Consider the following 272,814-nt stretch of genomic DNA (forward strand, 5'->3'; position numbering starts at 1 on the left):
GCATGATCTTTCAGGCCTTTTAGCATCCTCTATTCAAATAACTCTAACTCTCATAAAGAGAAATTGTAACTTCAAGCCTGCTGGGAGCAGATGGTGGAGAGGAATTACCCAGGGTGGGAAGACTCTTGCACATATATGAATCAATAGATGTCATGCATTACCAAGAAATATAACCTCTAGATACCTTCAAATATGGACCTTTCTGACCTTGAACAACCACAGAACAGCATTCTCATGACACTCTAGGCTGCACATCTAGAAAGGAATATAACTTCATCAGTGTCCACTAAAGCAGAGTCTTTTAAACTGTTACTTTGAAAGGCTGGCATTGCTGGCTCTCTGCTGATCTGCAGCAGAGCTCCTTGGTGTACAGGAAGTCCTGATGACACAGAGCCCTGATGACCATCACTCCTACACCCAGGCAGTGGCAGATCTAGCTTAGCAGGGCAAAGTTTTGTTTTGGGACCTGAGTATTTTAGAGGGGACACTTTCCAGGGATACATGGGGCTGAGGGACATGACAGCACCATAGTGCTGTGAGTAATGCATCTATTTGGTGTGTTTGCTTCACATGGCCAGTCTTAAGTCAGTCACCAGATTTGGGCTGAGTGAACAGCATTTCTACAGCAGGAACCAACACCTGTTTCTCCTTCCTATAGTTTTGTCCTTTTCTGCAGCATGGTGCACAGTCCATTTCCCAAGGACTGCATGTTCCAAATCTTGTCCACTGTATCCACCTATATAAAGTGGCCAAATAACAGTTATCAGCATTACTAATCTGAGATCACCCACTCAGTTTCACCTACAAATGCCCATGAGTCACAGTGAACCACCCCCCACCCCCAGCAGGCTGTGTCATTAATTTATCCTGTATTTGTCATCTTGCATGGTCCAGTTTTGAAGTTTTAGATCTTTGATGAGAAAGTTTAAATTGGGTTTTGAGAGCTGGTTTGTGATTAGAGATGTCTAGAGCTGGGGGGAAGGTAAAAGGAGAAATGTATTTCTTTCCTTACTCACCTTTCATATACTGTGACAGGGACTGTAGAAACCTGGTCCTGATGACCCAGCTACCATGTTCCAATTCACTTTTCCCCCTCCCCTGTAGGACTGTAGCTCTTCAGCAAAAGGTAAATAACCCTTTTTCCTCTGACCCAGAAATACTTATATGAGTCATAATGTTCTAAATGTGCTTGTTGGTGTAAAACTACGTGCTGATGTGAAATCCTTCTTTGGCTTTTCAAGGTTGCTTAAGAACAAAGTGGATTATAATTCTTCACAAATGTTTTACTTTATTGTCCTTAGAACTGGGGATGAAGGGACCTATATGTGGTTTTATTAACACAGAGCAAATATCTGACTGTTTATTTCCAGTCTTGTAGCTGCACCCTGATGAGGAAAAGAAGGGGAGATGAGGAAAGGCAACTGCAGAGATTTAAGCAATTCTGACAAGGACAGGAAAGAAATCAATGCTTCTAGAGAATCTCTGTCTCCTAAATTTCTCTGTAGTGCCTACTGGACCATCTGTAGTTCCCACTGAGCAGGATCTTCAGAACTATTGGAGAGGCCACTGAGACTTGAAGTCTTTTATAATTTGTCTTCCTGAGCCAGAGATACCTCCCAAGTACCTAGGTGTTATTCAGAATAAGGTTATTCTGACTCAGATAAGCAAAGGGAACTCACCTTCTAATGAACTCAGGTGGACACAACACCTTAGCTAAAACTTATCTTAAAACTTCAACTTAAAACAAAACTTCCTTGAAACAAACTCCTTTGTGAGTGGAATTAAAGTAGGAGAGAAGGGGGCAGACCAAACTGAACAATTGCTGGGAATGTGAAAATTATATAGGGCCAATAATGTGTTTATCATAAAGAAGAGCTGGCTAAAAGCTGTAGGAGGACAGTGACAGCTTGCCAGGTTTTCTTGTGGGTTTTTTTTTTTTTCTATCACTATTTTAAAGTTTCAGAAAAATTATCTGTTCTACAGAAATAATGCTTTGATTCACTTTAAAATATATGTTAGCCAGCATAGTTTCTTGCAGCTCTGGAGGTGTTGTTCTTTCTGTTTCTGGAGAAACTGTGACCCTCCAAGTCTCAGGTGAAACCCCTCTGTAAGTACAAATGCTCTGCCCCACGTGGACTTTACAGAGTTGTGAGATGCTTAGCTAGTTTTGGCAGCCTGGATCTGAACCTTGAGTGACTGCAGGAGGGGAGGAGGGGAGTAGAGACACCAAATGGCTCTGTCATAATTATTCAGGAGGTAATTAAGGTGGTGCCATGGAGTGTATTGCTTTGTGTTCCACATTTGTAAGCAAAGCCATGGAAGACAAGAGTTCCTCATCCTGCTGCAGATCTAAACTGTAGTTGTGAGTACAGGTAAGCAAAGTGTGAGGCAATACTCAGTGCACCAAGATATCAGGACTAAAGAAACAATTGGATCATGACACACCTCAAAAATTGCAGGCAACCATATTAACATACATGAAGGTATTAAAAGTCTGTATGTGCCTCTTTCTCCTGTATCAAAATCCATCTTACAGGCCATAAAATACTGTCAGAAACTTAAGAGCAATAGCAAAGGGTGTGAAACAAACTAGAACATGTTTCTGGATTACAGCAAGAAAGAGACAATTCTGCTGCTGTCCAAGGACCCTGTGATAGCCAGAAATCTCCACTGGAAAAAACTCACTAATGGCTCCTGGGAAGCAGATTATGGTTCAGAGTACAGCGAGGGAGGGGAATCAGCAGCAACCCTCCCAAAGAAGTTCCCTCCACATTCAAATATGGTTGTCAGCTTGAAATTTGGGTCAGTGCATGGATACTCTGACCATGAACCAGATTTATCAATTGGGAAGAGAATGGTACAGGGTGTTAATGATTTGTTACAGGCATGAAACAGAGATGAAGGGATCCTGCTTCCTAATTCTTGTGCTGATTTTACAGAGGGGTAAATTGAAGAAGAGAAACAACCATGGAGAGCCTTGAATTGTGCTTGCACCTGAAGATGCAGGATCTGGATTTTGCTAGGAAAAATGATCATTAGAAAAGATGTTTTTGAGCCAAGATCAAACAGAAGGGCTGTAAGCAGGAAGAACAGTGTGATTTTGTTTTCCTTAAAACTGTTTTTGTGCATACTGTAACTGCTGTACATTGGTGCCATCTACTGCCTGGCCTGGGGCTGTCCCTGCCTGGATCTCTGAGGGCATCACCAGAGACAGGTGTAGCAAAAGTGCAACAAAGGTAGAAAAAGCTTTACTCTGTTGATGCCCTGACATAACAAGAAAAATCCTACCTACCTGTCCTGATGAAAGCTGCAGTGATTTAAAGAGAACAGAGATGTTAACCAGAGATACAGCTCACTTGCCTTGGAGGTAGGACAGAAACCATGGGTTTCTTTGGCCTGAAGGAAACATAAAGGAATCAGCTGGATTCCTTAACTATGTCCGTGTATTATGGCAAAATAAGTCTCATCTGATCCCATACAGATGCCAACAGCAGTGAGACACTCTGAGAGACAAAGGAGGAGATCCTGCAGCTTTCACAATGCTGATGGTATATGGCTGCTTCCCTGGGGTCAAGACAGAGGTTCATGTGGCATCTGTGAGCATAGCCCCCAGCTCACACCCTGCAGCCACTGTGATTGTCACCAGGAGCAGGAGTACACTTCTCAAACTCCTCTTTGCATGCCAGGGCTTCTCTGTAGCCCTTATCTCTCTTTTAATGCCATTACCATAACCCACCCATAAAGCTTCCATGGTGATCCATGAAGCTGCTGTTCACAGTGGCTGTAAAAATAATACAGGTAGGGGGTATTTCCATCAGCTGGTCTGAGCTGTACAGCACAGTTCACATCATCACAGCTAACTCAGCTGAGGCTGCTCCAGGAAACTTTGTCTGTAGTGAAGGTGGGAGAATGATCAAATGTGAGGAATTGCTCAGGCTGGTAACAGTGCTCCTTTCAGGTGGGACAGCCACAGGGATCAGGAGCAGGGCCTGGCATCCTTTCCTGGTAGAACAGGAATAGGGTTCATGTTTCTCTCAGTCCAAGGCATTTGTTGTTACTAGCCATCAGACTGACCATTTACAGGGCCCTCAGCACCACTGTGGTTAAGGGTTTCATCAATACACTGTGCCCTCTGTCAGTGTGCTCTCCTCCTTTCACAGGCAACAGCAGCCGAGATTCCAGTCCCAGGTTTGTGACCAGCCACCAAGCCAGTGCCCAGGCAGCAAGAGCACAACCAGCAGCAGCAGGAAAATGCCATCTTCCAATCGACCTGCCCAGAGGAAAAGGAGGAAGAGTACTTGAAGACAGACGGTGTTTGCCTGACTCACAGCTCAAGGTGAAGTCTCATTTAATGACACAGGTGTCTGCTTACTTTGTGACAGAGATTGTCTCAAATATTTTCAATCTGTGGGTAAATGCTGACTTTTCTAACATGTCATTCTGAAGCCTCGTTTGATCATTATGTTTACAAGGTAATCTCATAACCAAAGACTCTTTTAAGTGCTTGTGGAGTGCCTGAGTTCAAAAGGATCTGTCTTAGTTTTCTCTGCTTCAAATGAAAATCAATACCCATCATAAGTATCCCAAAGCCAGTTCCTATCCAAGGATAAAAACTTTTGTAGGTACGAATGTATATATTTGTTATTATGGAAATTATACTTCAAAACTGTACAAATAAAAGGGGTTTCATTCTCTTCTTTAGAAATTAGCTTTCTTAATAATTCAGTTTTATACAAAGTGAACAGAAACTCCTTCTGAGAATGTGAGAAAAAAGAATGAACATTTTCTCAGAGCTGCAAATCAGTGGAGACTGCCTTTCAGGAGAAGAAACTTGAGTTTCCCACTGGGAGCTGATCCCACATATGACTTTTAGGAAGACCAGCCATGGCCACCAACAGATACACCGTCAGAGCCAAACATAAGCCTTCGGGGGAATGTGATCTGACAAGCAGCTGCCACTGCTGAAAACTTTCTTTGTAGACCCTGACATCTGGCTTCCTCAGCTGCCAAGCTTGGCCTCCTCCAAGGTGCCGCAGGAGACACATCTCTGCAGCAGGTAGGAAACTGGGAGGACAAAGATCACAATTTGATGTGACTGGGAAGTAGGAGATGAGCTTGGCTGAATGTAAGGCACTAATTTGCATGGCCTTTGCAACACCTTTTATTTTCTACAGGTTTGTTCGTGAGTTTGCAGTTCTGTATGCATAAATTATTTTAGTAGAAGAAGGGAAAGGGGAAGAAGGGAATGGGAAGGGTCACACCAGAACTTTCAATCTATGTTTATATATTCAAAAGATTGATATAATTTGATGTGGCTTCAAACCAGACCTCCAAATCCAGTGCCTTGCTACATCTAAAAGGATGTGCACACCAGTATTAAAGGTGTCAGCAGAACAAAGATAGGACAAATGCAAATTTCACAAATGGGTGAAGGTTGAAAATGTGGTGGTCTCTTGAACCCCCCTGAATGCTGTGGTGACTGGAGACTCCCCTGAGCTCAACGTGGCAGTGTCCTGCTCCATGTCTGGAGCTGAGCTCGCTGCCAGTCTGCAGTGGTTTTGTTTGACACACAGACCATGAGTACTTCAGTCCTTTATAAGGTGTGGGGGAGACCAAGCTGACACTTTTTCAGATACTGAGTAAGCCAAGGTTTCATTTCAAGAGGGGCTCACTTGAGACCTGAATGGGGAGACAGGGTGAAGGGAAGTTCATGTTGCTACACTAGGTGTGACTGCAACGTCACAGTGAGAACAAGGTGTTTGTTTTCCCCGGCTTGCCAACTGCTAGCTGTACAGGGAAGGAGGAAAAGACCAAGATGAGTCACTCTCTGAAAGTAGGATTTCTTACTCCTTCCTCTGAAGTGTCTGTTCCCAGTGTGGGAGACAGGCTAGGTCACTGGTTTCAGAGAGGAAGCTACTTTGAGTTGAGACTTGGCACTGTGCAAATATCAGTTTTCCAAAAAGGTTTAGATGGCTCTTTGCTTTATAATAATTTTTGCATATAATTGACTGAACTGCTTTGTTTAAAACTTGGCTCCTGCCTAGACCTCAGTGAGGAGGAAAAGTAATTGCCTGAGTTTAAATAGTCCCCTGTTTATAATCCAAACACTGCAGCATGGAACCATTGCATGAGAACTGGGAAGTAAACCTGACTACAAGCCAGCTCCTCACAAATGTGAAACAAATGTCAGCCTTTCATTATCCAAGGCAAAACGTAAAGCAAACAGCTTCTGAGGTAATTCACTTTTTAACCTATCTCATTGAAGGATAGAGGTTTTCCCTGACATGCAGAGGAGAATATTTACTACAAATACTTTACAATGATGAAATTATAGAATGGTGTGGGATGGAAAGGACCTCAAAGACCATCTAGTTTCAAGCCCCATGCCTTTGACAGGAACACCTTCCACTAGACCAGTTTGCTTAGTGCCCCATCCAGTCTGGCCTTGAACACTTCCATGGATGGGGCATCCACAACATCTCTGGGCAACTTCTGCCAATGTCTCACAACAATCAGAGTGAAGAATTTCTTCCTCATATCTAATTTAAACCTGCCTTGTTTCAGTCTAATGCCATTGCCTCTTGTCCTATCACTCCATGACCTTGTAAAAAGTCTCTCCAGATTTCTTGTAGGCCTCCTTCAGTTACAGAAGGCTGGCACAGTGGGTCTTCATCAAACATATTATATCCAGTATACAGAGTTATCGCCAGAAATGACAAAAGTTTAAACAGTACCTTTTAATATCTACCACAAGATGGCAGAGTTGGACTTAGAACAATTACAGTTTTGGGTAAACTGATAACTAAAACTTCAGACTAAAAAAAGTCTTTGTGTCCTGTAGAAAAACAAAAAAAAACAAAAAAAAAGCCAGTTATTACATCTTTCCATGGCATGGAATCGCACATCAATATAATACCAATAGTAGCAAACAAACTCATCAGATCTGACTAGACCTGAACTGGGACAATGAAATGTGGGCTCCCTTCTGAATACCCTGGCCACAGTGGAGGAAATTACCAGGATGGTGATGTAAGAGAGCTGAGGAGTGATTTGGTGGTATCTCTTTGTTTTCCAGGGTCAGGCAAAAGCCAGCCAGCAGCAACTGAAAGTTAATTCCACAGATGCTAGAAATATATGTGATGCAAACAGCCAGTGTTACCATTAAACTTCCACAAATGCATTTACCATAAACAAAAAGTTACTCTTTGACCCTTACAGATTGTCTCTCCTAAGCAGCTCCCTCCAAAAATGCTGTTATCCTACAGCTCCAGTAGTGTCTCCCACACAAAAAAGTTGCTATCTTCAGGGGTACCCTGAGAATCAGAATTCCTGTGCTTCAAAAGGGTGGTATGATCCTCAGGATGCTAATCACCAACAGAATGATACAGGGTCCTATGGGGAAATTTGGCTCTGTATACACATCTTGGGGCTGCACTGAATCCACGGGCAGCCTCCCTTAGCTGTGTGAGATTTTGTTGCTGGGTAGCTGGAAGGTGACTTGGGCTGTGCTCAGTTATCACATGGATGGGACTACATGGTGACTTTTAGCCAATGTAAATACACAAGAACACACACAATTAATGTTATGAGCATCATATATGGAATAAACACATTACATATTCATATTATAAATTTATGGCCAGATTCGCTGCCCTTGGGAAGTTAAAATGCTGACTGAAGGTTGCTTATCCATGGAGAGCCTTGTCTGTGCAACTCTCAATTTTCTAAAAGAGGTTGTTCCACTTTTGCCAGGCTTCACAAAGGTTTTTTTGCCGTCTAAGTGCCTGGTTAATGTGTAAAGTTCACTTTCCCACTAGGTGGCAGATTGTCATAGTTGAAATACTCGTTCAGGTCCGTTCCATTAATTGAGCATCGTCCACTTGCCAGCTTTCTAGTTGAACTGTTTCATGTATGAATAGATTGGAACCAGAATAGATATGGTGATGTGCTCTTCACCAGTTTGTTTAGAATTCAACAAGTTTGTTTACTCATTGATGGATCTCACCTGAGCTCAGTTTGACATTGCAGTACCTACACTGCAGGACACGTGGTTCCTGAGAAATGATTGGCATACATCAGATGCACTTTGCATCTCCACAGGACCCTTTTACACAGCTCCTCCGGGGCTCTGCAGGAAGGAGTGTGTTGGCCAAACCACTCTCCTACAGATCTAGGATGTGTGTTGTAGCTCTTTCAGATTTCTGGACAGAGGGCATCTCAAAAAGCCCAGCACTATGACACAAAACAACTTTTTTCCTCTCTGATTGCTAAAGGAATTGAACATACTTTCTAAGAGCTGGTAGCTGTCCTGCTCCATATTCCAGAGTTTTTCAATGCCTTTTTCCCTTGCAAGTGATGAACTCTTTTCATTTGGGCAGGTCCAGGACTTCAGAAAGTTGCAGCAATAAAATCTGCAGTCCTGATGCTCCTGTGCTTGCATGAGGTTCTTCAGGTTCCAGTTCTGGCTTCAAAATTCAAAGCAAACTCTTCTATAACTACCAGATTTTTCTTGTTTCACTCAAACCCATAAATTGTTGGATACCTGGAAAGATAACCTTGACTCACAGGACACTTCTTCTGGGTGCAGATTTTCTCCCCTTGAGCTTGTTACTTATAACCTTAAGAAATTCTGCTGGAGCTTGTGCTAGTGTCATGCACTGAGTTTAATGGATTCTTTCCTGCCTAACTTTGGTGCAACATTGATGACAGTTGGTCCTGGTGACTTCTCCCTTACCCATGACTCAGTTTGCTACAGTGGTGTCCTGGCTCTGCAGTCTGTGCTGAGGAAGCTGATGAGCTGTTTCAGGATCAAGATCTCTCCAGCTAAAACTGCAGCACAGATTTTCCCAACAGTGTTGGGGATTTAAGGTCCATTAGCCACTAAGCAGGCACTGGCACTTGAAATTTCACTTCTGAAGGAACATGTGTGAGCTTTGCATACAAAGGCAAATAACAAATTACACTTCAGGATGTGTTAACTTTGTCATGTGCTGTTGTTTCAGCAGTGGGAGCCTTTTAACAGCCCCAGAGAGGTGTGATGTACTCACACCTATCTGTATCTGTTTTCCTAACTCTAGTGCAAGTCTTACAAACTTTCATTTGAGAGGATCAATGCTTCCTAATAGGTTTTCAAGGGCATGGAGCATTCTCACACTTTTCTGTGACCTAGGTAAGGACCTTGGCATCTCACAGAATTGACTGGAGCTTGTTACAACTGGACTGACCTGTTGTACCGTGGTAGCATCAAACACATACAAGTCACACAATCTCTTTTTGAGAGGAGGAATGATACCCCAAACTGGCTATGTCCTGGAAGGTGGTGATCTCCCTTCTTCACACATCTAATTTGAATTACTCCTGTTGTGGCAGATTAGCACTGACTGGACACAATAATCAGGACACTTCTGTGCCCCATGCTGCTGGGAGCTTCCTTGCCCTTGTTACACGGTAATCTTTTCCATGCCTTTTGCAGATGTCAAGCTGTCAAAGCAATTCCCTGGGTTTGTTTGTTCTTTCCCTACTACTAGTTTTTCAGTGTAAAAGGTGGATTTGCAGATCCATCTCTGGGGGGAGAGTTTGGCTCTTCAGAGAGCTGTACAAGTCCAGCAGATAGAGGCATGTGGAAATCCTTCATTTCCCCCAGATGCAGCCCTTCCTTCAGGCTCCCAGCCTGCTTCGAGCCCATTCCTGTTTGTGTCCATCTGCAATTTGCTGCAAGTCTTTTGTTGCCAAGTGCTTTTTGACTGCATACAAACAGAAGGTCCCTAGAAACTATCTGAATTGATCTAATGGAAATCTGAAGACTGTGGCAATGAAAAGCCCAGTTATATGGCAGTGACAGTTTTTCTGTGCATAAAAAGCTTGTGACTAAAAGTCCAATACTTCATAGACTGCAGAAGTGGGAGCTTTATATCATTTCCAGCTCACTAATAGTGTTGCCAACTCTCATGATTTTATCATGAGTCTCATGATATTCTTCTTAAAAGCTTAGTTTCTGAAGTCAGGCAATTACATGAGAATCTTTCTCTCTCTCTCTTTTTTTAACATTCTTTTCTTAGCAGCAAGTTTCTAGCCCTGATGCTTTCAAGGGGGAAAGAAGGGAAAAAAAACCAAACAGAGAAAGCTTTAAAAGATGACCAGGGTTTGTCCTGAAGACTCAAAAACACCAAGAATGCAAACCAAAAGAGGTACATAGATATTACTGTTTGCTTGTTTCTTTTTAATTTTGTGGGCTTTTTTAAAGCCAGCCTTATGTCCAACTCATGATTTTTGAATGCCTGGGATTGGCAAGTCTATTTTGACAGGCCTAATGCCTATGTGTAGCACTGGAAGTCCTGTTATGATATTTATTTTTAGAAAAGCTATTTTAACTCATTTGGCACATTCTTCATAGCTTCATCCACCTCATGTAGTTCAACTCATGGGGCCAGATCCTTTACTGGAGCAAATTAGAGCAAGATCTGTGATTTAAACCATCTGGAGATCTAGCTCATGGTGCAGTCATCTGGCTTTACTGGCAAAGGGATACAAAATATAGTCCCAATAATATTTTTTAAAACTCCATAAACTGTGCCTAAAATAGTCTTCCATCGTTCTGGAGCAGATGTGGTACATACAGGGAACACAGGATGGAAAGCTTCAGAGGGTTTTCTTGCTGCTTGTGTGAGTGCATCTCCATAGCTCACTCCATCAGATCTGCCTGTCATGAGTTTTGTACTCTCCCCATGCACTGCACCACAACTGAGCTGCTGCTTAAGCGTGTCTGTGCTGGGTGCTGTAAAATCATCTTCACAAATGTGATTTCCATACAGGGAGATTCCTACTGTGCTTCCTTCTCTTCATAACCTTTTACCCATTGCAGTGGAACCATGTAGCTTAACATGAATGAAGGAGCCCCTCAGAGAGCAGCTCACGTGGAAATGTCTTTGTGCTGGGCTCCCAAAATCTTCTGAGGGCAGACAAGGTCAGTGCTGCTCTGGAGTTGGATTCCTCAAGGACCACAGAGGAGCTGCAGGAAGTGGTCTTGGTGACTCAGCTGATGGCAATCCCCCTGCTGGGTCAGCATTGAGACAATGCCCAGCACGATGGGAGAAGGCAATGTTTGCTTTAACATTCTTCAGGTAAAGTGCAAGGTGGGATCTCTGACCATTTGTTTCCAAAAGATCTTACAAACCATTTTGTAGGAACAAAAATTGGCATACCCTTTCAGGAGACTGAAGTAGTCAAAAAAATATGATAGCTAATTCAAATCTCAGAAAATGGATTTTAAAAAAAAGATATGCAACTCATTTCCAGCCCTTTTTCCAGATGTTCTACAGTGAAAGTCCCCACAGCACCATGCAGACCTCCTGAATGTCACTGAACCTTTCCCCTTTGCTGGCAGCACTTCATGAGGTTGAGCTCTCCTTGCTGAGCTGTTACCGGTGTTGACTGGAGTTGTTTAAAGCTGCTCTTCAACTTCATTTTCTGTGACTGTGATGTTGGCACTGAACTAGAAGATGTGAGCCCCTCTTCTGCTATTCAGTGATTCCAGTGATAATCAGTGCTGGGAAAATTCATCATCAATGCTCAGAGTCCTGCTGTACCTTCTGCTCAGTCCCCAGCTGCTTTGTGGAAGCTGCTTTGCAGTGCACAGTAGCTGGTTTTGAAGGTGGTGGTGGGAAGGAGGCCACAGCTCAGCAGCTCAGCTGCCAATTGTGCAATCCCTGAACCACACTTGTGGCTGGAGCTCTTTGCTCCCAGGAAAGCATTGTATCTAGGATGGGCCATTTCCTCAGGGACTGTACCCAAGCAGGGCCCAGGGCTCACTGTGGTCTTCTGAGCTGCTGGGTTTGTTTGTTGTGGGCTTTCTCGTGGTTCTGCTTGCATCACTCTTGATTGAGTTATTCTCCTACAGTACAGTCTGGGCTTTCCACCTTTGGACTACAGGGTGTGCACTGTCTCAGGTTACATCAGCTCCAGCCTTTTTCTGTGTTTGCTTTGCATTTTTCTCTGGACTCATCCAGAACCTGATTAAGTTACTTTGTCCTAGGCAGTTAACTCTTTAGAAAAGCTGGAGAAAAAGGGCATTTTCTAGAGAGCATTTGGAAAGGAACAGAGGTGGGCTGTGCCTAGCACCCCTGGGAGTGTGAGTGACCTAACCCAGGCTGGTGGAAAGTGCTCTGCTATAATACTTTATAGATGCACCCTCTTTTTTTCATGGTCTTCCAAAGTGTGGAACACTTCAGATAGTAGCTGTAATGTTCTGTAAAGTTAAGGAAAAGCCTGGGCTAGGACAATCCTTCAGGGTGTATGTGATTACTTTTACTATGATTTATTCTTGTGTGGTCAGAAGGGGAAAATGTAATTTAGTGGCACAATAAAAGGCTTATGGGGTTAAGTGTATTCATTTCAGAAAATTTCAGGTTTCACATAATTTGGGGAGAGTGTGTTCCTGAGGGAAGTCTGAGGATGTAACAAACTGTTGGGCCGCACCAGGATCCCATGAGTTACCATCCCAGTTCTGGGGATCCTACTGTTGCTTAGGGGTGCTGCAACAAAATGATAGAAGGACTTTTAACAGTATTCTTTCTGATATTTGGAATATATTCATAAATTGGGACTACTGGGCTGTGTTCAGTGTTTGTCAACTTCTTTAGATGATCTTTGAAGAGAGGACTGTTGTTCTTTGCACTGATTAGAATCTGCATGGTCAATATGGACATGTTCATGCCATAAGCTCCTGGTGGGGGAAGCTCTGCTCTCCTTGGGGCTGCCTGGGTGAGTCATTCTCACCACGTTACATTTAGCATTTGGGTTATGTCATATCAGCTCTGCCAGCTGGAATTGAGACATTTGCAGTGATACTAGAAGATTAATTGTCCGACTAAGAGGTTGTATTCTCAAAGAACCAGATTTACCCCACATTTTTATATCAACATAATACAATGGGGGTTTTTTCCTCCATGTTTTATGCTAAATAATTATTTGATTGTTGATCCTGAGGAAATCAAAAACTAACAAACTACACTTTAGTAGCATAACCTCTCTTCTTGTGTGTAAAATTGCTACCAGTATATTTTCTAGGATTTGTTCACTCCAAATTTTGGGATGGAAGTCTTTGGGGATGGAATTTATTTTGCCTTGGTTTTTTTATTAGTATAAATATTGTAATTTTCATTCTGTTCTGGAAAATTTTATTTGAATCCACGCATCAGAAACAATGGATTAAAATGAATGGATGGTTAGGAGGTGGTAGAAATTAATTAATTTCTAATTTGGACTTTTGGTGAAAGTTTTGTGGTCCTTGCTAGTCACCTTCTGCTGATGCCGTTGTTCTGTAAATATATTAACAGATCTTGGATAGTTGTCTTGGATAATTAAATAGCCTCTGCATTTAAGAGAAAGATGTTAATTTTGTGTGTGGTTTCAATGTTTATCCTGCCTATGGTTATGTGACGTAGTGTATATATTATGTTCCACTGAGGACTTTATCCCATCTGCTTACCCCATGAGACATGCACAGATCACCTCCTGTGTGTAAAGCCAGCAGGATCTAGGCTGTTTTGGAAATGTTTGGGATGTTCCAGAAGAATGTAATCATATTAGTATTATAGAGCTCCCTTTCTGTGCTTATTATCCCAAAAACCACTAACAGAGAGAGAGGTGCTTTAATTCTGTGGAAAGGTTTGATGCTGTGTGCGTTTCAATGGAAATAACTTTGTCTCTGTGGATGTGTAGCTTTATAGCATCAGCCCCCTAAGTATATGTAAAACATATTCTGCTGGCAAACCACTTTTTGTGTAGTCAATATGCATATTTATTGGTAAAACATATGCACACTGTCATCTGTCCAATGTTTTACGTGTTACCCAATTTCAAATGAATAGAATAAAACAACTGCATTAGGCTGCAGTACACTGGTAAAAAATATTTATTCTCATCACAGGGAGCTCTGAAGCTCACAAGTGACTGTGGTTCCTAACACCAAGCCCAATTAAATAGGGTATAGAATGTTGCCACGGTGGCAGTTTGGGTTGTGTTCCCTCCATGCAGAGCACAAAGTAACACATTAAGTTCAGCAGCGGATCCAGAGAAAAGGGGCATCCAAGCATTAATCATTCATTGCAATGCTTCATGAAAGAAATCACAGTGAAAACAAAAGCAGGAAACTCAACTATTCTGAGAAGCACTTTGAGATAGCACTAGTTTCAGCTGCCAGGTATTTGCACTATCAATCAAAATATATTTATTTATCAGTTGAATCATATATTAAAACTCCCGGCTATGCAGAATAAGAGGCAGAAGAGAAATATTGAATGAATACATACAAAAATACTGAAGCCTACACTTTCTAGAAATAATACATAAATGTCATTTGCTGACAAGTAAAACAGATTGTTGTAAAAGGAACTCCAGCAATGACCTGACATCAGAATCACAATTTCCTGTGTCACAGGTTAGTGAGAAATTGCTTCTTTACAGCCTAACAATTCAAGGAATAATGACCTAACATTGTTCCACTGTGAATTGGGGCCAAGATATATATTTTTGCAGGTAGCAACAAATAAGAACAAACCTTTCAAAGAACTAGAATACATAAATCCTAAAGCACACCAGAGAATTCACCAGTTTTGACATAAGCAATCTATAAACAATATAACCAATTTGAAATATATTAGGTATGATTGCAAATGTTCCTTGTCTCTTCAGCAAAACTGGGCTGGACCTCTGTGGGCAGCACATAGGATGGCTATTATTTAGGGATTTGGGGTACTTCTAATTCCAGATGTTTGTGCCACTCATTTATTCAGCAAATGTAATGGAAATTTACATTGGCTTGATAGAGTTTTCAGACACCTCCTGCCATTCAACCAGCAGTTTCATATATCTGTGGCCACATTCTTTGCTCATCACCATAAGATGTTAGTCAGAATTTATGGTAAAGGATGGGTATTTTGGATGCTTGACTTGAGATAACTCACAGACAACTCATTTCTGAAGAAGGCAGGCTACTGAGTACTGAATAATTGGAGCCCTTTCCAGAACTCTTAGTACTTATACAACTTTGGCTGTTGTTCTGCAACCCCTGGATGTGTTATCTGGAGAAAGGGGCCCTTAGTACACAAGAACCCTGAGATGTCAGTGATGTGGTCATATTCTTATTTCTAATCCTTTTATTCCTTTACAGCCTCCTAAAACTAGGACTAGCACAAGAGTTCGTGCTTCTGCTAAAATGCCATCCAGCATGGAGGATTTGTAATTCCTCCAAAATACTTAAAAAAAGTGATTTACAAAAGTAAATAAGATGAGATCACTTTGAATGCTTTATATACCCTTAAGTCTGGGCAGAATAAAGCTGAGCTCTGGCAAAGGATTTCTTTGTGAGACAGCATTATCTAGTAGCCTGAATTTGGGTCTATGAATTGGGATTTCCTTTCCAGCTGTATCAGGGATTCTTTATCTGGACTTGGATTAGATAAGCATTAGAGATCCTAATTAATGGTTATACAACTATGAAGTTTAAATGGATAAAGTTTTTTGGCTGGAGGAAAGAACAAACTTTTATTACAAGCACTGGCCACAGTAGATAATGCTTCAGCAGTCCAACCTCAAGGCAAATCTGTGCAAATTATTTATCAGTATATATACACTGTGTATATGCAATATGGTATAATGTGCACAGCACCAGGTTATACATTTTGTACTGACAAGGATTTCTATTTTTCTGCAAAGCCTAACAAATTTTCTCTTCCTGGAGCAGAATGAAAAGTCTTCTTGTTAGTTTTCCCTCATGAAATATAAATATAGCTTCCAACAAATCTCATTGACTTTATATCAATGTCCGAGTTTTGCTCTCTGTTCCTTGCCAATTCCAGCTGTTTGCAGTTCCTCACACAATGCCACTTACAGGTATCCCAGTTCCTACTCTGCATTCCTGTCCCTGCTCTCTTCCCCTCCTCCCTATAAGGAGACAACAGATTTCCAATAACCCAGTCAGCCCTGGGGAGAGAGTTGTTATCTGGGCTCTCATCAAATCAAGCATTTTGCTGGGGACAGATGAAGCCCAGAGGAGCCTTGCAAGGCTGCTGTGCTGCCCTGCTCCCTCCTCCCAGGCAGGCAGAGCCCTGCAGCCCATTCCTGGATGGCAGAGGGGGCTGCAGTTAGAGGGACAGGGAGAAAAGGACTAAAGAATGAGAAACTGCAGATGATGAGAAAAGACCATCACCCAGAAGCTGCACATTTTGTTTTCACATCCATGGCAGAGAGCAGTGCTTGCTTCTGCAGGCTCTCTTGTTTTCCTTTCCCCACATAAGAACAATGCACTGCTGCTTTTCTGCAGCTGGAAACACTGTGAGAAGCATAACTTATCCCTGAGCTTTTCATATAAACTTTCTGCAGTTTGAGCTTGGAGTTGCCAGTCTTAGAGCAAATTGTGCTTCCTTTTTCAGACCTGAGTGAGAAGGGCCCTCTCACAGTGTGACAACAGGCTGGGTCTGGCAAGGGCAGCCACAAGTACCACACTTCTTGAAAACCCCGCAGACATGATGGGCTCTGTGCACTCTGAAGAAGCTTCTGTCCTTCTGCCAAGACAGGTAAGGATGGTGTGTGTATCCCTGGTCCATTGTGAATGCCCATTCAAATGGTTATCATTTTACAAGCAGAAATTTCAGTGTATATAGTCATGTGAATAAGGTCTTGTTTTAGCAGGGCATTTTAATTTGAAGTTGAATAAGAACTTGCATGCTCTCTGAAATGACAGGCAGGCTTCCAGGCCAGTTTTGCATTAAATAGAAGTACCACCTTCTTTGCTGATATAGTATAGGAGTATCATTTTGTAATCACAGAAGACCCTAAGAAGAGTTTATGGTATTAGTTCAATATTCATGATCCAGTATAGATTAAACCAGCCAACAATTGATCTTTCCAATGCAGCAGAAAACTTCCCAGTCCTCTCCCCACAAACCAAACCAAATCAAACACAAAAACAAACAAAACTAAAGCAGCAACTATCAGGAAATTAGTATTGAAGTTATAATTTGAATATACTTTGGAGACAAGAAAAATAAAATAAGGCTTAATAAAAATGTAAAATGCAGGAAGATGGCACCTGCCTTGGGAAACTTTACACTGAAGCTTTAAACAAGAGACAACACATACATGGAGGCAGATAGGAATCAGAGCTGCATATCATCCCCATGAGTATCAGCTCATTGTATACCCACAGTTACATTTCCCCCAGGTAACAGGGAAACTTTAGAAAAAGAAAGGAATTTACTGTGCCAAAAAATCTTTCCCATTCTCTTAGTAAAATTCTGAGCCAGCATTACACATGACATTGTTAATTCATTAAATATCACTGTGATTAATTACATTCAATAGATACGAGGTGCATTCAGGTTCAGTGCAACTTCATTGACCCCAGAGCTGGTACAGCTGTTTAAATCAGGGCAGAAGTGGTCATGTACTACTTCCCACTTGGACTGAAACCAGGCATCATAAAGATATGAGTTGCATGAAACATGGTTTTAGGCTTCTATCTCCTAGTGATCATCCCACATGTAATTATTTTCTACATTCTAAAAGAGAAGCATATTTAAATGTGATTTTTTTTCCTGGTAGCTTCTACCTGTGAATATCCTTTGGAATACTCAAATGGGCCTTTTAATTTATCATAAGGATTTATGAAGATTTATAGAAATAAATTCTGTAGACATGAACAGAACAGACTGGAGCATTCCCCACTGGTTTTTCAACAATTTTCTTTTAAGATGTACTTTAATAAAGAATTACAGTCCATTTTCAGAACTATATCAAATATTTTAATAGCCACATTTGTGCCTTTTGAGGCTAGTCTAACTTCCAGATTCTTTCCATTGACCTAACAGAAATGGGACAGATCCCAGATTAGCAATCCTGGACTTGGTGGTGTGTCAATCTTTTATCATTGCGAGAGGTTTTTTCTAAAATTGTGATTAAAAGACCCTCTTTCCTTAGTCCTGAACATTTTGGAATGTATCTTCTATATCCACATGATCGTGCTACAGCAAGATATAGTAAGTGCACGTTGTCATATATCCTTACATCCCTACTTGGTTTCATCCCTATCAAGTTGTACAAGAGCAGGAGGGAAGACAAGAGGGAAGGCTTGCACTTTGACCCGTTGTTCATATTTTGGTTCTTTTATGTGTACCAAATGTCAGTCACCCTGTCGTCTATTTAATCTCGGACACCTATGGAAGATTAAGAGAGGGCAGTTCAATGAGCAGAGCAGGAGAGGGAAGGATAGATGAGCTACAGCAGGCAGATAATGTAAAAGCCAACTCAAAGTTCTCAAAAAACTCCAGCCGTCACCAGCCATCGCCAGCCGTCATCCTTCAGACAAAAAGGAGGAGTTTCCATTCAGGCTTAAAAATCTCCATCTTCTAAAAGATTGGCATGTGAGAATTCTAGAAGGGAAAACTGTCCTTCTTTACATAACTCTGAATTAATCCTTTAATTCTTCCTTCTTTTGATTTTAAATATGTTCTTGGCCAGGAGTCTGGATGTACACATGTTTATAACTGTGCAGCAGGAATTTAGAACATATCTAGTGTTATTGTTTTGCCAGCTTGTCGTTTTGATCCATCCAAAACCCCGTTATTCTAACCTATCTCCTAAGCTGCTGGGTCATCTTTCCCAAGTAAAGTAACCTGGGAATAAAAGTGAGCTTTGTTTTTGGAGATCAAAGACTTTTTTTGATCCCTCTTTTGGTAACCAAAGCCTCTCCTCCCTTGCATGGTGCTCATCAGTAGTAGGTGCAATGAAACTCCTCTCTGCACAAAATTGTCCACTTGGATGGGGCAAGGTTGTGCTGCTGTGCCAGCACCGACTGCATGTGTACCACGGAGAGAGGAGAGAATTTCTTTGGATAAAACACTGAGTGCATATTAATACAAGACTTTGACCAAAAAAAAAAAAGTTGCAGTGTTGGTGGTTGGCAAAATAATCTGCCTCACAGTCCTTCCCAGGCTATCTGAATGGAATAAATGCGATTTGGGAGTGCATGGTGAGCCAGTTGTCACCCTCAGATACTAGCCTTCTAATGACATCCAGAAAATAAGGAGGGAAAAAAGAGAAGAAAAAAATGAGAAAAAGATATGTGTGCAAAATTTCAGACAGAAGGCACCCAAATTGGTAGCTGGTTTTTAGGATTAAAAATGTAGTATGAAGCAGTCCAGCCAGGTTGCTTTGCACAGGCTAGAAGAGGAAGGTTTCTGAGTGGTTTGTGCTCATTTTCCACTTGCCCGGACCTGGACTGTGTGTCGGGCAAATCCGCTGGCAAATGTTAACACTGCCCAAGGGACTGAAAGTGAAGCTGGGGGCTGATGTGGCATGCTGTTGCCATGGTACTGGCCATAATCCTGCCGGAGTCAGATACCCTGATGATACGGCGAGTTCGAGCTTGCTCTGGAGTACAGCACAGTGACCCTTCCCAACAGCATCTGGTTGCGTTTTAAACTTTTGATAAATTCCATAGCCAAAGAAATCAAAACAATTTAAATAACAAGCCCAGCCTGGCCAAAGTCCAAGTTCAGGCTGCTGCGTTTCTCATTGGTACTGCTGTTTAATGTAGAACGGAGCAAAAGCGAAGATAATCGGGGTGGGAGCGGGGCACTTTTTGGAGATTCTTTCTCCCCTCCTCGTAGCCTTAGTCCCAAAACAAGAGGATGAAACTAGATTCAACCTCCGGTGCGGCTGCCTATCGCGTTTAGGGAACAGTCTATAATGAACGCGTTTCTCCCCCTAGATGTTCCTGGCGGGTAAAGCCGCCCGTGTGCGAGGATGTTCCGCGGAGCTCTGCTGCCTCCAGCCCTGCTGTGGCGGGGGCTTGAAAAAGTCGCGCAGACTCGCGGGGAAAAAGCAACCACCAAAGTTGGAGGGAAACCACCCCCAGCTCCATCCCCGCCTCTCCGCGAGCGAATCTGCACAAGCCAAACTTGTGCTGTTTGGGGAGGGGGGGCAGCTTTCCTCGAGAAGGGGATTTGTGTGGGCTCGCTGCAGATGCGCTCCAGCTGAGCGCGGTGTGTGGGGGCTCCCGGCGCTCCCGAGCGGCGCGGCCGGGCCGGGCCGGGCTGGCGGAGCGGATCCCACCGCGCCCCACAGAAAGCCCCGCACCCGAAATGGTGCGGTTCGCTGAGGCGAGGGGGCGAGCCGGGATGAAAGGGGCTGGGGGGAGGAGAGAGAAGATCCGGAGCGGTGCGCTGCTCCCGCGCCAAAAGGGTGGGAAGGTTTAGATTTCCCTTTTTTTTTTTTTTTTTTTTTCTTTTCTTAAAGGGCGGGTGGAAGAGAAAACAGACCCTAGAGCCAGTTTTCCTCTTGTGTCAGGGCTTGAAAGCGCTTCAGCGTCTTCCTGCAGGCTGCTCAACTTCATCCCTTGTGTGCGTGCATGTGTGCATATATCTATTATATACATAAAGTAGGTGAACGTGTGCGCGCCGTGTCCCGCCGGCGGCCCGGGCGGATGGGCAGCAGGAGCCCCTCACCTCTGCACGCCGCCCCCGGCCCTCCACAGCGCTCGCTCCCTCGCTCCCTCCCTCTCCCCGTCCTTCCCCGCCCGCCTCCGCGGAGCTGCTCCGCGCCTGCCGCCGGGAGAGCACCGCGCCGCCGCCGGCATCCGCGGTAGCTTTTGGCGAGGAGCGGAGCGGAGCGGGGGAGCGGCACAAAAGGGAAGGACGGAGGGAAAGTCCCTCCCACGCCCCCCTCCCCCAAGTTTATGATGGGGGTCCGGAGGAGCAGCGCTGCTCCGCGGCAACCGCTCGTCTGCTGAAAACTTGCTGCTCCGCTTTTTGGGTAAAGTTGATGCTTATTGTGTCTTTTCATTGTGCTTTTTATTCTTTTTTTTTTCCCCCCTCCTCTCCTCCCGCTTTGGCTGGAGCTGCCCTGCGCCGGTGGGGGGTGTGTGTGAGGGAGGGTGCAGTTTGGTGAGGGGCTCTCCTCGCTGCGGGTGCTCAGGGGGGCCCATCCCGTGTGTCCCCCCAAGCTCGCAGGTGAGCGGGGAGGATGGGGCCGCGCGTGTGTCCGCCGTGTCCCCCCCTTTCCCCGCCAGACCCCTCCGGGACCGTGCCTCCACGGCCATTGTTTTTCCCGGGGGCTGCGGTGACAGTCCCAGCCCCGGGCTGCTGCCGGGACCGTCTTGCCCTGGCTCCCGGAGGACGGCAGAGCTCCCCAAAGCCAGAATAGAGTTTGTCTCTTTTTTCAGAGGAAAAATGAAGTTTCCCCCTCGCCTCCTTGTCATCCCCCCATCCGGGAGGGGCAATCTTTCGACAAGTATATTTGCTGAGGAATTTAAAAAATTCCCTGCTGCAACTTGATCCCTGTGTGATGAGGAGCGGCTTGGAGAGACCCGGACTCCAATCCTATTAAGGACTTAGAGAGTTGAGAGTTTTTCCCCCGGACTCGGTGGCTTTAAAACAATCAGGGAGGGGAGGGAGATGGGCTCATCTAGATGCCTTTTCTGCCTCAAGTGATTGCCATCATTTCCTGGGAAACCTGACTTTTCCAGCGCGGGGGCTTAGGGTGATTTATCAGTGGTCCTGCTGCCGGCTTTTCCGAGGTTTACGGGCTTATTTATTTATTTATTCATTTAGCTAACCTGCAGCCAGGGTTTCAAAACTTCCCGGGCCGGGGCTGAGCCGCGGGTGCGGTGCCCCCTCCGCGGGGCGGGACCCGGCTCGGCCCCGCTCATGGCCCGGGTGCCCAAATGCCCAGGCGTGGGGTCACCGCCGGCCGGGGCACTGAAACTTGTGTCTCCTATGGCTGCCCTCGCGTTTCGTACTGCCAGCACTTTCCCAGGTGCTGGAAAACTTGGTGCTTACAGAAATTAGCATTTTATTGGTGTATGGTGTTTATATTTTTACGGCCACAGATAAAGGCGCTAGTTGTAAAAGCTTGTCTATCCCCACCAATCCCTTTTTTTTTTCTTTTTCTTTTTTTTTTTTTTTTTCAACTGAGGCTCTTGGGATGTACAAGAATTTGAAAGTAAGCGTTACTAGCATGTGCATAAAACAGCATTTAAACAAATATTGTATTGGCATGTGCTGTGGAGTTGGTGCCAAAAAAGTTAAGTAAATAAGCCATGAAATTCAAAATACACACAAGTGGAATAGACTGATTTGTTGTAAGACTTGCTGATTTTATCTGCTTGTTCTAGCTACCTTGCTTTAAGAAAAACTTTGGAGATCTTTTTGGGGTTGGTTTTGTTTTGGTTTTTTTAAGTTCTAAATCTAATAAAATTAACTTCATTAGAAAAGAAACTAAATTCACCTGGAAAAGAGGATTGTGCTAGATAATTAACTAATTGTTTATACTGCTGAGACGTTTGAATTGCGTGATAATTGCTGCATACAGCAACTACAGTTGGTGAATTGGTTTGGTTCAGCTTTTCTGATGGGTGGATATGGTAATTTGTATTTGGGCTGTAACGTCAGAAAATGGTGACACCTGTCAAACTTTGAATTGCAATAAAAATGTAGTATTGAATGTTATTGCAAAACTGACAACTTTTAAGAAGCGAATGAAATTCATTATGGCTTTTCCACTGTAAACAACTCCTGGAAATTTGTCATTTGATTGAAAGCATGACCTATCTGTAGCACTGCAAAGTGCCTGATTGACTGAAGATGAACTTGTTAATCTATAGGTATGTGTATATCCAACCTCTGGTGTGTGTTTGTGAAAGAGTTGATCTTTAAAGCAAGTTGAGGTAAGATTAACTTCATCTCGAACGTTGTTTTTGCTTAAAGTATGTGACTTTGAAGTGCCCAGAAATGCAACTGTTGTTCTTCAAAGGAAAACAGATCTCGAGGACTGTTTCCAACTTCCTTTCAATGTCTTTCTTTTTTTTTTTTCCTCCAGTGTGTCAAAGGGGATGTATACAGATGGACAAATACTATTTGTGTTAGGTCATTCAATTAGAGAAAAATTAGAGCCATAGAAGAATTTGAACTAGATGCATATGTCAATATAAATCTAGCATAATTTCACTGAAGCTGCTCCAGGTTATACTTGGATAAAAGAGAATAGAACTTGACCTCAGACATCCAATACATAGCAGCTTGTGTTCCCAAATGTCACACTGAAGTCACATTTAGAAAAGACAGCCTTCTGGCTGCATATAGATAATGAGCAGTATTTTTGTCATTGTTTTGAAAAGCAGTGTGAACTTCAATGTCAAAGAACTATTTTTGATTACGTTTTCTGTGATTCTAATGATCTTACAAGTTTATACCACAACTTCCCTTTCAGTGGCACAGTTGTATAGAAGCTGCTCAGGCTCTGGGGCTGTGTGATCAACTGTACACAGAAAGGGTTATGTAGTTGCTACAGTTTTGTCTGACTTGAAAATACATTTTTCATGAACCGATACTTTATTTCTATTGAGAATGTTTGAATTTTTCAGTCCTCTGGACCCATCTCTTTTTTAGTTTAAGGATAGGGTAGAGCATATGACCTAATAGCAGTTTCATTATTCTCATTCTCTGTTTGCAAGTTAACTTGGTTAACTGCCTGCCCCTGTTTTTGGTGGCCTACTGTAAGCCAGTTGTTTGCCCTGTAGTCTGAAAGGTACACAGATACTTCATGCTTTTGTACTCTGAGAAGTGCTCTGTTCATAGTGAAGTTTCCAGTACAGATTAGTGAAGGCAGTGAATTCAGTAAGCAGTCACCAAAATCTGTATATATTTGTGGAGCAAACACCTGTCTATTGCCCCATCACAAAGCCTCCACTTAATAATCTGGCCAAGGATTTCAAGGCAGTGAGTTTTTTCAAAGAAGCTACTTAGGAACATTAGATGTGACTATAGCATCAAACTAATTAGTTGCCACTCCATTTCTATGAAGCTTCTAGGGCTTTATAGAAATGCAATATTTGCACTTCTCACTTGCTGCTGAGGCATTGAGGTTAAGCGGTCTCTGCTTTTTGTCTGCTTTCTTGCTGATGGGAAAGATTCCAGGGCATTGTTCGAGAGCTGCACAACCCCCTTATGTACCTGGGTAAATATTTTAAACAGTTGCACATTTGGACAACTTGCCACAAAGCATTAAGTGGTATTTAGGGTTTGCTTCAGCTCTGCTGCCAGGACCCTTGTAAAGAAAACCAAAACAACTTGTAGGTATTTGGGAATTAATTAATGCAACACTAAATAAAATAACAGCAAAGAATGAATCCTCCTATGAATGACAGCAAGAAGGCAGTGTGTTAGAAAGGCAAATAATACATGTGTGCCTATGCATATCTGCATGTATGTACACACATTTGTGTGCATGCATGGAGTGTGCACAATTCATGAGCTGTGCATACAGCAGATCCCATATATATGCATCTTCTAGAAACTAACTGGTGTTTGGTGTAAAAGGAATGAAAAATTGCATCTTGCATGGCAATCTTGATAGTTCAAGAGGCAAAATTGCAGGTTTCCCTTGTGAACAAGTGACTGGAATGGAAATAGTGGATAATCAGGTCAAATTTTCTACAGACCAGCTCCAGTTGGGAGTGAATACATGTTCGATGTGTGTAGTTCAGGAGAGGCCACAGAACTTTTGTTCATTCACTCTTGGCTACTGTAAAACCACAACCCATAATCTTTAACTTCTTATAAACAAAGTGAACCCAAATGCGCTAAAGATGAAATGTGCTGCACAAAGGGAACAGGTAAATTATCCTTTAATTTAGAAGGTCAGAGCTGTAAAAATTGTTTGGGATTTATGAATATTCAGTACTACAGCAAAAAGAGGCCTTAGTGCCTGGAAGTGGACACCCAAATTAGAAAAAAATTGAAAATAGGCTCCCTTGGGCTCCTATTGTAATGAGTGGAAGCGTTTCTGATACTGTCATGGGCATGACTGCCCAAATACATTAGTCACTGGTGAATCTTTTCTTATCGTTTCACAATTATTTGTGATTGGCTGTCACCTTTCTGCAATTATAAATATTCTAAGAGGAAACAATACAAATTAGAACTGTAGGTACCAGGATCTTTGTACTGGATGTATTTCTTTTTACTTTCTAAGTGTTCTTTTTCATATGAAAAGAGTCTTGCAGCTTTATCCTTATTCAAGTCTTTTCTTTTTGTATCTACTGGGGAGAAAACCATTAATTTTGAGGAATGGTGAGAGTAAGCCTTAAGCTGTCTTTGACATTTTAGTTTAACTTGAATAGGTTAATTTTTTTTTCTTTTTTAAGAAAACAAGTTGGTGGGAAGTGTGTTTTAACTGTGAGCGCCCGATTTCGACCATTAGCATAAGAAAAAAAGTTTTAGTGCATTTACTATTGTATTGAATGAAGAGTTCCAACAGTCAGGGAAAAGAAAGTAAAAGGCTGTAAAGAAATGATGGTCTATTCAGATTATTCAGCAGCCCAGAGCTCTGGTCATCTGCCTCTGAAATCTGTGATCGGGATATCACTTTTATCTTCCTGTGCCTTTCTCTCCTCTATTTCACATGTTCACTTTTGTCAAGGTTTATTGATCACGTTTTCTTCTCTGCAAATCTGTGGAAAATTTAATGAACCAAAAACAACTGAGAAATAAAAGGAACTTTTTATTCATTAGTCACTAGATTGAATTTTGTTCCATAGTCACTACCCTCTTGCCTCCCATGTGCCTCATTGTGTCACTCCTGCAGCGCTTACAGTATGTACAGTGGGGATGGCCACATTATTAATTCTCTTCCAGGGAAAAGTTTGTTTAAAGTTGTGAACTCATGGCAGCCCCAGCTCTGCTCCTTGGCTTTTCCCTGCCTTCCTGACATTTGGATTCTTGACTGTGGTGCTTCTGTCACTAAATACCTTTAAGTGTTTATTCGGCAGAGCATTTACCCCTTCAGGAATTAAATGTATTTGCTGCCTAGCAATTAAATCCAAATTTTAATGATTGCAGATTAGTAGTAGTTATTTACAGTCCTGATTGTTTTGGTCCTGTGATCCTTGTTCATTACACATCTGCTTTGCCGTGGTGCTGCCCCAGAGCGCTTTGTGATGCAAATGCTTTTGTTAACTTACAAATAGTTTCAGTATCTAGATCATCTCAGGTGACATATTTAAGTCGCTTCTTTTTTCCCAGATGGACTTTAAAAAAGCTGTAATTAAATGTGGCTTCCAGTATGATTACGCTTTGCTAACATTTTCCATGGAATGCTTTACTTGAACTCTGGTACTTTCTGAACTTGTCACTGGAAGATTTTTCAATAAACGCCCCTTATAACATTAATTTCATTTCATTTAGTGCAGCTTGTAAGTGTAGGGAAATGAGTTAAAATGAAGCATATATCTGCCTGAGAGATTACTTGGATGTTTCTTAATTCTTAAGAACTTTACTGCTACCCCATGTTAAATGCAAAGTCTAAGTCCCAGAGGAAGCAAAACCATAGAGTTCTGTAGAACAGTCCTAAATACTCTCCCAATGAATAGTAGCATCAATCCTGATACTTTTAAAGGATGATCTAAAAGCCACAAAAGGGACTCTGGACTTGGGTTTGTAATTTCAGCTATAGTGATGGCACATCTGTTTTTCTGTGCATGGAGTGACTCTGTTCTGTAGGAGTAGGCACTTGCAAGCTTTAGCTGCCTGTAAATCTAGAGAGAGGACTTTGTGCCCAGCAGAATGAGCCCTGCTGGAAAAATCTGGGCTTCTGGGGGGTGGGGGGGAATAGTAATAAAGCATCTCCCATCCCCTGTGAAATGTAGGATTTTAGTGTAGATAACCCATTTAGATGAAACTAATGAAATCTGTCCAGAGGAAGACAGACCCCTTCTGTGGGATGCTGTGCTGCTCAGGGGAAGCCGGTGCGGGTCCAGCCCCTCGGAGAGGAGCCCCCCGTGGTCACAGTCCCTCACCCCTGCCAGGAGGTGGCAAATACTCCCGGCAGGGCACCAGCTGGTTCTTCCCACAATCTGCAGGGGATGCTTAGCTGCACAGCGGAATTCCTGCAGTGGCACTGGGAAAACTTCCCGTGTTACCAATGCAATTCAGAAGAGTGGAGATTCTGTAATATTACAGTGCTGTGGTTTATATTCATCACTAAGAGCCTTAAATACCCAGTCTCTGGAAGTTAAATCCTGTTTTGTTTAAATGTATATTTGATGATTATAGTCTATTCAAGCAAGCAGATCACCTGGAAGTTGTTTAGCGCTGTGTTAAGCAGTTTGATTCCGTGATTCCGTCGCTAAAATTCATTGAAAACCCCTTGAAAACATCTCAGCATTTTTTTTTTCAGCTTGGAAAGTGGCATTCCTAGCTAGAATCAGTGTATTGCTCCCCTCCACGCTGACCTGAGGAGCTCTGTTAGAGCCCTTTTATCACACCGTCTTTAAAAGCAAGGTCTGTTGATTGCAACGGTGTTAAAAGAGCATCATTTCCCAACACCAAGATCGCTCCTTTTCACAGCAATGCTCAGCAATGCCCCTTTGTGCGGGGGACAATGCAATAAGTCAGACAGGACTTTCTGAGCCACCTCTATAAGGAACTGTAAGGGCTGCTGAAGTACACTTGTGTTAAGTTGAATTGATTGAAATTTAATGGCTGTTAGTAGCTATGAATGGTAATGATTTTCTAGAGTATCTTCACCATGCTTGACATTAATAACTGTAGAGTGTGTATGTGTGACGCTACTATGTTACTCATTTTTAAAGATGCTTTCTCCCAGCCCTCTTTCCCATAATTTAGTTGTTTTGATGCTTCAGAAAAGAGAAAAATCTTGTGCTTCGAAGAGCACGTACATCTTGTCAACATAATTTTGTGCTCAAGATTTTTATTTTTTCCAATTCTAACATAAATCAGACTACAATATAGTGAGAGTGATGAATTTGTTTTACATGCCATCAAGAATTAATGTTATGCAAATAAAAGCTTTACAGGTGCCATGATTTACTTAATAATTTCAAGTTCTAATATTTAAGCTCATTCATTATGTTTGAGTAAAAAAAATAACACAGCATGTTCATATTTTAAAACGTGAAATGTGAGATTTGTGTGCATTTGCTGTGTGTAGTTGCTGTGTAAGCACATTTGATGGCTAAGAAAGAATCAATCAGTGTTTGCGTTCGGCATCCTAAGCCCGTAGATGTTACAGAGACATTTCAAAGAGAATAATCAAATATTTGTATGTAAGGAGAGGAAGAGGGTGGTGAAATATCCTTCACAGATACAAAGAAGCAGAAAACCGCCAAAGAAAACTTTTCTGGCCTTCAGAATTTGAGCGGGGCAGCACAGTTTTGCTATGCAAAGTGGCCTTTATTTCATCCTGAGCCGTTTGCTCCCAGACCTGCCGCCTTTGCCGCGCGGGCAGGATGCACTGAGGAGCTGGTGAGAGCTGTAGGCATCCTGGGTCAGAGGTGAATGGGAATGTGATGGCAGGGTTTGCAGGCTTTGATATGATTTTTAGTGTGCTTCCCAAAGGCTAAGGACAAGGGGGAGAAAGTTTGACACATAAATACATCTTGAATCTCTGAAGATAAGAATAGATTTTGATTTTATTTCTCAAAAATTGAGGTCACAGTGGCCTGATGACAGGCTGAAAGCCCATCACTCAATTTTTTTTCCTGTTTCTTACTTTTCTTTATATTTTTTTTCTATATGAACAGACTGATTCTTATTTTTGATACATTGTACACATCGAGTTAGTGACAGCATATTCAGGTTTTGAAGTTTGTGGCCCCAGGATCAAGGTTTAGCACCAGCATTCAGGCCTCCCTGCCCAAACAGTAGTAATTTTACTATTGATAATGCCATAAAAGAATCAAACCTCTTAAATTTGGTAACAGTGAATTAAAAGTGAATCTTTATAAAATGCAAGAGGGTCACATTTCTGGGATTGCTACAGCTCATAGTTGGGGGAGTAGGCTCAAGAATTGCTCCTTGACCTCTTCAAGTGCAGGGGACCATTGGCCAGGGAGCAGAGTGGTACTTGGCTTTCAGTAATTTTGACAACTTCTCCTTTTGCTCTGTGTTCTTGAGGAACTTGGAGGAGAAACTCATTCGGATGCCCCATTCAAGCCAAGGATTTAGCTGGGTGTTAAAGGGCCATTTGGGAAGTGGCACACAGTGTATGTACCGAGATCAAGTTAATTATGTTGCTTTGGCAACCCCAGCTTTGGTATTTCCTGGCTAGGACTCGTTGATGGAATCATATTCCAATATCTGGAGTCATCAACACTAAAATCTTCTACAAAACCAGGTCAGTGTTGTAAAAAAGTTGCAGAAAAAAGAGATGGAGGATTTTTCTGAGAGTGTTAACAATTCATTGTTTTACATGCTTTGTGTTGAAGTAAGTTTCTGTTTAGAATTTTAAAGTATAATTCCATTGTAGGAAATACAGTAGCAATATAATTGCTTTTACAGTGGACTCCAAGTGATTGTTTTAGAATTCTTTTTGTGGAGAATTTCATTTGCATTTTGAGGTTTTGTTTCAATTCACAATAAGTCATATTTGGAAACCTTACATTTCTTTGTAACTGCAGTAACTGGATTCTTAACTTACTGCTTCTGAGAGCTGTAAGGGAGCAAAAGGGCTGAGCACAGCACATGTGTTTCTGAACCACGGCCATGGCCAATTTTTCATGCTTGATTTATTGTGTGTGCAGTTGGGGTCTTTCCCCCATTTTCTGCAGAGAAAAGGGAATGAGGAGGGAAATATTGTGCGTATTGGGGTTGCATTATCCCAACAAAGCTTGCAGTTCTTTAGAGACCTTGCTGCAGCACTCTAAATCTACATTTCCTATTTGAGAAAATGTTCCTATTTCTGCATATAACTCCAAGGCCTCTGGCAGGGGTTGGTAAAATTTAAACTATGTGTTGGACTTCTTTTGAGAAATTGACTGATGCTGGAGGTGATTTCATCCCTCTGGGTCCAAGCACATGGGGGAAGTGGGCATTGAAAGACAAGTCTAGATCTGTGTTGAGAGGACGGGGATGAAATGGGGCAGTGCTGGTGGTTGCACCATTCTCCCAGGAGCATGCACGGTGAGGGGTCTTCCTCTTCTCCATTCCAGAGGGCATTTCCAAGGTGCAGATGGCAGGAGCATCTTTGCCAATGCATTTGTTTCCTTTAATCTCTTCTCAGGGTAGAGGGACACCTGAGAATCAGACTCCGCCCAAGCTGTTGAAGGTGGGAGATGAGATTGGCTTTCTTGGTAGAGAGGAACTCACTGCTTGTGAGTTGGTGTTGCTCTCTGCTGCCCACTTTGGGCTGGCCCATTTCTGGTCACTGTGGGTTTCTCTGCACTGGATGTTGGCTTTCCAGGGACGCACTGCCTCAGTTTAGGCTGGAAACCTTTAGTGCATTGGGTACAGTCAGGTGATGAAATGTTCCAGCTGTCAGACTGAGGAAGGGGACACAGAACAACTTGGGACCCCTAACCCTGGTCATTTTGGTGTCTTCCTCCATTGCTGTTGAAGATGCAACTTTTCAGCCTCCTGCCATCACCCCACTCCCTCCTCCTGTTATTGCACGTGGAATAAGTAGTGCATTCATGGGGTTTGCCAGAATCAGATCTCCAGTGAAGTGTAAGACCCTCCAGTGGAAGTGAAGAAGGCAACCACTTGGGATGTCTTCTTCAAAGTGACTTCTCCCTCCTTTGCTCAGTCACTCTCTTCTGCTGGCATGGTGCAGCCCAGGAGCTGCTGCCTGGGACTGGCAGGCTGTTAGCCCTGCTCTAATGAAGGGGGAGCAGTTGGGGGATTTTATCTGGTTTATTTTTTTTGCTCTCTTGCCATGTGTTGTTAGGTTGCTAGGATGAGGTCTGTGGTCCTGGTGTGCTTTCTGGGTGTGCTAAACCACTTGTCCCACGAACCTCCCGTGTAGGCTGGATGGGGAGTCCTTGGTGCAGCAGTTCAAACAGAGTGCAGAGCTGCAGGTGCTCTTTTGCTGGCTGAGTGCTTCAAATGTCACACCTATCCTCGGCTTAACATCTGTGCTCTTTCAACATCTCATGTGAGCTAATGCAGTTTAGGCATCACCCATTTCTCTCTCTCTCCCTGGAGGTTACAGATTTCCAGACACCCTTGAGATGGAGTTTTAAGGTCATCAGTGGCATTTTTAGGTCACAGAACTGCAGGACCTTGTCTTCTTGCCCGCTAATCAAATGACTAATTAGTTCATATATCGCTGCTGTTATCTTTCTCTCTAGCTTTGGTTCAGCTCTGCAGGATGAAGCCTGCTAGGAGATGACATCTGAGAATTACTTGATTGGAAACTTAGAGGCAGATATGGTCAAGGGAGTCTGTATGAGCAATCACTGGTGCCGGAGTTAGTCTCTGTACCCCAATTCATCCATGTGTATTAATGCATCTGTCAAAGCACAGTACTTAAAAACAGCTTTGCTCTAAGCCTTTCTATGATTATGGCAGTGAATACTCAAAATTTGCAGTACTCTTAATTCCATTGTAATTTGAGTAATATGCACAAGGCTGTATTTTAACAGATGTAGCTGTATACATATATTTTAATTTATTTTAATCTGTGAGCAGTTTTACATCTGGGCATTTTATCCTGCACCCTCTTAAATGCTCACAAATAGGGACTTGGGCAGTGCAAGCCTTTGTGCGTATCACAGCCACATTAACCCACTTTATTTCACACTTTTCTCAGGTGTTGATGGCATCTGGTTGCGACAGATGCTTTCTGATAAAGCCTTCAGATCAACATGCCTTTGGAGACATCAGTGCTCTGTGTTGGTACTTGCAGACTGCTGTATCCAAATACTCTTCTTTAATTGTCTTATTAAGTAGAGAATTAAGCTGTGTGCTTTGACTGTTTTGGTGCCAGTGATTCTTATTGCAGGCTTTGGCACGGCACCACATTGTGTTTTAAAGAGACAGCATCACTTTAATGATGTGGGAATTGAGTTGGAGGATAAAAAATCCGCTGAGAAAATGGCTGACTGAAAGTACAGTACGTAAAATCTGATTTTATGTTCCACCCCTCAGACTATTAGGTGGGGGGTTTAGTTCAAATGCCTGCAATGATTTAAGAAATAAAAAGCAGAAATTCTCCCTGCTGCCAGACCACAGGCTCCTCAGCGCCAGACTTGCAGACGAATGTCACATGTTGCTGTATGTTTTGAAAGCATACCATGTGTTATTCTTTAGCTGTCTCAGTCTTCCCCCCCAGCTATATCATCTTCCCTCTAGCCAATCTCACAGAAAAACTTCTAATGAAAAAACTTTCCATTCCCCCCGTCCAGCACAGACCCTAGGATGTGTTCCCCTGTACCTGTCAGTCCACGTGAAGGTCTCTGCCCACAAACTTGCAGAAGTGATTTTAACTTGACTTCATGTAACTCTGCCTCTTATGCTTTAAATCAGGCACTTTTGACACTGATATTGCAGCTTATGTTGTGCGTTAGGATCAAGAGCTCACAAATGACTAAACATATGGTTAAAACTTTTTTTTCATGAAATATAATATGTTTCAGTTTAACTCAGCTGTGGGTCTAGATAACAAACCTCCACAGTTTGCCATTAGAATAATTGCATTTCCAGAAACAATTTTTTGCTCCTTCTTTTCTACTGTCTTGGATTAATGTTTCCTCCAGCTAATGACAGGACTGGACATGCAGACTGGATTAGAGCATAGTGTGAGTACTATGAGCTGAACATGCTGGCATCTCGCTTTATTGCCTGCAAGGTTAAGCGGTTTACTGTGAGGTCGCAAGAAGTAAACTGAAAGCAAAAAGGCAAATTAATCCAGATCTCTTGGGTTCCGTCAGTGACGAGCGTGGCTCCCAGGGCATTTGCCTCTGAAATGTTGTTTTGCCCGTCCCCCCAGCCCGCAGCAGTGGAGCTTTCTGACTCATGACCAACTTGTGCTTAAATGGGAGGTCAGAGTCCAGCCACCCCTCGGGTAGCCGGGTGTCACTCCGGCAGCGTGGCCATGGGATGCCGCTCCTCCTCCTCATCTGCAGTGCCAGGATGAACGTGGCAGAAAAGTTGGCAGCAGCAGCCTGGTGCTGCAGCTCTCCTGAATGGCAAAGGCTGCTTTGCATTAGAGCTGCTCCCTGGGGCTGCCTCCTTGCAGGAGGTCTGCTCCCAATTTCAGCAGGGGTAGGAAGCAGCCAGCACTTGTGCTCGACATCTCTATTAAGTTCACTGTACCAAGGAAAAAACCAGCTACTCAGGAAAGCCACTGCTTGGGTTTCTGCAGAAAAGAGAGTTGAATTGGTCCAGTGGCAGAACTGCAGATCACTTCTCTGATAAGCAAGAAGCTGCTGGGGAATAATGTTAGGATAAAGGATAGGGCTGCAAAGACCAGAGCAGATGGTGCAAGGGATCGTACATGCATCACACCCACGTGTGCTAGCTAGATCACTGCTGAAAATTCATCATACTTTATTTGTATTCCTTTTATTTTTCCTTTTTGTTTGTTTATTTGTTTGGAGTTATTTACTGTTTTTTGGTTTGGTGTTTGGTTTTTTTGGTTTTTTTTTTGTTTTTTTTTTTTTTTTTCTTTTTAACACTGCCATGAATGGGATTTATGCACGTACCTGCATCCAGCTGTACCTTGTACTTGTAGGTGGTATTTCCACCTATGAGCTTAGGTGCTGAGTGTGCCATCTGATGTCACAGTTTGCAAGTGGACTGGTCATACTGGGCACTGAATGAGTCTGCTCACTTATTGCACACAAAAGCTTAGATTTGAATCCATGTTGGAAGGCTGGATGACAGCCTGTGTCTTAAGCGTGTTGGGCTTGTAATTCTCTTTTCAGTAGAAATGAAAGATTTATTGGTTATCTATGAAAACAATAATAGAAAGTTTGTGTTTCATGCTTAGGTATAGTTATGAGTGTGGTGCTTGAATGATGAGGTGTACTGTGTTCAGAAAGAAACCTGGTACCATCCCACATAAATGCAGGGCTTCCACTGGACTGTGTCTCTGACAGATCAATTTGACAACTCCTGCTTTACTGGGACCCCAGTTCCTCATGTTTCCTGGGGAGCTGCAGTGTTCAGCTGGACTCAGCAAACCAGCTGTGTTGTAGTGGTAGAAATATTGCAGGGACGTGGCAAGTGCCCTGCTGGGACCACCAGCCTCAGGCAGAGTGACTCCTGGATAGGGAGCTGACTGTATAGCTTGTATCTGTGGGGAGGAAAAATGGGTGTTGTGTTTCTCCTCTTGAAGTCAGTGTGAACTTCACCAGAGTGCCACAACTTCTCAAATAGGGTGGATGGTGGCTTAGCCACTTCACCCACCAGCTCCCTCAGGACCCACAGCTCAGACCCTTAGAAAAACCAGGAAATGTGGCAGCTCACCAAGGGTACAGGGCTGCTCTTTGTATCCCAGGTTCATGGCAAAGAGCTAGTGAGTGATGACTGCTTTGTGAGACCAGGTGTGACCAGGAGGGCACGTCCTGCCTTGTGTGTCACCAGTTGCCTCTTACATGGACCCCTGTGACCTGTTTGTACTGATGTGTTAAATCTGGATCGTGGGCCTTGGAACCATGCAGAGTTTGTACTGGAGCAGAATAGTGACTTACCCTGCAGCCTTCCACAAGCAGTGATACACACTCTGCTTCCCTGTGCTTTGTCTGCATACAAGTAGGCAGGAGCATTTCAAGATAATTGCTGTAAACTGGAAATGTTCACCATTCTAAGGATTTGCATGGTTGGGACAGACCTTTCCTTTGTGACAATGTCATGGTGGCACATGAAAAGCTACTTGAACCTGATCCTCTTGATTTATGAAAGAACTGGTTGTAAGTCTGATTATTTCCCATGGGGCTTCTCAGAAAGCAATGCTTTCCCTGCCCTTTTCTTATCTGAGGGAGCCCTTCCTGTGGCCTGCAAAGATCACCTTACCTTCAGGGCATTTGTGGGACATGCATGTATTACAGTTCTAATTGGTAACAATACCTGCATGGGTTATCTTAGAAAAACTATTGCATTATTATGTAGGAAGTTCATAAAACTTTCACTGTCTATTTTTATAAGGGAGATCTTTGCCTTAAATTTGTTGCTCTTTAGCAGAAGAGCCAGTGCCCCAGCAGAAGAGGAGTCTGGAATGTGATGTTATCAGCTCTCTGCTCTGCTAGACCTGCGGGCTGGTACAAAACCACAGCCAGCCCCGAGCAGGCGCTTGGCTCATGAGTAGTTAAGGGACATGAAGGGGTCCCAAGGACACAGATGCACAGACAACCTGGTGGCAGCTGGGAAAATACTGTGGGGGAAAGAAGGGATGTAAGACACCAAACCTGTAGGGAACCAGTCTTCATTATTTCTGTAACTTGTCTGACTACTTGTGCTCTTTTATTAACATTTTATTACAGCAAAAGTGAATAGAATAAAAATAGTCTAAGTGCCAAGGGGATAAACAGGAATTAAAAGGATTAAGTTCTGAACACTTTACTGCTTTTAGAAAGATGTTATTTGATTTACTAGCTTAAGTTAAACTTATATGACCAAATTACTTCTTAACTTAATAATGACTTGTGGGGTAAAAACCCCCATCTGTTTAGGTGTTTTAGGACTTAATCCAGAATACATCATAACTCTTTAGGCCATTATGGAAGAGTGGAGCAGCTATTCTTTGTGTCATAAGCTAAATGAGTGCTGACGGGGATTTGAGTCTTCTGGAAGTCAGCATGACCTGCATGTGGTGTAGGTAGAGATAACAACTCAGCGTGTAAGATAGCAAGGGAACTATTCCCAGTGTTACATTAGCTTTGTTGCCAACTGTGATATTTTTGATTGTTTTATTTTTCATAAACTCTTGAAATACTTTAAGATAACTTGTTGGGGTTTTTTTAAATATTAAAGTCTTTGTTTTTGAAAGACAGCTCATGGAAAGTTGATGACTGACAGTGGCAATTCTGTTTGAGATCACCTGCAAGAAACTTTTCTCCTGATACCTGTCAATATAGTCAAGCCAAGCTCCTGCCCTTTATAAGGGCTCAGAGTTGCTGGCAGTTTGTGTTGGTTTCCTCTGAATCGACAGTGCTTGTTTGTGGCTCTTTCTTCCCCCCACAGCTCCTCACACAGCACACTTGCATGTTGGACAGAGTCCAAATTTCCTCCCTCCTGGGGATTCCTTTGCTGTTAATTTAAGTGATGGCAAATGCAAACTTCTTGCCAGAGCTTGCTGTGTGTTTTTTGGATGCTTTTTATAGCTGTTCCCTGAGGGGTCAGCTTTTGTCCTTCCCCACCACGCTTTCTGCTGTGGGGAGAGAGGCCTTGAACTGGAGCTGATTGGTCCCACCTGGCTTTGAATGCATCTCTGACATGGCTTCGGGACCTCACTGTCTTTCACAGTTTTTGAAGACTTTTGCTTTGTTGTTTTTTGTACAAAGCTGAGCTTTATAATAACTTGAGTGTATATGTAATCTTAAAAGCAGAATTGATCATTCATGCCTCTAATAGAGTCTAAGTTCATATTAGATGATTTTCTGCAGCACTGTGACCTGATGATTTTAGATGCTACATGAAAGTTACAATTAAAGAGGAAAATTACTATTTTTAATAGGTATGCAAAATAGCTTTTCTCTTCAAAAGTCATGTGGTGAAGACATGGTGCTAATATGAGACAGAGTGAATGTGTTGAAGAGAAGTGAGTGCCCATCTGCTGTACGCCTGAACTGTAGAGTTGTGGGATATCTTCTCAAACTGGGGATGTTCAAACAGATCAGAGCACCGAGTCTCCTTTTTTAGGTAGACCAGCAGTAGCCAGGAAAGCTGAAAAGCAGCTCTTCAGTTTGAAGTCATATGTGCCTTTGCTCATTTCCCTTCAAAAGGTCTGCCCTTGTCACCAGAGGGGATTTGAGTGCCTCCCTCAGCCACAAGTTCTGCTTCCCAGGGTTATTCTCCAGGGCCTTTGTCCTGCTGTGAGGTTTGTGCTTGCACAACTGAGAACCCGTTTAGTTGTGGTTTTAGCCCCTGTCAGCTGTTTTCAGCAGTCCTCCTGTGATTTGTCCAGACAGTTTTGTTGAAGGAGCTGTGCAGCAGGACTTGTTCACAGGACAGGGAGAAACAACACTGGCTTTATGGAGATGCACATGTTGGAGGAATGTCATCTGTTTGTGCTTCATTTTGCACTGGGGTTCCTCAGGGCAGTGTGTGTTCTGTGATCATCTGGGCTGTTGTAGAAGACAGAACATTTGATTGAGCACAGAGGTTTGTAACACCAGCACTGCATAGCTTTGGTGTCCAATTTGTGTTGAACTGAAAGTCTCTGGTGGAATCAGAGAACCATAGGAATGCTCTGTGAGGGCACTTGGTGAACTAGTGGAAATGATGGTGAAGGAGTTCTCCATTGTGGCATCCTGGATGGCGAAATAAACCCTCGAGTCTGGAAGCAGTGTGGTGGGCAGAGTCAGCGTTTGGGGAAGGTGACTTCTGGAGACCATGCAAGAAGCAGCACAGCACCTTAAAATGGGATTCAAGTAGAAAGAACAACTAGGTTATCTGGCGGAAAAAATCCAGTGGAGTGAACATCCAGGGTGCAGCATCTGTTGGGATACCTAGGTCCTCGGTAATTAATAACTGAGCATGAAGGTCTTGCAAATTTGCTGCTTTTCATAACCTAAAAAGACACCCCCAAAAAAGGTTTGCTTGCTTGTCCTGTGCTGAGGCAGCAGATGGGACTGAAGACACAGCACTGGTAACTGCAGAAAGTGTAATGCATTCAGGTCTGCTTCACTCCATTACAATAGAGATTGACAAATTGGAGAGAGTTCAGGAGAAAAAAAGAAGTAACCAGAGAGCTTGAGGGATTGACTTACAAGAGAAGACCGAAAGAGCTGAATATAGATAACTTGGCTAAAGGATGACAAATGGGGTGGTTGAGATATAAATCTACAAATATCTGAAGGGTGTAAACACCAAGGCTATGAAGAATTATTTAGAGTGGTACAATGGGGTGTAACTAGAAGTAATGGGATGAAATTTAAGAGAAGGCAAATTTCAGTTGAATAATGGGAGAAGCTTTTTGACAGTGTGATGTATTAAGCCATGGGCTGCTTTTCCAGCAGTAGTCGTGTTGCTCAGTGTTTAGGGCACAACCCTGTTTGCTTAAGAAGACAGAGTTTTCCAGAGTCTTTATTAGGACAGTTTCAAATCATGCCTTTTGTGTTTTATGTGTTTGATGCAGAGGCATGCAAACCATACACCAAAGCTGCTGTGCCTCTCCACACATACACCATGTCTGGGTGTGACAGAGCAGCTCCTGGTGTTGTGGTGGTGGAGGTGATGTCAGGGGTGTGAGCAACCCCTTGAGCCACAGCTGAGCCCAGATGGCCCCACTGGCACGGCAAGCTTGGCCAGGTCAGTAGTATCTGCTCTTTGATCAGGACCTTCTTTTACCTCCCTCACTCCTCCCATCCAGGAGCTGTAGTGTTACCTTTTGGGGGTTAGTTCACTTACGGTCTCTGGAATAGATATCAAAGTTATGCTGCAGCTCTGCACCAAGAAATCTCTCACTTTGCTTCAAAGAAATCAGGACAAACAAGCTCCCATTGATGCACATGGTCTATGATCTTTTATAAATCTACAATACTGTACCTTAACTTTTCTTTAGAAACTCCCATTTCTTCTTCTGCTTTTCACTTCACTTGAAATGCAAACTAAGGTCAGAGGATCACTTTCCTACTGGCAGAACACAGTGCATTGTCTGTCATTTTAAAATGTCCTCCACAGTAACTGAGGAAAGATTTGTTTCTCTACTCTTTATGCTTAAAAGTGACTCTTGAATGCTTTTTGCTTTTCCTAATCTAGAAGGGCTAAATTAGAAAATTAGGATAACTAGCTGTGTAAATCAAGTTAGTGTTATCTCAACTAAAATGGTAGCATGGGGAAGATGGCAGATTCATGTAAATAGAGAAACAAATGCAGTTGTAGCACTTAGCACACACTGGAAACTTGGCTATTTTGTTGAAGAGAGGGAGGACAGAAAACTTTAAAGCACTGGCATTCTTGGAGCATAAATGAGACAAGCTGAAAGTGTCTTTTATAATTGTTCTTAAATGTGTTTTGTATTGCTCATGCTGTCCCTGAAGGGGTCTGTGTCCATAAGCTTCAGGGAAATTTCTGAATTCTATCCTCTCTGTCTGTGGGGAAAAAGAACTGCTGAAGGGTTTCATTCTCCTCTGCATGGGGATGAATATTTTTCTTGCTAAAAAATGCAGTTTTGATCTCCTCAGAAATAGATTAATTTGGTGGATGATTTTCATGGGGAATTTTGTATGTGGGGAAATGTCAAAACAATTGTGTCTTCATTGCATTCCCATTACTGAGGGCTGTGGTGAGAGTACACTCCTGGAGAGGAGAGCTTTGCTTTGAACCACTCTTCACATCCAGACCAAGAGTGGATGTGTGCTCAGGCCCCATCGTCTCAGGAGAGCAGCATAACCACTAAGCTACCTCAAGTTTGCCACCTTAATCTAAGTGGTTTCCATTCAGCAGAAATAAATCATTTATGTCAGTATGATTCCAGAATTATTTTTAAAAAATTGTTTGGTTTCACTGCTGTGCAGGAGTATCAATTATCCTCCCTACCTTATTTCTGAGGCCACTTTAAAAAGGAATTTTAATTATGCAGCTGGGGGTCTCTAATAGCATTTGCAGGAGACATCACTGGAGTTTTTTTCCCCTGGAGGTTGATTGATGATACTTTTGTACCTCTATTAGTAGACTTAGGCCCAACCCATTTACAAGGCAGACTTTCCAGGCAAGCACTCCTCAAGAGGACAGTGTAAACCTGGTCAGGTTTCTTTTAATTGTTGCTGCAAACTTCTCTGAACCTTGACAGTAAAAGACATCTTTGTAAAAGCAAGCCTGAGCAACTGAAGGAAGTGTTTGGGGGGAAAGGATACCTCGGAATAAACTGCAGCAAATTTTGGGGTCACCACAGTAGTGCAGGCCAGTTTTAACTTCACAGCAGGGCTGGATTATGATCTGGAGCATTTGGAGTATTCCCACTCTTGTTGGTCTGAGTTGATAACCTGCACCTGGAGGGCCAGGAGATGGGTGGGAGCTATGAAGCACCAGCAGGAGCAGCAGAAATGCAGCTCCCAGAAGTCCTGGATTGCAAGAGCCAGCCTGTGCAGGATAGGATGGCAGGCTATAAGGCACAGTAAGCATACTTTTTTGTCAGTGTAAGAAAGGAAAAGGCTGCCCTTCCTCCTTATCTGTTGAGGGCAATGAAAAATCTTGAGCCAGCTTGTGCAGTGAAAGGATTAATTTACTGTGGATGTTTGATTAATAAAGCAGTAGTCTATCTCATTACATTTACCCATAGTAACTGCAAAAGAGTTTCAGATGTGCGTGGCCTTTGCTGCTCTCCCCCTGCTGTGAAACAGATGTCTCACTGCCCCCAGAAAGGACAGATCAGCACCCAGACCCTCCTTCTGGCAGGACATGAGGAGAAGCCAAAACTGAGGCAGGGAGTCAGCCCAAGTGCAAGGAACATGCCTTTCTTTTTCTTCTACAATATGAGAAAACATAAACGAGTGTGCATGAAAACCAGGCAATGGAATCAGATTATATTGACTTAATATAAAGTGTTAGTTTTCTTCAGCAGCATTTAAAGGTTGGAAAGTCTTCAGCTAATTTTGCTGACAGTTGCACTGTTTCTTTACTGTCTTTTGTCCTTTTCCAGGGCATCTATCCTTCATTACTCCATACTAGTGCCCTGCCTTTATCTCTTGCAAGTCCTGCTCCTCAGTCCAGCACTGTGGGCCTCCAAGAGTAAATGTTTATAATGTTCATTTAGCTTTCAGTGAAATCTCTTCCAGCTTTCAAAGAAAGCTCTTTAGTTTGGTCTGCACAGATGTAAACTTTCAATAGGAGAAATTCTCTGTGTTCAGCTAATGGCTTCAGGACACTAAGTGCTGCTGATGCGAACTGTAGTTCAGTGTCCTTGTAGCTTCATGTAAAAACTATGTGCTACCTCTGATTTTGAGTTTAAGCATCCATAAGAGAGGATTTAGGCCTTCTGTACATGCAGCATATACTAACAGTACCTTATTTTTGTTTATGTATAAATAAGATGTCTCTCCACAAGATCTGTTGGAAGCCAAGTATGGGGTTTAAAAAGGGAATAAATAAGCAATGGAACAGTAATTCTGTCATAAGGTGCATTGTGTCAACAGAAGTTTATTTTATTTACCTCTTAGAGTAGGAAGTGCTCTGACTTGTTAGTTTGTTTTTGCTTTCTGATGTGTTGGGTTCTAACATGGTTCTCAGTGACTTTTGTATTCTGTTTTCCCAAGAAAAGCCTTATATCACAGTTTCAGTTATTTTCCTTGGCAAAACTTAGTATTTTATTTATTGTTAGCTGCCATAAGTTATAGATGAACTAGCTCACGCTTAGAGCTACATATTTCACTCACTTAGTTTGCACATTAATTTAGAAAACTGAGGAGATGGTAGCAGCCATAGGTGATGGAAGTTTTTCCCCTGATGCATTCTCATTTCACAACAAATCTAGCTGTGACTGAAGGGCTAAGGGATGTTGTTTCTTTCCATCAACACCCATACAAGTATTTTCTTCCCATATGTCTCAATGTGCTTTAAAGAAATGCTTGAATATTATATACCAGATGCTTCTGTTAAGAAGCTGAGTCACAGATGGACAGTCAGGGGTATCAGGACACCTGATAATAGTGTCAGAGAATGGGGGCTCTTTGCTCCCTGTCTTGGGAATTAGACCACTACTTCATGGTCCCCTCCTGCCCCACTGCAGAAGTGACCTAAGGTCTGCAAGAATTTCAGAATCCTATATTCTAATGCAGAACAAATGTTCCAGGATTTATTGTGATGTCCACAAAATCAGCTGTCTTTGCAGTATGTCCACTCTGGATGAATCATTTCTTGTCACTTTTCTCTGACAAGATGGCAGAGTGAGTGGCCGTAACTCTGAGCTGTGTCCTCCACGTCTCCCCTGAGGGCCAGGAGGAAAGGGCAGTGCTGGGACTGCGTTCCCTTGGTGTGGTGCAGCTCCAGCATTCTGAGCAGGCATCAGATGAGCAAGTGATACGGCAGGTTCAGCTGTGTCTTGGCAGTTCACTGGTGAGGCTGAGCAGCCCAGGTCTGGCCAGCCCCAGCCCAGAGGTGCCTCAACGTGCTCCACACACAGCACAGCCATGTCTGTAAATGACTTCCAGAGCTGCAGGCTGGGGACTTACACTAGACTAAAACTCCCTTAGGAATGTAGAAGTAGAGGTGGAATAATTAGCAACCAACCAGCGCTGGACCCCTGAATTGGTCTACCTCTGCTATGGTTTACACCGATAAATTCTGATAGCTGTTGTAGGGCCATGTGTGTATGGGAGCAGGGGGAGGAGGAGAGAATTTCTGGTAGTGATCAAACTGCATCTTAAACTCTGGTTTGTGTTGAGCCAGAAGGGTTTAATTATATATATGTAACATGCAATGAAAAGCAACATGGGTCTTGGGTAGACCATATGTCTTAAGTGCTGCTTGGGATCACTGAGAGCTGCAGAACCAAACTTTAGATTTTGGAGATGTGGTTCAGACACAGAATTGTGCTGGTGTCCCTAAACTTTCCTGGTTTTGAATAACATTTTTGTAGCTGAGGTTTTGCAAGTATGAAGCCTGAAGCCAGCTTAAGGAAAGTTTATGATGTGAAAATTAAGTTTTCTCTAGTAAGCTGCAGTTTGTCAAAACAACTGCACACATTCCTGTTGGGCTGGAGTTTGGCAGCATGCAAAGATTGCATCTCTCTCTTTGAATATCCAAAGAAAATGGAAACCTGGCATGTTAATCTTGCATGGATTTCTGCACATCCCTTTCAACAGCTTGGATAAGCTCCTCTGCTTTATCACACATTTTCCCTTGTGTTATGAATCACCACCTTTTCTTCAGGCTGTTCGCATACAGGATTCTTCCGTGTTTGGAAGTTAGTGTGTTTGACTAAGGGGAACAAAAAAGGTTGTAAAGGGACTTGCCCAAGGATAAGACAGATCTCAAATTTGGTTGTCTGACAAGAAACGAATTGTCATATAATTGGAGCTGGTGCTAACTGACATTTCTACTTTTGGGGAAAATATTTTGTGAAAATTCATTCCATTTTCCAACAGACCTCTTAAGAGGGTCTCACAGAGAGGAAATTCCATACATTTTTTGCTCTGGAGCAAAAAAAAAAGAAAACCCAAAAAACCAAAACTGGTTTTAGTTGATTACTCTGAAATGAAAGAGAACAGCTGTCTGCTCCAACTCCCCACTCCCAGGGAAGGAGGCCTTAAAGCCCCCCTTAAGCCTCATGTAGAGCTTGGATTCATGGAGCTCTCTCAAGCTTTGTGCTCCTGCCAGCAGCTTGGGACAGGCATCCCAGCTCCCAGGTGCAGAAGGCAGTCCATGAGGTGGGTTTTCCTGGGAATAGAAGCTGGAGAGTTTGGGTGTGTTCCTGGACAGCTGCTGAGGAAAGAAGCAGCGTTCTGACCCAGCCCACGAGCAGTTACCTCTGACTGATGCACAGCCATAGACATTTCCAGTGTGGACAACCTGATGATTTCAATTGGAAATCTCTTGTGACAGGAGCTCCTGACCTCTTTTACACAGGTTTTGGTGTATATGCAATGTGCAGCATATTGCTGATAAAGCTGTACAGGGCCATTAAGATTTGGAGTATTGCTGGAGCAGAGCTCAGTTGGGGAATCTGCTTTTGCAGGTCACTGTTTGGATTGGAGCTTAATGGTGGTATCCAAGCAGTTGTAAGCAGGAGATCAATAAACCAGAAATGTCTGAGTTATTCCCTTTCTGCTTTGTGACCTCGCTATTTTAGAGCTTTCCCTTTTATGAAACTCACCCCGTGTGAATTCGCTCACAGCTGTAAGAGCGATTTAGTTCCACTCATTAGTGATGAAGCAAAGGTCCATAATAAAAAAGAAAGGATAATACATCACCTAATGTATTTTTTCCCCGGCTTGATGCATATGGAGCACTTTAAAGTATTAGTTGTTTTCAGATATAGTAGAAGTATTGTGTGTTTTGGAAAACGTAACTGCGTAAGTAATAGGAGACCTCAGCCATATGCTTCACTATTAAATCTTTTCTGAGAAGTATGGAGAAACGTGTTTGCTCTGCGTGTGTTTGTGTGAGTTATGGGCTGTGCAGATCAGCAAAATGCAAATTAGCAGTCCTCTACTGTCCTGTCATATCTCGACTCGCAATAGCAGAGTTCAGAAGTTCATTGCTCGGGGGAGGCAAAAAAAGGGAAAAAAAAAAAAAGAAAGTTTGCTCTGACTTACTTGTGCCTTTATGAAGACTGTCTGGAGCTAAATAACCCCTGGTGAACTTGTATCCTCCACCCCAGCTGCAGCCTTTCAGCTCCAACAAAGACCACTCACTAAATCCAGGAAATGGAGCGGCGCGTGGGTGAGTGGCTGACTCCGCATTCACACCCTGCCCGTGTTCCGGGGGAGCTCTGCCCAGCCCTGCGAGCAAAACCCTCCGCATGTGCGCCTGGAAAAAATAATTCCTCACCATCCACAGAAAGCTGCACTTTCCATTGAGTTTTTCCAGCAGTGCAGCTTTGTAGAAACCACAATAAAAACATGGGGCTGCAGGAGTTTTATTCTTTACATTCCTCACTACACAAAAAGCAGCACCAAATGTTTTTCTGGAAGTAGGATTTCCAGCCATGGAGCAATGATTTAGGAGAGTGAGAATATCAGTTTCCAAGAATGTTTCGTTTGGAAAACTTTGAGATTTACTTGAGACATCACCAATCTATCTCCTGCGCTTTGATTACTCCGTTTCCACATACATTTATTTAGCCACCGGCTGTTGTTCTTTTACCCTCGAAAAATCTGTTTTGATGCCCCTAAACATCGTCGTCTTTGTTATGCTAAGGCGGGAGATAGAGCGGCATGCAGAGAGAGAGATAAAAGCAGTGTTGTTTTGTGGATCCTACGCAGTGTACTTTGCAGGAACTTTAAAAATAATTTGCACAGTGCTCCACAGTGGGATAAATGTTCTCTAAGATCATTTACAAAACACGAACAAAAGAATATTAACAAAGACGAGTAAGCACAGATTTCCTCGTTTCACAGGTGAAGAAACAAAGCTTTGTAAAACTTATTTGTTGATACAGGGCCTGGTCAGGGTTAAAAAGGGTGAGGCTCAGCCTGCAGGGCTATCATGTCCGTATATCATGGGAGTTGCAGTGAGATGGAGTTTAAAGTGGCTGAGGAAAGAAGTGGCTGTTTAGCAGTTTAGTCATTGGACTTTGCTGCTTGTGTAACATGACATGTTGGAGATGCTTTCAGGTGATATGGATTTCTGTCATTGGGGTGTAAAAACAACTCAGAACCTCAACTGCCCCTGTCAGATTGTGTAATATTTTTAATAGGGAACTTTATATCAAAAAAACCCCAACACTTTGTGGTTCTTAAAGACCAGAAGTTTCCTTAGGAACTTCAGCACTGCAGCCTGAAGTGAAGCAAGCAGATTGTTGTGCCAAGGGGGAGAAGGTCCCCAAAGGAGCAGCTATGGAGGAATGGCTGACTGGCCTTGGCACTATCCATTTGCACTTTTTATTAAACCCAGTGATTAGTGGTTTAAAAATAGTTACGATAAAGCTTGTGAAAAGAGGTTAATGCACAGTAGCTGGAGCTTTGCACATCTTCTGACTTGCGGTTGTTCTCCAGCTGCTGCCTGGTGGCCTCTCTTGGGAGGAAGATGATTTTCAGACTCACTGGACTTGGGGCAATGCTCTTGGTCAGTGGCAGATTCACAGGAATGCTGTCAGGATGGGATTTGGAGCCCACATGCCTTGCCTGGAAACCATCACTAGTCCCCCCAGTGCAAATGCCTGCCTCCAAGAGGCTGAAAAATTGTCCATGGTGCCTTGTGGAGCCACATTCATGGACTTTGCTGGCCCTTCCACTTGCACCAGGATGCCCTAGTCTCTGTTACTTGTGAGATAATGTATTTAGAATTTTCCTCTGCAAACTATTGGTCAAAGGCAACTTAAAATGATCCAGCTGTTAAAATTGTCTTTCCATCTTTACCCTTCTGGCACTTTTGTGGTCATACATTATACACATTCAGATGCTGAAAATAGATTTTTAAAAAATTCTTCCCAGAATAATGTTTTTTGGCTGGATCAGTGCCCTGAATGGATTGACACTGTGATTGCATTAATGTGAGCATAGGAGAATGGGAGGGAAGATGGGGGCAGGCAGGACAATGGAATCACAGCATCCCAGGCTCAGTTTGGTGTAGACTGTCTCCTTGGTTGCTGGATCAGGCTGTGTCTGTGGTGGCTGGTGGGGCATAAATTTCAGGATAATTTGTGCAGGAGAATACAGCAAAAAAATCCACTGACTGACCTCCCAAGCCAGTGGAGGAAATCCTGTATCTCAGCTACTACGCAGCCTAAGTAATTCTGTCTTTCAGATTTTTTTAATTTATTTTTTTAATCAGTTGGTTATACAGTGGTTTCACTCTATGTCATCCGTGCTTAGTCGTGCTTCTGCAGTGTGATCCTGCTTATCAGTAACTGGGATTATTCTGTAGCTGGAGCTGAATCTCTCATTGAGCAGCTCCAGGAGGAGGGCTGGTCCCCAGAGGCTGCTCTGAGGAATACACCAAGGGTTTTGCAGCCTGCAAATGTCAGGCTGATTTTTTTCCTGTTTCACTGGACATTTCTGTGTCCTCATAACTGTAGGTACAGCTGCCTTTCTTCAATCACCTACCACGTCAAGACAAAAATTGCTTTGGCTTTCAGTGCTTCAGGCTGGGTTGCTTTTCTCCCTTCTGTCTAGTGGAACATCCTGGGACACAGAGTGACTGTCCTGTCCTAGCCTGTCTGTGAGCTGTTCTCTGCACTTCTAGCTGTGCTTCAGTTGTGTCTCCCAATGGGCTTGGCAGTAAACTGGAATCATCTGTCTTGCAAATGTCCTTGTCTTTAATTTGAAAATCTTTAATGTCGGCAGAGTCACACATGGGTGCCAGAGTTTGCAGCTATATAATGTAAGTTCTGTTGACTTGCTGGTTTTAGGCATAAAGTTTTAAAAAACTATCTCTTGAGCCTCAGGATAGCAGTATCCATTGAACCCTGCTTGCAGATTTTCAGGAGTTAATTCTGGCCAAAAAACATATTTTTCCACCAGTGGATCACTAAAAAAGGTCTTTGATTAATTTTCTCATCTTCATCCCCAATGGCTAGCAGACTGTTTGTTTTCACTGTCTCTGTACAAGTGCTAATGCATTTTTTGTTTTGTCTTGTGTTTTTCTGGTTTTGTCCTGTGGTTAGGGATCCTGAGCCTGTTTGCTCTGTGTCAAGCATTAGCTTGTTTCCTATCAGTGCCATGCTCTTCCTGGCTGTAGCTTTTGTGGTCTGGCTGCTGCTGCCAGGTTTTGTGCGTATCGTGTGCTGGGTGGCACTGAGAGAGTGATGTGACTCCAAACTGCAGCCTCCTTCTGATGAGAGACTCTGGGAATGCTGTGACTGGAGCCAGAGCAGAAGCCATGTGGGCTTCTTGGTGTACCCTCCCAGGCTCTCTCATCCGTGTCCATCCTGTGTTATGGGATCCACCTTGTGCCAGGCTTCAAAGGAGCCGAGTCAAAGGGCAGGACCTTGGGTGAGTTCTTTACCAATAAAGGCCTTGATTTTTTTCTGGTTTTGCAGGACCTAGAAAAACATAACCATGACTTAGCTTATGGGGTTGTGGAGGAGAGACATAGCCCAAGCCTAGATGGACCACAGGTCTCCTGTTTCCTTTTTCATTCCAATAAATTGTTCCTTTATATTATAACATGAGGAAAGGATGCTACTTTACAGAGGCTAATATTCCCAACTTTGGCAAACATTTTGTAGGCAAAACGTGTTGAGTTGTGCAAAAAAATTTATTAATGAAATAAAACAGCTTCATGAGAAGTAACACCTAGTGCTTTGTCTGTGAAGGAATCAGTCTTTTATGAAAGACTTTGTGTTCTCTGATTTATTTATTTATTTTTCCATTGAATGAGCAAGATTGTTTAAAAAGGGTGGTGGGGAATGTCACTGGGGAAAAGCCCCCTTCTCTACTCACTCATCGATTCTTATAACATTAAAAAAATTAATTTAAATTGCCACTTTCCTCAAAATGAAGTGTAAAGCTTCCATAGTTCTGTTGTTTAATTTCCCAACTGGATATGAAATTAAGGAAATTGTAATTGTTTGACCTCTCGCATCAGGGAGTCTAGGTAGTTTTTCATCTGTTTCACCGGAGTACATCTATATGAGAATAATGGCTTCCCTGGAGACTCCATTTCTTGTAAAATACAATCTAATGAATTAAAATACAATCTAATGAATTAAAATATATCTCTTCTTCTTGGTGCCTTTTCACGCTGTGACCTGCCTTGGGTTTGAGTGCAGGGTGGCTCCTGTTGAATTGTCTGAAGGCTCTCAGCATACTTCCTCCTGCTGAATTGTTCTTCCTGAAGTTTGCCCATTGATTCCATCCTCTGCTTTGGGTCGGTTGTCTTTCTTACACGGTTCACTAGTTTTTCCTCACTAAGCATTGCTAATGTGCCTTCCAAAAACTTGCAGCTTTTTAAGCTTTGATCCAGGAACCTTTCCAAAATCAGCAAAAACATCTAAAGAAGCAGGATTTTTTTCCCCTCCTCCTTTCTTTGTGTCCTTTGTTGCTGAAGAGGACTGCAGATATTTAGTACAATTTAAAGCCAGACAAAAAAACCTCCTCTCTTTTGGTGATTTCTCCAAAACACCAGTTGATTATTGTTGGCAGGGATATCACACTGGAAAGGACTAGCTGTTCTGTGTGGTTTTGAGGCCAGAATACTGCTGGGACTGTCCCTGGTGGCTGGGTGGAGCTCGCTGGGTACCTGCCTGAGAGCCGCAGCGTCCTCATGCAGCAGATGGACCTCTCTTGGATGGAGGGAAGAAGTTGACACCAAAGAACAAAGCTCTTGTCCCTCAAGAGGTAAAAAAATATATTGAATATCACTGAGAAAGCAGCAAATACTGGTCTTGAGATTTCTGTGCTCTGTATGTCTGATTAGATGGATGCATGATTTTTCAGGAGGTCAAATACACTGTCTTTTAGAAAATAGCTGGGTATGTCAGAGTGTGAAGTAAGGAAAAATTAAAATCAAAATTTAAAAAATGCATTCATTTTGAAGGCTCTTACAGAGAAATTTTGGTCATAAAATCAGCACTGGGAGAGGTGGGATTGGAGGATGAGTTGACTTGCCACCAGAATAAGTGTATTTTGCTCTTGAAGAGAAAAGGTGAGAAAACATCAATTTCACTGATATATTTAGCTCTCGGTGATTGCAAGGATGAGTTTAACTGGATCCATAATCCCTTGCTTAGCTCTTATTTCCCAAACAGGCCACACAAGTGGCCTAATGCACACCCATAGCAGCTGGCAAAACAGCTCCACTTGCGCAATGGAAGAAGTTGGCAGGAGGAGACTGTCAGGAAGGTTTTGCCAGGATTTCATGGCAGAGAGGTGACTTTGTCAATACCACACAAAAGTTGGTCCAGATCCGATCAGAAGTCAGGATCTCCTCTGAATCGTTTCAGGTATTAGAAGCTCTGGTTCATATAGCATGTGTATCTGAGCTCTTAATAGTTAAAAATTCTTGAATTTATTTCCCTTTCTCCAATCCCATTGCTTTAAAGGGAGAGGAAGTTTTCAGCGTGCCCCAAAGAAGAAAGTGACAAAAAGGCTGGCAGTGGTTCAGGGCAAGCCCCTCCATGGCAGGCTGGCAGAGGAGGCTCCCAGGAGCGGGGTGATGTTCGGGGTGCTCCGTGTGTGCCAGAGCCCATCGGTGTGCACTGAGCAGCAGGAGCAGAGCCTGCCCGTGGCCCACAGGCAGCTGTGAGCCAGCAGCAGCAGCAGCAGCTCGCTGCCAGCACGGCTCTGGCACCGCAGAGAATCGAGCCCTTTGTATCTAACCACCCAGACCTAATACACTGACATGGTCGTCATCAGATACAGTTGACACATGTTTAAAGAGTGCATCTCGCTGCTTTGAACAAGTGGGAAAGTGTTCTTGGACTGCTTTGCTCTCCACATTTCTACAGAGTTTCCCACTGTCCATTTTCCATAGTTACTTACAGCAATTAACTGGAATCCAGGGCTGCAGTGGCTGCATGCATAGTCTCTCAAACCACACCTGTGGCTTTTTTGTGTCACATATAATTCATGACTGAGTGACACTTCCTGCCTTGTCATCTTTAGTCCTGGATGAATGAATGGTGTAGCTAAATCAGCTTAGTGCCGAACTGAAGTGGTGGTTCATGTTCAGCTGTGGCTCTTGCACAAGTCGTGCAGAAACTTATTTGTGTTGGTATGGCTGGCTGTTCACTGGAAGCTCCAGCTCTTTTGATATCGGATCCACTCACAGCTTGCATGTCCTGCCTCAGCTTTATTTTCCCTTCCAGAGGCATAGATACTGCATGAATCACTGTGTCTTTGCAGAGGCTCCAATGGGCAAAGGTATTTGTTCTGAAACCTCACCAGGCTGTAATTAATCTGTAGACGAAAGGAAATGGTTTTGCGACAGCTAAATGAAGACCAAATAATGTGATGTGATGAAAGGTATGCTCAGCAGTCGGATTCAGGATCTGAAGTTATATGAGTTTAGCTTTATGGTGAGCTGAAAAGGGTATGAAAAAAGAATTGCCTCTAGTCCCACTTAGCAGCAGACAAAAGCAGAGGAAAACCTGCATGTCATTGTATATTAATAGGGAGAAAAGTGAGAAGAGATTAAAAAAATTACACCGTGTTATGTGTTATCCCGTGTATTTGAAAACATTTGGAAAACGTACCCATAAACTATATGGAGTGCTGTACGCAGGAAAGCATGTGCTTTCTGCATTAGATCTGTGAGATCAGCATATGTGCCAGTGAACAGGCTGTCTTTTCTTTGGGCTTTAGTTATGCTGAGATAGAAGACATCTGATAACCTTAACAAAAATATTGCAGACTTTTGTAAAATAGGCTGAGGAGTTAGTTTTTCTCTCCCCTCTCCTGCTCTCCCCCTCCCCAGTCCCCATTTTGAAGTGTTTTGTGGAAGGAAAGAAGTTGGTGATCGTCTCATTTGAAAGTTAAATATTTCTCCAGTGAAAAGTTTGGGGTTATCTTTTTGTTTGTTTTTAAAGAAGGAAGAAATATTTTAAAGTCATGTTTCAGCTTGTTCATCATCAGTTGCACCTTTGATGCAGGTCCTACTTCACGTGTAGCTGGGATTGGTTTTAGCAAAAAGGTTCCATGTTAAATCTGGCACCTTCCCTGTAGTTTGCTGACTCTGACCTGTGGGGTAGGCACTCAAACTGGTTGATGCTGAGCATTTCAAGCAGCAACAGTGAATCCTTAGCTAACTGGATGATCTTCCAAAGCACTGAGATTTTTCATCTCCACTTCTGCAGGATCACAGAATCCCAGAAATTTCAGGTGACAGAAAGCTGAGGGGGTTGTTTTGTCCCCAGCCTCCAGCCCCAGTGGGGCCTGCCACCAGCACTGGGTTCAATTGGTCATGGCTTGTTTAGTGGAGTCTTGCAAACCTCTTTGCAAAGACATGTCTCAGCCTCTTGAGGGTGACCTGGTCCAGCACTGCATGGTTTTCCTGGAGAAAACTTCTGAACACCCAGCCTGGACTCTCTGGGGAGTGTCACATCATTTGCTGCTTTGTTATAACTGCAGACTTTTACATTAAGTCATGTATACATGCTTATTTTCTGTTTTATCCTAAAGGATAAGGAAACTTCAGTTAGACTGTATTTAAAATAAAACCCGATTAGGATTACCAAATTTCAATGAAATCTTAATTTCACTAGGGCTATATCATAACTGTGCCTTAGTAGCATTATAAGACTGTGACAGTATTGTTATTAGGATTATGATTGTTTTAATCACTGAATTCAACAGGAACATACCATTTCAGGTTGCTATCCCTAATTCTGATAGCAGAAAATGATTTTTATGACTGGACAGAGTTGCATAATGGTAGGAGAATGAGTTTGATTCTCTTATGACTTCAGCATCATCAACAAAATGATCAAGTACTGTAAACTTACATTATAATTATGATGTCAGAAACAATATAACTTGGTTTTCAGGTTGACTGAGAATGTGCCCAGGGAATTTGGAGGAAATATATTTTTCTCATTTGGAAGCTGAATAAGTCCTAACAAAAGTAATTCAAGAATATTTATGTCGTTCAGTGATGTTATACTCAGCAAGTATTTTATAAATAGCTGAAGTTTTAAGACCAGAGCATCTCATTTTTGGTTCCCATTTTATTTACTTGTCATAAATGAACTCAGGACTCTGCACCTTTTGTTTTCTGGTTTTTTTTTTGGTTTTTTTTTTTTTTTGGGGGGTTTTTTTTTTTTTTTTTTGGGTTTTTTTTGGTTTTTTTTTTGTTTCAATGTGATTTGCATCCTGCACATCTACAGCAATACTCACTTTTCTCTGAGATGGAAATTACTCATTTAATTAAGCAGGTAGTAGATAATTTGAATCTTGAGAAATGAATGTTGAAGGAAGAGCTGTTTCAGTGTTTCAGTTAAGACATAGGACAGTATTTTCCAGTCAGTGTAGAGAATTGGCTGCTGGAATTTTAGGGACATTCTGGAATACCTTTTATGTGCAGTGATGCGCCAGGTATCTTAATTCCTTCTGAGGGTTGTATAATTTCTTTAAAGCATCTTATCATGGACATCCAAAATCCTCCAGAGGCGAATAAAGGTGATACATGGGTCACTCTGATAGAGAAGATAATCCAGAGCTATACAGGATGTTGCATGCTTTTCCAAGTCACATGAAGGGGAGTGTTCTTCCTCAAACCAAATCTTTGTACCTCTGGTGACTTAGAGTGTCAGAAGGGCTTTATCTTCAAGATCTTTCTGGTTCTTCCTTAAGGAAGGCTTCTCTCAGTCCTGCTTTAGGCGTTTTCCAGGATGATCTGGAGGAGGTGGTGAAAGCAAAGGACACAGTGGTGTGGAGAATGATGCCATCTCTCATACCACAGTGGGTATGTGAGCTCATCTGCTGTGATGGGAAGCAATGGCCCTTCCTTTTTGCTCCTGTTGGTGCTGGTGTCCAATACCAGTCACCTGCTTTGGAAACAGACAGCACCCACTGGAGCTGGGCATCCTGGCTGTGCAGCAGCACAGCTCTGTGGGTTTGCTTTCTTACCTTCATGCCTCTCTCCTCCCCTTCCCCCACAGTTTCTACCATGCTTTCTCTTGTAGACAGCAATATAGGATCAGACTGTTTTTCATTTCCATCGCTTTTCCCTGCTGTGACTGAATCTGTTGCAATTAAATTTTAATTGAGATGCACACTGCTTAAATAGACACAAGACAGCTACAGCTATCGCTAATTAATTTTCTTCCAAAATGACAACATTTAATAATTATATTCCTTGTCACTTACATTATTTATACAAGTTTAACTCTGGGAATTTTTTTAAAGACGCGTCAGCTGTGAAAGTGCTTTATGGTGTTAATCTCCTGTAAGGCAATTGTGATTAACTTCAGAAGTGGAAGTATGTTTATGGTGCATTTATTAAAATGTAGCTCTGCAAGCTTAAGGAAAGATTGAGGTATTTCTACAATAAGGTAATAGTGTTTCTGGTTGCAGTATACAAATCTGGAGAAGCCCTAATGGTAATAATTTGTGCTTCTGTATTATCTCTGATCTGACAATCTCTAAGCACTTTCTGACTCCAAATGAACAAGTTCACACCTTCTGCAGAGATGCTTCCCCAGTTTCTCACTTCATCTGACATAGCACAAAGAGATCATCTGCTGCCCCAGCTTGCAAAAGTCCTTGCCCTCTGCTGCCTTGCTGTAATACTGGGCAAAGCAAATGACCTTTTTTTTTTAGTCTGAGGAATCCATCACTGGTTGCTGTCAGACAGTGTGTTGGATGAGTGGGACCATTTGTCTGTTGCCGTGTGACAGTCCTTAGGCAGTGCTGTGGCAATTTGGGGGTTTGTCTGTGCTTGAATACATCACTGCTGCATCGTGGCATGACTTTGGTGTTTGCAGAGAGGTGCATCATCATCAACCTCCAAACTTCAAACAGTCACAAAACAGGCAGAAATTTCTCAGGACAACTGTGAGGAGAATTTTTCCAGGCTCTCCTGTGGGGATGTGTGGCCGTGGTGTTCCCTCTGCAGAACAAAGGAGCTGGCTACTGAAGGTGAGATGCGTCAGCCCTGGGGTTTTACTGACAGATCAGGAAACTTTGGGAATAACTGAAGAATCAGAAAGGCTTTTTTTTTCCTCAGTGAGAGTCCTATGTAGGGTGAAAGTTTAAGCCAGAAGCTGCAGCAGAGGGATTTTCTAGGTCAGAGAAATAAATGTGGGAGGGCAGGACCGGTAAGACTTGGATCTCTTGGAGGACCCAAGACCAGTAAAAGTCAAAACTAGATGTGAAAAGTGACTGCAAGTACCTGGGGGTGCATATTTTCTCTACTAGCATCAAGTAACTCTTTAGAAATCTTCACACTTTTGTGGTCACCAGCAAAGTAAAGCTGCTCTGGAAACAGAGCTCTGGGAAAGTGTGTTTTTGCATTTATTAAGGATGCTGGGGATTAGTACTGATGTTGCAAAGCAGAATGACTTGGATAATGCAACGCCATTCCAGGAAGGCTCAACAGAGAGTTTTTCCAAGGATGACATGAAAAGCAATTGTGTGCTGCTGTGACCAGAGGAGGTTAAGATGGTGTGGATCTAGAGGGCTGAGCAACTGGACATTTTTGATGACTCAGCCAAAGGAAATTAATTTAAATATGTTAAATGTGCATATAACAAAACAATTTTGTTGGACATTTGAGACTATCACAATTATTACATAAATTTCAGCAGTTCTTGAAGTTATTTTTATTCATTTTATAGTGAAAATATAGCATAATATATATATAAAACATATATATATATGTCCAAAACCATTTACCTCTGTATTAAGATGGATTTGAATGAAAACCTCTCTGGTCATCTCTCTATCCTCATGGACTGTCAAAGCAGCAAAATTGCATTACAAAAGCTTTTCATTGTCACTTCACTTTATTTTCCCCTCAAGTTTTACAATAGCAAAAGAGACTGGGCAATATTTAGTGCTGTTTTGGTATCTGTTTGGTTTCTTGTGCAATGTTGTCCTGTGGCAGGGGCAGGTAAGCCGGGAAGCTGCACAGAGGATTTTTTAGAAGCAACGGAACCTTTTTGCACCTTTATTTTATCATATTTCTCACTAGGCTGTAGTTTACTACATTTTCCTAAGAAGGTGGTGCAGTTAATTGTTTTTGTGCTTATTGGTAATACAGTCACAATTCTTGGCAGAGACACAGGTCTGTGTAGCACAGTGGGGTGGGACAGCAGCGTGTTCCTTCCAAGTGGGCCTGTTCTGGGAGCTGAGGTCTGCTGCCTTGCACCTTAAGAGACAGGAATCATTTATTTCTCTAACAAATAGATCTCTTGCTATGTGTGTTTTCCCCAAAGTTACTTACACACTCAGCCATTTGCTTTGAGGCCTTGCCTGCTGTGTAATTTGCGCGTGGTGCTGGAGTTGCGGATGGTTCGTTCCTGTGATTGCCGATTCTCACGCTCTGAGAAAGGCCTTCAGCTGCCAGTGCCCTTGGCTGGCTGTGGGGGCTGGAACCCCAAAAGGCTTTGGGAAAAGCTGTAGGTTTTCTGCATGACACACAGTGTGAGTGTCCAGGTCCCAGCCAAAGGGCCAGGCAGCAGCCACGTGGCCTTGGGGCTTTGGTGTATCATTGCAGTGTTCTGCAAAAGGGAGGGTCTCAACATTAAGCAATGTTCACAGCCAGCAGTCCTGTGTTCTAAAAATCTCAGTGGGCTGTGACAATGGAAACCAATCCAGCACATGCTTCAGGTCTTTCTCTGAAGGCATCTGCCTGAATATGTTCTCGAAATAAAGAACAATCTTTGCTTACAAGAGTGCTAAGGGAAGGCATCTACTGTTTTCTCAGTATTCCACTATTGATTGGGAGATGTCCATCAATTTTTGTTTTTAAAAACTACATTTTCTCTGTTTTTTTTTTTTTTTTATTAACATTTATAAGCATTTATTAGCAATAAACCTGTGAAGTGCTGAGTTTGCAGTGATGATACTGTCTCCAAGACAGAAAGTGTGTTGAGATGTCTCACTTATAATACAGGAAAGGCTTGGAAGCGCCCAAGAGTCCAAATGGTACTAAATGTTGAGTAGCTATGGATATGGTTTAAAACCAAGAAATTGTGTGGTCATCTATGGCTGGTGACAAGTCCCCCATCCCTGTGCCTTCAGTTCTTTGAAAATTTGGACTCAAAAGGATGAATGTAGAGATGGGGAAAAATAGATGTTTAATTTCTTCAGTAGAGAAAAAGATAACTGGGTTTTCAGTCAAGTGCTAGGTTGTGACAGCAATTAAAATGCATACTTGAAGAGGTTTCTCAGTGTTTGTAAAGTATAATTTTGAATGTCACTGTGTGCTATGCAGAGAGCAAGGGGATATAAGAAGTAAAATCTTTCTTTTGGTGAGGGACAAGTGAGTTATGATAAATGAGTTATGCAAGTGATTATTCCCTTGCAGGAGGAAGCACAGCATTAACTGTGGAACCCTAGTACTTCTGATTTTCCTGCTCTGTTTTCAGAACTGGTTCCTGATTTTTCTGAGGGGATCTGGGTCTCTTATCTTGGAGACCTGTAATGAAACAGAAGGCAGCTCAAGTTAGTAGTTTTAGTGGAAAACTAATTATGAATGAGACTGGGAGTGGGCAGATATCTCTGACCTGTATGACCAAATCCACTCAAAGAACACATATTTAGGCCCTGATGGAAGCAAGTGCATATGCATTTGCTCAAGTCTTCCTGAAGCCAGTGAGATTGAAAGCATAGTGTGGTAGGCTTTGATAGGCTTTGAAAGAGGAGACAATGGCTGAGGCAAAACAAAAGAGCATGCCATCAAAGGATGTAAAGCTAAGTGACAGGAAAAAAGTGACAAGCTAGGAAAATGTTCTTTGTTCCCACATTCTGAATGGCTGTGAAATCAGCTTTGTACTCATTAGAGCCAATGTAAAGGAACTTGCTGTAAATGAAAATGAATGGGTTAGAGGCTGGTGTTTTGAGTTCAGATGTGTAGGTGAGTGGCAGGAAGCTCAAGGAAATTCCAAACTCTGAGACGCTGTGCAGAAGGAAGAAGCAGGAGTCAGAGGTGGCCTAGAGGCAGAATCTTAGAGTGAGGTTGGAGGAATCTTGAGGACCACCCCAGGTTTCAAACTTGGATAACAAACAAGATGCTATCCACTTCTACAGCATTTGGCATCCTTTGCTAGCTTCTAACCATGGCCAGACTTCTGTGAGAAATATTTGAGAGATGGGCTGAAGTTTCTGTGTGGTTGGAGGGAATTAGGTCCAAACTAGGTCAATCTGACAGTAAAATGTAGGTAAGATTTAGTGGAGAGAAAGCCCAGAGGCAACTGGGCTTTGAATACAGCTTAGCTGTAGTGGACAAGAAGGAAGATGGAAAGAGTTATAGACACAACTGGGATTTTGGGTATAGAGGGAGGTAGACCAGAAAAAAGAGGAAAAAAGAAGAGAGAAAGAGCAAGGAGAGCAAAAAAAGATGATTGTGCAGGAGTGAGGTGATTGAAAGAAAGAGTAGATGAATCTTCAGGAGCAGGGAGGAAGTTGTAGATAGGAGGTAAAATAATTAGCTTGTTTTTACTGTTTTCTCAAGGAAGAACTCAACAAGCTTGCATGCAGAAAAATGTATGGATATAGAATATAATTATGTGCATTAATATGCAACAGAAATAATGTACAATAACTGCAAGGTGTATTGTAACTGTTTTAGTAGATAGTTGTATATTAGTTATAACTAAATAATAGCTGTAACTGCAACCAGATGTATGTGTATGTGTGTATACACACATGCTCCTGTACAAGAGTTCTGTCCAAAGGAATTGATATGAATCCTTTGCATTTTGTCTTAAATTAGAAACTATCTAGGAATGAAAGCAAATAAGGAGGGAGGATTTACAGAATCTCCTCAGGCTAGCCTTAATGACTTGAGTCTTATGTAATGAAATAGTGTAAAGAGTCTTCTTGTGTCTAGTGGCCACATCAGTAGCTGTGCCCTGAAGTCTGGTACAGCCTCTGAAAACCTGTGGGGGCTCAACAGGTGCAAATACAGTTTCCAGTGCTCGGGCCCTGGCCTGGCTGCCACCACACACGGTTCTTCTGCTTCACTTGTTCAATTCCCCTGAGCCATAGCACCCTGCTGACATTTGCTACAAGTTCACTGCTGGCCTTTGTTTTGTTCCAGTAAGTTTTGGGGACATGAGATATTCTGGCTTGTCAGCCCAGCTTGTTTTGTATGTGAAGCAGACACTGCAGGGCTGCAGAGGACCAGACCTCCCCGTATTCCTAGTCTTCTCTGGGCTGTGGAGACACCACTGCTGGGGTTGAGATGGGAGGTTTTCCCCTTAGCTTTTTTAACAAGAGAATGAAATAAATTACAGTGTTGTTTCTTTCCTTTTTTTGATACTGGCAGCCACTTACCAGATCAAGAAACGAAGTGAGTTCTTATAGGCTACAATGTGAAGATTGCATGGTATTCTGTTGGTAAATGGTTTTATAATTTGTCTTAGTCATCAAAATACTTGTACACAGTAGACATAACTGCATAGTGAAAGAATGTATATTCTGCAACATTGCCATTGGCAGGACATAAACAGCTGTCCAGAGTCCTTAGCACAAAAAAAAAAAAAATATAGGGAAGCTGGAAGGTAAACATTACTTTTGTTGTCAGCAGAGACAGACATGCTAAAATTTAATCATAATAAATGCAGATGTTTTGATGTGTGAAGGTATGGCAGACCAACCATTAATAATACTCTGATACATAGGTGCACAGAGGATCAAGGTGCTGATCTAGTCTGACCTTCTCTATAATACCATCAGAGGACTTTCCTGTGCTTAAACCCATCTTGTACTTAAAACCCATGTCTTGTGATAAGTCTTACACTACAGCAGACCTCCTGAAAAATACCTGAACAAAATGACACCTCTGCCATGCTAGAAAGTCTGGCACCAGACTGAATCTAGTGCTCTTTTCTGTTGAAACTGAGAGCCTTGTTTCTAATCTGAATTTCTCTAGTTTAATATCTGTCTCTTAGCCTTTGTGGTTGTGTATGTGTTAATATTACTGATCAGGTAATTCTGCAAGTGCATCTCTGTTGACCTCTCTTTCATTTTTCTCGTGTGTGGCCCAGGAGCCTTGGCAGTTTTCATCTCTCTGCTTGGACTGTGGGCACCAGAACTGCACATACTGTCAGTTCAGGGTTAGGCAGGGAGGCATTACAGCCTCCCAAACTCGGGGTAGACAAACACATATTGCTTTAATTGTTTTAATGTTGGTACCCTCCATAGAGCTTCTCAGCCACTGCCTGCCCACCATAAACTTCAAGTAATCTCCAGTCAGTGTTCCTCAGACAGTTTTCATTTTAATCAATTATTTTCCAGATGTGTGGCCTTCTATGTGGCTGCTTTAGAACCTATAATCTTTATCTAGGCCATCTAGGCATGGAGAGCATCTCACTGGTATAAAGCAATCATCTTTATTTACCATGTCAACACCCATTTGTCACTGACAGGCTTCATGACTCTGTGTTTGTTTCCAGTCCTTGATACACAAAATTATTGTAACTCTCCATTCATGTGAATGTTTCCACCAGATTCAGTAATACCAGTCAGGACTAATTTGTGTATTAAAGGAGCTATTCCACTTCTTGTTTATTACTCATGTTCATAGTGTTACAGTCTACACAATTAAGGAACCTCTTCTCTTTGAGTCCCTTGGTACCTTGATTAATTTTAATCTTGACATCTTGATTTCTGGCTAAATGAGTGCTCATTTTCACCCTTGTCTTTTGTCATTAGCTTAATACCCTCCTGAATACTTTAGCCTGTCTCCTGAAAGACTTATTCCCATCCACTGTAGTGACAGCCAGCCACATTGAACAGTTTCTTTTCTCTGTAGAAGGTGGACCTGCACTGCTGAAAACACAGGGGCTCTGCCAGTCACCACTTATTTACCTGTTAATTTCTGGAAAAATACGTAGCTTTGTAACTTGAGTCACAGCTCACAGAAATTTAATGCTCTTCAAAGTATTGATTGCATTCTTCCTCATGGAACGTTCCTTGCAAGGATTCTTGGTTCTCCTTGAATTTTTCTTCACCAGCATGCTTGTGTCCTTGCAGAGTAGTCTTTGTTGTGGTTCATGGGCACATCCCATATAACTCTGACCTCTCCTACAGAAGCAGCTGTCAGATATTGCAACAGTTTTGGGTTTTTCAAATGTTAGTTGTGAGCATAAGGCTGACCTTGATGACCTCCATGGTCCCTTTCCAATCCTAGATGTGTTCGTTTGAGAAACTCTTCTGCCATTCTCATCTGGATGAATTTTTCTCCATTCTCCTGTTTATGGACTGCCAGCCATTTTATGTGGTCTGCATCCTGCCTTCAGCTGGCAACTGGAGTCTTATAAAGACAATATGTGGAGTGGAATAAAGTGTGGAATAGCAGCTTGTGTGGTGTATGTGTTCAGCAGAGGAAAATGAGCCAACTGAAGTGTTGCTTTTTTGTTTTTAATTACATTCTTGTTTCCTTCCCAGGCTTCTCTCTTCTGCATGCTTACATGTGTGCCTCTGGAGGCAGAATTCAATAGGCTGATGAACAGAACTGTAATGTTTAAAAATAAACCAAAATTTTGTAATGAAACATGTTCTGAAAGAGCCTAGTTGCTATAGGGATTTTTGCAAGGATGCAGTCCTTCATCTTTCATTGCTCAAAATAAAGATTTTCATTTCTTGAGCCAAATGAGGGGTTTCTTATCCAAGCTTTGGAGCCTTTTCAATGTCATCTGGATGGACTAGCCACTACAAGACATTATTACTCATCCCACCCCTACATAAAGCAAAGCCATTTAACTTCAGTCCATGTGGTTTGTATTTGGGGTTTCATTCATGAGAGTTGAAAGTGCCCAAACTACTGCAGCATGGAAGTGAAACCCCGAGAGGATTCTCCTTCAGTCACCACCAAGCCAGCAAAACATTCACTTTTTAAAACCTCCCTTGAATCCAGTACCAAGGCAGCTCTTCTCCTCTTAGACAGATCTCCTGTGCTGACCTTCTCTGCTCTGTGGAATCTGCATAAACATCTCTGCTCAGAATCAGTTTCTGCTCCTCTTGTAGGATGTGCAGTTTACTTTTGTAGTATCTTTTACTCATAAAACCTGATGAAAAGTCATTAGGTTACTAGTGATTTGCAATTAGAGTCTAATTTTGTTGTTAACAGTTTAATGGTCCTCCACCCTGGTCTTCATGCAGTCTGTCACCCACCCTGTTTAGCTGTAACCCACCCTGGTGTAGCTGCCAAGCACCACAGATGTTCTCTCTGACATGTCAGTTATTAGCAGTTCTTGCTTTTGTTGGAGCACGAAGACTTGATGAAGGGGGTGTTTGGGGAGTTCTATATTGCCTTTTTTTTTAGTTTTCTATTTTGGTGTGCGAAGGTTTCCTAAAATGAAAACAATACTTCTTCATTAGATACATGTGTGCACACATAGGTAGTATTTGTATTTTTGGTTCTGTTTTTTGGAAAAAACACAGACAGTTGTGTAACAGGAAATTGAAAAAAACTTCTTTGGATTTACATCAAAAACACAAACTTAGACGATGCTTTGCCACAATTTTCTCACTCTTACAAAAGCAAACAAATAAACAAAACCCAATGAAGATTTGAAGATTCGTGGACCAGTTATAATGGTGATGCATCACTTTTAAGCAATTTTTGTTTACCTGGTGGCATCCTCCCATATTTTTTGCTGCATGTTAATACAGATTCTGACTGCAGGAGTGTCTTGATTATCTTCTTTGACGGTTTTTTTGCATGTCGGAATTTGCTTAGTGGAAATTTTCTCATGATAAGACATGTAGGATTGGTTTTGTAAAATCACAAGCATGACTTTGTTTTCCTGTTCTACCACAAAAGACTCTTCCCTCCAGCCCCCACTCCTCCATCCTCTGAGCTCTTCCAAAGTAAGAAACAGAGATAACTTCTGAGGGAAAGGAGGGAAAGTCAGGTACCCCAGCCTGCATGCCTCGGCATGGACCAGTGCTGATTCTGTGTCTGGCTTTGAGCTTTTATGTCTGTTAATTTGTTTTGATGATGTATTGTGATTGTTTTTAACCCAGCATCTGAAAGATAATTTTTGTTCAAGGCTCTAAGTTTGGCAACTTGAAAATATACTGGAAGTGGGGAAACGATTCAAATGTTCTGCTGTTTTATAAATCAGACTTGTTTGTAATGAAGCAGCAATATTAAAGTGACATTAGTGTTTGTGAAAAATAGGAACATCAGGCTAAACCTGAAAAACGGCTGAAATTTTAGTTCCTCTCTTTAATATCATCTCCCTTCCAATAAATGCAGCCCAGGAAGTAAAATGGCTTTAGAAAGGGAAAAATCATTTATGTTGCAATACAGTAGCCTCAGTGCTGTCCTTTGGTGCCACAGAGCATCCTAGGATAGGGTGGTCTGTGACTGACATTCCTGAAGAACATGTCTCTCCCACAAGTGCTATGCCACCTCTGTCAGCCCTGCCCAGGAGCAGGGGGCCCAAGGGCTGGCTGTCCCTCTGTGCATGCTGGCATTGCCCCCTTGCTGCCCAGCACCCATCAGTGACTGGCTCCTGCTGGAAGGTCTCCCAGGAGCTGCTGAAGGCTGATTCTTGAGCAGGTAGCTGAATATTTACAGACAGTCCGTGTGGTGATAATTTCTGAGTGCTACCACCAACTCTACTGTCCTTGTGTGATGTTAGGGGAAGGCTGCTGTGGTCAGTGTCAGCGTAAGCAGCGGGGACAGCACTTGTGACTCTTTCTGAGATGTTTCCTTTCACATGGCTGGGACCACCTGAAGCAGTAAAGTCCTTTTGTGCCTAGACACAAAGTCTTGGTACTCCATGTACAAAGAGTGATGGAGCAGGCTGGAAGGCCGCATTCTTTGAAGCTGTTTGCCGGACATATTTCTTCTATCAGAGGCCCTTGCATGTCACTTTTCTTCCCTGTGTCTCTCTTCCCTCTGTGCCCTGCCTCCCTGTCCTGTCCCTGCCACGAGCAGATGTCATGTTGTACCTTCCCCAGCAGTGCATGTATCTCCATCTCCACTCTTGGGGAGCCAGGTCTTCCTACAGTCTTGCTTCTTTCTCCATGCTTCTCTGTTTACACAGGATTTGCCATTGTCTGTGCTTCATTCACTCATACTCTTCAGTAAGCCTTTAAGGTCATCCCCCTATCCCCTTATTTCTTGTTTCCAGGCCCGTGTCCATCTTCAGGAACTTACTGCTCTTTCCACATCCATCCAATCATCCTTTCAAACATCCCTCCTTCCCTCATGCCTCCTTCCTACCCTGCATTTTTCCTTTCTTTACCTTCCTGGACAGAATTGTGCCTGAAATATCCCAGGAGTTGTGGAGCTGGCTGGAGGTGATGTTAGCACAGAAGAGAGAGACTACCAAGCCCCAGTCGGTTCTGGGTGCACTTTGACCCCTCCCAGTACTGCAGAGCAGCTTCTTCCTCGTGCTTTTGGTTTGCTGTTGCCATATGGAAATGGCAGATGGTGTTGATCAGGAAGTTAATCTAGAAGTGTATCCGTTTCATGCCGTACGCGAAGGATTTGTTCATTAAACTTAGAACTCTAATTTAAAGCCAATTAACGGAGTGATTTGAAGAGACTTGTTGTTTTTGAAGTTCAAAAGAGATGCTAAGTCTCTGATTTCAGCCTTTGTACATTCCAGAACCTGTATAACTATTGCAGTTTTGCCAACCCTTCTGAGGGTATTTTTTGTCTCTTTTTTTCCCCCTCTCCTTTTCTTTCTTTTTTTTCTCTTAATTTTTTTGAGTGATACATCATTTGCCACGGGCTGGAACTGTTTGGTGAAGCTTTCTCAGATTTCTCAGCAATTTTAGCCTTACCTTTGGGAGTAGGCAGTCAGAACTTGTGTGTCTTCCTATCCTGTTTGCTGCTAGCACAGCTCCCTCCTCCCTCCCTTTGGCAGTCTGGTATTACTCTGCTCTGAGCAGGAGTCAGGGTAAGGGGTAGAAAAACAGCATAACCCCTGAGCAGCTCTGTGCCCTTCTAGCCCTGCTTCTGCCAGCATGGGTTTGTCTCTGCTTCCTTTCATCCCAGAAGCTGGGAGGGCCCCACTGCAGAAGGTTTTTTGAGGGGAAGGGGCAGGAGTGGCCCCCAGACAGAGAGCTACTGCCCCAATGTACAGCTCTAATTTCCATGTGTAATCAACACTATAGGATTGGCCCAAGCAAACCATTCCTAAGAAATGTCAAGATGGGAAACCTTGTGTCAGGAGGACCTCAAAAGTGATTAGTTCTGAATTAATATTTATGCTGCTTTTACCTGAGATTGATATTCTGTAAACAGTTGTAGGTCCTTCAGCAGCAGACAGCCTGTTTGGGTAGTCCCAAGATTTACTAGTGGCATTTAGACAGAAAAAAAAACTTTCTTTAGTAATTTGAAGCATTTGCTGATATAAAAGAAAATAGAGGGGTCAAGTTTTGCTGTGGTACAGAGCCTATGACTTCACCAGGTTAACTGCTGCTACTTCCATGTAATTGAGAACATAATTTGGCTCAAACCCTGGGAGACTGAAAAGGATCACGGCAGCCACTGTATTAAGCCAGTGTTCAGAGCAGTTGGCTCACACTGAATTTCATAAGTGGATCATGCATTCAGATGGCTTTAGCTGTATGACACCGTCCACTGAAAAGAAGAGATGGTGGGAGTGTGTCCTTGTTTATCTTAACTAAAGCAGGACACCAGGAAAAGCTGTCAGACCTGGGATTGTACCTACATAGGGCTGATGTGGCAGAATTGTCTCCCTGTTGGGTGCCTGAGCACAAACCTGGCAAAGGCTGCCCTTGGTTATCCCAGCTCCCATCAGTCTTGCTAGGAGCCAGCAGCAGTGGTAATGGGCACTGGCTGTGGTGCTGGTGCCAACAGCCAGCACACGTCCAGCGTGTCCCCTGGAGGTGACGCCACCTCACTGGCACTGCTAGGGCTGTGTGTGGGGAGGTCAGGTGGAGATGAACTCAGAATGAAGAGAGAATGCACACTGGTCCTGAGAAAGCCCAAAATATTCCCGAAAAGTAAGATGGCGTTTGGAAGAATGCTTTGGAAATTCTTTTCTGCCCCTTCCAGGGGGCTACCAGCCTTGAAGGTGGCACTGACGATTGGATCTGAGTCACAGTGTCACTGCCTGCCCTCTGCCAGAGAGCTCACTCCCATGGTGCTGCTTAATCTTTGAGCAGAAATACGCAAAATTGGTCATTCATTTTTCACAGAGAAGAAAAAAAAATGTTTTCTGCCTTGTCTAGGGGAGGAGAAGGGGGTTTCCTGATGAAGGAACAATCCTGAAGAAGGAAATAGTTGCCTTTTTGAAAAAAAGGGTGTGCAGAGGGTATGGCTGATGAGTATCTGTTCATTCCTAAGTTTTCCAGCAGTCCTGCTCAGGCTGATGCCCTCCAAAAGAGGCATTTTCGGACAGCACTTCAGACCATTCCTCAAGCACCTGGCGGGAGGGTTTGTTTTATTAGGAAAGTTTTGGCTTCTTGTTTTCCCTCAAAGGCAAATGTGACTTTGTTGTTTTTAATTCTGTTGGGATTTCTCCCTTTTAATATACAACACAGCTGTTAAAATAGCTAGGGTTGTCTCGGGCAAATCATATAGCACTTTCCTTGTTCAGATCTCAGATGGCTGCCTTTTTAGTGTCACTGCAGAATTATATTACAGGGCATATGAATAGTGCTGGTATTAGTGTCAAAATCAATTATCCAGCCCTCCTCCTGCAGAGAAAGCTACAAACCTTAGGAAAAATCTGAGTAATCCATTCTGGTTTTCTAATTCTGAGTAATGACGGGAGGGCAGAGAGTTGTGCTTGAATAAGTGCATAGGGTCTTTTTCTGTATAGTCACTCCTAAATGCATGCTCTTTACAGGAAAAAGCAGGCTCCCTGTGAAACCCTTTTTCATGCCAAATGGCTCACTGCTAAGATTAATCTGTCATTGAATTTATAAATTCTGCATGGCACAGAGCAGCAGAAAAAGTTTAGCATCAAACAGAAAGCAAAGTATGCATTGCTTAAAAAATGAATGTTGTGCTCCTGGATAGTGTGGATTGACTGCCTCCGCCAATATATCTTCTTATACTGGTAATAAAAACACTTCCATAGCCTTGTGCCTCAAAGGATCTCAAAGCACTTTGCAAATAGGGCAAAGTACTATTTCCTATTTTATGGCTGTTGAAACTGGTTGCAAGAGAGGAGTTAAGCTTTTTGCCCAGGGACACTGAGGAGACTCTAGCAGGTCCGTGATGGGGATCTAAATCTCCAGAGTTCCAGTGCTGTGTCCTGGTCACACACTGCACCACAGGGAAGGCTGCTGGTCACCAGCTCTTGGCTGCTGTCTGTGAAACTTCAGAAGGTGGGATGTGAAATCAGTGTTGGTGCTGCTTTGCTCACAGGTCTCTGTTCCTGGTCTGTGGGCAGAGGTGCTGAGCAGAGCAGGATCTGGCAGGAAGGATGCTTGTGTCTTCCTGGGCTGAGATGATTAGCTCTGGCTGTGGGGTGCTGTGAAAGGAAAATGACTTTTAGTTGCTGCTGACTTGGGGAAAAGCTCAACCTCGTAGTCAGCCTGCTCTGCCCCAGGCACCTTTATAAAGCAAAAAATAATTATAGATTTATTACCCTAAATCCTGTGAGATTAGAGTAGTTGCATTATTTATTTTTTTTTCTAATCTGGTATTTGAGGATTTACCTGTTTAATACAACCATTTATTACAAACACTTGAATATTGTTTTAAATTCATAATTCATTTGAAAAGAGAGCATTAGAGCTGCAAAGACCAGATTTTCAAATACAGGCATGATCTCCTGTCTCATTCAAGTTGGATAAATGACGCATCTGAAAAACTGGGTCCCTACTGAGGTGTCTGTGGCAGGGATGTAGAGATTTTGCTTCAGGCATCTGGAAAAAACCCGTGTCTCTAATCTGCATGTTTCACAGAACAAGTCCTGTTCCCAGTTCCTTCCTTCCCCTGGCTGGCTGCTGAGCTTTGCAGTGCCCGAGGATGCTCCCTCAGCCCCGGGGCTGCCCCCAGGGTCAGGGTGCCCAGAGAAGGGGGTTGGGGTGCGAGGGCCAGCTCTGGTTTCAAACAAAAGTGCAAAGCCTTGAAAGGAGGAACTAAGAAGAAACAGGTGGGGGGTTAGCCATAGAGCCTCTGAAGTTTATTTGCTTAACGAACAGAAGCCCAGGCTGTCAGACCTAGGTCAAATACTCCTGAAGTTCGGGTGTATTTATTTCATACGTGGCTTGTAACCCAACCTGATTCCTGGATTAAACCACTGTAAAGTCCTGGCCCCAGGAACACATCCCATGCTTGCCATCAAGCCCAGCACATGCCGGGGCAGGACCTTGAGGGGCCACTTCGGTGTTCAGCAGAGCCTTGTGTCATCAGTAAAGCCTGTAATTGTGGGTCCTGTCATTTCCAGTGCGAGCTCTGCAGTTTACAGCTGCACACTGTGACCACAGATCCATCACTTTGTTGTCCCATTCACGTGAGCCACGCCTGAAGGCCCCAGGGATGAGCTGCTCAGGCTACAGCACACAGCTCCATCGTGGGACACCACTGTCCCAGAGCCAAGCAGCAGTGACAGTCCTCCACAGCCACCACGTCCCTCACAGGGTGGAAATTCCTGAAATGTTTGTGCTTTAAAGTTTTTAGGAGAGTTCACCTTTTAGTCCAGTATGTTCAGGAGTCAGTCAGACCTCCAGAGAAAAGGGAGGGAAGTTTTGAATTGGCACAATGGTGATAAAACTACCTGCATGCCCACAAAAAAATGTTCTGGTTTCCCAGATATTCCCCCAATCCCATTCATTCCAGTAAGGCAAACAGCCAGTGTGCTCCAGAGTATTTCAGGAGATGAAAAATTTGCATTTGAAAATTTGCATGTGAAAAATTGCAGATCTGCATTAAAATTAGAAAGGAAAGAGGAATTAGCAGTGGGTTTTCCCAAGCCCAGCCTGAGGCTGGTAGTGCCAGGTAACTGTGCTGGTTGTGTGCAAGGAGGAGTCACGTGGAGATGCGAAATCAAACAAGGTAAAATGAGGGGAACAAAGTATTTGCATTCAGAAACAAAGTATGCCTCTTCATTTAAGAGAAACCCCGTTTTTACAGTAAATTTGGGATACCCATGTGTTTGCTTTTAAGTCTGAATCATGCAGAAAAAATGGTCAAAAAGTTCAGGAGCTGCTATGTTTTATCAACCTAAGTTTAAAAAACTAGGTTATTTGTATCTTCTTGTTTTGTGGATATTTCATGGCATTTAATTCACTATTTGTGGCTGATTTTCAGATGCAATTGGTCAGGATAGAAGAAGAGTTTTGAGAGAGAGAGAGATCAGTGTTTGTTAGACTTCACCAGTGAGAACTTGATTGGATATGGCAGACCTGCTGTGGCTTATCCATAAGCATTGCTGCAAAGTTCTGATCATGACACTGGTTCCATACCAGCCTGCAGCATAGCCACCCACTGTGGGATAGAAAAAAAAACTCACTTTGAATATATGTTTATCTGTATTTTATTGGAAATTTTTCACTGAGTTTTTTCTTAGGATGGTCTAGGTCATGTATACAATGGGTAAATCCATGTTATGTGTGCTAAATATTTGTATCTTACCTGTCCTATAATCCTGGAAAGCCCTTTGGACCTGTAAACTTTACTGTATAGCCCAAGTTTAGCTGGGGATTGTTTTTTGGCCCTGATCTTTGTAGGTCTGTGAGAACACCCAGTCCTTTACATGGTTGTGGCCTTTGTGCCTATGACTGTTGGAGTTGGGAACCCAGGAATTCTTTGCTGCTTGCCATTTGGTTTTGAACTCTGCCAAACTATCTTATGCTTCATGGAGTTGATTTTTCCTGTTTTGTGAGTGGTGACCAGAATCTGGTTTTGTTTTATGTCCTGTAGGGTTCCTGAGCTGGAAGATGCCCGTCTAAGATGGAAACTTCTGCTTCAACAGCTGCTGGGAAAAAAGAAGGGAAAGGTGCTGTTCTGGAGGGGAATGGCTTTACAGAGACGGGGAAGAAACCCCCTCCTCTAGCAGCAGCGGGAGCAGCCGTGGCACAAGGAGGTACTTTGTTTTCCACAATTTGAAAGCAGCAGGGGTGTTTTTCATTAGACTGTAAGAGTTTAATAAGTATGATGGCATCTGTCTTCCTGTGAACATGCTGGGTTTATTGGGGTTTTTGGCTGTCAGAGGATCTGGAAGCTGTGTCACTGTATGGCATGTAAATGTCACTGTTGTGTGATGGAGAACTGGGCTGGGGTGAGGGAGGGGATGGGTGGTTAGGGGTGGCTGTGGGGGCGTTGGGACATGCCATAAATGCTTGCCACCAGCTGACTGGTGCTGCACAGTGTTTGCAGCAGTGTGCCCTCCACTCCTCCATGGTTAAAGAGTGCCTGGAGGGGCTGACTGGAGATGGGGAGCACCTCATTATCCTGGTCAGAAAGGGTGTCACGTGCCAGCTGTGATCCTGCTAATGAGCTAAACAGACTGCGTGGTCTTCAGTCATTGCTGCTGGGGTTTCACGGTTAGAGAGGAATTTGGGAATATCCAGACCCAATGCAGGAATGTTCATAAATAAACCCCTCCACTTGTGCTGTTCCTGTTCAAGTCAGTGTGTTAGGCAAGATTTTGGTCTTGCTGCTGTTGAAGTCAACTGGGAAGCTCTTGTGGATACCTGCAGGCGTGGAGCCATTACTGGTGGATGTAACTGTGGTGTGCAGGGATGTTGCTCCTGCCTCCTCCTGCTTGCTGTGGCAGGCAAGACCCATGCCCATCTCTGCTTCATGTGTGCTGGTGGACATCCAGAGTAGTGCCAGGGCCCAATGGTGGCACAGCTGTTGGCCAGGCTGTGCCCACTGGGGAGCCACCATAGCTGCCCTCGCTGGGGACTGCTTGTCGTCTTTGGACAGGGTATAAGAGACAAATTTAGTCTCCACCAGTTTGGATGTGACAGGAGACACCCCAGCTGTGTAAACTTTGCAGGCAGCTTTTTTTTTCCTTTTTGAAATACATGCTGTTGCTAGTCAGAGTCTACCTCAAAATGATCCTGTCATCTCCCCTTCCTTCAGTGCAGGGTGGTTTTTCATCACCCCAGGAGGACAGAATGACTCTTCTGTGAGCTCCTCTCTTTCTTACCCAGATTGGCTGGAGAGTTTGAGTTTTTTGTTGCCTGAGTTTTGAAGATAGTTTCCGACCAAAAAGGCTTAAATCTGCTTTATCTCTCCTTTTTCATAAACTTTGCTACTCAGGTTTCTTTTTCCAATTGACCTGTGAAGATTCAGATGCACAGAATAATGTAGGAGTGGCTAGTAATCTATCAGATTAGTTCATGTGTTTGATAAACATTTTCCTAAAAGCAACCAAAAAGTAATTCACAGAATTGTTGGGAGGGAAATGAAGTTTTGTGGTCCTGGATGGGTCTGAGCCACTTTCCTTGTGAGCGCTGCACAGAGTGGCAGAAAGGAAGGCTTGCCAGGAAGCAGAAATAGGGGGGACAGCAATGTGCAGAAGCTTGGCATCCCCCAGCAAATCCCTGAAGAAGCAAAGGCTGTAGGAACTACTGAGGCAGCCCACTTGAGGTATCATCTCAGTGACTGGCAGACCTGAAGGGTTGATTGGCCCCAATGTAGTCCAAGCATGTTCTAAAATTCCATAGATGTGCTGTTATGAATAAACACCTTCTCCCCACTTGGCACTTGCCTTGGGAGTGCCTCCACTGAGGAAGCAGTCACAACCTTTCCAGAGATCCAAATGAGGATGCCCTGAGGTGGAGTGTCCATCAGCCCATGTGGCATCCCTGGAGACCTAATTGGTTTTTAAGCATCCAGTATAATATGTTCTGTTAGCAGTGTGTTCTCACCTTTGGAAAAAAGTGATTTATGGGCTCAATATTTCTGCTTTTAGTAGGAGGAAGGGAGAAGTAAGTTGAGGATTGTTTGAAGATGTCAGGGGAATTGTGATAAAAGCGTTGTGTAATGAGATGTAAAGAGTGAAATCTGTGTCACGCTGTGAAGAAAAGTGCTCATAAATGACCCAAAATGGGCAGCAGTGGAGCAGCGTGTGGCTGGGCGCTGGCCCCGGGACGCTGCAGGTGCTGCACGTGCTCTTGTGGCTCCAAGTGCTTCCTTTGAACTCTGGCTAGACATAATACAGGCTCCTGAAAGCCAGCAGCATGCTTGTGCGTGTGCTTGGAAGTAGAAAAATGGATACAGAATTGTCTTCTAACCTGAGTTAACTGCAAGGTGCGATTTAGCAGGTGATGACAAAAGGGCTGGGTAGAGATGAGACTCTACTTACATGGTATTCATGCTAATATAACGTTTGATTCCCTAAACTAAAGTAATTACTCACAACAGGCCTGAACTATGAGTATTTATATTTTTATATTATTTATATTTTTACAGAAGAAAGCAGATGAGGCTTGGAGATTAATTAGGAAGTTCAGCTTGATGATGGCATCATCTTTAAAGGGGGGGGCCTCTGAGCTCCCCATCCTGCTTTGGGGCCATACGAGCAAGTCTTTATTCTCATCCAAGACAGACTCTTGATTTCATTTATTGCAGAGGTTTTACTCTTTGTACTAGCCTATGAGAAAGTGGCAGTGAGGCTCAGCCAGTGCTGCAAATCACCAAGCTGCTCTCCAGAGCCAAACAAATGTAATTTGCAACACATTTCTTCTCCTTTATTCTACTGAGTCACATAGAAGGAGTGCCATCATAGCACACTTTGCATATTTCTCAGATCACAAGGTTTTCTTTTTCCCTTGTAGGAATTAATAGATTCATAAGGTTTTATGTCTAATTAATTGAAGGAATAAACTGAATATTAGTTAAATAATTGAAGAATAACGATTTGATTCTATTATTAGTTAGACTGTATTATTATAAGGTAATATTATAATGTTCAGTCTGCGTTTCTAGTTCCCTTGCTTTGGGTATTTTTCCCAAATGCTTCCAGCCTCTAACAAATTAAGTTATGGCTGTGGGAAAAGAGATCGATACTGTTGATGCTGGCAGTAGAGAAGAGTCCTTTTGTACTAAAAATTTGCATCCCAGTCTTCTGAAGCTGCCATTTTAAACATCATGCCCAACAGTTTTTTTATAGTAACTCATTGATCAGATGTTCAGAAATTGGCCTCACAGATATGACATGAGGGAAGTCTCTCCTAATTTTCTGTTTTTCCATAAATCATGTTGGCCAAGGAGTCAAAGCTCCTCTTTTCACTTGCAGTCGGGGCAGCTGTGTATGTGTGACTGAGATGGAAAGTGTTTATAATGACAGCATGTAGGAACTATAGACAAGTTAAATCTGCAGAAGAGGCTCTTGGTTTTATTGTCTCTACTTCTGAAGGGCAACTTAGAACAATTCAAGTTCAGAAACCCCTTCTGTTGAATGCCAGAGTCCATATTGCTGTGTAGGGTGGGAGGGTTTGTGCAAAGCACCCTGAGTGGGGCTGGGTTGTGTCCTCCAGGCTGGCTCTGACATATCCTCTGTACCTACAGGCATGAGGAAGCCCAGGCACATGACTGTAGGGGAAATTCAAATGAGCCACTCTTTCAAAGGCAGAGATATTTAGGAAGATAGGTTTCTCATCTCGTAATAAAAATTAAATACAAATTCTCCTAAATGCTAACTGCCCAACTTTAACAAGGTCCAGAATGCACCTTTCCCTCTCCACCCCAACCTCTGCATGACACAAACTCCAAGTTCCCAAATTGATGGTGTTTATGTTTGAAACATTTTTCTGATGTCTGGCTCTGTCAAGACTAATTTTAGCATTTCTAAAGCTGGGTAAAAATACAGCCTCATTACTTTGATGTCAGAGCATAGTTTACTATTAGTATATTCTGGGGTTTATCATTTTAGTCATGTTTAACACAGCTACAGCAGGCATGCACTATTAAATCTGGCTTATTTTACATTCCTGTCCGAAATTATTTATTTGGAACAATTTCCTCTCTATCAAAAGACACGGCTAATGCTGAGTTTTAATGTGTTATTTACACACAAAATAACCTATTTACAACTCAGTATCTGCCGCAGGGAGAATGAATGGGGCAGCGCTCCCTTCATCCTGTTGTATCTGAGTTTAACAATCTGGATTGCTAATAGAACCATTTATCACAGGGTGGTAATTTATTTTATGTTAGCTGCACAGGTCTCCCTGCCTCTGATCTATGGAAATACTTTGTATATAATGAAGTTCAACAAGTCATTTGGTGTAAACATGGGGAAGCCAAGCTGCAGAACTAGTGAGGCTCTGGTTGTGCTTTTTTTTTTTTTTTCCAGGAGGTAACGACTCTCCTCTGATATTAAGGCTTCAGTTGATGAAATACAGTTCTTTGCCCTGTGTGTGCTTTAAAGGCAGAGTATGGGGCTTTTCTGCAGCGGATCAGATTGGGATGGAGTTTGCTCACTTGATTTATGGGCTGGCAGGAATGCTTAGTTCTGCAGAAGTAGCACACTCAGCCCTTTCACAGGCAGAGGAGAAGGGCAGGGAGCACCTCCCATCGCTCTCCAGAGGTCTTCCATAAGCAAGCCCCAAGTGGCATTGGCAGGGAGTCCTTATGCAGTTCAGCTTGTCTTAGTGCTGGATTATGGGAAGACCATGTAAATGAGGAGGAGGAAATGCCAGCACCCCAGCACACCTCAGCGCTCTGAAAAAATATATAGTCTGTGTGGCCCGAGACTCAGACAAATTAGAATGAGAACAGCCCCAATGAAGTCATCTCCTATGTCCACCCTGGAGGGGCAGGGATCTTCTTGAAGAATGTTTTTCATTCAGTTCACATTTTCCAGGAAAAGGAACATAACCAGTACAAGCACATTCTTATTTTCTCTGCCCTGCACTGCTTTGCTGTGTACATCTTAAAATACTGAGAGATGTATTCGACAGAAAAGCTGGGACTGGCTCCAGGGGCAGAGGGGGCAAGTGGTTAAAACTGAGTGATGGGAAAATCCTGTAATTCAGACTGAGAAATTCTCCTACTGCACAGACTTCAGTGGCCCCCACCTTGGGTAGAGCTTCAATGCAGTGCTGCCACAAGAGCAGCAGCGATCAAGAACTGTATTTCTTCTCTGACTGTTTCTGTCAGCCTTTCATGAAACTAATTCTGTTGGGTCCTAAGGTGTATTTCTTTGCTACTGTAGCCCTTCTGAGTGGGCAGATTGCCTACAGTCCCTTGTGTACCCACTCATGTCCCTTTGGGCCGCTGGATGTCTCAGATGCTCAGACCGGTGCAGTGCTGAGACTGTTCCCCAGTCACAGGATATCAAGGACAGTGACAAGCTTGCCAGCTTTGTCTCATGCTGGTCACCTGACACCTGCTCTTTGGGATAGTTTAGAAGGATTCATGTGGAGATAGATGAAGTCAAAGCCAGGCTGCACCATTTTTATGTTTCATGAGCAGTATCTGGGGTGTGGGCCTGGCAGAGAGCACTCTGGGAACAGCAGGTTTAGTTCTTCAGTTACAGTCACAGAATTTTGATAATTAAGATTGCAATAAACTGTGCTACAAAAGCATGTCTTGTCTTCTGCCTGCCCTTTTTCTTATATCCACAGCTTGCAATGCTGTCTCCCTAGTTTCTTCTTCGAAAGAGTCAGCCCAGGTAATCCTTTGCTTTGCTTAAATGTGTGATTGGAGTCTGACTTCTTGGTTTGTTTTCTTTTTTCCCTCATGGGTGAAAGTCCTTGCCCAGGCCTCTCCACTGACTTTGTGTGGTAGCCAACCCTGTGGGCAAAGGTGTGACCTCAGAGTGGATAACCATTAATGTTTACACACTTTTTCATTCAAATTGTGTAGCCCTTAGATGACGCAACAGCTTTATGGTTGGACTTGATGATCTTAAGTGTCTTTTCCAGCTTAAACAATTCTATAGTTCATAGCATCAGCTAGCATTCTCTAATTGTATTCAGCTCCTCCACACTGTTACAGCAAAAGTTCCTCTAATGTCAGCTCGTTACAGAAGCAAAGGTACTTTTCAAGGCAGAGTAATATTATTTCATCCCTAACCATACTGCAGGTTTGCACACCAAGTTAAAAAGCTTTTATGACTTTAAAATAGAACAAGTAATTCTTCGCAGGCTGGTTCTGGCATTGGTGATCCCATCCATTAAGCACCACCTGGAAGACCTTTGTATTTTGTGAGTGTATTATCTTATCATTAATAATAATTGTAATAATTAGTTTCTCTGCCCTGCACCACCTTGCTGTGTACATCTTAAAATACTGAGAGGTGTGTTCAACAGAAAAGCTGGGACTGGCTCCAAGGGGAGAGGGGGCAAGTGGTTAAAACTGAATTTCTATTATTATTTCTATTCCGCATTTCTATTACTCTGTAAGCTCCATAAGTTTATTCTGGCAAATACTGGTAAGTCTTCTCTGGGGACCCAGCTTAGACTTCATTTAAGTGTCCCTCAGAGAGTACCTAAATAACACCTTTTTAACTGGTGCTAAACTTATCTGTTGTGGATTGGTCAATTGTAGTCAAGAAAATCTAGTGGTGATAATGGATTATCTCCTGGATTGTCTCTTCTCCTAGCACATCCCCATAGCTTGAATTTTTAGTGTCTCTGGCAGCTTTTTGCTTAAATGTCTGTGAGTTTGTGCAGGTTTTATAAATCAATTCTCCCAACAGCACCCATTAGCCAAGGCATTTGAGCCTGCCATAATCACGGGAGTTATTTTGTCTAAGTTTGCTGCCTAAGTGTTAGGTGTCTAGTTTGGGATGCTTTTGCATTAGGGTGGAGTGAATCACATTGTGCCTGCTTTATTCCTTTGAGGGCTTCATGCCTGATTTAATGTTAGGTGGAAAAATCCCAGTCTTCCCAACTTTGCCAAAATTGCAGAGTGGGGTTAAAGTGAGAAACCCAGGTGGGACTAGATTAATATTTAAAGCCTTTCATTCATGTTCATCAGTCCATAGCCTGATGAGCAGTCTGGGAGCCCTGACTGCCAGCTCTGAACTGAAATCTCACCCTTGGCTTCTCAAGTTAGAGGCAAACTCAACACCCAGATGTCAACACAGCTAGGGGGCTGCTTCCCAGAGCTGCTCCTGCTTTACACCAGGGTTGGCAAAACAAGTGTTTTAACAGCCCATTCAGAGAGATGGGAAATTTAAAATCCCCACTAAAAATACAAGGGGAAAAAACCATAATAAATTCTCAAGGCTACAGAAAGCTCCTAAAAATAACCCAAATGGAGGAAAGCTATTAATGCAAAAGTAAATAATTATGTTAAGGGAAGCAACTAGAGAGACCAGTTGTGTAAATCACTTTAAGGGGAACAAGCCTTAGATAAAATCTATCCTTTTATCACACAGATTAGGTCTACCTTTGGATGCTAAATAATTGATAGGGTTTGGCAGAGTGTTCCGTGGCTGCCTGCACAGAGCAGTGGGACTGCTCCTGAGGTCAGACAAGTGGCAAAGAAAAATGTTCCTAGAAATGCTGTGCATCCAATACCAGCACCAAGAAACAGGGCTTGTATTCCCAGCACCTCCTAAAGAAATGGCCTCGAGAAGGCATCCATAGACCTCGCAGTGAAAAGAGGACTTGGCATTGTTCCTCACCTTGTTAAACTGCCCCGCATGAAATCAGATTGTCTGTTTTCATGGTTTTCTGTGGTGATGAGTGAGGTGCAGAGACCTGAGAGGATACAGCCAGTTTCACTGGTGCTTTATAATTAGAGGAGATTAATTATGCTGCATGGTGGCTTGTGGGAAGCCCAGGGCTTGTGGGGGGATTTCTTGCTTTGTGCAGCCCCCACACAGCCTCGACACCTCAGCATCTGTCTGCATATGAACATCCTGGCAAGACAGGGAGATGTCATTGCTCCCATTCTGCAGACAGGGAGCACAGGGGATTTTTTTCCAGGGTCAAAGTGGCTGAAATGGGTTGAGCTGTTTCAGAGGGATGTCAAGAAGTGATTATCTCTGGGATTTCAGAAGTTCATATGTGGTGTACATGGGATGTGGATAATAGTGCAGAGGTCTTAGCCCAGCTTCCTTGGTTCACCATATCCACTAGCAAGCCCTTCCTCTCTCAATGATATGCCATGTAATCATGGTCAGATGACTCAAATCCTCATGCCCATCTGCCAAACAGAGGCGTTGTTTCTTTCCCTTCAGGAGAGATGAGCACAAGTTGTGTATGCATCATCCAGAGCCTCTGAGAACATCACGATGCAGCAGGCAGCTCCATTCCTCTTGGTTGCATAAGGGTATGAAAATGCTCAGTAGCACAAATAGGTTATCACTGAATTTAAACTAACTCAGCAGTGCCTTTGTTCAGTACCTAGCACAGTGGGCTCATAATTAGAGACTACAGATTTTTCCAGAACCAAGTGAGACAAAAATTGCAGAAACCTTAAATTCTGAAATAAATTGATATCCCATGAATTCTGTGTGGGGACCGTGCTTGACAGGATGAGTTCTCTGATCGTAATGGTAATGACAGAGAATAAAACCTCAGCCAAGATTGTAAATTTAGCTCTTGAAGGAATGAAGGGGATATAGTATTTTTATGCAAACTTCTTCAGAATTATGTTAAACTCGTGACTTTACATGTGTTGGAAAGTGACCTGTGCTGGGTGTTCTGTTACTCCCATAGTGGTGTTGGGTTCAAATTGCTCAGTTCTTTCCTTGCTGGAAAGAACTGAGCAAAACTTCGGGCACATAGGCTGAGTCCAAAATGAAAATTTAAAAAATTGAATGTGATCTCACATGATTGCAAACTTGACGGAAATCAATTCTGCCTTCTCTGTAGTTTGTTAGGGAGCTCAGTGGGGGTTTCTCTTCTCTTTTTTTTAATACCTCTTTCCTCATCCTGGAATCCCAGATCTTTTTAAGATCATCCCATTGAAAATGCTTTCAATTGTAAGTAAATCATAAATAAGAACATGAGGATATAAGCAAAATATTTATATTTACTGCCACCAGTATCTGATTTCTAAAATACAGTGATGTTTTCAGGGATTGAATGGTGCCATTTTAGCCAGATAGCTGTTCTATTCTGTTCTCTTTTCTTACAGTGATTGGCTCTTGACTGACAGATTTTCAGAAAAAATCACAGCTGGCAACAGATGCATCCTTAAATAAATAGTTAAAGTAGATGTTTTGATGGCTTCAGTTGTATTGATACAAGAGATCAGTGTCTGACATTCCTGAAAACTATCTAATACAGGAGGTATCTTCTTCTAAGCCCCTGGCCCTGTGTGTGCTGCTTCAACAATAGTTTAATCTTTTAAAGAAAGCAGAGTTTTTTATGCACCTGTGGGGATGCTCTGAGCCAAGAGAGAGTGATAGGGGGTCAGCACCGCTGACCCTGGAGCCAGAATGTTAGGTAATATTTAGATTTTTCTGAAATGAAATTTTTGTATTTGTGAGGTGATGAAACTACCTTTCTGACTCAGTTTTTCTACCTGTGACTCACCCTGGTTTATGGCTACTCTTTTTGGGATGGACCAGCAGTGATGGGGGGAATTTCCTACATCCTGGCTGGAGTGAATGTCCCTGTCCTGTGTTAATGTGTGCGAGTGCCTTCTTGCAAGTGAGGCATGAGTTTGAGCCAAATCTGTTTGTGTCGGTTTGCAGGTACAGCTGATGATGTTCTTTCAGAGGCATTTACTGCCACACTATAAAGTAAAACCAGAGAAACACAAAGGTGAGGACTTTAGGCATTAGTTTGCACGTCCTGTTTTAACGAGAGGAATTATTATGTGTTGTGGGAAGCTGATCCGACTCCCAGAGGCTGCTTGTGTGAAGATACCCAATTTTTTGGTGGCTCCCTACAGTGAGGGCACAGAACTGAGCCTGGAGAAAATTAGTTTCAGTTCCTGATGAAGTCCCAAACTTCCTTCATGATTTTGGGAAAGCTGCTTGACTTCCCTTCCCTCCCTCATTTATATAATGAACTCAGGTTGTTCTTTGGGCCTCCAGGCCCATCCATCAGCATCTGGTTAGCATGTTTATGGCATTGGTCACAAGGAAACACTTAATAGGTCAGACTGTGGGGAGGTGACCATTTCCCACTCCCCACCAGCTGCAAGAGGGTGCTGCTGCCCCTGGGTGCTGCCTTACAAGAGTGACCTTGTTCATATGTCTTAGGTGTCACATATATTGTTCAAAGGGGATAATAAAACAGTTTTTTAGGGTTGGGGAAGATAAGTTTTAGTTCTTGCAGTAAAGGTGTTTTCAATATCTGCAGCGGAGAGATCATTTGGGGGTATAGAGATTGAGTGTATTCCAAAGGGCCATGCTTGCTCTGAAGTGAGGTGATCTTACCTGGAACTCAGCTGGAGAGCATCAAGTTATTAATAACAACTTGTAAATGTAAATATTCTGTATCAAAACAAGAGAAAATTATTTTTTTTAGTTCAAAACAGTTTCTTATGTAAGTAGTCTGTGGGTGAGCTCCAGATACCTCAGTGGGATTTTGGACACATCTGGATGAATTTACAGAGACCGCGGAGAGCTTCATGGTTTACCCTGACCCAAGCAATCGACACCCAATAGACATGTATATTCATCCAGTCTAGCAATAGACAGTGGTCTTAGCAAAGTCCTTTGTAATTAGACTCTTGCACGTTAGGTGATGGAAGGATAAAATCATTGTCATGGGATAACAGCTTCGGAGAGAAACTTAGTTTCAGCTTACCTTCCCATTAGTCTGCTGTGCACATGCAAGCTCTAATACTGTAATCAGCTGCAGAGGAGCTGGCAGTGCTCTTGTTCGGTGTGATTTTTTTTCCCTTTGAAAACTCCAGAGGAACTTTCCTGTGCTGTTAAAAAGACACCCTTAAAACATCTTTACTGCAGGGTCCTGTGTTTCAGCTGCTGGAGCAGTGACTCTTAAAATAGATATGAGATGACTGAATGTGTGAAAAACATTTGCATCTCATATTCTGAGCTCTGTGCATTCTGCATCACTTATGCAAGCACGTTAAAAGGGTTGAGAATTTTGCAAATTCTTTTACTGCTTTTAATTCCACTCAGAACAATGTCTTTGCAGGTGAAATAAGATCCAAGGCTATCTTTTGGTCACACAGAGTCATTGACACTTGAAACAGGCTGGATTTATATGTAGTTACTAAAAAATATATAGCAAAATTAAAGTTTCAGACACTGAGTTCACATGCATTGCCCATTGTAAAGATAAGTAACGGCTGTTATAAGAACACCTAAATGGTTACCTTTGGGACATAAAAGGGATCTTTGAAGACAGTAAGTCTTAATACAGAAATGTTTACTCATAAAAAATACATTTGGAATGGGGGAGGGGAACACATTTCCTATTAATGTGGGGTTTGCCTTTTATGGCAGGTTGTAGCAGGTCTTTAACCTCTGTAGCACTTGAGTGAGGATAGAAATGAGCTTCTCTAAGTATCAGCCCACAGGGCCTTTCCTCAGTGCCTGTATCTGCAGTGGTTTTAGTTTATTCTTCCTTTCTGTGACCATAATGAAAAACTATTCTTTTCCAGCCTCAAATCCTTCCCATAGTTAAGTCCTGAGGGCAGAATAGAAATGTCTTCCTGAATTTGCTTCACTTAACCTTGTGTTTTGTGAGATGCAGGGCTGATAGCCCAAACCAGTGGGGATTTGAAGGCAGTGTCAGCTAAATAAGGCACGAGAAGAGAAGAAGGAATGGACCCTTGAAAGCCATGGTTATGGATGCCAAAAAGAAGGGTTGATGTCTCTCTAGACACTTGCAAAGGGTGCAGCTGTGCCCAGCATTCCCAGTCTGTGCATAATTGGATGGTGGCTCATGTCACCTATGAATTTTCTGGTACCAGTTCTGCAGGTAGTTTTGAAATTATTTTTCCAGGCAATTATTATGTTCTGTGAGGCAAAAGAAAATGCCAGGAATATTTGATCAGTGTGAACCCCATAACTAGGGAGGATGTGATTTCTGCTTCAAAGTTTTGCAAAGTTATTACTTGATGGGGTAGGACACAGGGTGCCAGTAACCTCAGAGTAGTAGAGAGAAGCTGAGAGTCCTTTATGGAAATCATGGTGTACTAAAGTCAAAAGGCTTTACTCAGATACAGTAATACACAGAGCAGCAGAATTAGCCTGGACAAGTTGTGTAGGAGGAGGGCTGGGCTGTGCAGAGGGATCTGAAAGCCTTTGACCAGCTGCTATACAGAGATGTGAGAAACAAGAATCTAACAGCAGTGTTTGAGCCAACAGACACCATTTTGTGGGATCCTCAAGGGGAGAACTTGGTAGCAAAGAGAAAAGTTAGGAAATATTACACACTCAGAAGTGTAAGAAGAAATTGGCTGGGTGCAGAAAAAGACAAAAGGTAGATAAGCTGGAAAAAAATACATGTTGTGAAGATGAGGTGAGATGACTGGATTTCTGATGAACCTTTTCCCTAAGCCCTTGGACCAGTGCAAAATTAGTTCTTCACATGCTAGTGACAGGGCAGAACGATTGGTGGGCTTTGTTATTCTTGTTCCAGAACATCATGCTCATCCAGGCAGTAATCATTTTAGGTGTGTAACAGAAATTAGGTTTTAAGTCACATACTGACCTGTCTTTGTAATTAATACAGCGTGTTCTGGTCACGTAATGAGAGAGAAGACAGATTAAATGAAAGACAGGCAGGATTTTCATTCAGGAAATTGGTATGGTAATGACAGATATGGAGTCTTGGCATGTTTCAGATAGGCTTCGTCTGGCCTCTTCAGGTAGCAGATACAAGCACGGCACTCACTTATATTCACCCAGTCAAGCATGAGGAGGTAACAAGTTCTCCAGGGAGGCTGGTATTTAATATCTGCCAGAAGCCTGCTGGAGAATACTAATACAGATCCCAGATTTAGTGTGCCCTGGGAATGCAGATGGTTGGTAGCAACGTGCCTGGCCCAACAGCCACATCTCCCTTAGCTCCATGGCAGAGCTGCCTGGGTTTTTATCCCCTGCTATTTGGATTGTAAAAGTGATGACTTGGCCAAAGAAGCCTTTTCTGACTTCCCTGGGAGGAGGGTTAGGAGGCAAGAGGGGGAATAACACTGGGGTTTCTGTCAGGGTGTCTCACTCGTGGACAGGAGGACTGGCAACATGAGTTCCCCTGGATGTCACTTGGACCATTCTCTTGGGCAGGACAAGCCAAGTGCTGTGAGGCAGTGAGGGCCACAGGGAGGATTTCTGCTCGAGGAGCAGCTTCAGCCAGCTCCTGCAGTGTGTGTATTCCCCTCTGAGATCACAGCAAGGGCAGAGGGAGGGTGGCAGCGCTGTGGAGATCCCGCAGCTTGTCCTCAGGCTGCAGCAGGAAAGGAACTTGTATGAGTTTCACTTTCTTACCAAATAAAGGGAAAAAAGCCCCAAACCCCTGCAAGGCTACTTATAAATCAGGGCAATAAAACTGCCGGTGGTCATGATCAAATTATGTGGTCTAAATCTATATAAAAGAACTGGAGCAGGTTCAGTGCAGCACAAATGTCCTTCTTGCTGTAAACAGTGAATGGGGGGTGAGGAGAAGGAGGAAGGGCAGGCACTGGGCTCCCAACACCAACACACCGGGGAAACAATTTGCTGAGGTGGTTGAACTACATGTTTTCAAAATCTGTTTGTGTCCATAAGGGTTTAAGAAAAGGATGTCGTCTGCTTACTCGGTAACTTGTGTGTGGCCTGTGAGTGGTTTCAGATGCTGGGCCAAAACCAAATAATCTCTCCTTTTAGGAAATTTGAAAAGTATGCATGCATCCCAAAAAAGAACAGAGATTTTTCACTGATGTCCCATGCTCGAGCCACAACGCCTTGTGCAATTGTGGCACTGTGTGCTGTTGAGATGGGGAGAGAGAGGTTGCTGAGCCGCCTCTGTTAGAAAGAGACCAGATATGACTTGAGCTTTCATGAGACTGAGTTAATAGATTGTTTTTAATGGGAGAAAGAGCTACCAGGGTACCTCATATATCTTCAGAATTTAGCTGAATGCTGCAAAAATGTCCATATTAGGACATGTTCCTTACTAGAAGTGAAATAACAGAACTAGCGAACTTTCACAGTACGAAGAACTTGTGGATGAAGTTGAAATTTTTGATGGTGTTGGAGAATTTTAAATTGAAGAGTTTTGCTTCTTTTTGAGTACCTTGGTCATGCTGATGAGTTCATAAATTTCTGTGGTGTTTGACTAATATACACCAAGGATCTGCACTGTCCTACTCAAAAGTGGTAGCAGCCGTCAGTGTTAATTAAGGGCTATATTAGAGAAGAGCAGGGGGAGCAAGAGGGGTCTTTCAAGTCTGGCAGCCCCCACTTTCAGAGGAAATGGGCAGACTGTACACATGCAGCCAAAAGCCAGTGTGACTCCCCATTTCTGCACAGCAGCTCCATGGGGCCAGCAGAAGGTGTGAAAGACTCCCTGGCTGGAGGGAGAAACTTAAAATTTTCTGGGGCATGGGGGTAAAAGAAAAAAAAAGCCAAGAAGCTAAAAGCAGTAGCAGGTTTAGGCACAATCCATAGAAGACCACTGCAGGCACCAAGAAATTTAATAACCTGTTATATTTATGTAGCACATTTCATCCTCAAAGCGTTTTGCGAACTTAATGATGTGCAAACTATGTGCACACGTATCCTTTCATCTGCCAACGACTGTAGCCGCCTTCAGTGTGAAGCCTGGTGATGGCTGCTTAGCCATCACAACAGTGTAGAACAGCAAGTGGAAAATGCCTGAAGTGCAGGAAGATTTAGGGAGGCAAAACATAACCTTTAGGCAAGACAAAGGGATTGAGAACACTTGTGCTGGCAAAGTGCACATATCGTCTGTGACTACAGTCTATCAGATCTTTTAGCAATCCCATCAGATAGAGTTTTCTTTCGGGAAAGCTGGAAAATTCACCTTAGCTGTCTGGAAATCTGGTGTGAGCTCTCTTTTGTGCCAGTTGGCGGTCTCCCACCTCAAAAAGTAGTTGCTGACTCTGACCCACATGAGCTGCTTTTCCACCTGAGATCCAGTGGGATCAGATGACAGTGTTCTACAGATGGCCTTGTGATGTTGTCCATTTCTTGAATTCCACTTAATGGCATTCTCATCTCAAAGGAAGGGTGTTTATTTTTTAGAAGAGTCAGTAAGTGAGTGTTAGAGATCCAGGGAGAAGTACAAGTTGCTAGCATCTCAAATTTTTCAGAAAGGGAAAAAAAAGTTCCACACCATTATCTTCCCAAGGAAGTTCTGTATTGTTAGGCGTGATAGTTTTCAATGTCACCCTCCCTGTAAGAGTTTTGGTGTGCCATCTAATCCCCCAACCTAATGAGTTCTGCAGGGATGCACCATGATAACTAAAGATCATTTACCTGAATTGCTTTTTAATTTCTGGAATGGGAAGCTGCTTGTGCAGCAGGATAATTACATTATAATTTACAGCAATCCAAAATCAATAAATTTAGTCATATTGGGATAGAGAAGGAGGATGAAAATCCCCCCCACCATTAAATTATTCTACACTCTGTACTTGATGATCCAAGAACTCAACAATAAACTTTGGGGGATGGGAGAGAGGGTTGGAGAATCACTGGCTTCCTGAGGCTGGCCAGTAAATCAGCCTTGTCCGGTGATTTCTGTAGTGAAGTGACACATGGTGTGTTTGCAGAAGAGGGCAAATACAGCAGATAATGTCCTTTTTCTGATTTATTTTAATTATGGAATATTGAAGGAGAGAAAATGCTCTGTGCTCTCTGGCCCTTATTCCAGTGGGGAAAAGCTGATGAGCCACCACCAGCTGTGAGTAAACCTGGGCATTTACCTGAGCTCTGCTCCCTGCCTCAGTGTGACAGTGGAGTTGAATAATTACTGGGATGAGCCACTAAGGGAGCTGGTGGGGTTTCAAGCTCTTGATGTCTTCATCAAGATTGAAAGCTTTCCTCCATGTTAGTATTTTTGCCATGTATGAGCTGTTTGGCTCATTGACTCATCTCTCACAAGGAGAGTGGGCTGTGCAACATCGGAGTATCGTGAGCTTCCCTGTCTGGGAAGGGCCACTTGAGGGATGAGTTTTTCTTTTGGAGTGTTAAAAACACAGTAGTGCTCTGGTCACTGGAAACACTGAAGAAGGAGGAATGACCTCCAGTGAGAAGGTTGATCTCAGCTGGTCCTTGCACCGGCTGCCAGCCCCTCTTTGGTGCAAGCCAAGCCCTGGCAGCAGCAGTGCCAGTGCAGCCCCTCCCTGGGCCACCAGCCCTGCGGTGTTCACAGTGCTCCATGTTTTCAGGAGTCCACCCAAGACTCAGGTTTGGTTCTGGCAAGTGAGAGGAATAGCAAATTGATACAGGTAGCCCAAACACACCCCTCCCTGATTTAAGAGAAATATTATTTGAGCAGACAGTTTAAAGAAGTTCAGTTGGGCACATGGCAATTGGAGCTGTGGTTTGGTCTGGGATTTTTCCTTCTGTTTTCTTTAAAAGAAAGTATCCTGGTTGTATTAGATCCCACCCATGTCTTCACTGCTGAATTTATCTCACAGGAAGATGTACTAGATGTTTCTGGACTTCCCTCACTCAGACTGACTCAATTTTATTTTTCCTTTGAAACCACAGAAAAGCTGTCGATGCTGCACCCAAAAAAGGATGCTGTATGAAAAGGAAATCACTTTGTCTCTTGTATTTGAGGAGGATTATGATCTGGCATGACCTCATTATGGGTTAGGCGAGGATATTTCTGGAAATACTAATTAAATACTTTTTCCATCCCTTGTGCCCTTGCAGCAAGTATAGACTTTATAACAAGAAAAAGAGGGGGAAAAAAGCTGTCTGCAAGGAATTTTTTCAAGCTCTTTCTCCACTCAAATGAAGGAAGTACAGTTACAGTCATGATAGCAATATTACAATATTACAAGCTATTAAACAAAATTTTCCTAGTTATGACGAACCAGAGGAAAATAATTATCTGAAAGAAGACAGTAAATGGGGGATTCTTTTGGTGCTTTTGTCTATGCCTGACTTCAGGAGTCTGAATTGATCTTGTTATTTCAGCAAGATTACTCTGAACTGCTGAAAGCATCCTACCTTGTGCAGTTTTTTTTGTTTAGTTTTTCTCCCCCAGTCAGGTTCAGTGAGCACAAGCAGCAGTGCACAGCCCCACAAAGGATCCCGTTGGCAGCAGCCGGCAGTGAGCTGGGACATGGACTGCAAATCTGTTACACGGGCACAGCCAGGGATGAAATTCCATGGTGCCGTGTTTTAATGTATTTATTAATGGATATTCTCCTGTTATTTCTCTTGGTGGCATTTTCCTCCTGGGTTTACCCATTTTGCTCTCAGAGATCTGTTCTCAACTTGTGGCATTTCAGTGAGTTAAAACAGCTCTGAATCCTGCCCTGTCTGAGCTGTTTCCTATTGAGGTCAGTGGGAGTCCTCCACTTAACTTCAATGGGAGATGGACTTGGCCACTGACAAAATGTCTTCAAAAATTGCCTTCAGCAAATAAGCTTGTAAATGTTAGCACTAAAATAGCGACATGCAGGCCCAAATATGTCTGTATTGAAAACACATGCTATCAGATAAAAATGTGTTCCGACAAAACCTTCCAACATCATCATGAGGAGGCTGTAAAGATTTTTAAAATTTTCTGATCATATATTTAGCACTTTGGTTTGTTGTTCTGTTGTGTGGCACACAGGATTGAGTCTAATGTGGCAAACACCAGACTTGTTTGAACGAGCGGTCGGTGGCTTTTGTTTCCGGTTATTGTTCTAAGTCTAGAGATGTGGTTCTTCTTTTCCATGTGAATGTGAGATTTTGTCCAAATTTCAGTATTCCTCTGGTATGTAACAATATCCAGTCCTGCATGTTGTTTAAAGTCTCGTTGCCTCCATGGGAATGGAACAGGACTGCTCTATTATAGCCAAAGGAGGGAAATGTATGCTTTCTCACAATAACTTCAGGAATTGTTTCTTGACCTGCAAAACCACAACCTTGCATTGAAATATCACAAATAGAGAGAAGGTGTGTAGGAATTGTCCACATTTTTACACTTTTGCTCTCTCTGTACTTCACAATGGCTAAGGAAAAATGAAAGCTGTGGTTAGGGTGGCTTGGGGCAGCTGTTGAGTGGACCATGGCTTGTCTGTCATCAGCTTTCTCAAGTGCTGCACTTGAGTGATGGTTAAGGCAGATGGAACTGGGTGATGGCTTAAATGCCTGTTGTAAATTGTCGAGTCCCAGGAATGGATTGATAATGGATAACTTGACTCAAAGCAAAGCAGGGGCATCTGTGGAAGTGGTGACTCCATCAGCCATCCCACACCCTGCTGCCTCTGCTTGTCAGAGAGCCAGAGACACCTGGACTTCAGCAGAAGAAAATGAAAAGATTTTATCTTAGCTCATCTGAGATGGTTGGTCTAACCATCTCCATCCTGCAGATTCAAGTCAGCAATGTTTGAAAACTCCACCCATCCACATGGGTGATGCAAATGCTGTTGTTTCCTTTGTTTCTGGTTCTCTTGCAGAAGTAGGTCTTTGTAGGGGTAAAAATCAAGGCTCTTCCTCTGAAGTCTATTAAAATGACTTTTACTCATTGACTGGAACTGGGGAATATTTGTCAGGGTAAACCTTGGGGAGCTAATGGAAGCTGGAGCTCAATGGATAAAACATTGAGATGAGCTGGGGTTTGCCAAGACAAACACTTGGACTTTACCAGACCAGTGGGACATACTCACATACTCATATCAAGGTGTCTTGATGGGTCCCTGTGTGTGTGGTGGCAGAAGCAGCCTTCTGGTGGTGCAGCTTTTTGCTTTTATTTTTTTTTTTGCAGGTTTTTTTTTTTTTTTTTTTGGCCAAAGCATCTGTCTGTGCTTAGGACTTAAGGGGGTGGAGCAGGGTATGCAGGAAAGGTACCAAGGCCCATCCCACTGCAAGGGAGCTGAAGACATCCACAGTGCTTTGCAAATTGGATGTGGGGTGGCTGGTTCAGCCTGGACCCATTATATCAAGGGGAGGAGCACAAAGAGGCACTATGCAGAGAGTTAACCATGCCACAATATTTTTGGCTTTGCAAGAGAAGGGGTCCCATTCTTCCTGTTAGCCTAGAAGGCTTTTGAGAAGCTTTGACCTTCTTCCTCTCCAGCTCTTGAGCTGAAGTAGGGCTGTTCCTTTGGGTAAATGCACTTGTAGGATAAAGGTGCAGATGGTTCAGGTCCTGGTCACTGCTGTTACAGCATGCTGTGAGAATAAATCACAGCTTGGCACAGCCACTGAGCCCAAGCCGATTATGTGAAAAAGTAACACATGAGCAAATTCAGGGTGAGGCAGGAGAACAGTATGGGATTTAAAAATCTCAGCCCTGTTATTAATTTCTCTGGAAAAGGTGAACTAATGATACTACTTTTAATTCATTAGTATTTAGGCTAAAAATATGTTGGCTTTGAAAGAAAATGATAAAGTAAAGGGGAAGATGTAATAAAATCTCCCCCCCACTTCTCCTCTTAAAGAAATGTTTTGCACAGAGACAATTCACTGATTAGAAATGAAAAGTTGTAGTCCCGTGGGGCCAGGTTGGAATTACTGCATACCACTTGTCTTTGAAATCAAGGCCTCCAACCTTAGTGTCCAGGTGGGGAATTCCGGTGGCTTTACTCTAATCCAGGCAAATCTGAAATCCAACCCTGTTGGGAGGAAACAATGTGGGAAACAGATTCATCTTGATCTCGGCTTTGTGCCTTGGAAAACGATTAAGACCAACTGTTAAGCAGCTCCCAGTAGAGTTCACAAACCTGCCGGCCTCTGGGTGACACAGATTTCTCAGTTCAGGCTTCACCCCTTAAAATAACAGATGGAACTGATACGGTTAAGCTACAAAGTGGGTTTCTGTTATTCCCCAGTTGTTTAAATATTACTTTTGTTGTTAGAAATTATTTTAATCTGATTGATTTGCTGCAATTAATTATTTTCCACTTTCTATTGTTACTTTAACAAAATCAAATGCAAACAATTTAATGCTACAGACACGCAGCCACTCTGACTTCTGTGAGAGTGCTGTCCTGATACACTAAATCCTGTGCAGCATTGCAGAGGTCACACACATGGTCCTATCAAACTCACCCAGTGGGGATCCTTCTGTGCCCTTTTTCCTATCCTGATCTCAGTCAAGATAACTGGTTTTATAGCAGCTTTTGAGGATTTCAAAGTGATTTAGAAAATCAAGTCCTTTGAGGTAGAAAAGTATTCATATTCTGCACGCAAATAGAAGTGGGAAGCAAAAAAGCTGCTCTTTGTTAAAGCTTATTTAGGCAAATCCATGAAGAAAACCAGGGACTCACAAGTCCATTTACTGAAACAGTTGTTAAGAAAGCATCCTCCAGAGAACCTGCTTCTATAAAATTTCAGGCCTGGTGAATGCTGGAAGAGCATTCTGGCTTTGCAGAAGCGTCCTGAAAATGAGCCTTAGAAAGTCTGGAGGTCTTTATGTTCCTGCAATACTGATTAAGGGAGCGTGTTAAGAAAATAGTAACCAAACATTAATGTAGTCTTTGTTATTTTTCCTATATTTATTGGATGTGGTTACAATCAACACCCATGGGTAGCAAAACTTGTTGCTGGTTTGATTCTCGAGTAATTTTGCAAGTACTTACTAGCAGATTTGTGAAGTTTGGCACCAGACTGTGCTATTTAAGGGTGGGATTTCAAAAGCTTCCAATGGAATTTGGAGCACAGATCCCTCCGTTTCTCCCCTGCAAATAGACGTTTTGTTCTTTATAGTGGATTTATCATTATTGCAGTTTTGGCAAGAATGTATCAGCAAATTTTGTTTAACGCCGTTCCTCAGCATTCCATTACTTAAAAGGCATGGATTGCTTTGTTCTCCCTTTTTAGACAGCCCATCCAGTAGGTGATTTTTAAAAGTGCATTTAAGTGTGCAGTATTATGCACCTCTTTTACACCATATCAAGGATAAAGGGATTGATTCTAGTCTTCTTTTTCTTTTTATGCTGAAGGTATTTTGCTGCAGTTCTGTGCATGTGTGTATGTGCATGTGCTGGCCACCAGTCCAGCTCCGTGCTGTAGGCATAGTTCTTATCTCTTGCTAGGACCAGGAGGAGCCAAGAAACCAGAAGATTCATAGAATGGTTTGGTTTTGAAGAGACTTTACAAGTCTCTTGTTCCAAACCCCTGCCATGAACAGACATAATTTCCACTAGACCAGGCTGCTCAAAGCCCCGTCCAGCCTTGCCTTGAACACTTGAAGAGATGGGGTAGGTGCCACTTCTCTGCAAGTCCCTTTCAGCCTTAAAATCAGGGCAGAAGGTTTTGTCAGTTTACCATGGGGGAATGTTTCTCCCATTAGTGGGGTTCTCAAGGTCAGGTTTGTTTTCCTCTTTACCAGCCCCTTTTTCTCCAAAGATTGCTCCATTTCACCCCTTGGAGGCTGCCCAGACACCGCACATTTGAGCTGAAACTGGAGCTCTCTGGGTTTGCATGGTAGCTTGCAGACTCATCTGCAGCCCCATTCCCAGTGTCCAGCAGGGATGAGCAGGGTAAAGCCTCTCACTAATCTCTTTGAGAGTGGAGGCCAGGCTGTGCTCTGCTGCCTGCAGGTGCTCCTGATTCTCCTTGCAGGGTTCTGAGCCCCTTCTTCACCAAATAGCAATCCCAACCCCATGAGTGTCCGTGCCCTGCTTCCAGTGCACTTTGCTGTGGTTCCTGCTGAGTTTAGAGATATCTAAGCTGAAGTTTTGAGCACAAAAGTTGGGCTGAATGGGGATGTCAATGTAAAAAACATTATAAGGTTCTGCCTGGTTTTGCCCTTCACCTTTGCAATTCTGTACAGTTGCTTGCAGTTAAGAATAGGCGTTTCCTTCTTCTTACACGCTGGGAATGCAGTAAAAAACTAGAGAGCGTAAAAGGGAGCTCTGTTAGCACTGAGCCAGAAGTCCAGCCCAGGAGAAGCTGGAAGGAGTTTGAGAAAAAATTCACATCTGTAACTGAGTAGGTTTTTATGTAGCAATATACATACTTAATTTATGCTTGCAGCGACAGCAGTTGTATATGCAAAAGCAGGCGTGCAGTTACATGTGCACTTCTGTTTGGGATTCCAGGACTTAAGAAAAAAGTGATTATGATCATGGATGAGTTATAGTGTAACGGCTCTCAGTGTTGTATAAGCAGCATCTGTATGCTGTATCATGCGCATGTGAAACTATTTTTATTATATTAATTTGATTTCCCTGGGAGATTGCATAGTAACCATTTGTGTTTCATGGCTGCACAGAAACTTGTCTTGCAAAGAGCATGCTGTTTGTGTACGTGGCTCTTGATAAGGCAGAATGTACTGAGATGGTTGACATTTATACACTTACATTTAGTGTTTTTAATAATGAAAAATCCAGTTTGTTTGCCCCAGAGGAGTTGCCTTGTGAGATTTTCATTGTAATTCCAAACATACATCTTGCCAATTATTCTATTCAGGTGCATTTCTTAATGAAGAACAAATTTGTTTTGATAAAGAGTTAGTCCTCTGCTCAATAATTATCAGTGAATGGTTGGAGAAGATTGGCTGTGGAGGAGCTTTTGCAGTTGCCTGTGTGAGATCTCTGTTTCTATTTATTTATTTATTTTTAAAATTTTATTTAGTTGTATGTTTTGAACAATCATTTCCTCTTAGACTTCTCCCCATGATAAAACTCACTTTTCACAGGATGTAATTTACTTCTTTTCCTGGCTCTTATAAGGCTTAGGAAATTATGGTTCAGCAGTTCAACCTTGTATATTGAGCTACCTCCTTAAAAAACAGATGCACAAGACTTTGCCTCAGAAGCAGTGGAGCATTTAAACTTCTCCCCTTCCCAAGTCCATCCTTTAACTTGATTATTTACATTCAATGGTGTTATCCATACAGATGTGCTCAGGTATTTTAAGACTTTTCCTGAAGTTTTGTCCGCACTAATTTCTTATGGCAAAAGGTTCCCCTGGGAAGCCACGTGCTAAAATCTTTTATATTGCAGTGGTGAGTGGTGTGTTGCAGCTGACTGTCTCGAGTGGAGACTTCAGGGTTGCATTTGAACAGCCACCTTTGCTTCTGACTGTGTTTTTTCTGAGCCTGACAGCTTCCAGTTTTGAAACTGCCTCTGTCACAACCAGGAATTTTTTAACTTCAAAAAAAAACCCAGGGGAGGGTGCATGGATGATCAGCTCCTCATGGTTTTCATTCTTTGCAACACAATAGCAGGATGAAAAAATTACATGCAGAGAGATGGATTCTAAATAATTATGTTGATTCAGTATACAGAGATATGCCAAGCCTTGCCGCAGAGGTACTGATGCTCTGTTTTATGTGGCTTGTACATAGCATAGAGGAAGCCTCATGAACACCACAACAGGCTTCTGAAATCTTCCAAGCGCTGTTCCAGTATCCTACTAGTCTCCTTCCAGAAGAAGTACTCAGGCAGAATGGTGAAATCAGGAAGTTGCTCAGGACTGCAAAGAAAATTAATGTATTTTAACAGAGTGTAAAATTTTTTAGAGAGGTTAAGGTTAGTTTTGGCACTGGTAAAATAAATGTTCATCTCTGAATTTTGTTAAAAAATATTTAAAGTGTAGAGGCAGTCAATTGTTGATGTATATTTCCTTGGGGGGGCTCTTCCCATTCTTTTTCAAGGTCTGTGTTTAATAATAGTAATGTTCTTGTCATATATTTTAGATAATGGTCATTGTATTTTCTTGACTCCTTAAAGACACTGTGAAAATTAATTAGCTAGTGTTTATAAAGGAGGACACTCAGATTCTGTTACTCTGACTAATTACTCTCTGAATACCTGTATTGATTTATAGGAGGAGTGTCCCCAGGATGGGATAATGTTCTGCAGGGAGAAGAGCATCAGTGTCTGGCTAGAGGTGCCCTGGGTTGCCACATGCTCCTGGTTACCCAGCCAGCTGAGGATGATAGTGACAAATATCTGATACTTACATATGCCACCTTACTTTCTCCTGCAGGATGCATTTATTGCAATGATTATCTCCCATGGTTTGTTAGATCACATACAACATGACTTGAGGGGGAAGTCCTCAGGTTTCAGGGTCTGACCGTTGAGGGAGGCAGTGTCTACGGTAGGCCAGTGTATTTGAGTGTGTGTGTTTGGGTGCATGGATAATGTTTGTGCATGTCAGATCAGGAGAAACTTATTTCAATATGTATATTTTTCTTCCTGATCTAACAAGTACAAACTTCAACTGGTGGTAAGAGCACCACTTTGTAATTGTGTTTAATAAGGAAATGGCCTGGAGCCAAGCACTCAGAGATCCCAGTACTGCTGGGTTTGGGAATGAAGCAGGTCTCGAGCAAAGCTCTCTGGTGCAGACACATCCTTTCCCTGTAGTCCATCCTGGCAAGGGCTCTGGCCCCTGCTATGGCTGAGGGTATGACCACTCCAGCTACATTTTCTCACCAGAGAAACCAGGGCTTCAGGCAAAAACTAGGCCTGAAGAGCATGAGCTGAATGGAAAAATCTGATGAATAAACAACCACCAGGTTCAGTGGATCCCTGAGTTTAGCAGGTTAACAGCTGAACTTTAGTAGCCCACACTGCAAAATCCACACCAGCCCTGTGCAGAACTATCCTGTCCTGAGGCCAAGCTCCCACACTTTATCTTGGTACAGATGAGCAGCTTCCCCCAATAAAGGATGAAAGCTGTGCATTTGTACCAAGGGGCTGGAGCGCAAACAGCAGTCACTGGTGTAAAGGGCTGTTAGCCCTGAGCATCCCCACTTTCATGGTTTGCAGTGTCCAGGTCACAGTGCAGAGCAGAGTGTACAGAGCAGCACCAGCTCCTGTATGTGACTTATAGCCCATTCTTTTCCTTATAACCAGTCTCAGCTGAAGGAGAGTATCCCAGACTAGGTATGCAGTGAAGGATGAGTATTTCAGCTTGCTATGACTCAGAAGCAAAGTAACAGCTTGGGTCTGGCAGAGGTGGAGCTGGGTATATGTTGCAGCCCAAGCATAATAAAGGTCTGGAGGCTATAAGTGGGGAAAACCATTCAATCCTGACTTGGCACAGCTCTTTAAAACAGAGCTCTTTGCCCCAAGCCACAGTGCCTCCCAAATCTCAGTTGGTTCCCAGAATTCAGACACCAGTGTTCCTACAAGAAATGAACACACAGAGTTCATTTTAATAAGGATTGAATTGGCAGCTGCATGGAGTATTAGTTACAAGAACATAATAGACGCAGTAGAGGGAATTTTTAAGCCACTAAAAGTGACTACAGGGAATATCCTGTCACTCCTGGAGTCATTTTCCTTTGGCTTCTTCCAGTCATGCAGCAGAAGTGTGCAATTTCAAGGAGGTGAACATGTGAATACCTTGACAGTGGGACAGTGCTGCTCTTGAGGCTTTCACCCCTTCCTCGATTGCATTAATGGCTGTGCTTTGCTGCAGCCTTTAGAGATATCTCTGCTTTTGTTGACCTTTTCCATGTCTGAATATATTCTGGGTGTTGTGACCTTTCTGCACAGCATGGTTTTTGTGTGACTCTTATGATGCTGCCTCCTTTAACAGTAATGTGGCATCATCTCAGTTTTGCAGCCTCAAGGGTCAGATGATGACTCACTTTCGGCAGGGCCAGAGACCATGTTCACCATCATGGAAGTTTGTTCCTGCAGAAAGTCTGAATATGCGTGTCTATACATACATTGTCATGGTTTATTCTTCTTTAAGCAGCCTGAAATTTATGTGGATTCCACACTAGATGCAGTGAAAATGTAAATGTGACTAATTTCTAATTTTTTGGGGGACTTAATGGCTTTTCTTTTTGGAGCAAGATGTATGTTGTAGAAGAAAGGCCTTGGATAAGGTACTTTTACTGTGATGCTGAATAGAGAAGCTTTCCTGAAACCACATTAAATCTATTTGGGACATGCTGGTGGTGGTGTACAAATGAGCAAACTTAAGGCTGGAAAGGTTAAGATCCTGGCATCAGAGGAAGAACATGAAAACTACAAGTTTCAGCCCATTTGACAGCATGTAAGAGAAGAAACCAAAGTTAACTGTTTCTCTTGATATGGCTATTACAGCCACTCAAGTAGTGCTGCAGCAAAGTGTCTTCATATGAGGCAGCCCCCTGCATTGCCTGGATAAACCACTGAGGGTTAAACCACAACAAAATATCCTCGTCACTAAGTCTGCAGATCTGGAGGGAAAATAAGTGAGGGATAGAAACAATAGATGTTTTTTGCTGGTTGCCAAGATTTATAATGATGATTACGATGATGATGAGTAGCTGAAGGAATGTTTCTCGCATTGTAAACCACTGATCTCCTGACGCTCATCAGCAGAATTTCAGCTCTCAGATATTTTAGTGCTGGGGTGTTTTCTGTCCTTATCCAAGTGGTTTATTTAATACAGCTGCAGCCAAACCTCCAGCATGGTGACTTCCAGCTGCAGAGCCTGTGAACCCCCTTCCCAGGCCCCCCTGAGCGGCTGCTGTGCTGGGAGCCCAGCACAGAGAGGCAAGGAGGCAGATGTCGCCAAGCAACATATCTTGTTTATCTTTTATTTATTGCAGGTATTTATACAGGGCAGGTCTCTCTGCTCCCAGCTCACAACTTTGCACCAGTGGCGGCTGCCGCTTGCCAGACAGAGGCAGGGGGAGGCAAGGGAAGGGGCATGAATAATGCAGCGCAACATATTTATCGACATTGTCAAGTTGAGCCTCAGATCAAGTTTAGTGGGTAAAGAAGAGGCTTTGAATTCCTGCCGTACTACGCATTAAGATTCAGATAACTTGATTTCGTAAAATAAGTGAGTCCAGGAGGCTGAAACACAGGAATGCTGTGTACAAAATGCACCTAGTTTTCTTCTTTCCTTTTTTTCCCCTCCTTCTTGTGTTACTAGTGTAGCATTTGATGTGGGGTGTAAATTGCCTGAAAAATAGTAGCTGGCCAGAGACATGCTTCTGCCTTCTCCACTGCACATCTCTCCCACCCTGCAGGACTGCTGCTGTGTGTGCTGAAAGCTTGTTCCTATGCCTTCCAAACCCTCATGTAAATTTTGGCACTTCTTTGATGTGCACCATCATTAGTAATTGTCAAGGCAAAAGTAATGAACTGTTCCAGTAAGTAGGTGCAGGGTGCAGTGCAGCTCCTGGGAATGGCCATCATGCTGCAGTGCTGGTGGGGCAGCCCTGCCTGCATCCCTGTGCTCACAGCAGCCTGGGCTTCCCTCACTGCCCCAGTCAGCTGCAGGAACAGTGCAGACTGCTCAGGCTTAGAGAACAGTGATTTATGTATTTATTTATCTATTATTTATTAGAACACTGGACTAGGCCTCGAGAGTTACATTCTGTCACAAACTACTACAGTTGTTTTGAACGTGTTGTCATTAGGGCTGGGATTTCCTTAAAGCAGGTGGCAGCGGTTCAACTTTTCTGCTGTTTGAAAAGAATGACAGCAAGTCTTGAAGAACATCAAGGGGTGGGGAGGAAAGAAGCGAAGAGCAAGTTAAATTAGCACTGAGTACTTCAGAACCCCCCCACCCTTCATGTTCCTATTTTCATCCCTGTGTGACATTTCCTTACAGCGAAGAGAGCCCGAAACATAAACCATCCTTAGCTGCAGTGACTTTGCAGCACTGTGGACAAAATAACTGATTTCAGAAAAAAATGGTATATTTTTATATACATAAGAGTGCATGTAATTTCATTTTAATATGAGTTGCCAGTTACATAAACTGCCCTTGTGTTTTGAGTCCTGGACACCAACTTGCCTATGCCGCTGCTTTTGTCATTACATCTTGGTTTGTCCTCTGCATTTGGGGAGGCAGGTGCTGGTCCTGGGCTCTGAGAGAGGAATTCGTCTGCAGCTGCTCACCCACAGGTAGTCAGTAGTTCCTTAAGGCACAGTTCAGGGGACATTTCTTGATTGATAGTCCTTTTGGCTGCAAATAATAATTGCAGATGAAAAAAAACTCAACAAAATTAGTAAAGGTAGGTAGAAGCCAGACTGGCTCTTGTGTGGTGTGAGGTACTTTACTGGCTTATAGCCTCTGGTTTTCAAATGTCTGTGCAAAGACACCCTGTTGTGTGTATGTGTGTGTGAAATTAAAATAGGATTGTTATTCAGCCTGCGTTTTAAGTGCCTAACCTCTCCATTCTGAAGACTTCCTTCTGCTTTGTGGGAAAGCTCATACTCTTTAAATTGTATTTTTTTATTGGGGGTGGGGGGAAGAAGTCCGCAGGGAGTTTCATGGACAGTTCACATTGTCAACTCAGCATTTCTGCAAACTAGAAAAACATAAGTCCTCAGAGTCACAAAAAACCAACAAAAAAACAAAAAACCAGAAGAGCCCCTGAAGAAATTATCTTAATTCTAAGCAATTTTCTTTATTTAAATGTGAAGGGCCTGGGATTTTTTTTTTTGTTCAAACAAACAAATATTTTCCAGAAAGGAAACATAATTTCATTCTGGCTACGGCACACAAGGGAAAGAAATAAATGATTACTTGACCCCAGGACAACGCAATGCTCTTTTCTTTCTCTGTTGTCTGGTTGTGGTGCTGGAATGTGCAATCTGCAATCAGAACTGGCAGATGCACAACTTTTGTTTGTAAAACTGACTTCATTATTCCTGCTTTAGGGGTGGGCTGGCTGAAGACGTTTGGGATGCTGACAGTTTCTGGCCTTCCTGTTGAATCATCCGAATATTTGGCCTGAACCGAAGGAGCAGTAGCATCGCTAAGCTCAGATCCAGTGTCTTGGGAATCAGGGAGCAGCCAGCATGTTTTAACCATAGCTTTTTAGCACTAGTTCACATTATCTCAGCCTTATCGTGGTTTTACTCCACCCTGTCCCTCGGGTTTGTTTTGACAACTGCTGAGACTGCAGACTTTTTGGACCAGGGTCATCTTCTCACATCACATGCAAAGAGTAGAGCAGAGGTGGTTTTTACTTGAGCTTTACATAGCACTATCACATTACAAATAACTATGATCTAATGTTATATATCACCATAGAGCTAAAAATCCCAGCCGCCCACCAGTACTTAGCTGTATTTTACTCCTGATGGCTTGTGCAGTGCTGTACTTCCTGCTTGTACCACTCTAATGACTGTCTTCCCTTATTTACCTTCTCAGATGTCTGCCCTAGTCTGAAGTGATTCCCTTAAGGTTAAGACAAAGACATTGGGGACAAAAATGATGTGTGATTATGTAATTAAAGCCTGTATTAATTTATGCAAGGTAGTCTGAGCAGCCCAAACTTGTGGATTTCCTTTGGAGTTCTTGAATCAATCCTCCTATTTGTCTAGTAGAAAAGACTTATATTTTTCATCATTTACCAAAGTGAAATTTCTTTGTTTTCTTAATAGAAAATGCCAGTTCCACTATGCCCAAAAATGATATTTCTGTTTCCTTTGCAACCACCCATGGGGTTTGAACCACAGACCTACAGCACTGTAACAGAGGTCTCTATCATGGGCTAATTAAAGGGATTCAAACCAAAGTCAGACAGAGGGGGAAAGCAGCAGCTTGGGGCCAGGTGTTAAAAAGGGCATTCGATTTTGGGGCACATCACATCCTCTCTGTGGCAATCCCTAGCTGATCATACTGTCACTGACCTTCCCCTTTTGTTGACTGTCCCTTTCCAAGTCTCATTTGGAAACTTTCCCTTCCCGCTGCTATGGGACTGCCTTTCTCCCTCCTGTTTCTGCTGTTATTCATCCTTCTAATTGTGTAAAACGTTTTGGGCTGTAGTTTCCATAAAGGATGCTATGCAGACTAAAGTTAGTGCTGTATATGAAATCGTGATCTGTAATTTGTATTTACTTCACTGTATAACTCAAGTTTATTAAATAAGGATGTGGCTGGATGTAGTTCTTAATATCAAGTAGACAATGCAATTTGGTTTTACCATTTCCTTTTGTTGATCCCTCTTTATTACTTTTTATCTCACTTAGAAGAACAGAACATTTGGATTGTGGCTTTTCAGCATCCTAACAGTGGGTCAGAGATGCAGGAGATGGAGAGGAGGCCAGCAGGAGTGATTTGAGTGTCTGTGACTCAAAGTGACCAGCAAACCCCCTGGGAAGAGTTCAATGTCTGTGAATCTCATCACCCTGTTTATTTTATTTTGCCTTCCTGGTATTTAGTTATTGCTAACACTTAGAAATCCTGTGCTTAGGAATCATGTTGACTTGGGACCTAAAGTACTGAACACTCATTACTATAGCAAAGCTCACCTCCTTTGTGTCTCATGACACTTCTGCAGCTCAGTGACCTGGTTGGTGGCCCTAGCAAGGCCTCTGATCCTACCTTTTTGTTGGCTTAGAGAGAAAAAGAAAAAAAGGGAAAAAAAGGGCATTAAAATTAAAGTCTCATGACTGTAATGAAAAGGTTATTTCCCCTTCTCTCTCAAGTTAAGTTCTGTGCAATTGCAGCTCACTTTGTCCTGTCCATCTTGTAGTCTCATTAGCTGCTGGGCCACAGAGGAATTGAGGAGAGAGAGTTGGGGGTTTTATCTGCATGCCGTACCAGCGTAGACGATTCAATGAGATGATGGCTTGTCATTTTTTATTAATGAGTTGGAGCCTGATTCATTATAGATGTGTGGAATGAGCTCGGTGTGGCTGCAGGGGGAGGGGAGGGACTGTGCAGTGAGGAGTTACCCCCCGTGGGTGTCCCTGCAGAGCCCTGAGCAGAGCGGGCGATGGGTTCTGCCTTGCGCTGTGCCGTGAGCGCGGCCCCGCTCGCCCAAACCTGCAAACCCACGGCTTCCAGCATCCCCAGAGCAGGAACGAGCCTTCAGTGGTGCTCAGCAATTAGGCCTTGCTAAAAAGGCACTGTCCCGCAGGGTCTGTCTATCTGTCAGGCTGGTGGCTGAGAAGGTCTTACAGAGTTTCTGTTTCAGTGGTAGTTAGGCGTGGTGGATCAAATCATGTTTTCGCCAATGGAAGCAGATAGCTGTGTGTCCTTCAGTCCTTCCTTGCATGCTGCTGGTATCAGCCACATGTATGTGTGATGTGTGTGCATATAAATACATACATATACACTTGTGTATATGCAAAAAAAGGGAGAAAATTTTTTTTTTTTTTCAAAAGCCGTGTGGTCAGAAGAAACCATTTGTGTTAAAAACGAGGTATGCTAAGCGCTGGGGAGATTGGGAGCAGGTGACCTCTTGCCCTGGGCAAATCTAAATTCCTTTGAGTAGAAGTGGTCACTGACACTCTGTGGACCCCCTGGCCACACCACCAGAGGAAACCACTCCTGGTGGGCACAGGCAGAGGTTGGGCTGTGCCCTGGCACTGCTGCCTTTTGCTGGCTGCTCCTGGCTCTGGCCACGGACTATGCCCATGGTGTGCCTCTCCCTCACTGACCACACATGCCTTTGTGAGATGCTTCCTTGGGGGCGAGGAATTTGGATAGCAAGAGCTGTTGAATGTTGGAAAACAGGATTAAATACTTAAGGAGTATTTAAGACCAGTTTAAAGAGTATTTAAGCCAGCTTTAAAAGCCCAGTGTAGGCTCTTCTCTTTGCACAAACGTAGTTAATTCCATTTTTGTTGCTTCTGTGTTTTCTGCCTATTTCTAGAAGCCCTGAAAATCTGCAAGAGGGGCTTCTCTCTCACTTTTTGTGCTATTTCTATGGATCAAAGAAGGGCAAGTAAATATCCCAGCTTTTGGAAGTGTCTGACAATAATCTGGCCTTTTGGAGAGTCATCAAGTTGTAGCTAGAGGCAGAATAGGCATCATTTAGCTTGCCTGTTGCATTTTGTTTATTATGTGTTTAAATTTTTAAGCCCTGTGCTCTTTTCAGAGATAGGTGACAATTCAGCATTAATCTCAGTGGAGGCTGTCAGAATCATGAAGTTGCAGTTGTCTCTTCTTAATCTGCAGTGAGGTCATGCAGGTGGAAGTTATCTGGCTCTCTTTGTACACAGAAAAGTGTAAATTCTGCGTTTTTGGCAGTGGTCTCCCACTGGGCAGATGTGGTGTGTCCCCCTGTGCCATACTGGTATACTCACTGGCATACAGATTTCTTCTCTGTATCAAAACACTAAGAGCAAATTAGGAAATATTCTTGAGCATCTTGGAGGATCATTAATTTAACAGCTCTTGTTGAATAAGGGAAATTTTCCCTACTTTGCACTTACACTTGCCCTCAGATAAATTCTGGCTGAGGTTACATTCTGGTGATGTACAGAGGACAGAATGTGCTATTTTCCATTCTTTTTATTTATAATCATGCAGTGTGGTTCAAATATTTGAGAGGTAGCTGCACAACTGGGTACACAGGGAAATAAAGATATGCTGTTCCTGTCTTTGGTGAGAGCTTTCTTTTCCAACATTTTTTCAGGATCCACAAGTATTTTGAAATGGTTGGGTGTACTATATAGAAACTTAAATAAAAACTCAGGGTGCTGTTTGTTATTCTCTGTTTGCAAGAAAAATAAAAGATCAAACTGTCCCTGCAGTAGAGGTGCAGGCTTGAAAGGGTTAATGCAACAAACAGACCTAAAGGAATCTTTTCCCCTTGTAAAATATGCAGCCGTAGTGACAGCAGTATTCCCAGAGTCAAGTTATCTTTTACATTAGTGAATGTTGTTCCTAAAGCTTTAGCTGAGGTAATAAATGATTCATGGTAACCACACCTTTGTGCACAGCCGTCCACTTGATGTTCAGTCCATGTGCAACTTCAAGAAGCCTCGTGCAGGAGCTCCACAGCTCCAGTTCAGCAGCTTTCTCCCAGTGACTGTGACAGGGAGAAAAGCATTTGAGTAACAAATGGTAACTCGAAGGGAAAGGTTTCTCTCCTGCCTCTTAAAGTGTAAATTAGCAGTGTTTGCTTGTGCTTTCTGTGCAGCCTAAGTTTGATGCACATTCCTGAGAGTCGGGATGGGGAGAGGAGGCAGCTGAGTCTATTCTCTTTGGAAAAAAGGAAAATAGGAAGGGAACTTGAAAAGTTCTGTGTGTCAGTTCTCCAGGCACATGCCCAACATGCAGCTAATGAGACCTCCCAGTGAGTAGGTGCTGCAGGACCCCCTTGCAGAGGAGCTCCAAGTCAGATGACATTCAGAGGTGGGCTGGAAAGCAGGTCTCCTATTCCCTGACCTTCTGCTGATGCTGTTTAAGTGTCCAAGTTTCTGGGCTCACCTCAAACCATTTGTGCCCATAAGGAGTGGTGGACCCAGGTTCCTTCTCCTAGGAGAAAGTGGCTGACCCAGGTGGGATCTCACCTCTGGGTTTTGAAAGCCAAGGCTCAATCCCTACCATCTCTGCTGGGATAGTAATTTGATAATTAGTTGTGTCTCTTGATAGAACATGTCAGATGTGTTCACTTAGCCTGACCCAAAAGCACACAGTTTATGATGAACCAGTTAAGCCACTTGCACAGTTATAGATGCACATCCAGAAAGTTCTTCATCTGATCTGAAGGATGGATTTCTAAAATGGTTGGGAAAATTGCTTCTGGAATATTCCATCCACAGATGAAAGGGAACTAACAAAAAGTTGCACATACAAGAGATGGACCCTGTCTTTCCTCTTCCTGGTTGCATTTACACAGTTGAAGGGGTCAGGGCACATCATCTCTGGTCCTGCAGTCCAGTTTAACCCCCCAGGTCCATGCAGCTACCGTGCCGAGTAGCAGTCCCCAAAGCAGAGTGGGCTTGTCTGCACCACACCCTGGAAACAGTCGCAGGCCAGTGCTCTCCTCCGAGATGTGCCCACTGCCTCCTGGCACAGCACAGCAGATGGCTGCGCTCAGTCACACAGGGGACACAGTAGTTCCCTGGTGGGACTTTAGCTTCACTGATCCTGCTCCAGGGAAATGACTGAGAAGGTAGCCACTAGATGCTGACACCCTGTGAGTACTAAAGATATGTTTGTCCAAGCAGTCAAACTTGTGCAAGATTAAAAAAAAATCTTGGAGTCTTCTTATTGGGAGAAACAAAGAGGCACAAGGTTGACCCTATTAGAAAGTGGATATTGTTAACAAACCATGTCAGGACACTGGAGGATGATTTAGAACACTCATTTGTGTTCTGAGTTCCAGTGAGAAGTGAGTGGAAAGAGGAGGTATCAAAAAGCAGTGTTGGACCAGCCTGAGAAGTTTTTTAGCAGTTCAGAGAAGAGCCTAGGATTAATAAGGACAGCAGTCATTCAGGAATGACAAATACTAATGAAAGGAATTTGTCCCAGTTCGTTTAGTTTTCTCTGCAAGAAGATGTGGGGGAGGTTTTGGTTTTGATCTTGAGTTGACTTCCAGCAGAGTAGGCGGTGTGTCATTCCCTCCTGACTGTCCCCTGCACGGGCAGGACACGCCGTGCCGAGCGTGCAGCTGACTTTCCCAGAGCCACGCTTCAGAGTGCCACACTCTCCAGAGCAGCATAACGGATTGGGGACCTGTGCTTTATGTATCTCTCTCTCCTGCAGTTCATGAATAGTAAGCACAGTGGGTTTTACAAGGACAGATATGGAATGGCCTCCATGGCATTTGAGTAGAAAGTACAGCAAACAATTGATATAGCTCAGTCTTCAGGCATTTGCTGGTTTGAAAGAAAAAACAATTTCCAACAATTGAGGGGTCTTTTTCTTAGCAGACCAATCACAAACTTTTGAAGCATGAAATGAATTTCACTGGTCCTTGCCAATAAGCTTCTTTCTCTCATATTGTTTTTTATGAAATGGCTATAATCTTTGCAGGTAATGAATGAAAGCTACACTATGAAGTCCCACCTAACATTCTTCTTCTTGATTTATGGTGTATTGGTCTAAATAGTAAACTGATAATGATCACAAAATAGCTATAAATCACTATGGGATGATGTATCAGAAACAATAGAAAATGTTCTGGAGGAAGAAACTTGGAGCTGTTTGGGGAACAGCTGGGTGTTCTGCAGATATGAAAGATACCAGGGAGTCCTCAAAAATACAAATTAAAAGACTCTTTCCCTTTGTTTCTGTCAAGACTGGGCTGTTCCTTGCTTCTGCGTGAAATAAACTCAAGACATTTATGATGAATTAAGGTTCCCACACCCTCAGTGTATCAAATCTAATTAGAAAGTGCTGGTGGAAATCAATTTAGGCCAAAATCCTGTCTGGATCTGAAGTTGAGATTTTGATGTGATCATTCCAGTTTGTACAATTCTGCAGACCACTGGTATTTAGAACTCACTCCTGCCAAAAAAAATGACCCTTCTAGATAAATTTATGCATTTAATAGTTTTCCAAAGATGAAGCAAAGGAATGTTGTTGTCTTTTCTCAGCTTCTACATCATGCCCCTTTTTTTGTCCATCAGGTGTGTTTTCAGACAGTCTGTATTTTTTTGTTGGCATCATATAATTGTAATACCTTCTGTCTCAGATGTGCTTTGTCTAATGATGTGCCAATAGATAAAATAACAGGTGGAGCAAAATCACCCCAGCCTAAAAGTAGTTTGAAGACACCATGGTGTTTCCTGAGAACCAAAAAGTTACCCAATCTTTTGGGGACTTGATCTATCCCAAACATATCTTCCTAGAAAGATTTTGGGTTATATTCTCCCTCTTGTCTTGTCTCGTAATGGAAACTTTCTTTGGATTTGGTGCTAATCATACCAATGAGGCAGCTCTGATTGGTACTAGCTTGCAAAAGGCCTCTTTTGTTCTTGTTAGAGTATCTAACCTCTAAATCTATTTAATACCCTTTCCCTGGTTGTCCATCATTATGACACATGATTTTCCAAAGGATTTACTATTAGTTAGCAGCACAGGGCTTTCTCCCTGGGGTAGCAGCTACTTGCAGTGAAGAAAATGCATGTTCGATGTAGCAATTTGTCTTTTTTTATATATTTATTATAAGAGTAAATGAGTTATTGTGGGGGACTTCAATATTATTGCAAATTAGGTGCTACAAGCCAAGCCATGCACATTTGTTATGTTTCCAGGCATACACAGCATGCATAGCAGTTCAAAAATCAGCAGTCATATTATATCTAGGCCTTTTCCTGGGCAGCTGCTACTTTGCAGGTATTTTTGTAGTGTGACTGTTCCATAACTCTGCTTACTTCAAATGAAGGGAGGGGGGAATGTGTCACAAAAGTGATTGCTATAAAAAATGTTTTGATGAGCATGAAGGCATGAATTATAAAATCTCTCAAGATTTAGTTTCTAAAGTAGGTATGGGCTAATGAATATATAGAGAGCATTGTTTGTCATATATATCTTTTATAATAGTAATTTATTAACTGGTTGGGCTTTTTGTGGTTTTTTTACTTGTGCCTTTCTGGATGTACTTGTAAGCTGGAAACTTATCAAAGTTATAAATTGCTCCTCTATTCAGAAAAGCGTGCAGATTCAAGCAAAGCCAACAGAATCAAATCCTATCTGACATCTGTTTCAACAAGGGACATAATTTAATTGAACTTTAAATCAGCAGAATTAGTCAAATGTTTTGGTTTCAGCGGCTCACCAAAGCTGAGGTATCTGTTTTAAGGAGGGACTGAAGGGAGTTCAGGTCAATCTTCTGACTTTCTGGTGTGGGGAGAAACAGACTCTCACCACAAAAATTCCTTTTTGTGTAATTTCATCTCACAAGGATGCAGAAATGGGAAACCAGGCAAGAGCCTCATGTTCACATCTTCTGCTTGAGCCCTTTTTTTCTAGCTTAGCCATCAGCTTAATCCTGGATTTAGAAACTAATCTGGATTCAAACTCGGTTTCTTTTGATGTTCCTGCAGGATGGGTGGTGTCTGGTGTGAGGGGAAAGCACCCTGTGTACAAAACAGTAAGGAAAAAAATTCTGAAAATCTCCCTGGCTCCAACAGATTTCAAAAGAGAGAAATTGATAAGAATGTAGAACCCTTCTGCATCTTTTCTACTTTTCCCTTTTTTTTTTTCCCCAAGAAGAGAGCCCAATGTGTCATGTTTCGTGTAACGCTGGTTATATTCATCATAGGTGACCTGGATCATTTGTACTTGTGTATTATAGTCTCTTGACATGCATTGTTTTCTCTAGCTTGAAATATAGCACATTAATGAGGAATGTATCTGTTCAGATGTACGCAGCCAGCTCATGAAAGATGCTTTGGTAGCACTTAGACTAGTTTGTCAACAGCGAGCATTTTGGCAGCTGCAGAGAAAAGCATCCAAAATTCATACAAGAGACTAAGAAAATCTGACATTAAACTTTTGTGAGCCATCTTTTCACATGCTGAAGCTAACTTTGTAATTAGTCACATTGTAACCTCCCTAATCCAAGCTCCAGTGAAGCAGCTGTCATTTTACAGTTAAATGCACATCCATTTCTGATGGGTCTGTATTGATACTTCTGTTCTCCCTGTGTTGTTTGTAGACTGCAACTAAGGTGGCCAACAGCCTGAAAAGGTACAGCAGGACTGGAAAATAGCACAGGGTAGCTCACAGCGGTTCATGTCAGGAATCAAGGATGAGCATGTTTGGTGAGAGAAACCAAGGATGCTGGCAGCATGTTGGGAAGCCTGGGGAACTGATGCCTGCACCAGCTTGTGACCTCCAGCATGGGAGACTCACACTAGCTTTGGTGTGTGTGGGGTGGCCCATGCAAGCAGTGTGTTCTCTGGCCCTGTGGGCCCCCCACTTGTCCTGCGCTGTCCCATTGAGCACCAGCAGCCAGTTCTCCATGTGGCTTCCTGCGCTGCTCGCTGTTCCTGGTGCTTGCCATCGGTGCAGTGGCATCTTTGCTCTTCCTTATCACAAAAAGGGGTCACCTTTTACTATTTTCATATATAAGATCTTGAATTGTTTGGTGGTGAGAACAGAGTTACTGGGAAGTGCTGGGACACCTAAATTTAGCTCTTTATTTGGCCCCAGGTTATTACTCTGTGAGTACATGCTTTAGCAGGGCCTTGGAAAGCTGTTAGTGTACCAGTTTATAGCTGTTGACTTCAGTAAGCGTTGGACTAGGACCTATTTGCAACGTGATATTAGATCTACAGGAGCATTGGGAACAATTTGGATTGTGTTTCCAGTTACCAAGGCAAGCTGGAAAGACCTTTCAGACAAATTTGGGAAGGGAAAAACACTATTGCTATTTCTCTGTCAGACAAAGAGAAGGAAAATAATTTCCTTAGTAAGCATTTGTGAGGTTTAAGCAGTTGCGGAGTGAAGTCCTGTGACTGCAGATGAATGCAGCTTTTTCTTATCAATATACAATCATCCTGAAATCTGTCTCAGTTTGGCAGAAATTTGCATGCTGGTGCCTTGTGTATTAATAGATTATGGGTGCCAATCTGGAGTGGCATCCTAAGGACAAAGAACATGACAAACTACATCTTGAAATCTATCTAAACTTGAATAGTTCAAATCTCAAGAGGCAAAACTCTGTTATAAGTATTCCTGTTGAGTAGTAACAAGTCGTCCCATTAAGCAGGAGCTAGAAATCAGCATGTCTCTGAGACAGCACAGCAGCATTTATTCAGACTGAATTGTGGGCGAGATGAGCGGCGCTGCCTTTGTACTTTGCTCTGAAATACTTATCCTCCTAACATCCCTCTGAGCTCCTGGGCTTCCAGAGGCCAGGGCTGCCTCTTAATCTTTGTTTGCATTCACCTCTCGAAGATCAGTATTTTCTCATTACAAATTGCTGTGCTTTTTAAATGACAATAAAGGTAACTTTTAGCCCAGAGATTGAGCCAGTTGTTTGGTTAAACTAGGGGTATATATTTAGGGGCTTTCTGATTCACAAGAGTTTTGTGTGTATACATTCTTAGGAGAATCTTTGCTGTCAGAGACCTTTTTTTCTTTGTACAGAGACTCTTATCAGAGCTCATGCAGCACACTTTGTAGGAGCTGAGACCATAAGGAGTTTCTCCCAGCTGTACAGAAATCTTTATTGCCTTTAATCATTTAGTATTCCACAGAAATAGTATTGTCGTCATCTTTTCCATGCTCCACTCTAATATAAATGCATCTTTTATGTTCACAGATTTGACCAAACCAGTATGTTATTTCAGCTACTTTTCATTAACAACTTGGGGTATTTTAGCTGTGCTGTAGCTTTTTCATTGTGTTTCTATGCTGCTTTACTGTTGAATGAAATTTAATACATTGCTTATAATTAGCAGTGAGGAATGTTACCCTCTCATCAGTTTGCTGCTATGAGGCTTGCTTGAAGATTTTAACAAAGAAAATATTCTTTACTCTTGAAATGCTTTGCAGTTCTGCTCAGGCTGCTCAAAATAAACATTGTTTTTGAACCAAACTCTTCCCTCCTACCCCCCCCCCCCCCTTCCAAAACAAACAAAATATCTTCAGTGGCCATCAGATAGAAATTTGACCCTAATTACATGCTTTGTCTATTCATGCCATGTAGTAGGGGTCCAGAGACTGATAGTTTGAAACTGAATGCACTTTAACATACAATCAGGTGCTGGCAGAAATACACAGCATATGTGTTGAAAGGTTTAATGAGAGTTATGTGCTCTTGTAAGCTTCAATTTGCATATATGAAGTGAAGTGGATTTTTCTTCTATAGTGATTAGCTCTTCTGAGCCAAGCCCAGAAATCCTTACTCAGCTGTAACTCCTGATGCTCAGTCATTGTTCTGGTACTCGTGGTATAAATGAACTTTTGCATTAGTTGATTTTCCAGAGACCATCCCATTTCCTGCATTGCTGTGGGTTTCAGTTGTCTTTCAGACAAACCTCCAGTGCTCAGCTCTGCAGTTTTACTTGTCACCTCTTGCTCCAGAATCAGGATGCTGAATTCCAGGGATGGGGAGGTGTCCCTTGGAGCAGCTACCCAGTTTCTTTGGTTAAGTCACACACACCATTGCTTGCACTCCTGGGCACTTCTCTGGGAAGGCTGATGACTTCTGCTGATCATAGCCAAGGTACCCCATCTGTGGCTGGGTACCTGCAGCCCCAAAAGCACCTGGAAAGGGATCTGCCCAGTCTTGCCCTGCTCAGTGGGAATTTTTACAGTCACTGTAAAAATGGGAAAGCATAGAGTGCAGTAGTGGTGGTTCCCTTGGGGTCAGCTGAAGGAGCAGCTTAGCAGATAGGAACATAAACAGCAGCAGTGAGGATCGTGATTTGCCTACAACTTTGCTTATGTCTGTGTACACCCAAGTGATGTGGGTTGGTGTCTCAGACCTGAAAGGTGCTGGAGGTTGGTGCTGGTGTGCAAGTGCCCACATGAAAAGCTGAATCACTCAGCAGAAGGAATTCTTGGTTTTCCCTGGGTTTTATTGCCTTGTTGCAGTGTCTCAGTTCTTATGCCCCCACTCCTCTTACTAAGCTCAGTAAGCCACACTAAGGTTCTGTCCTTCCCAAACTCAGCGCCTCCTCTTGAACACAGATAAAAACCAGTAACATTAACATTGTTTCACTTCCTTAGGTGGTTCTTTTTTGTTTATTTCCTTGTTTTGGATTCAGTTTATGACTTTGGTTTCTCAGATGTATAGGAAATTGTTATGGTAGCTCTGCACAGACATTACTTCTAGTCAGTGACCTAAAACAAAACAAGAGGCAGAGAGAAAAAGGAGGAGATTGTCTCTTAGTTACAGAACAGCTAGTTCCTATTGAGAAAGAGACTAACTCTTAAAGAATGCACTGAAATTTGTATTGTAGATCTAATTTGTGTGAGTCTTAAGTGCAACCATGCATTAGTGTTTGCAAAAATTAAAACTTAGAGATGTGGGAAAAGATAGAATTTAGTTTCTAATTTGTGCAAACATTTTAATCTCCCTCTCACAGAAGATTTGTGCAGTCTCTTCAAGCCTAGAATGTTTAATTGTTCAGACAGAGCTTTTTCAATAGGCCCAAGGCAAGCAGGGACAAACTCACAAGTGAAAAGCACATCCTTGGCCTCGTATTTGACCAAACCTGTGCAAGAAGTTTGGCCAGCAGGTTGAGAGGGGTGATTCTGCCCCTCTGCTCTGCCCTTGTAAGACCCCACCTGGAGTGCTGCATCCAGCTCTGGGGTCCCCAGCACAAGAGAGCACAGAGGAGGCCACAGAAGTGACCACAGGGCTAGAGAACCTCTTCTGTGAAGACAGGCTGAGAGAGTTTGGGTTGTTCAGCCTGCAGAAGAAAAGGCTCAGAGAACACCTCATTTGCAGCCATTAAATACCTAAAAAGAGCCTACAAAAAAGGTGGAGAAAGACTTTCTGTCAAGGACAGGGTGTAATAATTTTAAACTGAAAGAGAATTAATATTAGCATTAGCATTAGGAGAAAATATTGTACTGTGAAGTGGTGAGGCACTGGAGCAAGTTGTCTGGAGCTGGGGATGCCCAAATGTCCAAGGCCAGGTTGGATGGGGCTTTGTGCAACCTGGTCTAGTAAAGATGGCAGAGGTGTTGGATTAGTTGATCTTTGAAGGTTTCTTCCAGCAGAAAACAGTCTATGGATCTGTGATTGTAGGTTTTCAGGCTTGAAGCCTGAGTGCTGAATGTTTCACCAGCATGAGACACAAGCTGTCTGAAAGCAGCACAGAGTCTCAAACTGGACTTTCAAAATCTCTTAAAATGCTCTTGAAATAAGTCTCTGAGTGTGCTGAGGCTCATTACACCCTCTTCAACCTGCTCTTAAGAGGATAGAGATTTGGAGTGTGGCTTGCTCTAAAGGCTCTCCCCCAGACAATTTGGATACTGTGCTCCTGGTAATACTGAATGGTGTGCCATAAACGGGCTATTTTCTATTTTGCACATACCCGGTCATCAATGGCTTCCTGCTTGGGAACTGTGGTATTCACACACTTCAGCAGCAGCAAAGATATGTAAACACATTTACCCCCTTTAAGTCAAGGCCAGAAGAATGTTGGCCCATCCCAACTAACAACATAATAATTTGCTCACTAGCACAGGCCCAGCTCATGCACTGAGGAGTTTTCTGGAGCAGCCCAGACTGGTGGCTGCATCCCAAGGAAGCTCCGTGACGCTGGAGTTGACTGAAGTAATGGCTAATTGCAAAGCCATTGCTGTTCTCTTCTTTCCTCTGCTCTGTCATGTGCTTGAGGGATGATGGCCATTTTGGCCATAGTTTATTCCAATATAGTGTTTATTTCCCAAAGGAACCATTGGGTTGCCAGTTCCATTTCATAATGGAAAGACAAGCAGAAATGATGCTGAAACCCACCATCGGGATCTGCTTGGGCAAAGCCCTGTTATTTCATAATCAGCTCTGATGCTTTTGGCCCAACTGTTTGGGAATCAGTTCTCATCATCTTAAGAAGCCAAATTTCTGTTTTTTTCTTGGTTCTGTCAATGCTCCTGCAGTACTGTTATGATGTCTGGCTCCAGTGACGCAGTGAATTTGTATTGCCGACTGCTCAGGATGGAGCAATCATACCCAAGCTTAAACAGAGGCTTCAGTGGAGTACATCACCATGCCTTTGGCTGACACCACAGAGTGGCAGTTCTGTGCCTGCTGCATGGCAGTCTTGCTTTGTATTGGAGTCAATATTTTTGTACCTTCATGTGTATAAGTGCCAGCAGGTACCACTTTACAGGCACTTCAGTATCAGTGCTCACCCCTCAAGATTTCTAGAGTGCTCCAGAATAAGCTCCAAATGGCTGAGAATATGGGCAGTGAAACCAGACTCTGAGTGCTTATTAGTTGATCTGCTGATTGATTTTTAGTGCATTTTGAGGGAACGTGTGGATTTTTTTACAAGAGGCAACTTGGTATTGCAGCTCCAGTCTCAGTGGCCTTAGAGGACTTCTGCACACATTTTACAATGGGTCTTTGAAGGCAGTGACTCATAAGTGGGTTTGGCCTGACTCCATGGAAAAGTGATTTTGATCCCTTCCAACAAAGGGCACCACAGCCAGTCTGTGTCAGCCAGCACACGCTCCTTTCTCCTTCTGTGTGTTCATATATCCTGTGAACCCATGACAAATCTGAGCATGTGTGTGGCGGTGTTTTTCTTTTCTAAGCTAAAAAATGTAGTAGCGATGGTCCAAGTCAAGCCAAACCTAAGCACTTAGATACTTTGGGAGCGTTCCCATTATAACAGATAGGAAAACTTCTATTGCACAGAATAGATTTTGCAAATACACGTGAAAAACAACGAATAGAAAGCTCATTAGAATATACTCATTAATTCTTGAGTTAAATTAACAAGGTTAAATATAATTTAGTGAGTTTCTCAGAGTAGGTCTGCCCGATTCATTAACAGGAGTTTAAAACAAACACTCTGATAACCACATTTCTTAAGAGCTGCATCAAAAATGCTTTGGCAGAAGGTCAGCCCTGGATCTGTGATATTTTGGGCTACCCCGTGCTCATGGGACCACTTTCAGTGTTTAACATGCAGTGAATAAATAAGCACTCTGGATCTCTTTTTTTTTTCTTTGTTTTTTTCTTCCCCTGAGTGTGAAAGGCTCTGAGAAATGGTATTGGCAGCAGGAACACCTTGTGCAGATCAGAAGGAAAACTGCTCTTCTGACTTAAGCTGACTCCTGCTAATTATATGGCTGGAGATGGACTTTAGGGAAGCTGCCTCTGGGCATTGTCCTGGACAATCCCCACCAAATTAGGGCCGGTCAGGCCAAATGCAAAGAGAGTGGTGATTACTGAGATTATTTTCTTTTCAAACATGCTCCTTAGCTCTACTTTGCTGGGTGTTGGTTTTCAAAAGGGCCTTATAATAAATGTGGGCCATCTATATATAGCCCAACTTTTGTTCGTTTGCACAGTTCAGAAAGCCTACTGTTTGAGGTTAGCCTTGAGTAAACTTGTACCATTTACTTTGGAGCATTTCAAAGGGAACAAAAACACAAATCATGATGAGGCTAATAAGAAGTTTGGGTGTTTAGTTTAAATGTGTACACAGCAATCATTGTAGAGGAAGTCCTTCTCTTTGGGAGTACATTATTATTAAGCAGCATTGCTGTTTGCCTGGTTTTGTCTGGTCCGCAATTTGCATTCACTTGATGGATTGCCAGGGTCGGAGGTGCACTACTTGGGAAACACTGAAGTGCCGTCTCAGCAAACTCTTAAGAGGAAAGGAACACTAATACAAGCATTTGCCCAAACTCCTTGAGTCTTCTTAGGCTTCCTTAGGCTGTGCTAGATCAATATGACAGTTTGCTAAGAAGCTTTGGACATGCATTCACAAACTCTCTCTATTGGCTTTCTTGGCATGTTATTCAGAAGGTAGTTGCTAGTGAAACATGTCTGCTACCAGTACAGAAGATTTATACATGCATTTTCTTCTCCTGCTAAGTGATTTATTTACTAGCAATAATGCCTTGCAGAGCTGCTTGGTCCAGTTTGCAAGACTCATTATGTCGACCCTCAACAATCTATAGATGAATGGGATCACTATCGTGCTCTCCCTCTCTCTGGTTTCCCTCCCCCTCTTGCCTTTTCCCTTTCTTAAACAGTGGTCACATGGTTTCAATCCTCTTATTCAGTGGAGGTGATCCAAAGCTTCCATTTCTTTTCCATACTATGCACAGAGGTAAGTTTTCTTATGCCACCTGTCTCAGAGCAATAAGGGGTTTGCTGACTTGCTTGCCTTAATTGTAGTAATTTGCTTTCTGACTTGCAAATGGATAAGCTTATATGGGTGACAAGTTATATGGCTTATTTCCTGTGATCTACAATCCCTGCAAAATAGAGCAAAAATGTAATTTTGTGGAAGTTTTTAATGGCAAACACTTTGTACTGGTCTTTATTCACAGAGCACTCAAATCTCTTGTTTTTGGGCCACCAGAATCTCATGCTGATGCTTTTTAGTCTTTCCACTCATTGTCTGGTTTTAATTCCTGCCTCTCCTGAGCACTTGATGAGATTTGGCTCTTTTGCTTCCCACTGGTGAAGGATGGGAAATTTGTTGCTCCAATAGCTCTCACTGTTGATCCCTCTGCTGAGGAGATGATGCAAAGGTGAAAGGTGACCAGATTTTTCATGTTTTTATCTGTGAAGCACTAGTGGTGCTCCTCGTATCAGGAGCAATGGAGGCAGTCTGGGCCCGTACGCACCAGGTGTTCACCTTCCCCTCAAAGCCCTGTGGCCCCACATGCCAGGGAGATGCTGGCCCAGCTGTGGCAGGGCAGAATTCCCAGCAGCTGCCCTGGCTGTGAGCAGTGGGACCTCTTCATTCACCATGGAAGGTGGTGGGAAGTGCAGTTCAAGATTTGGGTCTTCCCATCCTTTTGGGGAGTGGGATCTTTCCACTTGACACGAGTCTTTCTTTAGTGAGCTCCCCAGCACTTTTGGCACTATCTCCTTCCCCAAATGTCTCAACAGATACATGATTCCTTGGACATGTGATGTAAAAATATTCCAGGGCATCTTAAACTGTTCCACATTCTGCTAGCCCTGCCAATTTCTAAGCACACCTTGAATAAATTCATAGTTGGTGGTTGTGGCATATGTACCTTGGCTACCGTGGGTGGATAAAAAAAAGTTTTATACCCCCGAGGAGCAGCAAAAGTGTGAGTGAGCTCCATGCAGCAAAGGGAGTGAAAAAGTTGGATTAAATCATGTCTGTCTGCCTGTGGTTGAACTGGCAATGAGGCATTTTCAATCAGAGGTCAGGGCTGTGGTCACATTTGTGCTCCGGTTTTTGCTTGCCGAAATTTTCCCTCATACCAGATTCTCTGTGAAACACCAGAAGAACCGAGACACTCTGTGTCTGACCTTTTGGGGCAGGATTTTTCAGACAGTCCTGTTTCAATTGAACTCGCTGCCAGAGCATGCAGGAAGGAAGCGACATGTGTTAGTCATACGCCCTGGTGTGTGTTTAGCATCCAATTTGTGTACAGTCCAGGAATAACCCGGCATAATTCTGCAAAGCTGGACTCACGCTTAGATGTTTTGATGTTTGGGCTAGGAGGGGATTTCTTCATACATGAAACAGGCTTTTGGTGCTCGGGCAGGATCAACACCTACCCCAGGGAGCTCAGGCAATATTTTGGTAAAAGACACCAGAGCTCATCCTGCACACAGGCGTGCTGTGCGAGCATATTTCAAAGCTGAAGTTTACCTGCCCTTACCCACCCAAGCCCATCGGGTGGGCACCCTGCCCCAGCTTCACGGGCACATCACACCCCAGGAGAGCTGCTGTGTGCCAGCCTGGGGGAGCTGATGTGTGCCACAAAGGGCAGGTTGTGAGAAGGGTGGGAAGAGCCTGAAACACGCTTGCCTTGCTCACGCAGCCTTTGGAAACAGCGCTGGGGGCAGCCACGCCAGGCTTGACATCTTGAAACAACATTAATTAAAAGTAACTTTTTAATCCTTGAGGGAAGAGAAACTAGAAGTGACAGTCTCCTGGCTACAGCCCTCAGTTTTAATCCCAGTTTTGACTTTTTGCCGGGGATCAACAAGCCACAGAGAACAAAAACATATTTTAAAAGTTCATTTCAAGGCAGACGAATGTTAATCATGAGGGTGGGATTTTGGGATTTTTGGTTAGGGTTTTCTGTGTGTTTTGGGATGGGGGTTTTTTTCCATTTTTTTTCTTGATGTGTAGTTTCTTGGGTTTTTGTAGTTTTTGGTTTTGTTGGAGTTTTTTGTTTGTTTTGGTTTTGGGAAATTTTGTTTGTTTGTTTATTTTGGGTTTTTTTGCCTGCTGTTGGTCTGAAGGACCTGGAAGAGCAGAGTGCCTCACTTTCAATGGGTATCATTCTGCTCCTTTATCTAGGACAATATTTCTGCTCTTTGTCATTGAGAGTCATACATTCTGTCTGGCTATTTTTGGGACATCAGGCTGCTGTGCAGATTGGCCAGGACTTTGTTTCTCATGAGCATGATGCTGGGATGGTCTGTGTGAATTATCCTTGACTGTGGTGCTCTTTGATGGGAGGAACTGGGGTGAGGCAGTATTTGGATCCATGTGTTTGTTGTCCTTGAAAATGGGTTCTGAAGCCAAGCTGTAAGGAGAGTGATCCAAGAGAGGCTGGAGATGCTGTTTCTCTTCTTGCTGCAAAATCCCACACTGTTTTCCTTCTGACACATCGTGCTAGTCTCAGTACATTTTTTGTCCCTCACAAGGCCTTGGCCCATTAGTAACTGGAAACACTTCAGCAGATCTGCTCTTCTCTGCTACCTGTTACAGCAGCAAGCCCAGGATTTCCAAATAATCCACTGATCCAAAAATGTGTGTGTGCAGTACTGCAATTAACATTCCTTCTGAGTGCCTTGTATTAAGCATCTCTGTATGTGTCTTGAAGGAAACCTCTGAGAGATTGTCTTTTATGGAGGAGTTATAAGAGATTTCTTATGGCTGAGTTCACCTATAGAAAATACAGAATTGTAAGTCTATGTAGTTCAAGAAAGAAACTGAATTAGCCAGACCCAGACAAGAATAAGTTAACAGTACTCACTAAGGAGCCTTGAGTGGAATTAGAAAAGAGAAAAATGGCATGCTGATAAAAACAAAAGCTTAAAAACTTGAAAACCTTCCTTCCCCCATCCCCATCTAATCAGTCCAGGACAGAGCTGGAGCAGGGGTGGGAGGGAATGCAGGATTTACTGGATGTCGGTGGTGTATCTCCTCCTTCCCTTCTTTATTTGACCCTCTTTTAGAGGAATGTTTAGCAAAGCTGTTTATTTTGCATAAACCCGAGTAATAATGTGGCCCCGGGTGACAGGACCTGAATGAAGATGACAGCAGTTTGATTTAACGATTAGCCACCTGACCCGATAGCACCTCTGGAATCTCAACTGCAGAATAAATTCCCATTCTTCCCACATGGGCTGCATGTTAATCACGGGAAGAAAAGCAAAGGGTGGTTGCAATAGGGCCATTGTTCCTGGAGGCGAAGGCTTGAAAAGAAATTGCCCGTTCCTGCCTGCTTTGTGCTGGCTTCACGCTGAGTCTTGGACACTCAAGTTTCTTTTACTGTTTCTGTATCCCCCCTCCGCCAAAATACTGGTTTCCAGTGGGGTAGATTCAGTTGAGTTCATTCAGCGAGGGACTTGCCTTCCCCCTGAATTATCACTGTGTAGTTTCTAGTATTTGTTTCAGCTGAAAATCAGTGCTCGCAGCACAGGAGTCTATTTGCAGAGTTAGCAGAGCAAGTTGCTAAGGAATCCCTGCTTTTTCCAAGCGCTCCCCAAAGCAGCTTAGCAAAGTGGTAGGGCTTTGTTTTGAGGGAAACCAATTTGGGGAAAATCTTGCTGTGCTTTTTGTTTCCTCCCTCCCCTCCCCCTGCCCTCCAAACTCTTTCAAAGCCCTCGCATTAAGCACAGCTGCAGTGGTACAGCCCTCGCCTTAGCGGGCTAATATTCACTTACAGTTCAGCCTTCCAGCTTGGTAGCACTGGGAGAGATGTGGCAAAGGGGAATTAAAAAATGATTGCAAAGTCAATGGTTTAAAGAGTAATTACAGAGTCATTAAAGGTTATTACAGGGAAATGTTCAGCTGAGCAGCGATTAGCATTCCTGATACCTCAGGTTCACCATGGTTTGAGGACACAAGTGAGACGAGTTGTTGAGGTCTCTGCTGCGAGGGGATGGAAGTGGCAGTGAGCCCTGCAGCTCCTCTGGGGCTGGCAGGCTGCTGCCTTGGCTGGGCACTCAGTGCTGGCCTCCTGCCTCCCCCAGGGCCGCTGGCTCAGCCAGCAGCTGCACCAAACCAATCTTACCAGTTCCAAACTACACATGGCCGTGCTCTGCGCAGAGCAACACTCACTCAAGTTGGCTTGTGGCTGCAGATTCCAGCCAACCATTCAGACCTGCCTCAGTCCTGTTCTGATTCCTTCCTGTGCAAAACCCTTCAGGTGCATCAGGATTCAGCTCTCACTCAACATGGGGCTTAGAGGGTTGTAAGCTGCCATTTATACCTGCAAGTAATTTTGGAGGTTAAAACTCCCAGCAGGCAAATGCTTAAAGCCAGCACTTGAACATTGCCCTTGCATGCTCACTGCAATGTACTCCTGTGGCTGTGTCACCTCAGTGCCCAGAGCTGCTGGAGTCTGGGATGCTGTCCCTGACATGGATGGGCCTTGCTCTGCCCCTTTGGGAAGCTGGGAAAGCCTGGTGTCCCTCCATACTGTAATTGTGAAAGTCTTGAGGTGCAAGCAAGAGCAAAGAGTGCTGTCTTTTGCATGTTTGCATTTGTTCATATGCAGTGAAAAAAAAACCTACAAATCAAAGTCAGGTCTGTTGGGTCAGTGTGAGAAGAGTGAAACACTGGCCAAAGTTCCTGTTGTTTTAATGCAGGGAAGGCCAAGTAACTATTTAAACAGATAAAACACATAAGTAAAATAAAACTAAGTATTAATGGCAGCATTTGCAAATTATAAATATTTAGGTTTAAAGCAGGTACCATTCTCCCTCCTCAGATGCTTGGCTTCTGGTTTGTGCTGCTGTTTGGATTTTCTTTTAAGCCTTGAAAAGAGCATTAATATGTTGCCAGGAAATATTGTTTCCAAGGTAAATTTAAAAAAAAAGAAATGGGCAGAGGATCCCAGCTGGAGCCCTGGGATATGCAGAGGCAGACCCTGCTGGAACCCAGCATCAGAGCAGGAATGTGCTTGTGCTTGAAGGAGAGCAATGGATGAGTGCATCCAAAGTGGGTCTCTGGGGCAGTGAGGAAGACTCAGACTTTCTTCTCAGGTAACATAAAATGGGATTTGTTTTCAAGGTTAAAAAGAAATGTATTTTTAAAAAAATCAGGGATGATAAAAAAAGATGTTTTCCCCTCTGAGGGGAAAAAGCAGTTAGTTTGCTTACCAAGCGACACCTCAGGAGGAAAACACTGCCGCCCTTTCACCACAGCACTGCCTGTGTGTCTCCCTGGGATGGAGAGACAAGGCACGTCCTGCCAGCCTCCCCAGGGACCACAGCCCATCCAAGGAGGGAGCCTGCCCTCTGAGCCTGTCTGGACAGCTGGTATTCATTTATGTTGTACAAGTAAGCCTCTCACTGCAAATAGCTTTTGCAGATCTCTAAGATGTCAGAGCGGCACAGGAGGAGGCCTCACTTCCAACTGCACGGGGCTCACACCAGGCCCTGTGTTCCCCCTGTTGGACCCATCCTAGTCTGCTGCCAGTGGGAGGATTTCCACACTGACGTGACCAAAGCTCACCCAAACACATTCAGTTAATTCAGTTGCTTTAATTATTCTTGTAGACTGCTTCTACCATGTCTTTGTAATATCCTGTGACATCTGAGATGGGGAGTGGTGAAGGCAAGAGCTAGTATCCTGGCCTTTTGAGGCCCAGCAGCAGCAGAAAGATAGCCAGGTGTTCCAGATGGAGTGTGGTGCATGATAACTGCTCTGCATCTGAGCTAGTGGCACATCTGAGGCCATCAGCTCTGCCAAAATATCAGGGATTGAAGTGTAACCTCTTGCTGATGCAGAAGAGCCAGCTCCCAGACCAAAAACTGGAGTGCAGCTGGGAGTTGGGGATTACAAGAGGCTACCCTTAACACAGAAAATAGCAAAAGGGAAGGATCCCCAGTTGCTGCAGGCATTTGGAAATATTCCTCACCTGGTTTTTTTCCCCCATTGATGGAAATACTGGCAGCTGTAGATTAGTTCAGATGTTTAGCTGCAACAAAGACAGGAGGTAAGGAAGACCTGACTCAAGCAGGCTTTGCCATTAATGCCAGGCTGGTAACTTCCCAGCCTCCCTGCTGCTTCCACGTGCTGCCAGGCTGTGTCAGAAAAGGGTATCCATGAAACTTAGCTCAGGAGCAGCAGCATAGGTCGAGGTCAAGGTCTGTCTCCCTCTTGACTCCAGCTTCAGAGAGGCAGGAGCACTCAGTTGCAGTGCAGCTGTGGAAGCAGCTTCCTGGTGGTGTTCTCACAGCCTCGCAAATGCCGCAGTTCAAGGACCAGCTGATTTCCAGGTGGCATCACAGGATTTTTCTTCCATGAATTTGTAGTCGTTTTCTGAAATGATACATCCTTTTAGTGTGAGCACCATCCTACAGCAGTGCCACAGATAGGCTTTGAACTGTGCAAGGGAATGCGTTTGATCATTGTCAGCTGCATCCTGTCTGTGTTACCTGGTGGCTCGCAGGTCTTCCGTGGGAAGAGACTGTGAACTAGCAACCTGTAGTGCTGTCTTCATCCCAGCCACAACCTGCTGAACTTCCTCAGTTGCCTGGGGTTTTTTTCTGACTGATGAGCACAGGTTTGCTCACTCTGTGCATTGAGCCTCATTGCAGTGGCAGAGCTTTGCAATGGTCTCCTCTGAGAATCCAGGATATATTGTCTTCTCTGTTGGCTGCTAATGGCATGGAGTCCTATATTCATAGTGATCCAATGTACAGCTTCGTGGTGGGAGTTCTTTCTGCATGCTTTATCCCTTCTGTTTGTATTTTGGTTGCAGGGGACTTGTAGACCTTCCCTCAAACTCATCCTCCAAGGAGCAGTATGTTTTACCTTAGGAAAAAGATGCAAACACAGAGTCGTGTTCCCTGCGTAGTCAGTAATGCTGGTGACGCTCAGAGCACTCTGAGAAATGCCTGGGGCTGTACAGAGCTGCTTTGTGCAGACCTGAGACCTGCTGGCTGTCCACTTCTTTGAAAATATTATGCATGCGTGACAGTGCATGGGGAAAGTGGAGGAGTTGGAGGAAGGGCAGGAACCAGGTATTTTTGGGCAGGGGCTTGCCACATTTCTGCCAGCTCAGCCCTGACCTTCTCTTTCTCTTGCCTTTTCCTGCCTTGTCTACCTGGGAGCAGCAGTGGGGCTGGGAATGCAGACAGGCGCCAGTGGGAATCTGCAGCCCCTCTGAGTTGAACCCACCCAGGCTCTGAGCACGGGTCTCCATGGGTGAGTGATCAGTGCCTTAAACAATCGCACTGCGCTCTGCCGCCATCTCATTACCAGCACAAAACACTGTGTAATAATAGATATTGCAGAATAGCTCATTCTCCTGGAGGATTTGATCCAAACCTCAATGAAGTTGGTGGAAAGACTCCCATTGATTTCAATAGACTTTATGTCAGGCTGTTAGTGTGCTGTTGTATGCTTTGCCGTTAACTGCAATACACTTTTCCCAAACTTTTTCATTTAAAAGATCTCAATTTTTAAAATTATTTACTTGAATCAAGGAAATGCCATCCTTTTCAGAGCAACTGTTCCTCTGTCTTTTATTGTGGTGGTGATTGCCAGGAAGATAGCATTGTTTTTGAATATCACCTAGTTTAGCTGTAGTAATGACAACTGATAGTTACTTGCATTTTTTTATGTTCCAGTAAGTGAAGGTGTGCAGGAGTTTATCCTAACATCATACCATTTCAGGAGCTTGGCAAAACATTTTGTTTGCTTCCTCTGAAAGCACACATGAGGGCTGATGTATACACTACAAACACTGTTCTCCTGTGCTTTCAGTCCTTGTGGCTGCAGTCTCATTAACATTGCTGCGTGTGAAAGACTCCTAAGACTCTTTTTGTAAACTGAAGGTTTTCTCATCTGATATTTTCATGAGTATCAGGAAAATACTTCGATATAAACTGGTTGAGGAACAGTGGAAGTTGTTATAATTTGTATTGCATCTTTTAAAAAATTTAATGCTTTAAAATTCTTATTGTCCCGTGGGATCCCATCACTACACACTACTCTAGGAAAAAATGCTTGTGTCTGGCTAACACAATCATGTCCCTTGAAATAAACCATTTTCTTTAGGAAACTAAAATTTAAAAGTAGATGATGTTCCTTTGCTGGTTCTTGGTTTGACCTTGGTGAGCAGGAGGATGTGAAAATACCGTGCCTTAGTGAGGACTTTGGCTCAAGGATCAAAATGCAGGGAGTGAGCCTCAAAAGTGCTGAGGCAGACACAACCTTGACGGTCATGGAGAAGGTATTGGGAGGAATGGTGCACATCTGGTAGGGAGAATGCTTTGGGGTACCTGAGAGTGGTGGAGGTGTGCCTTAGAGCAGTGACAACGTCCCTAGGGGATAGAAAAGGGGTTTGATGGGGAGCCTGATGGATGTTTTCCCTGTTTCCCTCAGAGCTGGGAAAACCCCTGGGGAAGGAGCTGGAGAGGTGCCCAGGGATGGAAAAGGGGCAATAGGGGCCTATTGTTATCATGTTTAGGGAGACATTATTGTTATCATGTTTAGAGAGGCCGTAAATTAAGCAAAAGGAAAATATTGAGAGAAGGACATTCAGAGCTGCCCCAGAGGAAAATGCCTGAGAGAGAACACCCAGTGGGTGACTTACCCCAGCCAGGTGCCATCAGTGCAGGTTGTGCAGCTGCTGAGCACAGCCCTGTCCCAAACCCAGAACTTCATGAGCTGTCAAAAACAGAGGAAGAAAGTACCAGGAGGGAAGGTTTCACTGCCCCTGTTACCAGCTGGGCCAAGGAGGAGGGGATATCAGCCCAAGAAGAAATCCTCTTTGATCCCTGCACTGGAGCTTATCCCAGCTCAACAGGGAATATTGGGCTGTGTATAAACTTCAAATTACAGGCATTCTTGCACACAACTACAGATGTACCTGGGTGGTGGTTTCTGTCTGCTGGGCAGCCAAGCCTGGGGGACAAGCTGCCCTGAGCACCGCTCTCAGCCTGACATGCCAAGTCCAAGAGAAACAACACACACTTTGCAGCCAAGAAAGAGACAGCTAAATTTGTCTTCAAACTACAAAGATTTGGAGCAGGATCCGTGCAAGGGGAAGCTGGTTCGTCACGGTTCAGGTGATTATTCAAAACGCATGAAATTTGCGTGGAATTTCGTTAATCTGCCTTTATAGGAAAATTCCTTTCCCATTTCCTGAGGGCAGGCCTATATTGTTGAAGGCAGCATTCTTCAGCAGGGGGATATCATTTATTATAAAGGATCATGGGTCAAAGTATCTTAACCCAGATCAAGGGCAAGGTCTGTGGGGACTGCCTGGAGCCTTTCATGATAACTCACAATAAAGAGCCAATTACAGAGCGAGCGGCTGACACCAAACCCACGCCGTGGCTGCAGACAGTGAATGCACCTACTTGGGTTGTGCATGTTGGGAAGAGAGAAATTACTGTAGGTTCAAATTCCTGAGCTGGGTGACCATGGCTACCTGACTAATTATGCCTTTTGAGGGAGAGATCCATATTGCTTAACACTCACTATATTTTTCTCAGTAGTTTAACCTTGATATCTTTCCTGGGATTAGAGAGTGATGAAAGGTTGAATTATTTGTCTCTGAACTCCCACCGCGAGCAGTCTTACTGCATCTGTTCAGGTTCCTGGTTTCTCAATATAGGTGTTGCATGCGATGCTCTGAGGGTGTAAGACACCAAGATTGTATCACTCTAAACTACTTTTATTTGCTTGGGATACATTTTACTATTTGAAAGAGTCAGCAGTTCCAGGAAAAAAGAATAGACACGTGAATGCCATGTAATTGAAAGAAAATTTAAAAATTAAGGGGTTTGCATACATATGCACAGATTTCTGTCCAGTCTTTTTTAAAGCCATTTGCAGGCAATGGTATTGTTGTTATGAATTCTTATAAAACTAAGGCAGTCTTTTTTCTCCTGTTCTGCTGCTGGGCAGAGCTCAGCAGGGAAACCTCTGAAAGGTCATTAAATACGAAGGCACATCTCTGGCTCAGGACCCAAGATGGGAAATTGCCTTGGGGGGAGGACTTTAAAGCATGATGGGTAGACATCTTCTGGCCCTCTCTCATCTTACTGCTGGAGATGGGGCACCATGAGCTTTGTCTGACCTGCTGGAGCTGCTTTGAGGTCCTTGGGCACTGCAGGGAATTGCAGCTTCTGGTCAGGAGGTTGGGAGGAGGAAGAGGAGGAGGAGGAGACTGAATGTACCATCCACTTCTAAGCAGTAAAATCTGCTTATTGTGCTGTTTTGAAAAGTCAAACAAAACTTGTAGAGAGCTGTGTTTCATTCCAGTTTTGTGCATACACTTTGGCATGTCCAGCTGCGTGGCCAAGGCAGGTGTTTTTGGGTGCAGCCCTGGTGCACAGAGCGCTCTGCAGGGGAGTGAGGGCTGTGGGAGGGTGGAGGTGTGTGGGATGTCTAACGCTGCTCTCAGTGCCAGGCTGTGCTAGGAGGTACTGCAGCCTCTCCCTATGTCATTAAGGCATATCTTTGCCACAGACAGTTATTGGAAAAGGCTTTTTGCAAGGCTGAACTGTAAGCAATAAAACTTGCATTCTGATACAGGCATAGTGCACTTAGGTAATAAAAATAGCCTTGGTGTCAAAAGGTTTCAGTAAATGTGGCTAAAGATATTAGCAGTCACTGCATTCGCCTTGCATTTCTCTGTAGACCCGGGATGAGGTGAGGCGATAAAAATGGTCATTTTGTTTCCACTGGGAGCCAGAGTCACAGAAATTTACTCTAGGATGGGCAGGGATCAGTCCTGATGTTTCTCAAGGCAGATCATCTCTCTGCTCTTCTGCCTCCTTGGCAGCTCAAATATGCTTCCAGCTATGATAGTTTAATGTAGAGTGTCCCAGTTTGGGCAGCAGAATTGTCTTTTCCTCTTGACCCAGGGTGGAAGGCTGGAGCACAGGAGAGTGCCCAACAAGGGTGGATGGAGACCTGGCCCTGCCTCTCTCACCACCTCTGCATGACTGGGGTGTGTTGTGTCACTTGAAAGTTCAGGCTGTGAAAAGAGGGATAGCTGTGTTGTGATGGAGATAAGGATATGCACCATCACTTTCCTGAATTGAGAGCTGTTTTCCAAAGTCTGAATCTGCCATCCAGTCAGAGCTGGAGCTCCCTTAAGTCAGTGAAACTGTTTGCAGACTACGGTATTACAGGACATAAGCAAATGTGGCAACACTTGACTTACAAATAACAAATTAATGGTTTCTTAGCACCAGACACTGATAAAAAAAAACAACAAAAAAACATATAATAGCTGAAGGTGAACAACAATTAATTTCCCTTATTTGCCCAGCTGCTAACAGATTTCTTTCATGTGATCACACAGTCATTTGAATCAGAGGAAAATGTATTAACCAGTTTGCCTCCATTTCCCAGTTGTATGTCAACCACATGGTATTTGCCAGGGGAGGTGATAGGAATACCTGGGATTTGGATTATACTCTGGAAGTCCCTTCTTGGCTGGGAGCTGTGGTTGCAACAGCTTAATAATATTAATTACCACGTGTATGTACTATCAAAGCTGTGTTTGGCAACTCTTTTAGGCTATGGATGTGGTTTGCCCTGATACTAGATGAGATAAAGACAAGAGAAGATGAGAGAAAAATGGATTCTGAGAAATAGAGAAAACCCAGCAATCTGGAAAATTGCTGTGCCCACAAACACACTTGCTGGCCAGCCAAGTAACTGAAAATCTCATAGGGGTGAGTGTGAATAATTAAACATAGCCATAGTGATTTGTGGCCATTGGTGTTCAATTAGCAGTTTAGAAAGGTGGCTGCAATAGCCTGTCATCCCTTTCCTTCACATCACAGCTTCCCTTGCTCTATTTCTTACACCTCTTCTTTTTCTTCACTAAGTGAACGTTTCAGGATAAGTACCACCTGATTCCTGGAGAAATGGAATAGGGCTCTGTGAACTCACCAGTGTGGTTAGGTCTGCCATGACCTCCACCAGTTGTGGCTTTGACAACTCGAGTGATGCCAACACGAGTTTATCTTGGTGCTTTCTTTCCTTCCTCCTCCTCAGCAGCCCCAGTGATGTTTCAAGGTGCTGGTGCCTACCTGGCACTGTTGTTCCCTGAGGAACAAAAGCACTCTTCTTGCAGTGTGGTTTCTTTGGCTCCACAGTCCCTGACCCAGATCCCTTTTCCTTTTGAGCACACACAGGCTGTTTGTTTGCAAGTGAAGAGTTGTGAAATCAGGGTTGGTGCTGGGAAAATGCTCATTTAGCTGTTCAAAGGCATCTGCTGCTGCAGCTTTGCTGCTCAAGATGCTCCCAAGCAGCAGGTACCCTGTGTGAGGGATGTATTCATACTGATACCGTATTTGTGGGGCTGAAGGAAGTATTCCTCGGATTGGGAGCTGGGAAACTGAGCGCTGTGAGAGCGCTGACCGCTGCCAGCAAGGTCGCATGGGTGACATGACACGTGAAGACATGAGTGCAGAGATTAAGGCACTACAGCTTCCTCAGCTGTCAGTGCAGCCTCATTCACATGCATTAGAAATTCACTTATAATTTTCAAGAGGATAAGTGGAAAAGTTCCTCTGAAACGACTCTCAACAAGAGCGTCGCCAGCTCACAGGAGCGCTCATGTAGGCCATGTTTGAGTTATCAAACCCAACAGCTAGAGGCAAATGTCAGCTTATCATAACTGCTCTGTAAACAGAAATCATCACGTAAGCTTTTGTCTCAGCCATCACATGCAGGTGACAGCCCAGGAAGCCTATTAGCAAATGCCAACACACCCACCACACCGGGCGGGTTATGTGCCTGGGTTAAACACCGTGAGGGGAGCACGGAGCCTCAGCAAGGGAACAGCAATGAGTCACCTCAAGTCAGAGAAGTGCTAAGTGATTTTCTCATGGGAAAAACTGAGAGCTAGCATCACTGGGATTGAAAACGTCTTCTTCTTCTTCTTTTTTTTTTTCCCCTTTAAAGTTTCTTATTGAAAATACCATGCAGGATAAAAGAGGGGCACAGAAAGAGGGTGCATATACCCGTACCACTCTGGATGGGTGTATTACAGACTGAATTTTTCCAGTGGGAAGATAAATTATAGAAGTAACCTGAGCCAAATGAATACCAGAGCTGGGAGTAAAATTGCAAGAATTACAGTACATACTTCAAAGTAAAGTGCTTGTACTAAAAGCCTGATAGCAGAACCTGTTTCAAAGTTAGAAATGTGTTGTCAGTGAAACACAGTGTTCACAGTGTTCACAGATGTTTTGATCTGCCACTACTGCATTTCTGAAAAACTTAATATACCCATTTTTGCTGTTACCCCAGTTTGTGGGCCCACTTCACAAGTAGTTGTGTAGATCCCATCCTGAAATGGCCCAAGGGGCTCCAGGCAGTGGGTCAAAGCAAATCTGAGAGTCTTCTCCTGTCAGGATGTCTGTCTTTTTTTCCTGAAGGCACTGAAAATGAGAGAAAAGTTCAGTATGATGCTATAGCCATTGTGCAGTGGCTTTTCAACACAAAGCATGTGCTAGTGTTGCTTTCAGCAGATGATGAATGAATAAATTAAGCCCTAAATGATATCTGAAGCTGTTTGCCATAGGAAGTTCCCCATCTTGCAGATCTCTCCAGGTATCTTGAAGTTATCAGCACACATCAGCCGGGCTCTGAATTGAAAATGGGGAAACAACTTTGTTTTCTGCTCGCTGGTAGAGAGGCATGCTACAGAATCACCTAGCTTCAAAGTGTAATGAGGTCTTTTATGCATGGCGAATTTGCTATCAGTGATAAATAGAGTAAAAAAACAAAAAAGAAGAAAAGGGCAATACGTTAACCACAAATTATTAAACCCATCCAAATTTATGCAAAACATGAGGTTCCAGAGATCTGGCTCACATTTTTAAGTGTTTGCTTTTTGTGTATCCTTTAAGATTAGTTATTTTTTAAAAAGAGAGACTCTCCAAAATTGATTGTGGGCTGAGGTGGTTGTGGTGATCATTAGGTTTTTTCAGTGCAAATGTATTTTGGTTAACTGTAGCTTAGCCTAAGACTCTGTTTTAGGCCCCCACATTGTCACTCCTAACCCAAGAGAAAGGGGTTTGCACAGGTTGCCTTAAATAATAAACTGCACATAAATGAAGCAGCACAGTTTTGTGGTTTGATCTGGCCAAAGTAATCTGCTTCACTTCCCAAAGTTATGGGATAGATTGACTGGCTGAATTAATATGAGGAGTGATACAGGATATTTGAACTCTTGTCAGTTATTTCATTCTGCTTTTTCCCAGCAGTAAAATGGATTTGTTCTGAAACCTGGAAAAGAAAGAAATAAACTTGGCAGATGTAGCCAGTTTATAATTTATTCTGAGTTTGTAGCCTGATCCAAAAGCCACTGAAGTCTACAGAAATCTTTTGGGGGATTTCAAAAGGAATCTCATCAGACTCTTGATTAATATGCTGGAGAATTGGGGGGCACACGTTTGGGGCCAAGGGAGTCTTGCAGATCTAATCCCTTTTTTCCCAGGGTTTGCATTCTCTCGGTGTACATCCTTTCATGCAAGTCTCTCAGTGTTCCCTGAACCATATGTATTTGGATTAAAAGGTAATATGAGAAGTGCTAAGAAAAGCTGGAGCCAATTCCCATTTTATTGCAGGAAGGCCTTGAAATTATGTGAGGAGGGACAGTGTGTCTGACATCTGGGGCTGTGGGAATGTACTGAGCGTCTGCAGTGGACATGGGGGTTCCTTGTCAGTCCTGTTTCCCTTGTGTCCAAACTCCTGTGCTGTGTGCCAGCTGAGAACATTTGTGGGTGGAAAGGAAACGGGGGACGAAGGAGGAGAGGTTTGGATCGTGTGATCTCCCAGCACGAGCCCCACTGCAGGCAGGCAGCTCATCTCGGGCTGGGGGTGGAACAGGGCAGCTCCCAAAGTCCTGTGCTCTGGTGAGCTTTGGATCTCAGTTTCGTGAGGCAGTGTAAGTGTGTGTGACCTTAATCAAGCTGATTAACCTTGCTGAAGCATCTGGAAATGGAGATGAGAAATAATTGCAGTAGAATGTAGCATGCAGCATCTTTTAACTTTGCAGTTATCTGCAGTCTTTTCTGGATGGGAAAATTTCCTGATTTTTGTGGGATGGGAAAGGCCACTATGTATGGAAACTAAACAGGCTTTGCATCTTGATTTATTCCCAATCTTATTATTGTGTGACAGGATCAGTTATCTCTCAAGGGGTGGTATTAATTAATATTTACAAAACACTTGCAGTACTTGGGGGAAAAACGCATCACAGAACTGTGTTTTTACTTGAGCTATTTATTAGATGGCACCCTAGGTGTGAAAACCCCTCCTTTTAACCATGACCAGGTTTGAGAGTACATTGTGAGCTTTCAAACTGCTTTTGGAAGAGCTTGTCTTTTAAAATCTTATTATATTTTCCTTTTTTTTTTTCCTCCCCTAAAGTGGGAGGGAATCACAGATGATCTTTCACATGATTCTTCCAACACCCAGTCATTCATCAGCAGAGACTTAAAGATAATAAACTTTTTGTTTCAGGCAATTACTTAATCTCGACAAACTCCTGTGTTAAGCAGGGCTATTAACTGAGCAGGCTATAAATCAGTGTGTTGCCAGGTGGGTGAGTCTCCTGAACTGCAATCACTCTTAAGGACCTTCCAGAGACCCCTTACAGTCTTAAGCACCCTCATTACACAAGCAGCATGCTAACAACCAGCACTTTGCATGAGCTGCCCAGAGAATCTGCTGCAGACTGCGCTGGGACCATTTTTAATACCAGTCGGAAAATTTTCATACGAAGGCAGGATGATACATGGGAGTTATTAGCCTGCACCAAAACCACAGCTGGGTAAAACAGATAACTTCCTCACCCCTCTCCTCATCAGACCTTCTGCTTAGTTAAGAGCAGCAGGCTGCCTTATGCCTGGTTAAAAGCCATCTCATGCAGTATCCTCTCAGTCTTTATCAGCTAGGACTGCTTTGGGGACTGGTGTCCTGAAGCATGAAAGCTCCCAAAACTCTTCTTTGAAGGCTGCCTAGATGTTTATCACCCGGGTATAAGTGCAAGAAGGAAAAATACCCAGCCCTGCAATTGTATCACAACTAGTAGAGAGCAGACATCTTTTCTTCCATTTCCAGCAAGAAGTTTGGTCAAAATGCACTGCAGACACTGCAAGGGATTTTTCCAGGCTCGATCTGTTCAATTTTACAAATTACATAAACAGACCTTTCATACGAAGGGGAAATTTTTCAAGCCATTGCCTATAGGAACAGTTTGATTTCAGTTTGTTTTAATGCCTGGAGGAGCATATGCATAAAGAAAGCAAACTGACTCCTGTGGTTTGGATTAGAGAGGCTCGAAATGCCAGTGCTGAATTTGAAGCACAGCCTTGTCCTGAAAGATTGAGCAAGTCTTTGTGGCGTGAGGCAGTACAGGTGTCGCCACCAGGGCAGCAGGCAGCCCTGCAGTGGCAGAGACCATTCAGGTAGGTCTGTGCTCAGGGCGGGCTGGCATGCCCTTTCTTGTTGGCATTGGCACCTGAGCTTTCACAGGCTTTAGGCATCTGCTTGGGAGTTTCTCTTCTGCAAGACAGCTTTCCAGCTCCTGCAAGTTGTGTTGGCTGGTTGAGCAGACACTCGTAGCGTGCTACCTGATGGATTGGGGGAAGTGTATTTAGTTAGCAATGGTCAGTCAGCCCCACTGCTCCATACATGTTGAAGCAGCTGTGCCTAGCAGAACCTGCAAGCTGGGCTGTGAGCATCAGCTGCTGATGAGGGGTATGTTATCTTTCATTGAGATGTACTCCTCAGTCCAGTCAGCCCTGCAGTCACAGAAAACATCCTGGCCACCATGATAGAGTGTGCTGGGGACAAGTGGCCAAGGGAGGTCAGGGCTTGCAGTGGCAGCCTAGGCTGGAAGTGGCTGCTGAACAGCAGCCTAAGGGTTTTTGCTTTTTCTTCACCATTGATCTCATGGAAAACTGGTTCAGGGAGCTGATCCAGCCTAAACCCGTGCAATAAAATTTTAGGTGATTAGTTTTCAACTGGATGAACTCCCTTAGCTGGCTCAGTGTGCGATTGAGTGAGTGCCAGTGGCACCTCAGGGGAGGGGTGTGAATGCATGAAAGGGGGCGTGAAAGCTAAAAGACATCTCCATCTGTAGATCTACTCCTAGAAATGTGCCTTGGGATGAAACTCCTCAATAAGGTTTTATTTGCATGAGTGGATGGTGCATGGTCAGGGCTCTGCTAAATTTGCTGCCCAGATGAGTGTTGTCCAGAAGGTGCTGGGTGATAGCTGATGTGCTCTCCCTCCATCTTCATTTGCTGCCTTGCCCTTTGGTACTCCACCAGTCTTGTGGTTTCCAGTCTGAAGTTGCTCAACTTCTCTGTCCATCACATCTCACCAGAAGAAATCCTGGGCTTGGTCAGGTCGGATACAGCTGAGGGCAGCAGTGTTGTCTGGTGCTCTTGCTGCCTCCTGGTCATAAATGCCAGTTAGTACTTTCTCCCATAATGCCTCGATCTAATGGCAATATACAATTTAGCCTTGTATTATAGGTGACCTGAAGCATTTGCACTTCAGGGAGCCAAGGAAAACTCCTTTGGAAGTTTGGAAGGAAAACTGCTCAGATGTAAACTCAAGCTCCAGGAACACCTGAGCAATACTGAGCTAAATGCTCAGGTAACTATGGACTCAGGCTTTGGTTCTCTGCTCCCCAGAGTCACTGTTGCAGGAGGCAGGACTGCTGTCAGGGCCATGTTTGCACAGGCATCAAATGCATTCCTCTCTCCTCTGGATACCCAGAAAAAGAAACCTGTTGAGCACTTTGGGGACTCTCACACCCAGTGTTGGGGACCGTGAGAGAAAGGCAGGGGGTATTGAGGAGCTGAGGTTCACACACTCCCCTTACACTAGCTGGCTTGAAGTGAGGTGGGTTCCATGGTGAAATGAGCTTTACTATGAAACAGGCAAGGTTTGTCATCCATTGGCCTGGTCCCAGAGAAGTTAGGAGAAAATCTCTTTGCCTACTTATTTTCGAAGTTGCTACATCAGCTGGAGGCTCAGGCAGTTGCTGAATCCAAGTGGCTCCCCAGGGAGCAGGATGATAACAACTTGTGGAAAATGTCTCTCCTTACCAGTTTTCATAGAAGTTTTTGACAAACTGATTTTTCTCTTCCTGCCCGTCCAGGCAGGCACAAGCTGAACCACCATCTGGTCTGCCCCACCTCCCTGCCCGCCCCTCGCGTGCCGGGATTTCTTCCTTCCTGCTTGGGATTTTTCTTCTTTTTTTTCTTTTTTCTTTTTCTTCTTTCCATTCTCCAGCAGCAGCTGTTGGGAGAACAAGCCCCAAGATCCATCTGGTCCTTCGAGCTTATCAGGCTGTGTCTTTTCCCAACAAAGCAGCAGTGGCCGTGCTTTTATACAAGAGTTACATCATATAACAGCAACTTGCCTGAAAAGCAAACTGCCTTTTATTTGCTTGTGCTGCCTTTCTCCCTTTAGAATTGCAGCCACAGCCGAATCACAATGTAGTCTCAGATCTGAGTCAGTCTAGAGGGCTGCTTTTCTCTTTCTCTGTTTCTGTTCTTTCTTTTTTTTCCCCTTTTATTTTCTTTCCCTCCTCTACTTTCTGGAAGAGTTGGCACAGCCCTGTGTTATTAGGACATAAGCTAGCTTGTTCTAGTGGAATTTCCTGTCTGATTTTAATTTCCCCCTCTTTTTTTTTTTTTTTCTCTCCTCAAAGTGAGACAGAAAAGCTTTTTAATTGCACTGCCGTAGGTTGGCCTTTCGGGATATTATTATTCTTATTAAGTACTTCCTGTTGGGAGGTGGCACATGAGTAGAAATAACAAGGATCTCAGTGCAGTCAGGGCTTGTGGCCTCTTTGTTTGTTAATAACTGTCAGATTGGCAGCATCCTCAAAACACATCTTGGCCTGACAGCCTGGCAATTAAGTGATTTTCAAGACTCTCGGCATTTGCAGCTCACCTGTGGAATTAATAAGCTGCATTAGGCCTTTCCTTTTTGGTTTCTTTTCTGCCATTCAGTGATCATATCACCTTACCCAGCTAATACAAAGCTAGCACTAGTGGGAAAGTCTCACTCCGGAAATGCTCAGCATGGATGTAGAAACTCCTGATCAGGTATGGTGGGGTAGACTGGTACATCCCAGGTGGGATTGGCATCCTGCTGCTTCTCCAGCAGCAATGTGTGAGTGGAGCGGGCTTCCTTTGCAATGGAAATATGCAGTGCTGCTGTTTCAGATTTCATTGTGTTGCAAAGAATTCAGTGCTTATTTAGCAGAGAAAGGCAATTTTGATTTCTTTTTAATTTTCCAGGAAGGAAAATGCGCAGCAGTCCCTTTCAAATCTTTTTCAGCAGATATTGTTGAAATAAAGTCAAGGCATTTCAACTTCATAACTTCCATATTCTTGCAGTCTAAAATATAATAGATCTTAAACCATCTTAATCTTTTCTGTGCTGCTTCTTACAGAGGCTGCAGCTACCTGTAAAACATTAACTGATGAAAAAGTGTTCTGCCCTAAAGCTTCTCCCAGCTCCAACTATTTGGGATTGAAGAAGGTGGCTGGTGGCAGCAAGGCTGATCAAGGGACTTTTCTAATTACTGCTCTTCGAAAAGCCATCAGAGATTTGGTGTTTGGGCACCCCACTGCGGGACTTCCTTGTGCTTGTGGGGTTCCTCCCAGCCACAGGAGAGCTCTGCTTTCATCTTATTTACTCTTCCCAGAGGTATAAAAAAATAATGGGTAGTCCCCCTAAGGCTGCCACTTATCAGTAACCTGAAGACCCCAGGAATTCTTGCGGAATAATAGTTAATGCATTGCCTTCATGCACAAATGCTAATCTGAATGCTTGAAAATACTTCTTTAGACCTGAATATATTCATCCCCCACACTATTTTGAATTTTTCGAAAGTTTTGGGTACAGTCTGTTTTGCACAACCAAATCCAGGACTTCCCATGTCAGCAGGCTTCAGAAAATTCATTTTCTCACCAAGAAGTGAAATGCCCCATTTTTGGTCACACAAGAAGGGTGCTGCAAATCCAGCTGCTGCATGGCAGCATGTTGAAGAGATTCCTGGGGTCTTCCTGTCCCTTCCAGCAGCAGCTGTCCCTGCTCCTTTGGTGGATGAGGCAGGAAAGCCCCTCATGATGAGTTTCAGAGATGTAGATAGCAGTGAAGGAATTTCAGGGTTTGATTTTTTAACGACAGTTCTGTGTTCTTATGGAAAATGTCAATGAACTCTTCAATTTTTAATCTAAATTTTCCAGTAGAGGGAAAGGCCATTTTTAGCCTCACTGTAATTGTTCCGTCTCTTTTGCCCAGGAAAAGATGGACAGTTTTAATGCCCTTACCAAAGGTCAGGCAGTGCATGGGAGAGAGCTGAGCGGAGCTGCCAGGAGCTTCAGGATGGGTCAGACATCAAGCTGAACAAGAATATCCTACTTCCATTAGGGCCTGAGTTCATTTAAGTGCGCTGTCTTCTTCTTGGGGGTGGGGAGGAAATTTATGGGCAAATTTCTTCAGTGTTGCCTCGAGTCGGCCACGGGGCTGCGTGGGGAGCTCGCAGATCTAATCTCGCCCCATCCCAGCTGCAAGAGCCAGCTCGCTCGGCAGCCTCCTGCCTGCCTGCCTGCCCGCCCGGCTGGCGGACACAGCCCGCGGCCCCGCGGCGCTGCTGCAGCTGGGCCGGGCTGAAACGAGTTCTGCTGCACGGCCAGCAGAGCCCTGAGTGTGCCTGCCGTGTGCCAGCAGGGCCTGGGTGCTAGGCAGGGCTGGGTAAGCCTCAGCATCTTCAAATGAAATTTTTTTTTCTTCCACCTGAGCTGAAGCAATAGAATAAATTTTGTAAGAGGATAAGCTCCTCTAGGCCATCCCCAAGAGGATGGATGGTTGTTGTGATAGGGATGATGGAGAGGGGTACCCTGCCATTTGCAGTGTCTGAGGGAGATGTTTGCTATCTTTCATGGATTTCATAATGGCATTTTTTATGCAGGTAGCCCCAGGAATGGGCTTTATTCTGTGTCAAGTAAGTGTCCACATTTGCCTGTGAAGTCTGTGTCCCTGCAGGGAGCTGAGCAGGGAGCCCAGTGGCCCCTGGGTCTGTCTGTGGTGGTGAGGTGCATGCAGGGGCTCCAGCTGTACTGCAGTGGAGAGACAGATCTTATCCTCTGCTTCTCACTGCACCCCAACTTCTCTTGAGTGTGAAGTCACACTGACTCTGTCCCACAGGTGCTTTGAGATGTCAGTACAATAATGCTTTTCAAGGCATTATTTTTTGTGATTTTATAGCTACAGGGCAGTGTGTTTTAGTATTTCCTGTTTACTTTTCACGTATCTGCATCCCAGCAAGGCCCCTTCTCCTTCCAACTCTCCTACAGGGCATTTGCCATTACTTGAGCTGTTTGCCCAACAGAAGTTAGTTGTGTAATCTTTATTTCTTATCTGGATTGGATGCTGTACCCAACCCACCGTTAAACTAAGCATGTTGTCTTCCAACATCCTGACATGCATTATCTGAAAAACATAGTTTTGTAAATCAGGCTACCAGCATCTTTCTCCATTAGTTATATTATAAGAAGGGAAAACTTGTTTTGCATCCCTTTGGGTGGCAGCAGCTGGCTGGATGTATTTCAAAATGGTCTGTAGTGCCTGGGGCAGGAAAGAGGTCTCCCCAGGTGAGCTGGTGGGGGCCTGCCTCCTGCTTCTCCTTGCTATAATGTTCCCAGTGGGCCAAAATGAATATTTCCTATTATTCTTCTTGTGTAGTTCCTCTTTTATTTTTTGTCAAAGCCATTGAGCAGGTAATAAAACAACAGAATAATTAACCAGTGATAATTGAAGTATGCCATACGAAAACCAAACTAAATGCTAACAAGCCAAACAAAAGGAAAGTAGGCATGGTGCAGCCCTGTTTATAGGGCTGTCTGCTGGAATCATTATAGACGTTGATATAATAATACTGAGCACTTAATTACCACATCATTTTAAAAGAGCTGTATAAACATTAACCAAACCTCTGAGGTAGGGAGGTATTATTATGTTCATTTTAAAGAAGGGAAATTCTGACAAAGCAAGGTTAGTCAGTAATTTAGTGTTGTGAAGACAGGCAGCTGATGGGGCAGGAATAGGGGTTGCAGCTCCTTCCACAGTTTTGGAGACAGAAAAACAGAGCTGCTGAAGCACCTGTTTTTTGTGAAATGCATAGTGCTGCTGTTTAGAGAAGGGGCACACTTACCCAGACACCTCTCTATGCTTAGAAAATTCTCAGATTGGTGTAATTGGCCATTGCATAAGTATCCCTTTTTGAAGGAGGCATATGGTGTATTTTGCAAAGTAGCTAAACAACATTAAAGTCAATCTCTCAAAGGGGTACTAAGAGGCAGTCACTGCAGCCTTGTGTGTTTGTTCCTGCTCTTTCCCATATTGATCTGAGTGGTGGTTCTGGGAATGCCTGTCCCTGCAAAGCCCTGAACATTCTGCATGGTGGTATATGACTTCATCCGAGGAGAATCCCACGGACGCATCAGCGTGATCTGCTCTGTCATGTTTCTGTGACCCAATTTTCCCTGTTCTTTGTCTCAGACCTTCCCTGACCCCAGGCCTATTATCCCTTCCAATAATTCACCCAGACCATTATTAATGGTGCATTAACTTTGGCTGCGCTTTCAGTGAAGATGTTTTTCTTGTGCTCATTCATTCGCTCAGCTCACTTAAACAGCTAGATCATTATTCTGGGGACGTCACACAAACACAAAAACATCTCCCTTGCCGACACCTACAGTCCTGCAGCACTTTGCCAGAGGGGCGGCCATCCAAACACAACAGTGAAACGCCCAGGAGGGACTATCAAAGGGAGTCAAGTAGCCACACACAGACTCGGTGCTCGAGGCCGGGTTTGCCTCCCCTGCTCACACACTGAGACTGTCCAGGGATGCTCAGAACTCACCAGCTCTAGGAGAGCTCTGATGTGAGGAAAATCACCGCAGGAAAGCTGAGGAACAAAGCACTGGCCTGTCTTTGCTGTTTCATAGCCACTGTGCTTGTTGGATGCCAAGATACATCTCTTTAAATATATACTGTGGATGAGTAAAATTGGGACACTAAAACATGTAACATGAAAAACTAATGCTGCCTAAGATTTCTTTCTCACTTGATGCTTTGGGCTTTCCTGGGAGATTACTGAGTGAAGAACACTCCATGTTTGTTGTACCTTTACCTTGTTCTTGAGAAAGTGATTGAGATTTGGACATCTGGGAGAAAATGTGGGCAGCAAGAAGGGCCTCTGCAGAAATCTGTTGTTTTACTACTATTTTTTTCAAAGAAGCTGAACCTGGGAGAAAAAAAAAAGAAGCAAAAGTTGTTGTAAGTTGCTGTGTCACACCAGGTGCCATCCCACCTTCCCCAGTAAGAGGGATTTGGCCTCTGACAGCACAGCTCAGTTCACCTGTGGAAGTACTGGTGAAATCTCACGAGCATCTTCTGGGAAATACCTTTCCCATTTTTTCTGTTGGTTGTTTGTGCACAGCTGCTAATGACACTGCAGTGACAGGAGAGTATGAGCTGGTGTCTGGAAGAGTTTTTTGCCCGCTGACACAAATCAATCCAGTACCCCAGGGCTCTGAAGCTTTTTAGAGATAAAGTTGATAAAGTTGCAGTTTCTGCCTGCTGTGATTGAGGTTCATTGGTATCCTGCTCATTTGACTGTGTACACTTGTGCAAGTTATTTTGCATTAGTCTGCTTCAGTCCCTCTCGAGTTAAAAAACAGCATGGTTTTTCAAATGCATGTTTTCTTCCCTTCCTAAAGAGAGGGGAAGCTTTGTTACTCTTTGCAAGGGACCTTGTGATCCCTTTATGAAAGCTGTGTCCCATGCATCACTGACTCCATAGGAAATCAAACCAAAAGGCATGTCAAGAAATCAGAATTTGTGTTTCCTCTTTTATAACATATCAGTTTTTTTGGGATCTTTTTTGCAAATTTGTTGAGAAAAGCGCAACAGGTACTGAATTATCTAATGATATTTGATATTTTATATTTTCGTCAACAAATGACTTTCACTGTTGATTGCAAAATATTTTTGCACTATTTCTGATGGCAAAGAAGTCTACTTACAGGCTGGACTGCTTGTTCCCCCAGGAGACTGTTGGACACCCATAGGAAATGTGTATATTTTTTAGCCCCTATGGTGGCCTGCACAACTCACATGTGCTTCAGATAAAGCAGGGGGAGCCCAGTGCATTCTATGTGGTACCAAGGGGGTGTGTGGGGCTTTTCAGGGTCTCTTCCAGCCAGTCTTGGCTGCATCACCACAGTTGCAAGTGGCAACTTCTTTAAGTCCTTTCCCAAGGGCTTTCTGAATTGTTTTTGTCAAAGCAAACTGCAAATGAAACCCACTTCAGTGCCGTGGGGTCTGATTTCTTTTCTCCTTTTTTTTTTCTTCTTTTCAGCAAACGTGTGTAAGCTGAAGTATTTGGAATAGAAAAAACTTGCTAGACCCTTCCTCATTCTCACTTTTGAGCTCAAGAAAGGTGCTGCTATGAGTGATGTCAACACAGCTCCTTTGCTCGCTATGCAAACCCATACAGGCAGTCTTGTTTCTCTTGAAGCACAGACTTATCTGTAGAGATAATCAAAAGCCTGCATCATCCTCAAGTAAGGGCTGTTTCTGATGCCTCCCTCCCTGATTCCTGGGATTTTCAGCAAACGGACATCCCCTTTAAACCTGCATTTCTGCCTCCTATCTTTTCTCTTTGAAGCCAGAGGGTTGGCTGGCCTTTGAATAGACAAGGATGAGAACACAGCAGTGGGAGGTCCGTGTCTTGCTCATAAACCTTGGCCAGAAAATCGCTCCGACAAGTGGGGACAGGTAGCAGCATCTTCCCCCTTATCAAATGGCGCGGCGGAGCAGACACATTCCTGCAGGAGCCCGGTGGGGTGGAAGGTGGGGCCTCCTGAGCGTGCCTTGTGCTCTGCTTCACCAACTTGGTGTAGAACTATGTTGTTTCTGTGCAAAACACGCTGTTCTCTCATTGTCCCTGCCCCTTGCGTGCTGCTTTTGATGTGTTCTTTGGCTTTCTCTTCTTCCAGCAGAAACCAGAGAAAATGTTTATCTGTGGTTGCAGTGCTTGGGGACTTCTGGAGGTGCCATGTCATGCCTTTGCACCTCAGAGTATTGTATTGCATGGCTTGGTATGGCCCAGCCTTTTCCTGGGGAAAAGCTTTCCCCGGGCCTCCTACTAAAATCTCCCTCCCTCTTGTGTGAAGCAATCATCATTAGCTCTAATTGGGCAGCTTTGGGGTTAAATCTACAAGATTGCGTGGGTTTGGTAAATCCTCTGCCACTGCAAAGCAGATAATGCTAAACAAAAGATTGCCTTGATTAGATTAAAGTTGGCAAATTCATTGCCCTAATCATCATATTGCCCTTCCCGTGGCTATTCAGGAATACATCACCGTAACTTACTTGAAGTAATTGAATATAATTGTCTTTTTAACTCGTACGTGTAAAACATCCATCTTTGTTAACAGCGTGTGTTGTTGTCCTGCTGCCAGCTCACAGTCCTCTTCTGGAGGGGTGGGAACAAGAAGCAGAGCCAGGCTGACGTTTATGAATTGGTAGTTGATTGCCTATAAAACCATTCATTATTTCTGACCAAGCACCTGGAAGAGAATAAAAATGAACAGCACCAGCCACTGGGGCCCGTAGGCTTGGCTGGTGCTCCCCGGCAGGGAAGCAGAGGGGAAGTCATGAAGGGGAATGTTGCAAAGGGATATAAAAAGAACCAACCCTTTCCCTTGCCCTTAGTGGCAGCGCAGCACAGGGCACATGGTGAAGTTACAGTTGGGAGTGTGAAGCAGATACCCAAGGCAGAGGCATTGCTGAGCTTCCCATGAGCAAAATACATTGAAATGCTAAAAACAAACCAAGAGTGCAGTGGAAAGGAGGAAGTTCATGGAAATTTTTTCTCCCATTAATAATCAGAGGTGTGAGGAGGGAGACATTCTCTTCAGATGTCAATTTTATACCAACAGATAGCTAAGAAAGGAGGCCAGGCAGCAAACAGCCCACCCGTGTTTTCTATTTCCCAGCTCTCCTGAGTGACAAGGAGAGACTTTTTTAGCACAGAAATTTCCAGTATTATCTCAGCAATCAATCATATAAAAATGCATAGGTACAAAATAAAACATAGCTGGCCTGGCTTTTAAGAGATTCAGTTTGACCTGTTTTTAGTAGTTTTATCATTATTAATAAATTAAATTGCCCTAGGGGACAGGCCAAAGGATGAGGGCGACTCTCCACATCATTAAAACTCAGCTGCAATGGCCAATACAGCTTCAGCCCAGGTCAGCTCTCACTTTCCTGCACTCTGGGGATTAACTCAGCCCCAGACCTGTCCATTTGAGGCAGAGAAACCACCCTGTTTTGGAAGGTTGCTAATCTTCACCTATAGGGATGCCACTGGCAGCACTTTGGGTTGATCCCAGGACCACAGAAGTTTTCTTGCTCCTTTTGGTTTATTTGTACAGCACAAATATGGGGTGGGCACTGCAGGAGGCCCAGCCTAGGGGTTCAGGCTGGAAGAGATGTTTGTGTGATGCCACTGAATGTCTGTGCAGGGACAGTTGATTTTGTGACCATGCTTTGTATGTGATGATGTAAAAGCTCAACTCCCTCTGGTCCCCACAGCAGCCGTAGGTTGTGGCAGGGAACAGCAGTGTCCCCAGGGAGGAAGACAGCAGCTGTCGGTGTCTGCCAGCCTAGGCTGTAGTTTGAGCTGAGCATGGTTTGGGGAGACCAGAGGCTTTACCGTGCTGTATGAGCAGGGGATAGGGTGTGACAGCTAAACTCCTGGTGTATTTTTGATCTGGAAAAACAAGGTTTGCCTCTTAAAATGAAGAATCCCTACAAGTGCCCTTATGTAACAGATCGTCCCTACTCAGGACAGTTAAAGGGTGAATCTTCCTCCTGCAAAAGCAAATCCTGAAGGATCCAAGTTCATTCTCTCCCTGAGCTGCTTTTGGGAGAGGAGAGGAGGGGAGGGGGGCAGAAGCGGGGGAGGTGGTTAACAGTTACTCTACTGTGGCCTGACATTAGGCGAGCTGCAAAAATGCTCCCAGTGTATCAGGTAGTGTGAGGTGCCAGCCCTTTGCTGGAGCACGGAGAGCAAGTCTGCTGCAGAGCCTTAAATACTTTCCACCCCGACTACCTTAGCTTAACGCCTTTCAGCAGAGTTGGCAGGAGGGTTGTTTTTGTGTAGTCTCTCACCTCTCCCAGCAGCCTGGCTGACGCGCCTGTGCCGCGCTGTGCTCAGGGATTGAGCGTTGCAATGGGAGTAGGAGCCGCAGATCCTCTCGCTGATATGCCGGGAAAGACGTATATGAGGATTACACGCAGGCTTTGCGCGACGGACTCACGCGGAGCGCAGCCCCGCCGGACACTGTCGGCGTAGCTCTGGTGCAGCTGGAGTCACAGATGCAAAAGGCTGAATTTTAAGGTCTTTCATAGAAAAAGAGTTTGGCATTTCTGAAGTTTGCTGAGCGACAGCGAGAGACTTGGCCCAAGCCTTGACATTTTGGTTTTGGATGGTGCTTCCCCAGTCTCCAGAGAGATGGTACCTGTCGCGGAGGCAAGTCACAGTGAAATACCCAGCACAGGCTGGGTTTTGAATTGCTCACTTAGGAGGTTGGGTTTGTTTTATTTTTGGTCTCCAGCTAGACGGAAAGGCCAAGAAGCCAGAGAAAGAATGGTAAAACCTGCAACAATATTAAGTAATCTTTAATGAAGATCTTCTGACTATTTGTAAAGGCAGAGCAAGACCAGCCTTTTACCTTTAAGCTGGTCGCTGCCACAAATGTAGAAAGGGTCATCTTTAGAGACGCGCGGAGCCCCGTCAGAGGGCGATTGTAGGGGATCGCTATTGCGGTTGTGCGGTATCACTGTCGAGGCTCTGCTAATTCTTTTTCTTTCTCTAGCTTCTGTAGTTTTAGCAGGAAAGGCCCAGGTGGCCAGGCAGTATTGTTGGGGGTGGTGAGGAGAAATAACCTGATGAATTTTCCATCAGCTCAACTCACTCAAATATTCTCGCCGTTAACTTTTGGGGTCAATAATAAATATTAAAACCTGTAGATTTAATAAGTCAATGTAGGTGTTCGCTGCCTTTTGAGACCACTTTATCTTTCCATCAAAGATGAAACAAGCCTCTCAAATGAATAAAAAATAGGGCCTCAAGTGATTACAAGTGAGAGCAATTTGAGCTCCTCTCTCAGAACCTGGCAGTAGGCACTTCTGAGCCTCTTCTGACTGCCTAGACATTCTGCTTTAGCGCTGCTCTTGCTGTTATATTTTTAGGTAAATATTTCCAACTTGTGTGTACAGACCTTCAGGAACAGTGTTTGCTGCCACTCCAGGCTGGAGGGACGATGCAGGTCTGGATCCCACCAGGCTCTGTTGAGTCTGATTTGCGTTGCAAGTCTAGTTTTCCTTGGTGCTTGCTATAATCTCCTCAAGTTCAAAGAGCGCTTAGCTGCTTGTCTTTGTCAAAAACCCTGTTGGAGATCTTTTATGTCGAAGATGTAGGATTTTTCCGCATGACTTTGATTATTTATTCATTCCACTTCTCTGGTGTATGATAGCGCTGATATCATGAAGACCCCTTGTCTTGCACTGCTCTTGCTCTGAAATTCATGGAGATTTAGTGCCTTTGAAATTGTTTTAAAACGGGAAGGAAAAGTTTTTGAAGTCCCTTTTTTTTTCTTCTATTCCCCATAACAGTGCCGCAGCACATTTTTCCGGCCTTCCACGCTCCTTTGCCAATTGACATGCGCCACCAGGAAGGACGATACCATTACGAACCTCACTCTATCCACGCTATCCACGGGTAAGTCTTACACCTCCACTCCTGTGCTAAATGTCAGCCACCTGCAGTATTCCGAACCCCACTGCTAAAGTCCCTGGGACTCACTGCCCTTCTGGCAGGCTGGCCCTACTGGCCACCGTCCACCTCATTGTCCCCATCCAATGACAATACTGACCTGCCTGGCAGGAGGGCTTTACAGCTCTGTTAAGCTGACAGAAGTGCCCTATAGCAGCAGGATGGGAGTATAGGGCTCCTTTGTCATTATCCAGCTCAGCTCACGGGAACAGGCTTGACTTGTGTTTTTGCACCCACCGTGTTTCTCACATCGTGCCTTGCCTGGGTCATTTCTGTCACCATCTTGGCAAAGACCCAGCGCTGCTCCCTCTTTCTGGAGACCTTGTGTACCATTCCTCCCTGCCTGCCAGTTGTGGGGATGGTGGCAAAAGGCTGCCAGGAATGCCGTAATTCAGTTTGATTTCACTGAACAACAGCCTGACTGGGCTGGTAGCATTTTCTAAAAGTAGTGGTAAGTCAGGTTCTCATGGGGGTGTCCGTGTCCACCCTGGAGGCGTAGGACTCTTGAGTTTTGATGGCGACCTTCTCATGAAATCCTCCTCTTGCTGAGGCAGCTGATGGGCAGTGAGCACAGAGACTGGTCAGGGGCTACACCCTGAGAGGGGGGTTCATGGTTAATCTCTTCATCCAGGGACATTACAGCTCAATAGTTCTTGATGACTTGAAGGAGATGTTTACAGAGAGATCTGTTTTCACCTCCTGTGAATTTTGATCAGGGCAAGGAAAATGGAGCCAGCAGGGATGTGAGCAGTGGTTCTAGTGATGGTGGGGCTGGAAGTGTTTCTTCTAGTCCCTGACAAATACCTTTCCCATGAGAGGTGAGGAGCAGTGTGGTGCGGTTGGCAGTCCCACGGCCATCCCAAAATCCTTCAACCCACAGCTGTAACACAGGGCTCAGACATCGGCTGAGGGACAGGTTCCACAGTACTGGGTGTAGGGGAACCACTGAGGGCCAGAATAATTTTTCAAGAACAAGGAAAGAACAGCTAGGGCTCATCACTTAAAAACCTTCCATTTGATCCCCTGCAGTCCTGTTGCAGCCTTGCTGTCTGACCAGGGGCTGTGCTCACCTAGGTTTGCTGGAGCTGCTTTTGGAGCTGTGCTGCTTCTGGATAGGTGTGAGCAGGGGAACAGACCCTGGGAAGCAAGTAATGCAGACAGCAGCAGCCAGATCTGTGGAGCCCCACAGCTACCACAGCTTTATTCTGCTTCCAAAATACTGCAAGAAATAAATGATAGGGCATTTCCCCAGATCCTGTAGAAGACAAGTCATTGTCTTTCAGGCTGACAGTCAATTTGACTGGATGTTTAAAGGGGCAGAACAGCTTCTTACATGCTGTGTGCAAAGGGGAAATGACAAAGCAAGTTGCTAACATGGGAACTGGGGGGATATTAGGGAGGCTGCATGAAAAAGTTCTGCTCTTTCATGCAAAAATTGTAGAAAAAAGACAGAATAATAACTTGCTGGGAGACAGTTATTTAGCCAGAGCTCTGGCTAATAAAGCACATATGGAACAGGGAGATATTCAGAACAGTGGTTAGAAGAGAGGCTGGCAGATGTCCTGATGTTTGTCGCAGGTTATTTGTGCGCCCCACTCCGTGTTCTCCTTCAGCCCTCACGAGGAGGTTTGGGGGCACTGCATATACTCTGGGGCTCCACACCAGTTTCTGTGGCAGGGTCATGAGGCAAGGTCTTCTACAAAATGCAACTGAGAGCTTGCCACTGATGCTGCATACCTATGAATCAGATCCCCAGTAACCCCAGTATTTTTTCATGTTGGCTTTGTCCAGCTGATCAATCCTGGCAAAGCGTACAGCCCTGGCAGATCAGGTTTCAGTTCATCTGCACCAATATTAATAATTTACTGTGTTAGCAGCTACCACATTTGTCTGTCAGTGCACCAAGAGTATCCTGCTTAGTATTTGAGTGGAATTGTTGGCAAATACCTGTTGCATTTCTTCTTTGGGATTCCTCTCCTTTGCAGCAACTCCTCTCACAAAACTAACTTGCGAGGTACGGGAGAGAAAACTTGGTTGTGGGTCTTAAAGAGAAAACATACTCCTCTTTGAAGCTACCTGGGCACTGCACTGAAAGGTGCCTGTGTGGCTGGAGATGCTCCAAAGCTGCCAAGTGCTTCTAGGCTGTGACAATTTTTTAGGGTCGAGGGAATGCCGCTTCTGTTTGTTTGTTTGTCAAGAAGTACCCTGCACTATGGCACAACCCTCTTGGGAAAACTCTCTGCAGCTGTGGTCTCAGTCCTTTTTCCTCTTCAAATTTTATCTGTCAACATCCTAAAATCATGTCTTGTCCTTTACTCTTCTTGTTTTTTATTCTACGTCTCTTTTGTCTTTGTTCTCTCTTCTCCAGTCTGTGCTCTGGAGGTCACACTGTAGCACTCACCCTCCTTGCTGGAGGATGTCCAGTGTGAAATCATCCAGACGTGGTGGTAGACCTGGGCTAGAGCATACTTGGTGGTTGCATGGCTCTTGTCCAATACACTGGACAATTTATGCCACCAGCTCATTCGGGCTATTGTCCAGTGAAATCAGATTGAATTACGGCATTCCCAGCAGCCTTGTTCAATACTCTGTGGGCACAGATGAGCTTCTAGAATTTTGTACTCTCTCCTGGTGGGGCAGAAAGCAATCCTTCTTGTTTTGAAAGTAAACAACCTGTAAAAAAACCCCAAGGGCATATGCATATTCTCACTCTAGAAAATTACGGCAAATGTTTGGAAGAAAAATTGCGTCATTGAGTTTTGGCTTTATGATTAATGTGATGGGTGCCTGACAGAGAGCCCCCAATTCATCAAGTCTATATTCTACCTGTCTGCTGCCGTGACGGTACCAAATTTATCTAATTATGTGAACGTTGCACGGCAAATTAAGTGCAGTCTCATTTCTTGCTAACTATGGGGTCTTATTATCTGCCTGCTGTATTATGTCGAAGGTTTGTTTCCTGATTGCTTGATGTGACCTGGCAGTGCATTCCCCTTCATCACTGTTTGCATTCGGCGTAATGAGAACATACGTTATTTTATCTCAACTGGAGAGAACTCATCTGCAAGGCTCTTTTGAGCAGAACCACTTGTGGGACCCTTTGCTTGGGAACACAGATGGGAATGTGAAAAACTTGAGTAAAAAAGGACCCCCATGCCAAGACGGGCCTGAAAGACTTGCTGCGTTTCTCCTCAGTACTGTCATTCCTGGTGTCTCAGATTTTCTTGTCAAGCAGCATGACAAATAATTTTCAGGACATGAGTCTTCTTCTAAACCACTGAGGATTTATTATATATGTCCAGAAGCAGATTATGTTGGCGTTTCCTTGAATTCTACTTTCAGAGATTGTTTTGGTGTTTCTCCAGTTGTTAGGACAACCCACTTTTCTGTACAACTACTGTTGGTTTTACTTGTTTGGTGGTGAGTTTTTTGGACATCTTTAATATTTGGACTTTTTTTTCTTGGTATTAACAATAATTTGACAGAATTGTGGTGCTTGCTTGGCTTGTGTAGAAAAATAAAGTATCTCATTCAGATGATTGTCCAGGATTGCAATGATAGTGTGCCTGTGGTAATATGGAGGATAGAGGGAGAGGCAGGATTGGAGTTCAGTGGACACCATAAAGAATGCAATGCAGAATGGAGTGAGGCTGGATGTGGGATGAAATCTATTCCAGGAATGTAGAACTAGAGCAGAATGAATAGAAGAAATTTTATTGGTGCAAAAAATGGTATGAGCCAACATTTCCACAATATAACATTCATTTAACAGTAAGTAATACTACAATACTCAAAGGCTAAGAAAAGACAGAAAAATAAATTTGGAGGTTCTGCCTTATTCTGGAGACACTGGATCAAATTACAGAGCCACATTCTTTTTTTTTCCCTCTGATCCTCTCTTCCACAGCGCAGGATGGCTCAGGCTCTGTGGAAGAGCAGTGATGGGTCTTATATGCATTTTCTGCATGCAGCTTTTATTGATTTGTCAGAATTTCACTCTTTGCTGCTGGTTGTAGGTCAGCATTATTTGAGCAAAAGTCATCAGCCAGGTGTGTGTAGGCTCAAAGCTGAACCAGAGAAATTTACTTCCTAAGCTAGTACAGGTCCTTTTCTAACAAAAGGGGTATTTTGTATTTTAGTGGACTTCTTCACAATAACCTAATCCACTGGGCCTGGTCTCTGCTTTAAGCTAAGGGCACAGCTTTGCAAGACCAAGCCCTTGACTACAGAGGAATGTTGCTGGCAGATATGGAAGGTGATTACATGCTTACCTGTTCTTTATTATTGTTGTTTTTTAAATCACAACAAAAATAACTAAAAACTCCTTAGCTCAGCTTAAAAGTCCCTGCCAATGCAATAGCCTTTGGGGCTAACCCTAGTAAACAGCATGCCTAGGCTTGACTCAGCAAGAAGCTTTTTAACAGTAGCTCCTAACTGTGGTTAAAACCCATCAGGCATTATGCACTGTAAAAAACAAAAGCAGCCTTGTTTTTCTACCAACATCCTGGCGGTGTTTTAGGATGCAGTTCTGACATTATTTATTAACAAAATATTGTGTTGCTCTTCTGTCCAGACATAAAAATAGTAAAAAAAACCCCCAACCCTGAGCTGATAATCACAAATTCCATGGTTTTCATTAGGATTGAATTATCCCAAAGACCTAAACATAGAGATGACTCCATCTCCATGATAATATGGAGTTGCCCTTATTTTCCCTCTGGTAGGGATTTTATCTCATTTAATCAAGGATATTCCTGCATTTCCCTGAAATCTTAATATATTATTGCAGATTTTTCCTGATATCCAGCCTACACTTTTTTCTTTATCTGATTTTATTACCCCTCCCTGTTGAAGTTTGTTTCCTTTTTACTGTGTTAAAAATTACAGAATACTTTTTCAGGACCAGTTAAAATGTTCGTGAGCTGTTTATGCAGGGTGATTCACAGGCAGAGGAGTTGACTGTTAAACTTTTCATCATAAAAAGACTATGTCTCAAGTGTTTACAAATATGCCAAATTTAATGTCAAACCCAAGATTTTCCATGTTTAATATCTGTTCCAGTCTGGTTCTCTCTTTCCTTTGTTGTTTTTTGTGAGATTCAGCCAAGGGAGGCCAAGTGGGGTTAAGGGAAAATATGTTGTTTAGCCATACAAAAAATAATCATCGTCATCTTATAACTGCTTTTAGAAACACCAGTGTCTCTTGCTTTAGAGCTGGAATTTTTTATTGTCACAGATGTGCCTTTTGCTGTTCCCATTCCACAAAAACACACACAAAGTCCCATCAATTTTGCCAGATAGGAATCCTTTGAAAGGTCTTGTTTCCAATACACGCGTTGAAGGGGTGTCAGAGTTTTGCGGTAAAATTTTCCGACTGCCCTGTGGCCCTGACCATGCTTCAGCTGAACCTTGCCAGGGCTCACCTGATGGTGCTCCCCGTTCCCTGCTGAGGCCTCTCTGCTGTCCCTTCCATCCAGGGGAATTCCTGACTCTGTGGAGGAGAGGAGCTGCTTGCAGAGAGTGCTCTGGAAGCTGCCTTTGTGCAGTATGCAGCATGCATAGAGTGCCTTGGGTTACCCTCCGCAGGGCACCGCTGCCAGGGGCCGCAGCTGGGCTGGGGATGGGACCCCTGGTGATGGTCATTCCTGCAGCAAGGATGCCTCTCAGCTGAGCCACAGAACGTACATACCAATAAAACCTCTGTGTTTTCATATTTACATTGCTACTGGAGTAGAAAATCTTTGGCAGGTCATGATTGATGGTACTGTGCTGCTTAGGAGACAGAGCGAGCTCCCTCCGGAGTCAAAGCAAACAGCTGCTCAGAGAGGCCTTCTTATGTGTTTTGCAAAGTTTTACGACTTTCACCAAATAGATACATTGCTCATTTGGGAAACAGGTTTGGGGGCTCCCACATCCAATTTATTCTGTCCCCTTCTTTCCCACATGCTTCTTTTATTTATTTAAGAAAATCAGAATGTGTAAGTTTTCAATGGTTTGCAGGGTCTGGTCCCCTCCAGAAGGCTGGTTCAAACCTCTCCATGATCTGTAATTAGCAGGAGTCTGTTGCTTTGAGGTGGCTCTTTGGTAACCTACAGGAGGTGATTTGGGGGACTGTCAGTTCCAAGATTAATACTTGATGGTCACTTGATCTCCATCTCCAGGAGACCACAGATGAAATACTAGGCTTCGGCTGTCATGTTCTGGGAGCTGGAAAAATTACTTTGATTCTATCTGTGCTTTATTTTCCTCATCTCTAAAATATTGTCAGAGTAATACTCATCATTTTGATATCTTGAGAGCTAGAAGAAATAAGAATAATAAGAAATAAGAAATAGCTTCCTTTGGCTTCCAAGATTGGTCTTTTTAGCCATTTTCAGGCACCAGGGAAGCGGTGCACAGCGCTACCTGCCTGTGCAGAAAGTGAGAAGCTCCATGCCTAACTTCTGGCCTCAGTGGGAGGACAGGCTGATCAGGTCTTTGGAGAATGGGGAAGGCGTAATCCAAAACACTGATCAGAGCTAGTATGTTTCTGGAGGCTTTTCCTGTCTTATAAACTATTCTGCAAAAAAACAAACCAAAACACAAACAGACAAATAAACAAACAAAACCAAAACCAAACCAACGAAATACAAACCCCCACAGCTTTCTCTTTTGAATATTTTTAAAGTTGTTCAAGCATATTCCATTATGAGAGAGATTTACATCTGTGCTGTTCTTTAAATTCAGGATAATTTTGTCATGTGCATTTAGTTAAATAGCCTTCAGAGTACTTTGAGTAACTGAAACCTGAAGTCCAGAGGGACCTGAAGGGGATCTTAGCTTCACTAAGCTATGCAATGAAATGCAGATTGGGCTTGGAAATGTGTGGGCTGGGTCTCCAGTTGCTGAATGCTGTGCCATGGGGCTGGAGTGAGTGAGGGGCCTGGGTGAGCTCAGAGGAAGCTTTGCCCATTCACCCTTAGTGAAGATCTGGGCCACCGAGTTGCTGGTGCTGTGAAAAACTGCGCCTCTAATTTAGCCTGATCACCGCCAGAAGTTTAAAAATGGCTAAGAGGTTTTAGTACTGAGAACAAAAGCATGATCTTTGAGGTCTTTTATGTAAACCTCTGGCATGTGTTCATTTAATATGATGTCACTGTGTAATCCACCATTGCTTTTAAATGTCATTCGCAGAGCTTCATGTCAGCGAGTCTTAAGTGATAATCCCTTTGCTTACCTCACTTTATAGTAGATTAAAAGTGACTTCATGCTTCCACCTTATCCGCTGTTAAGCTTGTGCTTTAGGAAAAAAAAATTATTTGAACTCTCTTTTCCTGCTGCTTTCTAAAGAGTTTCTAAACAGAGGGTGCGTGTCTTTCAGAAGCTATCTCAATGGGATTGCCCATTCTCCACTGCTTTCAGCATCTGTGAAAATGGATAAATGTTTGGTGCCAACTTCCTGCCCTTTTAAACTCCAGTGTTCTGAATTTTTTTCTCAAGTTTTCTCTCAGCTAAATGGGGAGCACTGCCCTTCCTGGCCTCTTCTTTTTCTTAATCCTAAATAAATCACTTCTCTAGATGGTATTTCACCTCTTACCAGCTTCCTGTGGTCATAAAGACAAGAGATGCTGGGACTTGTTGCAGTGTTCTTTTCCTCTGTAGCACTTTCTCTTGTACTGCACAGGGGTCTGTGGGCTCCCTCTTGTATCTCCTGGTCTTGTATTTCCAGGTTGAACTTTTACTCTATCCTGTAGCAGGTCCTTTCTCAGTATTTAAAGCTCTCCATGCAGTTCACCTTTCTGGTCCACGGCCCTTTTTTTCTCTCCCCGAATTGCACTTTCCTGCTGCTAGCACACCTCCTTGTGCAACACGTCCCTCCAGATATTTGCTGCATGTTGTCATATCCTCCTCCCTGCTCTAATGAACTGGCCAGGCTGCAGCCTGCAGCATATAGTCAAATATCAATCCACTCAGTCTCCTCATTTTCATTGTGTTTCTCTGAAATCCTTCCAGTATGTGCGAAGATAAATGGACAAAATGCATCCATCCCATTGGCTTGTGGAATGAAGCCTGCGGCACATCACTTTTCAGGTGCTGGTTAATCTGGATTCCCAGATACCAGTGGCCATGGGGAGCAAATTACACAGGCTGCTGAGAGATAAAAACTAATGGCAGAAATGCTGGCTTGTGATGTTGGCTGGAAGAAAAATGTAGGATTTTTAATGTCCATACAGAGCGGAAATTTTCAAATCTCATCCAAAAGTTCCCCCCACGCGGCAAAGAGCAGGGAAGTCAATTTACCCTGGATGGATGAAGGACTGAGTCAATTCTGCTGGGATTAGAACATGTGGTTTGAGGGATCATAGGTATTTTGGGTCTGATTCTTGGACCACCCAGATGGCTGGGGGGAAACTTAAAAGAAAAATACCAATGTGAAAAAGACCCTATTTGGCAGAAGTGAGGATCTGGATACCCTGCGTGCAGCTGACGCCTTGCAGGCCCATCTGCACAAACCAAGGAGGCTGCAGAAGTGGGTGCTGTTACCCTGGCAAATCTCAGACCTGCACATCCCTCCCGTGGGAGTGCATGTGTTTTAGCGGGCTTTCTAGAGCCCTGGTTCTGACACTAAACCACATAAGTATGTTTTTCTTCTGTGTGCCAGACCATTTTGAGAATTTGTGATTTTACACAATTTTCTGCCTTGGAGACTCTTGATTCCTGTTCTTTTATGTTTCACCATTGATATTAAATAGACAGCTCACAGCTAAAATTTAGAGCATTTCTCAAGGGTCAAACTTTTAAAAGTGCCTGTGTTATTTCAGATCATAAATCCCAGTGTACTGGGTCTGGCTAATAGCGTTTGAAAGTGGGTGTTGTGGGTTTCAAAATAGTGTTGACTCTTAGGTCTGGCTTGTCAAGTGCTAGTAATGCAAAGGCTCAATGGGTTTTTCAAACAAGCTGGATCCTATTTAAGGTCAAACTACTCCAACCTCTGTTGAAAATCAGGACACTAAAGCCATCTGTAGTAAAGGAGTTAAGTACCTAAAAATTCATAAAGTGGCTGGAGTGGAGTTAAGAAACACAGACATGTTAATGAGGTGGCTTGTGCATACTTGGAGCCCAGTGTGCATGCCCAGGCCATGCAGCTCCCTCAGGATCAATGGGGATGTTTTCTGCCCTGTCTCCTCTCTGTTGTAGAAGCATGCACATGGCAAATCTCATGGGAGGATGTGCTGTGGAAAAAACACATTCAAGGTTTAGATTATATCAGTTGGCCAGGCTCCACTTCAAGAGCAAGTTTACTGCATTCCCTGCTCCCACTTCATTGGTATATGTGGGGCTGGGTATTGATATAATTGATGGTGGTAGCTGATAGTGAACCAGGAGAATGCGAGCCTTTAGATGATTTTTTTAAGCAGATACTTGTTGGAGTGGGGAGTGCCTTAGAGCATGGTAGGAGCTGTCCTTTTTCACCCCCTGGGCAGCAGAAAGACCTGTACCATGGTTTCCCTGCTGCTGAGCTCATGCTGTTAGATTAAATGTGAGAATTAGGCTCCACCCCTGCCTCCTGCCCTTTCTCTGGCTGCAGTGGTGTGCCTGTGCTTTTGCACAGGTGGAGCCTCCTCGCAGCAGGGTATTTCTTCCTGCACAGCTCATTTTATCTCTCTCTTACACCTCTCCCTGCTCTGCACACGTGAACCAAAGTCACTTATAACAGCACCTGGGTACAGCCAGGCAAGACTGAAAAAATACATTGGGACTGTATAAAATGCAGTCACAGTCAGCTTTTTGAGTTTTAAGTCTCTCAGGGAAATAAATGTGCATTCTTAAATCCAGCAAGGGCCTTTGAGATATTTGCCTTTTGACCCTGTGAAAGCATCCTGGAGAAGAATTTGTCTTATTCCTTCTCTTGCCCCTTCAAAAGAGACTTTCCTATCTTGGTCATGGGGCTACTTACATGGCTTTTGATTTGCAAACCAGCTGCTGGACATGGTACCTGCTGATTGAATGCTTCATGTGAAAGCTTCTTAAGATCCCACAGAGTAACCACACATCCCAAAGTACCTTTGGTAGAGGAAGTCTACCAGAGTGTGGTTAATACATTAAAAATAGGAAAGTTTCAAGCTTACAGCTGCATTAGGGTGATGTTCTTACATGCACATACTTGAAGGCTGTTTGTCTTCACTGTGAGATAAAACACTTCATTTCATAGGCTGTCTTTCATTCTCACTCAAGTGAAGTAGGATATTTTACAAGAGAAAACTGCATTGTAGATGACAGAAAGCAGAGTGTAGATTGATAGGGAGGTGAAGGAATTAATGCATTCAGTCATCAAATCAGTAAATTAAAGGAAGATCAATCTAATGAGGAGTAGTAAGAAGAAGAAGATTTGTAGAAGGTACTTGAAAAGTATTTTCTTGAAAAGTGTTATCTAAAAGATGAGTTGGTAATGCAGAGGGTCACACAGAAAGTGCTCTGGGCTAAAGAACTGTTTTTAAGTCTCTTCCTATTCAGGAGAATGTGTGACTGTATGCTCGATTAGAAATGCCTGTTCAGGTCTGTTGACTTCAGAGAAACTTTAATGAATATTCACATGCTGTCCTGAGGAGAGTGCTCTTCTGAAGATACCACAGAACAGAAATGTTTACTAAATCCTGCTTGTGTATTTGTGCTCTAAAATTAGTTCATATTAGTAATTTTTCTTGTGTCAATATAAACTTGGCTGTTGACTTCAGACCTCTTACAGCAGTGGATTATTTGCTGGTATTCTCATGAAAGACTTGTTATGATTTTTAGATGGTTTTTGCAAAGTATAAGTCCCAGTTTAACGAAGGGGGACTCTAGAGCTGTGGTGGTTACTTCCACAGCATTACTGTGACTCCAGCATCATCACAGAGATCCCAGAAGTGGTGTCAAACCGGCCAGATTGAGGAGTCCAGCCATGTTACCATGCAGACAAAATATCCCAGTGTCTGCTTCCTACCATGACCAAATTTTCAAGGAATTACCAGTGTTTGAGGTGCTGCTTTGTGTAACTGATAATCACTCAGGTCAGACTGTGTTGGTGCTCAAGGAGCCAATGACATTTTCAGTTCCTCTGGCCTCTGAAATGAGGCCTTTGCTGCTGTTTTACCCTGATTACAAGCTACACGTTTGTGATGACATCTTTTGGGGATCAAGGTACAGCATGAGAGTTGGTGTATTATAGGGATCAGGTCAGGGTGAATAATTCTATTTTCTGTAGACCAGCTAGAAGGATTTTGCAGTTAGTTCCCAGGAGAGAAATCATATAGAAGTGATTTCTATTTTCCTCTTTTTTCCTAGTCCTCCAGCCCAACTGATTCTCTGTAAGAAGTATTGCTAGGAAGTGATGGATAGTGAAGTATCTGCAAAGTTTTATCCAGTACATTTTGAAGCTTCAGTATTTACAACCTGTTTATATATTGTTTCCAGTAGAAGTCTCTAAACAGAAAAATAGTCATATGAAACCAGTGTTAGCAGACCCCAAACCACTTTATTCACTTGACAAAATAGTAGACTTCCAAAGTCAAATAGATTTCTAGCCATCTTTGGAAAAGAAATTGTACACAAACACATAACCCAACCGCTTTTCAGGCTAGGTCAGAGAAATTCAAACCCTCACCCAAGACAAGAGATGTAAGAGGCTAAAATGGAATTGAGCAAGCTTAGGTATTTTAGAAGTCATGTGTTTTCAGGGTTCCAGAGGATCTTTACAGAGGACAAATGCACTGGACTTGTGGGCTGTAGTGGCGAGCAATGAAAACCACTTCATATTCCTCACCAGAGCAGCATCACGTGGCCTTGCCTAGTGAGTCTGAGGGAAAGGCATTCTCCCCCAACACCACTTCCTCCATGTCCTGGGATTGTCTGCTCAAGGCTTGGCTGGGTCTTGACCTCTCTTGGCATGCGAGATCTAAACCTGGTATGACTCCAGACTTCCCTCAACCGCGTCTGGTTTGAATCCTGTCAGTGCCTGGATGAGTGTTACCACAAGAATAAGAATCTCTTCAAAGAGTTGTTTGTTTGTTTGTTTAAGAGATGACTTCTGCCAAATGTGAAGAAGGTAGGAGCTCTGTGAGCTGTAACTTCTTTCCCCTCAAGTCCTGATGTACTGCTGGAGCTTAGGATTTTGTCAACCTGGTTTCTTCCTTGCTTGATCCCTGCAGAGCAGGGTTTGCATTTCTGGTGAATTATGTGACAGTTTCTGATAAGGATGGATGGTGAGCAGAGACTTGGGTTTGATTTCTGTGCAGATGTCACGTTACTTCAGGTATGTCACTCTGGTGCAGTATATTGGGTGAGTTACCCTTCCCAGGGTGACTTAGTGAGTAAATGGCACAAATTGAGGGACAGAAGATTCCGTAAGGTGCCTTGTGCTGAAGAGCAGCAGACTGTGCTCCCTGCCAAAGTCTTGCACTGGATGCAGTGGTTTCTTATCCCTTCACTTGGTTTTTGACTATATTGCCAAACTGGACTTTTTCCAGGATCTGGTTTCTGTGATTGACTTCATTACTTTGTGTTCCATAAACCCAGCCCTTCCAGCTGTGTGTGCACTGGTGCTTTTCTCCCAGGCAGGGCAATTTTGTGGTTCACACATTCACCAGCAAATTTGCTGCAATCTATGAACTTCCAGTGCAGTAAGGATTTGTGTGTGCACATAAGGGTGTGTGTGGTGTCTTCTTTACTTAGCAGTGTAAGGTCTCAGTCTAATCTCCTGCTCCTGTTTACCAGCCTCCCTGGGTGAAAGCTGGGCTGAAAGTCATCTCCTGGTCTACCACCATCATCTGCACTCCCCAATCACATTTGAGATTCAGTTGAAAGAGCCAGTGGTGTCCAGGAGGAAATCTTTGATTAAAATGAAATTGTAGACTTTCAGAAGCTGTTATTGAAGGTAGAAGGTGGACATGCAGCCCAGCAGTCTGGCTTCTTTGGAGATGTTGGAAGAACTTGACAAATATGCCTGTAAAAATCCATGTGTACAATACCACAAGCTGCATTTGTTAATAATTTTTGACTTGTCAAACTTTTATCCTCCTTCACTGAACAGGAGAATGAGACCTTTCATGTGGGAATATTGTAATTAAACGTTTATCTCCTACCAATAGGTCCTTGTAACTTCCTGTACTGTCAGATACTCTATGACTGACCTTAGAACATGGCCTGTGCATTCTTGCACCTTTTTAGCGTTGGCTGGAAACTCTTTTGTAGTAGGCATGAATGGTTGTATTAATCCTTACGTTTTCATGAGTACCAAACGTGTACTGCACGCTGGGTAAGAGCAATTATATTGCCGTTAGATTATGAGCAGCTTTCCTGTCCTCTGATGTGACATGCACAAATAGAATTGTGAATATTGGCAGTTCAGATCCAGATACTTGAATTTCCTTGGTTCCTACTAATACTTTAGATGATTTAAACCATAAAATATTTTTTAAATCAACATTAGTTTCACCTGTTACATCCTTTGCTTATTTAAACAAATCAAGCAGCTGATACAACTAAATAAAAAAACCCGAAAACATGCAAAGTGCAGGATCTTAAGTTCTATTTTAAAACTAAACTGCAGATAGGAGAATTTCTTATCAAAATCCTGTCTACAGCCTTTTCCTACAATGAAGGTATGTAAAAGCTTATACCCCACTGAAACCAACTTGGGCTGCAGGTGATACTTGTTGGTGCAAAAAGATGACTGATGGGACTTTCAAAAGCTTCTAACGCATGGAAAAACTCACAACTGGGATTTCAGCATAGCTTTGATTGCCAGGCTTGGTTTGTCTGCTACTGAGTTGTCTAAAGTGAGTAAAGAAATCCACTGCACCTGAGCAGTTCTGATTTCTCATTTCCAGACCACAGTACAATGGCCCTGTGTTTGCCTTTTCCAAAACCAGAGAGAAATGTTTTAAATAACATTTTGTGCTGAATTATTAAAACTGATGCAAATGTTTTCATTAAAATTTGAGTGTATTTAATATCCCTTCTCTTGAATTTTAAATAGAACCAATACTTGGTGACTTAATTGCCCAGCAATATATATTTTTTAGATTTTTGCCTTATATTAATAAAATGAGTGTATTTACATAGTTCCAACCTAAGCACATCTCGTTTTACTGACTAATTGCCTCATTTAAAGGGCACATAATGTTAACACCTTTTGGCTTGCCTGAGACTTTACATCATGCTACACGCTGAATCCCACAGTGAACTTTATCCTATGCAAAAAATAAATCATGTTCTCGATCTTTCTTGATAAAATATTCCAAAGAACCCCTCCACAGCTCTCTGGTCATTTTAAATTGTCCCCATTGCAGTGGGGTTGTGTTCAGACTAGCTAGATGACCGTCTCAGGCAGAGCGGGGCTGCTGTTGTGGAAAGCAGTGGCTGTAACCTGTGAGTTGAGCACCTGCCCTTGCCCATGCAGCCATCTCTTTCTCGGCCCTGCGTGGTTTGAGTGTGCACAAACAGGGCTGGGGGTCTCATCCCTGTCACCACTTTAATGGCACGTGCACTGAATTTGGTGAGATGCAGGAAGGGTGATTTTTTGAGGCTGTGGAGTGATGAAGATCCTCCTGTTTCTGCCCCTGGATCAGCAGTACAGGAGGTACCAGAACTGTTAGTGTGAGGAGGATGTCTGGGGGCCTTTGCCAGCACTGATGCTGCAAAACCCCCCTGTTTTTCAGGCAGCACCCCAAACCCAGCTGCAGTTCCCTGGAAGGGGGAGCATAAAGAGTGGCTGTGCCTCTGCCGTTGAAGCTTTTAGGAGAGAAACAGTTTCAGCTACTTGGCATCAACCTGGTGCTTTTGGGAATTAGATGTGACATTTGAGGTCAGGTTGGCATAACTTAAGGGTCAGCTGAGGGCTGGATGTACTGAACTTGCTGCTTCTACCCAGCTGAGCTTAGTGCCCAGTTGTAACCTGAGGTGAAGGAAGGTCTGGGGTGTCTGGTATTGATGGGAGGCCCCATGCAGGCAGAGGGGCAGGTGAGAGCAGTGGCCAGGAGACGTGAGGCCATGGCACAGCCCTAAGGACAGAAGCCACTGGTGGGTGGTGGCATGGTAAGGAGCTGTCTGTGCCCAGGCCCCCTCTCCTGCCAGGCTGGTGAGCACCAGACCTGCTGGACACCAGCACAGCCACAGCAGATATGCAGGGCTGGGTTCTTTGGCCTGAATAGACCATGTGCATGTGTACATCACTCTCCAGCTGCAATGACAACGGCTCTTTGAAATGCTCCTCTGCATTTGCATTTACAAAAGCTGGATAAGCCTTTTAAAAAAAAAAATCTGATAAGTAGCAGGCAATTGAATTAACCACTGTTGACTGTATTGCTGTCTCTTAACAAACTCCATCTGTATGGTCTCCCTTTGTAGACACAATTTTATAACTTAATTTCCCTACCAAAACATCAGTGTTTACTTAGTAAGAAATCTGTTCTTTGTCAGCTTAAAACAGTGATTTCTTTATTACCACTCTGCGCAAGGAATGACAGCACAGAGTTGGCACTGGAGCAAGTCTGGTTGAGTCTACAGCGTTGTAATGGAAACAGGGTGAACTGAGGGTCAAGTATAATGGGATTTGTATACAGAAATGTGTCTGCATAAGGAATAGCTGCATGAGATAAGAGAATGAAAGATGAGGCCCACAGGTCTCCCTTTGCATGGTATTGGGAAGGAGGTATTGCTGTAGGTACTCAGCAGACAGGAGATGGGGTTACCTCTGCACCAGCACTGCAAAGTTCCCTAAATCACATGTGCCTGCTCCTGCACCAGCTGATGTTGGTGGGTGCAGGATGGATTGGTGCAGACATCAGGGATTACTCTAAGAATGTTTTGTATGTAATTTTTACTGATTTTGGGAAGCATAGGGTCAGTGAGGGGTTTTCAAGCTATTACAGTATGTGGCCTTCCTAAAAAATTTCTAGCAGAGTTGTTAAACATAGTATCATGAATTTGGCCTGAATAACAAGAGATTTGCAGAGATTTTTCGCTGTCTTTCACAGCCCCTAAAGGAGTTTTTAGTGCTTCCCAAGGGTTTTGCGAACCACAGGTTGAACAGCACTAGTGTAAACTTCCAGCAGTAAACAGCTGGGGAACATCAGATCCCTATTCTTTCCCTGATAAATGTGTTATATTTTCCTATGCCACTGAAAAACCGAAATAGGAGAGCAGCTGTAGTCAATGACACCAGTGGATCTGGGAGCAAAGGAGTTTTGCAAGGAAGGCTCTTTGGGTGGTTACGTGGCAGATGAGATATGAAACACCTCATGTTTTTTTTACCATGAGATGATGGTTTGGGGGGTAGGGGAAGCATCCTGGCTCCTTTGGAGTATGTTCAAGTTGTACAGTGTGGTGAGCAGGACTGGGGTTTTACCACAGGACTGGGCTTCTGTTTATTGCTTTTACTTTCTAGAGCCTTTCTCAGTCTTACATTGCAGGCATGCCAGTTGTTTGTTGCAACAAATTCGTTTTGTTGCAATTGGAGAGACTCTGCTTTCTTGGAATTTTTTGTACTCAGCTTTTCTCTGTGAAAAATTAAACCCTAGTGGAATGCTGTCCAGATTTAAAAAACCATTTATGTCTCATTCATGTTCATTTTCTTTCTAATGTTAAAAAAGCAAATAGAAATGGAAAAAAAGTGATAGGTTAAAAAGAAGAAATAAATATTGAAGTGCTGATTTATTGTTAATTCTCTTATTTTGTACAGAAAGCTCCAGATACTTCAAGAGAAAAGCTTGTTTGTAATAAAAAGGGTTTATTCCCTATAGTCATATCAGTGAAAAACTTTTACCTAGTTCTGCTCTTCACCATATAATTGCTTGCTTTTCAACATCCTCGTTGCAAAGCAAAGGCTGGTTAGATCAGCCAGTCTGCTGGATCAGATCTTACATTACATCTTGAGCTCTTTGAGTGCCATTAGCATTTCCTTTTAGAAGTGAAGAAATATTGACAGTTTGGTAGGTTATCTCGCGTTTTACTGCACGTTAGGGCACTTCAAAGTCTTTATGTAGTGATGGGAACTGTCATGAAGTAGATGTGAAAAGGGCCTTTGGTCCAACTAAACCTGTCAGCAAAAAGATTTAGGGCAGATGGTTATTATTAGAAATCAATGTATTTATTATATATTGTTCAAGAATATTTCCCTTTGGAGGTTACTGTGAGTACTGTTGCTGTTTAAAATGTGTCAAATACCAGTAAAATTAATTCCTGCAGAAAACCCAGGGAGCCCCAACCAAAAGCTTTGTTATTATGGAAAGGCATGTCTCTTACTCCTTTGTGCTGTGATGCACCAGAGGCAGGTAGGCACACAGCACACCAGCAGAATCCCTGGCATGTGTCTGTGTGTGTGAGAGATGTATTTCTGCACAGCTATCACAATCACCTTTATGTACTGACAGAGCTCCTCCGTCTGCTGTGTCTGGAAAGGCTCTGTAGAGATCTGTGCTGTACCTGTTCCATTTTGTTATATTCCCCTTTGTAAACTATGGGGTTTGGTTACTTCCAGTTAGTTACAGCAGCTTACTGCTGCTTAGGGCAAGTGTGTCATTTTTCTAAGGCTTGAACACCAATGGTTTTCTCCTGTACTTTAGTAAAGAGAAGCAGGATATTTCAGAGTTTTGTAATTAATTGGATGTAGGTTTTCCTTCCTTGGTGTCTTGTTTAGCTATAAGTTTTAAGCTATAGGACCTTGGATTATGGGAAGAGGACATTCCCAACAGAAAAAGAAGCATATTAGCAGAAACATTAATGCTGGAAGTCGTTGTCCTGGAACAAAGATTCATTTTCCATTCACCCCGTGATTTACAGCACATTCCAACCAAGTGATTTGGCTATGGTCTTCTGGCATAACATTGTTTGCCCTTTCCCTGACATTTTGCATATAAAGAAAAGTTATGAGCTTCTTGGGCATTCAAGGTACCAGGAAATGCAGGAGTCTTACCTAATTTGTTAACATGAAATTATAGATGTCAGACACAGACTCTGTTAGTTAATGTTGGTTAGAGTAATGCTGCAGCCGGTTGATTGTATTACAGTCATGATGAAGAGGAATGGTCTTTTTTTGCTTTTCTGGGATATGACAGGTATGGAGCCAAGGCAGATTTAAAATGTAATGAATGAATAAGCATTTTTTGTGGTTTGCCTGACTCTTCCATGAGCCCTGTTGTTGTGGTGTTGCTGCCACTGTCCTTCTCTCTCCTCAATGGGTTAGTGCTGGCATAACATGGAAACAGAGTTTCCCAAAGTAGTATAGGAATTGTCTTTTAAATGCTAAACCCTTCCATAGCACTTGAATGTTATAACCTTTTAAGGGAGAGAAGCCTCCACCCAAAAGTAGCATAGGAAGAAGACACTGGGCAGGGATTCAAGAACTCAGATTTCTTCCCCACAAACATGCACTTCCATTTGTTTTCCCAAGACCAATTTCTTCACAGCTACAAGCAAAGTATTCACTTGAAAGTGCTAATATCCTCAACATGTGTCCCAAGGGAAAACAATGAGATGCAGAGAAATGGCTGTGTCACATCTGACACATCTCTCTGACACTCGTTTCCCACATCCCCACACCAGTGTTGGCTCCTCTCAGATCTCCCTCAGCTCTGCCATCAAGATCTGGTCTGTGTCTACACCTCTCCCCATCTTTTTTCCCACTGATTCCCACCTGGCTTGCTCCTTCAGTCAGCCATGCCACAGCCCAGCCTTCATCCCCTCCCCACCCTGACCCTGCAGTGTTTTGACACCCCAGCTCTCAAAATTTGTGGCTATTGGAATCAAGTTCTCATGCATGGCGGTTTCAACGTGAAGCTTACATGCCTCCAGGCTTCCACTGCTCCTTAGGTTTGCTTCCTTTCACTGGCTCCTACACTTCTATTCATGCTTTCCTTCATGCCTTTTCTCTCACTTTTCTTCCTTCTCTCCCCCTCAGCTACCTTCCTTGAAGTTTCCCTTCTTAAAATACGCTTCTCTGAAGGCTTTCATCATTAATCTCTCAAGAAACTATCTTAGAGCCTCATCTGCTGTGCTTTGATTTATTCGTTGTGCAGTTTTTTTGGTAAGTATCTCACAGGAACTGAGCTGGTCATCCTTCTACCTCCATTCCTAAAGGAAAGCTTGTGTGAAAAGGTGGGCTTTCAGAACTTAAATTAAAAGATCATGTAAGTAAGATAATTAGATTTAAAAAAGGATATTAGGATCTGAAACAGAATGTTTACTTGCTTTGATGTGCTTTTGGAACATATGTCTGCACAGTGGGTTGTGTGGCTGATTAAGTATAAAACAATCTGAGAAAAAATCACCACTATTAAGCTTAAATCAAAGATCTCTCCCTAAGACACTAATTTGATTTGGGTTTGAAGGTCCCATATCAACCCTAATTTCTACCTTTGATGTCTTGCTTCTTTGTGTGTTGTATAATGGAGGGCAACCTTACTTATAAAAATTTGCGGTTTTCTTCCATTTTAAAAGCAAATATTGTTATTGTTGTTGTGTTGCAGTTGTGACTACAAATGTCAGCCAATACTAGACCCTTGTGATAAATGCAGCGCAAATGCAAAGAGATACCATATGTGGTCAGGAGAGTTTTTAATCTGAGAACCAATGCCTGTGCTCAGGCTCCCAACTTTGCTCTCTCCAAAAGTTGTTCCTGTCCCCGCTGAGGCTGCCAACACCCTGTGAGCTTAAAATCGTTGTTAACTTATGGTGGAACTTAGATGAAAAAAGGTTGCAAGCTCTAAACCAAAACAGTTTTGATTTCATTATTAAAAAATCTTATATATATCAGGTGAAATCAAATAGGTTGTTTGATTTGTTCTTGGATTTAGATATTTTAGGTATAGGATTGAAGTCAGGAATCATCTATGGAATCATCCTTCAAAAGGAAAAATGAAAGATATTTACCACTGGTTTTTTCTACTTTTGTAACAAAAAGTTCTTTTTCTTACCTGGAACAAGGATTTTAAATTACTCACATGCTGGAAGTAGCATTAAGTCTAAGGCATGGAAAAAATAATCATGTAAAGAAATTGTACCTGCCTTATATTACAATACTGTGTAGATGAAAATCATAGGAGTTGTGTTGGAGACGTGTTCTTGTTGCTCCTCCCATTGGTGGCAGAGTTTTCTTTGATTTCAAAGTAGTACAAGATTAGACTGAAGGCATGACAACTACCATTGCCAGTGGTTGTGGAGTGGGATTTTCATAGTGTCTACCTAAATCCTTCTCAAAGCGCTGCCCAAACCACAAATTCACAAATAAGAGATGTCATATTCAGAGTTTTTTATCTGTTAAGGCCCAATGGAATTACCACAGTTACCTGATCTGGCTAATGCAACACTGGCCATAGGATTTCCCTCTTTAATTTCTACTGTGGGAGAAATTACTATTTCCTACTATTAAAACTCCAAACCTTGCTGTGCACTTAAAGCTCATCTTTTTAAAAAGCATCTGGTTTTGCCATACAGTCTTGTTGCAATGCTGAATTTAGCAATTCCATCTATAAACCGATCTAATGGGAACTTACCCGTGTTGATAAAAATATCTTTTAAAATCAATATTTTATTGTTATAAACCTTTTATTACTATTACTTTTATGCTTCCTTTTTTTGCTCAAAGACATGTTTGAGGGGAAAAGAGAAAATACGAACTCCATGAAGCACATACCCATTAAATTTCTGCAGAAAAGCTGTAACATTTGTTCAGCTTCACAATCTCTATAACATCTTATAAGTGAGGGCATTAACTGCTGAATTAGCTGTGGTAGCTCTGATTTTCTATATATTCCTCTTTGTGAGTATGAAAAAAAAATATTAACCTTATTTTAGAGTTCAGAAATACAGGGGGAAAAAATATTACTTGTGCATCCCGATGGAGCAGGGGCTGGGAGGTAGCAGTGATGTCTCTGGAGTCCCCATCTCGATCTCTTTGTAGAGGGACACAGAGGTCGGCTCCCCAAGTTGATAGTCTTATATTCGATCATCAGGTCACTTTACTGGCTAATTATCAACTTGTTGCAGCGCTGGGAAAGCTGGGAAGAGCGAGCAATTCCCCATCGCCTCATTACCGGCGATCCCTGGAGCGGCTGCGGAGAGGCGGCTGCGAGGCAGCTCTGTGCTGCTCCTGCGGCACATCCTCTGCTCTCCGAGCTGAAAACACGGCAGGGAGGGAAATCTGTGTGAATGATCAAATGCCATGTGAATTTGATAGTCATGGCCCAGGTTTGACCTCTGGAAGTTACCTTGTTTTGAGGGACCTCGTGGGGTTTGATCCTCGGGGTACCGCACAACTGCTGCGACCTCTCGCCCTTCCTGTTGTAAGGGACTTTAAATCAGAAATAAACAGAGGTGAAGCTGAGGGGCTGCTGAGAGCTGTTTAGACTGAAGCATTTAGCATGAATCCTGGGGCATTTTAGGTTTCCTGTTGAATACAGCTTTGGCATCCCATCCATACAGTGTCTGCCATGACAGCAGTCCATTTTTCAGTTGTCTTTATGGCTTTCCTCCTTCAGGCAAAGGTGGTGTTCTAGGTACACAGCACTTGGAGAAACAGGCTAGGAAGTTTTATGTAAAACAAAACAAAAGGAAGTTTTGGGGTTTAAAAGTGGAGTTTAAAAATGATTGTTGCCTTTAAAAGCTTTTTTTTAAATAACAAAACTTTACCAGAGTATGATACCCCTCCCCATGAGTAATTCTGTTCCTTGCTTCTATGTCTGTTTAGCAGCTATGTGTTTCTTTATTGTGGAGCAAAACAATTGCCTTCAAGTGTCCATATTCCATTAAGCATATGGAAAAGTATTCAGCCCTTTGTTTTTTGCAGAATGAATTTATTTGTCACATAAGTATTAATTTAGACTAGTCATGGAACATTAGTGCTTGGTAATTGTCCACATTTTTCTGGGGTTTATTTAACTGATGGAGATTATTTCAGAAATGTGCAACTTCTTTAACTGTTACATTCATTGTTGAGTGCCCCTTGCAGAGGCTGCAGGCTCACAGCAGTGGCAAGATGTTGCCTCATTTTTGTCACGCAAGATTTTGGGATTGCTGATGCATGTCCACTGAGGGAGAGTGGGAAAAAGTCTCCCCAAGGCCATTTTCATAGCAGCCAGCACTGGTTTGGCCAGTTCCTGAGGTTTTCTCTTCCCAGGAGCCCAGCCCAATTACTCAGAGAGGATGCTGCTCCTCTGCCATGGGACCACAAGGCTTCTGTCTCAGCACTGCATCCAGCAGCAGCATCAAAGACAAGCACCTGCCAGGCTCCAGGGCACACACAGGAGAATGGTGCTCTGCCTCACTGAAAACCACGGGATGAGGTTTCCTTGCCTTGGTTTTTAAAGGAAACTGCCAGCTCCTTCCCCCAGACTTTGGGATGAGACTGCAGTGCTTCAGATGAGCTGTCACTCCTTTCAGCAAAACCCAAGAGGCTAGAAAATTAAACAAATCTCTTTTCCTCCATGAAGGACTGTTACAGAGTGACAAGCTCCTAGGAAACCACCAGAAGTCTCCCAGTGTCCCACAGGCAGTGTGTATCATGTCTCAGATGCTGGTATCTCTCCTTTTGCTGATGGTGTTTCTCTGTTGTCAAGCGTTACCACAGCCCCACAGTTCCGCTCCTCAGGCAGCTGAAGACTGGTAAATTGTGCCAGGATTTCTGCTCTCCCAGAAGGGTCATCCACTGCACTGGTGAAAACCTGCTCTGTAAAGCCTTTAGTAGCTTGTATGCCCCCAGCACCACCATGAGGCCCTGCAGCTCTTAGGTGGCATCAGGTGATGTCTCCCTCTGTTAAAGAGCAGAAAAGGAAAAGCCTCTCCTGGGTAGGGGAGGAAATGAATCCAGGCTCACGTGCTTCGTCAGAGATGCAAATTGCTCTGCAAATCCTGAGCATTAATTATAGAGCTTGGGCTTCTTGCGGGAGCCACAGGGAAAACAGGCCCCTGGCTCACATTAAATTTAATGGTGTTTGGACACCCAATTCCCTTAGCCTATTTGAAATCCAGAATCCCACTTTCTCCAGATATATATGTGGTCAGGTGAGATCCCTCATCCCACTGCAGACAGCAACATTTTTACAGCATTGTGTTCAGCAAAGCCAGGAGCTCTCCCTCTGGTGGTGGGGTGTTTTCCTCATGCTATCTGTGGGATCCAGGAGAGAAATGGGGAGTTACATGGCTAGCAGAGATCTGGACAGAGAGCTCTATGGACAGGCTGAAGAACACAGCTCTGGCACCATGTTTTCATTGCATGGGCTGGTTCACCAGACCAAGCTGAAGGATGTCCCACTGCAGGGTCTGGGGCATGGGCATGGAGAGCCCTGCATGCCCTGGATGTGAGCTGGATATGGGGACAGAGCTGCCTTGCCCCTGCACTGCTTCATCTCTCATCCACTGCCTCTAAAGAGCAGGATGTGATGGTCTCCTCTGCAAGGAGCAGACCTGTGAGGATACAGCTGCCTCTCCCTGTGTAGTTGCAGTGCCAGTGTGATGGTTCAATGTGGGATGAAACAATGCAGTTGGGAAAAAGCGGGGGAAAAAATCAAACCTTTGGGGAGTTAGGAGCAGAGGATGCCGCTGGCTGAGTGAGTTCTAGGGAGGCAGCTCCTGGAAGCCAGATTATTTTGCAACATGCTGCACTGTGGGATGTTGTTTTGCTAGAATTGTAGATGTACAACAGTGAGAGGTGATCTCTGCCTGGGAGGGCTCACAGGAGCCAGATCTTGATGGGAGTATGGCTGTCCTAGTCCACAGATGGACCAGTGAGCAAGGACAGGCTTTAAGCAGAGCCATAAGGAGCTGCCTACTCTCCAGCCCAGTCTTTGTGCACAGGGCCAACCTCATGCTCAAACACCAGCTGCGTTTCCAGCTGCATGCATTTTGGGGAAATTCTTGATCTTTTTCCCAGTGTTACCTCTTTGTTCAGGGTGGAGTTTTCCTATTCTGAGGGACTCCAGCATTTCTGCCTAATTTAGCACAGAGAAAATGAACAGCAAACCCTTCATATTGTTATACGCATTTTAGATGTCGGCCTCACAGTTTGATCAGCAGAGGCTCCAAAGGCTCGTAAACCTGGTAATACATAGTTCCAGGACTGCATCAAAGAAGTTCACAACCCTTTTGGGAGAAGCTGTGAGTACTGATGAAAGAGGGAACTTATTGTATATGTAAGAAAACCTCTTTCATGGCTTATGTATTAAGGCAGGCTCTGTGGCCCAGGGAAGATTGGGGCTGCTTTTAATTTACATCGCCCCTCACTTATATTAAGTCTTCGTCAGAAGAAAAATTAGTCAGATGTTTTCTTAATGACATCATTTTTTTTAATCCTGTTTCATTTTTTCCAGATGAGGCGGTGGAGATTATTAGAAATGAATTGAAACTAAATCTGGAACAGAGACTTTGATTCACTTCTCCCTCCTCCCTGGTAGAAATAAATTGGTCGGCTCCGTGCTCGGATGCCTTTATTAGCAGCCTCAACAGAAAGCAGCCCCAGCGGCCTCGGTGCAGCTTCCTGAGCTCGCCGCCGCCGCGGCTGACGTCATGGCGAGAGGCACCGGGGAGTGACTCTGGTCACCCCATAATTTTGGTAATGGAAGGCCATGGCAACACAGGTGGGGAGGTTGTGAGGGCTGAAATAGCCATGCCATCATCAGTTCGCCTTTCAGTGTCAGGAAAGAAAACAGGGTCGATGCTGGTGGGTGTTGCTCTGGCAAAACCCCGGCCTGGCTCTGATGAGCCACCTGTTTTGGTGGCTGTGCATCTCCACAAAGCCTTTGTGTGTGACAGGTTTTCACTGCCTGGTATTTCACACCACCGAGCCACAGAGTGCATTGCTACAGGAAAGTACTTTGAACTATAAATATTTCAGAAGGCATTTAATTTACTACCCATCAGCAGAAAGTGTTCAAAAAGCCACAAGGTTTACTAATTTATCAGAAACACATAGAAGATCAAACAAAGACAAACATGCTTGTTAAATTGCTGAATAAGTCTGCAAAGCTTATATTACATTTCTGTGTGGTTTTGTTGATATGCAAGTATTACAAATAAATTAAAATGCACGTGAACTGTTGATAAGGCAGGGTGTGACTGAGATCCTGAGGTGCTGGTGGCGTGTTGAAACTGCTCAGATCATCGTGTTTGTGGTTGTCTGTGCATGGAGAGACAAATCTTACACGCACTCACTAATGGCATATTGGGATAGTCTTAGTGGAGGGCCTTTGTAGTACCCTCCCTTAGATCAGCCCACATCCCAGATCCCTGACCTCCAAATCCCCGTTGTCTTCTGTGCTCAGGGTGCAGCCCCATGGGGTGCACATCCATCTCCCTCAGCTTTGCCAGAGCACCCAGTCAGGGACAAATGCTGTCCCTGCTGTGACCTGTGTATCAACACCAGCTCTGCTTCCAGCCCTCTGTCAGTACAGAGAGAGCTAATACAAAGCAGATTTTGCTCTTTTGTTTTGCCTAATGACAGTTCTGCCTCCTTTGGTGTCTAGCTCAGATTTTCTGCTTCTCAGGTCAGGGTGTGTAACTTTTTCTCCTTTGCACCCTCTGTGGTTTGTCTAAGAGGCTGGAGGGTACAGTAGGGCACGTGTCTGGAGAAGTCTGCAGACTTTCTCTTCCATCCTTGTTCATCCTTCAAAAAACTGCTTAAGCACTAAAGCATGCATGTGACATTTTTTTGTTACCTGCTGAATCCCTCGGTATTTACTGACTTTATTCTCGGGTAGCACTTGGCCTGGGGAAGATCTGAGGGATTTGAGAGAGGCGGCCCCCAGAAAGCATGCAGTAAAACCTCTCATGAACTTTTGCCCTCTGAACCGTACCACCGACCTGTCAAGGAGGTTTGTGCTGGCCATGATGGACAGCAGGAGGTGGGGCTGCTGCACCAGCAGAGACCAAGCCACACGTGCTGGGCTGAGCAAAGCACGGCCCAACATCACATAAGTTCTCCTTGCAGCGTTTCCATCCTTGCACACACTGCCCTGTCTAGGGCTTTCTGCACATGGCAGCACTAAACATCTGGATATCCAGGGGCAGCAAGGAGCTTGCACACCCCAAGTTTGCCTCAAATATCATTGTGTGGCCAGCCTCCCTGTGCAAGGAGATGGGGTGGGATCTCCAGCACAGGGTGTGTTCCATGCCTGCTCTATGTGCAGTCACTGCCTAAAGCAGCTCATGCCCCTTTCCACAGCGGCCCAGTGTGGGTGAGCCGCCTTGCACAAATACATATTTAGTGCAATACTGGTGCATGTCCACAGGAAGCTTGGGAACTTCAGACTCTGTGTATGCCAAGAAGAGAGGATTGTCCCATGACATGCTTGAACTTCTCTCTTGTGGGCAGAGGTGGTGGGGCAGGACAGAGAGGGGTGGCAAGCAGTTGTGCCTGCTTGGGGTGGCTGTGAGTGACAGCGTGTCTCTGTTTTCCTCCCCAGGCCTCCTCCTCTGAGCGGCAGCCCTGTCATCTCCGACATCTCCCTCATCCGCCTGTCTCCGCACCCTGCCGGGCCCGGCGAGTCTCCCTTCAGCCCCCCTCACCCCTACGTGGCACCCCACATGGAGCACTACCTCCGCTCTGTGCACAGCAGCCCCACGCTCTCCGTCATCTCCGCTGCCAGGGGCCTCAGCCCTGCCGACGGTAAGACACTCTGCTACTGGTACTGCAGCGATTTTGTAGCTCACCAGGACTGAAATTCCCTAAAACCCGGGGATTTACAGCTGCAAAGACTCTGCAGCTGCTCTCTGAAGTGGGAGGGCTGTCTCTTTTTCTTTTTGTTGGTTTTTTTCTTCCCCCTTTAACTACACATTTGTTTTGCATCATCGCACTGAGAAAGCAGAGCGTGAGAATAGCTATTACTGCTGGATCATATTATAAATATTTTGCTTAAAGTACGTTCCTTTCTGCAGTGCTCTCTTTCTCTCTTAGGAGCTTCCCTGTTCTTATGTCTCTGCTGGGACCCAGCTTTCACCAGAGAGAGTCACGGTTGTTCTGGCTGCCTGGCCTGGCTGAGACTGATGTTACAGAGGAGACAAAGCCAGCTGGGTTATCCCCTGTTGGCTTTGTGTCTGGGGTCAGTGTGGCCGCTGAGTGAAGTAGAGGGGCCATGCTTTCGTCCTCCTTACTCCTGAGCTGCTCTGCAGCAACCCTCAGGGAAGGCAAGGATGTGTGTGGAGTTGGTGCTGGGTGCAGGCAGAGGTGATCATGTTCTCTGAGCCCTATCAGACCCCATGTTGAGGAGCTGGGGACAAAGACATCCAACAGGGAAAGGGGAAAATGCACAACACTGCTTTCACTTGGCAAGGTGTTAGTCATGCCTTACTTCATCAGAAGAGCTTCATTACACAGTTGCAGGTGGCTGTCTCAGTGCCCAGGGAATAGCTGGGGACCTGGTCTCTGCATGCCCAGCAAATCCCAACATCCCTTGGCTCCCGAGCTGCTGCAGGGGCCAGCAGCCCTTCAACACTGCAAAGCAAAGTGCACCAGAGAGCAACAAGGACCCTGGATTAGTGTCTGGTAGCATAAAACTGTCCTGTATAGCTAAAACAACATCACTATAGTGATGGGGACATGCCTATGTCTTCTTCTTCTTCCCTCCCCTTGAAACGTCATTCGAACTCTCAGGCACCCGCCAGAGAGAATCTGATGGCTTGTGTGTGTTTGTGTGTGTTCTGCCCTGTCCGCTCCTTCCAAAACCAGTTTCATTGTTTGCTGTGGAAGAAAGGCATTGCATTTTGGGTTGCTTTTCTTTTCCTCCTTTTTTTTCTTTTTTTTTTCTCCCCTTGTTTAAGGTGGTGGTAAATAAGTTAATGGGGCAAGCGGGTGGGGAGGCAGGTTTGAAAAATTACAGCTGGGAGAAAGTGAGTGTAATTGGCTTTGGCAGCCAAAATGGTTTTATGCTGCCAGACACTAAACCTAGTTCTATGCATTAGACCTTGGCTTTAATTTCCTCACGCTGCTATCGGGAACTGGGCTGCATTTGTCTTTCCTTCCTAATAGGCAGGGATGTTAATGCTGACAGGGTTACTGCTGTCAGCAGCCTGGGCCCTCTCCCCCCTCCCAGGGGTGCTGGCCGCGTCCGAACGGGAGGATTATTAGAAGGGGGAACGAGAGATTGTTTATAAATTTGCGGAAATGGAGGAATGCAGAGGCCCCAGCCTGGTCTCCTTTGTCCACAGAAGCACGCCCAAGCGCACGTCACGCGCGGAGCCGTGCGCATGGGGCTGCCGGGGGGCACAGGGGGAGCCGGGGCCGCCAGCGCCAGGGTCTAACACTGCACTGGGAACCTTCTCCCCATGTTTCTCTCCTCACCCGCGGCTCCAACAGTGGCTCACGAGCACCTGAAGGAACGAGGCCTCTTCGGGCTGCCCCCGCCACCACCGGGAGCCAACCCTGCTGACTACTACCACCAAATGACGCTGATGGCCGGCCACCCAAACCCCTACGGGGACCTCCTCATGCAGGGCGGGGGAGCAGCCAGCACAGCCCACCTCCACGATTACCTCAGCCCTGTCGATGGTGAGTAGCAGCTTGGGTTTTTCCTGGCATGGCTGAAATTTTGGGATAGGTGGATGGGACTGCCTTCCAGGTGGAGGTTGTTGAATGTGGTCACTCTGCCCTGCTGGAACCTTGGGGTGCCACACTATTTTTTTGGCTTAAAAGGTCACCTCCTTCCATAGATATATATATATAAAATATACATAAACTAAAATAGGTATGTGCTGCTCTCTTAGGGAGGATGGTATGGCTGCAGCATGGGTAGGAGATGGGCTGGTCCAGCAAGCTGGGCATTGCTGCTGTCCTGCTGCATTGACCATGGGTGACCAGAGCGTGCCTGGGGATGGGCTGCATGTCTAGCTCCCCATCCCACCCTGTGTTTTGCCTGCTTGGTGTCTGGGGTGAAGTTGGGCCGTGTACATGCAAAGCTCTGCTAGGCACAGTGAACGTTTTATGTTGGTTAGGACCTCTCAGGTCCACAAGGAGAGAAAATATCTGAATGGGGAGACACAGTGGAAAGAATAAAATAGTACTTCGAGCAAGGAAATTAAAAAAAGCAGGAATGTGGTATTTGTGATAGCCTTGTGTGTTATAAACTCAGAAAACTCTCTCTCCTGGCTACATGAAGAAGAAACAGAGTCATGTTAGGCACTGTAGTGCTGAGTCACCCCTGTGGCCTGTCTGCTGCCCTGGGAAGAGTCTGTCTGGAAGCATATATGAGGTTCAAATGATTTTTAGAGCTGTTAGAAATGTCTTTCACTTCATGCTACATCTTGCAAGAACTGGGTTGTACAGATATTACAGAGGGCAGTGTGAGGATTATTTCTGCTGCAAGAAGGAGAAATCTCAGCTCAGCTTTCAGATTCAGCATCTGTTTCCTGGGATATCTTCCGATTTGCCTGTGGACCATTACAAGTTTTGGAGTGGGGATCTGCATCATTTCATTACCGCTTCAAAGTTTCTGTTGTTGAGCTTTTAAGATGAAAGACTTTGTGGTCTTTCTGCTTCATAGAGTGACTGGTTTAGAATGATAAAAGCTGTTCTGGAATGGAAAAACAGTTTCTCATCTGTGGCTGCTGTGGAAGTTTTACCTGAACAGTCATTTTGTGCTGCCAATTCCTAATTTGGAACCTGGATCCTAGTCAGAGAGAGCACAAGCTCCTTGGTACCATCCTGCCCTCTTACACCCAAAATATATCTCAGGCTTCACTGCTGCAAAGCAGCTGGTCAGTAAGACTGCTCTGTATTCTCTCCCAAGGGTTAATGCCTGTGGTTATAGCAGATGGGTGCAAACAAGCCCTGCCAAGTTCTCCTCGGGCTCATGAACAAGACTCCTTCCTCCTCCTTGCCTCCTTATTAGTCCATCTCTGACCAGCAGTGCCTCACTGAAGTGCCAGATAAACAACCAGTGAGGGAAGCAAACACAACTGTTTTCATGGTGGTACAGGCTGGCTCCCAGCACACCAAAATGCTCATCCCGTGGTTTGCTGAAGATCAATCTTTATCTGAGGTACTGAGATACTCCCCTTGGCAGAAGACTCTCATGTTGTTTGCCTTCTCCTGAAAACAGCTCTATGGTGAATGATGTATCAAAGGTCTCAGTTTCCTGCAGCCCAGCTCATAACCATGATTCACTGCAGAGCCAGGGCTCACCAAGAATTTATGATCTTTGTGAAAAGCTTTGTTGGTGATTAACTGGAAAGCCTTTTCTGGGCCTTCACGTGGGTTCTGCGTGAGATGGAAACTTTCAAACATTATGAGAATGTGGCACTGCTTTTTAAGAATGTGTAAAGGAGCACCAGTCCAGTACCAGTCCATGTGCCTGGGTTTATCCATCACCCAGAGAAAAGAGAGAATTGTACATTATTAAAGCAGAGAGTAAAATGGATGGCTCTGAAATGCTCGATGAGGAGACAGTGTCTCCTTCTCTTTTTAGAAAGTTATTTCAAAAATTTAAATCAGCAGGGCCTAAGTAAATAGTTGAACAGATAATTTAATAAAGCATCCTCTTATGGTGTTTTTCTGAGACAAGAATATCAGTAGCATGCATAAACCCCCAGTGAGTCATCACCTCACTGCATCTGTCATTCAGAGAGCCCTTTTCTTCCCAGCCTGGGAACATAGAAACTTTACAAGAATTATTTGCTGAAAATGCAGGTAGCTCTTGTTAAACCACATGCAGCACCATCATTCATCTGTGATAACACTGGCACCTGCAAAAGGAAAAGCAGGAGATAAGCATATATTAAATCTGGCCTATTCAGTGTCACATCACTTCCAAACATCTGCAGGTTGGTCCTTGGGAGCTGTGGACACTGGCTATGGTGGTTCTTCCACAGACACATACCTGTGTCTTTCTGGTTCCTGTAATTGCATTTCTCAGAGAATTTCTGAGTGCCTTCATGTTTTTTTCAGTGTTCTTCACTCCATCATGTCTAAGGTCAGGAAAAGTAATAGGATATGAATGTCAGCTGGAGTTTGTTGGTGACATCCCTGTGCCAGGTCTGATGAGTGTTCACATGGTGACTGAGCTGGGCTGCCCAGAGCTGCATCTCTGCTGGGTTTTCAGTGTACAGCTAGAAGTTGAAGCAGTGACCAGATTTAAGTTTTACGTACCAGATTGCTGTGGTGTTCAGACCAGTCTCAGTGGAGACTAAACAACCATTCAGTTGCTTCTCCTGTTCCATTTCCTCATACAAACAAGGACTCAAAATCCAAGAGTTGAATTTGAATCTAGGCTTAATCCCATTTTCTGGAAAGCCTATACTTTTGATTTAAAGTTAATCACTTTCCAATGTCATAGCATTGCTGATGGGGTACATTTGAGACTGTCTACAGGTTCTATTCAGCAGACCAAAACAATCTTTTGCATTTCTTTTTTAGAAGTAATACTACATGGTGGATTATTCCAGGTGACAGAGTGGTTGTGCAAGAGCATCCCTGAGGCAGGAAAAACTGGTGGGAAACACAATGACCCTGGAGATGGCTACCACTTTCATGTTTAGTACTTGCAGCTGCTTTTTCCCCTAGGCACAGGGCTTCCTGTGATTACCCTCAGCCCTTCAGGAGGAGACATTTTCTCTCAAGAGGAGTCCATCCACACTGACTTGATGCTGCTGCTGTTATAGCCCTGTACACCAGCAGATCTCAAAGTGCTGCACAAGCAAAGCCATTTCATCACTGGAGCCCACAAATTAAAAGGAGCCCAGTGAGTGGAGTAGGGGCAGCTTTAGGAACAAGATCCAGATCTTGGAATAATGCCAGGATGGAAATTAGAGATCATCTTTAGGTCCATCACTTTGCAGAGCTTTGAGAGGGTGATTGGGTTGTATAGATGTGTTTGTGCAACAGTTACCAATAGCAGGGATGACCCTGCAATGCTGTCCATTTTGTCCAGTTCTGGAGCTAGAGGGGGGATCCCTACCCTGTGTTTTGCTGCCTGGTGCCACAAATGGTGTCACAAATGTCTTGATTCACAATCAGCAGTTTAAGTGGTAAAAGGCTTTGTTTAGTGCAGCATAGCCAACAGGCCAGCAGCTGGCACACTTGCCTGGGATGTGGGCAAATCACAAAGCAGGACTTTATTTCCCCAAATCAAACAGTGATTCAGCTTCACCAGCTTCCTTCAGTCAGTGTTGTTGGAGCCTTTCTCCTTGAAGGAAATTATTTAATAGCCAGCAGGGTAAGGAGCAGGGCTGGCAGTGCAGCTGGGTGGTGACTGCAGGCCCGTGGCTGGGAGAGGTGAGCTCGGGACTCTCTCCAGCAGGAGAGAGCAACTGTGGAGCAGCTGCTCCATCAGGACAAAAGCAGAGAGCCGAGCCTCATGGGGACCTAGGAAGGAAGTGCTTCCCCTGGGGCTGGTGGGACAGCAGCCCTGGTTTGCAGGCTGGATATGCTGGATCACAGATGACTTCCCAACCAAGCCAGCTGTTGGCTACTCTGGGCAGACGGCGCGCCCTGTAGTCGCTTCCTTAAAAACTCTCAAAGACTTCTTTTTTTTTTGGTTGTTTTCTTTGTCCCAGCATAGAATGGAAACTTGCTGAAATCTCAGAAAAGGTTCAGAGAATGGGAAACAATTTCCCACCCATTTCTAGCCAGCAGTGCTGTTTTCCTCCCCAGAAAAATATGTGCAGAAAAGAGAAAAAGTCCCAGAGCACCCCATAAGTGCTGTGTCTGGAATCCTGCTGCACTCTGGTTTCTAAAGAATTCAATTTACATATGCAAGTTGAGTCGACTAAACAGTTACCTTGTGGATTGGGAGTAGAAGAATGCAGCCTTGTCTTTCAGCTAGGATTTGAGGGAAGCATTAGTATTCCTTGAACTGCAAAGTTGATCGGCCTATGGAGAGAAGAAAGAAGGGTCCCAGGGCACTGTCTGGTGCCAGAACAAATGTCCAGCATCTGCTGCAGTCTAAAAAAGAGGTGTGTTGCCTCTGCAGAAGGAGAGAGGGGAATAAGGAACTGGTTACACAAAGAGTGTTTGTAGTTTATTGCTGCTTATCAGTTATGGGACCATCCTGTGTTTTTATGGGGCCCTTGGTTTTAATTTGATGATGGGAATGGGGGGGATATTTCTGTACACTTTGGATGGAGTTTTCTTGGTGAATGGTGAGGAAGGGGGACCATTTTGATAACACACTATTTATCCTGGGGCTTGGCCAGGGGATGGAGGGGAAGCAGTGGTTCTGGCCAGATTTCAGTGAGGCGGGAAGGGAGCAGGCAGGGTGTGAGCCATCTGCAGCCCATGTGCCTCACAGGCTTGTCTGTTAGGGAGCAGATACCCCTGAGTGCTGTCATGAGCACAGCAGCGTGTTTGTCTGTAAAGGGTTGCCTGAAATTTCCTTACCCTGGAGGAGCCTCAGAGGAGCTCCCACCTGGTGTTTCCTTTCAGGAGGGCTTTGCTGCCACTATTCCTAGTGTGACATAAGGTCCGAATTCTTGCTCCAGAAGAAAACATCTCTTGTAGAATCCCTCTGATAGCCCACAGCCACATAAGTGGTCAGAGCAGGATACCTCTGCTCCCACCTCCCAGACGAAGTTGGGATCTGATCCTGCTCTTGGGCCCTGGGATCAGGCACCACAGTTGGTCCACAAGCTGCCACATGTAAGAGCTGACCATTTGGTCATCACTGTCCTGTTGTGGATTAATCTAAATTTGGGGGAAGTATCCCAGTTTCTGAGCAATTTGTGGATGTGATAATTCATAGGCATCGCAGGAATTTGCCAAGGATGCTGTTTCCTTCTAGCAAAGAAATCTGGACTTTCCTCCCAGCTCTAAGCTGTCTGGGGAACTTCCCCCAACATATTTTCCAACCATCAAAAATTCTTTAAACTAATCCTGTTCATTTTGAAAGGGGAGAGGAGAGAGGAGTGTTAGTGATAAATGTTCCCAAAGCTTTCCGTCTGTGTGTCTGAAAAATGGAACCCGCCTTTAGTTACTTCTCTGGGCACAGTCCCTGCTGAACAGTTGTGTGTGGCTTTTCTTTTGGAACAACACTGGACCTCAGGAAGCAGAGGACTTGGCTTATGTGCCCCAGTGGCTGTCAGTCAGCCCGTGTTGAACCCCTTCCTATGGACAGCCACACAAATGCTGACCACTGCTGCTGCCTGCTGCCATTTAACATTCCTGCTCCATGTCCTCAGATCAGAAGATTCAGGTCAGGCAAACTTTATTATTTAGAACAATCCCAGTGTTGTTAATCTGCTTTTGAATAACAATTTTTAAAATGTTCTCTCTTCCTAAATGCACTGGTGAGCATTTCTTCATGTGCCTAAACTTCTTTTTTGTTTCCCAGACGATTCTCTTCTCGGGCACCTTGGGCAGGCTGTCATTAAGAAGAGAGGAATTGTTCATCCATAGCACGATTTTAGGTCACAGCTTTCTGTGGAGGCCCGCAAGACCTGAGAGGCTTTCGTGTAAAGCATGAGCCCAACCTATTGGATCTGCTATCAAACATTTCAGACAGCCCACAGTACTTGCAGGATCTAAATTAGAGTGGACACTAACACAATGCATATTACTGGTTTTGGGCTGGAGAATTCCCAGGAGAGCTTGATAATCTGACAGCTTTCCATGGAGTTTTACATGGGGAAAAATGGCATACCTGTGTGCAGCAGGGAGGAGTGCCCACATTGTCTGCACTGCTAAAACCCAGGTTTCTGTTGGACATCAGGTCTTCTTCCCTCTGCAAATTAATGGGGACCAATGGCTGATCCAGCACCATGAGCATAAATCATGTGAAGGAAGAGCGAGAAATGAGTACAAGGCTTTTCTTTCTATTTAGTAATTTATCAAGGGAAGTGGCACATTAATAAACAGATCTCCCTTGAGATGTGGGAGTAACAGAGATAAATATGACTGTCAAATCTGGCCTGCTTCCTTCTGTTAGAGAAGGAGGAGACTGTGGGAATGCAAATGCAGGAAACAATATCTATATCTGGAAATACGCATATTATTTGTAGGACAGAAATCCTGACAACTCATCTGAGATGGGGCCCCATCGCACTTGGTGCAGTTTGTACAGAATAAAATACAATCCCTGTCTAAAGGAGCTCATCTAAATAGATGACACTGGGAAATAGGGACACAGAAAGAAGCAGCAACTTGCTCAAAGAGGTGTGGCTGAAGAGGACTGGGAAGAGCACCCAGGTCTTTCCAGGTTGTGGTGCATGTGTTGAATCAAGATTCCTTATGGCCAGGGGACCATTAAGGATGGCCAGAGGATCTAGGCCCAAGCAACCTTCATGTTGTTTGGTCCCAGGCTCGGCAGGGCTCAGATTTCAGGAACCAGATGTGAAGTTTGGGAAGTCTCCATTTCACTCTTTCAGGCCAGCCTTTGCTGAGGCGAGTTCATTTGCACAATGAATGGTTTGATCACACCAGGAGGACACATCTTACCTCCTTCTACATCCCAGTCAGCCTCTCACCTACCAGCACTGTCATCAGGACAGAAAATTCATGCTCTTACAAAGTGCCAGGCTTGTATTTGGTGATATGCAGCCAAAATCGGTGCCTTCAGACAGCTAGAGGAAAATGGCTCATACTGCCTGTCTAAGCAGTCCAGTGTTTTATTCACAGTGTTTAATAGGATAAACCCATAGGATGCTTTCTGGGGAGACCACCACTGCAAAAGTCAGGTGGTGATACATTGCTGTGCTCATCAAGGGAAAGAGCTGGAGTAGCTGAGCCCTCCTGCACCCCTGGGTGGATGGCAGGGATTACGAGCCAGGACCCATTGCCAAGTGCTATATTTCATCCTTAGATATTTACTTTTTTTTTAATACACAATCCAAACACTGCTTGCTTTGGAGGGAGAGTCATTCCAGGCAGGGTTTGGATGTGGTACCCTGGTACTGAAGAAAGTTGTGATTTGGCTCATCTGCAACTCCCATCCACGCCACCCCAGAGATCTGCAGGTGGGTCAGACCTCGGCAGAGTTTCCTTTGGGTGAAGTCAGTAGTTCCAGTTAGCAGCACTGAAACACTGAGAGATGCCAGACTTTTACAGTATTAACCCATCACGTATTGCAGATCCATAAATGGGCCTGGCAGGGTTGGAAATTACTTCATGCCTGAATGATTGACAATTGCTAATAGGGTCCAGGCACTGGCAGGTCCCCTTAGAGGGGGAGAGCTTGAACTTTGTGCCTGAGCTGCCAAATTGGTTTTCTTAAAACTCTTAATTTACTTTCAGGGTTTCTGGAGCCTCGCCTCCTTCATTAATTGGTTGGTCAGTATTGTGCTCATGCTCCTTTGGTTTCCGTTCCCCCCGTGCACAGGCACACATTCACCATTTGCAATGGGCACCCAGCTTGGATGTGCAGCTCCCCTGGCCTGCTGCTCCTGACACCAAGTCAACAGGCAGGGCTGCACTCATGGAAACCTTGCTGGCCTTCTCCCTTTTAAGTTAATTTAGTGTCCATGGAAGGGGGTGATGGACAGGATTGTGTTTCCCCTGAGGACAGCAAAGCAAGCGGGCATTCATGGCGCTGCCTGACCCCTGTGATTCAGCGCCCAGAAGAGGGGAAACCTCCCATCAAAGGGCACTGGTTCCCTGCGCTGCTCCTGGGGCCTGAACACCCTGCAGCAGTCATGAGTGCAGCAATTCTCAGCACTTCCAGCCCACCTGCAGGAAGGGAGCAGCCCACAGGTCTTGTCTGACAAAGCTTCTCTTTCCTGCAGTGTCCCGGTTTTCGAGCCCGCGAGTGACTCCGAGATTAAGCCGGAAACGAGCCCTGTCTATCTCCCCACTCTCTGATGCCAGCATTGATCTCCAGACAATGATCAGGACCTCCCCAAACTCTCTTGTGGCATATATCAACAACTCCAGAAGCAGCTCAGCAGCGAGTGGCTCCTACGGCCATTTATCTGCCGGGACAATCAGGTAAAGCTCTGGGATCAGCTCCATTCAGCTGAGGAACCACCCGCACGACAAAAGGGATGATCCTCCTGCAAGGGAGAGCTTCCCTTCCTTGCAGCCTCTGCTTTTGTGCATCAGGGCTGTGTAGCATAGTAAATCAAAGCCCCCCATCTGGTTTTGCATGTGGAAGGGTATTTTGTGGCATTTGGGGTCGGGTTTCTTTGGCTGGATTGGGGTTATTGGCTACCACGTTTCCAGTAATTACAGTATGATCATGCGTCCCTGCAAGCAGAAACAGATAATAAATTTGTCTTAAAAAATGCTCATTGTGAGCAGTTTGGTTAAGAAACACTCTGATTTAAGAGATTGCCCCAAAGTACTCTCCAAATTGCTGGCCCACATTCTTAGAAAAAATGTTGCCTGGGTGGATAGAAGAGCCTAATTCTAAAAGCATATTTAAACCAAATCTAAACCCTTGAGTAAAGTTTTGTTCAAATCTTAATTAAAAAGCACTTACATTAGGCAGCTAGCTGACTGTTGTCAATCCCTACTGTGATTGCTTCACCCAAGTTTCACAATGTTATTATTCTTTTTTGTTACTTAACTGTCAAAAATGTTAGATCTAATTAACACTGATATTGCAAAGCAAAGGGTTACAAAGATTATGCATGCTTAAAGCTTGTGGGGAAAAACAGAGATGTTTTTATTAATAAGTGTAACAGTAATTATGTAAGTCACTTTATCCAGCAGCATAATTTAGAAATTGACTGTAAAATCAAACATAAGACTGACATAAACAAATTGCAACTTCTTATCTGGTAATCACATTTTTTCTAGCCTTTTTACCTGTTGTCATTAGCTGCACATATCTGTGGCATCTCAACTTACACTCAAATATTAAGAGTACTATCTGGTATTTTTCACAAATCAGTAGAGTCCAGGGACTGACCTAATGGTCAACTTTCAGCCTCCAAGGGAATAATCAATTAATAATAAAGAATTTGAACTGCTTCTCGGTGTTCTAAAAATATATTCTAAATGTCAGGATTTGTAAAATGGGTAACATATATAGCAGCATAACTTCCAGAAATTTGGTATGAAAAGACTTTTTGTTGTTATTTTAACAGCATCTTAAAGGCAGGAATGAAATACTCTCTCCAAAAGCAAAATTGGTTATTAAGCGTGTTTCTAATTATGGCCCTATTCTCTGAACGCTCACACCTTGGCCAGTTTCTGTGGTGAAAATACCATGAGGGTAAAGGTTTAGGGCAGCCACTTCTTGAAGGTGGCAAATAATCAATTTTTGGGCTGTCTATGCTTCGTGCATCACTCATCTTGAGTTACCACAGAGCATCTCCTCTGCTTCTCCTTCTTTGCTCCTGGGAGTGAACCCCTTTTTTCCAAGAGCAGAGTTTTGTTTTTACTGCTCCCCACTGCTGCATCCTGTCTCAGACCTGTTGCCCCAGTCATTGCCCAAGCAGCCAGGGGGAGTGGTGTTCCTGGTCACTGCTGACCTAGATTGGAGATGAACCAGTGACCTACATAGGAAGGGTGACATGCTTCAGCAGTCCCCTGAGCCAGCACTCCCCTCACCTGAATGCAGAGTAAATTGCATGGTTTTGGACTATGTTAAGTGGATACTTATTCATCCCTGCTGTAATCTGTGCCAGGTGAGCCAGGTGATGCTTGTTTTTCACATCCAGGTTAGCATAAGCCCAAAGCTGCAAGTTTGCAAAAGAGGTCTGCCTGGGAAAACTCAGGAGCCTTAGGGGCAGCAAAGCCAGATTTACCCAAGTTCTATCCTCTTAAGGACTCCCAAGGGCTTTTGCTGTGGTTTTTTTTTTACATAGAAAGCAAGGAAATCATGATCAGTCTAATGCTTGGATCAAAATGATTCACAAGTTTGCTGAGGAACGTTTAAGTCAAATGGTGACTTTGCAGTAAAGTAGGCAGTCAGGCTTATCCTGACATTGAAGGCATATATCTGGGCATTGCAGCCTGGTTCCTGGAGTCTCCAAGAAGCCAAACTTGAATCAGTGACTGGCTAATATGATAAATATTGTTGAAAATAACTCCTCATCATTTCTCTTTCTCCTTCTCCTGTTGCTGCAGTCCGGCATTCAGCTTCCCCCACCCGCTTAACCCCGTGACGTACCAGCAGATCCTGACCCAGCAAAGAGGCCTGAGCTCAGCCTTTGGACACACTCCTCCCCTGATCCAGCCATCCCCAACCTTCCCCTCACGGCAGCACATGGCAGTCATCTCCGTGAACCCATCACCAGCACAGAGCAGCAGCAACAGCAACTGCATCTCCGACTCCAGCCAGGTAGGGACAGCCATCCTGCATGGCACATGTGGAAGTGGAGGCACCTTCTCTGTGGGAGGTGAGCTTCCCTTCATGGTGGTTGTGGGAGTTTTAGCAATTCTCTTTTTTACACTGTGCCTTTATGTTGCTTTTCTTTTTTCTGACAAGTGTTTCTAAATTAGTCACAGACAAATTTTGCACCCATCTCCCTTCCTTGCACCTACCCTTACAGAAACCAAAGGCCTTGGTCCATCAAAGTATTGAACACAATATGCAAGGTCATCCCAGGCAGGAAATCTCCTTGAACATGCTATGTCCTATGAAATTGAGGAACATCAGTTGCTGTAGTGTTTTGCAAAAAAGACACCTGTGAACCAAGCTTCTTGTTGGGACCTTCACCAATCCCTCCTTCCTTTTTTGTACTGATGTGAACCATGATGATGGTCCTAATCTTTAATGTGTAAGTGCATGCTGTGTAGGACCTCTTCATATTTTACTTGCTGTTCTTCTTTTTCAGTAGGTTTTCTCTCAATGTGTCCCTGATGCCAATTTTTACTGCTAAATTTTGCAAAACCAAGGGCCAGATTTTGAAAACTAGGAATGAGATCCCACACTTTAAATGCATCCTTACTAATACTTGTGACCAAACAAGCACATATATGTGTGCACAAGGCCTCCACATGCACTGGGGTCAGTGAATATGCCTAGCACATTCTTAATCATTTTTCTTTCTACTTACATTCCTTCCAAGTCTAAATTGCAGTTGCTTTTCTCCCCGAAGACTTACTTTAGCATATGTCACACCCATTTCAAATCGTTGTTTTAGTATTATCATACTGAACTTTTCAGACTAGTTTATTGTTTTAGGGTTTCTCATGGCTGCTGCACTGCAAACTCTGTTTGTTATTGCAGGTTATTTGATTGATTGGTTTTGTTTTCTCCTTACAAAACTGGCTACCAAAATAATGTGGCTGGAAGAGTTCTGCCTCTGTTCAAAAATTTGCAGGCCCAATCTTGAGCAATTAGCAAGAGTATTTAAAATGTTAATGTTCCAATTTTATGCATATACAATGGGATGTTTTTTGTCCTGAAGTTGTTCTTATTTTTTAAGAGCTTAGCAAATTACACACATAGTCTTTCATTGACACAGCATGCCAGAGCCCTCACATGTAACCAGAGCCCTCACATGTAACCAGAGCCCCCTGCTTCCCCCAGGAATTCATTTTCTCAGCAAATCATTTTGTCACATTGAGAAATAAAGCTGGCTTGGGTGGGGGTTGTATAAGGATTTGATAGCTATGCCATGGACTGGATTGCTCTGAAACAGAGCAGGAGTGGTGAGGCCAAGCTCACCAGCGAGCCTGAAGCTGAGGCTGCCCTTGGTTCTTCTTCCCTCTCTCCCATCCCTCTGCCTTGCACAAACCCACATGAGCTGGTTTTCATATGAACCCCAGGCCAATCCTGCTGTCCCCTGCCACTCCTGAAGCTCAGCCTTGACTGATTTTAAAGTTAGTTTCCAATGAGGAAGTGGGCCACTGTCTGTGTGTCATCCCAAACCCCAGTGCCATTTCTTGCCTGGTTTTCTTTCGTAGAGCAAGCAGAGCAGTGAGTCGGCCGTGAGCAGCACCGTCAATCCAGTAATTAACAAACGCAGCAAAGTCAAGACTGAAGTTGAGGGCTTGCCCCCAGTGTCCCCAAACACACAGGTAACCTCCCTCCTGTGAGCCATGTTGTGGGGTTGAGGCAGCAAGCTGCTGGGTCTCATCTTTGGGAATGATCCTCTTGGCATCTTTTGTTGTAGCTGGGAGCAAGGCAGCAAAATCTGCCAGGCAGGCAGGTGTCTCTTGGAGCACAAAGCCCAGGAAGGGATGGGGCAGAGCTGCAGTGACTGAGTGAAGCATTCCATGGGTACATGGGACTCTGCTTGCTGTTGCTGTGCTTGGATAGGAAAAAAGAGAGAGCAAATATATCAAGTGTAATAATGTAAAAATGATGTCTGAGTTTTCTGTGCTGCAAAGCAAGCAGCATTAGTGTCTCAGAGCAAACATAGATTATGAGGGAAACTTGCATGTAGGTAGAAGGCTTGCAAAAAAAGGACGACTTCTTGATTCAGCAAGGAATTGCTCCTAGAAACATCCTTTACACTGGTGACACAACATTTGACACCAAGAAGGGCCCAGAGGCCTTTGCTTTCTTTTTGCAGCCCTGTGATTGCAAACTGCTTAATGGCTGACAGTATCCATCTGACCGTCCTTTATCACAACTGTAAACTATCAGGAGTGCTCTGGGCACTTCATTTTCATGAAATATTAAGCTGTGTTATTGTCAGGCGAATGGAAGAGTTGATGACAAATTTCTCCTTCTGCCCTGGTTCAGGAGCAGGTCTCAGCATGATGCATGGGGACAGCAACGTGTGCAGTCATCAGGGGGCTGGTAAAATTGATGAAGATAGCATATCAGGGAAAGATAAACATGCTGTAGTCAGCACGATTAGGGCAAAGAGGCACCTCTCTGGAGCTTTGAGTTTAGGAGTGCATCTACACACTGCTGCAAAATCACATGCCCTGAAAAACCAATCTGGCCGCTGCCTGGGCTAATAGGGCAATGTGTTTATTTCTTGCAGCAAATGAAAAAATATTTGAAAGCCATCAGTTGCTTTCTCAGAGCACGTGTTAGTGGAGGAGCTGTGGGACAGACAGCTGCTTGCTCAACCGCTGCCATCCTCCGTGCGCTGCTCCATGCGAAGCCGTGTGCACCCAGCTTGGGAGTGCTTGGATAGCACCAGCCTGGCTCACCCCTGCAGCCCTACTCCAGGGGTTTTATCCGCTGGGTCTTAAAAACACTGAAATTGGCACTGAATGGAGCGGTTTAAAGTAATGCAATGAGATTTTATTAGAATAACAAGGTGAAATTAGGGGTAGGAAAATGGACACTGATCATCTAATAGTTCCTAATGAGGCGGTATGTGAAGTAATTCCCCAAGAGAAATGTAGGTTCCACATCCTGCAGTATTTCAGTATTGACTGGGAAATTACTAGAAGGTACCATGTAAAAGCCCGTTCTTGGCGAGGAGAACAGATTAAAAAACTGAATATAGTGGGTGTCTACTTTGGTCTAAGCAAGAAGAATTAATTAAATTTAGAAATTCCTTTTCTGCAGGAGACTGTGCTGAAAGTTGTGTTACAGTCAGTTAGTAATTGACTGATCCACTTTATGCTGACTGTGAAGTTCATCTGTCCCAAAAACAGTCCATATTTTGTTTTGGAAATGCTGCATTTGAAACACCTCATGTGAGTTGTGCTTTGGGTGTTTGCAATCCTTGGCAAGACAGTATCTCCCATGATGGTTTGTGCTGTAAAAAATACAATCAGACAAGATTTGTGGGACACAGTGAAGTACCAGGCATGAGGGACCTGAGTTACTGAACTTCTGCAGTGCCACAAGAGAGCTCCAGTACAGATTCAGACTAGCATTGAACTAGCTATAAATAAAACAAGTCAGTCCTTTTCAACAAATTAAATTGTTACAGTTCTGTTCCAACAGAAAATATAAAAATTTTGGCAAAATAAGATTTTTAGTAGAAAATTACAGTTGTCTGGGAACTGCACTTTGCACAGAGACAAGCATTTAAAAAAAATTAGTGTTTAAAGCTCAACCAATAGGAATTGCAGGGAAAAAAAGCTGCTCTTTGAACTTTCTCAGACTATTGCTCTGGGCTCTGGTATAGTTTGAATCTCCAGAAGTCTTTCTGTAAATTACTACAGTTTCCTGTCCCAAGAGCCACCTTGCAATATCTTTTTTTTTTTTTTTTTTAAATAAGAGCTAATTAAAACAAATCTCTTCTGTCTGAAGGTGTCCTGGAGGCAGGATGCTTTGTGCTAGGCAGCAGTAGTATCTGGGAGGAAAGGGAATGAAGGGGGTTCAAACCTGCTGGGTTTGGTCTTGCTAGATTCCCAAGCCAATAGTGGGTGCTGCTGGCCTTGTCTGTAGTGCAGGTGTCTGATGCATGCAGAGTTGACAGTTGTCCTTACTCACATGTGTACTAATTATGTTGTATGTTACATTATTGTGTAGTTGCCCATGCTTTAATCCTAGCAGCCATGACAAAAATCTTCTGTGCTTCATTTAGCACTGAGGATCTGGCTAGACAGAGACGTTAAGGAGAGAGCTCACAGTGTATCCAGCATAAAAGTAACTCATTTATGAGGCCAGGGTCCCAGGAGCTCTGTTCTGCAACCTACTCTTCACTGGGTCTTGCTTGAGCTTTCCAAATTCCCTTCTCAAAGAAGTGCTTTGAGACCTCATCACTTCATCCCTGTGGAGCATCCTGCAGGCATAAATCTCTGGGTTGGCTATCATTTTCTCATGCACTGAGAGATGCAGAAAACAGGAACCCCCTGCCCAGCCCATGTCAGTGAGTGGGCTCTGGGCTCTGAGTGCCCTGTGATTTCTTTATACTCATGTTTCTCCACTCTGCCCTGATTGATTGTTTTGCTCCAGCAAGGAGCACAACCAAAGGTCAGAAGCCAGCTCTTTCCTTTTTTCAGTTTTTCCTGGGACTGCCCACAACCCAGCTGAATCCAGGTCCTGCTTCAACAGTGACTTTGGGGTGTTTCATCTTTTGTCGTCAGCTCTGATCCACTTCTGCCAAAACCCTGTAGCTCCTTATTTCACAGTAATAGTGGATGTTATGTAGCCACAAAAAGCATGGTTTTGTGATCAGTTGATACTTGCCCTGTAATCTATGAGCGATGGAGGAATTCAGATGAAAGAAGTTCACCTTATACAATGCACCGTTATGTGTTGCAGGAGCATCTGACAGACCTGAAAGAAGATCTTGATAAGGATGAATGTAAACAGGAGCCTGAGGTTATTTATGAGACTAACTGCCACTGGGAAGGGTGCACAAAGGAATATGACACTCAGGAGCAGCTCGTCCATGTGAGTAATGGTTGGGAGGAAACCCCAGCGATAAATTTGGGTTTCTGTGCACTTGTCCTCATTTTTTATCACTAGCTGCTGTACAGCCAGAGCTCACCCTGGGAGCTACTAAAGGTGCAAATCAGAGATACGGTGTGTAAACACTGCCAAAGCAGGTCGCTGCTCCCCGAGGAGTTCAGCTGAAAGAAAGCTCTCATAGATTATGTGATATTGCTCCCTTCTCAGCTGCTGAGGCTGCACTTTCAGTGTCCCTTGTGCATGGCCCAGTGACAGAAGGCGCAGTGCAGAAGACTGGATCAGAAAATGGGGAAAGGGGCTGAGCCCTCCTCTCTTCACTGGCCATATTCACTGAGCATTCCCACAGAGCTACACCAGCTATGGGTCAGGGATCATCCATGCTGTCCTCAGTCCTGGTCCAGGCTGGGAAAGACTCTAATGCTGCTGTTAATGAGCTGTGGAGCTATATCACTCAGAGGCTGTTGACCTGCTCAGCTCATCCCTCCCACAGAAACAGAGCACTTTCAGACGTTGGAGATATGCTCCAGTGTCTGAAATACAGAAAGTGGGTTGATTTTCTAAAACTTGGGCAACAGGGTTTCCATAATCACAGTGATGTTCCCAAACCAGTGTCAAAACTGCTCTCTGAAGGATCCCCAAACCAAGTCATTAATCAGATTTTCAGTTCTAATTAATTCCAAGAAGCTTTTGTATGCTTTCCTTCATCTGGGTATCCACCATTCGGTTTCCTTTGGCTTCTGGGGTCAACAAATTCCTCATCCTCAGGGAAGTGCCTGTGAAATCAGACATGATCTGTGTCTAAACCCCATTTTGCTCCCAGCCCAACACCTCCCTAGCCCTTATTTTGGGTCTATGGTGCAAGTCCCATTTCTTTAAAGCCAGCCCATATCTGCTGGGAATTCACCAGCCCAGCAACCCTGGTGCTTGCAGCAGAGTTTTGGATTAAACACATTTTGTTACAGGAGCTGCTACCTCTTCCTTTTCCTTCAGCTGCTTGTCTCAAACAGGCTCCCAGCTTGCCAGGGGCCACCCATGTGCAACACTCATGTAGCCCCCTTCCTGAGGGCTTGTGTCTGCTTTCACCATTTTTTATATATCTTCATTTTGGATACGTTTAGATGCCCCCCAAATTGGCATCAGTCACCATTTGCCCATGTTCTGCACACAAACATTGTGCAGAGGGACTACACTCTAAATTACAATTTTGGGCACTTGTTCTTCTCCCATCTAAGGCTAGTGCCTGCCCATCTCTGCCAGAAACCACTGGTTTAGTGTATCAAGTCCTTGAGTACAGACAGATTTGGAAATGGTTTTAAGGCCAGTTGAGTGATCAGGAGCTTAATGGGTTGCACATTGCATGCTATGGGGCATTGCTTTTTTGGGGTTAAACCACAGCATGCCTGTCAGATGGGCTGGGCTCACATGTGTCCAGCAGTTTTTGTGTGTCTCCCTCTCAGATGTAAGAAAAACTAACTTTGCCCAGAGCAAAGTGCAGAGCACCAGGCAGCTCAGCACAATTTCCAGAAAAAAAACCCCAAAAATAAACAAAGAAAAACATTTGATGAAATATCCCAAGATTTTCCTAAATTTGGAAGGTTACAAAAATTGAGTCTTCTGTACTGTGATTACCAGCAACATGGGGTTGTGGATTTGGGATGCCCAAAATACACATGCAAATGAAATACAGATGTTGTGGGCCAGCTTCTGAGAAAGTGCCATCTCACCATGCATGGAAAAACTCTAGTTTGTGTGCAAAGTACCTGGGTGAGCAGGGGCTGTTCCCCATACACAGTGTGCCTGTGGGAGAAGTCAACAGGGAGCAGCAGCAGTGATGACATATTTTTGCAAGCACTGCTGCTGCTCCCAACCTCAAAGGCCACACTCAATTTGAGAGAAGCCCAAGCAAAGCCTTCAGCCAGGTAGGGGCTAAGGAGCTATAGCTGAAGTGGAGTAAGCTGTGCAACTCCTCCTACCCCATGTGATGGGAAGTAGATGTTGCCTAGGCAGGGAGTGAATAGTCCTGAATGGGAGCTACAGCTTCCCTCCTGTAAATGTTCTTCCTCTGGCTCAAACAATACCAAAAGGTAAGCCTGTGCTCTTCCACACTCCCGGCATTGCTGTGTGTAGTCTTGGTTGCAAGTTAGACTCCCACACAAGCAGAGCCTGGAGATGTGTCTCTCCAGGCTGGTCTGGACATGGTTTAGCATGTCCATGGGTCTCTGGGGAGGTTCATCAGATTTTTACAATCTGAGGCTAAAATCTCACTCCAATGCCATGTTGTAAAACCAGAACTGAAGGCAGCAGAACTCTAAACCCATACAAAACCTCTCCCAAACCGAGGCTTCCCCAGCTCTCCCAGCACGCATCTTTGTCTCTCAGTGTTTACGTGTGGTGCCCAAGAGACCAGCTGAGCCCCACACACCTCCTCCTGTCTCTGGGTAGAACTGGAACCCCAGGAAGAGGACCTTGACCCCAGGATTGTTCTGCAGCACACAGAACACTGAGACTGAGTTCAGCTGGAGCTGTGAAGGCTGATGAATCTGTTTTCATGTGCTTTTGTGTCCTCATGCTGCCTCACGGCCCCAAGAGAGTCTCATCCCTAGCTGCAACATGTGTGCCTGGCCTTGGCCTGGGGACGAAGGCGGGGGCTGGAAAAGATCTCAGCACAAAAAAAGCCAAAACCCAAAACCAAAGTGGTTTATTTTAGGATTTCCTGTCAGTGAATGTCTTCTGAAAACACAGGAGCGAGGACAGGCATTATTTTTGGCAATGAGACCCCATTCAGAGAGACAAGGCCGCTGCGGGAGCGGCGCTGCCAACGGGCCGGCCCCTGGCTCTGTTTATTTTCGGCAGGGCTTCATCTGCCCTGCACTGGGAAAAAACAGCCCACTTCTCCCTACCAGGGTGGATGAAGGCACCATTCTGGGCCTGGCTTTTCAACACTCCAGCACAGAGTTTCTTGGGCCTGAGCAATTAGCAGTAAATGAGCTCTCCCTGCTGCATAGCTCTTAGATGCTGTCATTTCCTGCCAGCCACCAGCTCTGGACGGCAGGTGGATGTCATGGGGCCAGCATATGGACTTCGATGCATAGGATCATTTAGGTTAGAAACAACCTTTAAGATTATTGAATCCAACCAAGGCTTGTCTCCTGTCCGTCATCCTCCAGCAGCATCTCAGGAAGGGGTCTCGGGTGTATAAATGCAGCACAGGAGGGTTCAGCAGAAACAGAAATTACTCTGTTATCCCTGTCAAGAGTGGCATCAAGCAGCTGGGGACGCACTGAGAGGGCTCCCTGCTCCAAAAAGCTCCCATTGCTTTTGCAAACCTCTCATTTTTAGCCTGCTTTGTACCCAGTGTGCTGGATGCTGCACACCTTTCTCTGCAGGGCACACTAGACCACAGTGCGGGTCCACATGCCTGGTGTCACCTGTGCACCTGGCACCCAGGTGCTGCAGTGCCTGACAAGCACTGGGGAGGGAACATCTGGCTTTCAGAGCACTGTGCATGATTCACTGGCATCAGCTCTTCCAGGAGTGACCTGGTTTTCCTTTCTCTCCTCCCAGCACATCAACAACGACCACATCCACGGGGAGAAGAAGGAGTTTGTGTGCCGCTGGCAGGACTGCACACGGGAGCAGAAGCCCTTCAAGGCCCAGTACATGCTGGTGGTGCACATGCGAAGGCACACGGGGGAGAAGCCACACAAGTGCACGGTGAGCTGGCAGGGGACATCTCACTGGGCAATGGGACACCAGGCTGGGGTGGTCACAGAAATGTGATTGCAGACGTGGACATGGCTTCAGATAGGGCTCTACCAGGCCAGCCACTGGCAGCAGCTCAGAGCCAGTCCAGCACTCTGTGCCTGGGTTACAGCTACTTGCAGGTTAGACCCCAGGCACAAGAGGACAAGGAGTGTGGGTGAGGTGTTAGTGGGCAAAACTGCATTTCCTTGGGAAGAGCTATTTCAGAACTGCCACAGAGATCCAAAGCAACTCAGGACAAGTCACTTAGGTGAAAATCCAGCCAATTTAGTTGCCTACATCCAAGAAAGAAATCCAGTAATGCCATGCTGTGGGGAGGTGCCTAACCCTGTTTATATCTAACCTCGCATCACCCACTACAGCTGCTGGGAATGCAAGATTCCCTCACCCACGGACCTAAGCATTCCCACATGCCTCTTTCTAGCCTGGGAATCTAGGCCAACACCTGCTGCCTCTGCTCTCTTAGTCCAGAGGTGAGGTTAAGCCAGAGGTGCTTAAACCCCAAAGAAGGACTCAGTCTCCAGACCTTCTGCATACCAGCAGCACTGTGCCTGGGGTTCAACACTGCCTGAGGAAGAGTATGGGGTGCTGTTTTGCATCTCAGCCCTGTGGGTGCAGGCTCACTGACCATATGGGAGAGTTGGGCTCTCCCTCTCCTTAGCCTCAAGATAGGAAATCCCAAATGTGCCTTCACACTTGGAGCCTCTCACCACACTGCTTGCTGAGGTGGGGCAGCCAAGGATGCCTCATGCAGGGCACAAGAGGGAAACGAGGTTATGGAGTTGAGTGACTATGGTCAGCTGTTGGGAGAGGTGTTCACAATCTCCCTCCTCATCTCCTCCAGCCTTTTTTTCTCCCAAAGGTCTTTTCTTCCCTGTCTTTTGATATCCTCTGCTCTCTGCCTTCTCCTCCTGATGGCATTTCATAGCTCCTCTGCAGTCAGCATTACACTGTTCCTCTCCCCAGAGTCTTGGGGATGAGTCTCTTCCTGCTCAGCAAATGTCTGAGCCCTCCTCCTGTATCTTCCTCCTCCTCTGCTCCATTAGCCAATTCCAGCCCTGCTCGCTCCCTGGCTCTGCCCCAGCTCCTGCTTACAAATATTAGGATATGTATGATTTGCCTGCTGCATGACTCCTTTATCAATCTTCCAGCCTTGTGTTCATTTAATTTAGAGCATAAGCTCCCCCGGGGCACAGGGCCATGTCCTTTGTTTTAATCTTCTAAAGCACTTTGCCCAGTCTAGTGCTTTACCAATCTTCCTTAAAAGTATCAAGAAATATTGATTGTTGGTGCATACAAAGTGAGCACTGAGGGCAAGTCTCGTCTGCCCTTGTAGGCAGAGGGACTCAGGAGACAAAAACAGCAGTGGCTGAATCCTCTTTAGTGCTGTGGTGGAGCAGGAAAAAACACTGCTGCACAATCCTGCCCTTTTCAAGCCTCAGTTTTGGCACACTGGGGCAATGGCAAGGCTGTGTTTGAGTCTCAGGTCATCCTCTGCCTCCTGGAGAACTGCAGGCCCTCCATGTCCAGTATGTTGCATGTCCCCAAACTGGAGAACCACCATTTTTCAGTGGCCTGGGATAATGGCAGTTCTGCAGACAGTGCCCTTCTGTGGCACAGCATTCCTTGTCCAAGTCTGGCAGTGATTTTTCAAAGCAACAATGGTTTCAGACACGAAGTTTGTGGTGCACATAAAGCTACGGATGAGCCCAATTGCAGCCTGGGATTTGGTCAAGGATTCTTTCAACAGATGACAGCTAGAACTCCCACTGGCATAATCAAATCCACACGTAAGAGTGGGAACAACTGCTTTTAACATGCACTGGCTGCTTTGCTGAGAAGCTTTTATTTGAAAATGTGGCCTTAGAACTTTTGCTCTTAATAACTGCATTTTTGTGTCAGTATCCAGCAAAACTAGAATGGATGCATGAGTTGTCTCAAGCCGAGTTCCCTTTGTTTTTCAGCAAGAGAAATGATGTATTTCAATAACTGTAGAGACTTGACTTGTAAAGGATTGTTTGTACTGGGCAAGAGAAGAAAGAGATGTACTGTGCTACCTCAGAGCTGTGGCATGTTCTGTGGGACAAATGGGCCCCCCAATGAAAGTTGTCTGAGGAAAAAAACTGGATCCATCCCACCCTGACAAAGCTGTGGAAGGAATCAGCTCTTGCAGGATGCTTCTACTGGTCCTTGAAGAGATGTGAATATCTCAAGAGCAGAGCAAATCTGCCTTATGTCCACCATCCCTATGCTAGACCTTAAACAGAATCCTAAGTAAGCCTTCTTTTCCAACACAAAAAATTGTATGGGGTCAATCTGTGCATCCATGCTTCATGGGTTTCATGGGCTGCATGTTTGCCTCCCCCCCTAGCAGCCCAGCAGTGCATGTGGAGCCCAAGGTAGCAGGTACTGTTGCTATTGAATGCAGGTGCCTGTGACCAGACCTTTGGATGTGTAGAACCACTCAGCTGCCATGGGAAAATCAGACACAGAGCATGACCTGTCCTGCTGTGGCTCCAGTTTCTTCACTGGCCAAGACTCAAGCAGAGCAATGTGAAGTCTTGTCACAACTGGACTGAACTTGTAGACATGTTTAAGTGATGTGACTGGAATACAACACATACATTACAGCAGCAGGGGCTGCTTGTTGAAATTTAAAGGGTGTTATTTTGTATAGGAAGAACAGCCTGGGCTTTTTAATGCTCCAGCTGAGCAGGCGGTGCAACATTTAGCTGGAATTTGCAAGGGAGCCTTGCATTTCTTAAAACCTCCCACTTGTTTTGTCAAAGAGCACTTTAGAGACTCCTTGGTTGGAGGTGAAACCCTCCCATGCTGGGATGGGGCAGGTGCAGGGAGAAGTCTCCAGCCCAGCCAGAGTGGAGGGTGGCAGGACTTTAATCACCCGAAGCCTCCCCACGTCTCCCAAGCTGCTCCTTCTCATTGTGTGGGCAGCTGGTTTCCTTCCAGGAGGAAGGTTCCTGGCCTGTTTCGTCATCCAAAAATCCATCTGTCTTCAAGATTGAGAGTCTTGTTTTTTAAACTGGTAATGTCAGACAGCCTGACCACAGCATCCTCCAAGAGTAAACCCAAGCTGTAATTTGGGAAACTTTAAAGCTTGCTGGATTTCTGTTTGTGTGTTAGGGAACTGTCTGCTCTTTCCAGTGTTGGTGCAAGTGGAGTTGCAAGGCTGGTCAGACTGTGGAGAAGCTGTCAATTCCCTAGGTGGGAAGGAGGGGGCCCCTGTTCTGAATGTTTTAGATGCAGAGGGTTGGCAGGAGGGGCTGAGAGAGCTCTGGGAGGAGTGGAGGGGTGTTTAGCCCTGCTGGAAAAAGAGTCACTTGTTGAAATGTCAGGTGGGTACCGAACAAGGAGTAGCACCTCAAATATGACTCACTGCTGAAACTCTCAGCCTGCCTAGGGAAGCAAATTCTCCCAACAAAGTGGATGTTGTTCCCTAAAACACAAGCCCTTTAAAAAGAAGAAAAAAAAAGAAAGAATGAGAAACAGATTGGAAGGGTTTAGGCAGGGGGAAAATCAAATTTTTCTGGTTAATTAATCACTCCTCATGTGGTTTTTTTATTTTAGTTTGAGGGTTGTTCCAAAGCCTATTCCCGCCTGGAGAACTTAAAGACACACCTGAGGTCCCACACTGGAGAAAAACCTTATGTCTGTGAACACGAAGGCTGCAATAAAGCCTTTTCCAATGCCTCGGATAGAGCCAAGCACCAGAACAGGACACATTCCAATGAGGTAAGCCTGGGCTCACCACAGCTCAACGGAGGCCTTTTTTTAAATTTTGCTGACAATAAACATACACTTTACACACTGGACGCGTGTAAAAAGAAACCTACTGTAATGAGAGGTTTATCTTATTTTTTAATGGGATTTATTTTTGCTGGGGAGCCAGACCACATTAGCTTTATATTTATGAAAGCTGTGTTTGAAATCATAAACAGATGTTAAAGTATGCAAACTTTTTAATCGACTTTGGAAATGAAAACAAGCATTTTCCAAACATATAATTTTTAATAGCACAGATAGTATAGTACAGTTGTGCAAGTGGAGTTTAATATTACTGTGGAGCAGACTTGCAGTAATGTAACAGCTACCCTGGATCCTGATGCTCTGGAAATAATAGTCCCTCCATCATTTGATGTACAATGATAGAGCACAATGCAATGCTTTGTTAACCTTGGATAATTAAGACCCACTATTAGTAGTTGGGGAGCAGAGGAAATTGCCTTTATTGTAACGCATGTGATGGTCTGTTGCAATCAACCACGGCCGACGATTGAAATTTATATTACCACTAATTAGCTGACAGGGGAAGAAAACCAACACTCTAAAGTTCTAATAGTGTTTTCAGCCATGAAGAATTCAGTCTGTAGCCTAATTTGCAACAGTTAAATATAGACTATTGGAGAATGGAACACAGTTGCCACGGTTGACAGCCTTTTGAAGCGATGCTGTGTCTACAAAGGGTTTGTTGGGAGTATTTTTATCTCTGGCATAGTATCAGTCAGTGATAACCAAAGCTCTGTAGGTTTCAGAGATTCTGTTTGAGTCAGAATGAGGACTCAAAATCTAGAATCCTCTTCCAGGCCGAGATGATGCTGAGATGGACTGATGAATGACTAGGATCCCAGAGTTGTTTGAACTGGGTTGGTTATGAACCCAAACGTCAGGAGTGTTCTCCACCAGCAAGACACAGGTTAAAATTAACCCATATCCACACTTAAACTGTATAGTTTGGAGTTGTTTGAAGGCTACACCTACCTTGAGGCCAGGAGGGACTAAAAAGGTAGATTGCAGTTTCTTGTCTGCTCAGCATCCTGCATTCCCAGTAAGTGGTGTTTGACTACATAATTTTTCTATGTTAAAGCTTCTTCTCCTGAAAGGTAGGCAATTGTGGCTTAATCTCACATTTTAGGTGCTGGAAATTGCTCATTCTCCAGCCGTGGATGCTTTTTCTGCCTTCATTCTGTGCTGGATCCATTGTCCCTTTCATTGTTGATATTTCCACATCTTAATTTTGCAGTGTTAAGTCACTCTCTGTATTCTCGCTCATAAGCTGAATAAATCAATCAGGCCCCTGAAGATTTACATTTTTGCAACATTGTTTCCTCTCTTAAAGGAAATTTGCATCTCCCTTCGATTCCTAAGGATTCTCATGTGAATGCATCTCAACTGCTGGTACAGCTCTCAGTGCTGGATACAGACTCACTCAGCCAGTCTGTGCACATTGACAGTATGTGAGCGATTTTTTTGCCCATAGATCACTTGAGCTCAGATCCCTGGAGCTTTACCAGAAGGTTTGCTAGGCAAGGCAGTTTCCCATCTGAGCCAGCTAATGTCCCATGTGGAATTTTCATTTTGAATGTGTTAGTAAATGTAATTTCTCCAATGGGTTCAGATTCCCAAGTGTTCCAGATCAGGAGCTGCATTGGATCTGGGATGACTCCTCACTTATCTGAGCAGAGCTTGAACACACTTGAATGTCAGATCATTTGGGTTCCCCTTGTGCAAGAAGGTGAGGCTGTAGAGCAGGAGCATCCAGCTCCATGTCTCTTGTAGACCCTGATCTAAATATGCTGACACATGGCACACGCTGCCTTCAAACACAAATCAAAGACTCAGATAACAGGTAGGGATGTTATCCTCTGCAATTGCTTCTCCTAAAGTACACCTACCCCTTCTCTGGTGTAGGAACAGCACAGCCACTAGTGGAGGATCTGTACCAGACCAGCTGGCCCTGCCACAGGAACTATAAGGCACTGCCACTATCCAAACCATCTTACATTTTGCATTCATGCTTATTTCTGAACTGCTGTTCAACCCTCCTTGATGCAGTACAGACACACCCCAAGATTGTGGGAGATCTGTAGGCTGCATACAATGGCTCTCTGGGCCATATTTTTGACACCCTCTTTGTGAGGATCATATGACACAATCCTTTACACCAGCTGGTATCCCTCACAGCAAAGCTCCTCACACTGGGCAGCAGGCCCAGGCAAGGGTCCTGTGTCCAGCTGTGGCCATGACCACTGGCTTAGCAAACTGTACTGAGACCTTGGCTCACAAAACCACACAAATGCAAAGCAGAAGTGTGTGGCTGTGAATATTTCCCATTACCCATTGGTAACTCTATTGTGGTTCCTAGCTACCTTCTAAATATTTTCCTCTGCTTGCAGTGTTTACTTGGAGTATACCAGTTTCAGACTTAGTCATCCCAGTCTCCTCTAAGGGGGAAGTTCCAGGTTCCCTGTGTTTGTCACTATCATTGTGTGACAGGACGTAGGTGTATGGTCCAAACATGCTGAAGTTCAAGGCTGAGGATGTGTTACCACACTGGCTTTGGTTTGATTGTTGAAATGTCATACACAATACATTTTAAACTTTCAGTGACTGTTTGAATCCTTTCAGGGGATACCTTCAAAGTTACACCTGGAAAAGGGGCTTTCATCCTGTGACCCCTCTCCAGTGCATACACAGAGGAGTGCCTTGAGTTTATAGCTGGCCAAAGACTCAGAGTGACATTTTCAGCAACTCAGGCTGAACAAGGGTAAAACACATAAATCCAGTTCTGCTTTGTGTGTGGGGAGTTCTCCAGTTCTCCCACCCTCAGGAGTATCACCCTGTATGTGCATGAGCGTGGGAGGGAGGCATCTGAGACATCTAAACCTTTGACTTCACTAGGGTGAAAGATGTCACTAGATGTCAGAATCTGGATAACCCAGGGACAGATGAAGGGCACACCAGTGAAACAGCAGTTGTGCTTAGCTCAGTTGCAATGGGTATGGCCTGATGAAGAGGATGATTGAATCCCCTTAGGTGGAGTGTCTGCTGTCTAAGCAACAGTGATCATGTTACCCTAATTGCTGGGGTGTGAAAAATCAGAATGTTGAGCCCAAAGAATATTTATAAAAAAATCTTTGAGCTGTTCATATACAGGATTTTTTCAGCACATGTTGTGGGGGTTTTGTTCTTTGTAATAAGGCTTAATAACAGTAGTAGTATTTTTGTAATGCTTGTCCAAAAGGTTGCATGGTATTTTTAAACAAACTATTTTAATTTTTGTGCTTTGGTTTGCCCAGCTTTAAAATATATTTACCTCAGTGGGGTGTAACGTGGATTTAGCTGGTTTGAATGATGTGCCAGGATCAGTCAGGAAGCATGCTTTTCAATACAAAACAGATTTTCAGTGTTTTTCATGTGATAATGCTGGCTTTCTGCAAGGAATATATACTCCTTTTTATTTTTTCACTTAAGTTCCTGGACAAAATTACAAAACAGATTTTTAAAAAAATTAAAAGTAGTGGTCATTTTGGGTAGCCTTCAATTAACATCTGTCTGTTTTTTCTCATGGATCTATCCTATTGCATTGGCAGGAAAATACATAGAGTAGTTGTGAGACCAAAAGTGGAACTTGGGATGAATTCTGAGCTTCCAGTGCAGCAGCACCAGCTCAAACACCTGCAGTACTAATACACTTTGGAATTGGAGAGTCAGTAAAATAAAAAAAGCTAAAAGAATAGAAGTATCTGTTGCCGATTTCTGTTTCCAGAAGCATGGCTTCAGCCTTGTTTTCCTGTGGCAATCAATGATTCATGAATTCGGGGTAGAGTGCTGTCTGAAAAAAAACATTGCATGCCTGTGGTTTGTTTTGCACAATAGCAGATTTCAAGGTGACAGGTGCTGGAGTGGTGTGATAGATTGAGTAGGGTGAATCCAGCCTGGCTTGAATTCACTGAACTTCCATCAGCCAAAAGGTTTCAGACATTTTCTTGGTGTAGACCCCACCTTAGCAGAGCGAATGTCTTATGTCCAGTCCGCTACATCACCTCCTTCCCATCCTTAATCAGGAAACATTCCTGTGGCCACCCGAGCAAATACATACATGGGAAAGTAATACTAGGAAAGTATTTTGTTAATTCTTAGCTGTCTTTTGATCCAGAAACTGAAAACAAGAAGTGTAGCCAACATGAAATGACAAGCCAAGTCTTTGTGGATCAGCAGCAGCCCATATATCACATCTTCCATATCTCAGTCTTTACAGAGTCCTGTGGAGCAGATGCTCCACATTTTGCTGCTGCCTGCTGCTGTGCTCATAGTATTTTCTTAGCCCATACACTGTACCTGGAATATTTGGGCTTATTCTAAATATAACCCAAGATTTGTTTGTGTTGACAGAAGCCCTACGTGTGTAAAATCCCCGGCTGCACGAAGCGGTACACGGACCCCAGCTCCCTCAGGAAGCACGTCAAGACCGTGCATGGGCCCGATGCTCACGTCACAAAGAAGCAGCGCAATGACGTCCACCCGAGGCCACCTCCGCTCAAGGAAAACGGGGACAACGAGGCCAGCGCCAAGCAGAGCAGCAAGGTGGCAGAGGAGAGCCCCGAGGCCAACAGCACCACCAGGAGCATGGAGGATTGCTTACAAGTCAAAACGATAAAAACAGAGAATTCTGTGGTAAGAGCAGTTGCTTTTGGCAGAAATGACAGAGATCGGTGGCTCCTTGTCTCTCTGATGCAGTAGGGGCATGAAGCATTTGTATTCCATTCACCTCTCTGGGCAGGTGCCCTTCAACCCTAGAGTTCAAGTCCAGAAATGAAACTGCAGGTCAGGGCACAGTCCACTACATTTTGTACCTTCCTACCCAGCATCATAAATTCCTGCCCTTGTAGTCACGGGGACCACGTGGTACCCTTTGCTGAGGTTGGCATTCCTGTGCTGTGAAAGTGGGTAAAACCCAAGAGTGTGGTCAAATGAGCTTTACCTACCTCACCAGTTTAAATTGAGCAATGACCACAGGGCACAGATTGATGAATGCTCTTGAAGCAAAGGTCCTGTCTTAAGCAGTCCCTTTTCTCCTCCCCCCTGCAACCTTCTCTCCTTTTATTTCTAGTGCTGCTGTTTGAGGAAGCCAGTGGGGATAAAACTAGCTGTTCTATTTTTGTTGAGTATCTTAAAGCAAGTTCAATTCCTTGTCCACCATACACAGAAGCACAAAATCCCTGGGGTTGTTAGGGACCTCTTGAGATCATCTAGTCCCACCTCCCTGATCAGCCCAGGTTGGCTGGAGCAGATTTCTCAGGAGTACAGAAATTCAATACATGGCTCCCAGCTGCCATAGAAAATTGTAGCGAGGTGATGAGGCAAGGGAGTGAAATTAGGAATAAACTGTGGCCCACAGACTACAGACTGTCACTCAGCCATGATCAAGCTTTACAGCTCCAGCACCTGAAGCAAAGACCATTTATCAGCTTTCTGTCCATTACAGCACCTCCACAATTGGCAGTAGTGTGGTCAGTGGTACTAAGGAACTGTGTATAGTGGTGCTTTCAGACACATCAAACCTCTTCCACCCCATCCAGGATGGAGGAGGAGATGGAGTGTTGCAACACACGAATCACTTTTACCTTTTGATGCTTCTTTTCACTTTTGTACCCAAAGTTCTGATCTGTTGTATCAGCTCAGAGTAGGACAGGGTATGGGCTGGATACAGAAGAAAAGACCTTCACCTGCAAAGGAGTGTTCACATATTCCCCAGACTTCCCACTTGAGCTGAAAGGACTTTGAGCTCCAAAATACATATTTTCTTGATTTGAATCCAGGTGAAAAGATTGTTATTCCTGTGAAAAACATGCCCTGGAGCTACAAAGATTTTCTCAGAAGGGTTAGGGGATGTGTTGTTGGACAAATTACTAATGAGTAGCATGTTTCAGTTAAGAAAAAAATTAGTATTTACACATCCAGAATGTCTCTAATTGACTAAAGAAACAGTTTCCTGTGATGAGGTTCTGTACTGTGTTACAAAAGCTGAGTGTGAGAACCACTGGACAGAATGACCTTTCTCCAATACTCTTCCTCCATGTGTTTTGTTGGTTTTTTTCCTGTGAAAACACTGACAAAATTACAGGTCCCCACCCTGCTTCTCCTGAAGGTATGGGCTTGTTTTCCTAGCACTCTGTGCTCCCAGGGTTCCAGCCAAGCCATCTCACGGGCAGCAGAGCCCGGGGCCGTGTGTTTCTCTTCACTGTCCCTCTCCAGCACTGCGTACTCCCCTTGTGCACCTCTGACAGGTGGCGTCCCATCTGGTGGGTCCACATGCAGCTCCTGTTTCATGGTTAAGGTCAGGGTGGTGGGAGGGGTGAGATGCCTCACTGGTTCCCATCATTCCCAGGCTCCTTGTTTTGACCCATATTTGTATGTCACCCCAAACCCATAGAAACAGGTAGAAAGTCTCTCCTAGGAGCTTTTATTTGTGCCCCCAAAGAGGGAAGGCAGGGAAGATGGGGTATGGGAGGGAGGGATATGTTGGTAATTTGTGCTGTATTCTGCATTTCCCTCTTCCTCCTTTTACTAACCTGGTCCTTTTTGTTAATGCTGTCTTTGTCCTAACAACCTGTTCTTTATTCCCACTTACCCTTCCTTACTCTACCTTCCTAAGGACAGTCGGTACTAAGGTGAGCAAAGAAATCCTTTGTATTAAAATAGCTGTGTAAAGCATGATCTCCTGCAGATCTCTGTCTCCATTTAACCCTCACAGGGTGGAAGTGGAAGTATGTGGGGCAGTGGGGAGGGATAGGAGAAATTTGCTTGAGTGCAGAAAGGGGGAGGATGCAGTGCCTGAGGATTCCCTTTGCCACCTTTCTCCCAACATCACAACTTACCATTAAATATTGGGATTGCAATTGCCTAGACTGAAGGGCAATCAGAGCCAGTCAGCCCTGCCCATGGGGGGCTGCTGTGGAGTAAAGAACAACACTGCAGCACTCCCATTCCCACCTTGGACCAGGGCAGAGTACTTTGCCTTTTCAGCACTCCCATTTTTGGCTGGAGCATGGGCCTGGAGCAGAAAAGCCAGGCATCCTGTTTGGTAGCAGCAGCAGAGCAAGTTCAGACCATATAGTGTCTGCTGCAAATAAACTACTCAATGTGAGTAGTTTACATTCCTAATGTAAATAAAATAAATATTTATGGTGCTTATCTGCCTTATCTGCAAGTGGGAGTTTGGAAACAGTGAGCCAGGTTTTTACCTGGTGGGGAAGTTTGTCAGCTAACATAATTGTATGTTAGGGTATTTTAAAGACAGAAGTACGTTGTGTCTGAAATACTTAAGCCTTGATCCCATGTTAGATAAGCCAGTGTTTGCTGCAATATACCTTGCACAACCAGGTGACATGCTGCTTTTCTTCGAGAAACATCTGTCCTTCTTTTGGAGGAAAAACATTTGGTTTTCTCTCCATTTTGCAGTTGAATCACCATGGTTTTTCCAGCTGTGGGGTGCTGTCCCATCCTCCTCTCACAGGGAGGAGGCATCTGCCTTTTGGAAGAACTGGGGTCCTGCAGCAGGGAGGGTAACAAGACAAGGGAGAGCCTAAGATAGGAGCTCTCCTAGCCCCCAGGATATTGGGGATGTACCGGGGATGTTGAGCTCCTGATTTCTTCCCATCCATGTTTTCACCTGCCCAACTCTTTTTTCTCTTTTCTGTCCCCAAGATGTGTCAGTCCAGTCCTGGTGGCCAGTCGTCATGCAGCAGTGAGCCATCACCCCTTGGCAGCACCAACAACAATGACAGTGGAGTAGAAATGAACATGCACAGCGGGGGAAGTCTGGGAGATCTGACGGCGTTGGATGACAACGCTCCTGTCGTGGACTCAACAGTCTCATCTGGTAACTCAGCAGTCAGCCTGCAGCTAAGGAAACACATGACGACGATGCAACGACTTGAACAGCTCAAAAAGGAGAAACTCAAGACAGTTAAGGATTCCTGCTCATGGGTGAGCCCAGCTCCACAAGCCAGAAACACCAAGCTGCCTCCCATCTCAGGAAATGGTAAGCCCTGGGCCTGGACCATGTCCTGTAGGAACATTTCAGAGTTTGACTCTGGTTTCATAACCAAGAGTCTGCCCTGGAGGAATGTATATCATTCCTTATTGCCTCTGAGTCATGCTTTGATAGATAAAGATGTCAGGTAAAATGGACAGCTTGGGTGTAAACACAGCCATCTGGTGATGTGCAAGAGAAACCCAGGTGCTCGGTTCTACAGACCTATGAAGGGAGACAGAGGTTTTGGTGTCCTTGTTCCTGAGCTTAACCAGAACCCAGACACAGCTGTCCCCATTGTCTCAGTTACAGCCACAATACTGCTGGCATTTTTTCTAGCAGTAGGAGTTCCCCGAGGGCTAATGTGCTTCCTGGGAGACCACTGGAGCACAGCAGCAATCCAGACAAGACCTCCCTCCATAATCTTGCTCTGACAGAAGCCTTTTGTCACTCAGAAACTCCTGGCTATTGCCTCCAGCTTTATATGCTTGTTTCCCACTGGCTGGTAGATTCCTGGTAAAAGCATCTCTTTGAACCTTTTCGAGGTCCTCTAACTTTGCCAAGAAATCCAAAGGCATAGTGCTTGGGCTATACTAGATCTCAGAGCTTCTTGGGTTGCTCTTGGAAGAGCCTTTGAATGCTAGCCTTTGGGCTCTTCCTGACTGCTGTGCATCTGTCCCAGAGAGTAGCTGTGGTTGTAGCCATGTGCTGTCCCTGTGGCCCTGTTCACACCAGTCCTACCTTTGTGCTACTGAGGGAAGCCTATGTGGAGACATTTCCTCGGAAGCTGAGTATAAGGGTGTACATGTTACAAACACACTGCAGCAGGGACTTCTTAACTTGTCTCCCCAGACTTCTTGCTCCCTTTACATGAGCATAGAGCTAGAAATGAAACTTTGAATTCACTAGCAGCACATGAAACTCATCATCACTCCCATGAAGTATTTGGGGGTGGCTTTGTGGGTCCATATTCTGGCACCTAGAACACCACAAAGTGAAATTTCTCAGCTAAGTATACCTTTTCCTTCCCTGCAACCTTTCTTTCAGGCTCTGTTCTAGAAAACAGTGGTGGTTCTTCAGCTATGCTGCCCAACCCCAGAATAATGGAGCTGTCTGTCAACGAGGTTACGATGCTGAACCAGCTCAACGAGCGCCGTGACAGCACAACGAGCACCGTCAGCTCTGCCTACACTGTCAGCCGCAGATCCTCAGGGATCTCCCCGTACTTCTCCAGCCGCCGTTCCAGCGAGGCTTCCCATCTCGGGCACCGCCCCAACAACACCAGCTCCGCTGACTCCTACGACCCCATTTCCACGGATGCCTCCCGCCGGTCGAGCGAGGCGAGCCAGTGCAGCGGGATGCCGGGGCTGCTGAACCTCACACCAGCTCAGCACTACAGGCTCAAAGCCAAGTACGCTGCTGCCACAGGGGGCCCTCCTCCCACCCCCCTGCCAAACATGGAGAGGATGACCCTGAAGAACAGGATCTCACTGATGGATGGACCAGACCCCACCTTGCCTTCCGTCCGCCTCCCACCGGGCCCCAGGCGTTGCAGTGATGGTAACACCTATGGCTACCCATCAGCTCCAGCATTTCCCCATGAGGTGCAGGGCAACTGCACGAGACGGGCAAGTGACCCTGTGAGGAGACCTCCTGGAGACCCCCAGGCTCTCCCACGAGTTCATCGCTTCAACAGCACCAACAGTGTGAACCCCTTCCATCCTCCACAGCCCACAGACAGGAGGAATTTTGGTCTCCAGAGCTATGGGTGCTCAGACGGGAGCCTGCCCCGGCACTCCTACTCACCCCGGCCCCTGAGCATCAGTGAAAACATCGCCATGGAAGCCATGTCCAGAGAGGCAGACGTGCCCATTGGAGATGATGACATTATGCTGCCAGATGATGTGGTACAGTACATCAAGTCCCAGAACAATGGGACAGTGGCCGAGAGCACTTCCATGGGGTACAACAATGAGATGCAGAACTTCCAAGGAAGTGGGAAGCTGCAGCCTCCAGCCTTGCCCAGCCAGCGCAGGATGGCAGTGGCTGAGGCAAGCATGAGCCACTTGGGACCCATGATGGCAGAGTGTTCCATGAGTTTTGATACTTCTTCAGACATGAATAAAAATAACATGCCTGTCCAGTGGAATGAAGTCAGCTCAGGCACAGTTGATATCATGTCCAATCAGTCGAAGCAGCAGTTTTCACAAGGGAACTTAGCAGTGGTCCAGCAGAAGCAGAACTTTGGTCAGTACCAGAACTACAACCAGCAGCAGATGCAGCTGCCAGACAACAGCATGAATGCAACTCAACAGAGCTTTATGCAAAGAAACATGGGCATGGATGGGCAGAGGCTAAACTGCATGCAGCTACGGCAGCAGCACATGAGCCTAGGTCCCAGCATGAACCCCGACATGGGCTTGCACACAGGGTATAACCAACCACACCAGATGCTGAGCCCCAGTGCAGTCAGTGGCAACCCAAATCAGATCTCTCCTAATTGCAGCAACATGGCAGCAAAGTCTGGACCCCACCTTCACCCTCAGCAGATGGACATGGCAGCCAACCCTTCCTTGATGGTCAGGAGCAACAGTGAGCGCACAGCACTGGGACAGGTCATGCACGAGCCGAGTCAGCAGAACTATTCATCTCAGCCAAGCCACCTGAACTTCCCTGTGGCCCAGGAGACCTTTCCTCAGTCCATCATGACCTCCAATCAGCCCAGTTTTGAGCCTCAGCAGAGCGTGGTGGGTTCAGCTGCGCAGGCATATCCCCCTGGCATGATCCAGCCTCATCCTCCACTGGAGCCAAACCCGGGCAGCAGACCCCGAGGGGTCCGCACCGCCCAGCAGCTGGGCTACATGAGAACTGCCCATCCTGCAAATAGCATCAGCTCTGGCCAGGAGACAGCAGAGGCCATGCACAAAAGAACCAGTGACATGCTGCTGGCACCAGCCCAGCAGTGCGGGGACGGCACGAGGGACAGCAGCTTGATGTACTATTACGGCCAAATCCACATGTATGAGCAGAACAGCGGCTTCGACAGCCACGCGGACTGTCGGGTCAGGCAGCAGCAGTGCACACAGAGCAGCAAGCCAGCCACTCTGCCTTCCCCAGGAACAAACCAGGTGTCCAGCACAGTGGACTCTCAAGGTCTTGAGCCGCCCCAGATAGATTTTGATGCCATCATGGACGATGGGGACCATTCAAGCCTGATGTCGGGAACCCTGAGCCCCAGCATCCTGCAGAACCTCTCCCAGAACTCCTCTCGCCTGACGACTCCACGAAACTCTCTGACACTGCCCACCATACCTGCGGGGATCAGCAATATGGCAATAGGTGACATGAGCTCCATGCTAACCACGCTGGCAGAAGAGAGTAAATTTCTAAACATGATGTCGTAACGGTAAAGCACAAGGCCTTGGTGCTATCCAAGGGGCTCTGCGTGAAGCAGTTGTATGAATGTGCTTTTCAAAAATAATCTGTTTCAATAGAGTAGGGTTTTTTATAAGTGTTAAATACATTAAAGGATTTCAAAATGAAAATTTTAAAAAGTCTGTGTACAGAATTATGTAAACTTTATGCAGGCAGTTCAGTACCACAAGGGTGCACCTCTAGTATTATTTTTTTGGCTTGGTTTCCCAGAGCACTGAATAGTATCACCACCAAGCTAGGAGACAGCATGAGGGTGGTTAGAGATTAAACCCTCCCTTCTGGGAAGCCCTGTAAATAGCCCTCCCCATCATTTTTCTGTTAGTTACATTTGCAAAAAAAATCTGTTTTCAGCCCACCCCAGAAAGAAATGGGAGGATGCATTTTTGGTTAGAATAAAAGCCATACTATGTATTCTGCTCTGATGAGAGTAGAGTTTAGTTAGGTCTCCAAACAAGCCCTCTGCCAGCAGTATTGTTTTACACCGTAAATACCTTTGTACCTTGCAAAGAGCGACATTTCCAAATGGCTTCTCAGCAAAGTGCCTTACCATGCTTTCTTGTTAAGTAGCCAAGGCCTCTCTTCCTTTAAAAATCAAATGTAGTGTATTGTCAGAAGCATATATAAAATGTACATTTATAAAAACATAGTGGTGTTTCTGAGAAAACATTGGAAAGACACATTGATGAGACACATAAAAGGTGAATGCACACTTTGATCAGATGTGTTTACAACGTGGTTTATATCATGTGCAGAGTGGAGCAGAGGTCTGGGAACAGCAATCACTGGGAAATAATCCCCCGTGGCAGGAAGGCTCTGCCATGCAGACTGACACACATGCATAACTTTGCACCTTCTGAACACAGTGACTTTCTGCCAGTGCCCCACATGCATCTTTAATGTCAGAGTGCTGGAGCACACGTTACTGGATCCCTGTGCAGCTTTGCAGCAGCTTTGCTCTCTGGTGGGGAGCTGAGGTGCTCACATACACAAGTGATGGTGATGGAGAGACTTCTACTTTTGTTCCAGCCCAGTGTGCACTGTGGCAGCTCTGGGGGAGCAGGTTAATCTGCCAGGGTTCATCTGTGTGATGTGCTCAATGCAGGGTTCTGTCTGAGCTCCATGTGCACAACAGGTGCCTTGCTGCACTGATATGGGGCCAAGCATAAGCCAAAACACCCTGCCCCACAAGCAGGCTTGTTGGCATGCACCCAGTGCTAGCTTAACATGTCCCACAGCATGAAAAAACTGCTGTATCTGAAAAATATACCAGGGTCAACCTGAGTAGTTCATTTGAGTAGCAGACTGCACCTGCAGCCTGCAGCACCTGCACCAGCAGACTGCACCTGCAGCACTAAACGTGTATAGTCTCAAAAGGTATTTGAGTCAGAATAGTAGCTTGGTCAGTGAACCATCATCTCTTGGAACCATCATTGGGGAAGAGATGGGAGAAGCAGGGCCTCCTGAAGTCAAATTCTCCACCAGAGTATAACTGCTCATAAAATAGTGATCAGCTGTTTCCAGGACAGTCCCACCTGCCAGTAAGTTGATCTTTGTTGTATTATTTATTTTTGCTGTCATTAGACAAAAGGGTAGAAGCAGTGGGGTGCATGTACTTGGGAGGAGGCCTTGCTTAACTTCAGACTGCGTTGGACAAGGACAACTCCTCTCATCCTGCTCTCATAGCCTCAAATACTTTGTACCCCATATGTTGAAGGGCAGGGAACAAGTGTGACATCCCCCCCAGGTTTTTGCAGCTGGACTGAGTAGAGCTTCACTCTTTCCTTCCCATCTCCCTGTCATATCAATGTCATGTTCTCATTTGCACCTACTCTGTCCCCTGCAGAGGACCAGGACAGCTCTATAAAGGTGTTTTCTGGTGTCCTTGCTTTCCTTTTGCACAAACTGATGTCAGGATCACTCTTCCCAGTATCACCAGGGGCTGACATGGAAATGCCACGTGCTACCTCCAGGCAAACTCTGTGATATCAGGTGGGCAGGAGCTGTGCTTGGCAGAGGTGGATCAATCAGGACAGCTTTGCTGCCAGGAATCCCTGGGTATGGCTGGTGCAGGGAGGTGCTGCTCAGCATCCTTCAGTCTCATCATCCTCATCCCAAAGGCAGAGGGTGCTCTCAGCCCTGCCCTTCACCCCTCCATGATTCCTGCTGATGTCCAGGGTGCATGAGGACAGGGAAGCAAAGCAAGGTGCCTGGCTGTTTATTTGTGTCTCCTGTGAAAGTTGTGTTTAAAGGGATTGTTTTATAGTCTGCTGTATATATTCTCCTGCAGTTACTGACCTTGCCCTTGCCTTCGTATTTATGAAAAGAGGGCAGTACATGTTTTTAGGACATTATATGTTGTCCTGGACACTTGGAGTACAACTGGGCATCCCTTATGCTGAGATGGATCAGGCTTTCATGTGTCCTTTGATTGCTAATGACTTTTTTAACAGCTGCATAGGGCAGCAATGGCTCCTGAGTCCCTCCTCACAGATATCTCATTAGCAAATGTTCAAATACAGAAGCAAAACCAAATCTCCAATGACTTGAGATTTTTTTGGACTTTCCAGTGGTGGTCTTCCTTCATTTACTGAAAAAGTATTATAATAATCTTTCCAGCACTGTATATATTATGTATAGAAGACATCATTACTAAAAGTACTGTAGGTGAATTGTTCTGTCAAATTTATATCCTAAGAACATTTTTAGCTGTTTTCTACATCATAAGAATGGAGGTAACATGCTGAACCTGTATATAAACCTTTTGTACATTAAAAAGTAATTTTTTTCATAATTCATTGTGTCTGTTGTTATTTCTTTTTATTGACAAATGGTGGCTGCTCTTGGTCTGTTAGCACACCAACACTGTTAGTTGGACTCTGGTGGTGCTGAGGAACAGTTGGTGAGGAGCTGGCAGGGCACGTGTGTGATACAGCACAGATGTGGAATGGTCTTGCCTTGAAGAACTTCCACTCAACAGTGAGATGGAGGTGGCAGAAAGAGAGGCAGCAAGGTCAGTGTGTGCTGCAAGCTCAGTCCTGCTGCCCAGGTGTCTGTCACTGCTCTTGGCAGAGGTGATTTGAAGGACAGTGGCAGTGCAGCAGGGATTGTACAGGAAAGGGGCTCAGAGCAAGGGCTGGACAAATTTGCCAACCAGAAGATTTATGATAAAAATGGCTTGTTGACTGACTTGGTCATTGTCCAAAAGGAGACAGAAATAGGACAGATTAGCAGAGCTGTGATGGGCCATGACAGTGGCAAATTGAATATTGAGTTTGGAGAACGGAGAAATTAATCTGTGCATTATGTATGTGATGGGAAGCAATTATTGGGTGAGCAACTGATAGATACATCAGTTGTGACTAGTTAGTGTCTCATCCAGCTCCTTGATGAGAGATTTAATTTGGCTGCAGCAGGAGTTAGTTCAGCTACTCAAGAGACTGACTTTCCACTTGTTTTTGTCAAGGTGTGTTGGTGTGCACAGGGCTAGAGCCTTAAGGCAGGGTGAGGAGGCTCACAGGTGATCCTCGTGGGCTCAGCAATGAGCTTGGAATGAAAACTGCTGAGCAAAGCAGCTGGCCAGTGAATCAGTGAATTACACTTGCTGCAAGTGAACCAGCAGTTTCGTGCAGAAGCAACTGAAGGGGATACACTCTGTGGGATCCCTCCTGAGCTGACTGGCAGAATCAGGTATGTAGAATCAGGTACATGTGGGACAAACCCTCACCCTGTCTTCAGGATCCCTATATGAACCCTCCAGGTTCCTTCAAAGTCCATGGCAAGAGATTGGCACATACCTCTTGTGAAATTAATCTTTCCTGTCTTAGACACATGAAATGGGGTGGACTTTTCCTCTGAAAGATGTATGTCACTCTCCTGATTGATTACAGAGAGACCCCCAAGGAGGCAGCTTAGATGCCTTCTGCAGTGGGGCAAGGTGAATCCCATACTCCTGTGGATCTCTTACACCAATCTGGGCACCCTCAGCATGATCTGAGGCTCAGTCAGTGGAAGTGTTAGTGATCCTGTTAGCCTGTTATTTTTTGGATAAATATCACACCCCTCTGTACTGTCCAAGAACTACAGAAATCACAATAAAAATGCAGTAATTTTATTAAAAGGAAATTGTTCAGATCTTTTCTATTGACGAAAGGTTTTGGAGACTCAGATCAGCTCCTACTGCTTTTCTACTTCAAACACTTAAAGTAGGTTTCTAATCTAGATCAAATGATGCTTTTAGCTGGTGTTTCTCTTCAGAGTTCAATCAGGGCACACCTCTGCCAGTGTGAGAACATATTTATTACTTAAACTGGGCTAAGATTTCCTAGGAGCCCACCTGAGGTCATGTACCAGCATGTGCATTTTTACTGCTTTACCATCCTGGAATAAACAAGGAACGAAACGCTTACTGCTCCAATTGTAAGCAGGTAATAACCCTTCTGCAGCAAATGTTGTTTATAAGCCAGAGCTTGGAATTTATACTACTGTGGCAGCTGCATAATATTCAATTAACCTTCTTTTTAATCAATCATATCCCTTATGAAAACAAACCATCCTAACAGGTCTGATTCTGACCTTCTTTGTGAGTGTTAACCTCACTCCACTCCCAAAACCAGGGGGAGCGCAGGAAGAGTAAGATCCCGCTCTGGGTAAAACCATCACAGCTCTTTAATATTGCACTAATATCTCAGGTTTTCCTGGAGGGGAGAAAAAAGCCCATAAAAGCTACTGTTGCTGGATCTGATTGCACTTACAGAGCACAGAGTCATTCCCACAGCTCTTTATTGCAGTGGTCTCTGTAGGGATGACATAGGGGCTCTTGTTCTTTACGAGCTGCTGGATCTGCTTGGAAGCACATACGTGTGGTAAACAAATGGTGTGTTTTATATTATTGGAAGGACAATTTATGACCAACCAAGGCCTCTTGCAGACAGCCATTTAACTTGTAAGTAAAATGACCTAACACTTAAGAAATTTAGAAGCTACAAAACAACCCGTGTTGTGCCCAGTACACTTATTTCTCCTTGATTTATGCTTCATGTAAAACTTGAAATGGCCATATTAAATATGTTTGGGGTAAAAAAAAAAAAGAAGAAGAACAATGCAATGTTTTCACATATGCTGAGGGTTTGTGACTACTGTGGCTTCCTCCAACTGCACCAGCACTTCTTATTGATTACATGGGTCCCTTTGCCTCTCTTATTTCCATTTTCCCCACGCTGACCTGTCAGGCAGATATGTAGGGGGCATGGTGCCATGCCTGCTGTCACCTTTGGAAGGGTTGCTGCACACAATACAGTGCACTTGCTGGAAACATCTCTCCAGGTGTTGATGGCTTACCAAAAAGCAAACTCTGGCTGATATCTTTGCCTGTCAGAGGCTGTTTTACCTTCATGTGTAGGATGGGTATCAGCAGGCAGCAGAAGGTGTAGTGACACACCACAAAAGGCAGCTTCTGCACCAAAAAACAGGGAATAGGACTGCGTAAACATGTGATCTACATTCCTCTGCCCAGCCTTAACTCAGTGCAGCCCAGGATAGTCTTCATAGAAAAAGGATGTTTAAGGAAGCACTTTGGAGCAGAAGCTTGGTCTGATGCTCTGAATATCTTCTAAAGAACACTCTCTTTCCTTTTCTCTATTCACTGTACAGAAAGAGTACAGATGAAGACAACCTTCACAAATTCCCCCTCTCTCCCCTGCCACCATCCCTTTTCTGTTCCTCTTTGGGAAGGACCCCAGAGTGCTCTGCCCATACAAACATCTTCTCTGCCAGGCTTTGACAGACAGACAGACATTTTTTGACTCAGGACTACGAGGAACAGCTTTCCTGACACCTGTGGAGTGAATCATGCAGAAGAAGAGCACACATTTCACAGCTGGATGTTGGCCAAAGCACCAAGATCTGTGTTCCAGAAGGGTGGTATTGGTTAAAATAGATCAAACGGAATGAGGAGAGCAGCAGGGAAGGAAGCAAAACTCTGGACAAAGGTGGGCTCATTTTCTTCATGGCTTTGTGTCTCCCAGTGTGTCTTCCACTTGGAAAATTCCATGGGCCATGACAAAAACAAAACAAAGAAGTGATGCTTATGAGGATGTAAGAGAGATCCATTTTTGAAGAATTTAGGTCTGTAAAGTTTGACATAAAGGACTTCTGGAACAGGAGCACCGCTTTTAGTTCTGTTACCTCTTCTGCCCGCTACTCTTTTGAGCAGCTGAGCAAGCAGCCATGCCCTGGGAAGGAGCTGTGACCAGAAGGTTCGGCCACCTGCTCCATGGGAATGGCTGTGGCAGGGACAGCCACCGAGGAGCACAGCTGGGACGGATTTGGGATTTGCAGCAGGCTTGGAAAGGCACTGCAGCCGCAGGCCTGGAGTCTGTGGAGTCTGTAGGTGGGCTGCCCCACCCTTTGGCAGCACCAGCATCCTGCCCTTGGCTGGGAGCTCGGAGCAAAGGCACTCCCAGGCTCTGCGGCTCAGCCAAGCTGCAAGAAGCAAACGTGCCCCTGCCTTTCTGCCACTGTTACTGTACAGCACCAACCTGGAAATCTCCAGGTGGCTTCACTGGGCTCCTTCCCAGCTGGCAAAGCAGCCCTCTGAGGAGGTACCTGCCTGCTGCACTTACCCATCTGATTGGCATCTGAGCAAAGCGTCTCCACGGACTCAAAACTGATGTATTCTTTTTTTCTTCTTTTTTTTCTTTTTTTTTTTTTGAGCAAAATGTCTTGATGCGAATCGTTTAACCTCTGTGTCACTCATCAATAATGACGATAAGTGAAATTCGATGAAATGCACAGAGGATTAAACATCACTCCAGGCACACTGAAAGAGGGCTGTGTATCTGGGAGATCTGAGGGAGGGCTGAGAACATGGGCTTTGCTCTGCAGCCCAAAAGGCTGAACCCCTGCAGCACCAGCACCAGCTGTGGGGAGTGCTCCTCGTGGTGACCCAATCACATCCTGCAGGCCAGGGGATCTGCCCTGCCAGCAGCCATCCTGGAGCCAAACTGGTCTCACCTCGCTGGAGGACCTCTCAGGAAATGATGGCTTGTCTTAGCAATGTCAGGAGATTTGTCAGAGAACGTGAAAGATGTTTTCAGGGAATAGAAACTGGAGCTGAGCCAGGTGAAGGTTTCTATTTAATTGGAAAAAAGAAAATAGATCCCAGCATTTCCATCATTAACTGGAAATAAGGGGGAGCATTTTGTACAAATCAGAAGTGGTCTGTGTGTTGAAAGCACCAATGACACCAATGTGTTTGAGAACCTTTCTCAGAGATGAGAGACAGCTTTGTGGTCATTGAACAGTTCCAAAAAATTGTCTGTATTTGCCCAAATTATGAGGGAAATTTAAAACCTGAACCCATTCAAATTCCCCAAAATTTAACATCTACTAATAATACATCAACAACTTTATCCTAAAACCCTCAAATCTAAACCTTGAATTTACAAGAGCATTGGGCTGAGACATGACTACTTAAGTAGTCTTGGAAAAAAGAAACATCAAAAAGATTTTTCAACTAAACTAATATCTGCACATTTCTTCAATAATGTTTTAACTGTCATTTATGGGCTTTTTTTTTTTAAAAAAAGGAAGATTTATTATGCAGAGACATGGGCTGGCTTAATCACAGGTGAATCAGTACCAGAAAAAGTTAAGTCTCTAAGGAGCTCACATGGAGTTGTTTTCCACTCCTGATCTTTCTACGGAGTTGTTTCACTTGCAGGAAATTGGGATTGAGAAGATCTCACAAAAAAAAAAGGGTGTAAAATAACGTAAGTGGCTGAAGGCCTTTTAGATTAGCATCATCCCTACTTTTAACAGGAAAAACCACATTTTTAATGGTGTTCAAAATTATCCCAGATAACACACAAAATACAGTATTGTGTTACAATTAGATTAGCCGAGGTAAAACCTCTTTCCCAGCCCTTATTTAAGAGCTGGCAAAGTCCTTCAGGCAAAGCACTGGCCCACAGATGTTCCAACAGATTCAGAAATTGCTTTTTGTGAGAACAACTGGTGAATAAAAAGGGTATTTTCTCCCCTCAGAATAAACTCCAATGATAGACAGGATGAGGTTTATTATTTTAAGATATTTCCAATGCCTTTAATACTACTGAAAAAAAAATTACATTTTTCGAATAAAAATAGCGGGAGAACCATCAGGGGATTGCAATTGTAAACTAGATCTGGTGTACATGCTTCAGTGTTCTCTATTACAGTAAATGAAAAATACTCAAATTAGGGGGAAAAAATCCTCTAATGACCTGGGATTTTTGGTCTTTTGTTTTTTCTTAGGACAACAAATTTTGAGCCTACCATTTCTCACAGTTAAAGCACAGAGTAGCAGCACCCACAGGCAAAACTAGCTCAACCTCTGTCTCACAGAGCAATCTGCTGCTTCCTTTGAGAGTGGGCTGATTTTTTGAGTTTTCCTACCTTATCTTGGAGTTCTTGTTTTGAGGTTGGGTATTTGGGTTTTTTATTTATAAACTTGCATGTATTTCTTTTCTCTCAGGGGAAACTCCCCCTTTACAAAGGAAATAGCCTTTGTCCAAGCTGCAATCAGCAATGGGAAAAGAACAAACCAGCTTAGTTGAGGGCCAGGGCCCAAACAATGCCAGTCACAGGTGTGTGCCTCCAATGGAGAAGTCAGAGCTTTCCTTCCACCTCTCCAACTGCAGAAATCCAGCTCAGAGCACAAAATTCCTGTGAAGAATGTGGCACGTGTTGGGAAAAGTCTTTTTCACTGGAAGTTGTAATGAGAGACAGGACCATGAGCATTAGAGAATCACAGAGTCATTTGGGTTGGAAAAGACCTCAAAGATCATAAAGTCCAACCATAAAACACGGCCAGATCCACCCCCTAACCCTGTCCCAAAGCACCACACCTGCATTTTTTTTTTAACACTTCCAGGGATGGTGATTCCAGCGCTCCCCTGGGAAGCCTATTCCAATGCTTCACAACCCTTTCAGTGAAGAAATTTTTCCTAATATCCTCTCTAAATTCTAACCTATTCCCATGAAATGCAGCAGAAAGCAGACAAAGAAGCAGGGGTAGGTCTGAGCTTAGTGACAGAAATGAGAAGGACCCCGAAGATGCCCAGCACAAGGTGTGGCACCGACCTCCTGCAGCCCCCACAAGGTTACACTGAAGGACAGCTCAGCATGTGCTCCATGTGTAGGAAGCAGGAGATGGAGCAAGCCAGGGTATAGCCCAGTCATATGGAACATTTAAAGGACCACTGGAATGTGTTGGAGGCACAATGACTTTGGGTAGGTTTTTTGGCAGCCACAGGAGATTGTTTTTTTGTTTTGCAATGTACCGGATGAGACAATGTGGGTACCATCAAGGCTTCATCTCATTTAAAAGTTTATTTTAATGAAGTCACAATAAGGCCTCCAGCTGGAAAGGTTATTTATTAACCTCTTATTTACAAATTGAGCCCTGATTTGAAAATTAAGGCATTGTAATTTAATATTAACCCACATGTCAGAAAATAATGAGACAAACTACAGGGAAAATTACATTCCATATTGCAAAAGACCCATTTTATTTATAATGACCAGGATTACAAGTCGTGCCAACATTGATGGATCATACTTTAAAAATCTTGATAGCTCATTCATTTCTATAATTATATTTATTACAAATTAAATAAGTTGCGGACACCCTTGATATACAAAGAGACAAAATTAATTTGTGAATCAGTATTAATCTGTCATCAAACTAAATGAACTCCCTTTCTGGCAGTCTACTGAATGTAATGTACTGTACAGACTTTACTCAGGACACGGGAGCAGTGAACTGCAGGTCCAAGCTGTGGAAGGAGCACCTCTTCAGTTGGATGTGATTGCTCAGTATGGCTTTTCAGCAAGAGATTAGACCACTACAGAAAACTTGCCTGACCAACTTCTGGAAAGCAAAACAAAGTCTGATTATTCCAATCACATCTGTTCTTTGCCTCCTCTCAGGTCAGTAGTGAGATGCAAGGTGCTTCAGCACCTCTCCTGTACCTCCATCACACTGGAAGCTGGGAGGCTGGCACATTCCTGCTTCCTTTCCTGACCAGACAGGTCCTGGGGCCCTGGGGCACCCCTGCCCTGTGGCAGCAGTGGGATATTTGTGCTGGATGTCAGCCTGAGCATCACGGGAGACGCTCACTGCCCTCGGCCAAGGGAGAAGGGGATGCTCAGATGCTCCTGGATGAGATTACAGACCTTAATGCTCAACAACTGCCACTGTGCTCAGCCAAAACCTGTGCCCATCTGCTCAGGGGTTTCGTGACTGCAGACAAGGAGTTCTGCCAGCTTCAGGAGAACCCAGGCTTTCCTCCAAAGTATAAATTTGGAGAGGAAAAAGGGAAGAAAAAAGGACAAAGCCTCAATGCTGCAGATTAGAGCACACAGTCCTAGGGGACACAAGCAGAGATGGGTTGTGGCTGCAGGTCCCATGCCTGCCCCATTCCTATCCCAGCATCACCCAGACTCAGTGCTCACAAACGAATGCTTGGGCCATTCCTCTTCTAAATAGGACATGACTCATCCTGAGGCAGTGGAAGTGTTGCATGTCTGTGGAGGAGGAAATCATCCCTGTGTTTACAGACTTATTATTTTTAAATTTCCACTGTATTATCCCACCCCCCTTCCTCTTGAGTTAATCATCATCAACACCCCTGGAGTTCATCACCTCAAAGGCAAATGTTCGACTCTAGTGGGTTGGACCCCATCTAAAACTGCCCAAAACAACTGAACTCCCCTGCCATAATCTGCTGATCTCTCCATGTCATTTAGCAGCTAGGATCAACTAATAAAGTGCAAGATGTAGAAATGTCATTCAGAGTTACCTACCCGTAACTAAGTAACTTTGTAATGAATGAAAGGCCATTTTGAGCTGCTGCCTTAAAGACTAACTCCATCTCCCTAAAGAAAGAAATATGACTCAAGCAGAGACAGCCTGCATGTGGCTCTAACAAACCCTCTTTGTTTCCATAGGAAAGACTGACACCAAGTGAGTTGAGTGCTTGCATCATCTTCGCCTTATTTTCCTTAAAAACTGATGACTCCACCTCAAAATATTCCTGCAATTTTAGGGCTGCTTCCAGGGAGCAGGTGGGCCCCTTCACTATGAAATAGAGAGTTCTATAGGTGTTTCTGAGCTTAAAAATTTTTCTTAGGTTAACTTGAGCTAGAGAACAAGAACAGTACCTGTTTTAGTAATATAACAGTAATTAATTCTGTCTGTTCATAGAGGAAAAATACAGTGTTGCCAGAAGAAATGATTTCTACATTTTTATATGACAGTGTTTTTCCATTCACCTTTTTTTTGGAGCATTTCCTTCAAAAGACATTAAGCCCATACATTACTATTTAAAGAGCTTAATTCAACCCAGGCAATAATGACCCATAAATATTCATGATTTTGTTTAACATTAAAATAACATCTGTTTCAAAACATCTGCAATCTGTTTTCAATGCTTGGGTAACATTTAAATTAACTGTAACTAATACAATAAACCACTATTAGGGATAATGATAATGAAGGATGCCCTATTAAGAGACAGGAACAACATGGTACTGAATGAAAAACAAAACAGGGGGTGGAGGGAATGAACCCAATGGTCAGGTACAGAGCTCCTTGGAACTTAAATCCACCATTATGGGAGAGTTTCCTGAGTGCAGGGCTATTGTTTAACCATCCCAGCTGCTGTGTCTGCACTCTGCTTGCTCATGTTCACATTTCCACTGCCAGAGCAGTAATTTATGGTGCAGGCAGTGTGGCTATGCCAGGCTGGAAGGGAGACTCACTCTCTGCAGCTGAGGGGCCCACAGAGTGTTCCTGAGCTGGGGAAGCAGCTCAGAGTGCCCAGGGCTCTCCCAGCCATGTGTGCTTCTCCAGCCTGCTGCCCTCCCTCCCTCAGGGCTGTGTCCCTGTCCCAGTGACCGCGCTGGTGGCTGTGCCCTGCCCCAGGCCATGGGTTAACCAAAATCACAAACTTCCCCCCAAAAGGGCCATTGTTTCTGCTGTGATTTCTCCCTGTGGCCAAGGCATCACTGCACATCTGTGTATGGTACAAGGGTGCAGGTGAAGGTCGGGGTGTGACGTGCAGGGGAGGGAGGAAGGTTCCCATCCTCTGACTCCACACGGATCTCGCACCCACAGCCCCTGGCTGGAACGTTTTACTTTCATGGAAAGCCTTGGTGGGTCACCAGTCATAAATTAAAAATTATATTTAAGGGGTTTTGTGGCTTGTTTAGTTGTTTTTAAGCCAGCCCTTCTTCTTTACTTCTCCCACATCCTGACAAAAATCCAGGAGGCATTTCTAATCTCCTGGACAGAGTGCAAAAGGCAAAGGAATACAGCAGCTGGTTTTGCTCTTATCTGATGATTTCTTTAGAAATAAATTCTATGTTAAAACACATTTTTTCAGTCCAAACAAAGCGAGGATTTGCCGCACATCTGTACAACCTTGATGCTGTAAGAGCAGCTGTTTACATTGTCAGAGTGACATATTTTTACACCGAAATGCCCAGGCAATCTGAAGAGACCATTGCACAGGCACAAAGAGCTCCAGGAAAGCCCTGGGGGCTGTTCATCCTCTCTGGCCCTTGCAGTGCACCCCTGGCACACACCCTGCATGCTGGCTGTGCTCCCAGCCCCTGGCACCGGCTGCACCAGGTCCTGGCTGGCCACCACGGAGCCTCTCCAGCAGTGGCAGCGGCCCCTGGAAAGCAGAGCATAAATCCAAACCATTTAAAGTGTGATTAAGACTTCCCCTGATTACTGCTCTGCATGATATTGAATGCTTCGGCTGCTGGTGATTTATTGAAGTAATATATAATATGCTGCATTCAGTTAACAGTCCCCATCAAGCACAATCTAGCTGAATAAAAAAAAAAAAAAAGTGCAGAGAGTGAGAGAGTGTACTTTAGGAGGAAATCTCCCTGGATTTAAAGGAAATTGAAATATGCGCATGGTAATCTGTGTCCAAAGCTTTTAGCACTTTAAAAAGTGCCAGTTGCTAATACCACTGGCTAAAATCAGCATTTCTTCAATCACTAATGGTCCCAGTGCCATCCTCACCCACTCCTCCCCTCCACCACCACCAGCTGGCTCCTTCACATGCACTGCTTTTGCTTTTTGGGTTTTTTTTCCAGTTTTATTCCAGAGTGAAGTTCCAGGTTCTTCAGCAAAGGGAGAGCTGTGCCACAGTGTTTTTTGTATCACTACAAGCACCAAGTCAGGGAAAATAAGGTAAAACTGGCGGTAACTGCAGTCTGAAAGGAAATAAACAGGCTGTCATTAAAAGGAAAAAAAAAAAGGGAAAAAATAGTAGTATAAGCACTCAGTATAGTTACAGTGCTTTAAATACTTCAGCTTTAATAGCAGAAGTAGCCATTAGTTATGCAGGGAAGAGGTTTATTTATTTTCATATATGGTACTTAATGTATTACTGCTCCTTTAGGATCTAATTCAATGAGATACCTCCACAGTGGGCTAATTTTAAGGTGTCATCTTCAATTAACACTGATCTCAAACATAAACTTTCCAAAATAAAATGGCTGGCTTAGAAATTATAAGATTATTTTTTAAAAGGGTTTTATTTGACATTTTCTTTTGAGGATTCATGCCTCTAAATTGTTGTGCGCTTTGTTTTTTTCCCCCCATGGAGGCACAAACTTTGGAAATTTCTTTTTAAAACCAGCAAGAATGAAAGCAGATAGTCTCACAAAAGCTCTCTTACTCTGCACTCTCAGGCTTTCACAAAATCCAGATGTAATTCCCAGAAATCATAGGATTTTCAGTGCACTACTCAAACTTCAGCAAAAAATAAAAGTGAAATCTGAAAACACACAAGGCGTTGGGTTTGGTTTTCCTTCTTCAGTTTCTAAAACCATTAAATAGGCCCAGTACCAACCCTGGTGCTGATGATAAGGACTTTGCTTCACCTCTGATGTTCCTCACAGAAGTTGCAGAGTTGTTTTTGTGCACTGCAGCAGAGAGCTGAGTTACAGTGTGTGATGGACATTGGTGCCCAGGTGCACTCCCTTCTCAGAGAGTTAATGGTTCAGGTGACAAGGGAACATTCTTGGCATTGACTGGCAAAGAGTGAGACTTCAGCTCGTGTCTTTAGCTGTTCTTCATTCTGGATGCCAGAGAGACATCTTCCATGGCGACTGCCAGGAGACAGAGTCGCTGGAACAGGGCTCCTTCCCTCCTGTCAGCTGAGAACTCAAACACACACAGTGGGGCTGCTGGGCTCTAACACCTCTAAAGCACACACTGACAAACAATTCCTTTTTTTTCCTGCAGTTAATGTGGGTGCATTTTGATGGGAGGAGCAAAAGTGCAGCCCTGACCTGGGGGCAGGCACACGCCAACTGTTGAGCTCTTGCTTCAAGGCCACAGAGCCCTAGAGCTTCTCTGGAAAATGTCTGCAAGAATATTTTAGCTTGGGCATCAGATTTTCCCTAATCTCATTCTTACCTATGTCATCATCATTTTAGCTTGAAACTTTCCAAATTTAACTCAGCCCAAGGCAGGGACTGTTGAAAGCCTGGCAAAGTTGTAGATCCTGGGTCTTCCAAGGGGAAGACTCAAGGCAGCTTTGCAGAGAGGTCCCAGCTCTGCTGATGAGCTGAAACATCATGTGCTCCCTGAAACCCAGAAAAGTATCATCAGCCCAGAGCCTGGGCATTACAAACCTCAAAAATACAGTAGCAAAAATATTGCTATTTCTCAGCCCAATAAAGCAAAAAATGCATATGCAAAAAATTGCCTTTTTTTGTTGTTTTTTTCACAGTTTGATTATCCGTCATGATAAGACATTACTTAAAGCAGTGGTGACACTGTCTAATCATTCTTGTGAAATATAGACTTCTCTCTCCACTTCAGACAGAGCAGACATTAATACACATTTATGCAAAGCAGAGCTGGAGCTGTCAGGGGCTAATCTTTACAAGTATGATAAATGATGTTTATTTTCAGTGATGGAACGAAACACCCGGGCTGACAATAATTGTAATAAAAAGGACAGATCAACTTCTATAAAGTGATTGAATTACCAGTCTATTGCATTAATGCCTGATCCTGGCTCTGTCATAAACCTGCTTTAGGTTACCAACGACTGCACATTGGGGAACATCCACCTTCAAACCCACAGCCTGCCCTTGACCTGTGGCAGTGCAGGAGAGCCACTGTTGGGTGCAGGGCTTGGCCATCCTTACTTAACACCTGTTTGCAGTAAAGTGATTTTTGTTCCTCTTAGGCCAAAAAAGCAGCAACCTGTGTCTCTTAAGCCTTGCAAAAAATGGAAAAAGGTCAACCTTCCCCACCTTCCTGGGCACATGGATGCTACCACTAGATTTTCTGTGATTGCCCTGAAAGAAAAATAAAAGGAGCTTGAAGTCCTGTCATCCATGGGATGACCAAAACCTCTCATGAATAACTGGGTCAATTAATTGCTTTGTAATTAACTCCATCGTAGGAAGTAAAAACAGCTTCAGTTTATAGAATGGGACAGATGGTGTAGGAAAAAGAAGAAAAGAGAGAAATCGAATAACAATTTACAGTTTACCTGTGTATGGTTATAAAAACATTCATGCATCTACTGCTCTGGACTTCCCTCCAGCTATGGTTTCTGACATAACACTAAAAACTGAATAGGAAAGGTAAAATTTGGGTTTGTCAGCAATCCCTTACAAAACAATATTCTGGAAACACTTCCTTTCAGGTCAACTGAAGTATTTGTTTGCATTTTTGGATTTTTTCTTTTCCGTTCCATTATGCTTATATTTAATGTACATTTCATATTTTGAGGACTCCGTGTTTCTATTCCAGTCCACATTTGGATAGTATTGTTCTGTTTCATAATTCATTTTGCATTATTTTATGTAAGAATTTGTACTCTGGTATACATTAATGCACAGCGGTGCCAAAGAGAAGGCATTTGAGACTGAAAACTTGAAATGTGCCATTCTGACAGCTGACTGCTCTGAATTTATTGAAATGAGTTATTCTGGGGTTTTTTTTTTTTTCCCTAAACTTCAGTTTGTCCAAATTGACACACTCCCATGGGGATGGCTCAAGTGTAGCCGAGCAGCATTTTCTGACAGCAGACACTAAGCAGGAAATTTCCAACCTTTCTCAGCTGTGTGTATTTGTCAGGGCATGAGCGTGTGTGCAGGAGCCCTGTGGGGCTGGGGGCTGCAGAGCAGGGCTGGGCAGCCAGGGCGGGATCACAGCCCAGAGGGTGTTTCCAACAGCCCTGGGTACACCCAGCTGGTGCTGGAAGGGTGGTGACACTCCTGGAAGTCCCAACAAAGAGAGTTATTATTATGAAATAATATAAAAAAAAAAGTAAATAGAGCTGATCCACAAAGTTTGCTGACTTTATTGAAGACCATCTCCTGTATGAATTTTTTAATGAAATAAATTTAATTTCACAGAATCATAGAATTTCTAGGTTGGAAGAGACCTTTAAGATCACGGAGTCCAACCCATGTTCTAACACCTCAACTAGATCATGGCACCAAGTGCCACGTCCAGTCTTTTTTTAAACACATTGAGGGATGGTGACTCCACCACCTCCCTGGTAGATGATTCCAGTATTTGACCACTCTTTCTGTGAAAAACTTCCTCCTTAATTCTTGCCTGTATCTCTCTTGGATTTCAGCTGGATCTGTTCCTAGCATTGCTATCACAAGGTTTCAGCCTCTGTGGATGTACCTGCAGTCAGGAATGTGACAGTCCAAGGTGCATTGTGGCTTCTGTGTGCAGACCTGGGAATATTTGGGAAGCCAATTTATGTGGCAAAGTCCTGGGAGGGTCCTTCAGCCATGGAGAGGGGAGCAAGGTGGGAGCTGGGCTTGCTCATTCAGCTGGAGACAATTCTGGTCAATGGATCAGGGCAGCACATACATGGGTGCAGATATTCCCTGTCCTGCACTGAAAAGGGCACTCAAAGCTGATACCTCAAGTGCCTTTTTCTCCTCCCTGTTCCCACTCTGAACACTGAAATTTTCTAACTATTAAAAGGGGGTTATGTGCATTGGAGGTTATGTGCAAGGAGTTTTAACTATTAAAAGGGGGTTACATGCACTGGATGTGCATCTCATAAAGAGAGCAGGAAACACTAAATTACATCATACCCCAATTTTACATGTCACATAACACTGTATATTCTGCAGGGTGAACTATTGTCAGAGTGGAAGTCAACCTCACTGGCAGCTAAAGATTTTTTTTTTCCCCAGACAGCAGTGAGAAAAGATTCAACACAAAGTCCTGACCATTCAGCACTGCCTGTGTCTACACTTTGATGTCAGAAATGCTTGAGGGCTGAGTCAGAACAGCTTTAGCTGCTTCTGTCATGTCCCACACATCAAAAAGACATGTAGGGGTTTGTTGGCCCATCATCCAATAACGTCAGCAAGACACTGGCACCTCAAACTATTGCTGACCCCAAATGTGCTGGAACTCATGAGCCAGCTATGCAAAGTGCACATTTTAGCTAAAAGAAAGAAAAAAACATTTATTTTTAAAGCCACGTGTTTGAGATTTTCCTCTGTCTGGCCTTAGCTCAGTATTTCTGAGTGCACTGCAGAGAGCAGGGACAGACAAGGGGGCAGGAGCAGCCAGGGTAGTGCTCCCACAGCTTTGCCCAAAACAGCCTGACCCACTCACATTCCAAAAGTTCTGGTCCAGACAGACATGGATGAGTTTTGCCTGGGAAAAGGAGGAAGGTCCTGCATGAGCTGCTCTGCTCCCCCAGCAGTGATGCAACAGCCCTGGAAAAGAGAATCATGGGATCACAGAATCCTAGAATATGCTGAGTTCGAAGGGATCATTGAGTCCAACTCCAGGCCCTGCACAAGCCATCCCAGGAATTCCACCATGTGCCTGGGAGCATTGTCCAACCACATTGAACTCAGACAGGCTTGGTGCTGTGGGCACTTCCCTGGGGAGCCTGTTCCAGCACCCAAACACCCTCTGGGCAAAGAACCTTTTCCTGATATCCAACCTAAACCTCCCCTGACTCACCTTCCTGCATTCCCTTGAGTCCTGTGCTTGATCAGGAGATGACAAAGCACAGAAAGTTCTTTCATTGCACAGAGCACAAGAAGGGCATTTCACTGCAGCACAGGGCAGCTGAGTGAGGCTGGGAGAGAGCAGGGCATCAGGGAGTGGGGACACTCAGTCACAGGCACTGCAGGGTGGAGGGGACATGTGGGGCTTCTGCTGGGACTGCCAGAGCACAGAAAGAGGCTTTGACACTTGAGAGGGTCAAAAAGCAGCACCATCATAAAAACTGTGCAAACAGCAGGAACATTTCTTTAATAAGTCTCCAGACAGATAAATCACAGCTTAAGGAGAGATTGCAGTGCTATTTATTAGTCATTTGTGCATGATTTGCTCACTCCATTGGTAGTGGAATTTCTTTTTTGGGTATTTAATTTTCATCAGCAATGATTTGTGTGCTGCACAGCGGCTCACAGCGACACCACTGCCCTGCACAGGCACCTGTAACCAGCACCTACAGGCAGCTCCAGCCTCCAAGAAAAGTGCTGTCAGTGACCTCCTAAAGGAGATGCCCCAGTGGTTAAATGCATCAGCTTTCACACGTACCTTTGTTATTTTTCAGAGCTCTTAGGCTTCCTTGCACGGCTGGGCAATACCCACCAGGTAGCACGCTCTCCCTGGAGCTGGGTTCCCTGCTCCAGCCATTTCCACATCCCAGTTCCACACTGCAAAACAACATGCTGGGTGGCAATGGGTGACAAGGCAAAGAATGAGAGCTAAAAGGCTGGTGTAAGGAAGACAGAAATCATTAAACACAAACAAATTACTTTCTAGAAGACTGGGTTAAATGCCACCACAGTTTGTACCTGCTGTTAATCCAAGGGCTTAAGTCAAACCTGAATTTTCTTCCTGTATGTAACATCCAGCAATAAAACAGTGACAGGACTAAAGTGACAGTGCAGAAGCTCTAGAGCAGTTTTTGTTGTACAGGACAGATCTTGCTATTTGCTAGTTCTCCAGAGCAAATATTCACAGATTTTGGGGAAGTAATTAGCTGTCTGTTAGAGATACTCATTGTGGGACCAGATGATTGTTGGTTTGGCTGCATATATTGTTGGGCAATTTTTACATTCCCACTAGCAAGAGGCAGCAAAGCAAGATCTTGCATGGTTGCCAGAAGTTTTCAAACTCTCCAGGACTAGCAACAGCAAAGACTACTTGGAATAGTTTAACTTACTCACAAGCTAAAAATTATCTCTATTTCTTGTTTTTCTGATAGTTCAAGACACATTCACTCCTTCCCTCAAAGCCCCATTTCTCAGAAGCAGCTGTTAACCAAAGGGTTTGAGCTTTGGAAGCCATTAATTGAGAAGTATGAGGAACCCCAGAGAAGGCTCTGCCCTCATGTAAAATCCACTTTTAACCTTATTCAGACACAGAGAGCAATTTAGTCCCCAGTCTACTCCCTGCCCAAGTCCTTGAACTTGCAAGAAAGACTAGCAGATGTTCATTAGTGCATTGGTAACTGGAGAATTGGAGGCACTTGTCAACTCTGTGTGTGATGAATAAATGCTGGAAAGTTTCTGCTGAGGAATAGTACTGCTCTGGGGCCAACTGGATGCACTCAAAAAAGTGTGGGAGGGGCAGGGGAATTATGACCAGCAGTTGCACTTTGTTGCTCCTGTTATTCATTTTAATAATAAGTGTTAGCTGCCAAACACCTAGGGGTATCTACCCCCTACCTAAACTTTATAAATAGCAAATATTTGGGTGAGATTAATGATCTTTTTGAGGTTTAATAAAGATTTGGCTCCTCATGGATATGTGTATAATGTGTATAATGTTCTCCTGCTCCCTGGCACCACAAGAGCCTGGACATCACAGTGACCCTACAGACCAAGGGCCAGGGAGAACAAAGCTCACACGGGAGCACTGCAAGCACCCACGTCACACAAGGCCATAAAATGCTTTCCAAACCTGTCTTCAGGCTTGCATTTACCTGGCAAGTCCAGGATACTTTCCTCCCCTGCAAATGCCCCTCCAGAGCCTGAGCTCACCTCCAAAATCCAGCAAATATCTCCCACCCCTGTGTGGCTGTCACTCACACCAAGCAGTCCCTTTCAAAAGGAAAGAGTTCCTTTCCTCAGCATTGAACTGTGCTGCATGTTTCCCAGGCTGGGCTGGGACTGCAAACAAGATAACACTGCAAAGAAAACTTCTGCAATGCGCAAGGAAACAAAGGCTTGGTAGCAGAGAAACTGCTTCACTTTGAAAAACTCAAATACCTAAACACTTCTTGGTAAAGTAATTCAAAAATGCAACCCTAGCCCAAGAGGAGAAAAGCCAGTGCTGCTCCCCAGGCAGCTGTGTGAGCCAGAGCTCTGTCTGTATGTGGGAGTGAGTAGCTCTGCTCAGTCTGTGAGCAGAAAAACAACAGAAAGTGATCTGCTGGAGGCTGTCTCCACACACAGGCACGCGGACACACAGACACGCACACTCTGAGCTTTGAAATGTGCCTCTGACTCAATTACAACTGGCAAACACAAGGGCTGGATATGCCTGAGAACCATGCTTGACAAAACTATATCCCACAAAAGAGAACTCGGTTTCCCAGAGTAAAATAAAGCAGATAGTGGCCACATCTGGATTTCTTCTCACTCTCACATTGCTCTGCATTTCCTGCTCAGAACTGGGATCTCCCCAAGAGAGGCTTTTCTTGTGGTATTTCTAGCTGGGGCTGGATGCACCACAAATCTCCTGAGAAGGTCTTGCCTTCCAAGATTCATGGGCTGGAGGCTCATGAAGCACAGATAGTTCAGAGAAGTGATCGACTGTGTGTGTGGATGCTTTCCAAGCTCTCAGCCTTTTGGGGGGTCCGGTAGCACTCACAGAGATAGGGGGTCACAGAGATAGGGGGTCATCCTCACAGTGATGGAGGGTCACACTCACAGTGATGGGGGTCACACTGATAGGGGGTCACAGCAATGGGGGGTCACACTCACAGTGATGGGGGGTCACAGTGATAGGGGGTCTCCTCTCACCCCCTTCCCACCAGCATGGACACTTGACATCACAACTGTCTGGAAAGTTCCTTTTTATTACCAGGGAGACAAGAGGTCCCTCTGGGTCTGCCAAGCAGACCTGGCTGCTTCAAGGCCCTGCAGCAGGACCCTCAAAGCAGCTGGTGATACAACAGGAGCAGAGGGATGCCACCAAATCACCCACCTGCTGATTTCCATCCAGGGGACACCAGCCTTGCTCTGTGCTGGAGATGAGCAAAGTCCAGCGGGAGCCTCAGACCTTCCTTTGCAGGAAAAAACCCCTCAGGTCAACACAAGATCTTCAGTCCAGTCAGTTCTGATACAATCCACCTCCAGAACATACATCCCCCATTCTGCTGGCCTCTGGGTTTTCTGAAAAGGTACAAAATAAGCACTTTCAACAGCATTTAGTTGATTGTGGGATACTGAGGATCTCAGTTCCCCATCCCTAAAAACAAGAGGGAGAGTGAAGCAGCAGCATTTCCCAGCTTCCCTGGGATCTTGTGAAGATTAATGCATTAAAGAACAAAGAGTGTCAAGATTGTCCATAGGAAAAGCAAGTTAGGTCAGAGTAGCACTGAGGAGGAGTGTATTTCAACACAAAGCTTGTTTATTCCATGCTGTTACTGTCCAAGGGAGGTTTGAAGGTTCAAATTAAAGCAGAACAAATGCAGGTCTCCCTGTGCTCCAGAGGGGACTGCACAGTGTGTGGGTATCTAGGAATGCTCTCAGGAACAGGAGGTTTGGAAACTATTGTGAAAACTGTGCTCAAGAAGAAGTAAAACTTACTGAATTCCCCAAGGAGCCTTTACCACTCAGAACCACTCAGAGTTCTCCCTGTGGACAGTCTGGTGGTTTCAGACTTCCCTGCTCTTGGACCCAAATGCAAAGATTGGAGCCACGCAGTCTGAAAGGGCTCAGGCACCAGGTGTCAGATGTGCCCCTCCTGTGCCTTGCTCTGTTGTGGCTCCAGGGCAGCTCAGACTGAACCCCAGAACCCAGCAGGCACCTCCTGGCACAAAGCTCCTGGTTAGAGACCCCTTTGTACTGTGACCCCACTCCCTGAGCACAGAACCCTCCCTCCTTCCCCTTGATCATCCTCAGACCTGAAGCCTTGTATCCCTGCCTGTCCTGCAGGAACTCTCACTCTGACAGTGTGTTTTGGCACAGCACGCACTGCCCAGGGTCACACCACATGGGGACTGTGGTTTTGTGTTTTAGCACAGGACAGTGAGGCTTCCAGAACCTCTCCTTTTCACACGAGGCAGCACCACCATTGCAGAAGTGTGGAGCCAGCTGGGAGCTGAATGGCCTGCAGTTCAATCTGCAGCACCATGCTGCATCTTCATTTTCCTTCTGCACCCGTGAGATGCACACTCCTGAAAAAAGACATTTCTCTCCAGGCAAGTTAACACTCTATGTTTAAGCCTCCTTCAGCTGACAAAAAAAGCACCTAAAATTCTGAAATTCAGGTACACCATTCCTCAGGCTCTTTTAGGAAGTGTTTACCATTATCATGAGCCTATCTGAAGAAAAGTGAGCTATTTCTAGTTAAGCACTTATCCTAGACAACTCAGCACAGGACACACTGCCTCTGAACCCTCATGCCATGAAAACAATCACCTTAGGGCTGCAGAAACCTCCCAGAGTTACTGCAGGCACCTTCAGATTGAAAGGCATTGCTGGTCCTTTCAGCTGGGTCAGACCTTTCATTGTTCCCCATCCCAATCAAGCCTGGTGTGCTCAGAAAAAGGTAATGAGCCAGTGTTGTGCAGTGCTGGGATCACAAGCCCTCCAGGATGAGCCCAGCCCCAACTGCTGGACTGCACAGCTCCCACTCATCCAGTTTGCCCAGAAGAGCTAAGACAGTCCCTGCTTTCATGCCATCACATGCAGCTCATCCATCCAGACTTCAGATAACTCAAAGAAACACAGCCAGCACTTCCACCCTCCTCTGAATCACCAAGGTGGGCAAATACAGATCCAGGCAGGATGTTTGAGTGATGGGATCCTGACACACCCCCAGTCCACAGCACCTGTCACCCTTCATCTATTATTTCAGATAGCACAAAAAATTCCTAAAGTGAAATGTGATACTCCAGAGTCAGGGAAGAGCATGGAATGCTGAGGCTGGTGCCTCACTCCCTGCTTCAACCCCTCACTGGGGGTCCAGCTCCCACAAAGATGCCTGGAAAGCACAAACTAAAGCAAGCAGGTACTGAAAATTCAAGCCAGTCTTTAGTCTAGCAGGAGTCAAGTGTCCTGGGTGCTGATCTGTGATTGTTTCATCACTTTGCATGGATCTGCTGAGCTCAAACCCCAAGGAAGATTTGGATAATGGGTAAGAGCACACGGAAGATGTGTGCAAGAGGTAGAGGTAAGATCAGGAAATACTGCTGTGGAATTGGGCTTCAGATATACAATAAACTATAGTCAAAAGGAAAAAACACTTTTCCTGCCCAGGGTGTGTTGCAAAGAAAGCCAGGGGCATCAAGTGTAGCAAAAAAGGTTAAAGTTATACAGCAAGAAAATATCTGTAAGCATGAGGGTAGTGCAGACTGGGGGCAGGCTGCAGAATTACCTCATTAGAGCCATTTAAGAACTGGTCAGATTAATAAACATCTGTCTAGCAAGAGCCAGGTGTTTTATCCTCCTTCAGGTGTGACTTCTTGAAGCTCTGCCACTCCTCTGATCTTTCAGGGTGTGGAAGAGGAGCTCAGGCAGTCCTGTGGGGTGTCTGTGAATCCCAGCCCTGGGCTGTCTCTGTGGGGACTGGAGATGTCAATAGGAAACAACCTTCTTGAGGTGTCAGGTTGTCCTGCCACCTTCTTGTCCCTCTGTCCAGGCTGGGCATGAATCCTGCCGTGGAATAACTCCCGTGTCTAGTTAACACCACTGTCAATGAAGATGTATATGACTTGTGAGAGGGAAAAATCAGGGAGTTAACATCAGTGGAAAGCACCAAAGGTACTGTCACAGTGCAGGCCTGCGGGCAAAGCTCACCAGCTCTGTGACAGCCTGGGGTGATGCTGGACCTGCAAGTGCTAGATGAAATCAGCATGAACATTTCCCCTGCTCCCCTCTTTCTTTTATCAGATACAACCCATTTCAAACCATATTCCCCAAAACCAATCAGTAAAGGGTCATAAAATATCCACAGCCATAAAAAAAAAGTGTGTTCCCAGTGCCTGGCACACAGTGGCTGGTGATGAACAGGACCCAGTGTTGGCTGGGTGGCACCTGTGCCCTGCTCAGCCACCCCTCAGCTGTCCCCAGCCCTCTGCAGTGACACCGCTCCTACATTTGGGCCTGCTGGATTCTTGGCTAAAACAGAGGGCTTCAATTTTTTATAACCCCCCTTTCTTGCTCAGCTGTGAGAAGCTGGAGGATTTTCAGCCAAGCTCTTCTCTACCACCTAGTGGGAAACAGAATTTTTCCTGTCAGGATGAGCACAGGGCAGAGTGAGATCTCTGGTGTGATGCTGAGCAAGCCCTTTGCAGCCCATTCCCACTGGGAATATCCTGGTGACTCCAAAGGCCAGGGCAGCCCCAGAAATGGTTTCTTTCCTGACTCTCAGCAGCACCCTGGCTTAGGGGTCAGAAAGACTTGTTGGGAGAAGTTGTCCCCTCCAGTACTCCCTCTTTCTAGTGCAATTACAGACTGGCCAAGAAAAAGGGCACCTAAATTTGCATCATCCCAATGCCTCTCAATGCAGCACACACATAAAATGCAGCATACAAATAAAGCTGAATTTCCCCCTTGTGCATAAATTCTCCATATTTTCATGCCTCCATCCACCCCAGACAAGGTTTGGGTATGACCCACCAGGCCCCAAACAGCCTCCAGAGCTGTGTTTGACCCCTCAGCCCCCGAGCCCCAGCCCCTGGGCCCCGCAGTGATGCTGCAGGAGCAGGCTCTGGCCAAACTCCAGCGCAGGTAATTGCAGCCTGTGCACTGCAGTTCCCCTGCAGATGCAGCCTGTGCTCATTTCCTGTCCTGAGCTGTGGCTGGTGCTGTTCTACAGCTGCCATGCGCTACCCAGAGGCGCCTGTGCCTCGGCAGTGCATGCCCAAGGATGCTGAGAGCAGCAACAAGGGCAATGGCCCAGGCTGCTGCTTGCCTCCCCAGCTCCCCAGCATGGCTTAGGCACTGCTGGCTCTCCCTGCTTCTTCTCACACAGCCAAAATCTGGACACCACCTTCCCCTTTCCTGGTGAGCCAGCCTCCATGGGGAAAGCTCAGCCTTCTTCCAGCAGCTGCCGGATGGGGGGAGGCAAAGGGTTAATTCCACCAGCGAGGGAGGGTTCTCCCGGCAAACTGGAGACCCCTGTGAGTTTTATGGGGAGGGCTCATGGGGGCGGAGGGACACGGCGGGGGGAAGAGAATTTGCTTTATGGCTTTGACAGGAACTCCCATCATGGTATAATTATGGAAGCGAGAAGTCTGTGTGTAATGAAGACCATATGCCGTGTTAAAACACACATGCACAAATATTAGGCTCCCGTGAGGCCTGTGGGGGACCTGGGGAGGGGATTAGGAAGGGGTGGGGGACCCAGCCGTCCCCCGGGTTCTCCTTGCAGATCTCCCAGCCCAGGCACAGGCAGGGCAGAGGGGATGTGGAGCAGCTGAAGAGCCCAGCGCAGCCAAACACGGCTTGTTTGGGGTGAGAAACATCCAGTTCAAACAGCATTGGGTGGAAGGAAAAACCTCGGTGCCAAAAAAATGGGGTTTCACTCTACATTGTTTCAGACAGCCTGAGAGCAAGGTTTCCTTCAGCAATAATTTTTCTACAGCTTCTGTTATGATTTTTCCCTTTCCTTTCAAATGATGCCCTCACTGCTCTTCCCTCAGCGGAAAACATCTGCACACAGCTGCCTGTGGAGGCGACCAGCCCTCCTCCTCCTCGCCTGACCCAGCTGTGCTGGTGGAGCAGCAGGAGGCACACAACATCCCCAGGCAGCTCCTGGGCTGGGAAGATGACTTCAGCAGGCACCAAGGCCACCCAGCTGCTGTTTGAAGTCCCCGTGCCATCCTCTCCATCAGCCCGCCTGCGCTTCATAATGTGAAGCTTTCTTGGCTGTGGCATATTAATCTCTCCTTTCCTGATCTCACATGTCTTCTGCTTCACATCTCCCACTCACTGCCTTTATGGGTCCTTCAGGCTTTTTGAGGCTGTTTCTTCCTTTGCTGGTCACATGTTTCCAAGATTACTTTGCTGCTCACTTTCTGCATCTGCCACCCTGCAGGTCCCTGTGACTCTCATGCCTAGCAGCATACACTCACCTCAGCACACTCAAGCACCCACCACATCCCTCAGGGAGCCATTCTCCATGTTAACCTTCACAGGGATGGACAGAGGCTGTCCTTCACAAGCCTTAAATCCACTTACTATATCCATCACCCCCATCCTTGTCCACTCTTTTCCCTGCAGACAGGACCGAATTTGGTCTGGAGCAGATGATCCTGGTTTTCTTTACTCTGGACCATTTTCACCCGACTGGTGGTGACTTAACTGGGAGTCCCTGGCAGCCAGCCTAGTTTGCTCTTCCAGCTATTTTGCCAGGAGAACAGGAGCTGTTGCTGTTGTGTAGCAGGGCTGGAGGTGAGAGCTGTGCAGGAGGGGCTGTGGGCAGGGATGCTGCTCTCCTTGCCAGGCAGCATCAAGGGTGCCCAGCTGCAGGGGTAAGCAGGGCAATGCAAGGCTATGGGAAAGCAAAACTGATTAGCTCAACATAAGCTCTCCTTGCAGCAAAGGAGGGAAAAACACATCCCTCTGGCTCTCTGGTAGAAAAGAGAGGTGACAGGAAAAATCCCATTCCCTGTGGAAGAAATACCAAGTGCAGCAGAGGATTATTTCATCTGGTTTCATTGGGACTGGCAATTTACAGGAGAAGAAAGCCCATAATTTGTATTTTTCTTCTCTTTCATACAGCCTCCATTTAAAATACTCTTTTCATTCATCTATACATATAGTTTTGTCTGTTCTCCTAAAAAAAGTTGCTGCTTTCCACTACTCATAGATGCAATAGAGATACAGGGAAGCACAACTCCCACGGCACTGCCAGGCAGTATTAGAAGGTCAATCACTCCAGGAGGGAAGAGCCTGCATTTCCCAGGCATGAAAAGGGAATCCCTCCAAGCCTACAGCACAGAAAATGCCTAGATGAACGCTGCTGCCAAATGCAAGCTCATTTTAGGATGTATCTGTCCCCCTCACTTTATCAGTCTAACTTCTTCCCTCACGTTTCCCGCCTGCATCTGCTCTGAGGCAAAGCAATCATGAGCATTCAGTGTCAGGAGCAAAATCTTTAATTGTTGCTCTGATTAGAAGTATCCCTGACCACGGCGGTTAGAAGCTGCTGATGCTCAACACTCATCCTCCTCAATGCTCACTGCCCACATACAGCAAATCCTCCCCTCTGCTGCCCTGTGCCTGATGAGAAGCAGAGCCATCCCCAGACAGGCCCAGCTGTGATTCTGTGAATTTTCCAGGGTTCATGCAAACCTTTTCACCCATTCTTACAGGGCAGAGCTGCCCCGTGGAGGTGAGTCACAGGTGCAGTGCCATGGCCTCCCTCCCCTGGGGACAGCAGGGTGAGGAGCAGCCCCTTCCCCTGCCAGTGTCCGCTGCGATCCGCGATTCCCGTCATGCACACAGTGTCATTTCCCACGAGTGCCTGCCTGCTCCTGCCATCTGCCATGATTTATAGAAAATGGGCAGTGATTAATAGCCCAGTCAATGCCGAGTGAAGCCATTTTCTTTCATTTACCTGCTCCCTGACCTCCCTGCACAGTCCCAGACAGGGGCTGGGAAAGTGTATTAATCATGCACTTAAAATATATTTAAAAGGGGAGATTGGCTGGGAGCTCGGTGGTATTTATGGAGTCATTTTCTACAGAGGATGCAAGCTAATTGCCAGATAAAACAAATGGGCTCTTTGAAATGGAAATGAGTCACTTGGAGGTACTGGATGTTTGGTCCTTGAGTGATGCCCCAAATCCTCATTCCTCCTGGGGCTCTCTGTCACCTACCTGAGTCCAAGTCCAGTGGCAGCTGCAGCTCTCAGACAAAAAGGATGGGGGATGCCACACCAGCTCGAAGTGTGAGCATGGTGCAAAGAGATCCTTGGCACCAGAGAGGTCTGTGCTCCCACTGTAGCATGCTCACAGCACTGGGGCAGGGGTACAGAGACATCCTGCCAGGCTACAGTCCTCCTGAAGAGTTCCTGCAACAGAGAAAGGCTGTTTGGGGAAAAGACCTTGATTTCTTATGGCATGAGCTGTGTTACTAGAGCACATGGTGGCATTTGGCCCCTCTCTGGACCCACAATATTAACAGGCAGTAGGCAAGCTCCAGGCCATCTTCCCAAACACAAGGCAGGCTGTCTACACCATCTCTTATGAGCTCCAAGCAGCAGGACTGGGGCTCCTCATCCCTCAGCAGAAGCAGATAAACATCAGTGGGGGGACACATCAGTGTCTCTTGCTTCCCCCTTTCTTGAGTTCTAGCTCAGAACTAGAGCCCATGTTCACCTCTGTCCTCTGTGCCACACCTGGAGTGGCACCCCCAGAATCTCAGAGCAGGTGAGGCTGGAAGGGACCACAGTGGGTCACCTGGTCCAACCACCCTGCTCAAGCAAGGCCACCCCAGAGCCACATGGCACAGAGTCTTCTCCAGAATCTTGTCCGCATCTCCAGTGAGGGAGACTCCACAATCTCTCTGTGCAGCCTTTCCCAGTGCTTGGTCACTGCACAGCAAGGATGTTCTTGCTTGTGTTCATTTTCTTTCCTTGTGTTACAGCCCCGGGGCAGCACCACGTGCGCTGTGTCCTGTCCAGTTTTGCATGACCTCTCAGGAAATGCTGCTGTGCCATGGGCCCCCGAGGACAGCTGGGGTTGATAGCAATAAAAAAGAAAATCCCCTGTCAAGCTGAACAAAATTATGGAATTATTCTCACCAGCCGGAGACCAAAGGTTTGTTGACAACTTAATTAACTGTGTTTGTAATGAATTTTTGGCCACATGCAACAGACTAATTATCAAAGCAAACATTAATCTCTTTCTAGGTACATCAAAGTGTTGAGAGCACAAAATATTTACATGAGCCTCAGATAAAATTCTTTGCACTAATTCTAACATAATTAAAATTATGTTGGGGCTAAGGTAATTATGCAAGGTGCTTATGTGACATAACAATGCAATACAAGACGGCGCTTATTTTTACTTAGAGTCAATCAGCAAAGTTCTCAAACAAATGTAATGTCTTTTAAATATATTTTCAAGGGAGAGAAAACAGCACCACTTTTGAGCTCAGTTAAGGCATTTTAAATAGCCCACTAAGGCTGGATGAGATAAGCACCTACATTATTTGTACTATCTGAGCTTTTCCCAGCAATAACCAGACATGAGTAAAACTGGTGAGTTTTAAAAGGATCTTGCAGCATTTCCAGCTGTCTCTGTGCAATAAGTGATGGTTTGCTTTTCTTTGCTTTGAGGTGCTGATCTGAACTTGATGCCTGAGAGGTGGAGCAGACTGTGTCCACCCATTACTTCCTAAGGGATGCCCTTCCCAAGAGCAGGCTGCACGAAAGGAAAAGAGAGAAGAGAGAAGGGAAAGGGAGGACCTGTCATTTTCTGGGATGAGCTGTGGCAGGACACCTCCTTGCTCTGGAGGGGGACACACTATGCCACAAGGCAAAATTGGCTTTCCAGATATCCCCAGGTTGTAGAAACAAGGTGGCCACAGTGAGCTCAGCACCTGCTGCAGGCATCACCAACAACTGCCTGCAGTGCACCAGCTCAGCCTCTGCATGAGAAAATGACCACAAGGCAAGGTCACTCAGGGTCCCACCTGCCATCTGTGCTGAGAGTCATTTCTGCTGTCACAGGAGGTGACCCAGTTTCAGGCAGCAGGTCCCAGAGATGCCACCCTGCATCCCCCACCATGCCCTGCTATCCCTGGGCCCAGCACACCTGTGCTGCTGTGACACCACAAGGACCTCGTGGTGTGAGCCATGCACAGAGGCCATGGTGACCCAGAAAATCCTTCAGCTGATGAGAAGGCAAGTTCTCATTAAAAAAAAAAAATAAATGCTGCCTTAGATCTTTATCACAGTACTGCAGAGACATAGTTTCAGAGGTCCCTGACTTGCTTGGTCCCTGATGTGGTTGTGCACGTCTGCCTGATGCTCTGAGCCATCAGGATGAATCTCCACTTAGGAGGTGAACAGCTTGTACCTTCATGCTGGCACTCCCCTTAGAAAGTTAACTTTTCTCACTAGTGTGTGATCCTGCCCTGCCCAGCAGCGATGGGCAGAGGGGGAAACCTTTGTGGGCACAGCAGCCTCGTGGATATCATGGGCATCTCCCAGGATGTCCATCTGGCACCTGATCCACAACAAGGAGGGTCACCTCCGTGTGGGTTGTACTGGGCTGGAGCATCCAGCAGCAGTTAAAAACTGCCCATTCCTAACAAAACATGGAGCTCAGCTCCCCTGTGTCCCACCACACTGGATAAACCAGCAGCAAGGCCAGAGGGGTTTGTGCTACAGCACATTCAGTAGCTGCACCCCGTCCCAACACCATCCCACCTCACATGTCAGGACATATGTTCCTGTTTTGCCAGCTACTAAAATCAGCTCCTTCCCATGGCCTTTGGAGACATTTGCTGGAGGAAAGGCTGCCTTTGAACAGATTTCTGCCTAGGTTTCACTTCATAATTCAAATCATTTCTTGACACAAAGCACTGAGGACTTGCTGGGGTGCAAGGCCAGAGAGCAGGGTCATGTCGAGTGGCTCCAAGGGGCTGCCCAGGGTCATTCCCACAGACACACACCCTTGAGGAACATGTTAAACTTTCAGCCTGATTTGCAGACTTAAAAAAATTACCAGGTAAGTTTGGAGCAACAACAAAAACAACTTTTCCAATATCAGCTGGTGTTACTATCCAAAAGAGAACTAATTTTACACCAAGAAAAAGAAAGCAATATCACATCTCAAGGTCCTCAAAGGTGACAGAGCTATAGAGAGACTTTCTGGATTTCTTCCACGTTGGTGGGGCTTAGCCCAGAGTTACTTAGGAGACAAGCCCTGCTGTTTGGCCATACAAGAAACTAGCCAGCTAATTGCTCTCATGAATCTGAGGATTGGACAGAAAAAAAACTGGTCATGAAATCTGTGTGCAGGAGAGAGCTCTAACAGCCTTTCCCCTCCCTGACTCTCTGGCCAAACAGTTTTGGCATTTGTTCAGCATTTGAATGGTGAAGCCAAGTCCAAACACTCAACAGGCTCCAGTGCAGTGCTGCTCCTCAAAGTCCAGCTGCCCAAAAGACAACTCTCACGTTCCTCAAGTTTCTGTGCAGCTTTGTGTCTGGGGTTTTCTTAAAACCTTCAAAGCTCCTACAGGATTAGTGCTTGGCTTAACCTCTGGCAGAATTGACAGAGGCTTTAGGAGCTGGAAAGATTTTAGGGCTTTGTCCTTGGCCTCTCAGCAGAGGCCAGAACCTTTATATTCGGGTCACCTTCCAGCCACAGAGCTGTGGGGGGGCTCTCTAGTCAGAGCCTGCAGAGAGAGGAGAGGAGCAGTGTGCAGATGTTACCCTCCACATCTGGAGCAGCTGAGATAAAAATACAGCTGCAGAGGGAGGCAAGCTTTTAAAGTACAGGGAAAAGCAGAAACATTGGCTAGGGGAGTGGCGGGCTACAGTCTGGTATGAATACCTTGTGCTCAGGTTGCTCTCAAAAGAAAAAGGCACAGAAATTTCCGTTTGTTGTCCAAAGACATTTGTGAGAGCTGTTCAGCACACTGATCTTCAGCTGCTGCAAAAGGGAGTGCCCTCACTGTGGCAACCGAACAGCTCCACATAGTTTTTTGATGTCTTTCCATACTGATAAAATTCTCTCAAGATTAGGGGGTGTTAGCCCCATTTTGGTAATAGGAGACAGAGACAGCTCAGGTGTCTAAAGGGTTTTTAGCACTGAGGAAATTACTCAGCATCAAAAAAGATGCATGGACAGCTCTATATATTTTAAGAAGTTATAATAACTCCAAAATCAGGATCAGAGCATGGAGAGAGGTAATTTTAAAATGTATGTTTGTAATCTTTTCAACATTCTCTTTCCAAGTTATAAATAATAAAGATTGGGAATTAAACAGACTTCTGATGTTTTCCCACTATTTAACAGGGAAGTGATCTGAAAATCTGGTGGGAGAAGGGCTTGTAAAACATGAAATTAAAGAAAAAATAAATCCATGAACATTTTCCATTTTACGGCTACAAAGACTTTTGGCCTTTTCTCAGAGGACAACAATCTCACATTATTCCCAAATTGTCACTCCCATCACCCTGAAAACCATGGGATTTGTTTATTTGACTAAAAACTACAAGATTGCAAATGGGGGGGAGAAGAAGGTCTGGTTCCAGCCTTTACACCAGTCCCTGCCACCAGCTGTCCCCCTTTTGAGGCCATACGTGAAAAAAAAAAAAAGATAAAATAAAAGGATCAGGGTGGGCTTCCCAACCAGGATGGACCAGACAGAAAATTCTCAGGGCAGCAATCAGCCCCCTGCAGGTTCTGAGAATGCCCTGGACCCCCTTACCCCTTCCAGCCTTCTCAGAGACACAAAGCGCTGATCACACCAAAAGCTGCCCTGGGGCCGGGAAGGACCTTGGCGGGCTGGGACCAACACTTGGCCTTTCCCTTCCAGCTGAATAAGACCTAAAACTTTCCTGCCTGCTGCAGAACAGACTCTACTCTCACAGTTCCTTAAGCCCCTTGTGGCGAGCGGGCGAACCCGAGGCTGATCCCAGCGGCGGGCAGGGAAGGCCCCGCAGCCGCGCTCCGGGACAGCAGAGGGAGCTGCGGCACCGCCCGTGCGAGCCGAGCGCTCCCGCTGCTCAGGGACACTGTGGGGCCGGGGAGATGGGAATGTCGGTGTCTGCTCCCTGCGGCCTTTGGAGCGGCTACGTCCTTGTCGCAGGGAAAGAAAGAAAGAAAAAAAAGACGAGAAAGCAAAAGAAAGACATGAAGGAAAGGAGGGAGGGAGGGAGGGAGGGAGGGAGGGAGGGAAGGAAGGAAGGAAGGAAGGAAGGAAGGAAGGAAGGAAGGAAGGAAGGAAGGAAGGAAGGAAGGAAGGAAGGAAGGAAGGAAGGAAGGAAGGAAGGAAGGAAGGAAGGAAGGAAGGAAGGAAGGAAGGAAGGAAGGAAGGAAGGAAGGAAGGAAGGAAGGAAGGAAGGAAGGAAGGAAGGAAGGAAGGAAGGAAGGAAGGAAGGAAGGAAGGAAGGAAGGAAGGAAGGAAGGAAGGAAGGAAGGAAGGAAGGAAGGAAGGAAGGAAGGAAGGAAGGAAGGAAGGAAGGAAGGAAGGAAGGAAGGAAGGAAGGAAGGAAGGAAGGAAGGAAGGAAGGAAGGAAGGAAGGTTAGTTTTTGCAGAAAAGACAGATGTTTTGAGGTCGGGATGTGGTGTTCAGTTCGCGGCCCCACTGCCACCACAGACTTCATCTGCAGCCTTGCCTCCATCACCCAGGGGACACCATTTTCCAGGGAACTCAGGTCATTGCCCAGCAAATGGACTCTGGAGCATCCCAGCTTCTGCTCCCCCACTCCCCCTGGCAACCCCCCAGGACACCCACCATCCTGACAGCTCCTGCAAAAGCTTTCAAAGGTCAGAAATATCCTTCTGCTTGTAAACACAAGGCAAAGCCACAGCTTACCTAGGCAATCTGGGGATTCCTGGGGTCAGCCCCCAGGGCATAGTTAGAGTTTGCCAGCTCTGAGCCCCCTGAACAAAGAGCTCTGGTGCTGGCCCCGGTGGGTGTTCCCAGAGGTGCTTCTTTAGACACTTGCTTTGGTAGGTTATAAAACTCCCTTGCAAAGTAAGTGATCATAATTAACTCGGGTTTTATAGATGTGGAGTGCTCTTTGATGGTGTTTGGCTCACAGGAAAGAATAAAATAAAATGAGTGATGCAAGTGTGCCAGGGCCAGCAGGGCCGGGCTGACCTTGCAACAGATTCATTCATCTCCCCCACCACATGCTCAACACAGGAGCACCTCAGGTTGTGAGAGATTTTATAGAAAAGTAAAGCAATAACTGAAGTGTAATAAGCTCACACACAGCCTTCCTTAGCTTAATTTTTAACTGTGTGAGTGACAATCAACCAGCAGAATAAAACATCTGTGGAGGGTGGGTGGATTTGACCCAGATTTGATCCATTGATCCCTCAATGGATCAGATCCATATCCTCCTGTGGGATTTTTCAGGGGTGGCAAACTCAGTTTCTGGGGCAGGCCTGGCTGACACCCCAGTATTTGACATGGGCATTCATAAAACATTTTAAAAAGAAGCCCATTTCAAGATAAGCTGCATGCATGCTGTTAGACTGAACTCACTGCTGCTGCATAACTGCAGTGCAGTTCCATGTACACTATGCTGAGCTCTCACACCAGCCCAAGAGCCTCAGCACAGGGCTGGGTCCCAGCCTGAGCTATCACAGCACACAAGTGTTGGCAAGCTTGGATGGAGCTGTTCTTCAGGCCAGGCCCAGGCCATCCCAATTATCATCTAATTTATGGGCTCAGGGCAGCAGAAATGGGAGAAGGTTTTTACTCAAGGCACATGTGAGCCAACATATGATTGCAATGGCTCCTTCTCACATTCCCATCTCTGGAGTGCTTCTGCACACAGGAGCAGTAGGGAACTGGCTGTTTTCTCCACGAGCACAACCACAGCCTAACATTGCACGGAACACGTAGGAGCAAAAATAAAAGCGTGTTCTAACCATGTTGCAGCTATTGTTCTTCCACAGGATTTTCATCTCGTGGCAATTTCTGAGGGAGTTGAAGTCTTTGTGGTTTCTTGAATTTGGGGGGAAAAGAAGATCAAAGCACAACACCCTCTGAGATCTGGCCCTGGCGACACTGTCCCCAGATGACTCGGTGTCGTGTGACAGTGCATCCTGCAAAACAGGCTTCAACAAGGCAGGGCACACCAGTGGCTCAGTGCTGGCTGCCCACCGTGGGGATGAGCAGCAGCACAAGGTGGGTGGAGGCATCTGAGCCCTCCATGGGCTGTGGCAGAAGGGACAGCTCTGTCCAGACCAAGGGCAGCACAATGTCCTAAAATCCCATCCCTTGAGACTTCTGCCCTGCTGCATCCCAGTACCATCTGCCCTGGGACAGGCAATTCCCTCCCACCCCAGGTCAGCTCCCACTCACCAAGAGAGATTAAAGTTTCTTGAAGGAAAACAGCCTGGGAAGCTGTGGGTCTCAGGGTGGGTGTCTCACAGTGCCTTGCCCCCCTCCACAGGCTGTAGGCTTCCAGCCCCTGCACTTCCAGCACACTTCCCTGCAAGGCCCCAAGCAACCTACCCAAAATCAGCACTGATTATAGCAGGGAGTTGGACCAGAGACCTCCTGAGGTCCTTCCAGCCGCAATTACTATGCAATGCTACTTTTGTGTGCCACAGGAGGTCATCCCAGGCCACCACTACCTCTCCTATGTGCTGCCTTTAAGGCTAAACCACTTGGTGCTCCAAACCTTGACCCAGAGGCTCTGCAGGCTCTGATATTTAGCTTATCCCTTTGGCCAGCTCACCTGGTACACATCACTGCCTGTGCTGGCACAGGATCTAGAAGAGTCCATGCATCACAGCTGACTCAAGCCCAGCCTTCCCAGGATTTCTTCCATTTGAGCCAAACCAGAACAAACCCACATGGCCCAGAAACATTTTGCTACAATCAACCAAGATGATGCAGAAAATCCAGGGCTTAACTGCTGAGCCCCTGTTAAGTTTGCAAGGCTGAAGCCTGAGGGAACAGACATTAAAACCCTTCATACAGCAGCCTCAAGAGGCAGAGCAGAACTTTGAGCCTGGGAACTTTGATCACTTTGGTAAACAAGCAGGCAGGCATTGGGAGACTGGAGGAGGACTCCTCCAACATCCTGGTCTGCCCATAAAATGAAAGAATAGGGTGTATGTACTTTTAAGAACTTTGCACGTTTTATGACATTATGGTCTGTAAACCTGCCTAATTTCCTTAGTAATCAGAAAACCGACGCCTTTAATGGAAACGCAGTGTACTCGCCACAAGAGCAGAGAATGAAAATTGGTCTCCTATGCAAATAGTTCAATTATAATCAAGCACAAACACTGGAAAAGGTCAAGTTCCCAAAAGGATGTGTGTTTACATTATAAATAAGGAACTGGGAAACAGGAACAATATGATAACTTTACTACATGGGAGCTGTAACTTGTAAAGGTAAACTGCAGTTTCAAAAGGGGGCTCAAGGTGTGACAAACTCCCGGTGGTGGCACTATGCTGCCTTTCTTTCTTTTTCTTGTGAGAAGCTGCAAAAAGTCTTATTCTTTTCCACAAAATCATGAGGCTGAATCTCAGAAAAGGTGGCAGGGGTTTTTATTTGGATTTGTCCTGGGTGTTTGCTTAGTTGACCTGAAATCAGAAGAAACAAGTGTGAAGAAAGCAGAATCTGTCATGTAAATTCTTCACTGAAGATAAAATAGTATCAAAGATGGGTCCACAGCCTCAGGTACAAGGTGAAATCAGTTCCTTGTAACTATTTTTTAACTCCTTTTGGTCCCCAGTCATGGTTTGTTAGTACAGTCTGGCTTTAAGTCATTTGAGCTTTCTTGGAGTAACAAAATCAAAACCCCTAAATATTTTACTATTTATAAGTAATCTGTTACAGGCAAATAATGAAGCCCTACTATAGCTTTGAATTAATGTATAACTTAAATAATGGCTAGACTGGTGCTGGTGTGCTGGTTTACATCCAGGAAGGCTTTAGGCAAAAGCAAGGCCTGATGGGGATGGTTGAGTAATACAATAGAAAGAAAGAAAGCCTAACATAAGAAGGGAAGCATGCCCAGTATAGAGAGTTACAAATATAAGACAAGAAATACATAAAGAAATACAAGAAAGCTTGCTATCAGCAGACAAAGATTTCCCTCTGTCACCTCCCAAGAGGAGCCTCAAGTTTTGGGGGCTGCAGGCTGAGCACAGAATGAGCTCTCAGCTCCCAGCTGCAGGAGGAGGTCAAGGCTGGAAATGCTGTGTCACAAACACTGTGTAGGTGTACAGCTCTCATCTCAAGAAACATTAAAATGAACTCAAGTGCCCAGCAATGAGCCATGACTGCTCTGCCCCAGAGCCCAGGAACAGCACTCTCCCAAGCCATCCCTGTGCACTCTAACACACCCACTCACAGTGGGTGCTCCCAAGCACACAGCAGTGCTCATATTCCTCCTGTCCCACCATCCATGCCCAGCTCCTCAAAAAGCAGGGATCTTTCAGGAATGTTGTATCTGTGGCAGTTTATCCTGAAGAAGGCAGCAAAACCTCTCCCAGGGACATGGAGGGCCCTGTGCAGGCCTGTCCAGCCTCCCCTGCCCAGCAGGTGCTGTGTTCTCAGCTCCTTGTGCTTCAATATGCTTTGCAGAGCCAGACAGTGATTATGCATGATTCATTTTATCAGCATATTTTAAACTGCATTAGCAAAGTATTTTCTACACACCATTTTACAGGTGGAAAAACTGAAAGACAAACCAAGAATCTTCACTTTTGATACACTTCGCTTTTGACATACTAAGCAAATTTCATTGATTTCAGTGTTTCTTTGAGAAAAATCCACATGAGGAAAAACTGTATGTAGCCAGTATGAAGTGACAGAAGGAGCCCACACGAATCGGTGCCTCTAACTCCTGAATCAACTCCCCCACCCCCAATTAATCAGCATAATCACCAAATTTCCAGCTCACTAAAATCACATTAAGCATTGCAAACTTTCATGAGCACTTGCAAAGCTGAATACAATTTCTACTTCCAAACAAACAGAACCAGACGTACAGTGCTTCCTGCCTAAGGCCAAACTACCAACAACATTGTTCTTTTACCTCCCCTAAACAGCTCAGGGTATTTTAAGCTTCAGGAGAGTTTTGGCCCAGGTATGTCCCTGCTCCCAAATGCATGTTCACCTTGTAGCTCAGAGTGACTGCAAAGGTAAAAGGACACAGATCCACAGGCCAGCAGGGCTCTGAGCCTGCCCCCTCTCCCCACACACAGCTGAGTTTCAGCTTTCCCTGGGACAGGTAGGGATCAGCTGCATCAGGCACATTGGATCAGGCTGGTTCTTGGCCCAGATGCAAATGTCAGAAAGGGAGGGAGCACACACAGACCAAAACCAGCTAGTTGGAAATGTAGGGTGGTGAGACAGACCTGTGAATGCAGGAAAACTCAAGCATTGAAAACACCCAGAAGAAGAAAAGGGATGGCTTGGAGGGCTGAGTAATACAGAGTCTTTTCTCCTCAGAGTCTGAAGGAGAACAGTCAGACAGGGATAAACAATCTTGCTCCAGCTGAAAGAGGGATTAGGTACTGCTTCCAAGAGGAAGGACCTATCAGTAAATTCAGAGAGATTCAGCAAGGATCACAGAGCAGGACCTATGTCACCTGGACTCAGTGATCTTTGTGGGTCCCATCCAACTCAGGATATTCTATGACTGACAGCAGTTGTTCACTGTGGGCTCATACAAACTTGAGCAGGGCACTGTTTGCTTCTCCTCCTCTCCCACATGTTATCTAATGCTGCTGTGCAGCATTTAACAGCTGCCATCCCAATCCCAGGAGGTGGCTGCACGCCAGCAGGGTGAACATGGGCACACAGCAATTGAATGCACACGTCCCTGTCTGTGCATTAACCACTGCCCCAGGCTGGCTGCACAGTGACATCTGTGTGACACTCACTGCCAGAGCTGCACAGCCATTTGGGTAGCTTGAATGAAGAGAAGGCACAGATGTTTTCCAAAATCCTTCAGGATATTCTGACTGTTACCAACAGCTGGACAGCTTTCCCATGGTAACATCACAGCAGACAGCAATGCTGAAGTAAAGGAGGAGCTGGGTCTGAGCTGCCAGCATTCCACCAAGTAATGTTATTTCAGTAAGGATCACAAATGCAGATGCTGTTTCTGAGCAAAGGAGAATTCTTCCCCACCAACTCTTTGCTTGGAGCTTGAATTTTCTACCATCTCTCCCATAATAAATGAAGTTATTTGTGTGATTTTTGCTACTGTATCAATAACCTCATAAGGAAAAAAGAATTAAAAAAAGACTGGCAGGCTTAGGTACCTCTTGCACCCTGGTCTCTGTCTGGCTGCAGCCACTTGGTCTCCACATGTAGTGGGAGATCCACAGGATCTGCAATCCATGGTGGGCCCTGTGCCGCACAGAGCAGAGGGGATGCTGCAGTCAGGATCCCTCTGGGAAGCCCAGGGAGGGGAACCCTTTGCCTGTGCATTTTAGTCACAGGTGCAAAGCCATTCTGCCATTCTCTCTCACAGCAGGAAAGCCATTCTGCAAATGCTGATCTTGTTTTCTCACACCCTGCCTCTCCATCACACAGACAAAGGCTTGCCAAGATCGCTGTGTTTGCTGAAATGAACCAAGACCTCAAACAACTTCCCATCAGCCACACAATACCAGAGGACCAAAGTGACCTCTCTCAAACAGGCCTTCAGCATTCTGAGAAATGCACACAGTTCTGCCACATCTTTTGAACAAGTTTGTTCCAAGAGGTGCGCAGAGGAAGGAGGGGCAGGTACTTATGGGGCTAGCTCTGTGCTTGAAGAGATGAAATTAAAGAGTGAAAGCCAAATTACATTGCAGTGCCACATAATAACACAATATATTCAAAAGCTCAGAGGTTTTACCAATAGGAAAAAAAAAGTACTTGTGGCAATATAAACTTGTCACATTACCACAGCTTCTTTCCAACCAAGAAAAAAGCATCATAGCAAGTCAGTGTGGAAGAAAGCTTTTGGGTTTGGTTTTGGAATTTTTTGTAAATAATCCTGCCTTGCAAACAAACAAAAATAGGAGATTGGCTGGATTTGTGGGAGAGTAACCTTGGGAAACCTAGAGCTACACACCACACCTGAAAGTCACTCTGTCTGTGCTTTTCTTTCCTCCTCTTCTTCAACTGCTGTCAGGCCCTATGGACAGCATCTTAATGCAAAAATTAATGTATCATTAATACAAACATTTATTCTACATATTGAGCTAGAACCTAGGAGTCCTCCATCACAGGCAGTGTTCTCACTGGGATTGGTGCTGCGGAAATGTGGAAGCACCAACCAGTTCCTGATCACACCAGAGGTAACAGCTATCCAACATGGAAAGCTCTATAGGACCAGCCAGTCCCTATGGAGCAGAGTCAGAAATAACCTGTATTCTTTCTCTCTAGTCCATGAGATCCACAGGCAGAGCACACAGAGTTTGGGACCAGCAGAGTTGCTTTTCTGGCACCTCTCTCTGAGGTTTGGTCCACTGTCTAAAGTGCTTCTACTCTGTTTTAATTGAGAAAAATGCAGAGAGCACCTCAGGCTCCGTTTGTACCAACTTGCAAAGCAATTCAGTTACATTTTAACTTCTCCTTGAAAATGAGGTCAAGAGGTGAAGCCTACAAGTCAAGGAGAAGTCCTCCAGCAAGCATAGAGTTATTGGGTGCACCACACAAAATCAGCTCTGCCATCTCTAAGCACTGCCTTATGATTCATCACGTGCACAAGCCTTTGCAATCTACTGAAGACAGCTATTGTCCCTGGGAATACCAGCTAAGCTGGGTAAGAATGTGATGACTTCATTGTATTCATTAGGGGCTTTCTCCTACCAGATGTGGTACTGGGCAGCACAAATTTTGACCCAAAAGAAGCCAAACTAGCACATCAAAGCTTGCAGGGATCTGTATGCCCTCAGCTCAAAGCCATCACTTGTTTTCATTCTGCCAGGGCTTTTGGAACTCTAAAAATGTCCTAAGGCATGCAAAATACAACTTTACAGACTGTGACATCCCTCTCTCTATTCTCTACAAGCATTCTGTTTCCTCTCACAAGCCTCAGACCGTGTCATTCATGCTGAAAAGCACAGAAGACCTCAGAGAGTTTAGGCAGAGAGGCACCTGCTGTTGGCTTGTGAAAGGGAAAGGCACCATGAGTGACATTTGCCAAAGGAGGGCACTGTCCAGAGAAAAGCACAGTACCCACTACCCTGCAAGAGACCTGGGCACAAGTGAAGCAAGCAGATGTGGTGGCACTTCCACAGGGTCCATCCAGCAAGGGACACGTGCTGTCCTTGTTTAGCTGACAAGGGGACATCAAAAATGCTGAAGCTGTGAGTTGAGACTTCATCTTTTATCTGATCTCACACTTCTGTCACATCACTCAGCATCTTAGCACAATCTCAAGCTTTTCTTGGTAAACATTTCCACTGAGCAGCAGTGGTATGTGCTAACTCTTTCCATTTGCCCTTTGTATTTCTCAGGGTTGCAGGCGATTTCCCATTCAGCGATGCTGAGGAGGCTCCCCTGAGGATATCACCAAGCAGAGCCTGTTTTTCTCTCTCTCCCTTTCCCTCTGGTGATGGCTCTGCCCTGCCCTTCCTGTCCCTCAGCCCAGTTAGACAAGGCAGTCAGTCTCCAGCCAGCCTCCCTTGCCCCTGCACATTACCTTCCAGCATTTACCACAACAAAACAAAAGTGCATTTCTCCAGAAAAACTCTGCCTGGCCCACACCTGCCCATGAATCCTTCTCAGAACCCATCTTCCAAGTTGGGTGGAGGTATTTCAGTAGGCTTACAATGTTCATGTGGCCTTCACCCACAGGATTGCAGAATGAGCTGACAGTCCTTTGTATTTTCTGGGATCCGTGGAAAAAATGGAGGTTTGACAATTATATCTGGATTTTTTTACAAGATAATTCTGCATCTTTGAAGAACTATTGAGCTTGGGAATTAGCTGTCAATCTAAATAACATTTAACTGGAAGATTTCTCTCTCCACCCATCTCCAAACATCTGGGCAGATCTTCAGCTGATGAAAATCTGTGTAGCTGTGCTCAGTTACTCCAGCTGAGAACCTGGCACGTCTTACAGTTCTTCCAATATTAAAAACACATTCTCTTTTTATGTAAGCACAAATTTTTATGTAATGTTCTCTGCACAATTTTGCCCTTTTTTTGGTGCAGATTAGTGTCCCCCAAAGAGATGGGTAAGTAAAATGGTTGCAGCACTCAAGCTTTATTCAGTCCCTGGGTTCTCTGTTTCTTCTGATTCTTGTCTGCATCATTGTTTTAATGATGTGAAGGGTACATGAAAAAATCCATGTATGGGAAAGGAACTGATGAAAGACCAAAAGCTGTTTACAGATGAAATGCAAAGTACTTAGTGGAGTTAATACCAACAGAGCCAAATAAGGCCAGTTGAGTTAAATGGGTGTCATTCTTGAGTTCAGAACCAGATTTTGTACAGTTCTAAATCTTATGTGCCAGGTCGCTGCACTGGAATATATCCACAACCATTGAGATAATGGTTATATGCTCATTTACATCAGAGGATGAACTGGTCACTTATCTATATATGGAAATGTATTCATCTTCCTGAGATTGCCCCACAAATTTATCTTTAGACTTAGGTCGCATTAAATTGAAGTTAAAAGTGTCACTGTAATACCTGAGTTGCTCAAAGGATAAAATCCAAGCTCTAATAGCCTTTTGCAGCATCCCTGCCCTGTAGCCATGCAGGGCATGACTGCAGTTCACTGCTTTTTACAGTATTTGATGGTCATCCCTTGAATACAAGGGCAGACTTCTTTGATGACTTCTGAATCTTGACTGAAGTACATCACTGTTTTTCACAATGGTTGCTGAAACAGCTGCATGTTAACTACTACATAAATCTCCTATTTCCCCCAAACACAGACAGTTTGGAATCTTCTTCTGTGTGACTATAGAGGTTTTTCCTTCCCATCAGTCACACTAGATAAGTTATTAAAAACAGTGCTTTTAATAAATCCCAGAAAGCTATGTATTTCCTGTACATGCCTGGCTCACAAAAAAGGCTCCTTTTCAGCAGTGCAACATGCAAACCTTCCATCATCTGCCAGGAAAACTATACCTGTACTCAAAGCATCAGAAATGAGAGAATTAAAAGAAGAACCAGTGCATATTTACCAACCAACTTCCAGCTGCTGTGGAAAATTTACTAGGAATGAGATTTCTACGCATTTTAAAGCCCACAGGATTCCTCTGTCAGCATCAGAAAAAAATCTTATTGCAAAACCCCTCTCCATCTTGTCTTGTCTGCCTACAGAATGAGCTGGCTCATTGGTTTGGTTTGTCACAACATCTGGAAGTCATAGTGACACATCCAAGCAAGTGAGAGCTGGAGTGCAGCAAGTCGTGGACAGAATGAACGTGTCTGGCAGACCCTCTCCCAGACACCACAGTGCCCTGAGGGGAGATAAAGGGAGCCCAACTGGGAAATGCAGGTGCAGGAAAAGGGTAATGCAGGTACACTCATCTTCATCGTGTCAGAGGGCCCAGCTTCAATTTGTGTTCAGAAGGAGAGATGAAAGTTCAGCCTGATCAATGTGTACATTTCTGTGTAGGAGGTTAAGGGAGATACAGAGAAATGCTGTAAGGAACAATTAGAGAGGCAATAACTCCTAAGCTTCATTTTTAACTCACCAATTGAGTTAAAGAATGGGTCTCTCTGTTGGCAGACTTTACTACCCTAGTAGTCATGGTTGCTGTGAAATTACTGGAGACAGCATCACACCTTCCAAGTAAAGCTCTGTTTGTATATGGCATTTCTTACAGAAAGGTTATCAGCTGTCAGAATTTCTATATTTCATAGTGCCTCTTTTCCCATCTCGGCATCACACCATGTGAGATGCCCCAACTTAAGCTTCATCACAATGCATCACAGCACCAGCATGAAGTGCAGTTCTCACGTGATTTTATCTATATTACATCTTTTAGGTAATCTTTCTGCTCTTGCCTTATCATCAACACTGTAACCCTGCATTTGTCAGGGCTGATTTGTCCTTAGTGAAGCCACGTTGGCTGTCACTAATCACTCCTCAGTTTCCATGGGCCTTTGCCTAGTTTCCTGGTAGATCTGATCCATGATTTTGCCAGGAACAGAGGTGAAGCTCACTGGCCTGTAGTTCCTTAAGTTCCTCCTTTTTTCATTTTTAAAAAATGGGGGTTATATTTCCCCTTTTCCAGTCAGTGGGAACTTCACCAAACTGCCATGGCATCTCAAATAAGATGCACAGTGACTTAACCACTTCATCCACCAATTCCCTGAGAATATGCAGATGTATCTAATCAGGTCCCCGGGAATTGTTCACCTTAAGTCACTAGAGTGAGGCATTAGATTGATTTTAGGACATTTGTCTTCTGGCTAAATGTGGTTTTGTGTTCAAGTTACTTATCAACAGCTTTTAGGGTACTGGAGGCAAAATTTGCCTCAAGTGATGGCAGGCAAATTTGGGATAAAGGACCAGATCCTGCCCCTGAAATGCTGGCTCTGAATTAGACTGGAGAGCAGCATTTGGACGAGGGAACAGGGAACAACCATCTCCTGTGCAGAACTTCCTTGGAAAAGGCACATTGAAGTGACTGATTTACAGTGTAAAGTTACTTCTCTATACAGCTGTGGTCACAGAAAAGCAAAGTACCTCATTTGTATAGGTCTTAAGAAAGCTTATTTTTGTTTATAAAGGGTCCATATCAGCTCCTAAAAGCTAGACAGGTAGCCTTTCTGCAGTGCAGACAAGTAGCACTGCCCATCTGTATGTCTGCTGATCTTATATTTCACCAAGACCACAATGTTCTGGTAGGGAATAATTTTAATTTTTCATACCCAGAGGAAGCAAGGAGCTGTTGTAAAGGCAGATCTGGACCCACAGCATAAGGCCCAAATTGCAAAATGTAAAAATTGTAAGGGCGTGACAGTTACCCATGTCTAGTTATTGCACAGAATTGAATTTTGGTTGCATTTCAGGAGCCCACCTGAAATTGAACGAATCCAAGAAACTCAGCCTATATACTAAAATAGTCAAAGAGCAAGTACTGCATAAAATACAACAAATTCTTTTAGTCAGATGAGCAACAGACTGGTCTTGATTTGACGCAAATCGTTGTAGAGCTTTGTTGCAAACACTGTAGTTTGCAAAATGGAAACACCATGCAGGTATTTAATTTGTTTTTACCCTTGGCTGTTATCATCACTCTGGAGCTGGCTCAGGCAGAACCAGGTCAGTTGGTTCCAGTCTAACCTATCACAGGGAGAGGAAGAAGGAGGGACCACTTATTTGCACTGCTAAGCAAAGCCAGTCCTTCTATCACCATCTGCCCTGCTCTTTTGCTAGATGACTTTTTTTAAAGAAAAAAAAAGCATAGCTAGAAAGAAAAAAATGCATACACCACCAGCCTGCCTCCACTGCATAGCTGCCCAATCAAAGGTTAAAAATGAACTCAGGCCAATGAGATGGAAATAGAGAATAAACATGCAGAAGCATCTGAGATTTACTGCTCAGATAGGACTATTTTCCATAGGATTTGACTAAGAATTCCTGGCAGAGGAATGGAAGGCAAATCTGTCCTTTGAATGGAATGGGGATTTTCAGGTCTTTCTCTGGCTGAGTAAGTGCAGGCTTGTGCAGCTTTCTGTGGATTTGAGCAGATGTAAATACCATATTCAGCAGTAAAATGTTCAACATAAGCTTGCTGCTTTCAGAGGTTCTGAGATTTAAAAAAAGCCCATAAAGGCAGCAGGGCCCTTCCTTGACTCAAATGCCTGGTTCCAAAGCCTAGGGAAGCAGCATGTCACCTGAGTATGGATGATCTCCTCATCCTGAGTATGAGAGTTTTCACTGAAATTCACTATGAAGTTTGTAAGAAATGTTGCAATAATTAGGGGCAAAATGTGCAAATTTCCTTTATTGTTCTTCATTTCAGCTAAACAACTTCAGACCTGAGCAAATTCCAGTTCTGCAGCTCACATCCTCAGGAGATCTCTCTCAGCAGTCACAGACACTTGTACATAGCTCCCAGTATAAGACAAACCTATTTTTGTGCAAGAACACTTGTCATTAGAGCAGTAAGTCTTTCCCAGTCTGGGAACACCATACATCCCTAATTGGCATGTCACACAGACAGAACATCCCTAATTAAACCCCATATAATTATGCCACCCCAGGCACCTGAGTGAGATCCCTATAAGGTTTTCTAAGATATGTGGATGTACCCATCTCCCCCAGGCAGGTGTGGGTACCTCCAAAAACCCTGCCTGGCACAGACTGAGCTCATTGCCACACACCTTCAAAGAGGAGAGGCATCCTTTGACTCAGCCAGCCTCATGAAAGATTTCCTTGAAGCACAAGAGACCAAGTCCTCAACTGGTATTGACTGGTACTAATGGTACTACCAACAACTGGTATTGACTGGTGAGATCCACTAACACCATCCATTTATCTAACCTAGTTCAGTGTATTCCTTGGGACTGCATCACACTTGGCAATATCCCCCCTGTTCTATATGGGCTCTCAACCAGCACAATCCATGTTGTGGAGGAGACTTCCAGCCACAGCACTGTTAGGAGTTGGGGATTTGGAGGTGACTCAGCAGGTGGAACATCCCACATGACCTCAGTTCACAGCAGTGGTCAAAAGCAGAGCTGTGCATGCTGGATGTGCCTGAGAAAATCCAGAACAAACAGCAAACAAGCCAGACCTTGCTGAGATCAGCAAAGGGAGGCTGTGGCTCAGCCTTTCACAGTGCACTTTCTATGGGGCCATATTGGTGCATCAAGAAAGGCTGAGAGGGAGAAACTTCTTGAATGCTTTTGACTTAATATGGTTGATCCTATCAAATTGCTCAATAGGGTAAACAAACCTCCTATTTTCATGGCACAGTTGCATCACAGATTCACAATGTCATCTTGAAAGCATTCAACATCCTAATTCTTATCGCACCCAGACTTCTACTTAGGAACCTAAATATCATTGTGACATTTAATCCAAATTGACTACTTATTTTCAGACTTGCTGAGTCAAACACAGAACTAAATAGCCCTACTTGCAGATGGCTTATCCCTCAACCAAGGTGGATCCATCTAGCTCCAGTGGGTCATGCAGGGAAAAACCCACAGAAAATCTCACGTTCCCACATCTGGATTCCTGCACAAGGAAAAGTCCTCACCTGCAGAAAGGTGAATTTGGTTTTTTCTGGAGTTATGTTTCCATCCAAGTTCCATGCAAACTGAGCTGAAGAACAAGTTGCTGCATCTGCCATGCCCATCTGCCACCCTGAGCACACAAGTCCATCTCTTGCTCCTGGCGTTTTGCATCAAGCAAAGGTGAGGACAGAGGCAGAATTCTGCTTTTACCCCAGCTCTGCGCACACACAGCAAACTCCATGAATGCCATGAGCGCTCAGTCTCCTCCCTTCTCCACTGTATTTTGACAGAAATTTGGGAATTGCTTGAATGCAAGACAACTACTTGAACTTAATACCAACAATCATAACCAAGGATTGTTTAACACCAGCATGGACACAAGAAACCTACAACAAACAGCCAGCTTCAGCTTCACTAATCATTTGGACATCCAGCTTCTGTTCAGGTCTGTGTCCTCAGAGACATCCCTGCATTGCTCTGTAGTGTGTTTATACTGAAGTTAGAAGTTTTTGTCCTTATCAGTGTGCTATGCTAAATAATCCTCTTGTAGCATTGGGTTTTTTTGCAATTTTTTGTTTGTAACAGAAATTCAATATTCACAGGCATTATGAAAACAAGAGTGAGTGAAAACTATGATCCAAGAACACTACAGTTACAAGCTGCTATAAGGAAGCAATGACCTGAAAAATCTCTTTCTATTTTAGTGTAAATATTTAAATTTGCATGAGTAGCAATCTTCATATACTGCACGCAGCAACATTTTTGGGTGAAACTAGGACAGGAAGAATATGGCCACAGACTCCTGAGGAATCTACAACACCTATCCCATGTTTACCCCAAAATATTTGCCTATCCATAATGCCTACTTTCTACTAAGATTGCAAGCTTTTGGATAGACAGAGATCAACATTTTGTTCCACCACAATATTTTCTTTGCTGTCAGCCCAGCAGATATTTCTGCATGATTATGAATCCTGACAGAAGGAAAAAACCCTTCAGTGTATGCCAAAGTATCTAATAAAGGAAGTCAGTGTCACAGTTCCTGGTTGACAGAGGGGGAAATCTGAGGAGGAGAGGTCCTGCCTGTCCTGGTTTGAGCAGCACAGGCTCCCGCCTGCTCTTCTGTGCTTAGCTCCAGAAAACCCAGCTGGCCTTGCCTGGGGGCACAATAAGTGCTGTGTGTGCCTGGGTGGGTGAGACCATGCCTGCCCTGGATGATGCCTCAGGCACAGGTCACTGGCTGCTTGTACAGAAATGAGAATGGCCTGGAGGCACACATTGCCAAGCAGAGAGCTCAGACATCCCACAGACCACTTTTCAGAGCTGGGAGAGGGACTTGAGGTTCCAGGTCCTGCTCTGTCTATATCCTTCTGTTTTCCAGTCAATAGGCATTTGAAATACCTCCCAGCTAATTTAGAGAAATTTTCTTTGCAAGGTACTGATACCCAATCTGAGGATAATGGTTCTTTTGCAGCAAAGAGATGGTCAGAGTGTCCAGCACATGTGACAGTGACATTTTTATCAATACCCTGAGTGCCATACTGAGTACAAAGCAGGGGATGGGTGCTAGGAGAGCAAGGATAACTTGCAGAAGCTCTCCAGTTCTCTGTAAAGCCAACCCTCAAGATAAGTGTGCTCTGGAACAACAGGATTTAGAAGAACAACTAGGACTTACCAAAAAGTTTTTTCTTTTTCCTTGTTTTGTCAAGATATCATGCCTGACACTGTTGCATGTGCTACAGTACACAAAGGCAAAAAACTGGGCCTTGGTATAACATGTTCCAAGTGCTTAAAAAGGGCAAAGACATCTGCGAAAGGTAAAGTCTGATGTTTAAACACCAGAAGTTATCATTTAGGTGTTCTGACAGGAATTCTAACATGACAGAGACAGTCAGAGTACTTGTTCCAGCTTCAAGCAATGTTCTTTAGATAAGTGTCTGCTGGATATGCTACAAAGAATTGCTCTAATCATAAGGACTGTGGGTTTTCTGTGCAGACTTTGAAGGCATATAAAAAGTCAGATGTAACCAGACTTCAGTCCCACCTGTGCTAGTGCATAGAACAAAGGCATCGGGGCTACGAAGAAACTAATTCTGTGTCAAAGCAGGTATTTCACACCAATCAGGTCCTGTTTCCTCAATATAAGGTGCTAGAAATGTGTCTATAATAATTAATGTCAGATGTGGTACAGGACTTGAAAGTTCATTTGGTGTGAGCACCTTTTATTCCTTGTATAGGTTCTCTCCTTGGAGGAATCACTCTGAGCAAGAAGTCCTAATCACCCACCCCAAACCAGATAATGCTCTTCACCTGGCCACAACCACATGCAGGCTCTTCCCCACACTGAATTCATCACACTGCTAGTGATTCACCCACTACTGCAACTGGAACAAGTCAAGGGCAGAGCTTACTCTGACTCAATTCAATATCCAAGAAGGAAAAAGAAGAAAATCCCAAAAGGTTGGAAGGACAGTTAACACGACAATATTCACTTAATTAGAACAAAACTAACGGAGTTTTACTGTAAGAAATTAGTCTTTTTTGCTGCTTCACCAGTGTACCCTTCACTATTTCATCCACAAAGATGACAGCTTTTTATATCATTTTCTGTGAATCTCAAAGGATTGGGTTAAACAATCCAAAACTTAAAAAGCTTTTCCAAGCTATTTGACCTTCTGAAGTCTGCAAAGTCTGGTACCAAATACTTAGTCATTTACATTTCCAGCCAAAAGCAGAAGTGTAAAGACTCACACAGATGAAAAACAAAGGTGGGGAAGGGCATGCCTTGGTCACTAGAATTGATTACCCTGCTGATTGCACAGAGCTGCAGAAGTCACCAGCCACCCTCCCTTCTCAAGTAACAAAGCTGTGCACTTGAAGGCATGGCTGTAACTACTACCAAAGGGCTTTTCCAATTGGTTTCTACCCCTTTCTTACAAGGCAGTGATGCCTTGTCAAGGCTGACCTAGAACAGAGGCTAGATGGAGTTAAAGAATAAAGTAGAGATTTACTAAAAGGCCTCAGTGGATCCACCTTGGGCAGTACAAGAGCCCTGCCAGGGCTACAACCACAATGAACCCAAAATGGTCGCAAAAAATGGACAACCAGTCACAAGGTCTCTCACTTTTATAAGTTCTAGTCCATTTGCATGTTGGAGTTAATTGTCCAATTACAGCTTTAGGTTATGAAGTCCCATCCTTCTTGTTTTTCTCCTTTCAGTCCACATTGTTTATGCTCTTGGGCCTGAAATTTGGATCATATGTCTTTGGTTCCAAGCTAGGGAAGGAATTGTTTTGTCTATGTACTCTGTGAAGAGAGTTCACCATCCTCTAACATGAAGCTCAGAACTACTCACTATAGCAGTACAGAATCTGAAAAATATAAAAGCTAAAACCTAAGGCATCAACAGCTCCATCCTTTTTGGAAATTGCTCACAAATTTCTTCAAGGATTCCATTGGGAGATGAGGTTTTCTAGGCTAAGATTCAACCCAAAAGGTTTTAATTTTAGCCAAATTGATTTGACTGTTTTTGAGTAGTGAAGGAATGGAAGAAAATACTTGTCCCATATGTTCCAGACAGAGGAGCACATTTGCTGAGAAGAAAGAATCATTGAGGAGACAGAGGGGGAGAGGGGGCAGATATCTCTAAAGGATAAAAATATTCCCAGACACAACAGCACCATGAGCTCAGCCCTAACCTTGCGTCAAAGAACACAGCAGCAATGGCATTTGTGTTTACACCAGCTGAGTATCTGGCCTGTAGGAATGGAGAGGAAAGCTTTCCATTAAAATCTTGGATAAGATACATAAGAATCTAAACAACATGGCAAAAGCCTCATATGTAAAACTCCCTTCCTGTTATTTCTCAAGACCAGAGGACAGTGTATTCCAATGCATGGAGAAGACAATTTGCTGCAAGCCTTGCCTGGACAGTGAGAGTTTGTGCATAAGACATCCCTGCTCAGACCTTCCACAAGAGTCAGGACCTGCAGGAATCTGGGCTCACGAACCCCAAGGGTTCATTGATGGCTCTGTGCTCCTGACAGATCAGCTGCTGAGCCTCTCTGGGTCAAACCAAACCTCCCATCTCTCACCTGTTGCCTCTTGGCTAAGGTGAGGCAATATGAAGCCCAGGAAGAAAATGAAAAAGGGCAGTGGTGAATACAACTTAAAATTGGAGTTGCCCCAATCTCAGCAGTTCCAATACAAGGGAAAGACAAACCTTAGAACTGCCAACTTCTTGTCCTGACCATGGAAGCCCATGGATCTACACTATCTGCCTGTGGTGCTACCTATGGCAGGATTCACAAGGCTTGAGGCATGTCCTGTTGATAAGAGTGCCAGGTTCTCACAAGAACGCAGCTGCACAGCATGAAGCCTAGAAAGTAAAAAACATGGTTTGTCTCTTAACTTACTCTCAACAGAGCCTCTAAAGTTTGCAGATTCTTGGTGTCATATGCCAAGTCCAAGATGTTCCAGTTTCCTCAGCTTCCAAGGAGATTCTCATCAAGAAATCAACATGAAGCTGTGGATAAATGAGAACTGGAGTCACGACTAGCACACTCATTTTTATTTAGTAATAACATCATTATTAAGTAGCTCTGTCCTCAGTCAAGACTGACAGGTGTTACACAGAAACCTCTGCCTTAAAGAGTTTACAATTTATAAAGAAGAACAGAAAGTACAGGAGGAACTAGGCAAGGATATAAACAGAAATGCACATAATTCAACATCAGTTTGCAGTGTGCAAATCTGCAGGTATGCTCACTAGTACCTGTGCACTAACTCCATCTGCGCTGCTCCCCTTTGCTGTTGTTAATCTATTGGTTCTTATATTAGGATTTATTACAGGCATAAATCTTGGAGAAAAACACACCTGGTTTTGTCCTCTGTTTGTTACAGTCTCCTTTGAAGGCCTGCCATTGAGCTCTGCTGGACACAGGCTCCTCATTGAGGATCTCATAAGCATTTGATAGGGCACAGGTGAGTGGGGGCACGAGGCAGGTAATGAAGGGATGAAAGAGCAAACAAGATCTGAAAGGCAAGACTCTCCCACTTGGTACAGATAGAAGTAATAATGAAAAAGAAGTGCAGATATCTACAACAGCTTCATCAATCAGCAGATTTTTCTTAGTGGTGATCCAGTGTTCATGCCTTTAGCAGCAGTAGTCTGTGAGAGGTTAGATGAAAAAAGGAATGCTTGCAGAAGGCTGACAAGGAAGAGAAAAATGAGAAGAAGATGGGAGAACACTTTCAAAATAATTAAAATAAAAATATTGGCATAGGTTATACATGTGTTGCAGAAAAGAGTCATATAAACAAAACAGTAGACATTTAATAGCCAGAAAGATGGTAGGAAACCAATGGGATGGTGTTTTAAATCCCAGCAAAGTTTAACAGTAGCTGGTCCATGATGATAAATAACCCATGTATATTCCATGCCATGGACACCTGGAGACATGAGTGGCTGTAGGAAGATAACACAAGTCTATTCAAAAAATTTCTCCAATGTAACTCCACTGGGATGAAGACACACGTGCAGACAGCTTACAAAGGCCCTCATGCTGGGGCAGGTTAGCCTGAGTAATACAGCTCATCCAAACCAAAGGCTTTTTTTACCACCTTGATTTTTACAGGAGCTTTTGCCAGCACAGCTGCGCTGGATTTGAACATATCTGACTAATACTGGTCCACAGCCTGGTAGGTTCTTGGAATATACACCTGAGGTCCCAACCCTGCACCAGGATTGGCAATGTGACATTCTAAGAAAGGTTTCCTGTATTGCAACCTGCTAATTTACCTGCTATTGTCAAATCTCAGTGATTAAAGACATGACTCACACCCCCTAAGAGCAGTATGTTTAGGTTAAACATGATGGGGTTTTGGAAACATGTTAGGTAATAAACGTTGGGCTTCTTTTTTAACTGCCTTTTGTTTAGGGTTGTCAGTTCTTCAGGTTAAAACTTTGATTACAGATAAAGGTGATTTTTTTCATCCTGGGAACTGCAGCCAGAGCCAGGTGTGTAGGATTAGCTCATTGTATGCCCGGAGCAGAGCAGCACTGCAGGGTGAACCCATGGCAGCACCACAGCCTGCTCGACAAGCCACCCTCCATGTCCTGACACTGCTGGGGACAGTGGCATGGGCCACACAAGGTAGGGACCCTGACTCTGAATGTGGCACAGCTCTCTTTCCCAATCTATTAGAGGACTCCTGGGCCTGGGTCAATGACTCTAGGGAGGACACTGAGCTCCCTATGTGGCCTTGGCTCCTTATAGGACCCTATATGAGCTTAGTCATGTATCTTTGTGTCCAAGTTTCCTGTCCCTCAAAGGGGACACTAATCCCACGTGGGACCCCACTTGTCTCAACTATACAGAGCAGCTGAATAGTATGCAAAAAGAGGGGAGAGCTTCTTTGCAAACACAATTCAGTCATGGTTATAGATTCTCTTTCATTTAATTCAACAGTACACTTAATTTTGGCCCAGAATAAACATATTGACTTGCAGACAAGCACTGAGGCACTGAGGTGTGATGGGCAGCACTTTGCCACTTCCAAAATTCTCAACCCTTGTGAGACAGAAGTTGTCTCCACATCAAAATCAGCTACCCTGAGGAAAAACAGGACAGTTCTGTGCCATTACTGCAGGGTCTGGGCTGTAGGTTGGTGAGGAAGTCCCTGAGGTTAAACATTAGCAATACAGCAGCAAGGAAAAGAAATCAGCATGAAAAGCAAGCCCTGAGCAGGAGAAAAGAAATCACTAACTTGCTGCAGCACTGCAGTAATTGTGACTCTTGAGCACATATCCTCTGAGGACCTCAAAAGCTTCTAGAAGAAACTGGTTACCATGAAGTTCGTGGGTGAAAAGGAAAGAGAAATGGAACTCATAAATGGTTGCACTACATGATGGGGCACACTCATGCCCACCCTTCATTTCCTGTACCGCCAGCATCAAGGATTGTGCTGACCACAGACCTTCTAACACCAATCCTGATACCCAGCCAAGATGAGGAGAAAATCTTCCCTGGTTTGGATTTCAGGACTTGGCCAGAAGGGAGCAGAAGAGTCCTGCAGAATGCACGCCCTGGGCACAGCACTGTCCTGCACAGAGCCCAGCTCTGCTGTCAGCCTGTGGCAGCCAGGCTCCCAGCAGACATCACAGCTGCAGGGTTAAGCAAACTCACCAACATCACCTCATCAGCGTAGGAAATTGCAGCATTGCAGTTCTCTGCCTGTGCAAGGTGTGTGCCTACAGTCACGCCAGTCCATGAAGACACTCAGAGTTGTCCATGTCCTTTCCCACTGCTGAGGTACTTTCAGTTTATAAATACATGAACACCAGAAAAGTTCAACCCTACATAAAAAGAACACAAGCCAAGTCCAGTTTCACATAATTTTAGAAAAGTGGAACTGTATCTATGCTTATTGGAAGGTCAGGTTAAGACCAAATCTCCCCTTCCTTTCTGACTTGGATACCTTGGTTCCAAGCACCACGAAAAAGGTGGCAAGAAGGAATCTGTTTCAAATCATTAGGAACAATATTTCAGAACAAGTTTCACAATAAGACAGAACAGTAAACACAGAAAACCAAGGGTTTGCCTGGTGCAGAAGTGTTTCCTAGACAGCAGTTCACAAGGCTCTGTCCTGGACACAAGGCTCCAGTTGCTGCCTGGCACACTATTGCAGAAGCAGTCCTGCAGCAAGTTTTACAACTGGTTTCTTGGAAGACCAACATTAGCAAAACATTCAGTGTAAATATGCCAGTCTTTAACTGCTTAGAGATCTTACAGCAGACTTTCATCTGACAGCAGCTCCCCTCAGAGCATGGCCCAGGTCCCTCTGCACCATCACTGAAGAGTCAGTGCCTTACCAAGGACATTTTCAGACTTGTATCAGGGTAAAGGAAGGTCTTGTACGTCACATCTTGTCCAAATTCAGGGTAACAGTCTTTGGGAAGGCTCAGAACCATGGGCTTTCCTCAACATTCCCCTGTCACCTGTGTTAGTCACAGCAGTGGATGCAGCAGCTGAGGAAGTTTGGACACCCAGCACAAGCATGCAGGAGCATGTTGTGGTCCATCTGCCAGAGAGCACTCTGACCATTCCCCTGGATCAAACAGTTCCAGAGGCAGCTCTGAGCTAGCCCAGCTGAGTTTGCCCACTGTGAAGGAAGGCAGAATCACATCAGCACAGGTAACACTCAGGTCTTGACTTGGCACCCTCAAAGCATGGTCAGGAACCCCATGGGCTGAGCAGTGGATCCTGCTTATTCCTTAAACTCAAAGGGGAGTTAGAACACACCATGCTTTCCTAGCAGCTGGGCTACATACACAAAACTGGGTGTTGATGTTTACAAGACCCAGAGCTCATTTCTGTTTATTTCTATGCACAAAGAACAAAACATTTAGCTACTTTTCCATCTAAAATAACTTTGCTCTTGTCTTTTTGCCTCGGTCATCCAAGAACGAGGGCTCTGCACGACCAGAAGAAGGGAAATGCTTGGAAATCCATTTTGTTCAACTGTTGCTGCTCCTTGCTGACATTTAGCCCAGACAATGTGAGCACCACCCTCAGTTACACCCAGCTGGGCTCAGTGACTTCACTGGGAAGCCATGGTGCAACACAGCCACAAACAGCAGCAAGCACAGCTAAAGGATTTCTCTGTGGAGCATGAGATTGTTTGCTAGATTGATTTCCTTGCTCAGTGTATTTTGGGTGCAAAATATGTTGCCTTAACCTTGCTGCACGGCTCCTGATCCCTGGGGTAATGGTGCAGGGAAGATGAGATGGAATACAGATTCCCTCTCCCTGGCTCTGCCCCAGGGACAGCTCTCACCTCTGTTCCTGTGTTCTTGTGGCTTTGGCAGGACCTTGCAAGCTAGAGATGAAAGGACCGTGAAGAGGTGTCTGCTGTAGCTGATATCATTCACACCTTCCAAAATATCCAGTGTGACAGTGAATCAGAGAGGGGTGCTTAGGGGGAACATAGACCCACAGTAGACCTCAAAAATGAGCAGGAATTCAGACTGCTTCTCTGCTGATCAAGCCATGCTGTTTTAGTGCTTCAAATACACAAATTTCTGAAATCAATCAGCGTGGCCAAAACACTGACTCAAACCAAGATATGCCCCAGCTGAACAGTAAAATGCAGCATGAGGTGGGGGATGAAGGAGGAAGAAGGGATGATCTCCCCACCAACCACTTCTAGCCAGTAGTGAGGTGGAACTGGCTCGACATTGCCTAAAAGAGAGCTCTGAGACCCAGTGCAAGAGCCACAAACCCCACATGTTGGGGAAAGAAAACCCCATCTGCAGCCCCTGCAGCCCTCCCCACACACCCCAGTCCCAGTGAGCCTCCAGGAATCCTCCCAATGAGATGGGGTTTGGTTCTTGTTGTGACAACCCGACTCTCCACACACAGGTGCCCAAGTCCTGGCTGTGGGTCACCCCCTGTGCCTTGGCTTTGCCCCTTTTAGGGCAGGCTCCTCATGGTGACACATCCAGCATGGGGCAGCCCCCAGCCAGGACCTTCAGCAAAGCCAGAGCTCCTTAGGAGTGACAGTTTTGTTTCCCTTCGTCACTGGGAGCCCTGCTTTCAATCCTGGCCAGCCTTGCACTGCTCAGCTCCATGCACGCAGGGCAGAGCGCGGCTGAGTGCCAGAGCTCTGTGTGCAATCCAGCCTGCCCGGGCCAACAAGTGTCTCCCCTCGCAAAAATCTAGACATAAATAAAAACTTTAACAGCTAGAACGTCCCAGTTAATGATTAAGCAGGCACAGTTGCACAACTTCCCCTGGAATGTCTCTGCTGATGGCTGCGGTACACTGACAGGCTGGAATGGCAAAAACAGCCTGACAGAAGGACAGGATGGGCTCCAGGTGATGCAGCTGCCACAGCAGGAGATGGGCTGTCCTTGTGCAGCAGGAGCTGCTCCCCTGTTAGTGTGTCAGCCCCCAGCTCCAGGATTTGGGGCACAGGGCTGGTGGTGACCAGCCTCAGCAGGTTGTGGGACCATCACAGGGAGCAGAACACAGCTCTGCTGTGTGTTTTATACAGCTGGTTCGTTTGCAGGCATGGCTGAGTGCAAAGCAAATGCAAACCTCATGCCTCAATGTCCTTATATATGAGTTTAAAAGCGCACAGCACACTTATAAAAGGGCTGTGTCTCCAGGCCTAACCTATAAGTGCCAAACAAAAATCCACGAAGATTGATGAGTCGGGGTTTTTTAAACAGCATTCAGCACATCTGACATTATACTGGATTTTAAAAGTCCTGCAAGAGCAAGGGCAAATAAATATCTAGAACAAATACAGTCAAATGGGAGTTCAGACACTCTACTCTTCATTTGCACGGGGATGTCCTGTACTTGGAAATATGGTAAGCTTTCAAGTCAAATTCCTGGAAAGATTAGCCCAATGCACAACTCCCAGAGCCCACAGCTCATTAGGAGGAGGCTCTAATGCAACACCTTCCAAGCAGCCCATGTGCATGCTGGCAAAGCAGTTTCTTGCACACATTTGCTGGAGACAAAAGTCTGTTTGGCTGGTCATTGGGTCATTTCAGCTTCAGAGACATCACCCAGCCACAGACAGCATCCACCCAGTGCTTCAGGGTGACAAGGAACAGAGGAACCTATTGCTGCTGCTGGAAAATGGGTTAGTGGACTGATTCATGCAGAGGAATGATGTCCTTGTGACACACCTTTTGCTGGTTCCAGCAGAGGGCAAAAGGGCACACGTGTAAGGGCCAGCCCAGCACGTGGGCTGTTTAATGATGTCCTGCAAAGAAAACTCTCCATTGCCAGCTTACTTCATTACTGAAAAAGAATATATGAAATTCCCTGACACAGCCTGCATGAAGGCATCTGAAGGTGAACAGGTCATTTCCAGTATTAGCAATTTTTTCCTCTAATACATTTCAGAAGAGGGATTGCTGTAGAGGCTGTTGAAAAGCTGGCTCACAGAGAACCAAGGCAGAGGGAGGGAGGTGGTCCCACTGGCAATGGTTAAGAAAGACCATTTTCAGGCAGATTCCAACTTGCAAGCTAAGAAATCACCCCATTTCTCTAATGCTGGAAAAAACACAGGTCTGTGGAAGGACATCTGTTGCCAATAATCCATCTACACTGCCTGCCATCAGATGCCTAACTCACCTTTAAATTAGCAATCTTCTCAGTCTTGAGATCAGTTCTGTCCCTCAGCCATGCCTTGGCCACCCACTGGTCCCTGCCTGGTTGAGACTGCAGAAATGAGACTTCATAACTAACAGCAATTATCATTCTGGTTTCATCACTGCCTTTCCAAGCAGCTTCTGTCTCTGCTGTTTGGAAACAATGCTCAAGGCTACCAGCACCAGATCAATAACTCATCTGGGAACAAACAACTGAGATGAAGGAGGATGGTCAAGGGAGGACCTTTTTGCCAAGGGAAGGTTTTCTGCCCCATGATAGGAACCAGAGATGGTCGTGAGAACACAGGCACAGAGAGCAGAGCCCCAGCATGGGAGGCCAGGCACGGAGCAGAGGGAGCATTGCTACATTCTGCTGACATCAGGGCTCCTCACCAGCTTGTCTATAGTCAGCTGAGGAGAACACATGGTCCTTGTAGCCATGGGGGCATCATATGTAAACCCCAAAACTCCAGAAAGAAATCTGATGCAATTTTCATTATAATGAATTAATGTACACTCATACACCACTCATCCAAGTCTTTCCCAAACACTTTTCACATGTTCTTGTTTCTTTCCCATGTTCTGAGAATTGAGCAAAAGGTTTTCCCGTCTAATTTTTTCCAACCAGCATATATGAGTATTTTTTACCAAATGGACAATTAATGAGTGTGTTTGCCAAGAGGTGGAGTACAAAATACTGTACATCTGTAACTCTGTTATCCAAAGGCTCAGATTCTGACAAATATTCAGCCCAATGTTTGCTCAGGGCTGATGTCTCATAGAAAGCTCAGCATGGGTCTCTGTCATGTATATCACCATCCTCACTGCAAGGCACATCCCTCTCCAAAAGAGAGGAAAACAATGCAAAACACACATATGCACCTACCTTCCCAGAAAGGATCAAAGGATCAAAGTATCATGAACTATTTAATGGCATAAAACCCACTGAATGTAGCAGAAATGAATAAAAATCAAACATTAATCTTTGAGCATCTGGCCTTGGACTAGCTGGGTCTTTTCCCAGGACTGCACACTGGAGGAAGGTGCAGTCTGAACTTCATAAATGGCATGGCTGCAACAACCAGCAGTACCTTGATAATTCAGAGTATTTAAAGCCAGAAGGAACCGTATTGCTTGTAAGTTCCCTTTCTATTTACTGAAACGGCTTCTTCTGTTTAAAATAATACTCTGGTGTGACTGAAACATATCTTTCAGCAAGGACCTCAGTAGTTACCAAAAGGCAGATAATCAATGCCATCCCGTTGTAGTTTGGCTAATCACCTTCCCATTAAAAGTCATGCTTTATTTTTAAGTACCAGCATCCCTCTTCAGCTGCAAACCCTTCATCTTGCTGCCCCTTCCAGAAGAAATGGCATGCTGCTCTTGCTGCTGTGGCTATGCAGGGTGATAAAGGGAGCCTGCCCTACCAAAAGCTAAAGACAGAGAGAGTTTCTTACTTCTCTTAGTGCGAAAAAATAGACTTCTCCCAACACCCCTTTTTGGGGCACTTTTCTTTCCCCCATTAATTTTTTAAAATCTCTTTTAAAAGCTCTAGAGATGAAGGCTCTATGCCAGTGTCAATCTCACCTATACCTGATAAAAACAGCATAACCCAGCTGAACAGGCAAATGAATGATAGAATTAGAAGCTACAAATCTTCTGAAATTTTAGTCAAATACTTGACACTTCCCCACCACTGAAATGCAGCCAACTTCCAAAAGCACTATTGGTGCTTTAAAACTACACCTCAAATACACACTGGTTGCTTTGGCCGTGACAAAAAGCACAAAAATAAAATATGACACAATATAATAAAATATAATTGCTAGAACTGTGGAGATTAATATCCCCTATTTAGAAGAAGTGCCTTTTACAAACTTTAGGACCATATCTTAAATCCTTTAACAACCACTTAATTTTATGGTAGTGCCACTATTCTGTGCTACTGCACGTGATTCTTTCACGAGGCCATGTACAAAAGATTATGTTTTGGTAATATTTTAACTGAAGCAAAAATACAAGTCATACAGCTCTTTCATACACAGTAGTATCTTGTTTGTGTAATGTAATTGAAGTGCTCTCAGAGCTCTTATGGCTGCTAAAGATGTCTTTGGTCCGTAGATTTGGACTACTGGTAATGAATCGGTTATTAAAAGTTATTGTGGACGTCTGTAGCACAAGGCACATTAGATCACAAAACCACAAGAACAATTTTTCTAGGTCACAGATAAATATATTTGAAACAACTGTTGGTTCTCCCCTCAAAAATGTTTGCAAATTCCTTAAGTATCTCATAAAATCTGTATTTCTCAGACTGCCCTGGCAGGGATTTCAAGTTTGCACTTCATATCATCACTGAGGAGTTCATAAAAAGCAGACTTCCAAACTGGACATACTTTTTCACTCCCAGCTACACAGTGATCCTCAAGGCATTGCGTTTTTCCCCTGGATCCACCATAAGAATCAAATCAAATAACTCACAGCTTGTCACTAGATTAGAAATTAAAGACGAGCAGGAGCAACAACCAGACTGACAACTTGCTAATCCAAACAAGATGATCTGATCTTATTACAGGGAAGGTTTTTCTGGAGGAACAAGGGTGTTCATTGGTACTGCAGACACTCAGCAGAAACACAAGCCTTCAGCTAGGTTGTAATTGCCCCCCAGCATGAAAACTGCTGTCAGCATGTGTAGCTGGTGGGGCAAACATGAGAACTCAAACCACAGACCACCTTTGCTGTGGAAATTGATGTTTTATACAGCCCATGTAAGGAGGAGCCCTGTAGGAGTGTGAGCACATGTGTGCAAATCATGTCTGAAAACACAGCTGGCCAGCTATAGTCAATTATTATTCATATTTTCTCAGAACAACTTAGAGTCTCCTCAAACATGGCACATTTGAAATTTCATTCACAGGTGTTTAAAATAGGACAGAGGAAATCTGTGTTTCATAGAAGATGTCAATGCTCTGATAGGGATTATATATTGTTGAATATATTGATTTTCAAATATTTTCAGAACTTTTTTAAACCTTATTGGCAGCCCATTGTAAAACAAGTACTGTGATAAAGGAAAGAAAATAACATTTTCCAGACAGTATCATCATCAGGACACTGTATGTCCCATCTCTAAAAATTAAACCAGAAGATTTACAGTAATAAAGTTCCAGTTACCATATCAATGTGAATGATTTCCATCTTGTCACTAGAAAAACAAAAGTCTATATAATACTGAGCAAATTACCAAGAAGAGAGCAGTAAAATATGGTTGGTATTTCTATAGGTATTTAACTGCTGAAAAATGAGTCAAGGTTATTTACTGAGAATTATGTAAATGGAAGTCCTACCTATATGTAAGAACACACACATATGCACACATGATGTTCATTTTGCAAAAACATACCCAAAATTTCTTTAGCCATGCTGGTTTGAATGGGTGCCATTCCTTCTCACCATCTGTTCTAAAGAGCATTCCTTGGCGTTAAACTGTAATGTGTTTATGGAAAACTGGCTACAACCAGCTCAAACAGGTTGAAATTTATGTTCTCTCTATCAGCAATCAGTCTCTTGCAAGGAAGGCCAAGGGGAAATGATCCCTGACACACTGCTCTGGGTAGCTATGAAAATCCTTCTAATTGTACACTACTATCAACAGTGACAATAAGCAGATACTATTTGCCAATAATACTGATTGCCATCAGTCTGGGGTTACTATACTTTCACACATGTAAACTGCACCTCAGATAACACCTGTATAAAAGCATGAGTTGTTGTGAGCGTGTCCTCAGTTCACCTCAGCATTTACTACCTCCCACAAGGCTGGAGGTGCAGGCAGGTGCCAGTCAAGGGGTTCAGGCACCATGGTGATGCAGCTTTCCCTCACGATGCACTGACATGTCTGTGGTCTCTCTACTGCTAAATCACAGGGACTTTCCTAGGGTGACACATGGATTTATATGTTGCTACTTTAAAATACCCATAAGACAAAAATGAGGGTGCCTGATGACATGTCTCTAGCTGGGCACACAAAATCCTCAGTACTTGTCACTCTAGACAGTTTCCACACCCTGGGGAAGACAAAGGAGTGCCACTACACTGGTTTAGGTGGCCACAGGAGAGCCCTCTCACAGCCACACAGTGGGCATGGCTGCACCATGCAGGGAGTACAGCAGGCTGCAGTGACAGGCTGAATCACAGAATCTGTTCATTTAGGCTGGAAAAGACCTCTAAGATCACTGAGTCCAACCATTAACCCAGCACTGCCAAGTCCACCACTGAACCACGTCCCTAATCACCACATCTACACAGCTTTTAAATACCTCCAGGGGTGGTGACTCAACTGAAATGCCATGCCAAACATTTCCAGCAAACTTGCGTCTCCACAGACTAGTCCAAAGCCTGACAGAAGTCCTGATACCAGGACTTTTTCCAAGGGACAATCTTATCTGTGAGCATGTTTGCAAGAACATCATTAACTGTAGTTAGAAATTAGGGATCCACTGGGCCATTCAGACCAATGGGCAACATTGGTTAAGTTGGCAGCACAGGCAAAGACCTCATGCTGATGGAGGGTGTCCTTCCTAGCTCAATGCAGGGCAGTTCTTGGAGTGAGAAATTAATCTGCATTTTTATTTTCATTCCCTTGAACTGGAGATAACACAGCAATGATTTTGTATCAGGTGTATTTTTTACTGGACAAAGTTCACCTGACATGGGGGCAGCAGTCACATAGGTTACAGCTCTGCTGGGTTTTAAACACCTTAAGGTGTTGTTTAGGCAAATAACTGCTTAGCCTCACTTCTAGCAATCCAACAAGCCACTTTAAATATTTTCAAAATAATGAAATAAAAATAACTCCTAGAAGGATTTTGATGGTGAATGTTTAGCCCTTCTAAGGTACATTTCAATTCCATTAAAAGCTACAGACATTTTGTGAAACAGAAAGCTGAAAATAAAAATGCCTGGAACAGCAGAATCCAGGACAAAAGGAAGTCACAATTTGTAAACATATTAAGAAACATGTAATATCAAACTGAACAAGAAAACTGCCTGAAATGAGGCTGCAGGAATGCTCCCACTTCAGAGCATCACACTGACCGACCCAAGCACATAAAACTGCAGCTTTGCACAGGGAGACACTCAGAGAAGACTGGGGGCAATTCCCCACTTTCCAAAAAAGAGAGGGATACACTTAAGGAGGATTGGGCTCAACTAATTCACTCTCCAGCATTTACAAGCTCATCACCAGTGTATGCTGGTCACACAGGCTCCTTCTGCATTTAAATAGGATTCACCCAAACGTGTGTGGCCACCTGAAGCAGGCTGGACCAGTCACTCCATGCAAGCTGACCATAGTGGGGTATGAAATCACTGCTTAGACAAGATACTTGATTTTTTGGAGGGCTAAAGATGACTCCTAAGCACAGATTGCCATTTTACCTGGAATGGTTTTGGCACCAGACAGTGCAGGACCAAGCACTTCCTGATCTACTGAGACCAGGTCCATTTTTCTTTATTGGGTAATACCACAGCTTCCTCCAGACCGATGCATCCAAATTTTCTTGACATGAAAAAACAGACTGTGTATGTCAAGATCTTACTTCTGCCAGGCCTTGAGACACAGCAGGATCAGGCACTGGGTCTGGCAGCGACAATAAAACTACTTTTGGTCCCATGCAGTTCCTAAGTCGCTGTCTATTTTAAGTATTTCAGTTTCTCAGGCAAGGGAGATGGTATTTTTCTGGAAGGCAGATCTGTGTGGAGCTGCATCACTGAATACTGAGGGTTTCTTTCAATAACATCTGCCTGGAGTGACTCCTGAGTCCTGTTCAGCTTAGCTAAAGTTATCATCTGACTACATCCAAAATATCATAAATTCATCTTCAAGGAAACATTTGTTCTGACCACTGACAGTCTCTGTCTAATAAATGTCTTCTAGAAAAGGCAGAGTATAATACATCTCATAAAAATATAGGAGTTACAGACATTAAATAAATCTGGATCTTGAGAAAAATACCCAGTTAATTCAGTGTGTTTGGTAACAGCATTACACCGCCACATCCCAGCAGATACTGTCATCCACCACATGCAATGTCTGCATTCCCAAGTCAAAAAATTGGCATAATTTTTTCTCTGAAGGCTTGAGTCTAGTGCTTCATTCCTCTCATCTGCCACTAATTTCTTCCTTAATGCTAGGAGGCACCTTATTTCCTTTGCACACATTAAATTTTCCCCCCCTTATTTTCTCCTCAGGAAGGCTTCACTCCTTCTGTATGTTGAGCTTCTTTCTCTCTTGGATTTTCATCGATGAAACAAATCTCATCACCAGATACTCTGACATGAACAGCCCAGATCATTGTTTTGCCTCATTATACATTGCTATAATATTCAGTGCTTAGGACCCACAATCAGGTTCACTGCTAGTAGAATTCCCTTTTACCATACCTAGTATCTTTATGAACTTCTCTAATGTCATTGCTCTTTGAAAGAAGAAGGATTTCTGGGTCAATGATTTCCCATCTTAGGAAGATCTCCAATTAATATTTTATTTCTTGTGGTGTCCTTGCAACTATGTTGAGATGCTATTCCCAAAACAGTTTTAGACTGTTTTATCCTTCCCCTCCAGGGATGAGAACACATCACATACCCCTCGCTCACATCATCTTGAATCCATTCCTCACAGCACTGAACATATTTTCAGCACTTTCCACCATTGTAGCTCATAAACTATAAGTTGTCATGGCTCATGAAAATCATTGGTAGAGCTTCACCAGCTGGTACTCAAACTAACTTCATCAATTGATGAGGCAACTAATCCATGCAGCTGTATCTTTCCAAAACTGTTCCGTCACTTAATTCTATTTTTGCATTTCTGTCTACACCTCTGATCCTAATGTCAATCTACAAGCTGCCAGCTGAACTGTTCCCACTTGTTTTGATATCACAAACCCTTTTTGGTTACACTAACCATTGTCTGCTGGTCTGGGTACTTGGGTTATGCCCCTTCACTATTACCAAATTTAGCTCAGCTGTTATGTTGCAGCTGGTGGTTGATGCCATACATTAACATTCCTTTCTAATTAGCCCATACATTAAACACATGTGACAAAAAGAAACCTTTTCATTTTTAAGCACATACTGCCAAGCAAAATGAACTTACAGCATGGTCTTTGTGCCTTAAGTGAGAGTGGTGTGTTTATGGCTAAAATACCAACAAAGCTATGACAACACAACCCAGGTGATTGCAATATGAAAGCTCCCTGATGCCACAGGCTGCATTGTTTTAGCTTGTAAATCACCCCTGTCTCCAAACCCAGGTAAAACAAAACAAAAAACAGAGAAAAAAGATAAAGGCAAAGACAAGACAAAGGAAAGGAAGGTGTTGTTTCTCCTCCACCCCAAACTGCACAAGAGGGAGAAAGGCATCTGAACAGGTGACTCAGCCACCTCAGGGAGAGCCATCAAAGCCTGAGAATTTTTGGCATAGTGAAAACATTTTCCTCAGAGTTTAGGAGGCTAGAGCATCTTCAAAAAATTACAGACATAAGATGAGATATTCTGATCCGTTATCATGGAAAACCTGACCAGCTAGATCCCACCCAGACTTCAAGACCCCTGGATGCTCTGTTACTTGTTTTACTCAGTTTCCTGTGCCTTTAGTCCAGTCTGTCTCCTGTTCTCCAACACAATGACACTTTGCAGAGATGACATTATCAAACGTCAGAAGGTGCTCATGCAAACCTTGTTGTTTGCTACATGAGAGTCAGTGAGAAAGAGACAGATGACCTTCTCTCCAAATTTCAGTGTTCAGTTTAACACTGGTGACCCTAAGGTTGCTCAAGTTATCTAGTGTGCTGTGACACCTCAGTGAGCCCTGTTGGCTAAGGACAGCCGGGAACCAGCAGCACTCAGGCTGTGTGAGGATGGATGGATGGATGGATGGATGGATGGATGGATGGATGGATGGATGGATGGATGCCACCAAATCTGGATGCAATCTCATGCACTACACTTCTCATGGATATCTGTCTTTTATTAAGTGACATAAGGTGGCTAGACAAGACAGTCTGATTCCACCTCTTTCATGTCCTGCAATAGCTTTTTTGAGGTCTCATCAGTGTTGCCTCTTGCACAACCAACACTTGCTTCTTTTCCACGTTTAAGAACCACATAGTCCTTTAGCCAGCACTGTTTAAAGACCAGAGAGTCCCAGTGCTCTTCCCATGGAGCTGGACTGCAGACCTGCAGGAGCAAACTGTGGAAGCAGTGGGTGCCAGGATCTCTCTGCCATGTTAGCCCCAGCAGGCAGGACTCAGAATCACCCCAGTCACCTCTGAGATGCTGCAGCAATGAGAACACAATGACCAGGCTGGACAGAGAGGAGAGAAAACCTCCAGTCTGCAACACCAGCACGGGTGCACAAACCAGAGCCAGCTGGAAACACGAGTAGATCCTTGCAGGAAGGCAGACAAACACTTTAACACCACTGCTCATAAAGGGCAAGGCAGAAACAGGGAGGTTAAGTAGTTTACTTAAGCTATGGAGCAGAGCCTAGTTAGACACCCTGGAGCTGGGCTCAAGCCACTGTTAGACCAGCAGCTTTCAAATAATCATTCCCACAAACTTCTTCTGTGGTGATATTTCTGAACAATACCAGGGAACATTCCACCATAAACTGTGCTGTGTTCCAGTTTCCACATTATAGCTGTGATGTAACTCAGTAACACTTTGTCCCATCAAGCCCAACAATAGATTTAATCAGAACATTTGTCTCAGAGAGACAATGGGGAGTTCTGATTAACCTGGCACCAAACTCTGGCAGTTGCCTGCAAGGGATTTTTTTTTCTTTTTTTTTTTTTTTTTCCTCTGAATGCTTGCCCTTGGCAGCTCTTCAGCCTGCAATACGCCAAGCCTGTGGCTGCCAGGAGAGCTGTGAAAATGCCCTGTGCCATTTGACATGCAAACAGC

General features: G+C 44.4%; 1 protein-coding gene across 1 annotated transcript; it reads left to right on the forward strand.

The window, feature by feature from the left end:
* The first annotated feature begins 69,030 nt into the window (after nt 1-69,030).
* On the forward strand, nt 69,031-206,163 carry GLI2 (GLI family zinc finger 2). The gene is made up of 13 exons (XM_058809436.1): nt 69,031-69,192; nt 142,311-142,416; nt 168,881-169,083; nt 170,770-170,961; nt 179,121-179,322; nt 181,411-181,624; nt 183,196-183,309; nt 186,413-186,544; nt 190,127-190,276; nt 193,910-194,074; nt 198,515-198,796; nt 201,830-202,166; nt 203,205-206,163. Exons 1-13 carry the CDS (start codon nt 69,060-69,062, stop codon nt 205,559-205,561), a joined length of 4,587 nt encoding a protein of 1,528 aa, XP_058665419.1. The 5' UTR covers nt 69,031-69,059; the 3' UTR covers nt 205,562-206,163.
* Nucleotides 206,164-272,814: the final 66,651 nt, after the last annotated feature.

The sequence above is a fragment of the Ammospiza caudacuta genome, chromosome 8 (genome assembly GCF_027887145.1).
Source record: "Ammospiza caudacuta isolate bAmmCau1 chromosome 8, bAmmCau1.pri, whole genome shotgun sequence".
NCBI lineage: Eukaryota > Metazoa > Chordata > Aves > Passeriformes > Passerellidae > Ammospiza > Ammospiza caudacuta.

Bases quoted from the DNA above. Each gene is read 5' to 3' on its own strand.
- GLI2 (XM_058809436.1), top strand. From the start codon at position 69,060: ATGGAAACTTCTGCTTCAACAGCTGCTGGGAAAAAAGAAGGGAAAGGT. The intron at 169,084-170,769 runs GTAAGACACTCT...CGGCTCCAACAG, and splicing joins GGGCCTCAGCCCTGCCGACG to TGGCTCACGAGCACCTGAAG. The intron at 179,323-181,410 runs GTAAAGCTCTGG...CTGTTGCTGCAG, and splicing joins TTATCTGCCGGGACAATCAG to TCCGGCATTCAGCTTCCCCC.